The sequence below is a fragment of the Pleurodeles waltl genome, chromosome 12 (genome assembly GCF_031143425.1).
Source record: "Pleurodeles waltl isolate 20211129_DDA chromosome 12, aPleWal1.hap1.20221129, whole genome shotgun sequence".
In the NCBI taxonomy this organism is placed as follows: Eukaryota; Metazoa; Chordata; class Amphibia; order Caudata; family Salamandridae; genus Pleurodeles; species Pleurodeles waltl.
This window is the reverse complement of record NC_090451.1, coordinates 212,737,790-213,026,147: the sequence shown is the minus strand read 5'-3', so window position 1 is coordinate 213,026,147 and position 288,358 is coordinate 212,737,790. Positions and strand designations below refer to the sequence as shown.

Here is a 288,358-nt window from a genome sequence, read left to right as displayed (position 1 = left end):
ATCATTAGTTCACAATGACACGGGGTACAGTCTTTAGTGTAGCAATCTGGCCCTCTTTGAGAACCTCCTGATCAGGCGAGTCTGAGATTCATCCTTCATAGGAGATGGAGAAGCACTCAGTCAAATCTCTTGGCACAGCCTGACTGTTTCACGTACTGCAACTTTGCCCAATTTTAAAATGATACTGGCCAGGCTGGTGCTTGTAAGTTTGTCTTTAGGTAACAGGAGATGTGGGGAGCATTCTCTGATACCAGTGCAGAGAGACGTTGATGGTGAGTACACACATAGTAAGTAGTGAACATGGAGCATTGCAAATGCTTCTAAAACATCTCTTTGCATGCATTCCATATTCATTTGAAGGAGGAAATTTAATTGAGGCAGCTCCTACGTTAATTTGCTACTATGTACAGATATTCTCCACACCTTTATCAATCAGGATGTTGTTTCAGTCCTAAAAGAGCATCAAAGTCACCCGTGAAAATAGTCCAGATAGGAGGACACTTTACAACCAAATACAGGGGCATCAGAGGAAGAATTAGAAAAGGGGGAGCACAAGGTACAGAGCGATGATTTGTCTGAACCCTTCCTGGGCCTGTATTTACTGAGTGCTGGATTACAGCACCAGAAGACACATCGACTTATAACGAGTCCCTAAGTATGATCACCCCCAATGAACTGGCCTTCAGAATGCAAACAAACCTGAACCCTTTGGAGTCTTGTTTTTGTTACCATGTGCACGGAGTAACAAGCATCCGGAAAAATGTTCTACATTACATACACAAACACACACTCTCTCTATCTCTGTCTCTCTTTCTCCCTCGCGTCCCCATTCTTTACCCTTTACCATTCAATTTGATCAAATGAGAGAAGGTTAAACACTTCCAAAATAGTTCAAAATCTTCAAAATAACTTGAGATGTTTCCCATCTTATCATTCTGATCTCCAAGACCGCTGTCTTATCCTTTCTTATGATTTAATTTTTCCAACCAGATTCCGCATACTCCCATCATGGCATGACCTTAATCACTTTGTGTACTACTCTTAACAGTGTGCAGTGTCTTCAAACACTCAAATTCAGGAAGACCAGTTCACTCTTGGTTTTCCGCAAGCTAACTTTTATTTTGCTTTCTTCCAGTGTATAATACATTCACATGCACATTATTTTTTGATGCATTTCCACTCTTCTTGCTTTCTTTATCCATGCCTGGGAACATAGACAAACGAGGTTACTTCACCTTTAGAACCACCGAGGTATCATACCATGTCAGCCTCCATGCCATTTCCAGTGGCTGACTTATTGCATCCTCCATACACTACTGCCATAAATAAATCCATGTTACCATTGGTTTTGCGGTAGTGCATGACTAATCTTGTATTATTGATCCTTCTTCCCTAAAACCTAGTTCTATCCCCTCTTGCCATCACATACACCATTATGTGTGACAGGTGCACTGAGAAACCACTCCATGATTGAACACAAATGTGCGAAGTTTCAAACAGTAGACATGGAAATGTTGCAAGCCACCTGCAGTTCCAATCTTCCATTCCTAGGTGACCGCTTTTCCACCAGTGAAACCACCACTACGGTATCCCCATAAAGATTATTTTCCAATAGCATTTAAGCAGAAAGTTGGAAAAGATTTTCATGGTAGTTTTTGTTTGAGTTCCAGGGGTTTAGAGTTACGAGAAGGACTCAGCATTTGTGGTTGTCACAATCTCAGAAAGTGAATGTCAAGAAAAAGTTGATTAAGGAAGTCAAAGATCAGGCAATTGTGCCAAATGTCTACCGGCACGAGGACGACCCAATTATGTGAACCTTGGGTATTGTGCCAAAGCAAGTATAGGGGAATTTTGGCTTGATGGGTGAATCCAAGAAAGATTTTACACTGGTGCTTGTTCTGGGGTCCTGCAAACTAGTAGCAGGGAACAGGTGTAAAGGCAGAACAGCATCAGCTGCGGAGGAACAAGACACATGTTTGGAAGCTCTGCCATTCGCCTATAAGCACATGGGATTTGGTGAATAGATATGCTTCATCCTCCTTATAATGCTTCAACCTGAAAGGTGATGTTTGGCTGTTTTTGTGAGCTATACAGCAATCTGTTTTTTGCATACTACAAGTGTCAGTGATCTTAAGAATTTTCCATTTACACAATACATCCAGCCAACATAAACCGCCTGGCTTGTGAGACAAGATACCCTATAGAACACGCCAGCACCCTTTCAGTGCATGCCCCTCCACCCTTACCCCTCTCTAGTGCTTGGGTCATGATGGTATCCTAGGTTGCTCCCTGCCAAAGTCAGGCTATACACTCATAGTAGAACCCTAGATGAATAAAATCACTTAGCCATTACCCATTGGGTTTAAGTCCGGTTTGGCAGATGCATTAATTGGCTAGGCATTTAGGTAAGTTATGTTAGCATTATGCAAGCAGTATCCAGATATCTGGTATAAGTGGGTTCCTTGATGTCAGATGCCAAAAATAAGTGGGATGAGTTCCAGCCTGTGTTAAAATACCCCACTCTGTCTTCAAGGGCTAGATTTGGTTCTACGTGACTGGCAGTCCCCAGATTTGCATTATCTTTTACCACATAACACAGGGGTCTGTATTCCCCCAGCTTGCCACCTTACACTTTCAGGTTTAGTATGGCCGAATCTATCTGTTTTCTCCCTCTCAGAGTGTAAAAGAAAATCACCCCTGGAATGGTAATCCCAGAAGTATAGTTTCACAGATTTGAGAGACAGCAATGCCAAAGATCTTGTCCACTGCCTCCAGAACCTCAATCCTGAATCTCTGCAAATTTAGGCAAAGACAGAGCAAGGGCAACCCCTATGCCCACCCAACCCTACACTGTGGCCAGGCCCTATGACCAACTCCCATGACTACCCAACACCGTGCAGCACACGGCCTTTGGCAAAACCCTATAGCCACCCAATGCCGTGCGCAGCAGGGTTTTGCTGCAGGGCCTGGTCTGCGGCTAGTTCCTGTGGTTGTGATGCTATTAATTGTGTTTGACCAATGACTTTGTGTTTCCCCACTGCGCATATTAGTTGTTCAATGCTCACCAGTAGCACATTATATGTTTTGTTCAGTTAAGCAGCCTATTGACTTTGACATGGCGTTAGCCATTACATTTTGTATTCAGTTTAGCTGCCTATTGGCTTTGACATGGCATTAGCCATTACATTTGATATTCAGCTTAGCTGCCTATTGGCTTTGACATGACATTAGACATTACATTTGATATTTAGGTTAGCTGCCTATTGGCTTTAACGTGGGGTTAGACATTGCAGGTGAGCTGTGTTTTTCCAAGCTGGGTTTTTCCACAAGATGGACCAAGCTGTTTTCTTCACACCAGACCTTAGCTGACAAAAGCACATAGATTTTGTGTTTACCTCACAATCCAGTCTGAGAGCGAGTGAGCTCAGGAGAATTGGCCCCTCTCCAAGGTTATTCGGCTCTCACACTGAGTTTGCTTTTAAGGATGACTCTGGGCTACAGTGAGTTAGATTTGAATCTGCTTGACTTCAGATGGGAACTAGACATCAGTTGCCCATCTCCCGTTTGGGTGGAGAATCTCCTTCTCGCAGTTGACCGGAGGCATCAACTTGCAGACCCCAGAAAGATGAAGCTGAGTATAGGCCCTACCGCCTTGCCCATACGGTGATGAATTTGACTTTTATGCTTTACCTTGAAGTTATGCTATAAATGTCTTCACCTATATTTGCTGTGTACATTGCAACTGAGAAGTACTTTGATATATTTTGCTTTCATTGCTGCGACTACTTTTGAACGTGTGCTTCCAATCTACTAATTTCGTCTCTCAGGAACTTGTGGGTGGGGGAGAATTAACAACAATAAATATCTTCTTTAAACTCAGAAGTGCATTCCAGAGAGGTTCTGTAAGCTCGGATATGAGATAAGAGGGAAAGCAGAACAGTGGTCACCCCTATAGTCAACACCTATAGCGGCCAGGCCCTACGGCCAACCACTGTAGCCACCAAACCCTGTGCTGCGTGTGACCTTTGTGTGCAGCTGGGATTGGTTGCAGAGTCCGGCCACAGTCCAGGCCCTGCGTCCAGCCCTTATAGCCACCCAACCCTGTGATGCACAGGGCCACTGGCCATGCACAAGAAGGGCTGGCTGCAGGCCAGGCCCTGAGGCTAATCCCTATAGAGACCCAACCCCATTATTTAAAAACGATGTCAGCCCTGGGGACCCTATTCCTCAGGGCCCAGGGTCAACTTTTTTTTATATTTGGGAGAGGTGGGCCACGCGCCCCCTTCCCTAGGCCGATTCAGCCCCAGGGACTCCATCCCCCGGTGCCCAGCCTCACATTTTTTATTAGTTTTTAACTTTGGGGGAGGGGCCCACCTCCTACTGTCGATTTTGGCCAAGGGGACACCCATCCTCCAATGCCTGTCACTCTTTTTTTATTATTTTAATTATGGGGGAAGGATGCGGCGCAGACCTCCCTCCTCTGGCTGATTTTGGCCCCGGGTCCCCATACCCCAGCCATCACCCGTAGGGTACCCAGTGTGCACTGGGGACTGCTGGGGGAGCCTCAAGGCCCGAAGTCCCAGCCTGCTCCCCGCCTCCTGCAGGAGCTGGCACTGCTTTTGCAAACAGGTAGCTGTTAAAGATGCAGCTGCTTGTCTGCAAAAGCAGTGTTTCCTCTGTTGCAGGGAAACAGAGGAAGCCTCCGCTCTGAGCAAGCAAGAGCTGTTTCCCAGCTGTTTCACAGCTCTTGCTTGCTCAGAGCGGAGCGTCTGTCAAAGCTGCTGCCAAGTTAGAGCAAACTGCTATGTCCCAGGGGTGAGCACCCCAGGACATAGCAGGAGTAGGCACGAGCATGTGACATGAGCTTGTGCACCAATTTGAAACTTTGTAATTTTTGTGACTAGCATTGCTTGGTCAGCACATGATTGCGGTTCTGGGAGTAATATTTCATGCTGAGAATATGCTGGAGGACTAGCCTACCCTAGGTAGGATGCAGCCTCATCATCTTTGGGACTAGTCAAGAATTTTTGATATTTTTTTTTATAGGTTTTGTAATCCCTTGGTGATTGTGTAGCAGTCCCGTCCATGGTTAATCTGAAATAAAAATAAGAACTTGGACAATGTTGACATCTTAACTGCTAGCATCCTCCTAAACCACTTTAATGTGCCCATATGCTACATCTGCAGCTCTTTCTGTGTGTCTTTAAGAAACAATGATGAATTAAGCTGGATAATTTGATCAATTGATGGTGCTAGTTCCATAAGTAAGTACATAGTTGATTTGGGGGACGATTTTAAGGAATATTGCGCTCGTAACGTTGGTTCTTGCCTTGAGGGGTTGCTAGGTTTAAAGCTTGAGATTTTTTTAAGATTCGTAAATATTGAGATATTTGTCCAAATCAGTCATCAGTAGAGGTAGAGAGTGCAGTGGGTCACCAATAGAAACCAAAATATTATCAGCAAATATTGAGGGCTTAAAGGTGTCTTGTCCTACCTTTATCTTTTAATGTGTTCACTGAACCAAATATAACATGCTGGGGGCTCTGTTATGGTGAACAGGAGAGGCGATAGAGGGAGGCCTTATTGGGTGCCTCAAGAGCAGCACACTGGGGTGTTCTACCATTAACCTCAAAGTCAACTTTCAAACCATGTACCTAGACATTACCCAGGTTCAGAAGTAGTGTGGCCATAAGCCTGCCACTTTTAAAGCATGTTCCAAGAATTACCAGCTCACTAAATTGAATGCCTTCTCAGCATCCAACGATATGGGAATGGCATGACTTATTACATGTGTAAGCAACTGTAAGAAATTGGGTCACTGAACGACTGGGGTGTGAGCACTGGTCAAGCAACAACCACAGTCCTTTGACTTTGTAGGTCAGAGCTGACGTAGCTAGTATATTATAGGATAATCCTGCTAGTCACAAAAATTGCAAATTTCCAAATTGGTGCACCAGCTCATGTCGCATTTATTATTTATTTCAGTTCTAAGATGTTTTCAAAGGTTCACAAATAGTGACCACAATGATCAAAACAGACAGCTAATAAGTCTTTCGCCTCGTTCTTGGCACAGACGTCTGGGGCTTTTTCAAAGCATAAATGATGTAGCCATGAGGGACGGCAGACTGCCGTAAAATAACCTGGTCTGTGGAGCGATACAGCCGAGCTAGCTTAAATATACTTGCTGTTCGTAATCGTAGCAATATAGGGCAGCATGTTACCAAGTGTCTCTAAAATCCCAAAGTCATTGCAGTCAAGGAGGGAATGCAGTGTAACCTTAGAACTGAAAAAATGTGACATGAGCTTGTGCACTAATTTGGAGCTTTGCAATATTTGTGACTAGCAGGTCTACGGTATAATATATTATCTATGTCAGCTCTGTCCTACAAACTCAAAATGAACTATGCATGAATGGGTAAGGGGACCCCCATTCTAAAGGACATCTAAACTTCTGATTTCGCCCATTATACAAGGTGGCCACAGCTGGGATCTGAACCCTTGCCCTCTTAGTGATATCGACCTCCTCTCTTGTCAGGGTGAGGCACAAGCCAACCCTAAATTAACCTGTACCCAACCCTCTGGTAGCCTGGCACAGATCAGTCAGACTTAATTTAGAAGCACTGTGTAAAGTATTTGTGCAAAACTTCAAACAGTAATATTGTGAAAAAAGACACAAAAAAGGACTCCACACCAAGTTAGAAAAAGTTATTTTTAATAAATAAAAGACAAAGAAAAGAGCAAAAATGAAATCAGTTGGACCCAAGATATTCAATTTTACAGATTTTAGTGAAAATTGTGCCAAAAAGCACCAAGTGCCAACTGTGGATATCTTGTCATGCCGGGCCAGGACAAAGTCACAAGTTCAGGCCGACCTCTATGAGCGCAGGCCAGCTACAGGAACCCAGTTATGCCTGCTCAACAAAGTACCTTAATGTCTGGTTTGCGGAGAGTTGTAAGGATCAACGTCGAGCATGCGTCCTGCAGTTGGGGCAATGTGTCGGTTCTGAGGAAGTGCAAGGCTGAGATGCAGAGACTGGTGTCATTGTCAAGCCTGCTGTCGACGAGGGATGCAAGGACCTGCGTTGAGGATGCATTGCGCAGAGGCGGTTCCGAATTAGGTTGTGGGCTGCGGTTGTGATGCCGGTGTGACCAACGGGTTCAATTCATGAAGCAAAGGCAATGGGTCGGTTCTGCTGAGGTTTGTGCTGCACAGCAGAGGAGATGCACCAGTTCTTATTGGTAAATGATAAGTTCCCACTTATTTGTTATTGATTTATGGGCATCCATACAATATTTCTTGAGCATATGATGTTCCTTAGAAGATTGGAAGAGTTATCCGAGACATTTAGTCAAACTTGTGGTTTATTGAGCAGTTATAATTTACTTCATAACGTGCAACAGGTAGGTGAAGCGTAGAACATAGAGAGTACTCAGCCAACACGTGTTTCGCCCTATGAGGTGCGTTCATCAGGGCTTTCTCAAGGCTGTAGAAGATGAAATGAAGTAAAATTAAAAATAAAGGATAGAAATAAAAACTAATAAGTCATTTGAATCAAGGGATCACTTGCAGCAAATGTTCCATCTGTAAATTGGGGCTATCGAAAATCAAAACGATCACAATTAATGACTGACTTCATAAAATCAAATACTTTATCAACTGTGAAAGCTCCTATTTTGTTTACCTAATCAAGTGTCCATGCAACCAAGTCTACATAGGCAGCACCACTCGAGTATTAAAAACAAGGATCCAAGAACATTTCCGAAATATTCACAAACATGACCTTAGGGCCCGCTTGTGGAACACTTCAATTAATTTCCTCCTGAAGAACGCACCTTTACCTTCTGTAGCCTTCTACGACTCAAAGGACATCCTAGAGGTGGGAACGTAAAATTATGACTACGCCAAGAAGAAAGCCGTCTGATCATTCTCTATGACAGTTCATCAAGCCCTTAACAAAGACTCAGAATGGCACTATTGGTTGCTTTAATTCTTTAAGAAAATGATCACATAATGTTTATTTGACCTATTTACCTTTATTTACTAATTATTAACTAAGTTAGCTCTATCGAGTTTTTCTTTGAGTGTTTCCCTATTCGTTTCAGTTTTCCTTTTTGATTCAGCTTCATAACCAATGACTACCATATACATAGAGATAGGGTATTTTTGATCAAGTTTATGCCACAAAACTAGACACTTTCGAAATCATGGTCTAATACCACTCATCCTATATAAGACCTCCATTTAACATTCACCCTTTTGTCTATTTTTATCTTTTTATCCTATTTTTTCTTTACATTGGCCCCAGATGACACACAATCCTTTTTCCAAAAGTTGATTTTGTGGTAAGTTTACCATTAATCGCAACATTAGACTAAATTATATTAAAAATAGGACGTTCTCTCAACATGGCGCTTTCATACAGTTTACTAACATATAGTATGGCATCACAACATTCTAGTTGTTCTTGTTGTTTTCCACAATTTCAAAAATGGCGGCGCCCAAAGACGCGATTCTCCTTTCTTCGTAATAAACATAAATAAAGGACTTGCGTCGCGAGACCACAAAATAAAAGAAAGTTGTGTTATTATCAGCGTGTTCCCTAAGATGGCGGCGGCCGAGGACACGACTGATTGAACTTTTCCGATCTGCTATTATAGCAGTTATTAAATGGGTAAGCCATATCTCACAATGCAAGACTCATTACTCCTAAGTGGCCCTTCTTTGCTTAACGTAAAATTTTTCATTATTACCGTGAGGGTACATCCGAACAAGTTTCCAATGTAGTTAGTTCTCTGACAAAATTCTGACCTCGGTTTTTGAGTATATTCATGTGGTATACTTAGACCACTTGTAGATCTCATTAATGAACATTACCTCTTTTTTTCTTGTAGTCCCTGAGCTACATGCATTATTGTCATATGTTCCTTTTCCCGTTTCTATTTACAGATTGACTGTTATTTCACTAACACTTTGAACATTGTTATACGCAGAAATTGAACTACAATTATGGTATGTTTTCATCTCATTGGTCGATTCTGCAAATGGATTAATGTACTACATTAAGCCAGAAGACACCGACTTGCAACTTTAAAAGACAATCATATAAAACCACTAGGTACGTCAACGGAAGTACCAAACACAACTGGTATACAAACAAGAGCACGCAGCAAAACATTGAGACCTTGAAATCAGAAGAGCATCTCATAGTCAATCTCTCTGATCAGGCTCTCTTCCCAATTCATAAACAAATCTTGAATAAAGGTCTTTCTTTTTGTCCCGCTAACTTCTGGGATATCGGACAAACTAAAATTGATCTTTTCAAATTCACACGCCATTTGAAACTTAAATCCTTCTTCTTTACCTTTACCCTCTCATCTCCCTTATCTTCTCCTGTACAACCCACCTGTGACCTTACTATCCAAGACTTGGAAGAAATATGTTTTCTACGCAACCTATCTAATGCAAATGAACCTGATCTTTCTGCCATTACTGTAGCACAGGAACTAGACATTGAGACAAATCTGTATCACCCATTTGATTTACGAACCAAATCCACCTTCCCTCCAACTCTACCGGCCGGTAATTCAATCGATCTTTTTCTAACAGCAGTATCTAGTGATTTTGATAAGGAATATAAAAACTATTGCAAACAACACAAATACCTATCTACTAACTTCAATATGCAACAAGTGAAAGCTCTTTTCCTATTAAGAGAAAATAACCAAATTGTCATCAAAGAAGCGGATAAGGGTGGCAATATTGTTATACTCAACAGAAATGGCCACCTACAGGAAGAATACAGACTACTCAACGACACAAGATGCTACAAAAAACTCACTTCCAACCCTACAGCTGAAATTCAAAAGAAATTACTTGATATGTTAGAATACTGCCACTGTCACCAAATTATTTCATCTAAAGAGAAAACTGCTCTATATTTACCCTATCCTACTATCCCTACTCTATATTTACTCCCAAAAATACACAAAGGAGGTCATCCACCTAAGGGTAGACCTATCATTTCTGGAATCAACTCAGTCTGTTCCAAATTAGGAACCTTAATAGATCAGGAATTACAACCTTTCATGAGTAACTTACCCTGCTTTATCAGAGACACTAAAGATATTTTACAGAAACTCCAGACTATAGACTGGCAGCCAGATTATCTCTTAGTCACCATAGATGTGGTCAGTCTTTACACATCCATCAAACATAGTGATGGTATTGAAGCAGTTAGGAAATGTCTATCCACTAAATCAGTTAAGTAGACAGAAAGACATTTGATGGTTCTGGAAATGTTGAGGTTTTGTCTTGAAACCAATTATTTTCTGTTTCTTGGTCAATTCTACCTTCAACTCCAAGGGACGGCGATGGGTGCTAAATTCGCAGCACCATATGCCTGCATCTTGATGGGTGCGATTGAAAGTTACTGGATCTGGAATGAGAAAACCGAACATCTTTCCCAACACATAATTCTCTGGGGCCTCTACATTGATGATATTTTGTTAATCTGGCAAGGTCAGAAAAGTCTTTTGAATACATTCCTAAAATCACTTATGCCTAACCGTTGGAACATTGATATTACCTATCAGATCTCTAAGTCTGCAGTGGAACACCTTGACCTTATCATCTTCATTGAAAATGACAAATTACAAACTTGTTTCTTTAGGAAAGCTACAGCTGCAGATTCAATCCTTCATGCTTCCAGTTGTCACCCACCGAGTACCATTCGTAACATTCCAAAAGGAGAATTCAGGAGAGCCAAATTCAACTGCACTAGCACATCTGACTATGAAACAACCTCTACACAAATGATTGAGAGACTATCAGCCAGAGGCTACAATCAGAAGATCCTGAGAACAACTAAGGATAAGTTAAGTGGGGTGGACCGGAACAAGATGCTAAACAAACCGAAACATCCTAAGAAGAATACAGCCATTCATTTTATAACCGAGTTTCACAATGGTCATCACTTGATTCGGAAACTCTTAGGAAAACACTGGTATCTTTTACAAAACAATCCATCCACCAATGAATACATCACACAATATCCCCAAATAGGATTCAGAAGAGCCCCTAATCTTAAGGACAAACTATGCCCATCATTTTTTCGGGAAAAGCCTCCCCAAAACAAACTACTGTCAAGACCCAATGGCTTTTTCACTTGCAGCAAATGTTCCATCTGTAAATTGGGGCTATCGAAAACCAAAACGATCACAATTAATGGCCAACTTCATAAAATCAAAGACTTTATCAACTGTGAAAGCTCCTATGTTGTTTACCTAATCAAGTGTCCATGAAACCAAGTCTACATAGGCAGCACCACTCGAGTATTGAAAACAAGGATCCAAGAACATTTCCGAAATATTCACAAACATGACCTTAGGGCCCCACTTGTGGAACACTTCAATGAATTTCATCCTGAAGAACGCACCTTTACCTTCTGTGGCCTTCTACGACTCAAAGTACATCCTAGAGGTGGAAACGTAAAATTACGACTACGCCAAGAAGAAAGTCGTCTGATCATTCTCTATGACACAGTTCATCAAGACCTTAACAAAGACTCAGAATGGCACTATTGGTTGCTTTAATTCTTTAAGAAAGTGATCACATAATGTTTATTTGACCTATTTACTTTTATTTACTAATTATCAACTAAGTTACCTTTATCAAGTTTTTCTCTGAGTTTTTTCCTATTCGTTTCAGTTTTACTTTTTGATTCAGCTTCATAACCTAGGACTACCATATACATAGAGATCGGGTATTTTTTTATCAAGTTTATGCCACAAAACTAGACACTTTCGAAATCATGGTCTAATACCACTCATCCTATATAAGACCTCCATTTAACATTCACCCTTTTGCCTATTTTTATCTTTTTATCCTATTATTTCTTTACATTGGCCCCAGATGACACATAATCCTTTTTCCAAAAGTTGATTTTGTGGTAAGTTTACCATGAATCGCAACAAGAGACTCAATTATATTAAAAATAGGATGTTCTCTCAACATGGCGCTTTCATACAGTTTACTAACATATAGTATGGCATCCCAACATTCTAGTTGTTCTTGTTTTTTTCCACGATTTCAAAAATGGCGGCGCCCGAAGATGCGATTCTCCTTTCTTCGTAATAAACATAAATAAAGGACTCGAGTCGCGAGACTGCAAAATAAAAGAAAGTTGTGTTATTATCAGCGTGTTCCCTAAGATGGCGGCGGCCGAGGATGCGACTGATTGAACTTTTCCGATCTGCTGTTATAGTAGTTATTAAACAGGTAAGCCATATCTCACAATGCCAGACTCACTACTCTTAAGTGGCCCTTCTTTGCTTAACGGTATATTTTTCATTATTACCGTGAGGGTACATCTGAATACGTTTCCAATGTAGTTAGTTCTCTGTCAAAATTCTGACCTTGGTTTTTTAATATATTCATGTGGTATACTTAGACCACTTGTGGATCTCATTAATGAACATTACCTCATTTTTCTTGTACCCCTGAGCTACATGCATTATTGTCATATGTTCCTTTTCTCATTTCTATTTACAGATTGACTGTTATTTCACTAACACTTTGAACATTGTTATAAGCAGAAATTGAACTACAATCATTGGTTGATTCTGCAAATGGATTAATGTACTACATATAAGATGTATAATATTTGTATATAAAAATGCTCTTTGGTTTACCTACATTTTCCCACAATTACATTGCTTACTAACAGGTGTCGGCACCATTACTTGATCTGCTTTGTGCATTCACTTTAAAATGCTATATCTATCACACTTTTCACTATTAATCTTCACTTTAGACGTCACAGATCGTTCATATGCTTTTTTCAATTTCTCTTATTTCTCTTACCAGGAATTGATCTGTGCAATTGCACTTCTATTTCATGGGCATCTATCCTTGTTTTTCCACTGACAGAACTTTCGGGATATGGTAGCACAACTAAGCTCTCTTCCTTTCAAAACCTTGGGCTTTCACTCCTTGGTGTTTTTTGATCCCTTGATTCAAATGACTTATTAGTTTTTATTTCTATCCTTTATTTTTAATTTTACTTCATTTCATCTTCTACAGCCTTGAGAAAGCCCTGGTTAACGTAGCTCATAGGGCGAGACACGTGTTGGCTGAGTACTCTTTATGTTCTACGCTTCACCTACCTGTTGCACGTTATGAAGTAAATTATAACTGCACAATAAACCACAAGTTTGACTAAATGTCTCGGATAACTCTTCCAGTCTTCTAAGGAACATCATATGCTCACGAAATATTGTATAATTGGCAATTGGATGCCCCTAAATCAATAACAAATAAGTGGGAACTTACCATTTACCAATAAGTTCACTTCATAAATGGGGAATTAGGGTCCATTTCCCCCGGTTTCATGCTCCCACGTTTATCTAACCTTACTAGTGATTTGGAAGTTTATACAGGAAGAAAAAACTGGACCCGTACCTATTTTGGAGATGCACCAGTTCAGTGGGCTCCACAGAAGCTTGCAGAGCACCTTCAGACAATTTTCAAGTCTCCATGACTGGAGTGGCACCATTCGACAGGATAGACTCACAGGTGGAAGAGTCCAGGGTTGGTGGAATTTTGTTATGTTCCTTAGGCTTCAGATCAGGAGGCCAGCCATCTAGCCCCTGGCATCACTCTGGGGTTCTAGTTTCAAGATCTGTAGGTCCAGTCCTTCTCACCCAGGCCAGAGGTCAGCAGGCAGCAGTCCAGCGAGTGGTAGTCCATTCAACAGCAGAGCAATCCTTCTTCCTGGCAGAGTATCCACAGGTCCCGAAGTGTATAGAAGAGTTGGGTCTGAGGTCAAGTATTTATACCCCCTTGTGCTTTTGAAGTGGGGCAAAGCTTGTCATGACTTTGAAGTGCACAGGTGCCCTGCCTTCCTGGCCATGGCTCCAGCCTATCTACAGGGGGTGTGCAACCCTTTGTGTGGAGGCAGGACACAACCTATTCAAGTGTAAATGTGGCTGTGCCCAGCTCCTCCTTCCCACCTTGCCAGTGATGGCCCATCCAGACACACCTACGCTCTTTATGGTGTGCGGCTGTCTAGGAGGAATACACAAAGCCCAACTGTCAACTGCACCCAATCATGTGACCCAGAGACAGGCTACCGGCACCAAATAACTCAGGCAGTAAAATGCCAACTTCCTAAAAGTGATCTTTTCAAAACTGTAATCTTGAATTCGACTTACCCACATTAGGATTTTTCATTACAATTCTAAAGAAACTAAACAATCTGGTTACCTGCTCCCATTTGGAAATTACAGGTTATTAAATGTAATAAGGTAACTCCAATGTTATCCCATGGGAATGTATGCGTTTTTCACTACTAGGACACTTAAACTAAAAAATTATGTCTCACTTTTTAAATACATTGCACCCTGCTCCCTGGGTTGTCCAGGGCCTATCCTAGGAGTGACTTATATGTATTAAAAAGGTAGGTTTGGGCTTAGTAAAAGGTTTATTTTTCAAGCTCAAATTGACAGTTTAAAACTATATATACATATATTACATATATTTTGGTGGTGTCTTTTTACACTTCTTTTTGGATAGAAGTAATAAAACTCTCCTGGAGTGCAAACAAACCAATTGTTGGTGTTGGAGATTGTGGAGGAATGGTCCTTTCCTCACGTTTGAACCCGTGATATTTGCACGCCACAAGTTGGACCTTTGGATGGTGTAATATAGATATAGATATATATATTTATATATATACACACACACACACTCCCTCCAAGTGGTGCCACCCCCTCTACCTGAAAAACAAGCTTCACCACAGGCTACCACCAGAGCAGCCCACAGCCCTCCCCCAGCCTGTCCCAAATGTAATCTGTAGCATTCCTGGGCACTCTCCTACAGAAATCACAAGACCCACTAAGTCGCAGGATCTGTTGGGGAAACCAAGCAAGCTAGTGCTGCTACTTCCAGCCTACTCGTCGCTGCAACCGAAGGATTGTTAACTCAAATCTCAGTTGTGCAGTCCCCCCTCAACCTTACTGGAAAATGCACATCCACAACACCTAAAAAGAAAAATCATCTACATCCCACATCAAAATTTGCTAAGATTCATAATCTCAACAGCAGAAAATACTTGACCAAAACGACCCCACTAAAACTACCACTGCTAAACTGCTGCATTCCCCACTACATGGCCTACACCGCTACCAGGTGCACGGCGAAGCTAAGAAAGAGAGAACCTTGTCCCACTCAATGGACTAAAAATACATATCATCATAAAGTAACTGCAATCTTCAGCTGCATCACCATTCCAACAGCAGGGGGATGGATCTGGGGGTGTCCATACTGCCCTCCTTCCCTTCACCGACCTGAACACGCATGGGTCCATGCGGAGTATGAGGAGCTTCAATTAAATGAACAGTGTAAGAGGTGTTAGCCCACATGGATTGAAAGTGAGGAAAGCCTGAGACATAGAGGGAAGGTTACAGGGTACGGCATTACTATTTAGCAGCCTGGTGCTCTAACAGCTGGAGTTCTACAACAAGAATATGTGACCTAATTGTAATGTGAGGTGCTGTAAAACTTATTTCTTATAGGAACACTGGAAATATGGACACTGTATAAACTTAGGGTAGGCAGTGCAAGGAAGCTAACAGGGCTCATACATTGTAATGAGATTTTGGCACCTGGGAAGGCAGTGTGAGTAGTTTTTGCCACAAGACACTGAGAGGAACTTGTGTTCCATGGGCAAATAATGTGATAAGTTTGGGTTATAAAGACAGTAGGAGCAACCTGTCACAAACATGAACAGCGTAAGAAGCCCAGGGCACACAAGCTGACTGTGCAAGCAGGGTGTGAGAGGGGTCTTGGTCAAAAGACAGCGTGAGGAACTTGCGGTTCATGAGCAGATAGTGTGATGACTCTGGGTCATAAAGTCAAATAATTTAAACAATTTGTAGCATAAGGATCTACAGGGTGAGGAGCTTGGAGTGCGCAAGCTCACTCTGGGAGGAGGGTGTGGTAGATGGATAAACAAAGCGAGGTCATGGTGGGTGGGAGAAGTTTGGATTACAGGAACAGAGTGATGAGCTTGGGTACCGTGGCTAGAATATAAGAGGAACTTAGGACACATGGAAAGAGCAATGAATTGGGTCACACAAACAGTGAGGGTATGAAGGACAAAGGATAGAAGTCACTTTTGGTACCTGTGCTGGTAGTGTGAGGAAGATTGAAGCACATGTCAAGACTGGGTGGCCTATTTGCAAAGGTACATTTACACATAAATAAATCTACATGTGTAAATTTACTTGGAGTAAATGTACTATTTTTTTCAAATCACAGTTTCCGAGTGTAAAGTTTCACCTATGTGTAGACATATGTCCCCACTCCATGATACCAGAGTGTGAAGCCACATTTTCAGTTGTAAAGGTGCTGCTTGTAACTTGTCACATGTAAGTAGACATCTCCTCCAGTTTGTGGAGATTTCTGCCGCAGTAGAGATCTAACTATGGGAAAAAGGGAAGATTAAAGTTTTTATTTTAACATTTTATTTTTATTGTAAAATATGTGGTAAGTAAATTAAAATAGTTATTTTACCATAGAACTAATTAAATAAAATATTAGAGCACATTACCTCTTCAAAATAGTTATCAGATCATTTAAATATATTTACTTTATAGATATTAATTTGAAAAAACTACCTAGGCCTTTTATTTTCAATTAATATGTAATAGGTTTGACTGAAAGGTGCATACAATTAATGTAAATGACATTTTAATTTTTAATAAAGCTTAAAAATGAATTACTTATTTAATAAGTTCTCTGTTAATTTTCAAATTAATAAATATTTATTAATTGTGAATATTTCTAAGACAAAAATGTATATGAATATAACACAAAAGTCAAAATAATGTAATTATTTTAACATTATTTCCTCAGGGATGTTGTATGAAGTCCTCCTCCATTATTTTTAATTGGAGTATGTTGCAGTACCTGTGAGTGGCCTTCTGTGGTGCTAGACTTACTTCGAGGCAGGGCAGGAGTACATTTCCTACTGTTTTGTCAACATTAGCGTATTAGTAACTTTAGAAGTGCAGTTTGTGAATATTAATGGTCTTGCAGGTGGGTGTTTGAATTACCATGCCCCTTCCTAAACTTCTATTTACTCCCCCATCCCCTAATTATCTCTCTCCCTGCCTAGAAAACAGAAGAGTTGTGGAGTTTGAGATTTCCACCCACATGTTTGTGAATTTCATGTTGTGTGGTAAGTAGATAGTACTACCTTAGTCGTACTTAACATGCTACAAAATGCAGTTTGTGAGGCCCAGTGTGAGGATATTTGGGCACTGAGCCAACAGCGCAAGAAAGCTTGAGGACATGGAGAGTGCATGTGGATCTTGGGTCACAAGAACAGGCAGCGTGAGGGGATTAGGATTGATATAGAGATAAATGTGAGGAGCATGTGGCACACTGGATGGAGCTTCAGTCACAAGAATAGTTTACTGGACACATGGACAGTGTGAGGAATGTTGGGCACGTGGCAGGCAATGTCAGGCACATGAAGCACATACACACCATGAGCAGATTCGAACACCTGGAGCAAATCATAGACAGATAGAGCGAAGAGCGTGGGGCACACAGATACAGTGAAAGAAAACCTGCACTGCTTTTCACAACACTTCAAAGCCAGAGTCCAAGGAGCATCTAATCTTTCCCTGTCTGTACCATGTGGTAATAAAACACTGACGTCATAGTCAACCTGTTGCAGGAACACCACATTATTCTCCCAGACTTTGGCACAAACCCATCCCTCTGAAGGTGACAGGATGTTCTTTGTAAAAAACGAAGATAATTAAACATTGAAAACAAAGTTGTGTGGTTGGTGGACCTACCTGCGGGGAAATCAGATTGCCAGCATGTATGGTGCAGAGTCAGTCGCATTATTTGCACACAGATGAAAGCATCAGGGGTGTGGTTTTCTGCCATGGAATAGGTAGGTGTGCCCCTGTACAAGGCCAACAGAGCTGTGGGGTGTTCTAAGGTTACTCGCGAGTGAAATGACTAACTTACTCTGCCCCAACTCTGCTAGCTTTTCAGAGGCAACGTGCTGTCACAGATTTCCAGAGTTCCCTGACATTACATACAGATCACTTAGCCCCAATTCTTTCATTTGGCTGTCAGTATATTAGTTTCGCACATTGTCTTGCGTAAATGTTATGAAGAGTCTGAGACTGGTGTGAAGACGGAGACTGGCAGTAATGGATAAATCACTTTTATTTCAGTTCATGCGGGAACATTACAGGAGCAATGTCGGAACCGCTCCATTTGCCAACTGCCACCTCCCAAACCGCCCGTCTCGTAGATCGAATGTGGATCACCCTCCACATTCAATCTACGCACCACACATCTTCCCCTCTTATCAAACAACAACAAAACAAATAACATACTTAAGATCGGAAAAATATATATATAAGAAAATACATAATACAGTACATGTACCTATAAAAAATTATTTTACATTGCATTGGAAGCATCTCCACTTTTAATTAACTTTCCATCACAAATTCATTGAAATGCCTTGGTAATTTCCTTTCTCTCTGACTTTTACGAATGGGTATCATGTCATCCTCCCGGTTCCGGGATTCACCACCTCGGGATTCACCACCTCCTTCACCTCTGTCTGACCGCGCATCCTCATATCCCCACAAATATCCACTCTCTTCATCAAGATCGTCACACACCGATTCCTGGGAAAGGCTACTTGCTTTAAACAAACTCACATGCCGCAAATTACGTACTCTTCCATCCTCAAGCTGAACTGCACCATTCAATACCTTCACCACTTTCATAGGGCGTAACCATCTCACATTCCCTTTATTTATTAACCCAATATTTTTCACACGTACATACTGTCCAACCACTAAGTTTGGCATAGTTTTTCCACTGTTGATTTTATTTAACACTTTGTTTTGATACTCTTGCACCTGTTTTCTCACAGAGCTAAAGTCTAACCCACCAGAACTTCCTCGTCTTCTGTTCATCTACCACCAAGGAATTAATTTAGAAGATGGTTTCCGACCCCTCAATAGCTCAAAAGGTGTTTTGCCAGTGACTGAATGTGGAGTAATTCTGTAAGATAACAACATATTTTGGATGGCCTCCTTCCAGGACAAATTAGATTCCAAAGCTAATTGTATAGTGTCCTTGATAACCTTGTTGAATCTTTCAACCTGACCATTACCTTCAGGATGGTATAATGCTACCCTCACATGATTTAGCCCACAGTTCTTCAAAACGGAACTCATCTTATCAGAGGTAAGTTGTACTCTATTATCCGAAACAATAGTTTCAGGAATACCTTCCCTTGCAAAATACATCTTTTAAGAATTCGATCACAGTATCAGTAGTTATATTGCCAACCATACGAACCTCTGGCCATTTGGAAAAATAATCAACTAGGACGATCGCATACCCTTCCTTAGCAGGTAAGTTAACAAACGGACCCATAAAATCGATTGCAACTTTGCGCCACGGGCCATCTGGCAAATCAACCAACTGTAGAGGTACCACTAATGGTTTCACAGACTTGTCACTCAATATACACCTACCACACTCTCTTACCCAACTATCTACCATACCATCTAACCCCGGCCACCAAAAAACTTATTTGATCTTCCTCCTGATTCTTTCCATGCCACCATGACCTTCATGTCCCGACTTAACAATGGTATCACGCATACCATAGGGAGGCACAATTTTATCACCTCTTAATATAACGCCATTCAACATAGACAATTCCTTTTTAATCTTCCAGAATGTACTACACTCGCCCCGTAAACTCCGTTCCGATGGCCATCCTGTCAAAATAAACTCCTTCACCTTCAACAAAACCTCATCCTTCTGCATTTCTCTCATCCACACACATTAAGATAAATTGTCATGCACATTCCCATTTTGCAGGAACATAACATCATTATAAGTGAACGCAACATTGCACTCTCCATCATTAATTTCTTCAGCACTACTATGCGATAGTGGTAACCGAGACAACCCATCTGCCACACAATTACTTTTCCCTGGAAGATGCAAAATTTCAAAGTGATACATTTGTAATTTCGAAGCCAACCTTGCCAACCTAGGAGTAAGGTTCCTTCCCCCTCTCATGCTCAAACTATTAATCAGAGGTTTGTGATCCGTACAAATTTTAAATTTGCGCCCCCATATGTACATCCTAAATCGTTGCACAGCCCAAGTAGCGGCCAATAACTCCTTCTCAATTACAGAATAGTTCCTCTCTGCTTGAGACAGAGTACGAGAGGCATATGCGACCACCCATGTGTCTCCTTTGTTCTTCTGAGACAAAACTGCGCCAATACCATATGCGGACGCATCTACTGCTATAGTACTTTCAGCAGTTTCATCAAACGATTTGAGAGAAGATGCATTAACAATTTCTTCCTTTATGGTCGAAAAACTCCTTGGAATGCATCTCTGTCCAGCAGAACGTCGCATTTTTCCTCAGCAAGGCACAGAGGTTCTCCACTTTGGATGCAAAGTTTTCCACAAAACGAGAATAAAACTCTGCTAGGCCTAAAAATTATAACAATTGTTCCTTGCACCTTGGTTCTGGAGCCTCACTAATAGCTTTGATGTGACTAACCTTAGGTCGAATACCATCCTTAGAAATGATATGACCTAAATATTCTACATGGCTCTCTCCAAATTTGCACTTTTGATCCTTAGCAGTTAATCCATAGTCACTCAATGCTTGCAATACTGCCTTTAAGTTTCGGTCATGCTCAAATCTGTCACGACCATTACTAAAATATCATCCTGGAATATCTTTGCCCCCTTAACATTCAAAGGTATTTTGGATAATTCCCTCTGGAAAACTGCAGACGCACTAGCCAATCCAAATGGCATCCTTTTATACTGGAACATCCCTTCTGGTGTAATAAATGCTGTACAATGTTTAGACTCAGGACTTATATGTATCTGGTGATACGCACTTGCCAAGTCGATGGTTGAAAATACTGTAGCATCTCCAATAGACAACATCAATTCCTGCAAATTTGGTAAAGGAAATGCATCTGTCCAAATTGCATCATTGAGTGCCCGCAGGTCAACACACAACCTGAGGTCCCCACTGGATTTTACCAAAATTACAATCGGAGAAACCCAATTGGAGCACTCAATTGGTTCAATATTATCTTTATGACACAAATCCTTTAACATTTCCTTCAATTTTTCTCTATAATTCAAGGGAACATTCCTCAACTTCTGCCTTACGGGAACAGCATTCTCCTTCAATACAATTGTATGTTGGAAGTTTTTCATACTCCCCAAATGACCACTAAACACGGTAGGAAATATTCCCTTTGTATCACGATACAAGTCATTCTGCAACGTATCCATGCTCACAGTGTACACTGGTGGAGTAGCACTAGGGTCCACCCTCAACCCCAATTGATATATATGTGGCCAACCCAGAATAGTTGCCCCACTCTCTGCCACAAGAATTTCACCTGAACACTTCTTTTCGGCATATTCGATTTCTGCCTGCATTTTTCCTAAAATTGCAATTTTATGACCAGAATAGCTACAAGGACTGGTTTTTGTCTTTTGTAAACTTGTTCCAGGCCACAACCGATTAAATAGAGATCTTCCTATTATAGTGTACCACGCACACAAGTCCACCATAACTTCCACTCGTGCACCATCAATATTTACATAACACTTAGGAAATTGAAGCTCTCTCCCCTTAATGTTACACCCTTGAATGCTTAATACCAAATTCTGAATTCCTTCCTCAACCTCATCATCATCCACATTCTCCACAACTCAACTCACTTTTTTTCCGAAACTTCTGCAGACGCGTGCAAAATGTCCCTTTTTTTTACATGCACTGCAATTTTTCCCAATTGCTGGAAAACCATTAAAATTTGCAAAATGCGAACTGGCACCACATCTAAAGCACACTTTAGTATTGTTGTTCATGCTAGACTTGTTATCCCCAGATTTGTTATCCCCACTACCAGACCGGAAAACTATTTTTTTCTTTTTGTCCAGGCATTCCCTGTTGTTGCTTATGGTACAAACGGTGTCATAATCTTTGACTTCCCTCCTCATAGTTTGTATGCAATCTTCAGTAATCTCAATGCTCCTCGCTACTTCAACAGCTGTTTTTAAAGATATTTCCCCAGAAGACCAAAGTTTCTCCTGTATTTTTTTAGATTTAGTCTTCATTAATAATTGGTCCCTTAAAACTTGGTCATATGTCATATTGTCAAAAGCACACGTAACCGCTAAGCCTCTTAACACTGCCATATACTGGTCAATGGATTCATCAGGCTTCTGTTCCCTGAAATAAAATTTGTATCTTTCCATGACTACATTTATTTTTCGGCCATACCTATCCTGTAACTGTTGTAAAGCACATTTATACACATCTACCCCATGCACATTATCTACAGGTGGTACATTTTTCAATTTCCTTAACCCTACAGCACCCAAACAATGTTTAAGCAATGACAGGTGCCTATCAGGTGAACATTCACCCTCTTCCAATACATCTACATATGCCTCAAATAAATCCAACCGCAATTCCCACTGAATGCGTGGATCTCCTGGTTCATTAAAAAAAAATGTTGGAGGCTGAATACTAGACATTCTGTAATTAACAATGTCCTATTTCAATAAATACTGAATGCAGTTGAACAATATTGGTGTAAAATGCATTAAAAATTATTATTATTTTTTTTTTTTTGAGAACGGAGTCCAGTCACAATAAATTCCGGCACTTCCAACAAGTCAAATGTGTAGATAAAGGTTCTTTTTGTAATTGTAAGCACAAGGTGTGCCTATCACCGTATTCCAAATTAAACGTGCCAAGTTCCTTTGTAATTGTATTTATTGCACAATAAACGTGCCTAGTACCTTGTAATTGTAGGCAATATTTGTAGGCACAAGGTGTGCCTATCACCGTGTTTCACAATAAGGATTAAAAGGTCTTCAAACCTCCTTCAAGATGGCTGCTATTTTGCTATTTGTAGGCACCAGGTGTGCCTATCACCGTGTTCCTCAATAAGCATTAAAAAGATCTTCAAACCACTTCAAAATGGCTGCCACAAACTACGTTGTTCGCTCTCTAGAGGAATTTGGACACACTCCAACCCATAATTCCTGGTGTAGTTGCAGATTTCTTTTTTAATAATAACGAAGCAGGAATCTTGCCAATTCTACTCCCTCAGGACCAGCAAAAGCGTACTTAATGCGCTGCAAGTACCGCCCCTCAAGTTATGGAAGCACCGGCATTCATGGTCCCAGCCACACGATCGCCGAAAGTGAAAGCGCAATCAAATCCTCACCTCCAAAATCGCCCCTGCCTGCCTCGTCACCAATGTGAGACGGAGACCGGCAGTAATGGGTAAATCACTTTTATTTCAGTTCTTGCGGGAACATTACAGGAGCAATGTCGGAACCGCTCCGTTTGCCAACTGCCACCTCCCGAACCGCCTGTCTCGTAGATCGAATGTCGATCACTCTCCACATTCGATCTACGCACCACAACTGGCTTAGATTCATGCATGGTTGTGGACTGTTTATTTCTTTGGTTGCTAAGAGTTTAGTGGGCATTTAGAGTTGCTGACCGCAGTAGTTTCCTTGATTCATGATATCATGATCACTCTGTAATTCAGGTCTAGCGCTAGGGGCGTGGGTCTGTCCCCAGACATTTCTACGACATTCTGGGTGTTTCCTGTTTTCTGCTGTGGGTGCAATGAGGCAGCAGCTGAGACATGCACCTGACCTCTACTTGCCCTTTCAGCAACCTTTGCCTGCTGGTGAAACAAAAATCAGTACTTTTTCCATGAAGAATAGTGTGTTCAACTAAAGGAGCCCATAATAAAGATGCTGCTCCAAAGATAGTGGCCATTGCCACCCTCAGCACCACATCCAAGAAAGCCACCCATGCGGCACAGGTTCTTCTTGGGAGGCACTGAGACTGGAGTAACTGCTGCATACAGTACTGGCGGCGAAGAAGTACAAAGCGCTTAACCCACTGTAGCATCATTATGGGTTTATGGGATGAAAAGACTCCTGTCACTGGTAGTGTTGCGTCGGACGCCACCATGTGTGATACTCAAGAATAGTAGGAAAGAATACCACAAGCAGCAGAAAGAAGATTTACCTGGAGGTAAAACAAGTGGAGCTTCTTTCTGAAAATAACCTATTTCTATTTCCTATTTTGACTTTAAATTTCGAAACATAAATATCACTGCCTTTAACTGATGATTTTTATAGTCTATTTACCAGACTCAATATAAAGAATAGCATGCACATTGTAAAATACAGGACAGATGACAATACTAAGTCCTAGGAAGACGTTTGCCAAGCATTTCAAAACAAATAGGTGTACTTTAGGACATTTTTCACAGTTCACTAAAGTATTGTTTAATCTACCTGACATCATGTTTCATGCTTGAAAATAACTTTCATAGAAAAACATTTATATGCTCAGAAATCAAGGTTAATAATTTGTGGAATACGTTTTTGGAATTCAATCAAAGCTGGTTTAGGTACTGTGACTGTTACATCCGCCTATTTGTAAAATGATCATGTTCCGAACAAGGGTCATATATTAACCCACTGCAATTTTGGATCTTATCATTTCAGCTAACAAACACATATAATGTTAAAAAAAATAACATTAATTGAAAAAGGTAAGCATTTTGAGTTAAAATATTTTAAACAGAAACTGTTAGGGTGGGAATCTCCTCTGCATGGAAAAAGGGTGTGTGTCCTTGCCCCAAGTGAAGTGACTGCATGTGAAACTGTTATCCTGACTTTTTGTTGCCTCAGCTGTCAAGCTAGAGTGTGCACTGTGACCTCAGTCAGTCCATGGGAAATCCTAGGTCCAGATCAAGCATGCACTCTTTGCTGACATGGGAGTAGTGTTCATGTTCTGGGTTATTGACATAAAGCAATGATGGCAACATATCATTATTTGTCGATTAATAGCCCAGAGCAGACCTATTTTTCTGTTCCAAGGGGAGTGGGATCCATTTAGATAAAGAATGGGCTTCATCACCCCAGATAGTGGACGTGTATTGCCCACATTCCTCGGGCTAGAGGATGGAAACCCAGACACTAGGGGTGTGTGGAGACTGGGTTACTCTTATTTCTTAGTAGGGGATTACTGTTTAAATCCTTTCTTAGCACTGTCATTTAGTAGATAATTGGGAGAGAAGAGGGCTGAGCCAGCAGATTTTGTTGTGGAGGGTAGGGAAGTTTCTAGCACAACCTGCCCATTTGCCTTTCCTTGATTGCTAGTTCAGGAAGGCTTATCATAACCATGTGTAAAGTGCCCACACTTCCCTGTGCCCATACCATGAGATACTCCTGATTGAATACAACATCATCAATACCTGCTGTGAGAGCCATCAGCGTGTATAAACTGTGTCTGCACTGCAGCCAGACAATGAGATTTGAAAAGCAACCACCTCAAACCATTTCCAGGTCCTTAGAAAGATGATCAACATCCCGTATCTGGAAAATGAGTGCAAAAGTGGGACCCAAACTATCCCAGTTTGTTCCAGGTCAAAGTTCTTCTTGATCAAGGAAGGGAGAACTCTGCAGAGTGCTGTGATACTGGGGTTGAGATGTGACATAATAGAGGTGAGGGAACGTCAGCTGAAGTCTGTGCATCTTGCTGGAGAAGCTGTGGCTCTGTCTAGAGCCAAGAAGCTTACCTCCCTTCTTACTCACAGAGAGAAGTGGAGTGCCTGTTAAAGGCAGGAGGAGAGACTGTCCTGGGGGAGAAGACCAGTTGTGTTTCTGATATGAGGGACACCCAGAAGAGATGACTGACATCAGGAGGACAACAGGTGCCAAGCCAATGTTGTGGAGTTACCACAAGTTTGCTCAGAAGCATGCTGTCCTGTACCCCTGCCCCGCGGTATGGAAAGACTTGTTCTGCCACTTACTTAATATGTATCACACCACTGCCAGGATCAACATCATAGTGGATAACCTGCCACTGGAGGCTGTAATTGCCAAATAAGGGCACACGCCAACCAGGCCTGCTGTGCTGTTCATTTCCAGGAGCGAGGAGCAAAGCCACCATCCATGTTCCAGTGTCTTAGACGACAGTGCAACTTAGGCAAGTGCACCATCCCTTGTCACATCAACCTATGTTGCAGCTGAAATGGGTGTTAAAGATTTCGAAACTGTGCTTTGATTTTGCACAAAGATACGTTAATGATTGCAGGCATGAACTCTTTTGCTCAAGGTCTAAATTAACCTACGCATGTGTTACCAGACATGGTTATTGCTTAGTGAACGTACACTTGTGCCTAATAATTGAATGTGACCTAGTATCTCTGCTGAGTCACCAAAGATACTGAGTGTTATGCTAAGAGTTTTGTCAGGCCACAGTAAGTGGTGTGGAACTTCACCTACAATCGTAGGTGCGATTGTAGAGCCCTGTAGCAGAAGAAGCAGAACAACCATTAATATGTGAAGTACTTCATTTTGCTGTGATATTAAAATACTTTCTTTTTTGTAAGGCAAGCACTGGGCTGGGCAGTGAATTATTGTGTCTTATCTGTCTGAGTTCTGAGTCTGCGCCATGCACTACCTGCCTGAGAAGCCTTGGACTGTAAGCGCTCAGAATCCTGAGAGTCAAGGGTGGAAAGTGTGTTTTGGAGGCGCAAATGACCACAACCTCATAATTAGTTGTGGCACTGTAGATGGCCTACCCTGTGTATAACATGAAACAAATACATTTAAAGATATATCTTTTTTAAAACACATGCACAAACAAACACATATGCCAACTTATTACCTAACCATCATACTTTTTACCCACAAAGGACATTTTTGCGTCAATCATCAGTCATAAAAAGATGCCCAAAATGCACATACACACTTATTTGTTTAAAATGGTGCAATATTCACCCAAGTACACTGTTTTTGCTATTATAACAATGCTTCAAATGAAGGAGAAAGGACACATTTTCAAGTGAACATAATTACATACTGGTAGAAAAAGACACCCCAAAAATATGTTCATGCATTACGCTGTTTAAAGTAGAATAACTGGAAACTACGTACGCTTTAGTGTTGCTGAAGCCCATTTCTACAGCCACCGTTCAGATCAAGCTGAAAACACCTTTAGATGGCTACAAGAGCTCATGCAATCAAAAAAAGACAAAGCAGTCTGAAGAGAGACGCTTTGGCTACAACCCTTTGTTGATCTTTGGCCTTTGGCTCCACTCTTTGTTGATCTTCTTTATGGACATTTGATTGGGCAACCATTGTGTTGAACTGTCTAAGAGGAGGTCCATTGCTCATCACTGATTGAGACATTGCTAATACAGATCCTGTGTTGAATACAATTAGGAGGATCTTTGCATGGTGCACCCTGTGACTAATACGGTAGGAAAGGGTTCTACATATTATAAACTCTCTGGTATTTGTAATTTTATGTGTAGTATTTGGATGTGTGAGAATGAAATTGCATTTTCTTTACAAACACAATACCCACTCACTGCCTAATAACACAAACCCCAAAAATTACCAAAATCCTAACATGATCACAATATACAACCAAACTACGTTAACCCAAATACCAATATTTACCTGAACCCCATAATTAACCATAATACAGAACCAATACCCCATTATAACAAAAAATTACCCATACCTCAAAACAAAACTATACCCAATATATAATGCAAAACCCAACAGTATACCTGAACCTCAGAACAAACACAGTCACCTATTGCCTTTTGACAATGCACTCAAAATTACATGAACCACAAAACTAGCCCCAACACACAGCAAAAACCTTAAAACTCAAATCCCCAAATTTACCTGATCCCCAATATTAACCCATTACCCATTCGCGCCCGTATGTTGCCCAGAAGTCAAAATTTAGCTGAACCCCTAGACTAACATGTGGTGGCGCACACATGTCTGTTGTTAGTGCACTATTGGTCCTCCCCTAACATTCCAGGATGCTGATGGGAAATGCTTAAGAAGAGACCGTTATGGTGAGAGTAGTGGTGTTGGAGTTTGTGCTGTTATGGCTTGGCAAAAGAATAAAGACTTATTCTTTCACTGCACCAGGTGCTGGAGTATCATTGTATTGGCGACGAGCGACTAAGACGTGAATCCACGCACATACAAGCACCTGGACAAAGTCAACTTTTCAATGTTACAAGCGCATACTGATACTGGGGCTGCGAAGAATACCACAGGTTACTTTGTGGGACATTACTTACCTTCCAAAGAGAACAGAAGGAAGGAATTAATTACCATGCAAAACATGAGATTCCGATCAACTCATTGATATATGCGGTAAGTGCCTTAAATTCCAACTCTTTGGGTGTTACTGGCGGGTGGAACTGTTTCACAGATGTGAAGAGTACCGAGAAGCTTCTCAGGCACTAAGGAGAAGACGTGTCGCAGCAGTAGCAGATGCACAATGTCACACGTGGGTTCGTGCTGTGTGATCTTGCGTGCTCCTTTTTTTTTATACACTACCACATTAAGTAACTTTAACACTACGTGGGCACACACGAAGGAAACAAGCCTGAATATAGCACTGTCAATGTTCAGTGTGAGGTAATCACATATCCTGCAATTCCATGCCAAAGCTTTCTCACTACTTTTGCGACCATTAGGGATATATAGCAGACTGCTTGGCTCTACCAGATTATTTAACTTAAGGGCAAGAAGGATTGAGGAAAATAGACATGGCAATGCAGAAATACTGATACAGCACCAGTTGGAATGAAGTATGCGTGCATGAAGTGATCTAATTTTGACTCCTCCACAAGCCTTTATGCCTACTAATAAGGATCCTGCCATAGAAAACAGGGAGTTTTTCATAAACTATATATCTGCATTTGATGAAGATGCTATATCAGCAGAGAGGAAAACAAAAATATTACTTTGCTGCTTAGGTCCACGAGGGTTAAAAATATACAACAGAAGGGAAAAAGGGAAAACACGAGATAAGAAGATCAAGTAGAGTTATTCTCCCACGCCATATAGGAGTTAAATAGTTATTTTGCACGTAGCAATTGACAACTACAATGTCTACCATTTCTACCAGGGATCCAGTGAGAAGGCTGAAGATTATATTGCTGCTTTGAAAAAAACTAATGAAGGTAGATTTGGTAATTTTCATGATGAAGTCTTGAGGGACCAGACCATTATGCATTATAGTAATTCTAGCACACAGGATAGGTTGTGGGATCGCAGACTGTAGTTCCGCCAGCTGAAGTGGTTGTTCCTGGAACAGCAGGGGGCCGAGGTGGGGACAGCCCTAGTAACATACTCCCAGAGGCGATCTTGGGGAGGGATTAGGGGGGAGGGGGCTTGTACAGCGTCTCATAATATTACACAAAAACCTTGCATATTTCAAGTTGAGTGTGTGAAAATTCACAGCTGGGAGTGCAAATCGCCCCAGTGACAGTCCTAGGCACCGCAGTGTGCAATAGTCATGCCATAGTGGGGCCAGGTTTATCCCCCTCCACATGTTGACGAGCTTTTGAGGCCTTTTAGTCAATATTATTAAGGCAGTGCGCTGCTTCCCTGTGCTGTCCTATTAGGTCTCGGAATCTCACCTGCGCCTCGGCTACCGTCACCACCTCCAGTGGCGCAAGAACGCCTCCAGTGTCAGTACTGTCCAAAGAAGTGATGCATCTTTCCCCCAAGAAGGTCTTGATGGTGTACCCTCATAACCATCTTCACGGCGTCCCATTCCACACCCTTGGTCGCCACTAAACCCTCATTTTCCTCAAAATAGCACTGCAAATGAGCGCTAACAGTGTCCCTAAACACCGTACCGATGAGGACTTCCATCCGCAGTGATGGGGTTGGAATCGCAGCCCTACTGTTTCTCCAGCAAAAGGTTACCTTCAAGGGGGCACTCAATGGCAGAACTCTGTATCGCAAAACATATAATCCAGTCTATAGATCTGGTGGCCCTGCGTGTAATAAGAGTATTCCACATCCCTAGGGTGGCCCAACTGCCATATATCATGAAGTTGTGCTGTCGGTGTCCAGTGTTAGAAATGTTTGGTCACCTGTAAACCCTGCGTCCCAGGAAGGGGGGAGCACAGATCAGTCATGTGCACGCAGTTGAAGTCTCCCCCCCCCCTTATACTAGGAGCTTGTGGGTTCGTAAGTAATGCTGGGAACAGTGTGTGCAGAAAGTCACCTTGGAACATGACAGAGGCATAAAGGGGAGATAATTGACAAAATGCACCCATCTAATGTCCCCCCTACTAAGACATAGCAACCTTTTGGGACTATCACTGTTCTGTGTTGTGCATACAGTACTCTTGCGGCATCCCATATCATCACCCCTCTGTCATACGCCGAGTACCCCTGTGCCGAACACCGGTCTGCTCCACCAGTGGGCCACTTTTTCTAATTTGGTGGCAGTGAGATGTGTCTCCTGCAGACAAGCTACCACAAGAACATTCATAACACATGGTTTCCCAAGTGTCTAGGGCTAAGAATATATCAATAACTACAAAAAGGTTGAAATAAACCATAATCAAACTTAAACCATTAGATTACATAGGCGAATCATTTTTTATTTGGAGTTTATGTATTTGTAGTTGTACAAGTTCTACTGTGGACTCGTTCCTATTTCTTCCCTATGCCATACCGCTCCTTTTTCTATGTTCCGTCATTCTCTTTGTTCCATCCCCTCTATTCCTGATGTGTTTACTTAACATTATTTATTCATGGTAGTTATTGCATGAATTGATTTCATTACCTTAAAACTATATGGCGTATGGAAGAGAGAAGTGTAGTGTTGCGCTAATGTCAGTTGTCAGGGCACTACTAGACCCAACTTTACATTCCAGCATGCTGTGGGGGATTGCATAAGTGGAGACCATTATCATGAGAGTGGCAGGGTTGGAGCTAGTGCTGTTACGCCTTAGCAAAAGAATGAAGACTTATTCTTCTAGTGCATCGGGTGCTGCAGCATCATTATATTTCGGAAACTACAAATGAGTTGGAAGACAGTGATGATACTTTGGAGGTTCCAGGGGCTGGATATGCATGAGTATACAAAGTGTGAGAGAAACCAAATTCAGAGGGGCACCTAGACGTCTCTTTAATTTGGTGTTACTGATTCGCCACCTAGACATCTCTTGAAATGAATGTGTTTCTATGTTGAATATTAGTTTGTACTGCTGTTCTTTTGGAACATTACTGAGAGAAGGCTCTTGAGTGTTAATGTTCCATGATTATGTTGGATCTTCGTGTTTGAGTACTGAAAGTGTAAGAGAAACCAGACTTAAAGGGGCATCTAGATGCCTGTAGTTTTTCTGGGTTATTGATTCAAGCCTAGATGTCTCTTGGATTTAATCTATTTTACTCTAGAATCTTAGTTTGTATTGTTAAGGGAGGAGTGATGTAGTATTGATGAGTTTATAATTGGTCATGTAGTGTTATTCATAGTTATATGTATGTTGTTCTTCTCAAACATTAGAGTGAGAAGGCTCTCAAGCGCTAATATTCCAAGATGATATTTAAACTGGATACACATTAAATAGCACAAAACACAACAATTTACCTGAACCCCAGAATAAAAAAACTAGTTACCTCTAGCTTTACAGTAATAAACTCAAAGATTACCTGAACCCCAAAGGTATCTCCAATATACAAAAATCTTAAAACCCAACCTCCAAAATGTACATGATTCCCAATAGAGGAAGCAATGTGCATCTACAGCTCTATGTTACCCAAAATGCAAAATGTAACTGAACCCCCAAACTAACTATACAACCACCCATACATTGTTATATGGTGGGATACCATATAAGAACCCAACACCCCAAAAATTACCTGAACTAAAAACAAACGGCAATACCCACCCATAATAACTCAATACCCCAAAGAATAATTGAACCCCATCACAAAACACTAAATCCAGCCACAGTCCTATAACAATCCAAACCTCAAAGGTTATGAGAATCCCTAAACAAAACCAATAACTAATTATAACCCTAGAGTAAAACAGGCCTCCCATAACTACCTGGACTCTATAAAACAAACCAAAACACAATCAAAGCCCTAAAAATAATCCATAACCCCCGAAATTATCTGAAACTCAAAACTAACCACGATATCCACAAACCACCCTATAAATAAAACCTCCCAAAAATACCTGAACCACAAAAAGACAAACCCTAGTACCCATCGATGCTGCCATAATACACAAAAAATGCAAATTTACATGAACCACAAAACCAATCAAAATACAATCAAAATACAGAACAAAAGCCTTATAACACAAAACAAAACTTCATCTGAACATCAAAACACACCCCAATACACACCATCACACCTATAACTGAAAACACCCAAACATTACCTCTACCACAAAACTAATCTCAATATCAACTGACAGACCTATAGTATTAAAAATTCCCTGAAGCTCAAAACTATACACAATATACATCCAAAAGCCTAACGCAACCTAAGTAACCCAAAATTACTTGGAATTCAAGATCGTTAAAATGCACAAACATCTCTAGCTTAAAACAAACTCCTAAAAATGACCTAAACCTCAAAATAAAAATATCCTCCAAAAGCCATATCAGCTCAAAACCACAAAATGTACCTAAACCCAAAAACCCAGCATCCTCTTTTAACTATTTAATAAAGCAAAACCTTAAAATTTGTCTGGACCCATAAAGATACCCCAAAACCCATCTATACCAATAGATTAACCCAATAAGGTTACCTGAACCCCAATATTAGCCTTATACCTGCCTATATCCTACATTAACCTAACACCCCAAACATTAATTGTACCCCAAAACAGACCTTAAACCCACAGAATACATAACACAAACCTCACAAAAGTACACAAACCTCAAACTAGCCCTAATGCCTGATAAAAAAATCTATTATATTGCAGAACTCCAAAAACTAAATGAGCCCTAAAGTAAGCCCCAGTGCCAGCACATCACCATATATGAACTCTATCCTCCAAAAACTATGTAAACCCCACAACTAACACCAAGACCCACCCACAGTCCATAACACAATGACCAAGAAATTACCTGAACTGAAATACAAAACACAGTATCCTGCCATTGCCTTGTAACTCAAAACCCCCAAACTTACCTGAACCCCAAAACATACAAAACCAGTCCCTAGCCCAATAGTAATACAAGCCCCGAATAATTTGAACTCTAAAAAAAATATAAAGCAAAACCCCATGATAACCCAAAACTAACCACAACACAGAAAGAAAACTCTATAGTAACACGAAAACGCTGCAAAACAAGGTTTAGTGCACAGCCATACCCCTATAAGAACTCAAAACCAAACAATGACCAGAACCCCAAAATTAATCTAAATGCCACACATGGGCTTACAATCACAAAAATTACCTGAAACCCAAAACTCTAGTGCACAACCCCACCTGTATGATAAGAAACCCAAACATGACATGAACCCTAAAAAATCTCAAATACTAATAGATATCCTTGCAATAAAAAACAAAATCTACCTGAACCCCAAAACTAACCGCAACACCAAACCAGTACCTTAAAATAACAAACATCCTGAAAAAGTACCTAAACCCCAACACAAACCCCAGTTTCCACCCTTGATAATCCAACCTTAAAGCAAACCCCAGTACATAATCAAAACCATATAACTCAAACACCCAACATTATTTGAACGCCAATTAACTCCCCATTACACACCAATAGCCCTATAATAACATCAACCCCGAAAATTGCCTGAAAACTAAGACCAATAACCTTCAAAGGCCTAACATAACCAAAGCCCCCATATTACCTTAACCACAAAGCAAACCACAGTACCTACCCAAAGCCCTAACATAGCCAAAAATCACAAAAATTACATAAATCCCAAACCTAATGCCACTTTCCACAAACCTCCATATAGTAACCCACCCACTAAAATACCTAAAATAAGCCCAATATGAGTGCAAACTACTAATAAAAGTAATTCCCTTATAAATGGCTTTAAACCCATATTCACTCTAATTGTTTCTGAAGCCCCTATAAGCAGCACACAAAGGAGAAGTAACATGCAGAGTGGGGAGAGGTGGGAAGAAGCACACAAAAGAAAGCAACAGGGAGCCTAGGGGAGTCCGGTGAGGGGAAGAAGCACATAAAACAGAACTTGCAGCATGAGGGCGGGTGTTAGGATTCAGCAGAAGCATAAGAGGCAGAGAACTGGACAACACTTACACTCTCATGCAGTGCTAAGCCAAAAAGAAAAAACAGAAGTTCCGTTAAAAAATGAATGTACCTGTAGAAGAATGTAGTCACTTATTGATATTGGACAATTTCTATCATGGTTACACCATGACTCCAAATACAACGGATTACCCAATGCAAAATTAGCCTTGAAAAAGTCTGCAGATGAAACATGTGTTGGCTGCTTATTTTGTATGAAGATACAAATGTGTACTTGGAACATTTCTACTGACTTTTAAGAAAATAAATAGCATCATTTGGAAGAGTGAACACTTCCTGATTACTGGACATAATGCTGCTTCAGTGTGCTTTGGTACTTCCTAGTTCACATTTTAAATGCCTTTAGTCAGGATAACTTTAACTAAGCATTTAATGTGCATTTCGAATATATAATTATACATGTATAATTTTCAAAATGAATGCAGAACATGAACCAATGAAACACAGGTTACTTTTGCAAATACAATTTAAAGAAGTGTAAATATGAACATGAAAAATGAATAGATGAAATCAATTTAAATTAACATTAGCGCGCACATTTATAAAGCTTTACTTTCTCAGTAGTTAGATTTTATTAATGAGTTTAAATGTTCACGCACATTAATATTATTAACAGTAGTAATATAAAACTAATGTATAGTAAGGAAAGATACCCATGAATTATGCATCACAGTGAAGACCCTAATTACTGGAAACATATTTTAATTTAAAAACATATTCTTTATACAAATTAATATTTGTCTCCTTCTGTCTCGCCCTTCTTCATAATTCACAGGTTTGGGCTGCCAAGTGACTTTTTCCAAAGCAGTTCTCCGGTTGAGGTAGTGGTGAGTAATACAGTCTGTAATGGATAGTTATTCAAATTTACTTAAATGCAGTATAATCATACATCACAGTCTCTAAATTCATGAGTTCATGACACTCCTCCGGTTGTTAGTCGACTCGTTTCGGCCCTTTAATGCCAGGCCTCATCAGGACTTAGGAAGCAGTACCATTATTTTAAAGCACTATGAGCATGAGCTGTCTACTGTGCAGTTGGAGTTCATGGACCCTTGGTAGATGGTTGCAATATGTGACTTATGTAACGTAAGGGGAAGTCTGCTGTATCAGGACTTGATTTGTAAAATTTCCGTAATGAAAGCTTCTCCTGCCTTGTGGGGTGATAGCTAGAGACGCAGCAGCTCGGAACTGCATTCTTGGACGTGCAGGAGCTACCACATACTCGTGGAGGACGGATGCGGGATCTGCAGCCCGTGAGGTAGAAACCACAGCCCGGGCTGTACGTTACATAAGTCACATGATGCAACCATAGAACCATCTACCAGGGATCCCTGCACTTTGGGCAGCCCAATCCCAGGAAGGCAGAACAAAGCATTTCCTTTGGGACAGGGGTGTTACACCTCTCTGTTTGGAAATAGGTGTTACAAGCATGGGAGGGGTTTCCTCCCAGAGCCTCTGGAAGTGCTTTGAAGGGCACAGATGGTGTCCTCCTTGCATAATCCAGTCTATACCAGTTCAGGGAAGTCCAGTCCCTGCTCTGCCACGAAACTGACAAAGGAGAGGGGAGTGACCACTACCCTGTCCATCACCACCCCAGGGGTGGTGCCCAGAGCTCCTCCAGAGTGTCCCTGGGTTTTGCCATCTTGGATTCCAAGGTGGTGGGATACTCTTGGAGCATCTGAGTGGCCAGTGCCTGCAGGTGACGTCAGAGACCCCTCCTGATAGATCCATACCTGGTTAGGTGACCAATCACCCTCTGAGGATTATTTAGGGTCTCTCCTGTGGGTGTTTCCTCAGATTCGGATTGCAAGACTCCAGCAGGAATCCTGTGCATCCTTTACTTCATCTTCTACTGACGGATTGACCGCTGACTGCTCCATGAACTTTACAAAACTGCAACAAAGAAGCAAAGCCGACTTCTGCGACTTTGTAACTTCAGCTCCTGCCAGCAACTGCAACAGTTTCCAAGTTGTGCCTGCTCCGAGGACTGCCTGTCTTCATCCTGCACCAGAAGAACCGAAGGAATCTCCCATGGAGTGACGGAGTCACTTCCCTGCTTCAGCAGGCACCTCTCTGCAACGATGACCAGTACTCTGGGCCCCCTCTCCTGACGGCGAGCGTGGGTCCTGGAACACAGGTGGGTGGACTAAAGTGACCCGGACTGTTCAAAGGTCTAGCTGTCCAAATTTGGTGGAGGTAAGAGCTTGCCTACCTGTGTCAGACAGTACCCCTATGCACCGCGTGGTTTGCAGTTCCTAGGGCTTCTGTGTGCTTTTTCAAGAATTCCTTTGTTTATAGCCTAGCCCAGGTCCCAAGCACTCTATCCTGTGACGCTCAGCTCCCTGAGTTGTTCTCCAGCGGTGTGGGATGCCTTTGTGTAGTGCTGTGACGACTGACATTTGCAACTCCTTTGTCCCCATGCTGTGGGACTCCTATGCATGCTGCCTGATCTTCTGAGGGCTTTCTGAGTTGCTGAGAGCCCCCTCTATGTCCCCCTCCTGGGTAGAGTCTACCTGGCCATTCCTGGGCCCAGGCAGCGCCATTTTCTGTGAACTGCGAGTTTTGCGTTTACCAACGCTTGTTTGCGGAACCCAACGATGCAAACCAGACTGCATTCACCCATCCAGCATGGGACATCTTCTGCACCAACCAGGAACCCTCATCTATCTTCTTTGGTGCAATACTGACTTTGTCTTCTCACCAGTGGTTCTTCTTTTGCACCTTCATCCATGTTAGCAGGGGCTCCTGTTCTCCCTGGACTCTACAGCGCTTCTTGGACTTGGTCCCCTTCTTCCACAGGTCTTTAGGTCCAGGAATCCATCATTGGTGTCTTGCAGTCTCTTCTGGTTCTTGCACTACCTTCTACTACGACTTCTAGTGTGTGTTAGGAAACTTGCTGTGTTTTACTCCTGCTTTCCTGGGCTCTGGGGTGGGGTATTTTACTTAGCTTTGGTGTTTTCTTACACTCCCAGTGTCCCTCTACACACTACACTTGTCTAGATGGGGAAACTGACATTCGCCTTCCACTATTATAGTATATGGTTTGTGTTCCTCCTAGGCCCATTGCAACCTATTGTAATGTTTGTGCTATTTTATGACTGTTTACGTACCTGTTTTTGGGTACTAGTGTATATAATTTGTAATTTACTTACCTCTTAAGGCAGTATAGTCTCCAAAGTATGTTTGGCCTTGTGTCACTAAAATAAAATACCTTTATGTTTGGTAACACTGAGTATTGTCTTTCATGTGTGTGAATACTGTGTAACTACAGTGGTATTGCAAGAGCTTTGCATGCCTCCTAGTTCAGCCTTGGCTGCCCTGCCTACAGCTACCTCAAGACAGCCTGGCTTCTAGACACTGACTACATTTCACTAATAAGGTATAACTGGACCTGGCATAAGGTGTAAGTACCTTAGGTACCCACTACAAACAAGGCCAGCCTCTCACAGCTAGCCTTTGTATTACTTGATACACTCCATTCTCAACATTGCAGTGTTCTAATTTTCTTACAAGAATGGCGACTCCATTATGCATTGTTTGCTTTCTGTTTATTTTCATTTAGCAGTTACGCTGAAAGGAAAGCCTCCAAGACCCAAAATGGTCCTTATCTGAGCAGGACTAGGCAGTATAAATAAAGACTCCCGTAAAGCATAAATAGAGCACAACAAAACAGCACTAGATATTTTCTTGATGTTAAATCATAGACAATGAACAAAGAGTAATATATAGAAATAACAGAAAAAATCCAATAGGAAGAGGAGCAGTTAGTCTCTATACAAGCCTCCTTCTCAGAGAGCATCTCTGCCGAGGGTAGGTCCAACAAAACCTTAGCACATCACTGGTGCAGTTAACACTGCAACAAATGAGATATAAAAATAAAGAATGGGAGGCGGTAACTTTAACAGAACATGATATGCTGAAGGCCCCCTCACATCAGTAGGGGCTGAGGGGGCCCCCTCTAGTATGGGTAAGAGTGGACAGCCCCCTCCCAACCACAAGGCTGCAGGGATCTCTGTTACGCCCCTGATGGGAGAAGCGTTAGTCAATACATGAATTTTTTTTTGACTCCTTGTCTCTAATCAAATCAGGACTGTCCTTTACTACTCAGGTAGGACAATCTGACTTCTATTACACAATTGGAGGCTCCATTGTGCGTGTCCAAAGCTTCTCCACCACAGACAAAGAAACATGCTCAATAGTCTTACAATAAAAAGTCCTAAACATAGACACTTTGGCCCAATCAGCAGACCTGAGAATGTTCTCTGGCATGATGGCTGCCCAAAAAGATTTAGACGCCACTGCACCCATCACTAAATGGATCTGAAAAGCAGATGTATCCACCCTGCCAGGAGCCATAACCTACTTTACTCATCTACTAAGGGTCACAGATGAAGCCTGGGAAGAGGGTATAGGAGAAGAAACTAATTGTTGCATTGATGGCATTCTCAGCTCCTTAGTATCACAAACATCCTGCTTAATACAACGAACCACACAACTTATGATGTGAAGTATTGGAAGGGTATACGACTGAGGTACATGCATGATTCATGCATCTCATAATAGTGCAATAGAGCCAAGTCAGGGAAAAATGTATTGAAGTGACATCTAAAGATTTAACATCAGATACTCAACTCAAATATAAAACACTGACAACATATTTAAGTACACAACTGTAGGAAATTTGTCTTACTGCACAGTCACTCCAGACTTTTTGCCCTTGCTGGACCATATTACTTTTTTCTGGATAAAAAACTCTTTGCACTTTACCCCTGATAACCATTAGTAAAGTGCCTGTGTTCCCCTTTTAAACATAGTTACAAAGGCTTATTCCTGATTGGCATACTTAACTAGCCTGTAAGTACCTAGTCAATGTTGTAAACAGTGCACCTAAGGCCTGGAAGTTAAATGCCACTTGTGGACTGTAGCACGTATTGCACCATCCACAACAGAGGCAGTGCAAACATGGTTATATGCCTACCCTGTGTAGTCTGATTGCTGCAGTGTAAAACCTTCAGAGAGACTTTTTAGAGCAACCCTTTTGACAGGTTTTTAAATATTAAGAAGTCATCTCTATGTAATCTTTATAGCCCAAAATGTAGGGTGCATCGTATTTAAAAGTGGGTCACATAGAAAATTAATATTACCATGTCCCTTCAGTGACAAGACCCGAAAAAGCTATTTTCACTGTAGAAGGCCTTGCTGTCCTGATTTTTAATCATGAATAAAAGTCCAGTTCAATGGTGAAGTTGGATTTTAATAAATATTAAGGAAAAGTAATATTTAGAAAATTACCAGTCTCTGCCTGATGCTCCTGGTGGCTTACTTACATCAGCTCTCCAGTTTCTTGCAGCCTGTCCTCAACCTTGAATAGTATGAATAAGGTCCGAAATACCTCCCAGAAGCAAACAATAGGCTGGCCTGAATAGGCAAAGATGATGCCTTTGAGTTCAACGGACTGTTAGGGGTGGCTGTGGGCCTCCTTTTGACAGCACAGTATCAAATCCTGCTTGACAGGTCTATTGAGCCACATGTAACACTTGAGATGCACTTGAAAAGGACATAACAGGATGCCATAACAATTGTTGTGAGTACCCTGTCTGGTTGCTGAAGGACCCTGCTTTTGTTTTACCAGACTTCTGTCTTTGGGTTTGTTGTGGGTACAGTGCCTGCTTCAAACTGGATTTTAGTTTTTAGATATGGAAGGACACTAGGACTACCATAGTACACTCCCCACTCATATCCCCAGCTTTAGAGCCTCATCTTGATTTCATTGGTTAGAGAGTCACACTTGCACACTAACTAGTGTCAGGCATAAATATGACACCACCAGGCAACCACTTCAGAACACTTTCTGGACCTCAGGAGATGACTGAATCTGCTGCATGTGACCCGAGAGGAGCCCTAAGGACTGAAACTGCTCCATTTTGTACCCTAAACAAAGAATTGAACTCCAAAGGTCAGTTGGCTGATCTCTTTTGTAGCCAGAGTAAAAAAACAAGCAGCCTTTTCCTGGAAGTACCCAGCTGCCCAGTGGCACCTGGACTGGAACCTGCTGTTGGCCACCTTCTGACACCCTGTGAGTCTATAAATGCCTCTCTTAAGGTCCTTGGGCCTTCAAAGTGTACTTCTTTGATTAGCTGGGACTCAAAAGACTAAGGGCCCAATTTAAATATAGGAGGTTGGGCCATCCTCTTCCAGGGTGACTATAGTATTTTACTCTGTCACCCTGGTGGAGAACCTGACAGCCAAAGTTGAGCCGACAGACATTTCTAGTATTCACTGGAACCACCATCAAGGTTGTTCCTCTGAATGCATTGTAACTTTGATAAATGGCTCTGTCAAACATGACTGAGCCAGATAGCAAAGTTAAAAAGTTATTTTTATTTTCTAAAAAAAAATAAAAATTATTTTGTTTTTGAAAATAAAAAACAATTCCTGCCATGGCAGTCATGTCCCATGGCAAGGGAGGCATTTTAATGTTTTTACTGCCCCTTTCTGCCACGGTTTTCTTGGTGGTGACAGGCAGTAAAAAACAGCTATATCTTCACCCATCTAAGCAGGGTAGGCAGACATGTAACCTATTGAACAGCCCCACAGAGTAAGGGCTGTCAGAAAAGTTTGGACACCGCAGAGACGAGGTAGTCGCTAAACAGTGGTCCGCCTGCTTTTACATTTGGCAGGCGGACCTTTATGTTGACGGAAAGGGTACTCTGTCACGGTTGCACTGGAGTACCCTTTCTGCACACATATAAGTCAGAAGGTAAAATCTTTTATCAGCACAAGTCAGGTTGGTGTATCTGACCAGGGTAGCGTGAATCCAATGACATTCACCCCCAGTCACAGATCTGGGTTTAATTAATTATTTTGTTTTTTTTAACCGCGATCTCTGACTGGGTCCTGTGCTCACTGTGCCACTAGATTCAAGAAAGCCTGGCTGATAAGGGGTGATACCCCAAAACCGGTCCCAGAATGCCTGTTTTCAGTCCAGGGAGGACCTTGCCTGGCAGTTTGGGCTGGACTGTTTCCATGGGAAACAGGGTCAAGACTGATTTGCATATAGCTGGGTCGAAACTTGGGTGGTATGGTGAGCAAAAAACAAAGGATCAAGCCCAGATCTGTGACTGGGAGTGAATGTTTGATTTGTTCTGCATTTCATCCATCATCTGTTCTTTTTGTTTTTGTTCGCCTAAGTGGGAACGGTATGCCCAGACATGGGTCCTGTGCTCACAGTGTCACTAGATTCAAACTACCTATCTGAGGAGGGGTAATACCCTAAAACCTGTCCCAGAATGCTTGTTTCCGGTCCAGGGAAGACCTGGCCTGGCAATTCAGGCTGGACTGTTCCCATGGGGAACAGGGTCAAGGCCAATTTACATATGGCTGGGATCAACATAGGGAGGCATGGTGAGCAAAGAAACAATGAATTAAACCCAGGCATGTGACTGAGGGTAAATGTTTGATTTGTTCAGCATTCTGCCCATCAACTGTTCTTTTTGCTTTTGTGGATCTGTGCTATGCACCTGGAAATCATCACCGAAAAAAGGAAAAGCGTAAAGGAGCCTCCATGACTAATGTTGCAGAAAGCATCCATCACCAATCCACCAGGCCCTAGCTTCCAGCTGAAATAATGTTTTAGCTGTGCTGTTAAACAGGATGCAAAGAGATCTAGCCCGAAGGGACCCCAAAACTTGTTGAGACTGAAAAACCTGTGGCTGTAGCTGCCATTTTGAGTGGTTCATCTGTATCCTTGAATATCAGTCCGCTACCTAATTGTCTGGACCCAGAAGATAGTCTGCTTTCAGGGAGATACCTTGGTAAATTGCCTTAGGGACTCCACCAAGTCTGTTAGAGTCTTTGAGTTTCATCCCCCCAAATGATATATATACTGCACTTCTATCAGGTTGCCCATGCGTAAAAATATTGGCCCCTCCACTTTGCCCTTATGAAACTTAGACTGCAAGGGAGCCTGCAAGAAGCTCTAAACAATTTATGTGCAGTAACATCAAGCCCTCTATCCCCAAAGACATGCATCTGATTTTAATACCATATCCGGGGAAGAAGGTAATATGGACTGCCCATTCCAGGAGCGTAACACACCCTTGCAGCCTCAGCAATGCAACCGGGGCCACCATCCCTCCAAGAAGACCCCCAACCTTTCAAGGCTGCTCCTAGTCGGACTAAGGCTAATGAATATTTGGGGCATATGAGAGACTCTGGGGCACCTCATCACATTCTGCATGGGCGCCCCATTATTTTGGGTTATACCCCTGGCCAATTCCAGGCATGTACGTGGCTTAACCACTAAGAAATATTTTCTCAAGCCTAGATAAGTCAGACTCCTTTGCAAGTGCCTAATTTTCAGATGTTGCAGTGCACAGTAGTAGAGGGGACCTGGAAAAGGTGCTTGAACTGAAGATGGCAAAAGTTCCACCAACCTCACCAAATAGTGTGGGAACACAGCCCCTCATTATGACCCTGGCAGTCCATGGACCGCCAGGGCCGCTGTGGTGGTCTCACCGCTGCGGGACCGGAAGTGCAGACTGCCATATTACGACCGCAGCGGGTTGGCCACTGCCAAACTGCTGTTCCCCGCCCATCCCGCCAGGCTGGAGATTTCCACCTGCAGCCCAGCGGGAGTCAGATAACCGCCAAGGTTATTCCAACCCAGGACACCGCCAGCATTTTCCTGGTGTCTCATCCCCACAAAATGCTGGAGGAAAGGTATCCCGACGTCAGGCACTTTGTTCCGGTCACTGGGATACCCCCCTCCAAACACCTCCGCACACATACACCCACACAAACAATCAATCACACACAGACACCTCCCACTCACACAGGCACTCACAACATTCACCCCCATAGACACACTTACATACACATCACACATGCATGCACTCACTCATCTTCACACAACCACACCCCCTACCTCTCAATCGTCCCTCACCGCACGCACACACACACACACACACCATTTACACATACATACACGTACTTGCACGCATTCACACCCACCCCCTTACCCCTTTACACATTCACCCATGCACACAACCCTACTCCAAATCCACTTGCATACTCACACGCATCACCATTGCCACTTTTACACACAGGCAGACACACACAGACCCCCACCTCTCTCCCTCCCCACATTCATGACACACATACACACACACCCTCCCCTTGCGGATGACACTTACCAGTCTGACGAGGGGCTCCTCCTCCATGAGGGGTCAGGACCCGGCACTCCCACTGCTGACACAACCACGCCACCAGAAGACCGCCACACAGAATTACTGGTTGTAATTCTGTGGGTGGTCTTTTTCTGGCATGGCGGTGCCGGCAGTGGAACCGCCTAAGTGCCGTCGACTGCGGTGATAAATGCTGCTGGATATCCAACCACCGGCGGTGCAGATATCCGTTGGCAGTCATACGGCAGTTGAAAGACTGCCAGCACTGCCGGTCTTCCGGCGGCTGCAGCTGTGGTGGTCTTGGCAAAAGACCGGGCAGTCATAATGAGAGCCACTGTCTAAAGACCGAAAACTACATTAGTTACAATTTAATTTTTGCTAGCTTCAATTCTGGAAGCCTCAATAACTCCCTCTGCGAAAATTATATAAATCATGTGCATAATGTTCACCTCCTTGACTTTAATAAACTTTCCTACACTGCCCAGCTAGGCAAATCTTACTTTTTTGTGGTTTTGAAATAGCCTTTCTGTGGCTGTGCATTTAGGCACCGACCAGATCGGACAGTAAGTGAACTTCCCATTATGGAAGCTATTGCTTGCTATGCCTCCCACAGCAAAAAATAAAGATCAAAGATGTGGAATTAGGGATTATTTATTTCACAAAATAAAATAAGTATGACCTTGCGCTTTAAAAAAGCCATTAAGCAAGGGTGCATGAGTAGCGCTAGAACAATTTTCAGAGTGGGGGATGCTGACATCGATGTTACGTCACTTGATTCACAGGGGTTGTGAAAAATCCAAGTGCTACACAAACTATAGCAAATTAGCCATGCTTGTTCGGTAGCAGAATGGTAGGCAAGTGATGTGCCCCGTTATGCATTTTGGAGCACATTGTGCCAAACTGCTCTTACATAGAGTAGATTTTCCACTCAAATGGCCACTAAATTTGCATTAGACATGCAGGCTTACTGTATGTACTGTGCAAACAAAGTGTGGAAATCAGAATTATGTGTATATTTATCGTTTGTGCATCACACAAGTAAATCGCATTAGTTTGTTTAGGCTTATTAAAATATTTCCAAACAATTCAGAATTACAAAATGAATATACCTCATTTGAAGTTTTTATTCTGCAGATTTATTTTGTAATATTTACAAGTATATAAAATTGGGTTTTGTTACAAAACATTTGACATCCTGCAGCCTGTTCTTTCATGTTTCCTGTTCAGAAAGATTGTCACTTGCTTCACAATATAAAATGACCTCAATTTGCAACCAAGGAAGGAAAACTAAACTCCTACCCTCCAACCGCAGTGTGTCAGAAGACATGGCATGAAACCTGATCTGCCTTCGAACTCACAGCAAATGTGACAAGATAAAAACAAAATGTGGAGGTCTCCTTTTTCCCCTTCTGAGCGTCTGCAATGTTATTTTAGGGTTGCAAAAGCACCTCCTGGCCCACTACTTCCTGCACGGAACATTTGGCTCCCAAGTCTCCACTGAGTACATTCTTTGTCACTCACCCAGCTCCCTGACTTGCAGTCCATGCTCTCAAATTCTAGGCCAGGTGTGCAACGCCTATTGGGCTACAGGGGCTTTAGCCCAACCCCCGTTGTGGTGACAGCCCAGGTTGCAGCTTTGTCGGTGCATGTCTCTGCCTGGCTAGAGCACTGCTTGGGAAGCGGGCGTCCGACTCCGAGAAAAATATTTCTGTGTTTTGCACGAGCCACGCTTACCTTTCCTGTGGCTGGAAAGTGCCTTCAGAGGAGGGGTGGAAGTCCTCAGTAATAATAAAATAACTAGTTTACAAACCCCCATGGTGGGGGCTTTCACTGTGAATGGCACGTGCTTTATCATTCCTTGTTGAGACAATGATTGGCCATTATCACTGTGACTAAGGAGGCAGCATTTGCACTTGAAGAGTGATCCCTGCCAAACTGGGGGATGGAATGGTGGGGGACGCTTCTGTTACTGTGGGGGATGGGGAGGGCCGTTTTGGGGCAGTGCAGCAGTTTTAAAAGCACTGCAGAGCTCCTTGTATACCCAACAGCTTTCAGGCAACAATAAAAGTGCCAAGATAACTCTGGTGATTAATGTAATTGCTCTAGAGAGATCAGAGTTTTGTCTAGTAGCAGTTTTGACTCATTTAATGTAGAGCAGACAGTTAATGTGCCTGCTGCAAAAACATGTAAAATGCAGATTACAGAACAGTATTTTATGTGCATAAATTAGTGGAATGCTACTTTTGTCATAGAGATTCCTTTGTTACTGTGCAGTTCATAATTTACCATCACAATCTAGCACAGTAAGCTATGAAGTGCCATCAAAGAGCTGCATGTACACTGTATGTTACAGGTTAGAAAGTTATGTTTTTTTCCAGTGTTTGGATATACTAATTTTGCTGAAAACGGTTTGTTTGGGTCGAAATAAATTGTCAACCCTACCCACTGTGTTACATTCTGAATCCTGAGTTGATGCTTCCTCAGACCAAGCACTCTCAAAAAATGCCTACCAGTATGGATGACATATGAATCCTACATCTTGTAGTGACCTTTGTCTCATATAACATTTTCTATACACTGATTTACACATGTATGATTCATTGTCTTTGTATGTGCGTTTGATGTAAAGTGCTCCAACACCCTACGCTGGTAAAAGAGGCACTATAAAACAAATAAATACATGTGAGAGAGGGGCTATATGGAGAGTTGAGAGGCACTGTTAGAGGGGGATGGTGAGGGAATCACTGAAGAGCCCCAATAAAGACTGACGTGCACTGGTGCTCTGTAAGGTCATCATTTACTATGCTTTAAACACTAAGACAATTGAATATATAATGAGAAATGTGTTTTAGGATGCACAATGTTTGCTATTTTTTCCCAAATTTTCTCGGGGGGGGGGGTAAGCCTCATTTTAGTGGTCAGGCTCGCTCACTATATACCCTGTGGAGTCTAGTCTCACAAATATTGCTATGGGTTCCCAGTCGGGCCCTGACCCTGTTCCCAACCGGACTGTTAACCTGAGTCCTTCTTCCAGGCAAAGGTTACAATGACAACTGCTATTGTATGCATGGCTATTAGAATTAGGCGATTGTGCAGCTGCAACATTTTTCGCATAACCATAGATTTCCTGCATTCACAACATAATCCATCATCTGCTGCATAATCTGTAGATTTTAACAAACATTAAAACATTTTCTAGCTCAAATGGTTCAAAAGTTACTAAACATGCAGCAACAAGTGCTATTGGGCAGTGGAAGACCCTTTGCAAACCTTGACTGGTCACCTTTCTGATGCTTATTGATTTATTTGGGTTTTATACTGGTACTAATGAGGTGCATTTTATGCCCAGACAGTGCTAATAAGTGTAAAAATGACAAAATAATGAAGTAAGTGTTTCACATTAGGCTACGTAATTTGCCTTTTCTTGCTGCATAATTTACTCAACCCTGCCGCGTAAATTGGTCCTCCCCTGTTGCATAATTCTAGTGGCCTTAATTGTATGTAATTTAAATCGCACTTACTACTCTTGACAAGGAGGAACAAGCGCTATATAAATGCAATGAAAGGGAATAACATGTTTTTCTTTCTTAAAATGGTATTGTAATGATTCAATGTCCATCGGGCAGTCCAGAATTTTTTACCAACTGCATCTTGCATTCTGAGGTGCTTGTGTTTTTGCTTCTAAAAATTCCAAGTACCTGCTAAAAAGTCAAAACATGCTAAATGATATTGGGATATATGGGTCTGGTCAGCAGTTACTTTGTTTTGGTGGTTTATGGTAGGTGGCACCAGCACTTATTCGTGGGGTGAGACACTTTTAAAATATGGTCCTGAGGGCAGTCTCTGAGCAAAATGCTCCTGGCTGCCTGTTCTATCCCAGAATGAAGGCCAGCCATGGCCCAAGCATTGATGCTGCCTGTGAGTCTGTCAGGTAGTATTGGCATCAGGGTGATGGTTTAGTAATAATGTCATGTCACACTGTTACTTTAACAGTCATGGAGTTATTCTAACACTCTGTACAATGGCAGCAGAGGAGAGCAGCCAGTCAGTACTTCTCTATCTCATGCAGTCTAGCTCAGTTTGGGTACGGCAGAATGTGTGCACCACAGTAAGGACAAACATGGCTTGCCATATTCCACAGCAACTTATCAAGGGCTGCTGGGTGCTGACCTCACACACTCCACCTCAAGGAACACTGTGCGTGCCTCTTGCCCTGGCAATTTCTTCGCTGAACATGTAATGGACTGACAAGTAGATCTACATGGAACTGTGCATGGATAGCGCCTGGCTTTGCACCCACCAAAGCTTTCTGCCACAGCAGCTGGTGCCCACCCTGGCTTCTTCTACCCTAAGCCAACTTCAATCTGGAAAATTAGTCCTGTCTGTTGATGCGTCTTCTGCTGAGACAGTACAGATACTCCCATTGTTTAAATGTCTGCCTGAGAAGGTTTTTTTAAAGCTCAAATGTGGTTCCAAATACAACAGTTGGTACACGTGAAGGACTCCCCGAGGTTGAGTGAGAATGACATCTAGGTGAATACACTAAACCAGCCCCATTTCCCATTCCCCATTAAAGCAATGAAGTAGCAAAATACAATTTCTTGATATTGACACCCTTCAAAATATGTATATCTTGTATATTGAACATCCATTTCAATACAAGGCTAGATATACATTTTTCTGTCTGAAATTCTTAAAATCATGGCTACCCATTAGGCAGGCAATTCAAGCTCGATCCCAAAAATGTTTGATTTGGTACCCCCAAATTTCCTCGATGATCCCTACTTAGTACACAAGGTGAACTCATTCACTTTCTAATCTGAGGGAAGCCCCCTTAGGTCAGTCAGTAAGTTGGACCTTAAACCATTCCAGAGTTGCCGAAAAGTGGATACCCCTGGCACCCTTGAAAGATGTACTTCAGTAATTAGCCATATCTTGTTGTCCTTGTGCTAGACCATCTCTTAAATCACCTCTCCGTATTTCTAAAAAGCACCCAAAATACAGTTATTGTAGCGCCCAAATTGCAGCTGACTGCAGACCGCCGAAACACTACTCCTCTATGGAGTATTGATTGGAGTCAAATACAGAATTCATCTGTCCCCAGAGGGCTCCCATTTTCACAGGCTTTGTTCTCTGATCTCTCGCTCCTGCTGAAAGTTTTAATTTTCACATGCAATGGCAATAACTAACAGTGGCCCCCACCTCTCCCTTCCCACTTGCCCCTGCCTAAAACCCGGTGGCACCTGAAGCCTCCTTTGTTCATATTAGTTCTTTGTCTTTTGCTTTTCTGCCCATGTACCTTTTGTCCTATGCATTTACTGAAGTGTATTTTTACTTTTACCACATCATCCATAGGAAGTCACTTGGGCTTTAGCGCTGTTTATAGTTTCATACTACTCTCTGTCCCTGTTGTCACGCTCCCCATTTACCATTTCCTTTTTTCCTTCTTCCAGTTATGCAAAACTGCCATTGGTTGCACTTCTAGAGATTTGAGAGAACACCTAGAAGACATAGGCGTGTTCTTGCACAAATAAAATTAGTTCCTGCAAATTGAGAGAGTAGGTCTCTGTCATAATCAGACCCCGTCCTATTGAAGAGTGGAGCAAATTCACAGATAGAGGTGACCTTTTTTTCCACAGGTTTATATAACACAAACTCGACTGGAAGATAATGGGGTGCTTTATTGGAGCACGAGTGACATTACACAAGATCACATTCATTTTTTAGGCATTGGCAGATTAAGGGACTTTCCCAGAATCAGGAGATGTTGAGCCAGCGCCAAGACTTGATCCTGGTTTCTCAGTTCCAAAGGTGGCAGCTCTGGCCGTAACAATACAGCTGAGTCTCTGCATACATAGCCCGGAACCCCTGAACAGATACAGCAGAGTTTGTGCAAGGACGGAGCTGAGCTCTTCCAGATATAACACTGAGTTTCTTTGCAGACAGTTTATTTCTAGCACTGAACCAGAGCAGAGTCCCTGTACACAGAGAACTCAGCACCTACACACAGTCGTGGTGATTCATACACTGTGCTTGAGCCAGTTCACAGGCAGAGTTCAACTCTTTCAGCATTCATTTCTACATCATAAAGGATGAAATTTTGTGGGGATTTAGATGCCATTCACCAGCTCATAATCTGAGGGAGTGGTTAGTGTCTGGCATAGCCTGACTCTACAAGTGAGTCAGGAGGAGAAGATAGGAGGGAGGATGAGAGTGAAAAGGAAGGGACTGAGGAAAGAAATTGTGAAAAAAAGAGCTACAAATACTAGAGAATAGTAACAGAAAATAGAGAAAACATATAAGACAATAAGGAAGGATGAAAGAGAGGAAAGGGAAATGAGAGAAGAATGTGACTAAGATGGTAATAGGAGAGAAAACACACGTTTTTTCTCAAAATAAGCAGTGTGTGGGGTTGAAGCAGCTGCACATATAACATACTGTCAGTTCCTGCTCACTCTGCAGACTTCTATCAATGGATATAACTTGTCCCATTGTCCTGCTTCTTCAGGACATTATGCAATATGCTGTCATTCACTGTCAGTCCTGCTGCTATCATCTCTCTGGACTTGATTGCAGTAGGCAAACCCCAAATGGGACAGATGTGTGAAGCATAAAGCCTGTAAGTGTAGGTCATCTTCTTCACGGATACAGGAAAAGGGATTTCCTTCAGAAGCCTCAGGCTCTAATCATGGTTCCCTCAGCAGATAAAACTAGATCCCCTAGACTGTTAGCTATTCCTTTCATCTTCCTATGAGAGATCATCAGCATCTGTTCAGGTGGGCGAACATGAGCTTCTTACTGGCTAGTGGTGCAGGAGATGCCAACTTGCTCGAACTAAGGCACTCCAGTTTGAAGAGGCAGCTGATTCACTGGCATGCTCACACCTCCCCACATATGAGTCTGTGTCCAGGTCTCTGTCTGGTTATCCACATATCACTTATTCTAATCATGCAGCAGTGTGTCTCATGCTGCTGAACATAGTTTTGGATCCTTCATAAACATGGCTGACAACATTATTTACCAAAATGAATTTCTGGTGCAGCATTTTAATTTTGGTATCTTTAGCCAACCCTCTTTCATTCGGAGAAAAAGAAAATATGACTGAGTGCAAATTTGGATGTGGCAGGTACCACAATTTTTGTGAAAGATAATTTAGAGAGGTAGCTTAGCATTAGAATCATGCAAATGTGATACCAACATTAATAATAAGGTAAAACATGAGTGATGATATAGACCCCTAAAATCGTATGGCTACTTTGCCTGTATAACATCGTAAAAGAAAATGGCCACCGATATTATTTGTATAGCGATTATGAATCTAATGTTAGGCATGCATCACATCATTTCACACATTTTTCTGGTCGGGAATGCCAAAAGTGGTACAAATTCTGCATTTGAGTGGATCCCTGACAAAGTATGAACTTTTTAATTTAATGGATCCAGTAAGTAAATACCTTAAGATGTCAATAAAAATGTATGTTGTACTGCTGTTGTAAACTAACACATTATTTTTTGGTGTTGCAGGTTTCTGAAATTGTGAAAAGATTATCCGCTGTCAGTGTGTAAAAATGTCTACCAAAAGAAGATGTGAGTTTGTAAATATTAATGCATAGTTTCTTTCTAGCGCACAAAATGTTGGATCTGAGATTGATTGGGATCTGTGTGTATTGTGTCAATAAGATTTACAAGATGTTTTAGTGTGACTAGCTTATAGTAAACGTTCTGATAAAGGAATTAGGTACAAAAGTTTGCTTGAAGATCTGCTAGCTTTTGCCGAAATAAAAGGACTTCCATCAATCATCAAGACAAAATTGTTAAAAACAAATCATGATGTAGTTGAACAACTTTTAAATGAAAGCTGTGAAAAATTCCAGAAAACGTGTAAAAACAAACACAAACTTTCAAGGTTATCAAAAAACCTAACCTAGTTCAAGGCAGTTTTCAAAAGAGTACTTCAAGGTGTACGAGTGCTTCATTTATAGTTGGTGAATTGAAAGATACGTGTTTCTTCTGTGATGAAGAGTCAGGTGCAGAGCTTATAACTGTGTGTTCACTTGAACTGAGTAATCAATTTGCATTAAGTGACTCGCCAAGTTAAGTGGTGGTGATATGGTTATGACCAAAGTGAAGTACCACAAAAAGGGTCTTGTTAGTTTTTATAACCGACTTCAGCAAATACAGAACAAATTAAAAAGTGAAGGCAACAAATTGACATTAATCTATGGCATGATATCAGGTGAAATTGTAAACTATCTTGAAAAAACACTTTAAAAAACACTTTAAAATTCTAAAGTATAGCCAGTATTTACTTTAACATCAAATCACTCGTAGTTTGTCATATGACAGAAATAGCTGTAGAAAATGGAGACAAATATGTACACAGCACACGATATCAAGAAAAGATTCTTGTGTTCATACTAGAACTTAGAGCTTCACCAAATGGTAAAGATATTCTTCTAATACTCAAAAACAATATAGGAGAAAATAAATTTAGTATCTGTAAACAAACTGCTCTTCATGATGGTGTCTGCCTGGCCAATGCAGCTGCTATTATTTGAAGAGAAATGTTTTAACTTGAAGTAGATGAATTTAGTGGTCAGTTTGAGCAAAATTTCCAAGAAAAGTCAGTAGGGACTGCTATGCTAAATCTAATATGAATGATTATGGAAGGTTGTAACATTTCAAATGACAGCATAGTAAATGATAGGAGGAAAGCAGCTTTCCCAGTATCACAGTTTTTTCGGTATCATACTAGTAAGTGTAAGAAGGCAATTCCTAAAGGAAACATCTGCCACAAAAAAGATAATGAAACTTCACCAACTCCTTATATTGGATTAATGATGCATGCTAAAACTCAAAAACGGGAATTAGTTGACAAACTGCACAAATTGGGTGTATGCGTATCATATGTGTGTGTTCGTGAAGTGTCAACAACAATAACTAACAAAAAATGTAAGCAATTCTGCAATGACAGGGTTGTGTGTCCAACAGGCCTTCAGCTCTCCACTTTCACTTGTGCTGCAATAGACAATATTGATCACAATCCCCGGTCATCTTCATCCACTCAGTCATTCCACGGAACAGTCATATCTCTGAGACCGAGAAAATCCGATGCACAGGGTATATCATCCTTCTTAAAAATTGAAGAAAATTGGTATTTGCAGTTACCACGTAGCACAACAGAAAAACAGCCAAATGTACCTGTAAGTAATATCAATGCCTCTCAGCCTCCTCCTATTCATAATGAACCTATGGCAGACGAATGGCTGCAGATGATTCAAACTCTTGATGTCCATAATGTAAGCAATATAAGCCACACCAGTTAATCTGCTTTACACTCCAACAGAAGTGGTACTGTAACAAAAAGACATACTGTATTGCTACCTTTATTAAATGAATGAATAAGATCTCCTTTTGTGGTACACCACAGCTTTGATATACTAAAGCGTACACTGGCCACAATTACTCCTAATCAGATTCCTGTGGTGACATGTGATCAACCAGTCTATGCAACAGCTAAACAATTACAGTGGTTACTTCCAGAATTGTATGGGGAAGACAAAATGGTAATCATAATGAGATGGGAATGTTATTCCTTGCAGCTTTAGAAAATTGGCTTGATGGTAGTGGCTGGGCCAATATTTTAGTTGAAACCAATGTTACCAGTAAGGGTAAAGTTGGACACACTGTCTAAAGGGGTCTTATGTAAAATGATCCCGCTACATAGAGAAAGTTAGTGTTGCATCACTGCATATACTTTTGATGAAGGCTTATGATGTATCTACTGATGGGCAAATATCCATGAAAGAATGGATTACACGAAGAGTTGCAGAGTCTGTTCATTTCAAATATTGGTGTATTGCACTTCAACTCGAATTACTGCTATTCTAATTTCTTGATACCATTCGACCAGCAAATTTGGAGAAGTTTATTGTAACCCTGCAAAAAACCTGGGCGACTTTTTCTACAAAATGAAGATAACAAAAATGATTTGTTTTAATTCTTGGCTTCTAACTTTTTGAGTCTTGAGATACCAGAGGGTAAAGTTGTAGTACTAACAAAGGACGATAATCTGGTGGATATTTCCAAAAATCTGAATGTATCTGAACTCAGACCATGTTATCAAGAAGAAGCTGATACCAGAATCCTCATATGCAAAACATGCTAATGAAAGTGGCCAGAAGTCTATAACCATATGTATTGTTGATCCCGATGTAGCAGTTATTGCACTTTATGCATTTAGCACCTTAAATCTTTCAAATTTGTGGATTGATTTTGGTATTGAGAAAAATCAACGGCTACAGCCTTTCAAGAGTATGCTAATAAACTCGGCAAAAGTGTTTGTGATGGTATTTTATTTTTTCATCGATTTACAGGTTATGACACTGTGGGGGTCATTCTGACCCTGGCGGTCAAAGACCGCCAGGGCGGAGGACTGCGGGAGCACCGCCGACAGGCCGGCGGTGCTCCAATGGGGATTCCGACCGCGGCGGTAAAGCCGCGGTCGGACCGGCACCACTGGCGGGCTCCCGCCAGTGTACCGCCGCCCCATTGAATCCTCCACGGCGGCGCAGCTTGCTGCACCGCCGCGGGGATTCCGACCCCCCCTACCGCCATCCAGATCCCGGCGGTCCGACCGCCGGGATCCGGATGGCGGTAGGGGGGGTCGCGGGGCCCCTGGGGGCCCCTGCAGTGCCCATGCCACTGGCATGGGCATTGCAGGGGCCCCCGTAAGAGGGCCCCTAGATGTATTTCACTGTCTGCTGCGCAGACAGTGAAATACGCGACGGGTGCAACTGCACCCGTCGCACAGCTTCCACTCCGCCGGCTCGATTCCGAGCCGGCTTCATCGTGGAAGCCTCTTTCCCGCTGGGCTGGCGGGCGGTCTGAAGGCGACCGCCCGCCAGCCCAGCGGGAAAGTCAGAATTACCGCCGCGGTCTTTCGACCGCGGAACGGTAACCTGACGGCGGGACTTTGGCGGGCGGCCTCCGCCGCCCGCCAAGGTAAGAATGACCGCCTGTATCTGCATTTGCAGGTTTTGGCAAGGAAACAGGCTGCTGTCACGGAAATATTTATTGAGCTCTCTCATTGCCCACCAGATATTTAAAATAACAGTTTCAGTCAGCTTCAGCAATTTGTAATTAGATTATACAATAAGAACATTAAAACAGACTCTGTGAACGAGTGTCAAAGAATAATGGTGACCAAACTTAATTGTTCTCTAGAAAATGTGCCACCAAGAGAGGCTGCTCTTTTACAGCACCACAAGAGAGCTATTTTCCAAGCTGTTTATGTGTGGTCTCAGTGGTGGAATGTGTATCCTGATATAACTGTTCCAGCTCAGTAGGGATGGCAGAGTGAAGATTATGGTTATGAACCTCTGTGGTCACTTTTGCCTGATGTCTCAAAATACTGCAAGGAACTTGTTCAGTGTAGATGTAAAACATTGTGTACCCATGCTCGTAAATGTAAACAATTGTCTCTTCCATTTACTATTCTTTGTGTCTGTGATGGACAATGCAATCAGGGGGATATGTTTTAGATGACTGACCAAATTTTAACCTTTAAAAAAGCTGCTGACTAAAATAACAAACATTAAGAACAATATCATTTGTATCTTCATTCTTTTTCAATAAAGAAATGTTTGAATGTTTAAATGTTACAAAATCCATTTTACTAGTATAACAAAATATATAGCAAAAATATGCAGGGTTTCATTTAAAATTTTGAAATACACTTTTGGTACACTCTGTATATGGGGCCCAAGTGCCCCTAAAACAGTAACAACATAAACTAGACATTTTTTGATGAACCAGGATTTTTGTTTGAAATTTCTATCTTTAGCCGTTCAAACGTTAATGGGGTGAGCAAGCTATGTGTAGCTATGTGTACCCTGTATATCTACCATATATCTACATACTTATCACAGTGTACTGTGAGTCAATTAAATTGCAACATTTTTTAAATCATTGGTTAAAAACCATTACAATTATTTGCTGGAAGCCTAATATTACATTTATGAATATTTTCTGGCCTTTGCAGTGGCCATTTTGTATTATGACATCACACGCCTAAAATGGGGGGGGGCAGATTTTTGGGGGTCTATATTAAAAATCAGTGTTCATATGACTACCTAACACTGTACTAAGTGCCATATTAACATCACATTTTGCACAAATCTGGTGCTTGTTTACTCTAACTATTTAACCTCCAACTCTCAAACAGAAACTGGCTTTATAGTTGTAATTTGCAATATTGGTGCTTTGCTGTCAGAGCAGCGCATAGCTATTTCACAAAGGATCGTGGCGCCAAAGACTGAAAAAAGGTTCATCACCCCTCTGTATACTATTTTAAATGACAGAAAATACCCCAGTGAAAAAGGTACTCAACATATGATCTCCAATCCACCCTGATGGGTACAAAGGGGATGCATTACTATTAATAAATCATTAAATTTTTTAAAACTATGTAAATATTTATGTTATATATCATGTTATACTTTACCTTGTTGTACATATGCACATTTATAAACCTGAACATTAAGGGGGTAATCATGAGTTTGGGGGTTCCATGACCGCCATGTTGGCAGTGGCGGTCATACCACCAACTGGCTGGCGGAGAAGACGGCCAAATTATGACCATGGTGGTGTCCACAACAGAATACAGCCAAACCACCGCCTGCACCTTCAGTGTAGTCAGACCATCACAGATGGAAGGAGGCACCTTCAGGCCAGCAGAGACCATGTTTCTGCCGCGGTCGCACCACCATGAAAACTGTGGTGGAAGCCAACAATACAAATGAAGACACTCGCATTCAGGAAGCCATACCCATCTGTAGGCGCCATGGAACCTGAACTACACGTCTTACCGCTGCTCCTGCTCGCCCAATGACGTCGGAACCAGTGACAACGACGGCAGCAACCGTGAGTAAACACACCTACCTGTCACTGTTGCATTACGATGCAGCCCTCAGCCTCACAAACTGGATCTCCAACTGCGCAGACAACCTTGCTCTCCTCAAACGCATGCATCGACAGACCAACACCAAAAAACCTCTCTGGTTCTCTGACACCCTCAAAGAATCAAAGAAAACTTGTCGCGCCCTCGAGAAGGCCTGTCGCAAGGACCACACCGCTGACAACATGACCGCCCTCAAGAACGCTACCCGCGAACACCACCACCTGATCCGCGCTGCTAAAAAGAACTTTTTCACCGACAGACTGGACAAAAACAGCCACAACAGCAGAGAACTCTTCAGCATCGTCAAGGAGTTCTCCAACCCCAACGCCAACGCCGTCACGCCCTCACAGGATTTGTGCGAATCCCTCGCCACCTTCTTCCATCGCAAGATCAGCGACCTCCACGACAGCTTCGGACACCAGACCCAACCAAACACCACCGAACCCGCAGCCCCGGCCGTCACCCTCAACAACTGGACCCACATCAACACTGAAGAAACCAAATCCACCATGAACTCTATCCACTCCGGCGCCCCTTCGGACCCCTGCCCTCACTTCATCTTTAACAAAGCTGACGACATCATCGCCCGCACCTCCAGGCCGTCATCAACTCTTCTTTTTCTTCTACTACCTTCCCCGAATGCTAAAAACACGCCGAACTCAACGCCCTACTAAAGAAACCTACGGCTGACCCGAGCGACCTGAAAAACTTCCGCCCCATCTCTCTCCTGCCTTTCCCAGCCAAGGTAATAGAGAAGACCGTCAACAAACAGCTGACCACCTTCCTGGAAAACAACAACCTGCTCGACCCTTCACAAACCGGATTCCGAACCAACCACAGCACGGAAACCGCCCTCATCTCAGTCACAGACGACATCAGAACCCTGATGGACAACGGTGAAACAGTCGCCCTCATTCTCCTCGACCTCTCGGCTGCCTTCGACACCGTCTGTCACCGCACCCTAATCACCTGCCTCCGCTCCACCGGGATCCAAGGCCAGGCCCTGGACTGGACCGCCTCCTTCCTCTCAAACCGTTCCCAAAGAGTTTACCTCCCTCCGTTTCGCTCAGTACCCACCGAGATCATCTGCGGCGTACCTCAAGGCTCATCACTCAGCCCGACACTCTTCAATGTCTACATGAGCCCCCTCGCCAACATCGTACGCAAGCACGACATCATCATCACCTCCTACGCCGACGACACCTAACTTATACTCTCCCTCACCAAGGACCCCGCCAGCGCCAAGACCAACCTACAAGAGGGTATGAAGGACGTCGCAGATTGGATGAGGCTCAGCCGCCTAAAGCTGAACTCTGAAAAAACGGAAGTCCTCATCCTCGGCAACACCCCGTCCGCCTGGGACGACTCCTGGTGGCCCACGGACCTCGGCACCGCACCGTCCCCCACAGACCACGCCCGCAACCTCGGCTTCATCTTGGACCCTCTTCTCACCATGACCAAGCAAGTCAACGCCGTGTCCTCCGCCTGCTTCCTCACCCTCCGCATGCTCCGCAAGATCTTCCGCTGGATCCCCGCCGACACTAGAAAAACCGTGACCCACGCCCTCGTCACGAGCCGCCTGGACTACGGCAACACCCTCCACGCTGGGACCACAGCCAAACTCCAAAATCGCCTGCAACGCATTCAAAACGCCTCGGCCCGCCTCATCCTCGACGTACCCCGCAACAGCCACATCTCTGCACACCTGAGACACCTGCATTGGCTCCCAGTCAGCAAAAGGATCACCTTTCGACTTCTCACCCACGCACACAAAGCCCTCCACAACAAGGGACCGGAATACCTCAACCGACGCCTCAGCTTCTACGTCCCCACCCGCCTCCTCCGTTCCTCTGGCCTCGCACTCGCTTCCGTCCCTCGCATCCGCCGCTCCACGGCGGGTGGGAGATCTTTCTCCTTCCTGGCGGCCAAGACCTGGAACTCCCTCCCCACCAGCCTCAGGACCACCCAGGACCACTCCGCTTTCCGGAGAATCCTAAAAACCTGGCTTTTCGAGCAGCAATAACCCCCGCTTCCCCCTAGCGCCTTGAGACCCGCACGGGTGAGAAGCGCGCTTTATAAATGTTAATGATTTGATTTGATTTAAGTCAAGGTCTCAACACACACACACACACACACAACATATACATCCGGTATGGGTGACGATGGTGACACGTGCACATACATCTACACTGACACACACACACACGCACACACACACACACACAGCCACATACACACACGCACACACTCAGTACACTCAGGAGATGATAGAGCTGGACTTGGGGATGGAAACAGATCTCTTGGGGGTCACAAGGGGTTGGAGGGGAGTAGGGAAAAGGGAAACTTCAAGAGGAAAAATGTTTTCGACACACGGGGACGGCCATGGCAAAAGGGTTTGGAAACGGAGGGAGAGGGAGTGCTTGTAGGAGGTGTCTTGGTGGATGTTTTGCGTGCATGTGTGTGTGAGGAATACTTGTTTGTGCTGGGTATCTGTTGGGTGGGTGGGTGAGTGTGGGCGTTGCGTCAGGCACAATTGACATCATACGCCACCTACCATATGGGAGGTGGGTGGAAGAGCTGTGAGTTGCCGTGCTGGATGGGTGACTGTCTGTTGGGGTGGTGACTGCAGGTATAGTGGATGTGCTGCATATGGATGTGGCTGTGGTGTCTGCAGATGTGGTGACTGAGGTGGATGTCAGCGTGTCTGCTATTGTGCTGACTGTGGGTAGGATAGTAGTTGCGGCTGTATCAGTGAATGTGGGTGTGGTGTCTGCAGGTGTGTCTGATGTAGCATCTGTGAAGGTGGGGTGGTGGGGGAGTCTGTTCAGGTAGTGGATGTTGGTAGGTCTGCAGGTGGGTGTTGTTTGTGTGCATGCTGTGGTGGGTCTTGCTGTGCTTGTGTTTGTCTGAGGAACCCTTGGCTGTTAAGGTGGATGCATTCTTGTCTGTTTGTATGCTCTAGCTGACTGGCTGCCGTCAGTGCGGAGGCCAGAGCCTGAAAGGATCTCTGTAGGCCAGCCAGTACACCGTGAATGCCCTCCAGGAACGCATTGCACTGTTGGACTTGAGTTGCAATTCCCTGGATGGCATTCATGATAGTCGACTGACCCACGGAGATGGACTTCAGGCGGTCAATAGCCTCCTCACTGAGGGCAGCAAGGCTGACTGGAGCAGAGGCAGAGGTGCCTGCGGCGAAGGAGACACCCACCCTCCTGGGTGAGCGGGCATGGACAACTGGGTGGGGAGCTACAGGGAGGGTGGTGGTAGTAAGGGGGGTGGTGAACAAAGATGGTGCTAGGGTGGTCCCAGATGGGTCCGCTGGAGGAGGATTCCAAAGATGATGATGCAGAAGATCCTGTCTCCCCGTGGCAGTGCCCTTGCCCTCTGGACCACTGCGCCCATTGCTGTTGGGGGTCGCAGCAGTCCGGGTCCCGTGGCCAGCAGTATCTCTACTCACCTGTGCCCCGTCTCCTACCGATGCTGATGCACACAAATAGAGAGAGAGGGAGGGAGAGAGGGAGAGAAAGGGTTATCATATTCCTTACTTACACACATGTAAACATGCACAACTGTAGGTAAACATCGCCAGGCTAGGCTATCTCTGTTGGCATTACTCATATCCTACATCATGTCACAACAAGCTACAACTATCCACCACTTTATGTCATCCCTCAGACCCACATCAGATCCCAAGTAAGTCAGCACGACTGGAGTAATCCAATTGAACACCTGTAAAGCCATGTCAGCATGCTGCTCATGCCCTGGCAGAAGAAGGCATGTCAAGCATTTTCCTGATCATGTCTCTCCATACTCCTATCACATATTGGAAGAGCAGGTGACTGATCACAACACATCATGCATTCCCTGAATCGACACCTGACCAGTCCATCTCAATTAGTAATGTCCCTTGATAGTGTAGACTACCCTATACACAGACCACACAGCACCTGCCATACATATCACATGGCTGGCTGACCCCCGATACATATATGGTAACATGGGTATCTAGAGTGATGAAGTCAGAACAAGTAGAACTCCCATACAAGTAACAACTAATGTGTAGAATACATGTCTGGAGTACAGGCATGGCATGACATTCACACACTCACAGAGGAATATTTGCAGACACAAAACACAGATACACCACATCACTGCATAAATGCCTGTACAGCTACAATGGCCTACATAGCACACATAATACATCCATTGGTAATCACTGAGTGCAGTGTCACAACAACTGCTATTTAGGCAGGCACAATTTACATCATACGCCACCTACCATTCCACCTGACATACAGTTACAGTGAGAACATGAGTAAATCAACATTACCCACACCATACCTGACATGTGATTATCTGACTCCAGACTACACAAATTGAACACAGAAAAGACATATACACATGGACCTACACAACTGCCAGTGCATATACAACAATTGTCATTGCAACAAGAACCTGTTTCAGAAATAGTGGCACAAAAAAACCATTACTTCATTATCACATAAGTCATGCAATACCTGTTAGTCACCAGACTGAACACATCAGCTAGGTCAAGGGTAGCAAAGATTTCCCACTTCATATGTTGTGCCCCCAAGTAACCATTGAGACAAGATGTAGGCAGCAAATTACCAAGGTTTCTAAGGAATTGGTAGGGCATTGCCACACATAGCATACGTTAGAAATGGGGTCTTTGCTTGGCAGTCAGGCTACCCCTTGTCCAAGCAAGGACCCTCTCTCTAGTTAGGGTAAGTCATGCACAATCCAAATTATCCTGTGCCCACCCTCTGGTAGCTTGGCACTGGGCAGTCAGGCTTAACTTAGAAGGCAATGTGTAAAGTATTTGTGCAATAAATTATGCAATAACATAGTATAACACCACAAACGTACACCACACAGGTTTAGAAAAATATATCATATTTATCTGAGTAAATGTAAGTCAAAACGATCAAGATCTGATAAGTACACGTAGAAATATCACTTTAGGAAATGATAAAAATAGTCTTAAGTTCTTAAATTCAACAAGTGTCTCTTGCAAGCACAAAGTACCTGGTTTGCGTCTAAATTATCTGCAGGGGGCCGCAGAGGAGGAGATGTGTGGAAAACGGGGAGGTGTGCGTCAGCTTCTCCGGGCACACACAGATGATGCGTCAATATTTTTCATGGGGCCAGGGCCTCGCGTTGATTTCTGGCACGCGGACTTGGATCCTCTTTGGGTTGCGGGGTATTTGGACACTCGGGAATGATGCAGAAAAATCCTAGGCATCCAGTATGAAGTCACAGGAGCTGCGTCGATCCGGTGGGCGATGCGGGTAAATTTCTGTCTCACGGCAGGCACAGCATCGATACTTCTTGTAGGAAGTCGGGCTGCATCATTCCGGCTCGCCTATGCATCGATCCAGTGGGCCGCCCGTTGAAGTTCTGGTCACAACGCTGGTGCTGCATCGATTTCCACTCTGGGAGACTGGCTGCGTCGTTCTGGTTTGGTGTGCGGTGATTTTCTCACCGCGATGCAGGCTGTGTCGAATTTTCACTGCACAAGGAGTTCTTTGCAGAGATGAAGTCTTTTTGGACCTGAGACTTCAAGGAACAGGAGGCAAGCTCAATCCAAGCCATTGGAGACCACTTCTCAGCAGAGCCAGAGGGCAGCAAGGCAGCAGGGCAGCAGTGCTTTGCAGAAAAGCAGTCAGGTGAGTCCTTTGGGCAGCCAGGCAGCTTCTCTTGGCAAGTTGCAGTTTCTGGTGCAGAGTTTCTTTCCCAGGAAGTGTCTGAGTTGGTAGGGTCAGAGGCCCTGTTTAAATACCCAAATGTTCCTTTGAAGTGAGGGAGACTTCAATGAGTGGTTTAGAAGTGCACAAGGTCCCCTTTCAGTTCCATCCTGTCTGCCAGGGTCCCAGTAGGGAGTTTGGCAGTCCATTGTGTGAGGGCAGGCCACTGTCCTCTGACATGTAAGTGTCAGGCCCTCCATCCTTCCAGCCCAGGAAGACCCATTCGGTATGCAGATGTGTGCAGGTGTGACTGAGCATCCTGTGTTTGGGGTTGTCTGAGTGAAATGCACAACGGAGCTGTCAAGTAACCCAGCCAGACGTGGATTGTAAAGCACAGAAGGATTTAAGTGCAAAGAAATGCCCACTTTCTAAAAGTGGCATTTTAAAAATAGTAATATTAAATCCAACTTCACCACTCAGCAGGATTTTTTTATTACCATTCTGGCCATACTAAATATGACCTTGTTACTCCTTTCAGATCAGAATCTACCACTCAAACAGTCCAGGAGGGTAGCCCTAATGTTAGCCTATGAAAAGAGCAGGCTTCACAGCAGTGTAAAACAAATGTAGGAGTTTTATACTACCAGGACATATAAACTACACAGGTACATGTCCTGTCCAGCACCCTGCCCTATGGGTTACCTAGGGCCTACCTTAGGGGTAACTTATATGTTGAAAAAGAGGGGTTTTAGGCTTGGCAAGTGCTATTAAATGCCAAGTCGAATTGGCAGTGAAACTGCACACACAGGCCTTGCAATGGCAGGCCTGAGACATGGTTAAGGGGCTACTTATGTGGGTGGCACAATCAGTGCTGCAGGCCCACTAGTAGCATTTAATCTACAGGCCCTGGGCACATATAGTGCACTTTACCAGGGACTTATAAGTAAATCAAATAAGCCAACTGGGTATGATCCAATGTCACTATGTTTTAAGGGAGAGAGCATATGTACTTTAGCACTGGTTAGCAGTGGTAAAAGTGCGCATAGTCCTGAAACCAGCAAAGACAGTGTCAAAAAGTGGAGGGAGTCAGGCAAAAAGTTGAGGGTGACCACCCTAAGGCTGTCAGGTTCTAACAGCATAGACATAGCATTTTGTAATAGGCTAGCTCTGCCAAGGAACTTACCTCCTCTAGACTCAACCCATTGGAACAGAGATGAAATGCCTACATGGAAAAGCATGATGAGTCTAAATACACAAACTGGACACCCAAAGTAGAATATCCATTTGTTGCAACCTTCACATACCCCATAGAATGCTTTTGCGAGGACATGGTGGTGATTGTGTTGACGGTGAGGTGGGGGTGTCGTGTATGAAAGGGTGCAGTGTTGGGTGATTGATGGTGTGTGGGTGGTGCGTTGTGAGGAATGAACAGTAGTTGTGGAATCTGTGTGCTTGTTATGTGTGTATTGTGTTTGTTTAGTTGGCGTGTGTGTCCCTATAGTGTTCGGGTGCTCTGTGTGTATGTGCCTGCTCTCTGTTTCTCAGTATTGCGTTTGTTTTTGCAAAGGATTGTGGGTTGTGTAGGGGTGTGTTATATAGTGGTATGTGTAGGTGTGTCGGGTGTGTGGATGTGTGTCAGGTATGGGGTATTCAAACTATCCAATGTGGTGTTGTGTTCTGTCAGTGATGGTTTCTGACCTTGGTGGTGCACACTGCTAATGTTTTTTCACCATGGAAGAACCGCTGTGGTGATTTGTGGGTCGTAATCTGGTGGGCTGATTTGTGTTAGGCTGGCAGTGGAATTGCCTCTTTTCTGCCCCCCCTGTGTCCTGGCGGTTTTGGAATTTTGGTGGTTTTTTGGTGGTCTTCACAGTCTGGGTCATAATATGGCAGTCGGATGACCCCCCAACTTGGCGGTCTTTTGGTGGCCGTCACCGCAGCAGTCTTGCCAAAAGACCACCAAACTCATAATGAGGCCCTAAATGAGAGACAAGTAATCAAGGTGTAATCCCTCTATAATACCCACATACCACAATAATGTTTGGTGATGGTAAAGTCTTTGGGAGTATTTTCAACTCTTAACCTTTTTTTAATGTTTTATTACATCATCCAGGAAGAAGATGTGGAGTAGTGACTAAGTCAACAAGGGGACCTGGGTTTGAATCCAGCTTCGCAGTTGACCTAAAATTGTACATTTCTGGCTAAAACATATAGGGCCAGATGTATCATCACGGCCCTTTGCGATTCGGTAATAGCGATTTTTAAGAAATCGCTATTACCGACTCGCAAAGTGCCATGTATCACATTTGCGACTCGGTAATAGCAATTTCTTAAAAATCGCAAATGTTATTACCGAATCGCAAATTGCAATACCGGCCCCATTCGCAGGTATGGGCCTGTTGGCCCATAGCTGCGAATTTTTTGCATTTCCAAAATTGCGATTTCTGAACCAGAAATCGCAATTTTGGAAATGCAAATCCCCAGGGTGCTGGGGGCCTATGGCCCCCTCTGCTGCACCCCAAAAATGTTTTTGGGGGACATGTAAAGTACACACATGCCATAAAAGCATGTGTGTTTTACATGTTCAATTTAAAAATGCATTTTAAATGCATTTTTAAATTTTGCACCAGGTTACCACCTGGTTGCAGTCCATGGTATTTTGCATGTGTAAAATGCCATTCTGCGAAAAATCGCAATTTGCGATTTTTTTGCAGCATTGCCTTGCGACCTGGAATTTGCGAATCGCAAATTGCGACTCGCAATTTCCAGGTCGCAACGCAAGAAATTGTAATTTTAGCGATTTCTTATTTGTGGTCTGCAATGCCTTTCATGCATTGCAGACCACTGTTTTGCACTCTCAAACGGCCGAATTTACTGATTCGCACCGTTTGCGAGTGCAAAACTTTTTCAGACATCTGGCCCTTACTCTCTGATGATGTTTTAGTTGAATGTAACTGTGCGTATTTCAAAGATCTAAGCCTTCACTTGATGTATGTGAGAGAGCGTAGCTTATATAATCTATATTAACATGAAATGTTTATGAACTAATGTACAATAATGCCGCATAGAAACTGTATTGATATGTTTTGCTGAAAACGTGCGTTGAAATGTGCCCACGGGGAGTGGCCGTCAATATATACGGGGACCACTAAAACTGAGTAATAATGTTGAAATGATAGGTTATGATATGATTTTACACTAATAATAATACGCATATGTAAAAGTTTTGCTAATAAATCTTTTAGGCTTTAGTTAGCATGAGTCGAGGCCTAGCTGCCTGACTCTCATATTAAATGTGTTTTTCTAAACGTGCAGTGTTCTGACTTGCTAAAGGACATGAACTGTTGTTTTTTTTCCTTCAAACTAGAAGCTGAATGTAACTATAGTAGATCCGTTCTCATGAAGTTCATCACGCTTGTAGAAATGTATTAACTAAATGCAACAGTGTAGATTAATGTTAAGCACAAGGTCGCCCACACCGGTACAGACAATGGAGCTACTGACCGAAGATGCGCAAAGAATTACAAAAGGATGAAATTATACCGGACATTCTACCTCTAAAGATGTCAATCATATGGACCAATAAAATGCCTGAGAACTGTGTAGGGTGACAAATTCAATGACATAATGTAAAAGTTAATTGGCTAAAGATAGTGGGGTGCAACCCCTTGTCCAACCAGATTTAGGGGAATGTACAACGAAAAGGGGATAAAAACCCCTGTCACCAGGAAGTAAATTAGAACTAGGGAGTAGGAGACTAGGAGAGGGGGAGATGCTGATGCAAGATATTATGATCCAGAGACTTTGTCACTTTGATTGGTGACTTGCTGATATATTTAGAACCATCCTTGTCCTTAGATTGCCCATTTACACTTTAACTCCTTATGAGGGAAGTGCCCCTTTTTCCTGAGAGCTGAGTTCCTGACTGATGGCGAATCAACTGATGCCTTGAAGACGAAGACTGAACCTGAGTGCTGACCCAAACTTGGAGGGTAACTATATGCCAATGAAATTGTGATTGTCTGTTTACTTTTCCTTTCTAGGTACCAACTGCTTTTCTTTTGACTGAGACCATAGCTAGATGTTTTCCAAATTTGTGTTACTAAATTGTTTTGCATGAAGCCCAACATGCCAATGCTAATTAGAGGTTAGTTAAGAGGGGTTCACAAACTGACGCAAATAGACAAATGACTGAATCAATGCTTTGTTGAATAATGTGCTAATGATACTTTGCTAAGGATAGCCTATGTTCGCGCCTTGTTATGTTCTGATGTTTGTGATTCTTGCTTTGATTAAATCTTAGCAGAGTTGCCATATTGTGACCATGCAAATGTGTTTTCTGGTTTTGAGATTAATAAACTTATTAGTAGAATTGTAACCAATAGGGAATAAATATCATAAAATTCATACTAAACTGGTGTGGTTATTCATGACTGAAAGGTCATGGTGGTGTCTTGAGTTTAATTAAATGTCATTGACTAAGGTGAAATGCATTGTGGTAATAAATATTGATGATATTATTGATGTATTGATTGACATGTTGATTAGCTATCTCACGTTGTTGCTCCCCAGCTAAGTCTGTGCTATAGCAATATAAACACACATGTTTTTACTTCATTAAGTTATCCCTCTTACTCCGCTCTGTGCATGTGCCTTATTTTTTAACTCTTTGTGAGCCCCCCTCCTTTTGTGACATTCAGAGAGCAGTCCCATATAATGTTATTTATCCATGTGCACGTGCCACACTTTAATTAGGGTTCATGTAAGTCTACTTCTTGATGCCTGTGGGAGCAATTTCTTGTGTCTATTGGGAGATACATATCATCTTGTTCCATGGACGTTTTTGTTTATTATGTGTCTTTAAATGCTTTTTGTAATACAAGACATCTTTCCAATAAGGCTTCAGTGCTTTCTTTTTTGAGTGTCAGACATGCACACGACTCTCTTTACCAACCATCTTGCAGCTATCCGATGCTCACAGGTGTGGTGAATACTCTTAAACCTCCAACATTGCTTAATGCCTGAGTGGAAATTATTGGCAAAGCCACTAGGTCTGGCTGTAATGTGCTGATGCATTAAAATAGAGACAAGTAAAAATGCTGTTTGTATGTGTTAGCACATTAACCCCAGATATATTGGCAATGTGTGCTCTTGTACTGGCTTTGAGGATGTTTCTACCCATGTTGCCTGAAGTGGTAGAACCACTGTGGCTTCAAGTACTAGCTGAAGTTTGGGTCTAGTTGCACCCCTGATCTAGGCCATGGCAATATTCCACACTTGTGTCTTATGTTCGCGCCTGTCATGGAAAGCGAATGCATGCATTACTTTGAAGTAGGTCCACCGCAGCTTCTCAAAATATCAATCAGTCTTCTCTTCAGGGGTGTAGCTTGGTCAGTAAGATTATGGGGGGAGGGGAGGAGCGGGCACTTAATGTTAAAGCATATTGTAGGACAAAATAGGTCGCTGGAGAGGAGCTTCAAAGGCAGTGGAAAGGAAGAGGAATGAGGATTGGTAGGGGTACTAAGTGAGAGAAAGATCATTATATTGTCAGATAACCAACATTTTGAAATCTTTCCAAACCGAGATAGGGAGTGACTGTGTGCGTTTTTGTCTGCAGGTTTAAAAATTCCTGGTGAAATCCGGCAAACACCTCACTATACCTGACCGAAAGCACCTGTATTCAATTATTTATCGCAAAATACATTTACCAGGTGGGTGTAACACCCCAAACACCCCCTTACCTCGACGCTACACCCCAGCTTCTCTTCTCCCTGGCCATGAAAAGTTTATCCAATCTACATCCACTCCCCACCGGTATGTTCTTCTTTGCTAGTGCCACCATTTTCTAATGTGAAAATCACCTTACTCACAAACATGTAAAACACAAACGTTAAGCCTTTTAACTGACTGGTCAAAAAAGAATACTTTGTTGGCTTGCAGTCAGATCCAAATTATTGCTTTCAGACTTAGTATGGAACATACTGAAAATAAGTTGCCAGTGATGCCCATGCTCTCTAAGCAGGAGGTATCGTGCCAGGCTGTGAGTGGATAAGACAACAGAATCAGACGGCAACCAGCTTAAAGTGAACAAAAGGGTTTTTTTTTTAGGGAAAGGGTTAAGAAGTATACAATCTGTATTATTTATTTGTTGGTGGTTTAGCGGTTACAGTCAAATATTTTTCGGAGGATCCTATTTGAAAAGAAAAATGTTAATGCAACACATCTTCTTTCAGAATCATAGCACTTGCAAACTTCAGCAAATAGACCAAACAAAAACACTGTTGTGTGCTCTTTAACATGACCATAAAAATAAAAACAGACTTGTGTTTGTAATCTCAGTGTTATAAGCTTGAATCTACCTAGGCCCAGCACAGACATTCACCCCCACTCCCAACTGCTGGTAAAACGAGTACTTTTGAGTCAATAAAATAACTAAAACCTTCAACCAGAGCATAGAGTGTACTACACAAGAGTAGCCATGTCATTTATGGAAAAGAGTTTTATAATTCTGTAAAGATATTACAACCCTGGCGGTTGGTGATAAAGCGGCGGTAATACTGCCAACAGGCTGGCGGTAAAAATATTTTTAATTATGTCCACGGCGGAAACCACTCAGACAGACAGCCACTTTAACACACCAACCACTACGGCGGTAGCAACAAGCACAATGGCGGTAGCTGCCAACAGCCAGGCGGAAGACAGTGTACCGCCCACGCTATTACAACAGGCCTATCCGCCACCTTTTCCGGGGCTGTACCAATGACATCAAAAGCACGGGGGAAACAGTCTGCAGAAGGCAAAGGATTCACATTTGGAGACTCAAGGAAGAACCACGATGCCATGAAGCCGGAGTTGTACATCTTCTCCATGCTTGTATACCTCCTTATGCATTACGAACAGCAACGCCGGCGAAGACGACCATGGTGAGAACTGCCGCCTAGCACACAAGAGAGGGAGGAGGAAAAAGAGAGTGACACACACATGCGACACCCCCACCCCCAACACCATACACACCACCAGATGCAATAACATCTTATATTCACCCCATACCCCTCAGGAATAATGCAAGGACAAAAGGAATTGATTAAAGTGAGTGTAATAAGATTAAATAGTAAAAAGTCGTGCTTCAAAATAAAAACAGTATATACATATCTACAAATGGAGGGACACTGCCCAGTCCTCAATGTCCGTGGGCCACAGGGCCACACTACATAGGCCAAGGCCCCACTTGACTCCTGCAACAACATGGAGAGAACACTGCAGGGGCATCAGGTCGAAAATACACAGGCACCACAGGGGGACGGAGAACGGGGGGCACCTCAGCCGGAAGATAGTAAAACACCACTGGTCCTGGAGGGGGCTACATGCCCTGTGCAATGTCCTGAGAAGTGCAAGGTCACAGTCTCTCAAGTGGGTGGTTTGCCCACTGCTTGGTCCTGGGGAGTGCAAAGCCACAGTCTCTCAAGTGGGTGGTTTGCCCACTGCTTGGTCCTGGGGAGTGCAAGGCCACAGTCTCTCTAGTGAATGGCTTCTCCACTGGTTCTGGAAGGGGCCTTGTGCCCTGTGTGCTTCATCCTGGCAAGGAGGGGGTGAGTGGATTGCTTCTTCCACTGGTTCTGGAGGTGGCCTTGTGCCCAGTGTGCTTCATCCTGGCAATGAGGGGGTGAGTGGATGGCTTCTTCCACTGGTTCTGGAGGGGGCCTAGTGCCCTGTGATGCAGCACTTGGGGAGTGCAAGGTCACAGTCTCTCACCTGGGTGTCACACCTACAGGATTTGCAGGGGCCAGGACGCACTACAGTCCATGGAGGCAGGACTACACACTGCCCGCCGGTGGTGACGGCTGCTCAGCAGTGGCAGTGGCTGTGCTGGTGTTGGGGATGCCAGTGGTGGGGGGAGGCTCCAGCCCTTTCCCTGCAGCCTTGGACGGCTGCCCAGCCAGTCCTCTGTACAGCTATCTGGTGTCTTGCTACCACAGAACGCACCTTCCCCCGTAGGTCGTTCCACCTCTTCCTGATGTCATCCCTTGTTCTTGGATGCTGTCCCACGGCGTTGACCCTGTCCACGATTCTCCGCCATAGCTCTATCTTCCTTGCAATGGATGTCTGCTGCACCTGTGATCCGAATAGCTGTGGCTCTACCCGGATGATTTCCTCCAACATGACCCTTAGCTCCTTCTTAGAAAACCTGGGGTGTCTTTGGGGTGCCATGGATGTGGTGTGAGTGATATGTGTGAGGATGTGTGGGGGGATGTGGTGTTAGGTGGGTGGATGGTGTATGGGTGATGGTGTTCTATGGCTCAGATTGAGTGGGTGCTCCTGGCTTGTCTCTCTCTTCGCAATCTTTTTTTTTCTTGTAAAGGGTTGTGGGTAATGTGGGTGTGTGTTTTATATTGGTGTGGGTGTGTGTATGTGGTGTGTGTATGTTTGTCAGGTGTGTGTAGTTTGAATTATCCAATGTGGTGGTGTCTTGTAAGTGTGTGTATTTTGAGCGCGGTGGTGTGTACCGCCAATGGTTTACCGCGGTTGAAAGACTGCTGCGTTGATTTGTGGATCGTGATAGTGTGGGCGTATTCCTGTTGGCGTAACGGTGTGGGTTTTGCGATCGCCAGTTTATCACTGACCTTTGGTCTGATGGACTTGTGTGGATGTCTGTGTTTTGGCGGTATTCTATGTGTGGGTCATGATACACGTGGTGGATTACCGCTGCGGTCACGGAGTGTTGGCGGCCGTCGGCACGGCAGTAGGCGCCGTTTACCGCCAGGGTTGTAATGAGGGCCTAAATTCTATATTCAATTCATCAGTACCTTTCTCATTATTAATATTTTTAGGTAGTTTATCTAGTAATTGGAAAGATGTTTTGCCACGTACAAAAATGATAGATCTGATGTTAGCAGTGGTATTACAACAAATAATAAAGAACTGGAAGGATTTTACCCAGTTGTCTTTTCAGTCCTGGTGGTATGCTGTTTATTACAATCATAGACTTGATATGGCAAGCGCTCATCCTCCCTCACTTGTTCTTAAACGTTCTGCCTCCTGTTACTACTGTTTTAGATCAACATCCCAGGTCCTCTTTTCAACGCTAACCTCTCACAGAGGAAGTGTCAACACCCTTGATTTTTCTATCTCTCCTACACATAACATATGTACTTCTTCTTTTTCAATACCTTACATGCTTAAGATTTGTCTCATATTATTATCCGATTGGATTTATTTTGGACCATGTATATTATTCTTCCCATATTCTTCCCATTTTATGTCTCCCCATCCTCTTCCTTCCCCTCAACTGTATTTTTTATCATTGGTTTGATTGTATTATCTTGTTGTACCTTGTTTATTTCTAATAAACTTCTTTAAACTAAAAAAAATACATAAAAAGGATTTAAAGGCCACACGTGACAGCTGGGATATAATGGACAGATTCTGAACTGAAGTAGCCACTCAGGCAGGTATATACGGATTTAAAGAAAGCCAGGGTCATAAATAGAGCACACAAGGTGGTAAAGAGGGGTGCATGAGGTTTTACTGAAGCTAGTCATATCAGGACAGTGAAGGATGTGAACGCGTGGCCAATGCGGATCAGTGAAAAGGGAGTGCATCTGCTCTTATACAATAGCAGAATATATTTCATGAACCATATGAAGCGTTAGATCACTAGTTGGGGCAGAGAGATTGTGGGTGGCAGAAAGGTAGTGGTGGCTGCCAACTATGGAGAGTGGTAGGGCGGGCAAATGGGTGATGCATGGGCAAAATTATATTAACTAAATTAATGCTGGCATGCATTACATTATCATTTTAAAGTTAAAATGTTTAACGTTCAAACGGTAATGTAATGCACGTTGGTGATTTAGGGTAGACATACACACCTAAAATATACATATAAATACATAAAATACACATAAAAGCACATAAAGTTCATAAAAAAGGAAATGAGTCACTTACCTTGCTGCACGTCCTCACTCTGTCTTGGTGTTATTCTCTCCTCCAGCATGGGCCTAGCCAATCCCCTAACCAGCCCTGGTGCTGTTCTCATGTTGTTAACCAACATTGGTGAAGTGTCTGGATTGGATGGAGTGGGCTCTCTCAGTGCTTCAAAAGGCACTTGAGACTTGTGCGTGCTCTCAACCCAAATGTCCAAGACACCTGGGTTGAGAGGCTCAAAGTATGCATGTCTGGCTGGGCGTCACAAGACAGCCGGCCAAAGAGACGTGCACTTTAAACATAAAGTGCCCAGCTGACCAGTCCTCTCTGCTGCTGCCACTCATCAGTGGTCTCATCCCGTCCTGACACGCGACTCAGGATGTGGTTTTGCCGAGTTGATGAAAACAAATTGTAATGTTTATTACTATTTTATGTTTCATCTGAGAACATTTTAATTAGTGGGGTGACGCTCCTCTGCAACCCCGACCTCAGGGAGGTTTTTCTGTTGGTAGGAAGAGAGACTCGAGGTAAGGTAGGGGAGACTAGGCAAAGTTAAGAGAAAAGAAGTACCAGAAAAGATATGATATAGGAGGTAGCCTGGTCCTAGTGCAGGCATGCTGGGAAGGAACTCGTGGGGATTCAGGATGAAGGAATAGGAATAGTAATTAAGAAGTTAACAAAAACATGTTGTACGGGTTGGGAATTGAAGGGGAATGGAGGCTTTAGTGACTTAAGGGATAGGGAATGTGTGGCTAAGCCAAAGGGTTGCCATTTATCAAGAGCACACATTGCTTCTAATAAAGGGCCTCTTGCACAAAAGTAGAAGCGTCAGAGTAGTTCCTTCCCAACATAGGTGGAGGAAGACTGGGGTAACTGATTGCATGGTGACTGTGACCTACCTGCCATTTGTAACATATATCACCTATATGCTTGTTTTCATAAATTGCTCTGCCTTCGCAACCAGTTCTTTCTAGTTCAAAATGTGTCAGACGCAACCTCTATTGTTATGTTATGCATATTTGTAATGTGCACTATCACCTGGGAGGCATTATGCCAAGGCGTCAAAGCGTTAGAGAGCAACAGAAATTAACATCCTCTAAATCCAAGAGAAAAAAAGAGCCTGCCACTACAGAAGAGAAAAGAGCCATGTTTTCAATTGCGTCCAGATTAGCAATATGTGTGGGCAGAGTGTTCCACAATTTGCCAGCCGCTTTAGAAAAGGAGTGGCCGCCCCATCTAGCTTTCCGAAATCTTGGAATAGTCAACTTCCTACGGGAAGATGAGCTAAAATGCATTTTTGGGGTGTACCAATGAAAAGCTGTTCTCACCTTGCTGGTGTAGAGCCTGAAATACCATGCATAGCGCCTTGAATGTCACGCCCTTCTAACAGAAAGCCAGTGAAAGTGGCACATACCCTCTTTCACTGAAAGATGTTTGGGGACATTCAGAACCAGGCGGGTGGCCGCATTCTGAATGACGTAGTCTGTTGAGCGAGGACGCATTGATGTTTAAATATGAGGCTTTGCAATAATCAAGGCGAGATGTTTTTAGAGCAAAAGCTACTGCCACCCTAAGCTGTGCAGGAATGAATGGAAAGATCTTTTTAAGGATTTTGAATAGAAGCTCACAGTTCTATTGACCTGTGTAACAAAAGTGAGGAAGTTGGCAAAAATAACACCTACATTTTTGGCTGAGGCCCCCGGGTGGGTAATGGGCCACATGTCTCAGGCCACCATTATGCCAACCATACCAATTTCTGTGCTCCAAAAACCAGGATCTCTGTCTTATCGGCATTTCATTTCAGAAGATTGTTCTTCATCCAGGTACTGACATTCACCATGCAGAGCTTAAACTTGTATGCTGTCCCAGGCAAACTATCCGTTAACAAAACAATGATATGTGTGTCGTCTGCATAAGACAAAACCTGAAAGCCAGAAGACCTCACCAGTCTAGCCAGGGGTGCAACATATATGTTAAAAAGGGTCGGACTGAGGGAAGAGCCCTGTGGAACCCTGCAGGGAAGCTGGAAAGTTTCAGCCCTGAACTTGCCACAGCTGACTAAATGAGTTATATTAGTCAGAAAGGACTCTAAAAGAGCCAAAGCTGTATCCCTCACCCATCCTGATGCAGTCTTTGCACCAGATGGGATTGGATATCATATTGAATGCTGCAGACAGATCCAGCATTACCAGAACAGCAGCACCTCCCTGATCCACCTGGCAGCATATTAAATCAGCAACGGCAACCAATGCAGACTCAGTGTTATGACGACTGCGAAATCTATTTTGTGAGGGGTCCAAAAGATCATGTACAGTTATGAACTCAACCAGTTCCTGGTTTAAGTATTTTTCTAAAACTTTTGCTAGTGCAGACAACAGCAAAAGAGGACGCGTATGTATAAGATCCTCTGCATCCTCATTAGGCTTTTTTGAAGGGGGATAACTACTGCCTCCTTCCACAGTTAAGGAAATACTCCCATAGACAATACCCAATTAAAAACGTTTGCAAGAAAGGGCAAAATCAGGCCTGGAGCAATTTGAAGAATTCTAGGGGGACAGGGATCATCAGGTGATCCTGATTTCAAGCTCATAAGTACCAGGTGGCAGGTTCGTACGAAATACACTTTTATTTTCAACATCTATTTTTATGGGATCACTTGTCATGCCAACAGGAAACAGAGCCATGCAGGTATTTAAACTGTTCATGGTGATAACCACTGAAATGGCCAAGCAGCCTTCAGCAGAAGCAAGAATCTAGGAATTTGGACCATGACTTGAGCCCCAGATGGAGTGACAACTCAGTTTAAATATTTCCCAGCCCTATTACTTCTTCCTGTAACTTTAAAAATTGGTATATTCGACTTGTGTACTGTAGGTGTGTATGTGGTTGGCTTGTTGATATTTGAAATACAATGGATTAATGATAAGCTCCAATCAAGTAGACAAAACCACATTCTGAATAGCAGATTGCCATACTAAGATTACAGTAAAGTTTGCAGTTAAGGCATTTTGCTGTCAAATGGTATTCCATAAATATGATTACTTTGGGTAATGCTGTGTGAATTGAAAGAACATCTGCAGATCAATGGGTTAAATCAACTTTTTAAGTTCTGTATTCCCCTTCCAATTCACTAAGTCAGTACAATGTCTCTACAAAAGAAAGTGGAACAAGGCATTGCTGACATCTGCATATGAGACTTCTGAAAGTGCCATGATTGATACCAACAACTGGAGGATGAAAGTGCTAAGGTTTTTAGTTTTCAGGCAGGGATAACTGTCTCAGAAGGAACACAACATTATTCTTTCTTTCATTCATTCTTTCTGTAACTCTCTCTCGCTCTCTCTCACACTCTCACTCTCTCTCTCTCCACAACCACATAGGTTAGGTGAAGATTGCAATAGAATTTGCCAATTACACATAAGTATATCGTCCATTCAGTAGAGGGAGTAGGTATATTTAAGTGAAGGTTTCTACCTTTTGTTTACTTGTTGAAATATCTTACATTGTCATAAATCTGAAACATTTAGATTTTGGGTACCACGTCAGTCTTTGTTGGGATATCACCCCTCACCCAAGGATTTAGAGAGATGTATTGAGTCACTTAACTAATAGGGTGCAGTGCCCAAGGTTCTGTTTTTCTTTAGGTTGACTTCTAAGTAATCCTTTTGTAACTAGAGGCAATTCTGAATTTGTTCACTCAAGACCACTTTCTCATTATGCCATCTTTAATATATTTTAATAACCATAAGTTAAATTTGAGTTCTCCAACTCAGAACTGTAAGAAGTGAGTGAGATACCGTGCCTCACTCACCTATTTCATGCTACTTATAGGACCATCAAATGCCCAGTCTTACAACTCTCTCTAAATTTGGCTATTTTTCGAAACTGGTGTGCAATCTATATGTAGTGTTTCCAGTGTGTTACTTTGTGTGTACAAATATTTTACACATTGTCTTTGAGATGAACCTGACTGCTTGAGCCAAGCTACCAAGGGAGTGAGCAGGGTTTCTCTTATGTGTGCGACTCCCTTACCCGGACTAAAGCGAGGGTACCCCTTTGTCAAGGGTGCAAACAAATGCCAACTAGAGACCCAACTTCTAACACTACCAAATACAGAGCTTGCACTGGTTGCCCTAAAATGTTCAAATGTAACAGAAGCTTGGTCAAAGAAAATCTGAGTAGTTTTGGATATACTTATGCATTGCTGTAAATAAAACAAATGTCCTTGTTACAAAGGCTTCTGGTTCCCTTTGCCTCCAACATTAGCACCCTGTCACTGCTTTGCTTTTGAGAGGGTTGGACTTTCCTGCTAGGAAGTTGTGGGACATAATGGGAAAATAATGAATAAGATGGGATCGAAAACCTATGGCCATGTTGTCTGGGTGCACTTGAGAGTGCGCATTTTAATTTACGATTTTGTGTGCGCTATGCATCGTTATCACTGAAGGATCAGTGCTCCCTATTCTGTGACAATTCATGAAAATATAAATACTCTCTGGCAGGCCACATATAGACTTCAATACTAGTGCTGCACTGCCTGGACCACTGCACTTTGCATCTACCGGGGGTACAAGGCTGTTTAGATTGGGCTTCAGGCTACTGCTGATTGTCTGGGAGGCCCGTATTGGTGGACAGTGATTAGCGACTTTCTTACTTTTTATGTGTGCCAGTCACGCTAGAGGACAGGCCCACACTGCTCAAATGAGCACCTTCCCTCTTTAGTGGGACACACACAGATTTGTCTAATGCATTGAATCACCTTCACATCCCAGTGGGGCATACACTGATTTGTCTTACACCTTGAGGCACATGCCCCCACTGGTTGATTACACACAGATTTGCCATACCAATTGAGGCAGCTTCCCTCTCCAGTGGTGCACACACAGATTTGTTTGATGCCTTGAGGCGCGCACACACATATGTGATTAAACACGTTGTGACACCTGCCCTCTCCAGTGGGGGGTACACACATTTATCAGACGCCGTGAAGCACCTGCCCTCTGCAGTGGTACGCACACAGATTTGTTATACACCTTGAGGCACCTGCCCTTACCAGTGGGATTCAGACAGATTTGTGTTACGTCTTGAGCCACCTTTTCTCTGCAGTTGGGCACATACAGATTTGCCTAAGCCCTTGAGGAACCTGCCCTCTGCAGTGGGGCGCACACAGATTTGTTTAGTGCATTCAACAAAGAAACCTCCGCTCAAGATTGGCACCCCGCCTTAGAACACCACCATACAAGAAAAAGACTATAGGTGGTACATCCTTCTCCGTTCAAGTATCCAAATTATGGAATTCATTACCCCTAACTATAAGATCCACAGATAACTATATTGTCTTCAGAAGACTACTCAAGAGTTGGCTCTTTCCTACATAACCACCATATTCAAACAGCTATGGACTGCATATACCTGTGTTGATAAATATTTTTTATCTGATTATGTGTATATTCTAGATATATATAGTTCTTTAGAAAATATGTATCGCTACTATGTCATAACAATAAGCTACACACATACTCTTTAAACCTGTTTAACTAATGTATATTTACTCACGGTTTAAATATGTATATGAATGTACATATGTGTGTGTTTGTGTGTGTATATATATATATATATATATTTATATATGTTATTCTATGTTTAACATCTTCATAGGTCGTTGTGTAGCTCCTAGATAAGTTGTTATATTAGATACTTATGAATCCCTGCTCTTATTTTATATCACACTGATCAAATGTTTATTATCATAGGTATTTGCCTATTGAAAAATTGAGTAAAGGTAAATGTTAGAAAAGTACACTTATTAATTAACTTCAAATATTACAAATCTTGAAAGTCTGTGTTTATACAATACTACATTTCTTCTCATATTATACCCATTATTATATTCCTTGGACGTATATTCCCTTACTTTTTACTTACATATCTATTTATTTATTAGTGTAGTACTACTGCTCTAGAGAAAAGAAAAAATACAAATAGAATAAAATCTATAAATAAAATTAAAATTATAAAAAAATCTAAATAACTATATTAATAATAATAAAGAATACATAAATTAAATAAAAATAATTATCAAAAATGTGGGTGGGTGTGTGTATATATATATATATATATAGATATATGAAGAATTATAAATAAAAAATATTATATTTTTACTCTCTTGTGAGCTTTACTTTGTCTACCCATCACCATATGTCATGTCTCTATCAATCTATCCTCCATTCCCACTCTGACTCATCCTAAATCCATTCTACTACATTCATCTCCTAAATAACCCTGCCTAAGCTCTTCCCTCCTCCTCCATATCTAACTCACCCAAACCTCAGTTTACTGGCATGATCTCCCAAACATCCCTACTAAATTCTCCCTCCTTTATCTCACTTTTAACTCATCCAAAACCCCTCCTGCTACTATAACCACAGATTCTTCCCTCCTCCATCCTCCCTTTACTCATCCCAAGCCTAAATCCTCTTACTATAAACACCCAATTAACACTTCTGGATTCTTCCCTCCTTCACCCCAGTATTACTCCAGTCAATCCAACTAACAAACTCACATATCTGTGGCTCAAATTAACTCATAATAATACTAAAACTGTACTCATGTTTCTCTATACTAATCCACCACTAATTCCTTTTGGGTTCCGGAGTAGCGTGCTGTTCGCCGAAAAGCACTTCGACGCATCATCAGGTGTAGTAAGCGCTATATAAATACTATTACAATACAATAAGAAGATTTTCTAAGCACATAACAAGATTTTCTACTTTAGACAAGGAGACTGGAGTGAAAGCAGAGATAACAGAGAGCACGCAATGGTCTATAGGATCTTTTGTTGCCAAAGCAAGGTGGGGGGGGGGGGGAAGGGTCTTTCTCCAATATGCTGAACTCGAAATTGATCTTTAAGATCTTGTCATTGAAATATGCTGAAACATTATTACAAAAATGTTAAGAGCTTTCCAAGGATTGCTGAGTCTGTGGTATGGAAAGCTCTTTAACCACCTTGACTAATTTATTGGGAGTGTTGGTGGCCGTCCTAATTTTGCTACTGTAATAAGTAGGTTTGAAATGATGGAATGATGAAAATAGGGGGGTAACACAGAGACAGCAAGAAATAGAAAATGTGGCCTGAGAGAAAAAATTAAGAAAGACAAAGAAGGATGAGAGAAGAAAGATGGGTAGAAAGAACGAGGGAAGAAAGAATGTAAGGTAAAAGGAAGAAAGGAAATGTGAAAGGAAATAAGAAAGAGAAGGTGAAAGGGTGAACAAAAAGGTTAATGAATAAATTGAGGGATAGTGCAGGACATGAGCCGTGGTTACATGCGGGTAGACTGCGTCTACCCACTATCTTCACAGGGTGGACACCTACACTGCCAACAGTTTGGGACCCACAGAAATTTGCTAAACTTGTCCCGGTGTAATTTTTAGACACTGGGACACATTCAGCAGCACCTGCACGTTGTCTGCTTTTGTCTGAGGTAGCAACATGCAGGTGGCACGTGGGCTTGTTAGATTTCAGCTGGGCCCATAGCAAAGGTCGCATTTAGGGGGCAATTGGGCCTCCTTTTGTTGGAGTATCCTGGTTTGGAGCTATCAGGGGCCTCACACCTAAAAGCAATGGAGTGAATACAAAGGCATGTAGCTTATCTCGTCACAGGTACTTAAGAAGGTCATGTGTTTGACTTTGTTCAGTCCCTGTATATAAAAGATATGCATGCATTATAAGAATCTCAGGTGTGTTGGTCTGTACCAGTATTTACACAAATAAATTAAATACCACTATTTTCTTTATTTTATTTATAGTGCTATAGCACTTCTCATCCCAGTGCAGGGTATCAGAGCAGTTTACATCACACATACATATTATACATTGACCATAAATCAGATATGCGTCAATCAATGTACAGGATGTGTTACATAAGACAATGAGGGTTACAAGGTGTAGGAGTAACGTGTCCTACACAGATCACTGTGACTTACAATTTATGAACGCCAATTAACAAAAGGATCTTTGTGTTGAAAGCAGTAACCCACTTAACCATTTACATAAAACATTATCTGTGTAATACAAAATGTGCTTTGCAGGAGACATATTAACCTTCTATGCTACTTTGATTCAAAACTGGGACTATACAAACCACACATCTCTCCAGCAAATACGTTAGCCTCCAGATTAATATTACCATTGTTATTCCCTGAGATTTAGTTAGCACGCAAAGATCTGTGAAGCAGGTACCTTAACCCCATAAGACATTCTAAATGCAGAATTTGAACCAATTAAGCAGAACAGATTTACTGCCACGTTTCTTCTTGTTGACATTTTTTTTTTTACAGAGTTTTAAAAAAGAAACATAAAAGTTGAGGCCCAGATTTTGCATGGGGCTTGCGTCACATTTTTGGTCACAATCCTGACGTAAAATCTCATTTGTTAAATATTGTAATGTGCTCAGATGTATTCATGACAGACCTGCAAAACACGTCACTTCTTGTGATGTTAGTTCCTAAGAGGTCATGGATTGTGATGCCACCCTCTGTGATTCCACATGCGATGTCACGTGCAACGATGTCACGGGCCATGATGTCATTTGGAAACCTATTGACTTGATTAGTCCATCCACTTATTTTTTAGGACTTGTGTCCTGGGATGGAGTGAAACAGGGAAAATATAGATAGACTGAATACTAGAAGGATGGATGGAAGATTAGGCAGTGGCGTAATGAAACTATAGGGGGCCCACTGCAAAGTACATGGAGGTGACCCCCCTCTCTGGCCAGCCACCTACTGCTTTTCTTGAGGGGGCCCCATGGGGATCACCACTTCCTGCACCGCGGGGCCCTATGTTGCGCCTCTCAAGATAGGTGAAAGGATGAATGAATAGAAGGAAAAACAATGGACAGCTCGGGAAAAGTGAAAGGGTATACGAAAGGGTGAAACAATGGATAGTTAGATGGTTGAGTAGATGGAAATGTGAATTGATGGAAGAATAGATATACAGGTGAAGGGATGGATGAAATTGGGAAGGAATTGATAGATGAGTAGCTAAGAGGGTGCAAGGGCTCATGGACGGATGTAAGGAGGATGAAAGGGTGACGGGTAGTCTCCTAGGTATGGTCAGGTTTTCTCGCTTTGCCTTTTCGGTGTGGTTTCGTTGTATGGCTCAAGTGGCGAGTATTTTCATTTTCTGGCTACTCCCTTTCTTAAGGGTATCCTGGCTCTTGCAAGTATAACTTTTCTTAGGGTAGATGCAACCCAGGCAACCCTTACCTATACTTGGTTTCTGTATAATGCGGTGCCGGAGTGTGTAAAAAACATTTTTAATAACGAGGGTATATGTGTGATAAAAAGAAATACAGGTATTAAACTTAATATCTTTTAGAAAACTGAGCAACATCAGTAAAGAAATATGAAGGTTTTGTGGTGCTACTCTGCACATCATACATACACTGTTTCGCAAACATTTTTGGGAGAAACAAACCCCTTATATTTGTAAACATGCTCGCCCAAAGACGGATCCCGCCAAAAAGGCCGAGGTTTTTAAGTGCACATGCGAAAGCGGGTAACCTGAGGAAGCGCCGTGGAGCGTAGTATTGAGCACACGAGGCAAGGGTAGGGGCGGAGGTTTCCGTTGCGGTCAGCGCTTCAGCTCTCGAAAGTTTCAGACAGCATCTCAGAGCCGCGTGTGAGCAGAGAGGAAGATGGCTCGACTGGACGTCACAGAAACTTACGCTGGCGTCAGCTTCCCCGGGCATCTCCACACGCTCGAGTCACTGGAGTATGCCCGGAGCTTCGACTTCCAGGTCGACGACATCGTCATCGTAACCTACCCCAAGTCAGGTAAGTGTCCGCGCGCGCCGAGGAGAGGTGAGGATGCTGTGTCTGTGACAGAGCAAAGACGCCGCTTTGTACTGGTGTGCATTACTACACACACTTCACCTTTAGTCAGACATATCTTTTTTTTGTTGTTGTTGATAGCTCACGTATGATCGCCAGTGGGGTTCGAAGCTCTTTAGAGTGCAGCTCTTAACATTATTTAGCCCATTAAATGTGTTGTAAGAATACGAGTAACAATTTAAGTCATACATTCTAATGGTGGTAACAGTTGTAAAATTGTAGTAGTCTTACGGGTTACACTGTAGATTGTAGTTAAGAGTATTTAGAGAAGAAAGGATGCAGTGAAAGTCTAAAGCACCACCCTCATTGGTGAGGTAATTCCAGATCCCGGTAAAACAACAGTTTGCAGCCAACAACTGCCTGGGGGTTACTAAACTGACAGTGCAAAGCAGCACACCACATAACGTTGCAGCACACTGTTATGTCGTGGGCCCTGGGCCTACATGCTATAACAAGCATTGGCATAGCCAACAGGTCTTGCCTTTGGGACCTGATGGTTTTGCCAGTGCCTTTGGCGATGATGCCCTTCAGCACTGGCAATATCATATGTAGCATGAGCAAAAGAAAAAAAAAAAACATGACGTGTACGTGTATCTCATGACATAACGTAAGCCCACTGCTTTCACTGAAAGGAACAGGGTAGGGTGAGGCTGGCTTTGGAGCAATGGGACATCATGACACTAACACTGGGAATGATTCACAGTAGAAAGGCAGGCTCCGGTGTCCATTCCTAGAAAGAAACTTTTCAATCTAGAGCTCTGAAAATAATATGCTAAGCTTATTGTGATATGAGTGAAACAATGTTTCTTCTCATCTGGAGAGGGGAGCAGAATGAAAATGTTGGCGAAGGCACGTATGCTTAATTCAAAACAAAACCAGATCTGAAGGCATCTGCTGTCTTGAAACACAAATAAATACCGCATGTGTTTTACCTCACTGTGTAAGTATTGTGTTCTGCAAAGGTAACTGTACTGCACCTTTAATTTTGGGGAGTGGGTAACTAAAGATAGGATCAAACGCAATTAAGAGAGATAAAGGAAGACAAGACATCATAGTAAAAGAGCATTGTGCAAGAGCCTTGAATTGCAGCCATACAATCACCCCCTGGAGGGGGTAACCACGTGAACAGTGCACTATACATTTTTCAGCCTGCAAAACCTTCTACAATGTTACCATGCACTGGATTCAAGCTAGCCTGGCTGATGAGGGGTGATACCCCGAAACCGGTCCCAGGATGCTTTTTTCCGGTCCAGTGAGGACCTGGCTTGGCAGTTCGGGCTGGACTGTTCCCATGAGGAACAGGGTCAAGACTGATTTGCATATGGCTGGGTCCAAACTGGGGTGGCATGGTGAGCAAAAAAACGATGGATTAAACCCAGATCTGTGTCTGGGGGTGAGTGTCTGACAATGTTCAGTATTCCGTCCATCACTTGTTGTTTTTGCTTTGTCGCCCTAAGTGGGAAGGGTATACCCAGACGTGGGTCCCGTGCTTCCCATGCCACTGGATTCAAGCTAGCCTGGCTGATGAGGGGTGATACCCCGAAACCGGTTCCAGGATGCTTTTTTCCGGTCCAGTGAGGACCTGGCTTGGCAGTTCGGGCTGGACTGTTCCCATGAGGAACAGGGTCAAGACTGATTTGCATATGGCTGGGTCCAAACTGGGGTGGCATGGTGAGCAAAAAAACGATGGATTAAACCCAGATCTGTGACTGGGGGTGAGTGTCTGACAATGTTCAGTATTCCGTCCATCACTTGTTGTTTTTACCATGCAGAAGACCCCTAGAAGACAAACCAGTCCCGGCTGTAGAGCATAAGCTCCAGCCAGCCATTGGAGAGCTTGAAAATACATTGAAAGGCAGGGAAAGTGATTATTTTGCGCACTCTCTCCCCCCCCCCCCCCTCCAACTTAGGGTGAGGACCTGGAAGTTGGCAAGAAAAGCAAGGCCAAGTTGTGTAACAATTTGGTGTTGGTCCTGTTGTCCTGGGACCACAACAGACTGAGATACGGACAAATATAGTAGCAGCTCTCCCACTCCGCTAGGGAGAGCCACAATGATATTTATTTTTTGTTTTATTTAGAATGCGGCCTCGCTAGGCAAGATGGTGACCTCATGAGCGGCTCTTTGTGAGTCCCCGCTCCCCTAGCATGAATTGATGACCAGATGTGATAACGCTGATTACTTTTAGGAATGGAAATTCGTGTTAGTGCTGATGCGATTCTCTATTTTGTCGAAGCTTATAGATGAGGCTACCTCAATTTACAGGCTGCACGTAGCCTTGTTGGAGTACTGATTTAAAGGGTTGCAGCTGCGGGCAATCACTGGGGGCCGCAGCGGCGCGAATGGCGTTTGGGTGCAGACCGACTAGAGAGTAATCGGCCACAAGATCGTCAGTTTGAAATGGCGCCAAAGGCTCCATAAGTCTTGCGAGAGAAAGTAGGGTGAGGAGAGTCTAGGCAACCGCACCTACAGCGAGAGCCTGCTGCTGTGAACTGAGCGGGTGGCCCCATGGGCTGCGTTATGAGAAGGGGCTTTTTCAGACAGCGAACGCTCATGGAGCGGCCAGATCCAGGGAAGCAACCTCAACAAAGGATGGAAAGCGATCTGCAAAACCAGCGATCTTTAAGGCTCCTAGTGCAACAAAACAAATAACGGGCCTGCTAGAGAAAGAGCCACTTGGACCGTGCTTTCCCCTTCAGAGGACCAGCAGAAGGGAGCGATAAAGGAAGGAGAACTTAACCCCACTGGTGGAGGCAGCGTGAATCCAGTTACACAGAACCTACATTTACAGACAGTGGCTACTGGCATCTCCCCTCAGGTCAGTGTGCATGATACCTCGATCTCAGCTTCAAATGTGTATATGCCTGCATGTGATCGTAGTTTGGGCACAGAGATCAATCCAGAGACTGAAGCTATCTTAAATCAAGCAACCTGTGCTCGATGGGAAACTGAGTCCTTAATTCTGAGAACTAAAGGTATAATTTATAGTGATAAGAGCAATGTGCAGCCTGACCAAAGCCACGTTATTGATATACCTAGCACTACTGGAGCCAAAGTGGCTAAAGCAGCTGACATTGGACAGATAGAATATGGGGAGATTGTTTTTTCTTTTTCCAACCACTCCAGGGACTCAGATGACTAGTCTTTTGGTTGAGGAGGATTCAGATGGAAGCTACAGCACTTCGATCGGGGGTCAGAGTGATAGTGTGCGTCAGGAAATCAGGGAAATCAAGCTCTGGGAAGTCATTGAAGGGGAAAACGGAAAGGAGAAACACTATAAAGTTTGCTGTTCACAGGATAAAATGGGATTACTCCTCAACCCAACAAACCTATACAGATTGTGCTGATGCCTCACAAGGTTCTCTTATCTGTCCAACAGGGTCCTTAGAGACTCTGGGCCTAATTCTAACTTTGGAGGACGGTGTTAAACCGTCCCAAAAGTGGCGGATATACCACCTACCGTATTACGAGTTCCATAGGATATAATGGACTCGTAATACGGTAGGTGGTATATCCGCCACTTTTGGGACGGTTTAACACCGTCCTCCAAAGTTAGAATCAGGCCCTCTGTCTCTTGATTTGATTTATTGTAATGTGATGCAACACCATGGAGAACCTCAATGTGACAGCAAAAAAGCTAGGGTTGCCAATAAAAAACGTCAGGCATCCGTGAGAATTGCCAAGGCCTGTACAGAGATTGCTCAACGTATAACAGCAATTGAACCTCAAACCATGGCATTAGAGACTGATGTAAGTGCAGTGGTGATACAGTCCTCCATGCAAGAACCACAGAACACAGATATCCAGTGTAAACTGGAAGATTTTGAAAACTGTCAATGGCACAATAATCTCCAAGTATTAAGGATTGATGAAGGTGTGTAGGACAATGATATGAGGGCTTTTCTAATTTAACTATTTAAAGTTGCCTTTCCTGAACTTGAGAATTATCACTGGGAGCTCGAGGTACAAACAGCTCATCGGTTTCCGCTCCTTGCAAGAAAGTCAACAGATGAGGGTGCAGATAGTTGGATGCATCCCAGGGCAATTATTGTATAGTTTGACAATTTTTTATTAGGGCAAGCTGTGTTTAAGAAGGCCCATCCTGACACAGAGAAACATTTTGACAGGAATTCCTTTTTTACTCGCCCACATTACAGTGGAGAAATGATGGCGACTGAGACAGCTTATTAGCCCCTTTCATGGGAAAAGGGGGCATATTTCCTGACTCCTGCTTGACTAAAAACTGTGTACAAAAGCGCCGTGCATGTGTTTACTTCAGAAATTAAGGCCAAGGAGTACCTAGAAGAACTACCTGTAGGAGGCTGGCCTGGCTTGTAGTGGGTACCATAGTTACTTACACCTTGTGCCAGGTCCAGTTATCCCTTATTAGTGTAGAAGAGGTGTTTCTAGCAGCTTAGGCTGATAGAAGGTAGCTATGGCAAAGCAGCTTAGGCTGAACTAGGAGACATGTAAAGCTCCTACTATACCACTGGTGTCATATGCACAATATCATAAGAAAACACAATACACAGAGTTACTAAAAATAAAGGTACTTTATTTTTATGACAATATGCCAAAAGTATATCAGTGAGTACCCTCAGTATGAGGATAAGTTATATACACAAGATATATCTACACAAACCAAAATTATGCAGGTAATAGCAAGAAAAGTAATGCAAGCAATGTAAAATTACAGTAGATTGAAATAGGAGCACATAGGTATTGGGACAACACCAACCATATACTCCAAAAGTGGAATGCGAACCACAAATGGACCCCAAACCTACGTGAGCTTGTAGAGGGTCGCTGGGACTGTAAGAAAACAGTGAGGGTTTGAACAATAGCCCACCCCAAGACCCTGAAAGGTAGGTGTAAAGTGCACCTACTACCCCCAGAGAGCACAGAAGTTGTGATAGGGGGATTCTGCAGGAAGAACAAACACCAGCAATGCAACAACAGTGGATTTCCGGACCTGAGTACCTGTAAGACAAGGGGACCAAGTCCAATAGTCGCCACAGTGTCGAGAGTGGGCAGGAGCCCAGGAAAGGCCAGCCGTGAGGGTGCACGGAAGCTGCCACTGGTTGGAAGAAGCTTGGAGTTCTGCAAGAAAGAAGAGAGCTAGGAACTTCCCCTTTGGAGGATGGATGTCCCACGTCGCGATGAAGCTTGTAGAGGTGTTCCCATGCAGAAAGACCGCAAACAAGTCTTGCTAGCTGCAAGGGTCGCAGTAGAGGTTTTTGGGTGCTGCTGTGGCCCAGGAGGGACCAGGATGTCACCACTTGGAGGAGGAGACAGAGGGGACACCCAGCAAGTCAGGGAGCCCTCACAGAAGCAGGCAGCACCCTCAGAAGTACCTGAACAGGCACTTGGAAGAAGAGTGAACCGGAGTCCACGCGAAGTCACAAAAGGGAGTCCCATGACGCCGGAGGACAACTCAGAAGGTTGTGCACTGCAGGTTAGAGTGTCGGGGACCCAGGCTTGGCTGTGCACAAAGGAAATCCTGAAAGAGTGCACAGGAGCTGGTGCTGCTGCAAATCACGCGGTACCCAGCAATGCAGTCTAGGGTGGGGAGGCAAGGACTTACCTCCACCAAACTTGGACTGAAGAATCACTGGACTGTGGGAGTCACTTGGACAGAGTTGCTGAGTTCCAGGGACCAAGCTCGTCGTGCTGAGAGGGGACCCAGAGGACCAGTGATGCAGTCTTTTGGTGCCTGCGGTTGCAGGGGGAAGATTCCGTCGACCCACAGGAGATTTCTTCAGAGCTCCTGGTGCAGAGAGGAGGCAGGCTACCCCCAGAGCATGCACCACCTGGAAACAATCGAGAAAGCCTGCAGGATGAAGCGATACAAGGTTGCTAGTAGTCGTCTTGCTACTTTGTTGCGGTTTTGCAGGCGTCCTGAGCAGTCAGCAGTCGATCCTTTGGCAGAAGGTGAAGAGGGAGATGCAGAGGAACTCTGATGATCTCTTGCATTCGTTATCTAAAGAATTCCCCAAAGCAGGGACCCTAAATAGCCACAATAGGAGGTTTGGCTAACTAGGAAGGAGGATTGGCTACCAAGAGAGGTAAGAGCCTATCAGAAGGAGCCTCTGACGTCACCTGCTGGCATTGGCCACTCAGAGCAGTCCAGTGTGCCACAAACACCTCTGTTTCCAAGATGGCAGAGGTCTGGGACACACTGGAGGAGTTCTGGGCACCTCCCCTGGGAGGTGCAGGTCAGGGGAGTAGTCACTCCCCTTTCCTTTGTCCAGTTTTGTGCCAGAGCAGGGCTGGGGGATCCCTGAACCGGTGTAGACTGGCTTATGCAGAGATGGGCACCGTCTGTGCCCATCAAAGCATTTCCAGAGGCTGTGGGAGGCTACTCCTCCCCAGCCCTCACACCTATTTCCAAAGAGAGAGGGTGTTACACCCTCTCTCAGAGGAAGTCCTTTGTTCTGCCTTCCTGGGCCAGGGTTGCCTGGACCCCAGGAGGGCAGAAACCTGTCTGAGGGGTTGACAGCAGCAGCTGCAGTGGAAACCCCGGAAAGGCAGTTTGACAGTACCCTGGTTCTGTGCTAGAGACCCGGGGGATCATGGAATTGTCCCCCAATGCCAGAATGGCATTGGGGTGACAATTCCATGATCTTAGACATGTTACATGGCCATGTTCGGAGTTACCATTGTGACGCTGTACATAGGTAGTGACCTATGTGCAGTGCACGCGTGTAATGGTGTCCCCGCACTCACATAGTCTGGGGAATTTGCCCTGAACGATGTGGGGGCACCTTGGCTAGTGCCAGAGTGCCCACACACTAAGTAACTTTGCACCCAACCTTCACCAGGTGAAGGTTAGACATATAGGTGACTTATATGTTACTTAAGTGCCGTGGTAAATGGCTGTGAAATAACGTGGATGTTCTTTCACGCAGGCTGCAGTGGCAGGCCTGTGTAAGAATTGTCAGAGCTCCCTATGGGTGGCAAAATAAATGCTGCAGCCCATACGGATCTCCTGGAACCCCAATACCCTGGGTACCTCAGTACCATATACTAGGGAATTATATGGGTGTACCAGTATGCCAATGTGAATTGGTAAATTTAGTCACAAGCCTGTTAGTGACAAATTTGGAAAGCAGAGAGAGCATAACCATTGAGGTTCTGGTTAGCAAAGCCTCAGTGAGACAGTTAGGCATCACACAGGGAACACATACATATGAGCACTGGGGCCATGCCTGGCAGGGTCCCAGTGACACATAGACTAAAACAACATATATACAGTGAAATATGGGGATAACATGCCAGGCAACATAGTACTTTCCTACATAAACCCCCCCCCCCCCCCCCCAAATGAAGGACAATAAGACTAGCCATGACGTGATGAGTCTTCATTGTCTAAGTGGAAATATCTGGAGAGTCCATCTGCATTACAGTGGGTACTCCCAGGTCTATGTTCCACTGTATAGTCCATTCCCTGTAGAGATATGGACCACCTCAACAATTTAGGGTTTTCACCTTTCATTTGTTTTAGCCAAAGTAGAGGTTTGTGGTCTGTCTGAACAATAAAGTGAGTGCCAAACAGGTATGGCCTCAACTTTTTCAGTTCCCAGACCGCAGCAAAGGCCTCCGTCTCTATGGCAGACCAACACTTTTCTCTAGGGGTCAACCTTCTGCTGATAAAAGCAACTGGTTGATCCTGGCCCTCAGAATTCAGTTGTGACAAGACTGCCCCTACCCCTAATTCAGATGCATCAGTTTGAACAATGAATTTCTTGGAGTAACATGGGCTTTTTAGGACAGGTGCAGAGCACATGGCCTGTTTGAGCTCCTCAAAAGCTTTCTGACAGCTAGCTGTCCATAATACCTTTTTAGGCATCTTCTTACTTGTGAGATCATTAAGAGGGGCTGCTATGGAGCCATCGTTTTTAATGAATCTCCTGTAATACCCAGTGAGGCCTAAGAAGGCTCTCACCTGGGTCTGAGTTGTAGGGGGAACCCAATCCATGATTGTTTGGATTTTCCCCTGAAGTGGTGCAATCTGTTCTCCACCTACCAGGTGTCCCAGATAAACCACCTTTCCCTGCCCTTTGTGGCACTTTGAGGCCTTGATAGTGAGGCCTGCCTTTTGCAGGGCCTCCAAAACTTTCCAAAGGTGGACCAGGTGCTCATCCCAGGTGGAGCTAAAGACCGCTATATCATCTAGATATGCTGCACTAAAAGCCTCCAAACCTTGCAGGACTGTGTTCACCAACCTATGAAAAGTGGCAGGTGCATTTTTCAAACCAAAGGGCATCACTGTAAATTGGTAGTGCCCTCCTATAGATGAAAATGCAGTTTTAGGTTTAGCATCCTCAGCCAATTTGATCTGCCAATACCCTGCAGTCAAATCAAAGGTGCTTAGATACTTGGCAGATGCCAGTGAGCTCATCTGCCCTGGGTATAGGGTGAGCATCAGTTTTTGTTACCTGATTGAGACCTCTGTAGTCTACACAAAACCTCATCTCCCTTTTTCCATCTTTTGAGTGAGGCTTTGGTACAAGCACCACAGGACTCGCCCATGGGCTTTCAGAAGGTTCAACCACTCCTAGATCAAGCATTTTCTGAACCTCTTGTTTTATGCAGTCCCTGACATGGTCAGGCTGCCTATAGATTTTACTTTTGACAGGCAAGCTGTCTCCAGTATCAATTGTGTCTTCACACCAAGATCTGGTACCTGGCACAGTTGAAAAGAGTTCAGAAAATTGTCCAAGGAGATTTATGCAGTTGTCTTTCTGTTCTGCAGTCAGACAATCTGCCAAAACTACTCCCTCCACTAAAGCATAGTTTTCAGTGGTGGAAAAGAGATCAGGGAGAGGGTCACTCTCTTCTTCCTGTCCCTCATCTTGCCATGAGCAGGGTGAGATCAGCCCTGTCATAGTAGGGTTTTAGGCGGTTGACATGAATCACCCTAAGGGTACTCCTGGCAGTGCCCAGGTCTACCAAATAGGTGACTTCACCCTTTTTCTCGGGGTCCACTCCATTTGTCCTGGAGTGCTCTTGGGGCCACAGGCTCCAATACCCACACCTTCTGTCCTGGTTGGTACTGGATCAGAACAGCCTTCTGATCATGCCATTGCTTCTGGAGCTCTTGGCTGGCCTGAAGGTTTTTACTGGCCTTTTTCATGTACTCAGCCATTCTGGATCTTAGGCCAAGTACATAGTCCACTATGGCCTGTTTGGGAGCTTTTAAAGGTTGTTCTAAACCCTCCTTTACAAGTGTTAGTGGACCTCTTACAGGTTGTCCAAAGAGGAGTTCAAAGGGGCTGAAGCCCACTCCTTTCTGGGGTAACTCCTTGTAAGCAAAAAGGAGGCAAGGTAACAGGACATCCCATCTCCTCCTGAGTTTTTCAGGGAGTTCCATTATCATACCTTTGAGAGTTTTATTAAACCTCTCTACCAGTCCATTAGTCTGTGGATGATAAGGAGTGGTGAATTAGTAGGTTACACCGAATAGCTTTGAAGTATGCAGACAAAGTTGCTACCCCTGTCTGATACACCCTCTTTAGGGAAACCCACCCTGGAAAAGATTCCCAGGAGGGCCTTTGCCACTGCAGGAGCTGTAGTGGTCCTTAGAGGAATTGCTTCAGGATATCTTGTGGCATGGTCCACAACCACCAAGATAAACCTATTGCCTGAAGCAGTAGGAGGGTCAAGGGGGCCAACTATGTCAACCCCTACCCTTTCAAAGGGGACCCCAACCACAGGTAGTGGAATAAGGGTAGCCTTTGGTGTGCCACCAGTCTTGCCACTGGCTTGGCAGGTCACACAAGACTTGCAAAAATCTTTAGTGTCCTCTGACATCCTAAACCAGAGAAACAGGGGGACAAGCCTTTCCCATGTTTTGATCTGGCCCAAATGCCCAGCCAAGGGAATGTCATGTGCAAGAGTTAGGAGGAACTCTCTGTACTGCAGGGGAATGACCAATCTCCTGGCTGCTCCAGGTTTTGGGTCCCTTGTCTCGGTGTACAAGAGGTTGTCCTCCCAGTAAACTCTATGTGAGTCACTGACATCCCCATTTTGCTGTTTGACAGCTTGCTGTCTGAGACCCTCTAATGTGGGACAGGTTTGCTGTGCCACACTCAGCTCCTCCCTGGCAGCCCCCCCTCCACCCAAAAGCTCAGCAGTGTCTGCTGCCAGCTCATCTGGTGAAGGTTCTGCACAGGGAGGAAATTCTTCCTCAGAAGGAGAATCATCTGTAGAGGGAGGGATAGTGGGTAGGGATCTACCCTTGCTACCCCTAGCTTTATGGAGCACTTGGTCCATTGTTCCAGGATCCAAGTTACACTGTCCTTTTTGCTTTTTGCCTGAGCCCTTGTCAAAGCAAAAATATGCCCAGGAATACCCAGCATTGATGCATGAGCCTCCAACTCCACTTCTGCCCAAGCTGATGTCTCTAAACCATTCCCTAGTAGACAGTCTACAGGTAAATCTGAGGCAACCACAACTTTCTTTGGACCAGTAAACATCCCCCCCCCACCAGTTGAGATTCACAACAGCCATGGGGTGGCTAAGAGTGTTGTTATGGGTGTCTGTCACTTGGTACTGCTGACCAAGTAGGTGTTGTTCAGGGTGCACCAGTTTCTCTATCACCATGGTAACACTGGCACCTGTGTCCCTGTAGGCCTGAACCTCAACACCATTTATTAGGGGAAGTTGCTTGTACTTATCCATATTAAGGGGACAAGCAACCAAAGTGGCCAAATCAATGGCACCTTCAGAGACTAACACAGTGGTCTCCCTAACAAGACCAACCCCAACTAAATTACCAAAAGTGAGCCCAGCTACTCCCTTGTATTGGCTATTAGTAGGTTTGCTCCCACCACCACTGCTATTACTAGGGGCACTATAATTTGCAGTAGGGGTTGTGGTAGTGGGAGGTTTGGTGTTTTTCTTTGGACAACTGCCATCAGTTGTCCAATGGCCTTTGACTTTATACAAATAACACCAAGGCCTTTTAGGTTGATTATTGGAAGAGGATCTGGACCCACCACCCCCACCAGAGGATTTTTGTGGGCCTGATGAAGACTCAGTTTTATTTTTGTCCCTACCCTTGTCAGAAGACTTACCATCCTTCGTCTTGCCATCCTTGTCACCCCCATTATGAACTTTTCTGTTCACTCTTGTTCTGACCCATTTGTCTGCCTTCTTTTCCAATTCTTGGGGAGAGGTCAGATCTGAGTCCACTAGAAATTGGTGTAACAAGTCAGACACACAGTTATTCAGAATATGCTCTCTCAGAATAAGATTATACAGGCTTTCATAGTCAGAAACTCTAATGCCATGTAACCACCCCTCCAAGGCCTTCACTGAACAGTCAACAAAGTCTATCCAGTCTTGTGAGGACTCTTTTCTGGTGTCTCTGAACTTAATCCTGTATTGTTCAGTGGTTAGGCCAAATCCATCCAAGAGTGCATCCTTCAAAACTGCAAAATTGTTAGGCTCCTTACTGTTAGAGAAAGTGATGCTATCCCTACCCTTCCCATTGAAAGATAGCCACAATATAGTAGCCCACTGCCTTTGAGGGACCCCCTGTACCATACAGGCCCTCTCAAGTGCAGCAAACCACTTGTTGATGTCGTCCCCCTCCTTGTAAGGGGGACTATCTTGTGCAGATTCCTGGAATCATGCTCTTTAACAGGATTACTATCAGGAATACTGCTGCTGCCCCCATGGGGTCCTACCCCCAATCTCTGTCTCTCCTTCTCCAGGTCTAGGGATTCCCTATTTAAGACCAGCTGTTGCTGTTTAAGCTTCAGTCTGGTCTCTTCAACCCTCAACTTTTTGAGTTCCCTTTCTAACATATTGTCTTCAGGGTGGGTGGGTTGGGAATGCTTGGACACAGAAGATACATTAGAAACAACAGAGGGGGATCTGTCCCTAACTGACTGAAACCTAGCAACTTGGCCTCCAGGAATAAAGACTCCCCTACTGTGATGGGCACCTCCATTACTACCAACATTACTGGTTGTCCTGTTAAGGGGCAGGTCTGGTACAGAACATTCCCCACCTCCCTCAAGGAGATCCCCTGAGTCAGAATGGGAACCTTCTATTAACCTCTCATTGAATGTGCCTGCTTGGGACTCATCATTCACAATAAGCATGTTAAATAGAAACTCTTTTGTAGGGTTCTTTCCTATCACTAAACCTCTATCTAAGCAGAGACTCCTTAGGCTCTTGTAATTCAAATTGTCATAAGTAGTATTGACCATTTTAAGAGCTGACTCTACAACAGACTTGATAGTAAAAGGTGTAGAGACCGTGAGAAGGAAGAAAAAGTTTCAGAACTTTTTAAAGAACAGAGGAAAAAAAACGTTTTCTAACTTTGGAAAACTTTTAGAAGTTTTAGAGAAACTTTTCAGAACTTTCTAAAAAGTTTAAGAGGAGAAAAGCAAAACTGTTTGGTTAGGTGTACATACACTGAACTGTTTTGTATATTATTCTCTTATGAAAAGTACACAATGACAAAGTGGTAAGTAGTTACAAGTACTTATCCCACCGCTGCACAACAAATGTAGGAGGCTGGCCTGGCTTGTAGTGGGTACCATAGGTACTTACACCTTGTGCCAGGTCCAGTTATCCCTTATTAGTGTAGAAGAGGTGTTTCTAGCAGCTTAGGTTGATAGAAGGTAGCTATGGCAAAGCAGCTTAGGCTGAACTACAAGACTTGTAAAGCTCCTACTATACCACTGGTGTCATATGCACAATATCATAAGAAAACACAATACACAGAGTTACTAAAAATAAAGGTACTTTATTTTTATGACAATATGCCAAAAGTATATCAGTGAGTACCCTCAGTATGAGGATAAGTTATATACACAAGATATATGTACACAAACCAAAATTATGCAGGTAATAGCAAAAAAAGTAATGCAAGCAATGTAAAATTACAGTAGATTGCAATAGGAGCACATAGGTATAGGGGCACCACCAACCATATACTCCAAAAGTGGAATGCGAACCACGAATGGACCCCAAACCTATGTGAGCTTGTAGAGGGTCACTGGGACTGTAAGAAAACAGTGAGGGTTCGAAAAATAGCCCACCCCAAGACCCTGAAAGGTAGGTGTAAAGTGCACCTACTACCCCCAGAGAGCACAGAAGTCGTGATAGGGGGATTCTGCAGGAAGAACAAACACCAGCAATGCAACAACAGTGGATTTCTGGACCTGAGTACCTGTAAGACAAGGGGACCAAGCCCAATAGTCGCGACAGTGTCGAGCGTGGGCAAGAGCACAGGAAAGGCCAGCTGAGGGTGGACGGAAGCTGCCACTGGTTGGAAGAAGCTTAGAGTTCTGCAAGAAAGAAGAGAGCTAGGAACTTCTCCTTTGGAGGATGGATGTCCCACGTCGCGATGAAGCTTGCAGAGGTGTTCCCACGCAGAAAGACTGCAAACAAGCCTTGCTAGCTGCAAGGGTCGCGGTAGAGGTTTTTGGGTGCTGCTGTGGCCCAGGAGGGACCTGGATGTCGCCACTTGGAGGAGGAGACAGAGGGGGCGCCCAGCAAGTCAGGGAGCCCTCACAGAAGCAGGCAGCACCCGCAGAAACCTGAACAGGCACTTGGAAGAAGAGTGAACCGGAGTCCACGCGAAGACACAAAAGGGAGTCCCACGACGCCGGAGGACAACTCAGAAGGTTGTGCATTGCAGGTTAGAGTGTCAGGGACCCAGGCTTGGCTGTGCATGAAGGAAGTCCTGGAAGAGTGCACAGGAGCCGGAGCAGCTGCAAATCACGCGGTACCCAGCAATGCAGTCTAGCATGTTGAGGCAAGGACTTACCTCCACCAAACTTGGACTGAGGAGTCACTGGACTGTGGGAGTAACTTGGACAGAGTTGCTGAGTTCCAGGGACCACGCTCGTCATGCTGAGAGGGGACCCAGAGGACCAGTGATGCAGTCTTTTGGTGCCTGCGGTTGCAGGGGGAAGAGTCCGTCGACCCACTGGATATTTCTTCAGAGCTTCTGGTGCATAGAGGTGGCAGGCTACCCTCAGAGCATGCACCACCTGGAAACAGTCGAGAAAGCCGGCAGGATGAAGCGATACAAGGTTGCTAGTAGTCGTCTTGCTACTTTGTTGCGGTTTTGCAGGCGTCCTGAGCAGTCAGCGGTCGATCCTTTGGCAGAAGGTGAAGAGGGAGATGCAGAGGAACTCTGATGAGCTATTGCATTAGTTATCTAAAGAATTCCCCAAAGCAGAGACCCTGAATAGCCAGAAAAGGAGGTTTGGATACCTAGGAAGGAGGATTGGCTACCAAGAGAGGTAAGAGCCTATCAGAAGGAGCCTCTGACGTCACCTGCTGGCAATGGCCTCAGAGCAGTCCAGTGTGCCACAAACACCTCTGTTTCCAAGATGGCAGAGGTCTGGGACACACTGGAGGAGTTCTGGGCACCTCCCCTGTGAGGTGCAGGTCAGGGGAGTGGTCACTCCCCTTTCCTTTGTCCAGTTTTGCGCCAGAGCAGGGCTGGGGGATCCCTGAACCGGTGTAGACTGGCTTATGCAGAGATGGGCACCGTCTGTGCCCATCAAAGCATTTCCAGAGGCTGGGGGAGGCTACTCCTCCCCAGCCCTGACACCTATTTCCAAAGGGAGAGGGTGTTACACCCTCTCTCAGAGGAAGTCCTTTGTTCTGCCTTCCTGGGCCAGGGTTGCCTGGACCCCAGGAGGGCAGAAACCTGTCTGAGGGGTTGGCAGCAGCAGCTGCAGTGGAGACCCCGGAAAGGCAGTTTGGCAGTACCCGGGTTCTGTGCTAGAGACCCGGGGGATCATGGAATTGTCCCCCAATGCCAGAATGGCATTGGGGTGACAATTCCATGATCTTAGACATGTTACATGGCCATGTTCGGAGTTACCATTGTGACGCTGTACATAGGTAGTGACCTATGTGCAGTGCACGCGTGTAATGGTGTCTCCGCATTCACATAGTCCGGGGAATTTGCCCTGAACGATGTGGGGGCACCTTGGCTAGTGCCAGAGTGCCCACACACTAAGTAACTTTTCACCCAACCTTCACCAGGTGAAGGTTAGACATATAGGTGACTTATATGTTACTTAAGTGCCGTGGTAAATGGCTGTGAAATAACGTGGATGTTCTTTCACGCAGGCTGCAGTGGCAGGCCTGTGTAAGAATTGTCAGAGCTCCCTATGGGTGGCAAAATAAATGCTGCAGCCCATAGGGATCTCCTGGAACCCCAATACCCTGGGTACCTCAGTACCATATACTAGGGAATTATATGGGTGTACCAGTATGCCAATGTGAATTGGTAAATTTAGTCACTAGCCTGTTAGTGACAAATTTGGAAAGCAGAGAGAGCATAACAATTGAGGTTCTGGTTAGCAAAGCCTCAGTGAGACAGTTAGGCATCACACAGGGAACACATACATATGAGCACTGGGGCCATGCCTGGCAGGGTCCCAGTGACACATAGACTAAAACAACATAGATACAGTGAAATATGGGGATAACATGCCAGGCAACATGGTACTTTCCTACACAACCCCCCCCCCCCCCCCCCAAATGAAGGACAATAAGACTAGCCATGACCTTCATTGTCTCAGTGGAAATATCTGGAGAGTCCATCTGCATTAGAGTGGGTACTCCCAGGTCTATGTTCCACTGTATAGTCCATTCCCTGTAGAGATATGGACCACCTCAACAATTTAGGGTTTTCACCTTTCATTTGTTTAGCCAAAGTAGAGGTTTGTGGTCTCTCTGAACAATAAAGTGAGTGCCAAACAGGTATGGCCTCAACTTTTTCAGTTCCCAGACCGCAGCAAAGGCCTCCGTCTCTATGGCAGACCAACACTTTTCTCTAGGGGTCAACCTTCTGCTGATAAAAGCAACTGGTTGATCCTGGCCCTCAGAATTCAGTTGTGACAAGACTGCCGCTACCCCTAATTCAGATGCATCAGTTTAAACAATGGATTTCTTGGAGTAACATGGGCTTTTTAGGACAGGTGCAGAGCACATGGCCTGTTTGAGCTCCTCAAAAGCTTTCTGACAGCTAGCTGTCCATAATACCTTTTTAGGCATCTTCGTACTTGTGAGATCATTAAGAGGGGCTGCTATGGAGCCATTGTTTTTAATGAATCTCCTGTAATACCCAGTGAGGCCTAGGAAGGCTCTCACCTGGGTCTGAGTTGTAGGGGGAACCCAATCCATGATTGTTTGGATTTTCCCCTGAAGTGGTGCAATCTGTTCTCCACCTACCAGGTGTCCCAGATAAACCACCTTTCCCTGCCCTTTGTGGCACTTTGAGGCCTTGATAGTGAGGCCTGCCTTTTGCAGGGCCTCCAAAACTTTCCAAAGGTGGACCAGGTGCTCATCCCAGGTGGAGCTAAAGACCGCTATATCATCTAGATATGCTGCACTAAAAGCCTCCAACCCTTGCAGGACTGTGTTCACCAACCTCTGAAAAGTGGCAGGTGCATTTTTCAAACCAAAGGGCATCACTGTAAATTGGTAGTGCCCTCCTATAGTTGAAAATGCAGTTTTAGGTTCAGCATCCTCAGCCAATTTGATCTGCCAATACCCTCCAGTCAAATCAAAGGTGCTTAGATACTTGGCAGATGCCAGTGTATCTATGAGCTCATCTGCCCTGGGTATAGGGTGAGCATCAGTTTTTGTTACCTGATTGAGACCTCTGTAGTCTACACAAAACCTCCTCTCCCTTTTTCCATCTTTTGAGTGAGGCTTTGGTACAAGCACCACAGGACTTGCCCATGGGCTTTCAGAAGGTTCAACCACTCCTAGATCAAGCATTTTCTGAACCTATTGTTTTATGCAGTCCCTGACATGGTCAGGCTGCCTATAGATTTTACTTTTGACAGGCAAGCTGTCTCCAGTATCAATTGTGTCTTCACACCAAGATCTGGTGCCTGGCACAGTTGAAAAGAGTTCAGAAAATTGTCCAAGGAGATTTATGCAGTTGTCTTTCTGTTCTGCAGTCAGACAATCTGCCAAAACTACTCCCTCCACTAAAGCATTGTTTTCAGTGGTGGAAAAGAGATCAGGGAGAGGGTCACTCTCTTCTTCCTGTCCCTCATCTGTTGCCATGAGCAGGGTGAGATCAGCCCTGTCATAGTAGGGTTTTAGGCGGTTGACATGAATCACCCTAAGGGTACTCCTGGCAGTGCCCAGGTCTACCAAATAGGTGACCTCACCCTTTTTCTCAACAATTAGATGGGGTCCACTCCATTTGTCCTGGAGTGCTCTTGGGGCCACAGGCTCCAATACCCACACCTTCTGTCCTGGTTGGTACTGGATCAGAGCAGCCTTCTGATCATGCCATTGCTTCTGGAGCTCTTGGCTGGCCTGAAGGTTTTTACTGGCCTTTTTCATGTACTCAGCCATCCTGGATCTTAGGCCAAGTACATAGTCCACTATGGCCTGTTTGGGAGCTTTTAAAGGTTGTTCCCAACCCTCCTTTACAAGTGTTAGTGGACCTCTTACAGGTTGTCCAAAGAGGAATTCAAAGGGGCTGAAGCCCACTCCTTTCTGGGGTACCTCATTGTAAGCAAAAAGGAGGCAAGGTAACAGGACATCCCATCTCCTCCAGAGTTTTTCAGGGAGTCCCATTATCATACCTTTGAGAGTTTTATTAAACCTCTCCACCAGTCCATTAGTCTGTGGATGATAAGGAGTGGTGAATTTGTAGGTTACACCGAATAGCTTTGAAGTATGCAGACATAAAGTTGCTACCCCTGTCTGATACAACCTCTTTACGGAAACCCACCCTGGAAAAGATTCCCAGGAGGGCCTTTGCCACTGCAGGAGCTGTAGTGGTCCTTAGAGGAATTGCTTCAGGATATCTTGTGGCATGGTCTACAACCACCAAGATAAACCTATTGCCTGAAGCAGTAGGAGGGTCAAGGGGGCCAACTATGTCAACCCCTACCCTTTCAAAGGGGACCCCAACCACAGGTAGTGGAATAAGGGTAGCCTTTGGTGTGCCACCAGTTTTGCCACTGGCTTGGCAGGTCACACAAGACTTGCAAAAATCTTTAGTGTCCTCTGACATCCTAAACCAGAGAAACAGGGGGACAAGCCTTTCCCATGTTTTGATCTGGCCCAAATGCCCAGCCAAGGGAATGTCATGTGCAAGAGTTAGGAGGAACTCTCTGTACTGCAGGGGAATGACCAATCTCCTGGCTGCTCCAGGTTTTGGGTCCCTTGTCTCGGGGTTCAAGAGGTTGTCCTCCCAGTAAACTCTATGTGAGTCACTGACATCCCCATTTTGCTGTTTGACAGCTTGCTGTCTGAGACCCTCTAATGTGGGACAGGTTTGCTGTGCCACACTCAGCTCCTCCCTGGCAGGCCCCCCTCCACCCAAAAGCTCAGCAGTGTCTGCTGCCGGCTCATCTGGTGAAGGTTCTGCACAGGGAGGAAATTTTTCTTCCTCAGAAGGAGAATCATCTGTAGAGGGAGGGATAGTGGGTAGGGATTTACCCTTGCTACCCCTAGCTTTAGGGAGCACTTGGTCCATTGTTCCAGGATCCAAGTTACACTGTCCTTTTTGCTTTTTGGCCTGAGCCCTTGTCAAAGCAAAAATATGCTTAGCATTGCTGCATAAGCCTCCAACTCCACTTCTGCCGAAGCTGATGTCTCTAAACCATTCCCTAGTAGACAGTCTACAGGTAAATCTGAGGCAACCACAACTTTCTTTGGACCAGTAAACCCCCCCCCCCCAGTTGAGATTCACAACAGCCATGGGGTGGCTAAGAGTGTTGTTATGGGCGTCTGTCACTTGGTACTGCTGACCAAGTAGGTGTTGTTCAGGGTGCACCAGTTTCTGTATCACCATGGTAACACTGGCACCTGTGTCCCTGTAGGCATGAACCTCAACACCATTTATTAGGGGAAGTTGCTTGTACTTATCCATATTAAGGGGACAAGCAACCAAGGTGGCCAAATCAATGGCACCTTCGGAGACTAACACAGCCTCTGTGGTCTCCCTAACAAGACCAACCCCAACTAAATTACCAAAAGTGAGCCCAGCTACTTCCTTGGATTGGCTATTAGTAGGTTTGCTCCCACCACCACTGCTATTACTAGGGGCACTAGAATTTGCAGTAGGGGTTGTGGTAGTGGGAGGTTTGGTGTTTTACTTTGGCCAACTGGCATCAGTTGTCCAATGGCCTTTGACTTTATACAAATAACACCAAGGCCTTTTAGGTTGATTATTGGAAGAGGATTTGGACCCACCACCCCCACCAGAGGATTTTTGTGGGCCTGATGAAGACTCAGTTTTATTTTTGTCCCTACCCTTGTCAGAAGACTTACCATCCTTCTTCTTGAAATCCTTGTCACCCCCTGTATGAACTTTTCTGTTCACTCTTGTTCTGACCCATTTGTCTGCCTTCTTTTCCAATTCTTGGGGAGAGGTCAGATCTGAGTCCACTAGATATTGGTGTAACAAGTCAGACACACAGTTATTCAGAATATGCTCTCTCAGAATAAGATTATACAGACTTTCATAGTCAGAAACTCTACTGCCATGTAACCACCCCTCCAAGGCCTTCACTGAACAGTCAACAAAGTCTATCCAGTTTTGTGAGGACTCTTTTATGGTGTCTCTGAACTTAATCCTGTATTGTTCAATGGTTAGGCCAAATCCATCCAAGAGTGCGTCCTTCAAAACTGCAAAATTGTTAGCATCACTTTCTCTAACAGTAAGGAGCCTATCCCTACCCTTTCCATTGCAAGATAGCCACAATATAGCAGCCCACTGCCTTTGAGGGACCCCCTGTACCATACAGGCCCTCTCAAGTGCAGCAAACCACTTGTTGATGTCGTCCCCCTCCTTGTAAGGGGGGACTATCTTGTGCAGATTCCTGGAATCATGCTCTCTAACAGGATTACTATCAGGAATACTGCTGCTGCCACCATGGGGGTCCTACCCCCAATCTCTGTCTCTTCTTCTCCAGGTCTAGGGATTCCCTATCTAAGACCAGCTGTTGCTGTTTAAGCTTCAGTCTGGTCTCTTCAACCCTCAACTTTTTGAGTTCCCTTTCTAACGTGTTGTCTTCAGGGTGGGTGGGTTGGGAATGCTTGGACACAGAAGATACATTGGAAACAACAGAGGGGGATCTGTCCCTAACTGACTGAACCCTAGCAACTTGGCCTCCAGGAATAAAGACTCCTCTACTGTGATGGGAACCTCCATTACTACCAACATTACTGGTTGTCCTGCTAAGGGGCAGGTCTGGTACAGAACCCTCCCCACCTCCCTCAAGGAGATCCCCTGATTCAGAATGGGAACCTTCTAATAACCTCTCATTTGATGTGCCTGCTTGGGACTCATCATTCACAATAAGCATGTTAAATAGAAACTCTTTTGTAGGGTTCTTTCCTATCACTAAACCTCTATCTAAGCAGAGACTCCTTAGGCTCTTGTAATTCAAATTGTCATAAGTAGTATTGACCATTTTAGGAGCTGACTCTACAACAGACATGATAGTAAAAGGTGTAGAGACAGTGAGCAGGAAGAAAAAGTTTCAGAACTTTTTAAAGAACAGAGGAAAAAAACGTTTTCTAACTTTGGAAAACTTTTAGAAGTTTTAGAGAAACTTTTCAGAACTTTGTAAAAAGTTTAAGAGGAGAAAAGCAAAACTGTTTGGTTAGGTGTACATACACTGAACTGTTTTGTATATTATTCTCTTATGAAAAGTACACAATGACAAAGTGGTAAGGAGTTACAAGTAATTATCCCACCGCTGCACAACCAATGTAGGAGGCTGGCCTGGCTTGTAGTGGGTACCATAGGTACTTACACCTTGTGCCAGGTCCAGTTATCCCTTATTAGTGTAGAAGAGGTGTTTCTAGCAGCTTAGGCTGATAGAAGGTAGCTATGGCAAAGCAGCTTAGGCTGAACTAGGAGACTTATAAAGCTCCTACTATACCACTGGTGTCATATGCACAATATCATAAGAAAACACAATACACAGAGTTACTAAAAATAAAGGTACTTTATTTTTATGACAATATGCCAAAAGTATATCAGTGAGTACCCTCAGTATGAGGATAAGTTATATACACAAGATATATGTAGACAAACCAAAATTATGCAGGTAATAGCAAGAAACGTAATGCAAGCAATGTAAAATTACAGTAGATTGCAATAGGAGCACATAGGTATAGGGGCAACACCAACCATATACTCCAAAAGTGGAATGCGAACCACGAATGGACCCCAAACCTATGTGAGCTTGTAGAGGGTCACTGGGACTGTAAGAAAACAGTGAGGGTTTGAAAAATAGCCCACCCCAAGACCCTGAAAGGTAGGTGTAAAGTGCACCTACTACCCCCAGAGACCACAGAAGTTGTGATAGGGGGATTCTGCAGGAAGAACAAACACCAGCAATGCAACAGTGGATTTCTGGACCTGAGTACCTGTAAGACAAGGGGACCAAGCCCAATAGTCGCGACAGTGTCGAGAGTGGGCAGGAGCCCAGGAAAGGCCAGCTGAGGGTGGACGGAAGCTGCCACTGGTTGGAAGAAGTTTAGAGTTCTGCAAGAAAGAAGAGAGCTAGGAACTTCTCCTTTGGAGGATGGATGTCCCACGTCACGATGAAGCTTGCAGAGGTGTTCCCAAGCAGAAAGACTGCAAACAAGCCTTGCTAGCTGCAAGGGTCGCGGTAGAGGTTTTTGGGTGCTGCTGTGGCCCAGGAGGGACCAGGATGTCGCCACTTGGAGGAGGAGTCAGAAGGGGAGCCCAGCAAGTGAGGGAGCCCTCACAGAAGCAGGCAGCACCCGCAGAAACCTGAACAGGCACTTGGAAGAAGAGTGAACCGGAGTCCACGCGAAGTCACAAAAGGGAGTCCCACGACGCCGGAGGACAACTCAGAAGGTTGTGCATTGCAGGTTAGAGTGTCAGGGACCCAGGCTTGGCTGTGCATGAAGGAAGTCCTGGAAGAGTGCACAGGAGCTGGAGCAGCTGCAAATCACGCGGTACCCAGAAATGCAGTCTAGCATGGGGAGGCAAGGACTTACCTCCACCAAACTTGGACTGAAGAGTCACTGGACTGTGGGAGTCACTTGGACAGAGTTGCTGAGTTCCAGGGACCACGCTCATCATGCTGAGAGGGGACCCAGAGGACCAGTGATGCAGTCTTTTGGTGCCTGCGGTTGCAGGGGGAAGAGTCCGTCGACCCACGGGATATTTCTTCAGAGTTCCTGGTGCAGAGAGGTGGCAGGCTACCCCCAGAGCATGCACCACCTATAAACAGTCGAGAAAGCTGGCAGGATGAAGCGATACAAGGTTGCTAGTAGTCGTCTTGCTACTTTGTTGCGGTTTTGCAGGCGTCCTGAGCAGTCAGCGGTCGATCCTTTGGCAGAAGGTGAAGAGGGAGATGCAGAGGAACTCTGATGAGCTATTGCATTCGTTATCTAAAGAATTCCCCAAAGCAGAGACCCTGAATAGCCAGAAAAGGAGGTTTGGATACCTAGGAAGGAGGATTGGCTACCAAGAGAGGTAAGAGCCTATCAGAAGGAGCCTCTGACGTCACCTGCTGGCACTGGCCACTCAGGGCAGTCCAGTGTGCCACAAACACCTCTGTTTCCAAGATGGCAGAGGTCTGGGACACACTGGAGGAGCTCTGGGCACCTCCCCTGGGAGGTACTGGTCAGGGGAGTGGGCACTCCCCTTTCCCCAGTTTTGTGCGAGAACAGGGCTGGGGGATCCCTGAACCGGTGTAGACTGGCTTATGCAGAGATGGGCACCATCTGTGCCCATCAAAGCATTTCCAGAGGCTGGGGGAGGCTACTCCTCCCCAGCCCTCACACCTTTTTCCAGAGGGAGAGGGTTTTACACCCTCTCTCAGAGGAAGTCCTTTGTTCTGCCTTCCTGGGCCAGGGTTGCCTGGACCCCAGGAGGGCAGAAACCTGTCTGAGGGGTTGGCAGTTGCAGTGGAGACCCCGGAAAGGCAGTTTGGCAGTACCCGGGTTCTGTGCTAGAGACCCGGGGGATCATGGAATTGTCCCCCCAATGCCAGAATGGCATTGGGGGGACAATTCCATGATCTTAGACATGTTACATGGCCATGTTCGGAGTTACCATTGTGACGCTGTACATAGGTAGTGACCGATGTGCAGTGCACATGTGTAATGGTGTCCCCACACTCACAAAGTCTGGGGAATTTGCCCTGAACGATGTGGGGGCACCTTGGCTAGTGCCAGGGTGCCCACACACTAAGTAACTTTGCACCCAACCTTCACCGGGTGAAGGTTAGACATATAGGTGACTTATAAGTTACTTAAGTGCAGTGGTAAATGGCTGTAAAATAACGTGGATGTTATTTCACGCAGGCTGCAGTGGCGGGCCTGTGTAAGAATTGTCAGAGCTCCCTATGGGTGGCAAAAGAAATGCTGCAGCCCACAGGGATCTCCTGGAACCCCAATACCCTGGGTACCTCAGTACCATATACTAGGGAATTAGGGAAGTATATGGGTATGCCAATGTGAATTGGTAAATTTAGTCACTAGCCTGTTAGTGACAAATTTTCGAAAACAGAGAGAGCATAACCACTGAGGTTCTGGTTAGCAGAGCCTCAGTGAGACAGTGAGGCATCACACAGGGAACACCAACAGGGTAACATGCCAGGCAAGATGGTACTTTCCTACACTACCTTAAGGAGGGAGGTGTTACAGCAGGGTGGTGGGTGACACCATGATGGGGTTAAAAAATTGTTTTTTTACCCATGACTATGTAGGTTAATGGGGATTTCATGTTTGGTTTTGAGTTTCTGGTATAAGTAATCCTTTTGTCCTTTTTTTTTTTTTTGCTAACAGTCCAAGAAGAGGTTTGTAATTGTATGCTATGAGGGGTGAGGGGACGGGGACTGGCAATCCATCATACAGTCTTAGTGGTCTGGCTGTCACGTGTGGCTGGTTGGGGGGAGATTGGCTGTCTAGGGGAGGGTTTTTTTTGGGCTTGGGGATGGAAGGAGGGTAGGGGGGCATGAAATGCACGAAGGGGAGAGAGAGAGTGTTGTGTGGGTGAAGGAGGGACCACAATAGAAGTAACGGCAAAGCATGGAAAACATTATCGGATGGAAATGTAAAGCACATGCACGTTATTTTTTGGTCAGTGATGTTTACTAAATCTGAATGGCACGAATAATTAGTTTATGAATTGCTATGTTAAATATTTGTGGATTGAACTACAGTGACAAGAGGAGATATGGCACAGAAGGTTTAAAATCGCTCAGGGCAGATGTCAGATGTATGCAGAAGACTGATGTTATAAGTTCTAAGAAATATTTGCTGGAGTCCCCTTGTTACCAACTACTGGCATATACTATGCAGGGGACAACTACTAAGGGGGTAGCTGTGCTGGCTCGTAATAAAATGGTGAATCTGATACGGAAATTCACTGATAAATTTGGCTGGTGGATGCTGGTAAAGTGTCTAGTTGGCGGGTCTAAGGTTACATTATGCTCAGTTTATGGATCTAATCTAGATGACCCTGCAACAACCGATTTCATAAATATTGAACTTGCATCTTTGGCAATGCCAATCATTGTATGCAGAGACTTGAATATTCATATTAATTGCAATTTGACAATTCAGCGCTTAGGTTGGTATGAGGGGAGAAAGCCCAAAGTTTTTTGGGCAGTACAGACTTTCATACTTAATCATGGTCTGGTAGATGTCTAGCAACAACTGAAGGCCTCTGATCCAGGTTATACTTTTTTTTCAACCCCCCCATAAGAAGCATGTCAGATTGGACTATTTTGTTGTTTCATCTGAGCGATGCGAGGGGTCAAAAATTGAGAAACACCCTAGAAGCATGTCAAATCATTACCCATTGGTGACAGAAATTAGAGCTAAGTATAAAATGCAACAACCTATTACGTGGTCATTTGACAGAGGGTTTCTGGCTGACCAGGATTATGATCAACACATGAAGAAATGGATACAGCGTGGTATGGGATTCCTTAAACGTGGGAATAATAGGGGAGACATTAAGCTTTAATTTAAATAAAGAGAGAGCACAATCTCAGCCAACGAGAGCCGTTGGGGAGGAGCTGATTCTATTGGAATCTCAGCTAATGCAGACAGCTAAAGATAAAAAAAAATAAGTGAGGCACTAAATAGGATCTCAATATCAAAAGGGACAGGGAGATTGTGAGGTCCAGTGTACGTCCTCCCTAAATACTAAGTCATACAAAAAGAGTACACTGTTCCTATAGAAAGGTGCACAGGTTCAAGAAGAGGCACTTCTTTAATTAGAAGCAGAGCCCTCACACATCTAATGGATGTCATGCTTCATCATAGGGCCAGCTTCTAGTCAGGCCGGCGCTGCAATGCCTGACGGGCCCCACAAAGGGGCACTTTGCCAGAGATCTTTTAGAATCAAAAGTGTATGCTGTGATAGTAGTAAGAATACATTCAAGCCTACCCTCAAGAGAAAGCTGGAGTAAAAGAGAATTAACATTGGCTCTAAAAGTCTCCAAACAACTAATTTAATTGGTATGGAAGCTCTAGGTCAACATTAAAGACAGATGGGAGTGGAAAAGGAATAAGGTTCCACCACTCTATAACCAACACCAGACTAGACAGGGAAATTATCCCTATAGCTGGTAACAATGGAAAAGTAGCGACTTGTGACCCTAATGACTTTAGAGGAAATTGAGGTAGCTTTAGGCTTGTTGGCCTCTGGTAAGGCTGATGGACTGGATACAGTTTTATAAGGTGTTTGATCAGGAATTAAGGGATGATCTTTTTTATTTGTTTAAGTGAATTCGGGCTGGACTCCAGGCCCTGGCATCCCGGTTAACTGTGAATATTATTGTTTTTAATAAAAAAGAGAAAGATCCAGCTGAATCAGGGTCATACTGGCCCATCTCCCTAATCAATGGGGATGCTAAGCTTTACGCGAAGGTTCTTGCTTCTGGACTAAGCATGTTGATAGGAAAAATGGTTTCCCTCTGGCAGCATAGATTCATCCTGGGAAGGGGGACTACTGACCATGTTGGATGGGTAATGGTATTCTCTGATAAGATGGAGGTTTCTAGGGGTCCCATATCCCTGATTTTTCTTGACACTGAAAAAGCCTTCGATCAGGTGACATGGGACTACGTTTGGGTAGTGTTGAGGTGGAACAATATAGATCCTGGCTTTATTGGAGCTATTTGTGCTTTATATAAGAATCCTACTGCAAGACTTCATATTGTGTGGCTAGAATCTGAAGCTTTTTCAATTTTAAAGAGCACACGGCAGGGGTGCCTTTGTTCACCCCTGCTCATTGCCCTATATATAGATCCACTAATAAGAATGTTATTAAATAATAAACTGCTTGTGCCAATAGAAACATATGGGTTTAGCACTAAAATACTCGACTATGTGGCCGATATTGCCTTAGTAACACCAGACCCTGAGACTGCCCTAACAGAAGTTGAAATGGAAGCTAAAAGATTTGGTAAGGTGTTGGGTTAAATTTTAAATCAGAATAAATGTCAGATATTGGCCAATGAAATGATATTGATTGAGGATGAATGGAGTACTGACCAAGTGAAATATTTGGGAGTTAAGATAGCAAGTAAAGTGAACTATATAGTTGAAGGAAATTTGGATCTAGTGCTAGCTAACACTAAGAGAGAACTGCAGGGCATGAACGATCTACATCTTTCAATAGTATGGAGTTGCAATGTTATTAAAATGCTCTTCCTCCCCAGAGTACTGTACCTCTTTAGGACTATTCCATTGGAATTTGAGCATATTTGGTTTAGACGTTTGTAAGAGATAGCCAATAGCTTTATATGGTCATTTGCTAAGGTTCAAAAGGCTTTAAAGTATTTAGTGCTGCCTAGGGAGAGGGGTGGATGGGCTGTGCCTTAAATGTAAACATTATTTTTGGCTGCCGCCTTACAATTCATGCGAAAGCTAATAATAACAGATCATTATGGGAAAGTACTAGGGGAAGTACTCCCGCCAATTTATAGCTTGATCTGGGGAAATGCAGCAGATGCTGCCAATGGGAAGATGGCTCTGTATATACTATATCGAAATGAGATATAGTGTGCAGAGAGACCAGGAGTTCCCCAGAGGCTTACCAGAGGCTAAAGTAGATAATACTAATGCTCTCTTTTTTGGTAGTGTGGTTGAGCAGTAAGGCTGATCGGAGGGTAGTGTAAAGCATTTGTGGTACACACACAGACAATAGAAGATGCACACAATCAATTACTTAACTCTAGGCCAATTGATTTTATATAGAAAAATATATTTTGTTAATTTATTTCTAGAACCACAAGATTCAAGTTGCAGGTAAGTACGTCAATAAGTAAGTACATCAATATTACTTTGATTGGAATCAGTAAGTTATCCAGTTTTTGAATACATGGCAATAATCTGTTTCAAAAGTTGACAGTGCAATTTTCAGAAACAGTTCCTGTGGGAAGAAAAGTTAGTATGTTTTACCGGTAAGTACAAGACTTACAGTTCCAGTCTCCTGGGGTTAGGAAGTCCACAGGCTGAGGTTCAAGTAAACCCCACCCACAACCAGCAACACGGGGCCGGCTGGGTGCAGAGGTCAAAGTTGAGGCAAATTTAACATGGGCTCCTATGGAGACTGGTGGCACTCTGTTTTAGATTTGCTGGCAGGTAAGTACCCGTGTCTTCGGAGGACAGATCTGGGGGGATTAGAGGAGTACCGGGGAGGGCACACATAAGCACCAAACACACACCCTCAGCGGCACTGGGGTGGCTGGGTGCAGAGAGCAAGCAAAGTGTTGGGCTCCCCATGATTTCCTATGAGGGGACCCCCCGGGGGTCACTTAGATGCTGCAGGCTGGGTCCTGGGGGTCAGTTCTGAAAAACCACAGGCCCGTCAAGTAAGAGGGCTGCCTGCTGAACATTGCTGCACCAGAGGTCGAGTTGCCCGGGGACTGCAGGTGCAGTGAACCTTTTGACGATGGGTATCTTTGTCCGGAGCTTTTGCGGTCAGTGAGGTCCCCTGGATTTACACTGCAGGCGTCGTCGTGGAGGACAGGAGAGGTCATCTCAGGATGGGTACTTGCTCGGAATCGCCTGGGGATCCTCTCTACTCTGTTGGGCCACATGGACCGTGGGCGTCGGGTGCAGAGTGGTCAGGACTCGTGGATCCGGGGAGGCTCTGGAGTCCTTGGATGTCATTTCTTCTTGGACAAGGTTGCTGTACACAGGAGTTTTTGGTCCTCGGTGATGAGGGCAGTAGCCAATGACTGCTGTCCCTGAGGGTGGCTACACCCTTCTTGTATGCACTCCCTTTGGGGAGGGGGGGTCACAAACCTAAAGTTATTGGTTCCTAGCCTCCAAACTAAGATGGAGGATTCTGCAGGGAGGGGTCACCTCAGCTCTGGACACCTTAGGGGTGGTCCCAGCTGGGATGGTCACTCCTCCCTGCTTTCCCTAATTTTCCCGACAGAATTGCTGCCAAAAGTGTGGCTTTGTCCACTATGTGGAGTGTCTTGAGGCTCATCGCCAGATGTTACAGTTCCCATAGGGGGGAGGTGTGAAGCACCTCCATCCAGAGTAGGCTTTGTTTCTGGCCTCAGAGAGCACAAAGGCCCTCACCCCATGGGGTCAGAAACTTGTCTGCTAGTGGCAGGCTGGCACAGACCAGTCAGCCATACACTAGAGGATTGGGTAAGATACAGGGGGCATCTCTAAGATGCCCTCTGTTTGCTTTCTGAAATAAATCCAACACTGGCATCAGTGTGGTTTTATTGTGCTGAGAAGTTTAATACCAACTTCCTAGCCTTCAGTGAAGCCATCACGGAACTATGGAGTTCGTATTGGCCAACTCTCAGCCGATGTACCTAATATGGCCACGCTGCACTTTCAATGTCTAAGAATGGACTTAGACATTGTAGGGGCTTATTGCTCATGCAGCTATGCCCTCACCTGTGGTATAGTGCACCCTGCCTTAGGGCTGTAAGGCCAGCTAGAGGGGTGACTTACCTTTGCCAAAGCCAGTGTTTTGTAGGCATGGCACCCTGAGAGGGATGCCATGTCAACTTTGCCTTTTTCTCCCCCACTGTCACACACAATCTGCAATGGCAGTGTGCATGTCTTAGGGTGGCACAACACATGCTGCAGCCCTTAGGGACCCTTCCTGGCCACAGGGCTTTTGGTGCCACTGGTACCTTTTACAATGGACTTATCTGTTTGCCAGAGGTGTGCACATTGTGGGAACAATGGTACAGTTTTTAGGGAAAGAACACTGGTGCTGGGGCCTGTTAGCAGGATTCCAGCACACTCTCAATCAAGTCAGCATCAAAATCAGGCAAAAAGTGTTTGGGGGGGGGGGTAACTGCAACAAGGGCCAGTTTCCTACACTGCCTTTTTAAAAATAGTCGAGCCAAGTTACTTTTAAAAATGTTAAAACAATCAGTGCTGCACTTAAGCCATGGATGCAAGTGAAGCGTAAAATAGTGATTGGTCGCTATAATTACTACACACCGCTAAGGACTGTTACAATCCTTCCAGATATTTTTTTTAGATAATTCTTGTAGTAAAAAGGCACAAAGGGGAGTGGAGAAAATTGGGGATTTTTTTATATTTTTTTTATAGAGAAGCAAATTAAATCTTTTGGAAAACTGAAAGATTAATTTCCTTTTAATAACAGGGATTTTTTGTTTCTTCAAATTAGAGATTTTTTTGATGAAAGCCTCCAGGGAGTGTTCTTGTGGGGAGAGTCCCAGTGATGGAGCTGCTTAGGGACTCGGAGGACTGCAGAATCAGCAACCTTTATCAGTTGCTTATGGAATATATGCAAGACAATGTGGGGAAACAAGCAGAGAATTGGAGCCAACGGTTGGGCTTGAATGAAGCTATGTTTTTAGAATCTTTAGAATTGCGCCAGCTGGTGTTCCTGCCTGCTGGGCCCCAGGCACAGCACTATAAGATGCTATTTAATTTATACTATACCCCTGCCAAAATTGGCAAATGGGGATGTAATGTTGTTATCACTTCTCCTCAATGTAATAGATCAAATGCAGACTTGGGGCCTATGTTTTCTGGCTGCGTTAAAATTGATGTGCTTTCTGGAAGCCATTTTGTTAGTGCTTTGGGGATGGGGGCGTGGTAGCAACTGAATGCTTTTAAGCTGCCACGACAAAGATGAGCAGGAAAGAAAGAAACAAAACATAGTCACAGACACAAACTGATAACCACTAAAATGGAACATTACCAGTAGTTGGGAATAAACAAAACACAAAAAGGCGGGACAAAGGGGAAGGATTAACCAATAGGAAGCAAGTATTTTGGAAGGACAATCGAAGGGATGAAGAAAAATGCAATGGGTGGGCCCTAAGCCCACCGAGTGGGTACAGCTGGGCTCGATTTAAGAGCTAAACAGGTCAAGAATATGGAGAATAGTTCCATTCTGTTCTATAATCTTCTAATGAAACTCTCAATCACCAGTGCTCTGTCTGTTAGGATAATGTAAAAATAGGCACTTATAAGTATTTCAAAGAGAGAAGAGACAGATATTTTTCCTCTTTCCTCAAGCCCATTTGCATGGAGGACAGGCAAGATGACTATAAAAAAAAACAAAAAGCAATTTTGCAGCAACAGCTGTTTACACTCTGAAGGGAATCAGTTTGTTTGTTACACTGGCAAAGTTGTGCTTTATATTTTTAACGATCGGGTGAAAAACAACAGGTCCCTTCATTTAATTATCTTAAAGCTGCACTGATTTCAAATAGTCTAGGAAATCCACGATTTGTCTAACACATGCTACAGCCAGATCATATTAATTTTAGTGTTAAACAGGTAACTAAGTTTTTTGAGGTACAAGTCAGCAATGGAGTATGTAAACATATAGCCTGAGCTGGGTGGTTGACAAACCAAAATAAAAACAAGCATTTTCAAAGTGAATTGGTCTGCTGTTGTCTGCCAAGCTACTAGATTAGCTAATGATCGTAAAACCCATTCAAAGATGGCCTCCCATAGGTGCAAATGCATGTGGGCACCTATTTTTTGAAACGTTTTACAAAAATGCCTTTCAAAGATGACAGCTTAAGGTGCTTATAAGTAAATGGATAGGTGTGTGCCCAAGCACTTTTAGATGGTTTTATATGTGCCCCTTGATGTCTGAGTATGTATGCCAGTGTTTTAGGGTATATGGTCACAAGTGATGGAATGTCTGTGTGAGAGTACTAGTACTTGTATGTCTGTTGGTCTGGATGCATGTTCACTTGTGCTTATGGACGCCTGTAGATGTTTTTTGTGCATGTCAACATGCGTATTTTGTGTGTGTGCAGATGGGAGCTTGTTAAAATAAAGTTTTTAACAAACTGCTATAAAACACTTCATGTAACCTACAGGTCACAGGTTTGCATGCTAATAAAACAACGTAATGTGTTAATCTGCTCTTTTGGTAGAGACTCATGAGTGGTATGACAGTGGCAAATATATACAGTTCTGGGCTGATTCACAAACACATTTAAGAATGTGAACCAGCACTACAGGAGTACTCTTACTGACTTTCACATGCCTTTGTGAATCAACCTGGAAACATCCAACTCATTAGTAGAAGTGCCAAGAGACACTGTTCATAGTTATCATTTTGATCCCATTTTAGAAGTTCTGGAGTGAATCACAAAGATATCTTTCACGCACTCTTACATGAGTTTGTTAATCGTCCCCGTAGAAAGACAAATGGAATCAGGAAAAAAGCAGACAAAGTGAGAGAAAGTGAGACAGCGAAAGGGAGGAACAGGAAGTGGAGTAAGACCAAAAGTAAAAGCGACAAAATGAAAACATGAGAGCTAGAAAGAGGAAACAGTGAGGAAGGAGAAAGAAGAGAGACAATCAAGAGTTATGCAGCAAGCCAAGGTGTGTGTGTGATAGTAGAAGATTGAGTAAGGTTGAGAACAAGAGAAACAGTATGAGGAGGCATAAAAGAGACTCCGAAATTTGAGAGATGAAAGAGTAAGACGAGTGGGATCAAGAGCATGAGTGTGTGTAAACAAGACAGTGCCGTAAATGCCTCCCTGAGCTGAGTGCAGGAGGAGCCCATCCCTCTGCCATGAAAGACCAGGGTGACTTCAGGTGGAACATCACCTCCCTGAAACTTCCATGTGAACAGCGTTTGACAACCTTACGTCACAGTGACACCATCCGGGATATGTTTATGCTTGACTACGATTGTGTTTATTGTAAATGATTTGCATTGGTCATTGGTCTTTACTTTGATAAATTCGGACCCCAACAGTCTTTGCACACAGTGCTGGCTGAGGCCTCATTCTGCTGTTGAGTCTTTATATTCATATGATTACATTTGTTTATACAATGCCTTCGTCAAAAGTTCTAAAAATGGAGCCCAGTAACAATGCTTATTTAAGCGCAACACAGAAGAAGGAAAAAGTGATATGCAGAAGTGTATGAAAGTGTAGAAAGAGGAAGCTAAGAGGGATCAAAAAGAAAGAGTTGAGAGTCATAGGTTGGGCTGAAAGCACATAAGGTAAACAGTACTGAGAATGCAAACAACTCGCTGGGCAAGCATTTAAGTGACTGTGATTGTGTGTGAGACTAAGTGAGTATGTAAGTGCCTGTGTGTGATAAGTGAGTGACGACAAGTGAGTATGCAAGCAAGAAAGTGTGTGTGTGTGTGTGTGTGTGTGACTGAGCACAGAAGTGCACGAGTGATGGTGTTCGGGCATGCTGCAAGGGGCTGGAGAACTCTTACTAAAATCTTCAGAAACCTTATTTTGAGTGTGCGTGATTCTCTCCACAAGGAGATCTTTGGATATATACATACATATTTTTTTAATTTCCTTGTGTTAAGATCTCTGCCCTGAGCAGCATAATTGGTTTGGCTGCTGGCATGTTCCTTCCTTGTGTAATCCGAGGGCTTTAAAACAGATTCCTTCTAGGAAGATGGGGGAGTTGGTTTAATCAAGCGCTGTCTCTCAATTGATGAAATCCAAGAGCGACAAGTTACCACCACAACAGGTACAATGAATGTTAAATATTCAACTGTTGGAAATGCTCATGCATCAGGATGGATGAATGGATCACACAGGCATATATTCAGTGAACTTCTTTGTCTGCTGTCCAGGGAACGTTTCTTGTAAATAGACAAAATTGTTTAACTAACAGTCAGGAGCAAATGGCTGAAGTATGCTGACCAAATGCCCTTCCTGTATGCTGTCGTGGGTGCAATCAAAACATGCATGACATTATGACAGACCAATTGATAAAAGGGACAGGCTGCGATGAAGATGTGTTTAAAGGTTTTTTTTCTTGAAAAACAGAAAAGCCTTGGATAACAGACATAAAAACGAGCAAAGATGCAGTTTAAAGGCTACATAAAGTCAGATACATTTACAGCACTAGTGAAGAATGGAGGACCTTCACAGTTAAGCCACTCCCTGGGCGTGGTGCATGTGAGTTACAGCAAAATATTGTTTTGCAGCACAGTTAAGTCAGGTGTATCATAAAAATAGCTCAGTTGTATCATAAAGATAACTCAGACGCATGGTCATTCATAAGACTATAAACCTAATCTAGGTTTTCCTAATCAATGGGTCCAGCAAGGAATCCAAACTGAGCAATTAAAAATATGTAAGACCGAGAAAATAATTGTGGGAAGAAAGTGGCAGTAGCAATGTACTCAAGAGTAGCCAGAATCAAAGGTTTTTGAGGAGTTTGTCAGAACAGGTCGAGATCAATGGGTACCAGACGGCACAACACCTGTGGGATAGAAAGCTGTATAAGACTATAATTAAATACATACATAAATAAATAAAAAGAAAAGGAGGCGCTGTGTTTGTCAGGAGAGAGAGCGAGTGAAAACACAAAGCCAAAGAATAAGAAAGGCTTGGCAGGGCTCAGATCAGTATTCATGACAGCAACCACGGCCCTGCACTCAAGTGAAATGCGCCCTGTGTGAACTCCTGCTCCAACTCTTGGGCTAGTACGCAGCTCATAAGCTTCCTGCTAGGAACATGCAACACAGAGCACTCTGCCCTCTTCATGAAGATGGCTCCAAAAAGGGCCACCTAAGAGTTCTGTTATCTCAGTTAAACATATCTGAAATACCTCATTAAGCCACACATGAAACTGGTTGGCACCCACGGGCAGAATGTAACAATCGATGGGTTCACACTGCACACAGCTTTTCTGAACTACACAATGTTTTAACTATTTGTCAGCGACTGCCCAATCGCCAGGAGATCAAGATCTCAATATGTACCAGGTTTACATTCCAAAGAGGAGGAGCGATTAGAGGATAACTTCCCGGTACTGTCCCTGGCGTCAGGAAGAAAAGAGGGGCCAGACTTGGAGACAGCGTCTTTGCAGTGGCAACTGGAGGCAGAGCCAGGAAAGCACAGTGCCGAGCGACCGTAAGAACAGATGCTCAGACATCTTCAGGGGTTGACTGGAGTTAAAGAAGATGTTGGTAACTGCCCCCTTCGCTGTGACCCAGAGCAGAAGACGATGAAAAGGAAGCACCCCGAAGCAGACCAGGAGATGACTCAGAAGGCCTTTTGCCGTGGAGCTGCATCTTCCCTCCACACTTCCGGAGGAGTGTGGCTCCATCAGGTGTGTGTGCGGGGGGACTGGGAAAGACACTTGCAGCTATCCGACCACACCAGTAGTTCTAACAAAGAGAAATCATGAGGTGGAGGGGGGGAGTGGCTCTGTCTTGCATGTCAGGGAAGGGGCTGAGTATAAGCCTTGTTACCCTATTGGGACAACATATACGTTTCTTTATTTTCTTCTTTTTCCTCCCACATTTTAAAGAGAAAGAAACCTTTCTTTTTCCCCCCATTCCACCCCTTTGAGTTTCAGTGCACATTCATGGTGTTTATGGTGATGGTATCAAACTAAGAAGGAGAATCAAATACTTATTAATACTTACTATTCTTCTCTCAAGGGAACGGCGGACGGACCTCGTCCTTGGAACCTAGAAGAGAGAAAAAAAGAACAAGCATTAATCTTCATCTGACGTTTATGTTGAAATATCTTGAGAAGAATAAATATGAAAAGTGCAATCCCTCGTTAGAATGCAACTAATTCCTAAGAAGCGCTGCCAAAGCATCAGACTATTTTAACGATCTACAACAACTAGTATGCTACAGAGCACAGGCATGGCAGTGATTATGGACATAAGTGAAAAGGAACCAAAGAACAGAAGTGTTTAAATCGCTGTTTAATATTCAAAAGCAGGAAATGCTCCCTGGTACTTTAGGAAACAGCTTTCAAAGTAAAGACAGAGTGGCCTTGTTTACAGCCACAGAAAGAAAATCTAAAGCTGCTATTTTACAAGACCGGTAGAGCTGATCTCAGGATTACCCAAGCGAGGTCCTGGGTGTCAGGGGAACCAAGAATCCTGAACAGAAAGACTAGTGGTGAGCTCACAAAAACTTGTGACTGCAGCCCAGAGAAGTTACTGTGATGTGCAAATCATGCTCCAGAAAACATCGTGGCTCGTCTTTGGAAAACGAGCATTGATAAAGAAAATAGGTCTTTGCTATGCAAGCACTATTGGCTTTGCCAATGCCTTTTAGACATTTTGTACAGCAGGGTGGCTCTGCAGCATGGCTAAAATTAAGTGTATGAAAAAAGCTCTGACGTGGGCAGTGCTGGTGCCGCGTCATATCACTTTTTATGTTCGGCAAGCAAGGACGAGGTGGGGGGTATGGGCAAGCAAGAACAGAGGGGTAGGTGTGTAGGGGAACAACAACATGGAGAAGGGATGGGTGGGCGGGGAAAGCAGCAACACTGTAAAAATAAAATATAGTACTTCAATCAAATAGCACTCCAATCAAGGCGTAATCAGCAAATGTACACCAATTAAAATGTAATCAATCTGTGCTTAGTACCTGCACCAGAGAAAGGAACAGAAGTGACACATGGCCTCTGCAGGCCATTTAGGATACAGCAAAGCAGAGTGAAACAGACTCCAACAAATGGGTAAGCAATAGGTTGGTTGCAAGCCCTATATTGTATACAACAGAGTCTAGCTAGCTAGAGCACATATTCAAGCGCTGTTGCAGGCTCAACCCTAAAAATGAGTGACACGGACACATGGTTGTAATACTGGCCTCCAGGCATGTGCGCCTGGCCCATTTTATTGGCAAGGGCACCTGACCGAAGACTTCTCTGATAGATGAGTGTGGATGCCAGCCCTAACAGAGTGGCTGGTGGAAACACTAGAATGTGTCCGGCAGGACACTACCTTCCTCCCAAACGTTATTAAAAAATAAAAACAAGTCAACCTGTGGGAATAACACAAAAACACACTAGACACCACTTAGAGTTTCAGCCTTGAGAGGAAGTCCACAGGACGGTAGTGGAAAGGTGTAGGTGGGAGCAACGGGGCACCTCTGTATGTGTCCATAGTTTAACCACCTGCTACTCTGCACAAACACTGTGTAGATAGAGTCTGGATTATTTGTCAGGACTGGAGGCTCAGATTATACTTCTCTCTCTTTACTGTGTAAAAGAATAACAGCCAATTAAAAACATTACATTAAAAAAACTGCATGACCCATGAACCTCTAGTCCATCATAACCACATTCCCCAATCAGCATTAACATCATCCTTTAAGATCTGGTAGATCTATTTTGCAATATGCGTTCTTTGCTTCTTCACAGCCAGTTAAGTGACATTAAGTTTATCCCTTTCTACTTATTATATAATAGCTTTTATTCAGTACATACTCTTTCTACTTATTTTTATAATAGCATTTGAGTGCCTGTCTGTGTGCTGTTTTAAATAATCCAGAGCAAATTGTATTATTATTGTGATATGCTCACTGGGTAGAGTGTTAAACCTCTATGGAGCAAATGACGTACTTAGTTCTTGCATGCAGGTGGGCGTGCACCTCCCTTTTCGAGACGCTTTACCCGCATTTCTGAGTTTAAATATTAATGGTGATATGTTTCCTATTGTAGGGGGAGGGGTGTTTGCTTCACAGCACAATGGTCTTCTCTGTGGGCTTTTGTTCAATGGAGCGGGTTCCTCTGACGGGCTGAGTCCCCTTTCTAGTCCTTGTGGCCAGGCACTCATGTGCGTGAGTGAAGCCGCCTTGTGGCGTTTGAATGCAGCACCTCTACTTACAGTAGATAGTGGCCTTTTTTCCCTGATTTGCTTCCATTATGCCCTGTTGCATCAAAGTGTGCCCAGGATTGCATAAATTTGCACAGGCTCTGCCTAGAGTGTCTATGCAGGTGGCTCCCCTCACATACTAATATTTCTCTTTCGCCTGCTGCAGTTAACACTCCCCCTTACTCTGACCTGCCAACGTGAATATAAATCTCACAGTGTGAGGAGAGGGCAGGGCCTTGGAGAGGGCGGTGCTTTGTGCCCAGAAATACCTAAGTGCCACTTTTGCCCCTAGATCACCCCCTAACCCCCTCCTCCCAAAAAAAACCAGAAAAGCATGCTGAGGCTGCTGCCGATGTCCTGGGGGGTTTTCACACCCATTAATAGACATTGGCAGTTCAAAGCCTTGGAAAAACGAGTTGAAAACCACTGTTGCAGTGGTTTTCAGCTTGTTTTCCCTGCCACCTGTGCCATCTGCTCTTCACTGGGTCACTGTGTGATGGGAGCCGATATAGTGTCACACACTGGCACCGTGAGAGTTGGCAGGTCTGCTTACTGTCGCTTCCAGCCACACCAATATTTTGCAAGTTCCTTGCCATATTTTTATTATGGCCCAGTACGCCCAATATAATGAGGACTTGGAATACTTTCAGGACACCCTAGATAACAGTCTTCAACTTTCTGTAAATAAAGCCCTGGCCAAGGCGTTGGGCCCCTTCACTCACCAGTTTAAGGATTATGCCAGCCAGCAAGGTTGGCTTTTCCTCCAACCCTTCTGAAGATCCCATGGCTCCTGTTCATAAACCAAATACAGGTAAAAAGTAAAAATACAAAATGGGCCCACCCTGAGGCATGAGAGAAACTGTTGGCAACAGTCAAAGAGGAGCATGGCTACAGCACTTTTCACCATTCTCCTCCTAAGCCTGATGGTTCTGCCCAGCCTTCAGAACTCACTGATACTGGGTCTACTTCTAATGGGTATAGTGATAGTGATATAGAGAGTGCACCAAGGCCCACTGAGAAAATGCACCTTGGGCGCCAGGTAGATTCACATTCCAAGACTCCTAAGGTGTTGACCTTTTAAACTGAACAACACTGTCCGCCCTCGGTCATCCAGTTGGCCCTGCGAACAGGAAGGTTGCGAACTATGTGCAAATAATATCAGACAGGGCTTTGATAAGGACGTTTGTGCCAGACTGCGCGCAGAATGCCCAAAGCCACACTTGGCTGGTAAAGTGACAGAGACCCCTGAAGTCAACCCTATCATGGTCAAGTTCATGAAAAAGTGGACCAAGGACCTTAAGAAAGGCCTAGACTGGGCCTGTTGTAACTGCCAGGATAAACTCCTGGACATATCAGGGCCCCTCACAAAAATCCTGAAACCAGGCTTTCAGACCAAAAGAGTCCAGTGTGCCGTAGATCCAGATGTTCTGGTTGGGTGGACACAACGCGCAATCTGCCAATTGGGAAAAAGCAACGTGGCCATTTCCACAGAAAGACCACAATCCATCCTTTTGAGCGTCGATCCTAAGCTAGATGAACTAGTCCCTTCTGATGCAGGTGCTGTGCTCTTTGGTGGCCCGTTTGTTAACATACAACACTCTGGGTAAGGCTCAGCGCTAATTGAAAAAGGTATTTTGCAATACCCTTTTTGGCAGGGCTGGGAGATTTAGGGGCCAATCTTCAGGCTGTGGTAACTACCCAAGGCGCCCAGAGACTTCTCCTACCACGGCTGGGGTAACTGGCATGACTGGTTGTCAGGCAACACCTTCTACCCCACCCACTCACACCGAGGACACCAACGGTTCCATAGAGGATACCATAGAGGTCCACGAGGACCCCAGGACTCTGGCTACACAGGTGAGAATTATTTCTCTTTCCGAGGTAAGTTTGGCAGGCCAAACTCGACTATTTTTAAACAATTGGAGGGCTCTGACAAAGTGTACTCAAATCCACCCAGGGGGACAAACTAGAGTTCTACAGCACTCCTTTCCAATCACGTCCCCCTTGAGAGCTATATTTTCCCTACAAGAGCAAGATGTCATATCAGAAGTAACTCAAGCGATGTTGCAGAATGATGCCTTTTGCCCCTTCCTCTCTGCATCCTGGAGGTTTCATCAGCAACGTGTTCTTGATCGACAAGAGGGGAGGCGGCTGTCACCTGGTCTTAAATCTAAGGTTTTCAACACCCGGGTAGTGTACAGGCATTTCAAGATGGAAGGTATTCACCTTTTCAAAGAGATCCTTCAAGAGAGCGACTGGATGATCTGACTGGACCTAAAAGACACATGCTTGACCATTCCCATATTTTCTCCCCATCGTCAATTCTTCCAGCTCTTTGGCTGGGCCACTGCTTGATGTGCAAGGTTGTCCCATTTGGACTCTCATCAGCTCCTTGGTGCTTCACCAGGCTGATGAGACCCATAGTGGAGAACTTTGGAGCCAGAGGGGTGAGGCTGATCATCTACCTAGATGACCTGGTCCTCTTGGTCCAGGACCATCACACTGCGACTCTCCATCTTTCCTAGACAATGCAACTCCTTCAAGACGTGGGGTTTGTCATAAATCAACCAAAATATTGTATAATTCCCTTTCAACAGATGGAATTTCTGGGAGTCCAAATAGATTCAGTTTTGACCCATCTGATTCTTCCTGCCCAGATGATTTGGAATATCAAGAAAGAGTTGAGGTCAGCATTGTGCAACCCGACAATTTCCTTGAGATTGATGGCTAGAATTGTGGGTCTCCTGGCCTTGTCCATCCAGGCCATAGTCATGGGACCCCTCCATCACAGGGCTCTGCAGAGGCTCAACATTCAACATCTGCGGAAGGGCCTTTCTTACTCAGGCCAGGTTTGACTCTCGGAGGAGGCCATGATGGAAATGAAGTGGTATCTCAAGCACATAGATGCCTGGAATGGCAAAGCAATATTCAGCAGCTCCCCAGATATCATTCTGAAATCAGATGCCAGCAGATTCGGTTGGGGAGCCAGATGTGAATCCCTCTCCACGGGTGATCGTTTATCGCAGACCGAAGTTCAACTCCACATCAATTGTCCAGAACTTTTAAAAGGCTCTTTTGCGATCAAGAGTCTATACCCTGCTTGAACAGACTGTTGCATATTGCTGAGGACTGACCACATCTCAGCGGTTCAGTATGTCAACAACTTGAAAGGCATGAAATCTCGGATGTTGGCCTAGATCCCCAAAGATTTTTGTCAATTCTGTCTCCAGAATTGAATTTTGGTCATAGCAGAGTATCTTCCCGGGGAGAGCAACTCAGTGGTGGACTGGAACTCCTGTTTTCTCTGCAACTTCAGTGATTGAAGACTTCACCCAAAGATTTTCTTCAGCCTTAATCGCAAGTGGGGACCTTTGCTCAGTAGATTTGTTCGCCTCTCATCTCAGTTGACAGATCTGATTGCATTATGTTTTTATTTACATACGTAAGGTATAATTACTTTCTATGATTTCTTCTGGTTGATATATATTAAAGTCCCATCCTGTCTATGATATTTACTTGCTAATATCTAACGTTACTAAGGATATTATGGTCTGTAATTTCTGATTTTACAGGAAACTATCAGAAGGGCACATGAAAAGAATTGTTATCTTGCTATATTTCGAGTGGGCGTGTTAGCCTGTGTGCAGTTTGTTCACCTTCAGTGGCAGGGCATCACCTTCCTTGGAAGTTCTGTGGTTTTTGTTCTCTCCAGTTGAGAGCGTGGAGGAACTTGCCTCCTGTTGGACATGTTTCAAGTTCGATTTGATGTTGATCTTCCTAACTATTTCAGCTCCATTGCAAAGGAAGAGGATTACAAAAGGGAGCTACCAGATCTCATAGGCCAATGTTAATGGTGATTGGAGCATGTGATTATGATGGACTAGCGATTCATGGGTCATGTAGTTTTTTAATGTAATGTTTTAATTGGCTGCTGTTTGTTTAGACAGTAAGGAGAAGTATAATGCTTGCCTCCGTGTCCTTAATAGAATTGAAAATCCTTGTTATGTACAGTAGAAATGTTTTTATTCTGTGACAGCCATTCAATTGGGTCAGTGTCCACAAACGCACTGTTGGTCAGTCCTGCATGCTCTCGTGACGATGTGGTTGGTGTCAAACAGTTCAAACTAGGTGCATCAGGAGCATTGGTGGAGTCCACTGCAGACGTTTCCAGTAAGACATCCTGACTCCATGAAGGCCAAACCTACAAAGACTGGGGAGACATTGGTGATGTGTGGCTGCCTTCCTCTGAAGACCCAGTGCTTCCTGGCACCCTGTCAGAGGAGTAGCTTCTGGACCATCTCTCGTGCAGGGATTCTCTTGAGGTCCTTTCAATGGGTCGCCACAGGACCTCGTGGACTGTGCTGGGCTCTGTGTGGACCACTGGAAGATTGCCGACCAGAGCCACAGCCAGGTCATTCATTCAACCACAAGGGTGGATGATACATGGTCGATGTGCTTGCCAACAGGACCTAGGTGCTATCAGAAAGTCTCTGGACAGTTGGTTTTATACGTTGACAGGACTGCGTCAATAGATTCTTGATGTTTTGTGGGGTAAGGCTCCACCCTTGTGATGAGATGCTCCTTTGGTGGTTCTAGTAATTCATGTGGCAATGATAGTGTGTTTGCCATTAGACAAAATGGACGACGGGTGGTGATGACTTGCTGGAATGAGGGTGACTGGAGGGACTTTGCAGCCATGTGCCTCATTGCGTAGTTAGTGCAGTTCTTCTTCTTCCACATGTGCGGTTGCTAGCATGGATGTCATCTGTTTCAAGCATCCAGTAACAGGTGGCTGGAGGGTAGCACTGTGAAGCGTGGGGGAAGATACGCGGTTCACAAATGCAGGTGGCTTTCTTTCGGTTCTCCAGCTGGGCTGTTCCCATTGATGTCATTGCATCCTGGTGGTTGGCTTGTGTTGGTAGGTGTACTCTCGGATAGTGGCAGAAGCCCTCCTTCTCTTTGCAGTGTGATCTCTTGCACATTTGTGGTCACCAGGTCTTTCAGTATGACAGGTTTGTCACACGATCTTCTCTTCTCTCCCTTTCCTTCCTCGTGGTGTGGTATTGTCCCACGCTTTCTTTTTGCTTGCGTTGATGTGGCGTCCAGCAACATGTCATCTCTTTGCGCGGATTTCTTGCCGGTGCTGTCCTGTTTGTAGAACTGTGTAGCTTCTCTCATCTTGAACCACTCGCAGGTCCTGTCCTGTCTGGAGGACTAGGCATCTTCTCACAGAGCCATTTCGTGCATCAGCCATTTCGTGGACGACAGTCGAGGTAGGTTTGCTTTCATGGTTCCGGTCTGTAGCCTCTTCCATACATTTATTCAATTGGGAAAGGTATTTAGAGTTCAACTCTGGATTGCTGTGGGACGCAAAGGTCTCCTTACATTTTCACTGGTGGACGCTTGCCACAAGGGAACGTGCACCTCACCCCCGCCTATATTGGGCCAATGGGCTACTCCGTATCAAGGCAGGGTAGGGGAAGACATTTCCTGAACAGTCTCTAGTCCGCTGCGGGCAGGGCTACTTGCAGTTGGGGTGTAAATTTCCTTCCTGCATTCTGGCCATACTATGCCTTTCCTCTCCTCTTGTCTCTGGGGAGCACTGGTGATGCGCATGCATAGTCTCTTCCAGGGTGCCCTCTGCTGGCTCCCTGCAGGCCTTCATTTTGTCTCTGTCAGTGGTGGCAGACTGTGAGTTGCTTCTGGTATTGTGGGTGGCTTCAGTGATGCCTCCCTTCCTTCATCAGGCGGAGGCAGAGTTGGGGCGCTATTATCCCTTGTGCATCCAGGTGGTATATAAACAGTGTTTGTGCACTCTGGCACTGTGTGCACTGCACCACAATGCTATAGCTGTCTTTCTTCCTTGACATGCATGGGCCAAGTTGCAGCTGTTAAAAACTGTGTAGCATGGTCATTTTTTTTTGTCTGGGTTTTTTCAGCATTGGGTAGGGCAGCCTAAACTAACAGCCTCACTGGCTGAGCTACAGTATGGTGGGGGGGTGGGGGGCACGAGGTCAAAGCTAAATGCCATTTCATGGGGGCTTTTGGAGCTGCGTCATGGTGGCAGCTTCTGCTCGCACTGCCCTCCACTGAGCGTAGTCAGTTCTGAGTTGTCCCTTTAGGTACTGTGGGCCTGGGCCTGGTTAGGGGGAACGGTGCAGCTCTCTCTCTCTCTCTCTCTCTCTCTCTCTCTCTCTCTCTCTCTTGGCTAGTCTCATCTTACTTTGACAGCCGCTGTCCTCGCTGCCTGAGGCGAGGTTGCAGGGGTACTGCAGTCTGTTTGTTAAAACAGGGTGCGGTGCCTTCAGTGACTGCTGGGTGAAGGTACGGTTGCTTCACAAGGCTGCTGCGGCCTTCTTAAGGCTTTGGACCGTGCCGTGCTGAAGATGCCGCTGCGGGAGGGGGCCAGGCAGCCTGTTCCTGAAGCTGTGGGCTGTGCCACACTGCTCATGCAGGTGTTATGGAGGCAGGGATATCATGCTCGCTGCAAGGGGCAACTTTTGGACTACCGTGCAGCATTTCTTTTGACAGTGGCGAGAGGAGGGTTGAGGATGGGCATCGAGGCGTCGGAGGTCACCTTCCTCAAGCTGCTGATCAGTGCAGATGCAGTCTCTTTCTGTGCCCCACCGCCTGCTCCAGGGTCTTAACATAGAGGCACTACAGTAGGGAGGAAGGTGTTACACATTCCATGCAGGGGGTAGCCTACCGCTCTCTCAGCTGAAGTGCAGCCTCGATCTTCTCCCCAGATGCCAGGCAGCTGCTTAATGGAGCGCTTCTCGCCAAGCTGCTGTATCTCTCCCATGATCCGCAAAGGAGTTAGCAGGTGCAGGAGCTTCGAGATATATTGGTGGCAGCTGCTCTGCGAGAAGGTGTGCATATGGGCCTCCCTGTGGGTTTCTGTGCATGGCTCTTGCCTCATTAGGAGTTTGCTGCTCCTGTCTTCTCTTGCTGGGACAGGTGGTGGCAGCCCCAAGCAACTACGGGCGAGTCACCCAGCATGGGCCATAGCATGGTATGGGCCCTGGCATAACTTGATGAGCTCGTCCTCCTTTGGCGTCCTGCCAATAGTGTTGCTGTCTGCTTCTCTGTGCCACCCGCCTCGCACAGTCTTGAAGCAGGTAGTCAGCAGCAGTTGTGGCAAGGTGTTGGAGATAAAGTCACCTTTCTCTTCTTCTGGCGAGGAAAGGGTTCACCCTCTTCATGGAGGGACGTGTTCACTTCCCCTGGCAGGCTAAAAGGGCAGCGCCGATGGAGCTAGATATTCTCCTCCTACATTATATGGCAGTTGAGCCACGAGGCGCATGGCATGTGGGGTCAGACCCCACGTCACCAACGTTAAGTTGTGGGCCCTGCGTCCACATACTATAACAAGCATTTGCAATGCAACGGGTCTCGCGTTTGCTCATGGTAGAGCTGATAGCGTTGTAAACTCCTAACCCGACTTGTCACCTATCGGCAAAAGTGCATTTATGTACTTAACCCGAAAAAGTGCAATTAACTATGTAAAGTGCTCGACTTCTGCCAAGCAAAATCGCGCTAGTAAATTAAAGAAAAAGGAGTCCACAAGCCGGACAGAAAACAGCGAGCCTCGCTTGTTTTCTGTACTTGGTCGATGCGCTCGAGGAGGGCTAGCCACCGGAAAAGGCATGACGTATGCATGCCTTCGACTAATGAAAGCAAGCAGATTTTATTAGGCAAGCCCACGAACCAATGAAAAACACTGACGTGACGTCGACAGGGCTCCGAGCCCTTTTCTAAACCCTAAAGCGTCTCACTGCGATACGCATGCGCGAGCGCATGCAACGCAGGCTCGACCCTAAAAATGAGTGACACAGAGACATGGTCGTAATTGTGGTAACTGGCCTCCGGGGATGTGTGCCTGGCCCCTTTTATTGGCAGGGTCACCTGACCAGTGACACCTGTGATGGATGGGTGTGGGGTGAGTGTGGAAGCCAGCCCTCACAGAGTGGCTGGTGGAAACACTAGAATGTGTCCAGCAGGACACTACACACACCACTCTTGGTGTCCTCCCCATTTCAAGCTACCTAGCACAATGTCCACTTTTACACCATAGTGCAAAGATGTGTGCATAAGGACTAGCATAGATTTTGTACTGGAACGATAAGTTTTAAATACAAAATACTTTAAAACGTTTCCCACATTGTGTGTGCTGTATAGTGCAACACACTTTCAACGTGCAAAAAGTTAGGAGAATTAAAAAATGTCTCCTTGATAGCACCTGCCTTGAGGAAATGTTATTGTTGGCAGAAAGGCCTGTTTACCATTTCTAGTAGATAGGGTTTTGCGTTCAAAGCCATTGGCAGTAGCATGGGAACACTCATCTACCTCCGATGGAATGACTCTTGTCACAAAGTAGCGTAGTTCTTTCCAGGGCGAAAAACGTTTGTGGTGGAAAGTAAATATTTAATCAACACTTTGCAACAGTTCATACCACTTTTGTGACTTTGGACGGTACAAAGTGTTGATAAATCTGCCCCTTGGTATTAACACCGTGCACAAACTGCACACCCCACAAGTCTTTGTCTGATTTTTGCCAGATCAAACGTAACACAAATAGGACCAGAAAAAGGGTGCATCACAGTTTGCATGTTTTAGTATTGAGAATAATATTATTTTTTTATCGTGGTTAGTTTACATAAGACGTGTGTAACGTCTAGTGAGAGAGTTTGGTGTCATAATCATCTTGAGGAAGAGAGGAATTACATTTTCTTGAGGTGTGTGCAGTTTCAGTTTGGTCTGTGAATGGTTGCCCACGTTTCATCGTTTAGTAAAATGCTAGCTGTTTTTTAGGGGCTGAGCGCGAGTTGAATGGTAATAGTGGGTTGCTGGCAACTATACACCCAGAATTAGCATGGCCTGGTGCTTAATTTGAGCCGGTGGTTACAGGTGGGACTCGCCTGCACTTATTTGTGAGGTTTTATATACCACAAATTCCACCACACAGGGTTTCTGAACACGGTACAATACATAATTAAAAGTAGGAAGTTAGCCATAAATTAACTGTGTCACCATATAAACTAAATATTTTAGCATAAATGGCATATACACAACATTTTTCACAATTTTACAGAAGTAATTTGCTTTTAATACAGACATGTAGTGAATGTCACCAACACAAAACTTAAGCTCAGCTATGTAAATGTGACATTGGCAATATTTGTCTTCTACAACATGACAAAGATGCACCAGACCTCAAATAAGAGAGAGGGAGTGGAGTAAAGGGAGCTAGACTAGAGCAATGAACAATACTGCAGGAGTACAAATACTGTAAAAGAAAGAATGTAATTTGTGGTTACAGAACTGGGCGTGTGAAATAGACTTCCTATAGGTATTATTAGAAAAGCATCGTAAGTTATTGAGGCTGTATGTCAAAATATTGTTGACAAATCTCGTGCTCAGTATCGTGTACAAAAATATTTTTCCACCTGGTGTAGATTTTATATTTTTAACTTTGATCTTTTTTAAATGACATCTAAGACACAATATTTTTGTTAGACGATATCTACTCCATCATAGTCTGGTATCATACCACTACATGGGTGACAACCACAAATGCACATGTCTATAGGTATTTATAAGTTGTTTTCTGACCCTTTAAGACCTTGGAAAAGGCCATTGCTTTACCCATGCCAAAGGTATGAGTAAATTATTTTCCACAGTGGAAGGGAACATCCCCAAAATTTGTGGGCGTATAGCACTCAGAAAAAGGGAGAAAAAAACCCATTGCTTTTGCCCTTGCACTGTCGATTTTTTCATGAAAATATTCGCATTTGTATATTTCCATATAAAAAATGGATTTTGCTAAAGATTTCCGGCGGCACACGTGGAAGCCACTGTCACACGTTTCCACGTGTAACCTTAATTCCCAAAAGTCAAAAACCTTCACCCATGCAAGGATGGAAACCTGCAGGTTCATATTTAAGAGCAGTCTGCTAATAAGTAGCCTAGATGTGAAGGTTTCCTTTAACTGTATATACTTCTAGTGTTATGTTTACATGTATCATAGCACTGTAATAGCTCTAAATTGAGTATATTCTCCTTTTCTACATTTTCCTTATTCTACTTTAAGAAGATCCATACCTCTCCCTCTAAGTGCTTCTTCTCATCACAGTAGATCTTATAAATTCAATAACAGGTCATTACAGTTGTCACTGTGACTGAAGCCCTCGCTATAAAGGGCCATCTGATGAAATGAAGCATCCAGTGAACAGAGGTCCTCACACAATTCTTCCGTAGATTAAAACGAGGTTCACCATCCAGAGCTGAATCCAGACGTGTCTGGGAGAACCAGTAGTGGTATAAGTGGCCGCAGCCTGTTGGTCAGTATCTGCGTCAGAATTTACAATTAAAACTGACCAGTGAAAAGCAGAGCCGCCACAAGGGAAGGGCAGAAGAGGAATTATACCATAGTCCTCATGGTGTTTTAGGGTGTCTTCTTCCTTTTGCTAAATTAATTAATTGATTTTAAAGCAAGCTTACTTGTTGTTTTTTAATAATAAGGCAGCAAACCACAACTGCACCACTAGATGGCAACGTATGTTGGAGCTGTCATGCTTTCTCATAAATATGGGTTGAGGAGCACATGTCAGAGTCCTACTAGTTGTTTTACCCAGGCTTGCAAAAACGTCTGACAGACCTGATCAAAATAGTTGTTCAGAAAGGTTTCAGGCTAATCAATTTACCTGCAATTTAATAGGACCTCTCTGGTTGTAAAAAGCGATTTGATGCCTGCTTCCTTCACTAGCACCGCATAATCGAGATTTCTCCTGAAAGATATTTGTTTTTCGGTCGCCATGCAAGTCTCTGACCTGGTCCCTCACAATCACCTGAATACCTAGCTGTGCACCTGCACCCCATAACATGATTCCCCCCATCTAGCACTCTAACCAAACACTGCCAGACCCTTTTAAAGATCTTTCAAGTACATATTTATGTCCAGTAGACTCACATTTTGTTTCAAACTTAAGATCGGCCTGTAAATTCTAGAGTGTCCCGGGTAAGGACTTCATTGCACTCTTCCCTTTGGTGATGCAGATCCTTTTCTCATAGGTCTGAAAGGGCTCCCACATATTGAGTAGAATGTATACTATCAACACACTGGGAATACGGTTGTATGTCGGAACCCCGCAGGCATTTACCAGGCCTGTCTACACAATGTGGTCCGAACTACGAATGCATCTTTCCAGCGCATTCCTTTACCAAGCAAATCGTTACAATGACTTGCCAAAGCGCTGGTCTTTGGAATACTATAACATACTATTCCAAGTCTAGTTTGGAAACAGTAAGGAACGTGTTGTATTTAAAGTCAACACATCAGTCCAACAACGCTTTCCTGAAGGCTAGTCATTGGAACGATGTTTGTGGTAAAGGAATGCGTCATAAATACACTTTCGTGGTACGGACTGGGTTGTTAAGGCACAGCGTGGTTCGAGCCACGTTGTAAAGGCTATTTCCCGGACGTACTTGTTGTCAAATATTGGTGATGTGAAATAGGTCATGAAGTTTCAGCAATCTCTTGTCTGCCAAATGCCACAATTGCAGCCTTCAACTATGCAACATCGTCACGTCCCCTAAATACTTGATGCCCCCACACGCTGCAGTCTCCCAAATTGCCATTGTGTATTCCCATCTTTAATCCTTAAGAATCCCACTTTAATGCTCTAACACACACCCTGGGAACCAAGGGTTACAACAGATTATTTTCAAAGTGGTAGGATGTGATTACACAAAGTGTATAAAGCACAATGTCCCACTGCAGCCTGACGTGACATATCCAAAATAGGTGGGGTGTCATACCTGCATTTGATTCTTCTCAGTGGGTAGGTGCTCTACCCAGATCATGATCAGCAGCCACACTAATAGAGCAGGCACTAAAATATCACTGCAAGCAAATATCCTATCATGTTGTAACATTTCAAACTAAATACCAACCACAGGTTACTGCCTTAGTTGCACAAACATTCCTTACTAGGTTGGTGCTTCAGTTTAGAGCATGTCAAGCCATGCTGAAGGATGATAATTTCTTTGCTAAGGTTCACTGAGGAGATATCTTTGTGTTCACTATTTCAAGTAGACTCTCCAGCCTGTTAAAGACCCGTTTTCAATTTTAGCTCCCATAAAACCTCTGCTCCCCACTACAGCAAAACTTGAAAGATTTATACTATACGTGGAATGAAAGTAGAACTTTAGTCAGAAAGTGTGATTGTTGTTGTCTTGGGTAAATCCATTTAATGTTTTTTGAGATATTTGCTTATGAAAAAGATGTCAGTGTGCTTTGATGGATTAATCTTTATGGATATCTTGATAGTTGAAAGTTTATTACTAGCCCTCTAACTTGAGCGCAGGTTGACAAATTTGCATGTTTAAGATACTTTGCATATTTTCATATGTGTTCTGTCGATCGGGAAGAGGGGGCAGTTTCATAGTGGAAGTACAAAAAAAAAAAACTTAGATTGTTTCATGAATCTGCATGAAACCTGGAGGGCAACTAGCATGTTTACTCGTCTGTTGATATGTCAAGTATTGAGCAGATCAAGGAGAACTTAAAGGTGCAGTTTTGATTTGCTAAGAACGTTGGCATAATTTAATGAATCTGCACGAAAAGTGGAAGGTAAGCCCAGTACAGGAATGACTGCCCTTTTGTATACCTACCAAGGGCATCATAGTTCATATGGGGTGGCGGTGTTTGACTTCATTGATTTGTTAATAACATTGTGCAACTTCAGAGAGTAGGGGTGGCAGAGCTAAAGGGGGATTAAAAAGTGTTCATCACTTCGGATCTGTTAAATAAATCTACATGAAATGTGTTAACCTGATAGCAAATTAAGCCCAGTGAGGGAATCTCGTGTTTCAGTGAGACCTAACAAGGTGAGGGCAAAGTTGAAGAGGAGATAAAAAATAAATATTTGATTTGCTCATAACTTTGGCGCCAAAAGAGGAAAGTGGAGCTCAGGAAGGGTTTAATTTGCTAATAATATTTGGCCTATTTGACAGACATGCATGAGCGCTAAGATTATTTAATTAAACTTAACCTGCTAACTGCATGTTCAGAGAGCGGTGGCCACAAGGGAGTTTGGTTGCTTGCTGAAAACCTCTGCGGCAGATGCACGTTAAGGGGTGTTAGCCACAAAGGGGAATTGGTGAAGTGCCACCCCACCAAAACCTGATGCACGCAGGTATGAACAATTAATGTGAGGAATACTTGTCGTTTTATCTTCAAAGCCCCCTACGAGATGATGTTTTTCCAGTAATATCAAGAATTAGGCATATGCAACTCGAGCCCTGTTTTACATGCAGGATGCGAGTCATACAGCTGATCGCACATCCTGCCTTACCGCTTCTTTCATTGCATTGCAGGGCTGGCCAGGGCAGCCTAATGCCAGACTGTGGTATTCCAGAGGTGCTAGAGGGAATTGCTGGGAAAAGCATCAAAAAGGGTGGATGACAGATTTAGTTGGCTCAGCTAACGATCAGAAATTTTCAGTACCTCAACGGAGTAACTCTTACTTTTCTTCTGATACTGTTCAATGCTAATAGCTTGCTCCTATGAGTCCCAGCTGTTGTGTACTGCAGCGCTGCGAGAGTCTTCACATCAGTGAGGGTTATAGTGGAATCAGTCCCCTCTGGATTGGACCATGCTCCTCCAATCGAAGAACACTGCATCACTCAACCAAATGTCCCAGCTGGTCAGTTCGCAATGTCAGGCTAGCTCTCTATATCGATAGTAAAGTGACCTTTAGTGTTCTAAAACACCTAAATTAAACAGATACATAAAGACAGACTGAGGTGCAAGCTTTTTCTGCAGGGGCCAGCACATCATCTACGCTGGTTTGATGACATTGTTGGGTTTCAGCCTCTGCAGGAGTTCTGGAATTCCATGCTCTGAAGCATGTGAAGCACAGGCCCCTAAACTAAAAGACCAGTTGCTACATCCACGTTTTCTGCATCAGTGAAGCACTCTGGAACATCAGTTGTTCACCGCAGCACCTGCTCCACCAGGACTGATCCTAGGGTGCCAAGAATGCGTGCCCTAGGATGTGCCTGGAGGCTCTGAAAAAAGTGTTAAAGACCCACGTGTCACCAGAGGATCTGGATTTGCCCTCAATGTCTGGCTCCAATGTTTCTTTTTTTTTTTTTTCTTCCTTTTTATATAGCGCATTTTTATGGAGCACGTTACATGAGCCCCAGTTACATTACATAAGGTCACATTTATTTTTCGGCAAGGGGAGGTTAATTGATTTGCATAGAACCACGGGATGCTGAGACTCGGACCTAGTTCCTCACTTGTGAAGTCGCGCGTGACGGAGTGATCACAATGATCTAAGGAGGCTCTTGTAATATCAAATAAACAGTAATGGCATATGGGCATCTTTAGGAATTGTAGGTTTTGGACTGCTTTCGTGATACTTTCAGTTTTGAGGGTCTGTTCGGGTTTGAACTGTATTTAATCTAGCAAATGACCATTATATGGTATTGAAACTCGTGGAGTGTCATTGACATGATAGGCAGGAATCTCGGTGGCTTTGTGAGCATGGAGAACTCACAGTATCCTCATGGGGGCATCTTCCTGGATTATAGAAAGAAGCAACGCTAATGCAGCTGGAGCTAATGATGCATTTGTGTTTTTTAATCATAGTGTCCCTCTGAATATCATCCATAAAGTTGTGATTGGGCTACTCAAAGCAGTTTTCATTGTCTATTGAACTGAATTTCTAGAACGGATAATGAATGTGGCCAAACCTTGCTCAAGAATCTTTTTTGTTGGGCTGTTGCTTGCAGCCAAACATGGTGGCTGCTCTTTAGGGAAGCTCCGGCGCCCTAAACACCTTCATCCAACAGGGAGCGTGTGTTGCCCCTGCTCGCAAATGCTGGCAACGGGAAGAGGACAAGATGGGCTTCGCAGCGATGCTCTTTCCAGCTGTCAACGCTACTGGTATTGGCAGCGCTGGCCCGTGCCAAGGGCTCAGGAAGCTGTGATGGCCATCAACCCCGAGATGGTGCACAGCCCTCTGGGGGAGCAGGGAAATCAGCTAGGTGGGGGGCCGTTACCTGATGATCGTGAACGTCGGCAGCTAGCTGCTCAAGAACTGACGGGGGCAGCGACTGGACTCAGGTGGCAGAAACAATGACAGCGGCCCTACCTGCAGCAACTTCATCAGGCCCAGTGAGTGGAGAAGGCTGCAGCCACCATTTTGCATTTTCATTTGGCCTAGTAAGTGGAAGGGGCTGCGGCCACCTTTTGGGCGAATGGAGACAGTTGCGGACCATTATTTGTCATTGATAAGGTATGATACGGGGATGCCAATGTGGTAATCAATGGGGTCATGTAGATAGTTTTATTAATTTCAGCATGGGGAGAGGCCAAAGGACTAGCAGAGCCACGCTGCAAATTCAGTCTGGTGGGAACAAAACGACGCTCGAAGTAGAGAGTATATTCAGGGGAGAGCGTTTGGGAGTGATGTCCTGGAGGGAATTGCGGTCTTTGGCGTATTGCTTGCAAAAAGTTAAGAATTTATCAGGGGTATGAAAGAAGCGGCTTTGCCATTAATTCCCCCCCACTGAGGCAGCCCCAGTTTCCGAAGTGCTGAATTAGTGTCCGTGAATTTGTGGCGTGCGTCTTGCACTGCAATTGTGAAGTCTGGGAAGAGGGAAAGTGGGGATCCTTGCCGCTGCAGAGGGCCATGCTCCCCGGCGAGTCTTGAAGCAATGTCCCATTATCAGTTGAGGTGCCTGGCAAGTTTTAGGCATGGCAGGGTTCCGGGGGATGTGCACAGACTGAGCAAATGATGGGCCCTCTCCACAACGGGAGGCTAGGTTTTTCAAACAGCAATTTTTGCTGTTTAGGGTCACCTCGCACCATGATCAGCAGTGGGAGGAAGGGGCCCCTACTGAAATCCTTTAGTGTTGAATTGGGCTGAGTAACCCCAGTGAAACTTGATAATGCCACCGAGGGATAGATGGCTGAAACTTTTATACTGCAGCTGCGTCCCGATGCGGGGCCACCCAGAAGCGATTTAGCAGGGGTGAGAAGCAAGGCCCAGCAGTGGGGTCCCGCTTTATCTGTCCATGGTTGATCGCCACTTCAGATGGCTGAGGAGTTGACAGATGTGAATTGGTCCCCTGGGAGTATGTGATACGGGGGTGGTAACAAAGTGCCCATGTAGGTGATGGTTGACAGCAGGGGTAGTGGTTTAGCAAAGTGGCTGGCATGGAATAAAGCACCTGCAGAATGAAGCTCCAACTAGGTGGTGGCAGCGCAGACTGCTGGGCTGTGATGATTATGGGTACTGCAGAGATGAAGGTCCCCCTGTGGCTCCAACGTGGTGATTTCTTCTGTTTGCGACAATGGGAGGCCTCCTGAGCTGGGGAGGGTTGGGGGGATGAGGAGGCCTGAGCAGGTGGGGCACAGCATGAGCACACCTGTGGCCCCTTTTAGCGCAGGGCAGGGCCGCCCGCCACTTAGCTCAGTAGGGTGTCACTGGAGAAAATGAGAGCCCAAAAGCTCTAGTTATCTGGCCATCGATGGCTGGAAGCAGGTATGAGGAGCCCCAGATCAGCCAGGATGTTGCTGCGGCCCATTGCGCCGGAGCTTCAATGCCCTGCAGCTGTCTTGGTCGCTGCCTAGGCCATGCCCCCTGCAAATGGAGACTGTTGGTGCCGCAGAAAGGTGCGTGAAGCCACAGAAGGTGACGACCCGTGCATAAAAAGTCCGCCTATAGGGAGAAGACCCTGAAAGGCTACCTGCTCCAGGCAGCTTGGTGAGTGTGTTTTGGTCCATACAAACCCGAGATCCCCCCCTCCTCCCGTCCCTGCGGAAAGCCTGAAGAATGGGGACTGCCTTGACAGCAAGAGGGGTCCTTGGGTGAGTGGGGCAATTGGAGGGCAGCAAAGACATTGCTGACCCCTTCTGTACGCTGCAGCACTGTACATATTTGTGATCATCCGCTGCCTCCTACGGGTCTCAAAGAGGAGAGAAGGAGCAAGAGGGCCACACTGCGGAGCAGGGCAATGATTCCACAGGCCTGCCTATTGATCTTTTAAACTCACCCAAACTGTAGGAGAGGGGCACCTTGGACAGCCCACACTAGTGGGGGAGGCAGAGGTGCGAACACACAAAAGGCCGCAGGGCCAGAGGGTCACCTCAGTGTAATCCCCCCTCAAACCCGGCAGGCAGCAGTGCCTAGCACTCCATCACAAAACCACTGTGGATCCTATGGAGGAGCAGAACCACCTCAGACTCAACTGTCATCACGGTAGATGCAAAGGGGACAAGCTGACTCAACACAACAAAATGGATAAATATGTGGTCCCTGTGGCATCCAGGTGAGAGACCAAGAATCCACCCCCAGATCTAGCTGCGGCAATGCTCAAGGAAATCATGGCAGCCACCCACAGGGTAAAAGGGACTCTGGAATCTAAGACTGACTGCTTTGTGGTGGAGATGTCCCTGCCTAAAAGCCAATATCAACAGAACAAATGAACATCTGAGAGGTACCAAAATGAAGCTGACTGAACTCAGGGGTTCCGCAGATTCTCTGGAAGACATGGAGGTAGGGTCCAAGCGCAACAATATATGCTTGGTGGCGGTGCCTGAACAGGCCGAGGGTACTAGTGTGTACCTCTTTGTGGAACATTTATCCTCAACACACTAAAACCCCGGGGACTCTCCCAATTTTTTTCTGTTGAGCTGGCCCATAGGCCTGTGCCTCCACCCAAACTGGGGGCACCACCAAGAACAATAATTTGTCCACATTGCAATACTCTAGGTGGCCTGATAAAAACTAGACTTGAAAAATCAAAAATACCAGTCAGTCTCTATCTGGACTCAACGTCCAACAGTTGAGAAGAAGCTTCACTAAGGTCAAAAAGATTCTCCAAGCCAGAGAATTGAAGTACATGATTTTTCCAGCTAAACTGCATGCTGTCACGGAGCGCAAGAACTGCCACTTCTCCACCCCTGAGGAGGCCTGGAGTGGCTGGAGGCCTGGCACGTCACAATAGAAAACACAGCGGCTCTCACAGCGCCACAGTGAGCAACAAACACAACAGAATGTGCAGTCTAAATGATCCATGGCATGGCGGTGACATGGGAAATCACCAGGTACACACTAGACCGAACTCTGAAAAAAGTGGTGACTGAATGCTTGTGGAGTTTTAATGTTGGATTGTAAAGTGATTTATCACAGTGGGGGGGATATGGTTGGCTGTTTATGCGAAACCAATGAGAGGGAGCAGCCATGAATGCCCACTCGTTTTGGGCGAGTTATACTGATGAGTTTGCCTGGTTGGCAAGACTGTTTCCCAGTTAAGAGTTTTACAACCAATTTCAGATGTGGACAGAAGCTCTGCATGTTGGAAGGAGGTGGGCAGTTCAGGCTCACAGCACAGGGCAGCAGGGTGGGGGGTGTTTCTTATGGGAAAAGTTTTATGTTCATGTTGAAGGGCAGGTATGGTTCGTCTCACAGAAATTAGATTGAAAAGTACAAGGTAATTAACAAATTGTTCGGAAGCAGAGTGAGGTTAAACTTTGAATTAAAGTTTATTCTTACTAAAAATAGGAGCCCACAGCGTAACGACCTCTTCCTGTGCCCTCCGAGTGAAAACTGTCATTTTCACATTCGGAACGCACAGGGAGTTAAACACCGCGAGCCAGAACACATATTCAAACAATTACAAACATGAAAGATAACACCAGGAAATTCTTAACATGCACGTGCATGTGTACATGACCTCATACGAACCCTGACTATGTATTACATTACATCTTCTTTCCCTTTTGCAAACAAAACATTCTGTTTTATAGCACATTAGTACAGAAAGAAATCTTTGTATCTTGACGGTACAGAAACATTACGTGATGTCCTGCAAGCTTCATCATGAGGGTGAATACTTTCTTTGGCAACCTGTGAAGACTCGGCAACAGAGCGATTAAATTCTGAATCACAAGAACTTGAGTCTAAAATTTCTACACCATGCTCTAATGAATGAAAAGCTTCCGAACCATTCAGTACATCAACACCTTGCTTATGATTAAAAAACAGATGAGCTGTATCTTGTAAACCATCTTCCTGGATGTTTTTGTTATCCAAAATCTTTCTTGCTTGTTCATAAGACAGTTTAACTACAAATCTTTTACTCCACCACCCCTTTTTATCCAATAATAAGGCCCCTTTAGATACCTCAACAGGGACCGGAACGCAATGTAATGGTGTCTGTGAAGTTTTCCAGTGTTTATCAGATAACAAGCAAGTTTCACATTTGTCAATCCATTGAGACACCATCTTATCCATTGAAGGCCACCCAAAATATTCTTTTAAGATTCTACAAGTTCCTCCAATACCTAGGTGCCCTTGATGAGCAGACTCAATTAAACTACTGCGTAAAGATGCTGGTGGAATACAAAGGTCTGCACGCATCAAAACTCCTTCTACTAACGAAAGTTCAGCTGAAATTTGGGCAAAGGGTTTTAAAGAGTCAGGCAAAGAGTGTTCTTTTGGCCACCCTTCTCTTACATAACTTATTGCTTTCTGCAAAACTGCATCCTTTTGAGATGCATCCATCGAATCTTTATATTGAATACTACCCACAGTGTCCAAAACATTAAAAATGATTGCCACAACTGCTTCTGTTTCTTCATCATCATCATCATCTAAACCAACACTTTGTAGTGGCATTTGGGACAGGCAGTCCGCCCTGACATTTCGACCTCCAGAAATATACTTAATTTCAAAATTGAACTCTTGTAGCCGAGAAAGTAACCTAACCAATCTGGAAGACGCTTTACCAGTTCCATTTCCATTTAACAAATGTAATAACGGTTTATGGTCTGTAAAGATTTCAAATCGAGTACCCCATATAAAAGTTTTGAACTTTTCAACAGCCCAAGAACACGCAAGAGCTTCTCTTTCATTTGTACTATAGTGAGATTCTGCCAGCTTTAAACTCCTGGAAGCAAATCCAATGGTACGTTCCTGCCCTGACACCCACTGACAAAGAACAGCACCCAACCCTTTTTGACTAGCATCAACCGTGATGGTACATTTATGACCCAAAATATATGATGATAAAACTGGTGCCTTTATAATCAATTGTTTGATATCATTGAAAGCTTGATCGCAAGAACTGTCCCAAACAAAAGATATGCCCTTTTTAAGCAAAGACCGTAGAGGTTGTACTACTTGAGCATACCCTGGAACAAATCGTGAATAATATTCTGTCATGCCCAGAAACGACCTAAGTGTATCTTTATCTTTTGGAGGGTCAACATCAGTGATAGCTTGAGTAAGTGATACCTTAGGTTTAATGCCTTCTGAAGAAATGGAATGACCTAGATAATCCAACTCATTAGTTAGAAATTTACACTTTTTAAGTCCTAAAGTGATACCAACTTTTTTGAACAAGTTCAAAACTTTTCTTAGAATGACAAGATGTTCAGCAACAGAGTTTGAAAAAATGAGTACATCATCCTGGTAAGCCTGCACTCCCTCAATTCCTTTCAATATGTAATCCATAAATTTTTTAAAGACACTGGCAGCAGAAGCCAACCCAAAAGGCAATCTCAAAAATTTATATGCTCCAAATGGAGTCACAAACGTAGTAAGATCAGTTGACTCTGGTGCTAAAGGTATTTGGTGATATGCCGATTTAAGATCCAATAAACTAAAATACTTTGCAGTACCAATATTTGTAAGAAGATCTTGAATCTTTGGTAAAGGGTGACAATCAACTAAGATATTCTTGTTAAGAGATCTCAGGTCAGCGCACAAACGAATCTCGCCACCCTTTTTGCGCACAAGAACAATAGGACTGACCCACTCAGAAGCATCAATGGTAGTAATTATACCTTCACGGATCAAATCATCCAAATTTTTTTTTAGATCCTCTCTCACACTTAACTGAACAGCTCTGACCTTAAGAGCTACAGGAATAACATTCTGCTTCAATTTTATCACATGCTCAAACTTGTCTATTTTTCCAATTTTAGAGTTAAAAACATCTTGAAAATCATCTAGCAGTGATTTTAAAGCACAATCATCAATAGTATCACCAATGTAAGAAATCTGAGTGTCATTGACTTGTACAGGTTTCTCAGAACCGGGAACAAGTTTCAAACCCATCTTAGCTAAGTCTTGCCAGCCCAAAATATTTTTGCCTTTGACTGCTACATAAATTTTAGACGTAATTTGTCTACCCAAACATGACAAGGTTTCAATGAAAAATCCTAACATATCGATATCATGTCTCCATATGCCTTTGGAGAAATATCAGTTTTATGTAAGTGAAACTTCTCAGACCATTGAGCGTAATAAAGCTGATCCAAGATTAGCAATGATAACTTCACAAAAAGGACCTTTATACTTGAAACCTGGTTGAATAGAAACAGCAGACTCAACGGTTAAAACCATCTTATCAAACTCATTTTGCAGAGTGACGATGTCATCATGCATTTGAACACTACTAACTTGAAGTACACTCTTACCTCTACACACAGATTGAAAATGACCTATTTTGTGACACTCAATACATTTTTTTCCTAAAGCCGGACATTTAGGACTGTTGCCTACATGCGAAGTAGAACCACATCTGAAACATATTAAATTCGTTTTTTTATATACCGGTTTGACAAAGTTATTTTTGAGCGCAAGCGCATTAATTGAATCAGAACCTTGGATGGAATTAATCACACAGTTACTAGAAGACACAGAAGAAATACATTTTGATGAAACCATTGCTCTTTCAATGCTTTTCGCCATATCAATTACTTCAGAAAGAAGAGGATCCCTGCAACTTAAAATCCTCTCTTGTATTTTCTTAGAGAAACAACTGTACACAAATTGATCTCTGATGTAGGTATCAAGCGCTGAAGCAAAATTACAATTTGCAGCCAAATTTCTCAGAGCTGAAATGTACTCCTCCACAGTCTCGTCCACTTCTTGTTTCCTTTTCATGAAATTGAAACGCTCCAGCATCACGTTTGGCTCTTCCAGAATTTTTTTATTTAACCTTTCTACTGCTTCCGTATACACAGACCAATTTATCTCCATCTCCAGATGTAGGTGTCACAACAGGTAAGTTATCAAAAATTTGTTGACATTCTGTGCCAAGATAACCAAACAATACTGCCAGTTTTCTTTTAGGAGTATAATTTTCAGCATCAATAGCAATTAAATAATTTTCAAATGAGCGATACCAAATTCTCCGTGGTATTTTAGGTTTCCCAGGTAGAGGTAAAAATGAAGGAAGTTGAATAACTTGTTGAGGAGAAGCCATAACTACAAATATATAAATATTTATAAAATCTGGTTAAAAAAATGTAATAACTTCTTTAAAAATAAATGAAAATTGAGACTTCTTCTTAATACTGGATCCAACGCAAAATGGCAATAAACATAAGTGTCACAAAAAAAACCGCTTAAAAATAGAACAGACTCGCATTTGCCGATTTCTTGACATTTAAAATCAGTCTAAACCATTTCACCAAATGAATACTCCCTCATCCAATATGGCCGCTAAAGTTGCCTCACGATGTAGAGAGGAGTAAATCCCCTAATCCAGACAAATATATTGAAGATCACCTCACTCGAGTCCGCAATAGATCAACCGAATCACAGGCTCCAACAAAGGTGGACAAAATCCTTGAAGCAAATGAAGTGAATCAACACCGTAGAGGAAAGAAGGGCTGGTGGGCTCCTGAACATTACCAAGTACCTCGCTCGTCGCCAGCTGAAAAGTACAAGGTAATTAACAAATTGTTCGGAAGCAGAGTGAGGTTAAACTTTGAATTAAAGTTTATTCTTACTAAAAAAAGGAGCCCACAGCGTAACGACCTCTTCCTGTGGCCTCCGAGTGAAAATTGTCATTTTCACATTCGGAACGCACAGGGAGTTAAACACCGCGAGTCAGAACACATATTCAAACAATTACAAACATGAAAGATAACACCAGGAAATTCTTAACATGCACGTGCATGTGTACATGACCTCATACGAACCCTGACTGTGTATTACATTACACAGATCCAGGGCACTGGAGTTTGCGCGAGGCGAGAAAAGGCAATTACCTGATGCAGGAGACTTTAATGGCACACCATTCTAGCAGCCATTTAAAAATTCTGTCCCGGAATGTGAATGGGCCGGGTGACAGACTGAAGAGGGGGATAGTGATGCAATACCTTATGCGGCAGAAGCCTGAAAACATACAGTTTCAGGAGACCCCTCTCCTGGGTAACTCCTGTAAAGCCATGTCCAGGTGTGGGTTTTAGATGTCAGCCCATGCAGGCTTTACAACTGACTCCCGAGCAGTAGCAATATTACTTAAAAACAGTGCCCCATTCACACCCTACAAGACCTCGACTTATGCTCATGGTAAATATGTAGCTCAATCTGGTACCTGGGACGGCCTAAATATAAACATTTGCTCAGTATATATTCTGCCGAGGTTCCAGAAGATAACATTCCTAACGCTGAGTGCCCTTTTATTACAACTGCTGGAAGACGTCTGGATCATGGGAGGAAATTACAATGCAGTTATGTCTGATGACATGGACTGACAATTGAGCTCAGAAATTATACACTCTTACCTTGTTTCCCACAGCTCTTTGTCTTGCTGACAAGTGGCAACTCCGACATCCAGAGGAACACTAATACACCTTCCTGTCTGGGGTACATGATCGTTTCTTGTGGCTTGACTACATATTCACACAACATTCCAGCATAGCCCAGAATCGCCAAGCTTGAACACTTGGCCAGGGGTATCTCAGACCAATCACTGCTGTGGTTGGCGCTCCGAGAGAATTCAGGACTCGGGCCCATCAGCACAAGGCACCTGAATGATCAAAAACTTAGGGAGACATTGGGGCAAATGATCGACAAATATTTTGAAGCAAATGAGGGGCCGGTCAGCTTGGGGCAGACACTATGGGAAGTCTATAAAACTATAATCAGAGGCCAAGCGTATTCCCTAATTGTGGGGGGAAAAAGGTAGAAGGGAAGAAGCTAGACCAACTGGAGGAGGAAATTAGAGACCTTGAAAAAAGACCCCTGACACCAAACTGAGGATTCCACACATACCCTTGGACTGAAACAAAGGGAGTATCGGGACCTAGCCAAGAAGAGCTCAGGGACGTCCTACATAATGTCCCAGAGGAGACCATATGATGTAGGCAATAAAGCTGGGAAGTTATTGGCGTGGCTGGAAAAGCGCGACCAAGTCTGCAGCTGGGTTCTACAGCTCACTAATGACAGGGGAGAGACGAAAACCATCTCAGATGATATAGCGGAGTAATTTCCTGGTTATTACGAGGAGCTCTATTCAGCTAAGGGGCAATGTGAGGTACACAACATTAAAACCTTCCTTGGCAATGTAAAAGTCCCTAAGCTATCCGACGAGCATAGGCAAATGTTAGGCAGTGAATTTCAGCCCAGTAAGATAGACCAAGCCTTACGTTGACTCAGCTCGGGGAAGGAGAAGGGGCCTAATTGTCTCCCCATCTAGCTTTCCAAGGAAATGACAAACAAATTAGAGCCCCCACCTGTGATGGATGTGGCTGGAAGTGAAGTCTTCTGGACAACTCCTGGGGATCTGCGACAAGCCACGATTGTAGTAATCCACAAGGAAGGAAAACCCCCTGACAGATGTAGCTCCTATAGACCAATATCACTCATCAACGCTAAGATCAAGATCCTCGTGAAACTGTTAGCTAACAGACTCCGACAGGTAATCACATCCCTTATACACCCAGACCAATATGGATTTGTGCCGAATAGGGGGACAAAGCTTAACCTGCAATTACTTTTTGGGGTAATGGCAGGAGCGACAGATGACAAGTTGTCTACATTGGTTCTGGCAGTGGATGCCACCACAGCGTCGACAGGCTTAAATAGGATTACATGTTTGAGGTACTAGAGTCTAGGGTTCGGCCCCAACTTCAAAGGATGGATACGCTTCCTCTATCAGGGCCCTATAGCCCGAGTTAGAGTGAATGGGGTCATATCCCGCACATTTGCCCTGCACCAAGGGACCAGACAGGGCTGCCCAATATCCCCACTGATCTTCGTCCCAGCTCTTGAGCCGCTCACTGCTTGGGTCAGGGGTGATCCACTAGTATGGGGAATTGGCTGGGGGAGACCTCAGAGGAGTGTATTTCTTCATACAAAGATGATATTCTGTTTTATTCTACTGACCCCCCTGACCATACCCAGACTGATGCAGATCATTCAAATACTTGGGAAACGTTCAGGATATACAATAATCTAGAGCAAATCCCTCATGCATTTGATCACGAGACCCAGGCCTCAACTGTGAGAGAATATACCCATGCCAGTGATCAAGGAAGAGTTTAAGTACTTGGGGATGTATATCACAAAAGACCCTCAGCACTGGTTATGTTCTGTTTGTATCCTTTCTTTGAAAAAACAATATAAATATTTCTTAACAAAAATAATCTTTTGGGGTATTCCCCAGATCATTTCTAGATCATTGGCTCATGCTATGTCCTTTCCAGCAAATTAGAGCTTGTTTTTAATCTTTGTTACCATGGAGACAGCTGGATGGATTGGAGGAGCAAAACTGGTTTACTAAGAACAATAGTAAACTCTTATAGCCTTATTACAAGTGCTTGTGCCCAATTCAGGATTCAGAGCAGGGATCAATTAGGAAAATCGGGCACAATTGCCTAAAGACCAAGCATTGGCAAAGCTAATCGGTTTTGCCTATCAAGATCTTTTGGCTTTTTCAATGTTATTTTACATGTTGCAACAGCAGGGAGAGCTGTAAAAAAAAAAAAAAAAATAAAAAAAAAAAAAACACTATTAGGCAGCCAGCGTTGATCACGTCTCAGCTCTTTTTTTCTTTAAGTCATGTTGCAAAGCAGCCCGTGCTGCTGTGCTATATGTCTTAAAACAGCAGGGGTTCAAACACGAGAGAGGAGGGTCGGAAACAGGGGAGTGCAGGAAGAGGGTGTGTGTGTGAAACAACGGAAAGCAGCACAAGGACATGATTGGAGGCATTTCTCATAGTGCATTTCTTTTTTTGCAGTTTTATATAGCACAGACTCGTCCCAAATATATTGGAGCGCTTAATATGAGCACCAGTTACATTATAAAAAAACATTTTTTTTTCCCCTTAGAGGGAGATTGGGTGATTTATCCAGAATCACAGGATGTGGAGCCGACGCCACACTCAAACTTGGATCCTCCGCTCCAAAGTCGTCATCTCTAGCTGATATGCCACATCGCGCTCCTTGCGCTATTACCCATTCAAGAGCAACCTACACAGCATTTGCAGATAGTGATTTCACACAGTACAAAACATAATGGACCACGCAAAAATAAAAACACTTAGCAAAATGTTGATTTGCCCGTTTTAGCAAAATGGCACCAGCTGAATTTGGTGTCTAGACCTGCGAAGGGTGGAGATGCGCCTGAAGTGGAGAGATTAGTTGTCTCTTGCTTTGCTTTCAATAATGCATTTTCCATTTTGCACTGAAAAACGCATTCACTTGCTGCCTGAAGCATGGAAATAGACATACAGTATTGTAGGGATTGTCTCTGATGCAATATCTTGTAATGATGCTTCTTGTCACAGCAGAGTGGTTATACAAGCTCTCTGGCACTCTAGAGTGCATTAACACATGCATTCCATTAAAGTGGATGATTAAACAAACAACTTTCTAAAGGAAACACAAAGGCGCTACTGAATGTGATTTTTGGAAGACATTTATTGAGTCTGCGAAACGTTGGGGATCACAATTAAGTATTTGCTAAATGGATGGAAATGCTCAGAATTGACAACACAACCCAGAGCGGGAGGAAGGAGGAAGGAGTGAGTGAAGGAGAGGGACCACCGAGACATGCACTGTAGGAATGCATGTTGAAAAGTAAAAAAAAGTACATTGAGGAGCCTGCAGGCAGTGGAAGGATAGTGGGCACAGGAAGCAGTACGGCAGGGCAGGGCCCCACAGCAAAGCCCCAGGAGGAAGCAGGGAGAAGAGGAAATTCTAACCAATAGGAAGCAAGGAAACAAGAGGGACGTCAGAACCAACCAATGTTAAGTAAAGATAGGTAATGGGTAGGCTCTAAGCCGGTTTGAACCTTTTTTGATTATTTACAAGAGACTTTGTAAGCACAGCGCAAGAAAACCCTAAAAATGGCCACCGTAAGGTAAAACATGTTTATCTGGTGTGCATGGTATGCCTCACTCTGGCCTCTCTATCTCAAAATGATGTGTAAATCGCACTTCTGCAAAATACTGCGCCATGCAGGATCATTATTTAATGGGTTTGCTATTCGAGTTCATAATAAAGTGGTAGTCATAATAAAGCCCTTAGTTTTTTTTCATTCAGACAACCATTTCAAAGTCCACTCCTTCTATGTATATAGGTTTTTGGACTTTGGGGCAGATATACCTATATGTCTCATGTTAGGAATGAATGTAACCTGAGAGAAATGGGATCACCACTGCAGCATGGCTGCATGAATTTGACGAAAAGGGAACGTATGATGTGCAGGGTTGCTCCTATCCCCTTCTATACTTGGAAGATGATACTGGTATGAAGGAAAGCGTACAAAGATTAGATGTATAGCGAGTAAATTGTACCAATTCACCAGTTCATGTATCAAAAACAAGCAGAAATCAGGACGGATTCAGTAGATGCACCGAGCCCAGTTGCACTTTTTTCATTGACTGACATCCACACTAGGAACTTTGCAAAAAACACATTAGATTTCAATGTAAAAATGTGATGTGTCCATATTGTATTTCTTGTCGCAGGCACTAGGCCGACCCACGCATGTGAGGTACCATTTTTATCAGGAGACTTGGGGGAACACAGAATAGAAGTGTTATTGCCCCTTGTCTTTCTCTACATTTTTTCCTTCCAAATGTAAGACACTGTGTAAAAAAGACATCTATTTGAGAAATGCACTGTAATTCACATGCTAATATGGGGACCCCGGGAATTTAGAGATGTGCAAATAACCACTGCTTCTCAACACCTTATCTTGTGCCCATTTTGGAAATACAAAGGCTTCCTTGATACCTATTTTTCACTCTTTATATTTCAGTAAATAAATTGCTGTGTACCCGGTATACAATGAAAACCCATTGCAAGGTGCAGCTTATTTATTGGCTCTGGGTACCTAGGGTTCTTGATGAACCTACAAGCCCTATATATCTCCGCAACCAGAGTAGTCCAGCAGAGGTAACGGAATATTGCTTATAAAATAGTGGTCCGACTAGGCTAAAGGCAACATTTCTTCCATTGCAAGTGAAGGCAGGTTGGAGAAGATGACATCAAGGGTATGGCCACCAACGTGGGTGAGGCCAAAATATTTTTGGACTGGTTTGAAGTTAGACATTGAGTCGATCTGTTGTTCCCCTGCTTTGCACGATGGATTATCAACATGTAAATTACGGTCATCTAGGACCATGAAATTAGAATATTGTAAAAAATAATGACATAATAGCATTGGCTAATGTGTAGCAGGACTGTGGTCTGAGATTTTTATAGTAAAGGCAACGGCGTAAGCTTTTTCCTGTAGATCTATCTGTTGAGTCGAACAAATAAAAGTTGCAACAATAGATATTGGCGACCTCGCCATCCACTGTTTCAGTTCGTTCTAGTGTGAGATTGAATAATCATTAGCAATGGCTGATTCCAGGTCTGGACCAGAACTTTTATTCAGCCATGTTTCAGTGAGAAAGATAAGGTCCCAGTAGTTGTCATGTAAGATGTTCCAAACCTGAGTTTTGTGTTTGGGGAGGGGATCAAACATTGACATGCTTTTATAGACCTATCGCTGTATGATGTTATTTTATAAGTTAAAGAGGTGTCAGGAGTTAGACTGTCATCTCTCAGTTGAGATTACCTACTATTTGTTGTGTACAAAAAGTTTTTTGGACCTCATGGAATTTATGAGAATGTTTGATGCTAGTGAAATTCGTAAGTAGTTGGAAGCCACAGTTGGAGCATGGGGACAAGCTGTTGAAGATTAAGAAGGGAAGACTTACTATAGGTCAAACGTCTGGTCGGTTCAGGGGAAAACAGGCAGTGTTGCTGATGCTGTCCCCGATCAGGACACGGACAGGCACAGACATGCTTGCCTTTAGCATGCCTTCAGCACACCCTCTGCGCGCCTGCATTTAAATAAGCAGCAGAGTTAACGCAATGCAGCCCTGCTTATACTTGGCAACTGGAGTGAAAAACAGTGGCATTGGGGTAGAAGTAAACAGCAGCCATAACAATTTCAGATTCAAGTTGTAAGCACAGTGAGTAAAACATGAGAAAAGGTGCAGTAAAAAAACAGCCCCATTCCTGAGCCCCTCGAAACAGACTAAAACAGCGCACAAAGTAAAAAAGGTTAAAAGGTTAAAGTTTTTTTTTTAACTATTTTTTTTTACCGAACATCCACACTTGTTTCGTCTTTAAATAAGGAGCAGAGGATTTTTAGAGGAATGCCACCCTGCCCACATTTGACAACTACAGCAGAAAACAGTGGTGTTGTGGTAGAAATAAATTGCTGCCAGAACAACTTCGAATTAAAGTTGTAAGGACAGAAATTAAAACATGTGAAAAGGTGCAGTAAAATAAACAGCACCCCTCCTGAGCCGCCACAAAACAGACTAAACCAGCGCACAAAGTAAAAAAAAAGTTTAATAGAGTTAAAAAAAAACAATTTTGTTTTTCTTATGATTAGCTGCACTTCCACGTTTGCATTGTGTTTAAATAAAGAGCAGAGGTTTGTTAGAAGAATGTCGTCCCATTCACTATCCGCAAATTGAGCAGAAAACAGTGGTGTTGTGGTAGAGTTAAACCGCCACCATAACAATGTCAGTCACGTTGTAAGCATAGTGAGAAAACATGTGAAAAGGTGCAGTAAAATAAAAACAGCCCCCCTCGTAACCGCCCCAAAAACAGACTTACAAAGCGCACAAAGTAAAAAAGATTAACAAAGTTTAAAAAACAATTTTGTTTTTATTACGATCCTGAGCCCAAGGATGACTTGGGTTCCGTCATAAGTTATCTTCTTTAGAATTCTGGGCAGGAGAGGAGTCCTGAGATCCATTGGAGCCAAAACCATCTCCGAGGGAGTTCTGTCTTGGGAACTACAGTGAGCAGAAGTTTGTACACTGCTAGTTCTCAGTGGTGGTGAAAAGATCCAGCCAGGGTTCTTGCCATTCATGATTATCTAGGCAGTGTCTACTGATTTCATCCACCTGGCATTTAAGGATCCTGCCAGGTGTAGTATGACTACAGTCAAAACCTCCTGGAACAGGACCCATGATCCCACCCGCCATGCTTGTTGCAGTACCACATGGCAGTGGTGGTAATTGTGAAGTCCTCCACCCATTCCCCTTGATGGCTGGGAGGAAATCTTATAGTCTGAACAAAATTGCCTGCTACTCCAACCGGTTAATGTGGATATGGTTTCTGCTGGTCTCCACTGCTCCCAAATGACTTCCCCAACCCAGCAATGACGCATCCATAACAAATGTTAGTTCTGGGTGAGGTAGGGAGGAGGGTCTGCTTGGATGTCAGGATGAATGAAGCCAAGATGTCTTAGAGGAGCTCTTACAAAACCCAGACCAAACTTTGAAATACTGAGATTATAGCTCAAATGTCCTGGACTCTGAGGCGTGGGAAGGCTCAGAACAAAGTAATAAGCAAATAAATCTGCAAAATAATAATGAGAGGTGTCGTAGGCAGATTAATGGAGAATCCCAAGGCTGTTAATAGATTGGCCATCATCTGGAAGTGGTCTACAACTGACTGGGGTGAGCCTGCCTTCAGCAAACAGTCACTGAGGTATGGAAAGACTGGTTTTCTCAACCTCCAGCGACCACGGCCATCACTTTGTTTTTTTTTTAACAAATCTTTTCATTGACATTTCAATAAAAAAGTACTAAACACAACTGTGCACTGTCGTTTTCTTTAAAGTTGTTATCAGCTCAGCACTTAACATCCCTTTCACTCCCTTCTCTGTCCAACACAGTTGACATTAATTATTGACACTGCCTTACCAGGTGGTGTCACATTGAGGCTGGTGGGGGTGAGTTCAGTATAAATATTGCCCCTATGGTCATCCAATGTGTCCTAATGTTTGCCCACTTTTGGCGGCATTCCCGGCCTTCATATACCTCCCCCTCAGCCAACATGCACCAGTCCATATCACTTTTCCAGTTCCCAAGATGCAGAACTTGTTCTACCCTCCATAGTCTTGCAACATTCAGTTTGGCTACAGCCAATCGCAGGGTTATCCATGTAGGCTCCATTTGGTTCAGATCTGCTTTGCCCTAGATATTCACTAGCCACTAGTCACCATTTTGCAGAGTCAGTCATAGAGCCTTCACTCACTCTACCCATACACGCTACCCATGCCGTCCAAAATCTTTGTAGCACTGAACATTCCCATAAAATGTGGCAATGTGGCCACATTCTTGCTAACAACATTCATCCGTCTCCCTACTATCATGACCATTGTAGTCTAAGTATAGTAAGAGCAGTGAAGGACCTTTAGCTGAACTATGTGGAAAAATGCCCTGGTAGCCACCTCTCCAGGGGACGTCAGGGCCTTGTTGTAGGGAAACTGAAATAAATAAAACAGGACTCCTCTTGGCAAGGCAAAAGCAGGTTTACTTTTGTGGCAGGGAGAGTAGCGATCCCCACACAGGTGAACAGCTGGTCTCAAATTCTCAAAGGGCCTCGGAGCACCCCTTCCGCCAGCCTTTCCCTGGTGGGTGAAACCGCCAGGTAAAGGCTGGAGGAACAAGGGTTCTCTATCGGTAGGCTGCTTGCATCACTGCCCTGTCAGAAAGAGAAATCCACCATTGTCAGACTGCCTGTCGGCAGAAGCCTGGCAGTGGTGGAGGCCTGCCTGTGGCGGACTTCCCTTGTTTATAATATGGTGGTCCAGACCACCATGTCGGTGGCGGTAATTGCTGCCGCCTTTGCGGCCTGGACCGCCATGTTCATAATGAGTGCCATAGTATCATTCATGCAGTGTTGTTCTGTAGGACTGCAAATTAATATGTCATCGACATACTGCAACAATGTACTGTCACACAAAGTTTGACAGACATTTTTCATCACCCTTTTGAAAATGCCAGGAGATTCACAATACCCTTGAGGCAAACAAGAATACAAATACTGAGTACAGAGATAGGAAAACACTATCAAATAATGACTGTCTGGATGGAGAGGGATTGAGATCTAGGACAGGGAAAAAATTTGCATCTTGAGGAATATTTGTCAAATATTGGAAGGGTCAGAAACAATTGGAAAAATCTGGTACCACTGCAACTTTCAGGGGACGCAGTCCTTGAATCATACACCAAGTATTACCCCTAGATTTCTTGACCGGATACATTGGAGATAGACCAGGATAAATTACTCCTTGCTCTAACACCACCAGATTAGTAGGGATAATGCCCTCATCTTCCTTTTAGAAAGGGGATACTGGCTCACCTTAGGTAGGCTAGCACCCTGCTTTAATGTACTTCTGATTGAGTAGCAGTATGATCAAGGCCTACATCATGGGAACCCTTAGTCCATAAGGTGTCTGGTACTTGGGAAAGATCTGCAACTCTAACAGAATCAAATGCTCAACCTGGTGTAGGCGCACTTACCTTCAATATTGTCCTTAACGGTATGTCATCCTGAAAGCCTATAACTGTTTTCTTAGAATCATCATCAAACAGTTGATCATCCAGTATTTCCTTAACCATTTTACCTGGCTCAATGAATATAACACATGCCCATAAGACATGGTTATGATCACAGGCTCCATAGGTTGGTGTTATCTTTAACGTATCTATTTGCAGTATCAACTCATTGTCAAATATTCAAGAATCTTCCCGTAGTCATCGGAAAAATAACTCTTTGGTTAACAATCTCCCTTCCAAGTACCTCTGGCATTTCTGCTATTATTGTGTATACTGCTGTGTTAAATGCTTCTACATCAATGGGTCGAGCTCTAATTTGATCTTCAGTAGAAGAATCTACTGTTACATCCATGATCCTGAAAGGAGGAACTCCAGGAGTAGAACACGTCATTCTACCATCAGGCTCAAAATGAATTGTCATGTTTAATTTACCCAAAAAATCTCTCCCCAATAGATTAGCTGGGGCTGGCGTAGAGAATAGCAAACAGCTGTCAATGTACCTTGCTCCTATTTCCATTTCCACTTGTTTAGTAAACAGAACCTTCATTACCACACCAGAGGATCCTTGTGTGTCCATCGATCTATTAGAAATCATAATGTCTCCCGCTCAAATACAAGATAGGGTTGCTCCTGTGCCTATGAGGAATTCTTACCTCTTATTTGTGATAGCTACCATCACAGTGGGTCCCTCATCTGGCCTGTGCATCAGTGACAATACTAGACCCATGGGACTACTCTTTGGGCACCTATATTGCATATATCCTCCTGCACAATTTGTTTAGAAAGGGTTTCCTCTCCTTACAATCACACCTCCCTGTCTTCTTTGAGGTGGGGAGCTATTGGTGGTACTGGCACATTTGCTGTGGTGGCATTTGTTGTACTTGAGGCAATAATGGTTGCTGTACATTTTGTAGTGACGTTTGAGGTACATATATGCAAAATTGACTGTAACTGCACTCCTGTATTCCCTGGCTGACTGTAAACCCCTGAGCTTCCATTTTGTTCATCCCAAATCTTAGTCCTGCAATTGTTAATGAAATGTCCACATCTACAACAATAATGGCATGTTTGATCCATCCTCTGGAGATCTGTCCTGGCCCTTCCTTTACCTCCTTGTCCTCCTCTGCTAATTCTTTGTTCCCTTACACTATTCTGCTGTTGAGAGTACTGTTGTTGGGAGGTCCCTGGGGCCAATCATATAGACACTGCAGTCATCTTAGTGGTGACTGCTAATACAGCCCCTTCCATTGCTCTCTTTTTTGGCAACTTTTGCTGCACCAAGTTTGCTGCTGCCTTCTCTGTCACCTCTTGCTTGTTTCTCCCTTTTTTCTGTTTCTTCTTAGAAAAGTGTATTATATGAGCCTGTAGTTCTATCCAGGGTTTGGCTTCCCATGTAAATCTTTCCTCACCACATTATAAAACAATACAGCATTTCCCCTTCTTACTTCCCAACCTTAATCTACTTCTTGAAACCATTTTTTTTTTCATCCTACTGAGAAACTGAGCAGGGTCCTCATTCGGCTGCATTGATTGAGTCATTAGGGGCCCAATGTTTGGCCTATCATGATACATCATCTTTATCTCGTCCCACACTACTGTCCAAAGTAAATTGAACAGGTAACCATCATACCTAATCTCGGTGAAGGTAACATTTCTCACTGCAGCCTTAAGGAAAACAGTATCTGACTCATCCCCTATAAGAAAGCTAAGCAAACGCCTCATGTCTCCTCTACTGCCAGGGTGATGCCTGCAGTTTGTTTCTCAAAAGACCAAATCCATTGCTCTACTCCCACTAAGCGGTGGTAACAATTTTTTAAGATTCTCCTTCTCCATTTGTGGCCAAGGAAAATAATTAAGTGCCCCATGTCCCTTACCTATCAGGGGTATCTGATGTACAGGAATAACAGGATGTTTGGGGTTGAGCTGTCTGGGATATTTGTCCCACATGCGCAAATATTTCTGCATATAGGGATAGCCCCAGCCTGGATCTCCCTCACCATAAAGAATGCAATCCTCAGCATTTGCCATGTCACATGGATCAAAAAAGGCTTCCTCTGGCTAATGACTCATCTGCGGAGCTAAACCTTCAGTCCATCCTGCTAAATTATCCACACAGGGTGCAACACTATCAACTATTTTGCTCTTTGGCGACTGTCTCACTAGGGGGAGATCAGTGTGGCTTAGAACTGATTGAACACTCATCTGCTGCATTGGTCTGTCATGTAGTGTCAATCCTCCTATAGTTTCATAAGATCCCATCTTGGGATCAGGTTGACCATTTGTTCCCTGAAATTGCAACAGCTCAAGCTCTGTGGCTCAGGGTTTCATCGTTTTAGAGAACACATCTTGCTCTCCTTCTCTAGTGTTGCAGCAATTAGGCAATGCCACCACTCCCTTGGTATGGTCAAAATTAATAAGGGACCTTTCTCAAGTGCTAATGTCATAAATACGGTGCCTAGCCTCTAGGAATGGGAGTATTTCCCCCATATTGTTTACACACCTATGTATTAATTCTACTCTATTTACCATCCTCCCAAAACTTCCCTGAATCTGTCCTGACAACTTATCATAGATCCCTTCCCTCCTTGCTTCCCTTGCATTTCTTCTATCCTCACTTTGTGATAACTATTCCTTAACTATCTCTGGTGAAACTATTAAACTCCACTTCTTCATCTGCCAAGGTGGTAGATTACCCTCTGTCCTTCTAAAATCCTCATCTCTTTCTTGAGATACTGGCTATCGCACCATTCTGCCAGTCCTGTCTACATAGACATGCCATCTAGCATCATCTACATCTCTCCTTTGCAGAGGAGACATCCGCTCCTTAACTACCCTTCCTGTTATATCTCTCTTCTGTAGCAAATGTGATGTTGCTGATGAAACAAGCAGCTGATCGTCACAGTCTCCTGGACCCTGCTCTTCACCTCTATCCTCTTCGGGAGAGGCTGCGTCTAAATGTAGAGTGAACTGTGCTTCTAATTGCCCTGAAATTGAGAGTCACTCTCCCTTGTTGTCTGGGAGTACTCATGCATTTCACTTTTGACATCTGTGGGGCAACACTAGGGTATCCCTTGAGGGATTGTGAAGTGGTTTCATATTCAGCATTCTCAAATCCCACTGTGGCTTCCTGTAGCTGCACCAATGGATAAATACCAGATACCGTGGGAGAAATATTCGTAGAATCATATGGAGGTAGGGGAGCAGACCGGTTGTCCGCATTTGAGGAGTCCTTAGACTTTTCACAAAAGACTTGCCACAAGGCTAAGGTGGGTTCTCGCTTCTGTAATTTAACTCCTGCGTATTTACTCTTCATATGTGTAACCATGTGTTCTAATATCTTATTGCCAATTGTCCCTTCCTTTGGCCAGGGATCTGAGTGCCCTTAAACCATTCCGTGCAATACTTTTGTAACCTTTTCTGATCACCTGGGAAGGTCTTTTGCATGGGTTTTAAGGTAGTCTCAATAATCCCCTTTATTCCAAAGAGCTATATAATCTAATCTTTTATCTGTCTACTCAATGTTTTTATACTAGTTTTCACAAATAAAAAATGTGTCAATCTGTCTTTTCAGTCATATATTAAACTCTATATCTCACAACAACATTACAAAATAACATCACTCTGTGGTCACATTTCTATTTACATGCACACATGCTCATTCATCATCAACATATTTTAAACATATAAACACAAACTACTTCTAAATGTTAATCACAATTGTTTGAACTGTAAGTAAATCGGTACCAACTGGTCACTTCCCTCCACGCTAAGGAGAGGATAACCATGCGTCTCATAGACCGTAGGATAACTTCTGGACATTAGGACATGGAACGAAGTCTGCATTATCCCCAACTTAAAGATGGCAGCTCCGGGTCTTATCTAGGTCCTACCTGCCCCAGTGAATAGGCAGAACTTTAGGGAAGACGGTGTCTGCTTGCCTTATCAAAGATGCTCAATAATCTTTGCAGTAAGGTAGGAGGTATTCTGGCAGCAGCAGTTGGTTGAAGATAAATGAAACTCCTAGCTGGCTCGCCAATGGTTGTAGGAATCTGTAATAAATAAAAACAGGACTCCTCTTGGCAAAGCAAAAATCAGGTTTACTGTCATGGCAGGGAGATCAGCTATTCCCACACAGGTAAACAGCTGGTCTCAAATGGGTGTTCACAGACAGCACCTTATATACTTAAATGAACAATGTTTTTTTACAAAAGGTCAAAAAATAGGTTACACAACAAGTACGTTTGTTACAAGAAGATCACATCACCTGTGTCCTCAAACTTCTAACCTTTTCTCTACACTTTCTTCATTGTAATTCTAACAATGCTTAGCAAACCATTTATTCGCTTCTTTTGTATGCACGTGTGCATGTGTGTTTTATTGCTCTGCTCCTAAGACTTCTTATCAGATTCTGTGTGCACCTGGCTAACCCTATCTCCTGCTCACATTCTTTCAGTCACGTTTTAAATTTACCAAGAAGAAAGAATACATGCTTGTGTGCTGTGACCGTAAATTCCTTCAAGCTTACAAACAGATTTTCCTTCAACTAAGACCATGCTGATCATGCACTCTATTTTCCAGTGAACTCCTCACCTGGCTTGCATTATTGCAACTGACTTCGGCCCACACTGTTCTTTCACCACATATAACTCTAACACTCTATTCACATCTGTATGCAACTTCTTCACATTTTGTTTCCTCTCTGACAGCTTCCATCCTCTGGTCCCACTGCTCTTTCAGTTGCAGCAGGGCATCAGTTGTATTATTGAGCAATTTTTTGTACGTCAGGGATGTGGCTTTCCACAGCATATACACCGGCAGCAGTATGTCCTGCAGGGGCGAAGACTCAGGGAGCTCTGCACCTTCTGGCAGTACTGCCCTAAGTGTGTGGCGTATCTGTATGTATTGATATGTCTCAGCGGGTGCCATGTGTTAGTTGTGCTGCAAGTCTGTTAAGGGGAAGACGTCTCCCTGGGTCCATAAATCCCCCACCTGAGAGAGGCCATAAAGATCCCATTTGCCAAATGCTGGTTTATGTCCCAGTGTACCCAACTCTGCCATGTCCCAGAGAAGCGTAGCTAGAGTAATTTTGCCCTTCCAGCCTAGGGCCTAGTGTTGTGTCCCAGAGGTCTACTACTGTTAACATTGGACCAGGAATTTCTAGTGTTCCTACGTCCACCTTGAAGGTCCCTAAGGTATCCTGTGGCTGCATCAACAGTCTGTCCATCCAGGAAGCAGGCACCTCATGGGGGAGGAAGGCCCAACTATTTATGTTGGTCAACTAAGCCGCCCAGTAGTATTTTTGGATATTAGGTAATACTATTTCCCCTTTGTATCACCCCCTCGTGAGTTTATGTAGCACTGTTCGTGCCGGAACCCCATCCCAGAGCAGTTTCCTAATTTTGCCCTCAATTGTCTTAAAGTATGTGGTGTGTACCTGATAGTGGGTGTTCTGAAGGACATACAGGAAACAGAGTAGGGACATTATTTTTAAAATAGCGTTCTGCCTAGGAGCGATAATAGCAGGGACCTCTAGTTCCGGACAGCCCACTTTAGTCTCCCTAGCAGCGGTGTAAGATTGCTGCTGAAGAACAAGTCAGAGTCTGTAGTTATACAGATTTCTAGGTAGCAGAACTCCTTGGTTGCTATCCCCGCCTCACAGTCACAGGGCAGACGTGGTATCTGCCCCCGCAGGTTAGGTATTTTAGCAAATTAATAGTATACCCTGAGTAGCGGCCAAATGTACCAATTACCTGCATTAATCAGTTCAGCGTATTTTCAGCATCTATCACATATAACAGAACATCATCCACATACAGTGATATTTTATCTTCCCAGTGGTCATTCCAGTACAGACCGAAGACCAATGGGTCCTGCCTAATCCAGTCCTCAAAGGGCTCCAGCGACAGGGCAAAATTAGTGGTGACAAAGGGCAGCCCGGTCTAGTGCTTAGTTGAAGCCCAAATTCCTGTGATCTCCCTCCATTCACTTTCACCTGTGTCAACGGGTCAGTGTATGAGAGCCCCAACCATGTTACAAAGCGTGGGCCAAAACCCATTGTGGCCAACACCTCAAACATATAGGCCCATTCCACTGTATCAAACATCATTCTGGCAACTAGCAAGAGCACCAGGGTAAACTCCTGCAGATTGGATGCCTGGCTCAGTATGCCATTAAGGCGCCTTAGGTTGAGAGTGTGACTTCCAGACGGACCAATGTTGTAATCTCCTTAATCAGTCGGGAGGCCAGCACCTTGGCCAGAATCTTTGCACCTCATACAGGAAGCTCCTAAATGCTGATGCTGTCATCAGGTGGTTTGTCCCTCTTTATGGATGACCACAATAGTGGTCGGCCTCTGGTCTCTTTAAACATGCTCAGCAGATTGGGGGCCAACAGCTTTGCCAGGGTTCAAGCTGTGAATTGCCGGTACTACTTCATCTTCCGTAGTCTCCCCCTCAAGGTGATCTTGGTCTGAGTTTGCAATACTCAGTAGGCGGATTTCAGACAGCAACAGGCAGACACACCTGGGGAGTACAGATGGGTATAGTAGGCATCAAAAGCATCTGCCACACTTTGTTTATCCCTCACCAGTATTCCTCCCAACTTCACCTCTAGCACCCATCAGCTGGCCAGCTCCCTCTTGTCTGATCATGCTAAAAGCTTGCCCTCCTTGTTACCTGCTGCATATAAGTGGTGTTGTGTGGTTTTATGACTCGTCTTGGTGGCATCTGTTGCCAAGTCCATATAGTCTTTCTGTTTTAGCAGTAGGGCATGCTTGGCTTCTGCACTACCCCACACATGGCAAGTCCCTGCTCTAGTGTTTGGATCTCAAGCTTGGCCCTTTTATCCCTCTTGTGCCCCACAATCTGGGGGAAGGCCTGCCCTTTAATTACTGTCTTATATGCCACCCATAGGGTCTGAGAGGACTCTAATGAGGTCACATTCTCAGAAAAGTTAGGTTCTGTTGCTTCCTGCAGGCCCTCCCTGATGCGGGGTATCTTAAGATACCAGGGACGAAGTGGTATATCTCAATTTTTGGCACCCATGTGAGGACCAAACACCACCCATATTGGGGAGTGATCCGTGTGTAGCCAGGTGACGGCCCCTGAGTGACATGTCTGTTGTTGCGGTCTGGGATTGTCGGCCGGCCATTTGTCCTTCAAACCAAGGGCTGTAAGGAAGTCAGCAACTGGGTGGCGGAAGAACCGTGCCAGTTTGTGAGGCCAACTGTCCTGCTCTTCCCATAGTGTCAGATTGAAGTCCCCTCCCATAAGTAATTTTCAATCTGGCAGTCGATGTAGCAGTGCTTAGGTCAAAAAACGTGATGTTGTGGAGACGAACGGACATATGCCATGTTTACTTTAATCGTTGATCCCTCCCAGCTCCCGTTGAGGGCCACATACCGCCCGTGGGTGTTCGGCAAGAGTTGGTGAATGGTAATTGGGAGTGACTTCCTCATTACAATTCCCACCCCCCTTTAGCCTGTAGTGTAGCCCGCATAGGCAACCATGTTGTAAACACATCTTTTTAGCGCTAGATATGTGTTATCCATCATGTCAGTCTCTTGTAGGAGGACGATATCTGGTGCATGACTGATGTACTGCCATATAACACCCCCCTCTTTCAATTTTGTCCCCCAGTCTGTTTACAATCCAGGACAACAGTTTCATAGCCAACATGTCAGACTTTTCTCCCATTAGTTTGTTCGGGTTGGAGGCTCCTCTGGCATGCCAATCTTACTGTCCAGCACAGGGAATCGGGTAGTGGTACAGGATTGGATATATGCATCACAGTTCAGTGCCTCATAAAGTATACATTTCCATAACATTTGTGAACACTTTAGGGCACTGGTGAGGCCAAAGGGGAGTTCGAAAACTGGAAGTGCTCATGGCCCACAGGAAACATTTGTGGGATTGCAGGACGAGGATAGGAAAATCAGTGTTTTGCAAGTAGAACACCATCATCCAGTCGCCTCGATCCAGGGCAGACTGAAGTTTGGCCAGGGTGAGCATCTTGAACGTTTTTTTTTTTTTTGAGTGCATGGATTTAAAATAGTATTAAGTCTTCTGTATTTTTTGGCACAAGAAAGTAACAGGAGTAGAAACCAGTTTCTATTTCTGATGGCGGCATTCTCTCTATTGCTGCCTTGTCCAAGGGAACCTGAACTTCCTTCCGTAAGATGGACAAGTTGCCCTCAAGAAGCTGCTGTTGTGCAAGTGCCATGCTTTTTCATAGGAGGGGGAGTAGATAGGAAATATAGGACAAATTCATCCTGGACTATTTGAAGCACCCATCTATCTGATGTGATGCTTTGCCACACGGGGAAGTGATAACTTATCCTGCCTCTAACTGGGTGTCAGTGTTCTGCTGAGTGCAAACTAATAGGGCTTTGGAGCGGCAGCGCCATGAGGGACGGGGGATTAGATTGCCCTAGAGGGTCTGGATGCTGTTGGCTGGATCCCCTGATCGTTACCCTTTCCCCCCCCTGCATCAAAATGCATGAAACTAGGCATGCCGAAACTTAGCAACTTTCACTAGAGGTACATATATATTGTGTATAACTATGTTTATTAAGCAGAAAAAGGGGAAAATCAAAAGTTAAAAGGTACTGTCTGAGCCATAGCCCTCACTAATACTGCACTGCCTCTAATCCTTAACTCCCACGCCCACCATCACTTGTTAAAGGTTGAAAATAGATGTCAATGCCACTAAGCCTGACTATGTTGATGACTATGCAAAACGTTTTATGACTTCATGGCGAAGTAGCAGAAGTGAGACTTAACTGAAATGTTGATTGCATAAGTGTTTGGGAAGATAATATTGTTTTAGTAAAAGCATCTGATATTGAGGACCTGAATGCTGAATGGTCAGTTTGTTGTTGCGGTCACAAAGTCTTTGGGTACATCATAACATACTTCTTCTGTGCTAGAGTATGAGTAGAGTATGATAGTACTTTTGGTATCGTAGGGTGATGTTAGAATTTTTGTTCCGGTAAATTTGGATTCCATCCACGGATCATAATTTTAGATGTAATTCAAAACACGGAAAATTATATAATGTAATATTTTATTGATAAAAGTGTTTGACTTTGGTGAGAGATTGTGGATGGCGTGGGAGTTAAGGTTACGTTAGTACAACGGTGAAGGGTGATAAGATGGTTCTTTAGATGAATTTAATAACCTTTTAGGTTTTGTACTGTAGATGTATTTAAAACTTCATCAACCTTAAATTCCCTTTAATTTTCGTTTTTGCATAGAATTTCTTGTCCAATATATCTTAACAGTGCAGAATATATATATATATATATATATATATATATATATATATATATATATATATATACACACACACATATATATATATATATTACCCCACTGTATCACTATAAAACCTTGCATGTATTTACAGCTCAACCCAACAGGTGCAACATAGCAGGACCAAACTGCGGTAAAGCATCCAGCCTTTTAACGTGCTATATTTTACAGTTGTCACAAAATAGCAATCCCACAACATTGGAAAACACAATGCCATGTTGCAGTTATTTCATAAATCAATAAAGTCGCTCTGTGTCCCTTTTCCTATTATGTTATATTAACCGATTACAACTTCTTCCTTGTCACATAGGCACAACATGGATGCAGGAAGTCCTAACACTCATATATAGTAAGGGAGATGCAATTTTGGCCAAGACCATTCCAAACTGGGTGCGGGCTCCCTGGCTAGAACACACTTACTTTCGAGACGTGCTGACAGATGATGAAGGTCCTCGTTTCATCACAAGCCACCTCCAGTACGATATTTTGGGGCCAGCACTGAAGCGGTCGAAGGCGAAGGTAGGTACAATGTTAACCATGACCTCTTGAAGGCTACATTTCTAGAGTGTAAATGATGCAAAATCTTTGTTGCCCTTGATCTTGATCGGTATGAGGTATGTCTCACTCACATCTACTGCCATTGATCACACTCATTTCTAGACAGCAGACAAATGAAGTGCAAGATGTTACTTCTCATAGAACAGTTACGCCCCTAGAATGCCTCATTGACCCAGACTACCTTCAAAACAACGTTCCATTCATTTGAATAAGTTTTAGGTGGGATTAAGTTCACATGTCAGATGGAATTCTTGGAGTGTATGGCTAATCAAGTTCCATAGATACTCTGAGTGGATTTCTACTTCAGTAACTCCCTAGAATCTTCCTAGCAAATAATATTAAGATTAGCTATAAAAATGAATGATAAACTCCCACAGTAAGTATCTGTCAGCTGTTGTGCAAACTCCAGCCAAAATCCATATAAAGGTCTAAATGCTTATTTTAATGTATATTGTCATCTTTCTTATGTCTGCTGGTTCATGCTGATTTTTTTTCTACAATATTTCAAATGCCAGGAATGAAAGGCTTGAGCTTTAAACATATGTGGAATAAAGCACCCCACAAAAGTTAATCAGCTGCAGGCCGAGTTACTATAACCCTTCCATAGGTCTTTACTTCTATTTTGTTTTGCACATTTTTACTCCAGGGTTTTTATTGCGCTATGTGTTGTCAAAGCTGCTTTACAGGATTCATCTCTTGGAGGAGGTTGCTTTTCTAAGTGTAAAAAGTAAATATTATAAAAGTACTTATTATACGTTATCCATTATTATACGTTAGTCAAGACTGGCCTGTACGAATCATTAACTTGCTGAGCTTAAACCTTTTGTAAGACAAGGTTTTTCAGATGTTTTTCTGAGAATAAGATTGTATTTAAAATCCCTGTTGGCTTATGGCATGTGTTCGTAGAATAGAACCTTGAATAGCATGTCTCCAGGCATCATACATTTTTCGCTTTTCATCAGAAGAGCGTAATCTTGGTGATGATGTAATTCACGGTTCTGTCAGAGATATATCTATACTTCATAGTTTTAGGGTTCAGGAGAACTTTTTCGAAGCAGATTTGTATTGCCTGCAAAGCATTATTTTCAAAAGCCTTCACCTGGCACCACCTTAATTTGAAGCAGGTCTGGAGATTCTTTTCAAATTCCAACACCACAGTAATATCAGAGGCTGCTAAGTGATAGCACCAAAGCCAGCCAACAGGGCCAGGTGGTTCCCTGCAGACTAGGCAGATATTAAAAGGTTGTAATGGAACCTGGAACAACAATACAGAAAGACTTAGACAGTGTTGACCAAGCTGTTTATCAGGCCTGGATGAGTGGCTGTCACAAGGGAGCCGGGAGGGAAAATAAGGCTCTTTCTGCCTACCCACATAGGACAGACTGCTCACCAATCAGGCTTTTCAAAATCATCTTGATAGGTGTCGGCACTAGAAGCAGTCAAGTTTGCCCAGTTACCATCCTTCAATATGCCTGCAACTTACTTAAGGTCTTCAAAGACAAAATCAGAAAGGTCCGAGAAAATGTTTGATGAAAACCTCCAGATTTCGCCACATATAACCTACCTCGAAAGGTTCAGGAATCTATTTATCTATGTCTTCCCACCTAATTCTGAGCACCTTTTGAGTCTTCAAGCCCACTAAAAGAATCAAAGCCTTAAATCTCCAATGCGATTGCAACTGCCATCAGCATACCCCTTGACAAGAGATATTTCCAATGGCACTAAAACATACCATCATAATTCTAGTCCTAAAGAAAGTGACTTCAGTCCCTATGTATCTGGGGCCCCTGTCAAAATCAATTTCTTAAGTGAGATCACAGAAGGTGAGCTAGCATGCTCATCAAAGAGCACACACAATTGAATATCCTATTCATTAAAAAATCTGGCTTCTAATGCTCTGCACAAGTCAACTGGAACTTGTAGCCCTCCTAGTGAAAGATGCAAAAATGCAATAGCAATGTAAACATAATATAGATACGTCTGATACATCTCATGTCCTATGCAGTAAGCAGTTTGAAAACTGATTTTAATATTTGCTCATTTTTCTTCCATCAGCAATCAATAAGGCAGTAATTGACAACCACTGAAGCCATAAGTATGGTACCAACCTGTAGGTGACTGTGGCACCAAATCAGACATTGGTAATCAAGACCTGTCACAGAATTTGTAATGTTTTTAATAAAAACAAAATGAAGCATTGTTGACTGAGCTTTTTTTGCAATGTATCCATTTTTTCATTGCTCTCAGGCAGTAAGGACTCTCACCTCTGTCAAACATGCGGCCAAAGGGTACCAAACCCTTATGACCGCCATTGACTGGCAGAAACACCTTGACACCAAATAACGTGGGTGAATGACTCAAAAATGTAGTTTTAATAGGGCATTTAACTACAAACATCACAATACATTTCAGTACTAGGTTCATTTTTAAAGGCATGTTTTGCCTTATCCATACAGTCTCACATTATCATTATTCTTCCATGTAAATTGTTTTTTGTGCAAATTGAATAATACAGATTAGTTGATGAATGACTGCATTTTTCACTTGTCAAGATAATTATAACCTGTAATTGACACACATCCTAGAAACATCTGATTTCACATTAAGAAATTGAGTCCTTTTAGTGAGTGGATACAAGGCTGGACATAAAGTGACTCCGGGGGTTAAAAAATTGTAATTTGAAGAAGATGCTTAAATTTAAAGGGTAGAAGCCACTCGCTGCTCTGTAGCTTCTCATTTATAATTAATCATGAGTGACTGCCAGTTGAATGGAACTGCTAACTCGACCTACTAGTACTTTTAAATATTTTCCCTTTTGAAGGTTTTGTAGGAAGTAGGGATCAACAATACTACAGTGCTGGTCCTGTACCTTCAAAATAATATATTATTAAAAACAATCATATCTACTGTGCAAGTGCAGAAGAGATACATTATTTTGGAAAGTGAAGAATTATTTTTGATAAAATGAAATCAGCTAACACATGGAGTAATTATGGCTGACTATTAGTACTAATAACATATGGAATAGCAATATTACATTGCAATAACCTTATACTTGCTCAAATGGGTTATGATCAAATCTTCAGATGTCAGCCTCCAAAGTTCCTCTGGGATTGTTTGCCTGCTAGAATTATGACTGTAGTGATGCAGACTAAATGTTGGTTATACATGTATGGTTAAGGGCAAAATTAGTCATTTACACAACCTAAAATAGGCACTCGCTCTCAGGAAGTTGCCTGAAAAGAGGCACCTCTGAAAAGATAGGTATTGAGGTTCCTCTTAAATGTGTCAATATTTATTTCCTATTCACCAGAAGCAGACTCTCTGACCATCAAAATATATTTCCAGGATGTCTAAAGGAGAAGATAACAGTTGATATTAATGGTTTAGGCAGCAGATGAAGCAGCATTTATATTTGCAAATAAACATGAGCCATTACCTATCAGCTCTTCAAGATAATACAGATGAATTTACACTGTATACTGAGCTGAACAGGCATACAATAATGAGGTACAGTATTATTTGTAATATGAAATTCACTAAAGAGTCCAAAAACCACGTCATTAATAAGGCAAGCAACTGCTTGACTGATGCATTTGAAGGCTTTTAATGTTCCATTTAATGCATCAGATTGTGGTCAACCAAGGCTTATCTGGGTGCCACCTTAAATTGCAAAGATGATTCTTAAAGACAGTCAGTTACTCTTAGAGCCATTGCGGAAACCTACAAAGAAAGTCACCCTGCTTTCAGAGCTATTTATGCCATGTTGGAAAATGGAGAAACCTATAGATATCTAATGAAAGGAAGCAGGGCTGCTTTTATGACTTACCAAGCTCACATTAAAAAGACTGAGCATGAGTCAAACAGCACTCTTAGACTGTGTGCCAGTTCCAATGAAGCTGACTGAAACAGAAGTAAATTACTGACATCAGATTCACATTAGGAGTATGTTTCTTGGAAGCAGATTTTTAATGCAGTTTCTATTTCTACTAGGTGAAGTCTTCCACAGCCAGTGCTGCACCCCCTTTAAACTTTTAATATATGAGGCGCTGGCCCCAGATCACATGACCCAGATCAAAATTTTGTTTGATGAACAAAAAATAAAGAGCGCTGGCCTTTTTGAGATCCCTTGTAACCAAATTTTCTATGACTAATATATGGCCTATTCACTCTTGCGAGATAGGAGTAGGCAGTTTCAGGCTAAATCTGTTCCCAAAATCCCCTTGTGACCCGGTAAAGACAGTGTTTTTTAACCTATAGTTCAGGGATAACTAGAGATCCATAACACCTATTCAAGGGGGTCTGTGACTGCTAAGAGAATGATATAATTTTAACAGATTAATAAAGTGTATGTAAATAATGAAGAAAAATGTAAACGTGAACATTTTAATTTTAAAATGTTAAGTAAATGTGAAGGATTTGCAACTGAAGGCAAAATAATTTGGTGTCCTCAGAGTGGTTTGTGGGAGCAGTACAAATACATCAAACTGAATATAGTTTGGATGATGGGTGGCCTCAGTTGAATTTAATAAATCCATATCTTAAAATGAAAATAGGGGATCCCTGGATTCCAGTAATTAATAAGCGGTAGGACACACAAGTCAAAATATTCAAAACCAGTGGTTTAAGAGACTGATTACCACTAAGAATGCAAAACTATTACATTTCACAGCAAACTGTACAAGATAATACATTTAGGTACTCCCTTTTCTTTCCGCATGAATGATTTGTTTTTCTATGCAAATACTCAAGTGGCTTTGGTACCACATTTATGTTTGAAATTCCACTGGCAATGTGCCACAGAACTGTCAAACTCTAAAAAGCGTTGCACGTTTACACTAGTAGTGTTGGTGTTAGCTTCTCCTCTAGCATAAACCCTTAGCCATGCAAAGGTATGAAATGTTTAAAAAAAAAAAAAAAATACAAGACATAGGGCCTGATTACTAGGTTGACGGTCTTGAGACCACTGGCCTCACGATGGCGGTCGGACCGTGGCACCCTTGGTGGCCTGACCACTACATTACGATTCTGGTGGTTGGACCACCGCCCCGTCAGGAACATGGTTCCTGACTGGCTGACGGTGTTCGGACTCTTGCTCAGCCACAGCGGTGCTGAGTTCAGCACTGCCGAGCTGAGCACGAGTCCCCTTTCCACCAGCCTTTACATGGCAGTTTAACCTCCATTGAAAGGCTGGTGTAAAGGCTGGACTGTGGGCCACGGGGGGCCTGCACTGCCCATGACCATGCCGTGGACAGTAAAAGGACCCCCCTGCCTAACACCTTCAGAATGCGCACTGTCTGCACTACAGATAGAGCACATTCGAGGGAGCTGGTATACTATGGTACTGACCTCGGGAGCCAAGACCAATACCATAGCACTGTTCCCACTAGACTGACCAGCGGGATTGGCTTAATACACTGTTCCCACCAGTCAGCCCGGTGGGAACATCGTACTATGACAGGGGGTGAGGCTGCCGGGTTCACAGCAGTCTCATCCCAGCAAGTTTGGCAGTCTGCTTGTCCGACTGTCAAACTCGTAATGAGGCCCATAATCTTTCTTAATTTTCCCTATTTTTCTATTGGATGATCTCCACCATGACACTACCTATAGTAAAAAGTTAAAAAAAAAAAAAATAACTCAAAAAGAATTATTAAAAATGTTTTTATGTTAAATAATAATGTAAATCAATTGTATACATTTATTGTAAATGTAGATCAGAATAAAATACAAAAATGCTGCAGCACTATTAAATAGATTTTTAATTTAAGGTTTAATTTAAGTATATCAAATTTAATTTTTTGAATTTTAAATTAAAAAATAAATTCCCATCTAAAGTAAACATTGATGAAAGAAATGTATTAACATTTCAATAAAAATGAACGTTACATTAGTTTAAAAATTCAAAAAATGCTGTTAAAATATTTTCGTAATTCAATAGTTAATATGTTTTATTTTTAGATTTAACATTAAGTTACATTTACTTATATTTTTAGCTATCTTAAATCATCTAATTTAACATGTTCTTATGGGATTTTATTTTAAGTCCCCATCTCATATTATTTTCTATGGAGAGTGTTGCAGTACAAGAAGTTGGCCATGTGTGGTGCTAGACTTTCTCTAACTGTGAGCTGGAGTAATTTACTATTGTTCGTGTCCCTTTTTGACTGTAGTATCTTTAGAAGTGCAGTTTGTGAATTACAATGAGCTTACTTGTTTGTGGGTGGGTGCATGTCGCTCCCTAAATCCCCCCCCATTAGTAGCGTGCATGCCTCTTTTTACAGTCACTTCCCATGGTCCCATCTACATTTACTGTTACGTAGCAAAATAACATGTGTGAGGATCTCCCCATAGAAACAATAGGAGAGGTGGAGATTTACACTCAGGTTTGTTAAAAGCATTTGGTAGCACTGTAGTACTACCAAACATACTACAAAATACAGTTATTGAATAGGCCCCTAAATATTGGTTATACATGTACGGTTGAGGACAAAGTTAAAGACATTTACAAAGCCCGGAATAGGCGCTCACCATCAGGAAGTTACCTTCAAAGAGGTGCCCCTGATAAGATAGGTCCTGAGGTACCTCTTAAATGTGTCAACATTCATTTCCTATTCCCCAGCAGACTCTGACCACAAAACACAACATTTTAAACAGTGTCTAAAGCAGAATACCAGCAGATAATAATGTTTTAGTCTGTACATAAGGCTGAATATTTGTTTGGAATGCACAAGCCATTGTCTGCCTGCTTTTCAAGAAAATACATAAACATTTAAATTGTATCCTGAGCTGAACTGGCAAACGAGGCATAGTAGTCTTTGTAATATGAAAGAGTTAAAAAACCAAGTGAGGCAGGCGAGTCATCGATAAGGCACATATTTTCATGACAGATACAGTTTAAGGGTTTTAATGCTAAATGGAGTGCATCAGATTGTGGTTAACCAAGGCTTCTCTGGGTGTCAGAAACATGATCATCATCTTAAAGAGCAAAGATGATCCTCAAAGACAAAGCTACATTGTTAGCCATTGCTGCAACCTTACTGCAAATGAATTCTTCTTCCAGAGCTATTTATGACATGTTGGAAAATAGGGTATCCTATAGACATCTAATGAAGGGGAGCGGGGCTGCTTTTATGACTTCGTCAAACTCAGGTTTGAAAGACTAGATTTGAGTTAAACAGTGCTCTCAGACTAGCGGTTCCAATATAGTTGAGTGATAGATATGTAAATTACTGTTACCGGATTCACACAGAAGTAATTTTCTTGCAAGCAGTTTTTTTGTTATTACTTTTTAACCAGGGTTATGTCTTCCACATCATATGCAGCACCACCTCTAAGCTTTTGATATCTGAGACACTAGCTCCCTTCTTCTCATGCAATGCATGGAAGGTCTGGGTATTGCCTGTGTGCATCTGAAAATGAACACTGGAGAACTGGACCATATGAGCTAGATCACAATTTTGTTTAGTGAAACAAAAGGGGCAGAGAACTAATACCACACACTGGACACTCAATCATCTGCACTTGATGACCACCTATGACGTGATGATGGGTAATAGTCTGTAATGATTGTGTTGTTTATTTCAGGATGTTAGATACTGCCTCTAGGTGCCATGGGATCCAGTACTTCCTCCTCCCCCCTCTAAATACTGTACTTTTCCATCCTTTTTGCTGATATTGCAATGTAACTCAAAGTCATGTGTCGGTTTAATATGTTGTAACATTCAAATAACAACAGATTTAAAAAAAAAAGGGGGGGCAGAGAACTAGCCTTCAAGGAACCCGTTGTAGATCAATCCTCTGTGATGTACATGTGTGACCTGTTAACTTCTTCCAAATAGGAGAGAGCAGATTCAGGTTAAATCTGTTCCCCAAAGTCCCTTGTGATCCTGTAAACGATCGATAAGCACCGAGTATGTTAATCTATGACATGCCTAGTGAAATTGTGCAAATTAATGCATGTTCTCACTTTCCTTTCCACTTGAATGATAGCCCCACATACTTACATATGCGAGTGGCTTTGAAGCCTCGTGTATGCCTGAAATCCCACTGACAATGTACAAAAGAACGGCCAAGCTCTAAAATGTATTGTACGTTTGCATTAGTAGTGTTGTGGTTAGCCTCTTCTTTAGCATACATCTTTCGAAAATTGTTAGTGACAATTACAATACAAATATACTTTTACAACAAATCACTTAAGATCCCAGTAATAACTGCTATATCTAATGAATGTGTTTTACAAAGTCATAGTAGTGTGTGCTTCCTCTGAAATAGTCAGATGACACAGACAAAACAAAAAAATGGAGTATGTAACTGCGGAACAAGGGTATCTATTCTTTGATCAGAGTGCAGCAGAACTAGTTGCACAATCTGTTAAACGCTCTGGGTCTTCGCTACATCTTGGTCCAGATGTACGAAAATGCAATTTTGCATTTCTTAAATAGCGACTTCATAGAAATTGCTATTTAAGAAATGCAAAATGCGATGTGCTAAGCTACCGATTTCCTAACAGCAATTCCTACAAAGTAGAAATCGCTATTAGGAAATCGCTATTAAGAAATCCCATTGCATTGAAGTCAAAGGGCTGGTTTTGCATTTCCTAAATAGCGATTTCTTATTAGGAAATTGCTATTTAGGAAATGCAAAACCAAGGATGGCAATGGGCAAAAGGCCCCCCTTGGTGCACCCCAAAAATAGGGGTGCAGCTGTAGAGCACACATGCCTCAGGGGCATGTGTGTGCTCTACTGCACTTCAGGGTGCTTTTTTGAAATTGCACCTGGTTACCATTGACTTCAAGTCGATGGTAATTGCATCTCCTAAATGCCCAAGTTGCAGTTAGGAACTCCATGGTACATCATAATAGGAATCACAAATAGGGAATCCCTATTTGTGATTTCCTATTCTGGGAATCACAAATTGCGATTTCTACAGGGTAGAAATCGCAATTTGCGATTCCTTAACAGGCTTTGTACATAAGAAAAGCCCGGTTTGGATTTCTTAACGGCCTGAAATAGCGATTTGGACCATTAAGAAATGCAAACACGCTTCGTACATCTGGCCCTTACTGTGCAGACCCTGTAGCGACCAAACCAGCTGTGCACTGTCTTTGTCCACATGCAGAAACCGATCTACAGATGCAGTTGTATTTCCCTTAAGGGTGTGCACAATAGCACTGTTGGCTTACTGCTTTTTTTTAATCCACTGAATTTATATTGGATCCACTCATCCAAAATGGCACCCAGGATCTGCTAGGTTTCACAGTCCTTTAGTAGCTGCAATGCTCCGTTTGGAACCATGGATCCCATGGTAGACTTTGTTCATTCTTTAAGGAGACCCATTTCATTAATTCATCCCACATCCTCCCTTGCAGTGGGGAATCTTTATTAAGGCCCTTTACACCCCCCCCTCCCCCCACCCCCCCAATCGACAATTGGTTTTCTGCCTTATTGGATCCACAGATATATCTGTGAATGCAGCGCTTTTAGAAAATGACACCTGCAAAATACACCAGTTTTTCAGGCTGATACATGGATGAATGTGTGACAACTTTTTATTATCATTGGTGAGGGTAGTATTTGTCCCTCTAGCACCTCCGCATGTTCACTGTGGCCAGAAGATGCCTTCCTCTGACAGATCTCTGTGTGAAACCTTTCATAACAGTACCAAGCTGAACAGGTCATTGTCTGACAAATTCTGCTAGTCAAACTGCGTCAACATTATCAAACTAAATTGTTTCAATAAAACCTACAGCTTAAGTCTATCATTTGCATTCTTAAAAACCAACAATTTTGAAGTCTGATAATTACTACTATCATGCTACGAAACAAAATTCTCCATTCTTTTGTGAACTGTCTCCCACAAAGTTAAATAAAAGCACACGTAATGGCGGCAGCCGCTCCGTCAACTCTCAATTGCCCAACACTTTCCTACTACTGAAAACCTAATACTGCTGAACTCACAAAACTCCGCTACTCTCTGAACTCCATGACTTGGAGTATATGCATATGTGGCAGATTGCTACATTGAACAGTTGAACATGAGCCATAAATGTTTGTGCACATCCTTCATACGCCCACCATTAAAAAGCAGCCTCCAAGATCTCTATGACCATCTATTTAAGCAACACATTGATGCAATGAACAACAAAGTACACAGCGAAGTACACAGCCTTCCAAAGTATTAATCCACATTGCCTACCATAGTTGGCTCACTAAAGAGGTCTCCCTCGATGCTATGACAGTATACCAACAAACCCAGGCTTCCACCTTAATGTTGCACAAGTGCACTTAGATTTGATAACAGTTAAGTTCCGAATTCAATGGTTGAGGGGGACCGGTACACACTAAGCTCATCAGACTACAAAACGACTAAACCCTCTCTGCAAATGTCACAAAGAACGTCATTACAGATACATCAGCTTTATCTAAAACAATTAGCAGATGCTCAAATGATACACTGACCTCACTATAAGCCTTCTCTTAAATGTCTTTCTACACCGTGCTGTACTATTGCCTCCCTTAGGTATAAAATTCTTGGTTTGTCAAAGGCTTGCCAAATGTCATATCGTTACATAGGCTGTCTCTGTGACCTCACTTACTGATGCACCCAAGACCCTAATGCAATATTTTTAACACATTGCAGTTTCTTGAATGTTTCATTAACCCCCTCGCCATATGCCCGCGCCCTCTAGATATACACCTCAAAAGCTATTTAGTCTGCGAAAGGTTATACTGCTCTGTAACCAAACTCTGCTGTCCTACTCAATATTGGAACCAATGGTCATACTGTAATTTTTTTTTAACTATTAGCAGTCTCCAAAATGTCTTGCTGCTTTCCTCACACTGTAACTTACTACTGCTTCTCTTAGGATAAATACCCCTCTGGGTTTAAATATCTCATTACATGTTGTTGTGCTCTATGTGCAGATTCTGACTCATCACTTTTTTATCTCATGGTTGTCAGTGATCAGTTATATCATAATTATTTGAGATGTTTAATGTTTCAATTATTTAACTCTTGTTCTTCAAATAGCCTTCATTGGTCCGACCTATCTTACCCAAGCCAAATTACACCAGAGGATAGGAAGCCCATTAAGCAAAAAGTTATTTGACACCATGTTTTACCACTCTATGTTGGCTATCAGAAAAGTTACTGCTTTGGCCTGGTTCTCTTTTTTTTTTTTTTTTTACCTTGGGGACACTTTTCTCCATAGTGAGGCGTTCATGGCCCCCTGTTTGACTCTTGGGGTGGGGGATAGGAGAATGTAGTTTGTTTTGGGATGTATTGTTTTTTTTTTGGTTTGTTCTTATTATAGGTTGGTACAATGCATTTGTTGTTATCAAAGAGTACGCCCTTTCTCTCCATATGTAATATCAGTACAGTATTACCCTTCTGGCCTTTTGGAAGCTCCTTTCTCTTCACCCTTCCTTTTACAACTCAACTGCTCTTCTTGCTTCCCTTCCCCAACTCTAGTGACCACACCATGCTCCCATTGCAATACCCAGCTAAACAATAGACCACAATGGCCCGATCACCACTTAAAATTGCCTCTTTAAACACCAAAGGTCTCAACCATCCTATTAAATGCAAAAAGCAATAGACTATTGTTAGAAGCTGAAGGCTGATATTATTCTACTTCAACAGACCAGAGCAGACGAGACAGAAGCCCTCAGTATGCAACACACATGGATTGTGGACCACACATGTTCCCCAGCTACTAAGGAAAAGAACGGAATATTCACTCTTATTGTTTAAAAAGCAAACTGCTCCATTGAACAAAATTTACATGACAAGGATGGCAGATAGCGACTCACAAAACTCACAAAAAACAACTACTCTTTCTTCATTCTCAGCATCTATGCACCAGCTGCTATGGCCCCTCCTTCTGGTCGGCTCTTAATCAGAAATTAAAAGACCTACCTCAAGATAGTAAAATCATCTTAGCAGGGGATTTCAACCTCCCTTCTGACACCACCTTAGACAGACTCTCGCAATTCAGATACAAACCAAATAGATTTTATATGCAACTCCACAAATTATCAGATGGTAATGATTTAGTCAATATCTGGAGACTATACAGCCCAGCGGGTAGTGACTTTACTTTTTTACTCACACACAGCTCTTTATCCAAAATCAACTACTTTTTTGTGACCGAAAACGTAGTCTGCTTGTCCACACAACCAATTATTGAACCCATTCCTATATCAGACCATGCTTGTATTACATTAACACTAGATATTGACTCACCCCAAAACAAGTTGAGCTCTTGGAGAATGAACAATGTAATATTACAAACATAGAATCAAAACAACATCTTACAGTAGCCCTAAACAATTTTTTCACTGACAACATCACCTCAGAGATGGGCATGGAAAATATATGGGATGCCATAAAAGTCACTATTTGTGGCGTCATCATTTCAATAATGACAAAAATAAATCCCACAATACAAAACTAAACCTTTTGAAGAAAGAAATTACTTCCCTAGAAAAGGCCAGGATCATCAAACTTGAAACCTCATTACAATTAAGTTAAACAACTTAAATATGAATATAATAAAATCTTAAGTGAACAAGCCTATATCTGGGCAAAATAAATCAAGGCTAACAACCTCCTAGAACAAACCTAAGTGGGGAGATTGCTTGCCTTAACACTTAAAGACACCAAGAAACAGATTAATGTGGCTGCTATTAAAGATCTCCAAAACACTACAAACAGATCCAGAAAATATTCTAGGTGCATTCCAACAATTTTATTCAAACCTATTTAAAACGTCCCCACAAAATGATACAGCTAATAATGAAGTTTGCAAAAAATTATTGGAACCTCTTGTTCTTTCACATCTCACAAAGAACGAGATGGAGAACCTTAATTTCATTACACAAGAAGAAACTCTTGCCGCCATCAGCTCTCTCAAACTAAAAAAGGTACTGGTCCAGATGGCTTTCCAGCCTCCTTCTACCAAAACTTTAAACATATCTTAACTCCCCGTCTTCTATCCCTTTTTAACAAGTTTGACAGTAAAGGGGAACTCAGGCTCCTCTACTGAAGCCCACATAGTTGTAATACCAAAGGAAGACAAGGACCATCTAGAAATGAAACATTTTCACCCAATGCCACTCCTAAATACAGATTATAAAATGTATACCAAGATCTTAGCTTTATGACTAGAGAAGGTCCTCCCATTAGTGATACATCCTTCACAAACAAGTTTTGTTAAGGGGTGGTTGGCAGTGGGCAACAATAGAACCTTTAATCGTATAATATAAAAGGCAAAGCATATCCCTTCTCCAACCATGGCCATGGCCATGGATGTGAAGAAAGCCTTTGACATGGGCCCTCATTATGACTTAGGCAGTAAATGCCGCCTACTGCCACAGCGACGGCCGCCAAAAGACCATTGATGTGGCTACCTACCGTCTGCCATATTATGACCGTAGCCTGAATTCCGCCAGAAGGCTAGCGGAATTCAGGCTATGGTCATGGCGGCGGATGGCGGTAAGGTGGCGCTGCTGCCAGCAACAGCACCACGCCAGTAGACCGCCGCCGACCGTATCATGACACATGATATGGCCTGGCAGTGTTCCGCTGGCAGACGCTGCTGCTTGCAGCAGCGCCACGTCCCGTCTCATGCCAGAGGACCCCCTGCAAGCAGGTAAGTCGGGTGCTCCGACAGGGGAGGGGGTTGGGGGTGTTGTGTGTGTGCATTTTTTTGTGTGTGTGCATGCGGGTGTGGAGCGTTTGGAATGCGTGTGTGCATGAATGGGTGTGTGTGTGTGTGTGTGTGTGTGTATGTTGTGTAGTGTGAATGCGTGTGTGCTAGGATGTATGTCTGTGTGTTGATGTGTGTGTGAATGAATGTATGTACGCGTGGGTGAATGTGGTTATGGGTGTGTGTATGTCTGTGCGTGAAGGTGTCTGTATGTCGGGGTTGGGAGGGCGAGGGTGGGGGTGAACTCTGGGGAGGGGCAGCGGGGCGGGGGAGACCCCTATCAGTGTCAGGGAAGAAATTCCCTGGCACTGTTAGTGCCTACTGCCATGGTTTTCATGGCGGTAAGATTGCCACGAAAACCATGGTGGGAGGCGGGGTCATTATCCTGAGGGTGGGACTGTGATGGCCGCCTGGCTGGAGACCGAAGTCTCCAGCCTGGTGGCTGTTACCACCCTGGCGGATGGAGTGGTACATTGGCGGTTTGGCCTCAGCCAAACCACCAATGTCATATTTTGGGGACAGGTACCGCCAGCCTGTTGGTAGTACCTTTCTCCAAAATACCGCTGTCTGCCAGGGATGTAATGAGGGCCAAAGTCTCATTATCTTTCCTTAAAGCAACCCTTGAGAAATTTCAATTAGGCCCTCAATTTATACAGATGACCATGGCCCTCTATCAAAAACCGACAGCTCACATCAAAATTAATAGTCAGCTATGTGATAACATTTCACTGTTTCAAGGCACCAGACAAGGCTGCCTTTTATCCCCCCTCCTGTTTTAATTTTCAACTGAACCGTTCCTCCAATCAATCCATTAGGACTCAAAAATATTCTGGGCGTCCCCTTCTGAAAAAGGATCCACAGAAACTGGTGGCATACGCATACGATGTTTTGATCTTCTCCTGGCATACGCATATGATGTTTTAATCTTCTCCGCAGATACAGAACAACAATCCCTGAAATATTCAACACCATAGCCTCCTTCGCAGCAGTCTCAGGTTACACTCTAAAGAAAAAACTGAAATTTTCCCTTTAAACATTCTTTGCTTCCCACATATAACTGCTCTCTATAACCTAAAATGGCAACCAAACAAAATAAAATATGTGGGGATCAAATTTGCGACCTCTTTTAAAGAGACAAGAAGACACATCAAGACTACTCTTCTTAACAAAGCAAGGGAACTGACTGACTCAAGGTCCCCAAAAAGTGCTACTTGGTGGAAGAGGATTGAAGCAGTTAAAATGCTTCTTGCTTCCCAAATCAACTTTTTCCTCAATAAGTTCCCCTCTAACACTATCATATCAAATTTCATATGGAAAGGCAAAAAAGTGAGAATTTCCCTCCATAAACTTCAAAGTGACAAATTATCAGGGGATGTAAATCTGCCTAACTTTCTACAATTCCAGACTGCTTTCCGTGCTAGACAGACAATCTGGTGCGTCCAACCTCCAACTACTAATTCCCCTCCATGGATGGACATTGAAACAGAACTAGTTTTTCCTTTCTCACTCATCAACGTCCTAACTACCAAAACAAATTAACATTTCCCACTCCTATCACATTATTTGAGGCTCTAATGTAGCTGCTAATCACCTTGACATATGTTTTACAAATAAATTAAAAAGATCAGAATATGCAAGCTTATGGTTTAAGAAGTCAATCAAACTACACCCAACCCTCGATTTTCTGAAAACGATGGGCCTTAGTAGGAATACTCTTTGTTAAAGATATCCTCCTCTAGTCACGCTATACCCTTTTCATCACTTGCCAAAAAATTAAAACTCAAGGAATGACCCTTGCTTTAATCACAACATGCCACATATACCCCAAAATAAATGGAAAAATATTAGGGGTGCGTTGCGAAAATATAAAATCTCCCCTCTAATTCAATGCAAACTCAGGATAGAATATATATATATATAGAATATATAGAACATATGGGGCTCTGGTACGCTTACATAAACAAGGCCTTTTAGACACAGACTCCAGCTGGCACCGCAATGCACAAAAAGGGGACCTAGATCACCTAATTCTTTATTACAAACACTTTCGTTCCTTTTTGTATAACTGAAATTACACTAAGTGATATCTTTAAAATCAAGATTCCTTTGACACACACTATTGTCTCATGAGGTATCTATGCAGAAACTAACTATCTCCTCCTCAGCACCCTTTCTTACTGGGACACAATGCTATTTGACTTACTACTGACTGTGGGCATTAAAACCATCCTTTCTAACCGAAGGAACTACAATAATATCTCATATCATACACAGTGGGCATGCTTTATCAGAAGTTCTGACAATATTATACATAACACTAATTTTAACAGCAACTCCTCCCACCAATTATAGTGTAAACTAGATACATATCTACAAAAAGTTAACCCTCCCTGAACACTTATCATACTAATCAAAACCTCAGTCAAGTTAAAATTCCTATACCCCCCTGTTTTGCTTTACTGCTGACTGAGCCAAAATAAACACGAGAGGAGTCGAAAAGATACTCTGGAATGCACCTCTTAATATGAAGAAGATATTTATTATATCTTTTTGCAAGGCTGGTGAAGGAAGGCCTGTATAGCCGAAAGTGTACTTTTAAAGTGTGCAGCAATGAAGTATGACCATGTACAAAGAATATTCAATTTATAAACAGCAAATATATACATGCAAGGATACAAGCACCTATACGGATATATGTATATATTCATACACAATGCAAAGCAAATAATTAATAAAAATGCAACACCATAGGGCCTGTCTGGTGCTTCATCTTTCTCCTGCCAGCAATCGTTGACCCCGGTTCGACCGCAACGAGAAAGAGAGATCTCTACCCTCACGGGAAATATATCAGGCATTCAACGTCTAAATCCTGATTGAGGTCTCTGAATCTCCCACTTTCGACCTGGGTCTCTTATTTACCTTAAACAAACAAGGAAAGAGCTTTCTATAAATACCCCTCCAGTTCTGTAAGAAGTATTCAAAGATGCTGGCTATTTTAGGTAAGCTTTGAAAGAAACACGTCGGAACTCAGCCAAAATCCCAAGGTATCTTTCCTAAAACTAAACCGTTCCCTGCTGTATCATAAACGTCATTCTAGTACATCCTTCTCTTGCTGACTGACTCCCCAACATTATGTCCTAGCCCTTCAGTGAGAAAAGAACACGCAGAATAGAAAACACGTGCATAACATGTTTTGTACGGAAAACTACTTGCACCTTTAACGTGACAGTAAAGCTAAGGCTAAGCTGAATACAAAATGGAGTCTGCAATTGGTGACCACTAATATGGCGGTGGACAGCTATGCCAAGTGCAAAGTGGTGCGACACGTAGACAGTGGGCAAAACACAAATATCACTACACACCCCCACTTTCTATTCTATCTATTTTTCTCTCTTTTCTCTACCCCCCTCACTATCATCCCTCCTCCTTTTTGGTACCCTCATTTATTTCAAACTTTTATGGGTCATAGACCTTCTTAATCTACTGGATCTTCCACGGATCAGTGTGCATTTTACCTTGTCTTAATGCTTCATGTGCCGTTCATTTATACTCCAAAACACTGTACTACTCTTCCCTTGTACTGCTTTAATCTTCAAGTAAAAACTCTTTGAAATAAAAAATTCGAATCAGTTTTCACTGTTCGAAATAGCTACACTTTTCTGACCTTATTTAATCCATAGTTTTCTATTTTGTTTTCACAAACACTGCTGGATTGCTAATTGGACCGCTTCATCTTAGCCAGATTTGGTGCAAACCAGTTAAACATTCTTGCTTGACTGAGATGCTGCCTTCTGCAAATGAGGCCATACAACTTTTTACCACTCGTGGTCAACCAGTCACAGCTTTGGGTTCTTGGATCCATAATGAATGACAGAAAAATAAGCGCCCTAATCCAATCGGACTTGATTTTTTTTTTTTAAGTTTGGACTTAGGAAGCACCCACAGGCGAGCAGTCCAGCTCTATCTGTTTTCCAATGTTTGTAAGTTTGATTAACAAGTAAGCTCAATTTGAGGCCCACTAAAATTATTATCCTAACACGAAAATCCTGAATAATACTGAACAGATTTACTCCAAAACAAGCATAGGCACTTCCTTGAGTCATGTTGAACTTTCATTTCAAGTTTGGTGTAATTTCCTTCAGCCATTTTTTCTGTAGCTCCATTCAAAAATTCCTACGGGAGTTAAACTCGAAGCTATCACTTTTTTGTGTCTCATTCCCACCATCATTTGATGAGTCTGCAGGAAAGGCGCCATGGTGAACGCAACTCGCATTTTGGGGAAGTTATGTGAAGATTTATTGAATGATGCCAAAGTTATTAAAAAGACAAAAAAAAAATTTCATTTGAAATTCAGACCTAACCACCATATATATATATATATCACATGTTTGGGTGTTTTTTCTTCACATAAAAACACTGGTTAAAAACCTATACTTCAAAGGACAAGAGTTTTATTTCACTCATATAACGTCATTTTTTTAAATTAACAAATTCCGTCTTTATCCAATCTGATATTTTTGCCTTCACCTAATTATTCTCTTAGGATGCAAGGGCATGACTTACAGTGAAATGTTTTGTGCTTCTAACCCAGCGGTAGACTTTGTGAATAGGAAAGCAATTTTTGTTTACATTTGCAGTGAAATTTGTTTAGCTCGAAACGGTGGTGGATGTTTTAGGCTGTAGACGTTTAATATCCAAATACATAGTTCTCAACACAGTATGCCATGGCAGAGCTTCATTCTTACATGGATGTTATCACAACATTTGATAGTTATCAGTGACGAGAGATTAAACGTGGGATCAGCAAATGAGAATAGAGCTGGAGGAGCTACAGAAGACTCAAGCCAAGCTCTAGTTAGATGCCTGGCTCAACTCGAGTTTCTCCTGGAACCTGAAGCTTAAAATAAGCCGCGCTTTCATGTGGCATCTCACACACCTTCACTCACTGTGGCTCGGTTATATCTTCACTCCCACCTTTGTGGGGATAGTGCATCTGGTTATTTCCATTTCTTTAAGCACTACAAACGAGTAGTTTTCCTTTTTGAGATGCTCTGTCTAATGTTAGGTTGTGCTCCCTTTCTCTTTGCTAAGAGCAACATTTTTGTGCAGTTTAGGTCAAGCGCACAGGCCCACTGCAGCAAATACAGGGTGCAAACTTTATACATGTTCTCACACTTCAGTCTTTGGGTGTCATTCGCATCACCTCTGGCCCTAATAGCGCCATGAGCATTTTTCAAACACTGGATGTGTGCAGACCAGGGATTTGTGAGGGGAGAAGAAACAGGAGATATTCTTGCTCCCGCTTCAAGCCATTCATTATAGTATAAGTAAATGAATACCTTTCCATAATAAGATGGCCTGTACTTCACCTGTGTTTGATGTAGATTTGTGTCCTGCGATCTATATCTTTTTAAGCTGCTTTGTTTTGCTAATCTTTTTAATTGCCATCACTTAAGTGCTGATCAGCTCCTAATGGTCTATTTTTATTGAGGTGTTGACCTTAACTAACGAGCATTGCCTTCCCTTATGCTTAACACTGTGCTTGTTTTTGAGAAATAATATTTGGATATCTAGTGTTAAATTAATTTACCACGTGTTTTGCTTTACTTTTGACTGAGCTAAAATATACACACTGAAAGGAGTTGAAAAGATTCTCTGGAATGCACTTCTTAATCTGAAGAAGACATTATAGATTTTCGCAAGCCTTGTGAAGGAAGCCTTGAATAGCAAAAAGTGTACTTTTAAAATGTGCAGCAATGAAGTAAGACCATATATAAATAATCTTCAATCTACAAACAGCAAATATATACATGCTAGAATCCAAACACTGACATGGATATATGCATATACATTCATAAACAATGCAAAGCAAATAATTAATAAAAATGCATCACCGTAGGGCCTATCGGGTGCTTCATCTTTCTCCTGCTAGCAAGCTGATGACCCCGTTCAACTGCGAGAAAGAGAGATCTCCGCCCTCACAGGAAATCTATATCAGGCATCCGACGTCTGAATCCTGATTGAGGGCTCTGAATCCGCTAGTGTCGATCAGGTTCCCTTTTATATCTTAAAAAAAACAGAAGAAGGAGCTTTCTGGAAAACCCCTCCCATTACGAAGTATTAAAAAATGCTGGCTAGTTTAGGTAAGCATTGAAAGAAACACGTTGGGAATTGGCCAAAATCCCAAGGCATCCATCACAAAGCCAAACCGTTCCCTGCTGTACCATAAACATCAGTTTAGTATATCCTTATTGTACTAACTCCTCCATATTATGTCCTAGCTCTTTGGTGAGAAAGAGAACTCGCAGAAATAGAAAACACTTTGCATAACATGTTTGTACAGAAAATTACTCGCACCTCTAACGTGGCAGTGAAGCAGTGAAGCCAAGGCTAAGCTGAATACAAAATGGAGTCTGTAACTGGTGGCCACTAATGTGACGGGCGGGCAGCTAAGCCAAGTGCGGAGTGGTGCGACACGAAGTCAGTAGTCAAAATACAAATATCACTACACCATAATATATGTATTTATTGTATATAGTGTACTAATTTTGCTCATGACAGAACTCAACATAAAACAATGTCAATTGTTGTTAAATAGCTGAAGACAACATCCACTTACAGGCTAGCTTGCTCAATGTTAACTCTGGGCTCAATTCTGAGCTTCCTCACTTTTGGGAACATAGACAAATCTTTTTGTTTCACAGAGCCTCATTTTTCTGTGAGCGACCTATATGAAAGCACTATGAAATAACTGGTTTAGTATGTGTGCTATACAAACACTACATTTATATATGGTTTTACAGGCAAAAATTAAGCTTCACGTATAACCACATTAGGCTTACAGAGTCCACAACTGAAGTCATAATCGAAGCAAGAGCCTATCTCAGTGGACTCTGTCTGGTGGCCAACAGAGCTAGGACCAACACCCACACAAAGAACGTCGAGATCGCTCTGGACTGCAACCTCAAAATAACAGCTCAAGTCAATACCATCACTACCTCATGCTTCCACACTCTACAGATACTGAAAAAGATTTTCAAATGGCTCCCAATCAAAACCCCGTAAGTGCACGCCCCGGTCACAAGGAAACTGGACTATGGGAACACGCTCTAAGCTGGGATCAACCAGCAACTTATCAGGAGGCTGTAGACCGTTCAGAATTCGAGGACCATAATCTTTCTCAACCTCCCACAGCCCAAAAACACCTCTCTTTTCCACGGACCTACACTGCCTGCCCATTCACAAATGAATACTTTTCAAATTTCTCACCCACTCTTTCAAGACACTACAGACATCTGCCTCACATACCTCAAAAGTTGCATCTGCTTTCACAGACCTTCTAGATACCTTTACTACCTGGACTCCTACTTGCCTATTTCCCAAAAATTCAAAAACCAGATACCAGCAGTCGAGCCTTCTCCTACATCACTCCTAAAGCGTGAAATGACCTGCCGCTACACATCCAAGCCTCCTCCTCAGTTCTTGATTTCCACAAGAAGCGGAAGACTTGGCTTTTCGCATAGTCACTCTTAGACCCAGGATTGCTAGACTCCCACTTGCTCAGTGCAAGAATGCCCTCAGGTTTGACAATGCACTTTACAAATTACCCAATGTAACATGACACATCCATTTCGTAGTTCACTTATGGCAATGTCGTCAGGGCATTGAGATTTTCTTGATTGGTTTCAAAATAATTGCTTTCAATAAATCTTCCTAAAAACTAAACACTAATGTTAAAGGAATTATTTTTTTTAACCATTTTTGTGAGTTATGTCTTTTCATTTTAGTTGCATGATTCATAAGTAAAATCTTTTTATGGCTTGGCTCTTGCAGCCAGGCCAGACTCATGGTTCGGCCTACAAATTTACTGTCTCACCCACATCTAAATGAGAGTATCCATTATCATACATGTCAATGCAAGCTCTTTAAAGGGACTGGAGGAAAATGAAAATAAGTAAGCAAATGTAAATCAAGCTTCTTCTCAATTGACTTTGTTCAATTGTTTTCTACTTTATTTCTCAGGTGATTTATGTGACCAGGAACCCGAAAGACGTGGCAGTTTCTTTTTACCATTTCCACAAAATGGCAAACTTCCTTCCAGACCCTGGGTCATTTGAGGAGTTTCTGAATAAATTTCTTGAGGGTACAGGTTAGTATCTATGGTTCCTCTGGGCACTCTCAGAGAGTTACAATTGTGGCTCATTGTGTCCAGTGGGTTAGTGTGTGTGTTGTGGGCCATAGAGCAAGGAAGGAGGTGGGCTGGCCGATGTTTGGATTGCAAAATACATCAATAATCAGGGTTGAATGGGACTCTGCCTCTGGGCCCCAGGGCCACTGCACCCGCTGTGCCAATGTAAGCTACACCCCTGACTGTGTCCCACTTACACCTTTCGTAACAACTTACAAACACATTCATCGATGCCAAGAGGGCTTAAGATCTGAATTTCCATTACTCATTGCATGTAAAATACACACAAAGTTTCAATTAGATGGATGTGTGTCTAAATAAATGGATCATACGTTTGAGGCCCTTGTTAAAAACACTTCAAGCTACATTCACCATGTTTTTTTCTGTGTAGTCACTTCTTCTGACATGGACAATTTTGTTGAGATATCCTGCATGCCTCATGACTGTTTGCTGTTCCGCTTGGTGATTTTAGTGATCCCACAATTTCAAAATGCCCTACTGAAATCCCTTAAGGACACATTTTGCATCCTGGGACCCGTACCATGATTTACTAGAATGCTAAAAGGTCGAACACTACACCTGGGATGATGAACCATCCAAAATCACACATCTAATGGATAGCTTATTGTTCTTTTGTTAGCCATTAACTTGTGGTCCTTGCCTACTGCCTAAACCATGAATAGATTACTGCACAGTAATGATAGTAAATTGGCTGATCACACCATGAACGTTCATGTCCACATATGGCCAAGTGAGATAAGCATTAGGCAAAGTTGAATTTATGACAACTGGGAATCCTAGCTCAAAGAGATCTCAGAGAGAAAAATGTTTTGGCCAGGGCAAATAGAAATATGGCCATTTCTAAAGGATGGCGGGCCACTCTCCCTATGGCTAGAGTGATAAAGGCTTTGCCGACATAGCTGCATTTGACCAGTCATATCGAATGTTGGTTGCATTTTCTCCCTGAAGTCCACTATGCCAGAGTTGCAAACTGATCAGTACTACAAACAAAGCTGGGTCTAACTTAGATAAAAACGAAACCAAGGTCCCACATATGCTCTAATACCCTATGTAACAGCACTTAATTCTGTAGGAGTAATAGGACATTATAAAGTAGTGGTAGCTGGAAGGAACATCACTCCCTTGGGGTGAAAGATAGGTTTTAGACGAGGTCAAGTGAATGATATCATTTATATTTTCCAACCTTTCAATAGAGCAGTTTCGTTTTTTGTGCCACTGGGGTATAAACATATCCCGTCATCCTGTGACAGATGTGAATTAAAATTCTGTAGTATTCATTTGGCCCCACGCAGAGGTGTATTGGAGTGTTGTCCACTTACAGATGGGGTTAAATATGGTGGTGTTTACTGACTTTATCGGGGTGGGGGGGACGTATGTTTTTTTTTTTTTTAAGAGTAATGGAGACAAGAACATGATGCAGTGCATGAGACTTACCTAAAGGTGAACGTGAGAGACCCGGTGCAAGATGTACGTACACTGGATTTCCTAAAAGTGGTTGCAATTTGTGCAATGACTTATCAAATCCAGTACTATTTTGCACACTGAACTCTGTACTAATAGGTCGATGCACAAAATACCGGATTGCAGTGGGTTGCATTTAGAACTACCTCATGAATATTAAAGTGATAGGTTGCAAATTGCAACCCATTACGATTCACTGCCATCAGAGGGATGGTTGACTACTGGGTTCAGTAGACCATCGTGTCTCTGCCTTTTTTTTTTTTTTTAATACATGTAGCCCATTTGGCTTAAAGAAAAATAGGATGTGTTAAAAAAAAAAAATAGAGAAAAGTTTGTAGAGCTATTATTGAAGAATAGACAGTGGTCCGATGGACAACAAACAGCCCACTCCTAGAAAGTTTTTTTGGGCCATTTACAAATGGAAAGGTATCCCCTGGGAACCCCTTCCCATTTGCGAATGGGTTACCACCTCCTTTGAGGTGTCTATCAAACATTATTATTTTGGGACTGCACATTAAAGAATTGCTAAATGGGTTTAGTACATTTGAAACTAATTTTCGTGTCCCAGACCCTACGAATTATCAAAAAGCAGGGTGGTCGACAAGAAAATGTTTTAGCACATCTTCCCTTGACTCTGATAAGCGGACTTTGTGGAGGAATATTTTGATCCAGTCAAAGGCTGAGCTTGAAATTCTAGGGCATATGTACAGTCTTAAGTAAGATGCCATTGTCAACTGTGTATTTTCTGTAGATATATGGAAGACTATCAGTGCTGCTAGGTGATCTGTGTCGCAAATGCACATTTAACATAGATCTCCTATCCAATTCCTGTTTGTCCCACTTGGGATGTACAGTATTTGCCAGGAGATAGTGTGAAACAGCCACCTAGCTTCATTTTCGACTCACTCTGTGAGAGTTTTGAATTCAGTACATAACACCTTCTGATATAAAGAAGCAGTAATTTGAACAACGAATATATAAATGATGGGTTATCTGCAGTCAGGATTATGGCGATTAATGTTCATGCACATTACATTGATGACCCAAAATCCACACAGAAGCAAAAATTGCATTTGAGTTCATAGGTATAAAAACAGTGTGAGAGGGAGTGATGTTAGCACCACTACCAGAATTATATAGAGTAAGATGTTAGGCCTCAATGAGTGGTTATGATATCAATTTAGGTGTGCTGAACTTAGCTGTCACTGTAACTAGGATGCTAGGCAATACAACTAACTACTCGTCGGATCATTAGATCTCACATTGGACTGAATATAGATATGTGGTAGGACACTGCAGTTTTTAGCTGATTGTAAAACTTGATCATTCCCTTGATTTTTGTTAATTTGTGACTAAAACTGCACGTGGTAGGACACGCACACGCAAGGTACTGTGGTGGCTATTTCACACTGTCCAGAGCAACTGTGTAAAAGAGAGCTCAGAAATGTGTGAAACAAATGTGGGCATGGTGAGTCAGCTTGGTTATTTAGGAAGCCTTTAACATGTAGGTAAGTAGGGTATGTTTATTGCAGAATTTTGGTATCTTCTAATACGCAACAGATATTTGGGAAAAAGAATTAGCTAAGCTAATAGGTCACGCCTTTGTGACCCACTAACTTTGCCAGTGGTTTATAGCCACACCGCACAGCATCCACGATGGCTAAAGTTGAAAAAAGGAAGAAAAAAAAAAGCACTTCGACGTAGATGGTCATGCCGTTTTCTAGGAGCGCGCACATGCCAACAAAATGAAGCAGGCAAGTTTTAGTTGCTACTCTGAGTTAGCTCAGTAAAAAAAAAAAGGTGCAATACCATGTTTTTAAAGTGGGAAGGTGCAGAGAGCGGAAGCAATATGGGAATGGTGAAGCAACACAGACGAGTGCGGCAAGGCGAATGGTGAAGCAAGAAAGAGGAAGGAGGTGTGTGCGAAAGCAATACATGAGGGGACGCGAAAGGGAGACCACATCTTGGAATTACAAAACTGCTGCTAGACAACGTGTGGCAATGAGAGGAATACTGGCCTGTTTGACAAGTATTTAGGGGGCAAGTGATATTCAAGCACTGTTTTTCATATTGACCGAAATATACTGGAACAGCTAAATGTGTATATAGACCAAACAGATCCGTTCTAGATAGAAGGGGCACACAAACCTATTTCAGATAGAAACATTAAAATGTCAAAAGCCGGATTTGCTTTTAGCAACATCACATAACAGATGGCCTCTCTATTGGATTCTACAAGGCAGTGTGCTAAATGCTATCTGCTACTATAGGTGAAGAGGCCTCTGGGGACGGGTGCTGTACAGTCATTTTGAAAAGTTTTAAGTACAGATTGATTAAATGTAAGCAACCTAGTGATGTGTGCTTTGTATAATCTGTTGTCACTAATTAGACTCAAATATACGATTTTGGCCAGAACATTTTGGATTTATCCCGGGTAGATCCCTGTGCCATTATCTTCATCCACTGCATCTGCTGAAGCTTGACTAATAGTTGTGTATTTCATGTGAGATGCAGAGAAAGCATTCCATTTTTTGCCAAACAACCTGTGACGGGGTAAACCCGATCACCGCGAGACAGGAGGCCGGAGATGACGTGTCGGACTCCTCTAACACGTCATCTCCGCGTCTCCCTGTTACCGGGGAGACGCGTCCCGAGGGAGGCCGGCGTCAGGACGTTACCAGGGAAACCTGGATAGGTTTCCCGACCCCGGATTGGCCAGAGAGGGACGTCGTCGCCGATGAAAAGCCGGTGGAGCCGGAAAGAGAGAGAAGGAAGGAGAAGGAGGAAGGAAACGGAGACGACGGAGAAGAAGACGGAGACGACGGAGAACGGAGGGAGACCGAGGCAAGGGACCCGACGGCAAGCGCAACGAGAGACCAAGAGAAGGAACACCACCTGGAGGACGGAGAACTGGAACCAGGAAGCCGTGTTGAACCCTACCGCAGGGAGGACCACTTCAACGCCCGCCACGGCCCCGGAGGGTCGTGGCTCACGAAGGTACGGTCCTACTGGACCAATAAAGGGTGCACGGCAGGGAAGGGGACTGGGGAAGGAAACTAGGGAAGGGGTAGAGGGTAAATGGGGAAAAGAGGTGGGAGGGCACAAAAGAAGCACTAAGGGCACAATAACACGATAGTAAATTAGGAATAAGCACTTCCCTCTGTTCCACACAGACACCCACCCCTCCCCTTTGTTATCCACCCCAGTCTAAGAAACTTATTAAGAAAGACGTATCTCTTAACGTCCCACTTACCCTCGTTTTCCTCATTTCCTTTTCCGATATCCTCATGGGACGTCCGAGAGACTGACAGTACCTCCACCTAAAAGAGAAGAAAGGGGAAAGACACAGCATTTCCAAGAAGAACTTCGCAAGAGACTAAGAGCAACAACAGAACGAACTCCCACTTGATTTATTTATTTATTTTTTGTTTAGAGAACAATAAAACACTTACCTGAGCACCATAACTTCTTGTTTCAGTTGTCCTCATCTCGTTCGGTCTGTCACAGTGGTGTCAGAAGTGGGATACCTTAGGGGCCCTACGACAACCGAACAGAGTACACAATGAGTGACAACCCTTCCCTCGAGGATATGATCAAACAACTAGCAGAAGGACAAAGACATTTGCAGTTGGTATGGGAGGCTCATCAAAGGGAAGCAAAAGAGGACAGAGAGGCTTTACAATCGGCCTTGAAAAGCCAGGCCACCATTCTTGCCAATAACCAGCTGGTACACAAAACGGCCATGAAAAAATTAACCGAGACCATTGCCACTAGTAAAGTCCACCCGAACATTCCCAGCTCAGTATTGCAGAAATATCAAGAGGGAGAAGACCCAGAGTCTTTCTTTACTAACTTTGAAAGGGTGGCGTCGTCAGCTCAATGGCCTGAAGAACGCTGGGGACAATATGTTGCTCCACTACTAACTGGCCTCTTACAAGCAGCCTATCAGGCCGCTAATCCCGGGGGTCTCACGCCCTACAAGGATATAAAATCCAGTATTTTGGAACGTGTTGGGCATGATACTGAATACTACCGGATGAAATTCCGCAAGGTCAAGTGGGGACCAAATGAGGACCCCCGGACCTTTTATTTCCGGGTAAAAGATTTGGCCTTAAAATGGTTGGGGCCTATTGGCGATAGCCGTGAAGAAGTGATACAAATCATTATACTGGAACAATACTTGGATGCTCTACCCTTAGCCACAAAACACTGGATACGACAGCATCCAAAAGTAGACACTAACACAGCAATTGATTTGGCCTGCGCGTATCATCGCTCCTCCGACATACGAGGTATACCACCACGGTCCAACATAAAATCAGCCTTGCCACCTGTAAAAACCCTCCCAAAGAATCCACTGGACAATACCGTTTCCCGTAGAATCCCGGAAGGCCCCCCTGTACAGGGACCCCAATGTTACCACTGCGGGGAATGGGGGCATATCGCCCGTATGTGTCCTCAGAAACACGAAGGAGGTGAGCCGATGGAAATAGGGGTTACAAGGCGTAGGGTCCTATGTACAGGGAAAGGTAACCACAAGTTCAAGCAGACTGTAAAAATCAATGGACGGTATGTGTGTGCCCTCGTTGACTCCGGGTGCAGTCAGTCCGTAATAAGGGAAGACCTGATAACCACTCTGGGTTCAGAGACAAGACAGTGGGTACATATTTGTTGTGTTCACGGGGACAAGAAGCAATACCCGTTAAAATTACTACAGATAGAATGGGGGCCCTACCGGGATAGTCTCCCGATGGGGATAATGCCAAAATTGATCGAGGATTGTATCGTGGGAACAGATTACCTTCATTTTCAAGAACTATTGGATCAGGTTAGAGCCTCTAAAAACTCACAGGACTGGTGGGGTGAAGCCCCGTTTGCAGGAAGTCCAATTGAATGTCCAATAACACGTAGAAAACTGACCCGAAGGGACAAAAGAAGAGAAAGAGAACAGTTCCGAAATAGTACTAGTCAGAACACCATAAGAGGATTGGTAGCAGAAATCCACGAGGCACCAGTCAGTTTTGCTCAACAACAGAGAGAAGATCCCTCCCTATCTCACGCCTGGAGAACTGCAGTGTCAGAGGAAATGGATGAGGTGGGTCCCTACTTCCTAATCAAAAATAATCTCCTATACCGAGTAAGCACCACACGTACCGGGGAAAAAAGAAAACAACTCATAGTACCCGAATACTATAGGGACCACATCCTTACGCTCGCTCATAACCATCCGGGAGGGGGACACTTTGGGAGGGACAAAACTGAAGAATATCTCCTCAGGCGATTTTATTGGCCCGGTGTTTTTGCCAACATAAGAATATATTGTGCTCAATGTCCCAGGTGTCAACTGACTGAGCCAGGTAAACCAAAAAAAGCACCACTCATACCCCTCCCCATCATAGATATTCCGTTTAGGCGGATAGGGATGGATTTGGTTGGACCCTTGGTTCCTTCTTCAAAAGGACACACTTACATACTGGTCATAGTTGATTATGCTACCCGATACCCAGAGGCTATTCCCCTGACCAGTATGACAACAAAGACCGTAGCCCAGGCGATGATAACGGTGTTTTCGCGTCTGGGATTCCCTCAGGAAATACTCACTGATCAGGGCACTCCCTTTACGTCCACCTTGATGAAACAGGTGTGTAAAACTTTAGGCATATCTCAGATCAAAACATCCGTTTATCATCCTCAAACGGATGGTTTGGTCGAACGATATAATCGTACTATCAAAACGTTACTTCGAAAGATTGTGCACGACACAGGGAGAGACTGGGATCAGAAATTACCGTTGGTGTTTTACGCGATCCGAACGCACGAACAGGCTTCCACGGGGCATAGCCCATTCGAGCTAGTGTTCGGGCGACAACCGCGTTCCCTTCTAGACATGGCGGTAGAGGCCTGGGAGGAAGAAGCCATGGAGGGAGGGACTCCATTGTTGGAATATGCTCATAACTTGAGAACGCATTTACAGGGATTATGGGACGAGGTAAAAGACAATATGGAACAGGCTCAAAGAACCCAAAAGCATTATTATGATAAGGGGAGTAAGTTAAGAGTTTTCCAACCCGATGAACAGGTCTTAATCATGCGACCCACATCCGAACATAAATTGCTTGCGAAATGGCAAGGCCCCCATAGAATCATACGAGCCGTCTCCCCTGTAACTTACCTAGTGGAAATAACAACCAACCCCAGGAAAACCCAAATATATCATGTAAATCTTCTAAAGAAGTGGGAGACACCCAACACTACCCCAAGAATAGTTAGCCTTCTGTACCCGAGTAAGGAATCGGAAATTGAATTTTGCCCTACCACACTAGCCAAAGGGACAACCCTACCCACTATAGACGAAGCATTAACAGAAGCAGAAAAGAGGCAGGTATACCGCTTGTTGCAGCAATACCACCAATTGTTTTCAGAAGACCCCGGTAGAACCACACTAATCCGTCATAAGATACGAACAAAACCCGACACAGTAGTCCGGGTCAGACCCTATCGCATCCCCGCAGCAAGGAAGCAGGTTATAGAAAATGAAATACAGAAAATGTTGACCCTAGGAGTAATAGAGCCCTCTACCAGTCCCTGGTGTTCGCCCGTAGTTCTCGTACCAAAACCTGACGGCACGGTCAGGTTCTGCATAGACTTCCGGAAACTTAATGAGAATTCGTTATTTGACACGTATCCAATCCCTAGGGTTGACGATGTCCTAGAGAAACTAGGAAAGGCGAAATATATGTCCACAATAGATTTAACCAAAGGATATTGGCAGATACCCTTAGCCCCCGAAGATAAAGAAAAAACGGCATTTTCTACCCAGTCCGGGCTGTATCATTTTACTGTATTACCTTTTGGGCTACATGGGGCCCCAGCCACTTTCCAAAGGTTAATGGATAGTATATTAAAACCTTACCCTGCTTTTTCAGCAGCATACTTAGATGATGTAGTTGTTTTTAGCGATACCTGGGTAAACCATTTAGACCATCTAAGCCAAGTTTTTAATGCACTCACCGAGGCTGGGTTGACAGCCAATCCCAAGAAATGTGTTATCGGGAAAACCGACATTTCATATCTGGGATACAGAATCAGTCAGGGAACACTTCAACCCCAAGCCCAGAAGGTGGACGCGATCTTACATGCCCCTCTCCCGAAAACTAAAAAAGACTTGCGCTCTTTCTTGGGCCTAGTAGGATATTATCGGCGTTTCATACCTCACTATTCCACTCTAGCCGCTCCCCTTACGGACCTCCTCTCCAAGTCTCATCCAAATCAGCTATTACCTTTCTCTGCTATTCAAACTTCCAGTTTTGAACGTTTGAGGAACTCTTTAACCAAAGAACCCATATTGTTATGCCCGGATTTTTCGAAACCCTTTCACCTTTACACTGATGCCTCCGATGTGGGGCTCGGGGGGGTTCTGACGCAGCCGGGAGCGGAGGGACTCGATCATCCCGTTGTGTATATCAGCCGCAAACTGGGCCTTCGGGAACGTCGTTTCCCCATAATAGAAAGGGAGTGTTTGGCCATTAAATGGGCCGTGGATTGTCTACAGTATTACCTGTTGGGCCGGCCTTTTGTACTTTTTACGGATCACGCCCCCCTCACTTGGCTTGCCGCTCATAAAGATACGAATGCCCAGATTCTCAGGTGGTTCCTTGAACTTCAACCATTCTCCTTTCAGGTCCGACATGTTCCTGGGAGTTTGCAAGTCCCGGCTGATTATCTGTCTCGCTTCCCGGTTTCCGATTCGGTCCTAGAACAGGACCTGTCTTGGGAAGGGGTATGTGACGGGGTAAACCCGATCACCGCGAGACAGGAGGCCGGAGATGACGTGTCGGACTCCTCTAACACGTCATCTCCGCGTCTCCCTGTTACCGGGGAGACGCGTCCCGAGGGAGGCCGGCGTCAGGACGTTACCAGGGAAACCTGGATAGGTTTCCCGACCCCGGATTGGCCAGAGAGGGACGTCGTCGCCGATGAAAAGCCGGTGGAGCCGGAAAGAGAGAGAAGGAAGGAGAAGGAGGAAGGAAACGGAGACGACGGAGAAGAAGACGGAGACGACGGAGAACGGAGGGAGACCGAGGCAAGGGACCCGACGGCAAGCGCAACGAGAGACCAAGAGAAGGAACACCACCTGGAGGACGGAGAACTGGAACCAGGAAGCCGTGTTGAACCCTACCGCAGGGAGGACCACTTCAACGCCCGCCACGGCCCCGGAGGGTCGTGGCTCACGAAGGTACGGTCCTTCTGGACCAATAAAGGGTGCACGGCAGGGAAGGGGACTGGGGAAGGAAACTAGGGAAGGGGTAGAGGGTAAATGGGGAAAAGAGGTGGGAGGGCACAAAAGAAGCACTAAGGGCACAATAACACGATAGTAAATTAGGAATAAGCACTTCCCTCTGTTCCACACAGACACCCACCCCTCCCCTTTGTTATCCACCCCAGTCTAAGAAACTTATTAAGAAAGACGTATCTCTTAACGTCCCACTTACCCTCGTTTTCCTCATTTCCTTTTCCGATATCCTCATGGGACGTCCGAGAGACTGACAGTACCTCCACCTAAAAGAGAAGAAAGGGGAAAGACACAGCATTTCCAAGAAGAACTTCGCAAGAGACTAAGAGCAACAACAGAACGAACTCCCACTTGATTTTTTTTGTTTTTTTTTGTTTAGAGAACAATAAAACACTTACCTGAGCACCATAACTTCTTGTTTCAGTTGTCCTCATCTCGTTCGGTCTGTCACACAACCCTTTCTGTTTAAGGTCTTTAGTAATGGACCGAGCAAGTACTTTTTGTCTTTTTTTTTTCTTTTTATTTTACAATACCAGGTACACCACCATTGTCCTGCCTGTTTAAAATATTTATAGGCCTGGGCTTCACACGTTTTCTTCATCCTCTGGCCCTCAAGAATACTGGCTTCTGACTCAGCTTTAGAGAATCTACTAGTCACTGCTTCAAAGAGAGTTAAATCCAAATAGCCTGAAGTTGGGTCATGGGCAAGCCTACACCCTGGGCCTACCAGAGTCTCCCACAGCATTGAACTGCTAACCATGCTGACACTGGCAGGGAAGAGTGCCTCCATGGCTGCCCTTTCGGCATGGCCAACAAGCCTCAAATATTAGCTCTCAAATGATGCTGGAACTTTCAGGCATATAGTCAGACCACAGTAGACTGTATGCTGAAAGCCGTTACATTAACATTGTTTCGTTATTTTTTAATCCAAAATTAAATATAGTGTCAGTGTTCTCCAGAGCCTCTATGCATGTGGCCTACCTTTTGATCTTTCGGGGCAGTGCAAATGAGCAAAGCCAGGCTAGGTGCCAAAGTAGTGAAGCAAAGACATGCCGTATTCAGTGTCAGTACTAGCAAATCTGATGTATGAAGTGCCAGCCACTATGACCAGGGGCGTACCACAGGCCCCTGCAGTGCATGGGGGGCCCAAAAATTCAGAGGGCCTCTAATCACCCTAAGCCAATGAATATCTGTGAGATATCTGAGACTCTGGGGTCCATCATTTTGTGTTGCACCACTGACTATGACAGGATAATAATATTAATTTATAAATGGCTACATCTGCAGGAGCAGCTATGCAATAAAAATTTACATGATGGTTATATAACCCACAAAAGGTAATTTGGGGCAAATAGAAGGTCAAGATAAAGTCCACAGGGGCACATGCAGTGGCTGCATAACAGAGTGCCATGGAAGTAGGCAAAATGGCCGACATACTCTTAGGTTGAGTAGTAAAAGACAGTCTGAATTGGGGTGGAGCGGGTCTCCAACAGACACCTTTGTCCTTAGAGCCATTCTTTCTCTTGCACTGATGATCACTATGCCCCTAACATGGAGTTGGGGTATCAAAGAAAGGAGACCATGAGCACTGAATGACTGCTGTGGTTTCTTCAGAGATAAATTAGATCCATGAAGTCTGGCACGGGTGTTTTGTGTAGGGCACACTATCATGGAAGGTGAGGTAATGAAATGGCTAGGCTTATTGCAGAATGTTCACACCTCCAGACTAAAGAGGTAGGTAATGAAGAGCAGGACAATGGGAGAAAGGACATGAAGGTGGGAAGTGTGCAATCCCTGACTAGAAGTGCAGAAGGTGGAACAGGAAGCGATCGATTGAGCACCCACTTTCCAGAGGAGGAATCATGAAGTTGCTAAACAGACAGTGCAGTATGTAGAAGGAAGATTTGGGATGCCCCCCTTGCCCAAGGTATAAAAGACAGGCTATGGTAGCTCCACACAGGGCATATAAATGGATTAAAAATATCTGTGAGGCCAAGGAAATAGCAATGGCCAGGTAAAAATATTCTTTCACAGGTTTTTGCAAGAGTATGAGTATGATCGGAGTGAGGAGCACCAGAAACATGTGAGCATGATAGACATTGTAACACAAGTTTGCATAAGGATAACAGCTGGAGCAAAGAGACAAGAAAAAGAGGATATCCTTCACAAAGTATTGAGGAATGAGTCTCATGGGGGGTAAAGACCCAAGAGAACCTAGGGTATTGTAAAGACACTGCAGCTCAGGTCTGCTTAAAGGTTAGACTAGACTAGGATCAATATGTGGGCTCATAGTGGGTGCCCTTGAATAAGTCCTTAGTGAAGCAGCTAAGGTTGCAGTAGAATGGTGGTTTAGGAGCTCCAAAACTGAGAAAAGACTGGGAAAAAGAGCAGTTCACTATAAAGCAGTATGCTCTTGGCCACACAAAAGCTGAGATCAATAATGATGTCCAAGAGGGTGTTAAAATGAGGTATGAGCAGAGGTGATTGGCCCCTGCAGATGAAAAAAAAATGTTGGTGAAGTGGGATGAAGAATGTAGGTGACCAGAGATTGATTGCTTGGAGAGAAAGAAACATAATGCTTGTGAGATTTCAGGGAATCGGGGAAACCATAACAGGGATAAGCTTAAAAAGCTGGGGCAGAAGAATGGATACACATCAGATAGAGAAGTGCCAGATAAGTGGTGGGTCTAGGGGACAAGCAAAGGAGAAAGACTGAGTAAAATTGGCAAACGTAAGAGGGAAAAGGGTAACTGGAAGCTCTTAAATTTCTTTAAGGTATGGACTCAAATGAGAGGAGCAGGTTGGACCAATATGAACAGCATGGATCTTTTTATTGGGTAATAAAAGGCAAGCAATGTGAGCATTCAATATGCCTACGTTTCCCCCACCATGATACAAATTGCACAGTGACAAACGTGAATGTGAAATGATAGCTATGAACCAGTAAGTCTCTGTTAATACAGGAAGGTGAGAGAGAGCTTACATGTGATTAAAGCAGCAGATTATGAAGAGGGAGAACTAGGGTGTCTTTGAGATAGGGACAAAAACATAAGGCCTTAAATGCTCACATCTTGCTTGGGGTGGATTAGAGAGAAAAAGGTGATCATGACCACTTGCCCTGAACTTGGTTGCTCATCATGGTGCTGCAATGCCCAAGCGAGATTGTATGATGGAACCACACATACAGGAACAACGCATGCCTTAACAACGCGATCAGAACCACAACCGCTTTGTTCCCACGCATGCCTTTAACACGCATGCTTTTACAACTAATTTTGTTATAAAATCTTGCCTACTAAAGGCATGTGTGGAAACGGCATGTGAAACTGCACGCGTTGCTGTATCATACAACTCCCCCACACGTCCTAAAGCGTAAAACAACCCTGCCCTTAATACCTAAATTACCCTGACCCCCCCACACCTGCCCTGAGCCCTTTAAAAAAAAAAAAAAAAACTATCCAACCCCCACCTGCCCTGAACCCTATTAAAAAATCCTACCCGGACCCCCACCCCTTCCCCATAAAACAAAACTACCCTACACCCCACCCATCCTGAGCCCTAAAACCTTTCCCCCTAAGTAAACTACCATGACCCACCACCCACCCATCCTGACCCCCCCAATAACTAAATTACCCCGACCCCCTACCCTTAGCCCTAAAACCTTCCCCCCTAAGTTAACTACTCTGAGCCCGACCCCCCACCCACCCCAAGCCCTTAATCCACCCCTACGACTAAAAACTACCCCCAACCCTGCCCCAGCCCCACTTACCTCACCGCGTCCTCTCCTGATCCACTCTGCCTTTTTGTGTGCCTTAACCACCAATATGCTTAGTTTGGCACATGCGTGGTTAAGGCACATAAAAAGGTAGACGTTGTTCCGGCAAGCGTGGTTACGCTTGCGTGGGAAACGTCCGTGCTGTTTATGATGCGTTGTTCAGGACTTTCCCCCCCAAGCAACAATATGCCGGTGAAGAAGAGAACACAAGCCAGGCAGGTTAGCACTACACATTTTTTCAGGTGTGGGAATAGCACAGCACCTGCATTATATAGTGTAGTTTACGGATTATAGGCCTTACTTTGCAGAGAGTGGGATAGGCTACAGGAGGGGGAAGAAAATGTGGATGGTTATTCCGATTCTGGTGCCAGGAGATATGAGGGAAGGCTGCATGTTACACAAACAAACGTGTAAGCAGGATTTGGGAGTGATTCATGGTCAGTGAATGGATGCAGTATTATGGAATGCAAGTGGTTTGTTGAAAGAATGGGATGAAGGAAAGAGACGGGGCTGTTGGGCGTTCTGTTGCAGTGTTTGGTGTTGGAGGTCTTGAAAAGTCCTCCTTTGTGCTTTGATTCCCTTTATGCACAAAGATGTGTGCATGGTGTAATTTTCCACCTCTATAGTGTTGAGGGGTAGGCAAGGAAAATAATATTTTAGTCACCGCAACGGCTTGGCTGTTTTGCAACATAGACAGGGGTCAAGGTGATAGAAGTTACTGAGATGACCTACTGCAGTGGTTCCCAACCTTTTAACTTATGTGGACCCCCACTTTATCATTACTGGAACCTGAGGATCCCCACTGAATCATTATTGGAATCCAGGGACCCCCCACTGAGTCATTACTGAAAGCCAGGGAAAAGCCAAAACAATGTTGATGATTTGAAATGCAAAACAATACCCCAAAAATGCAGAAACATTCATCAAACACATTCCCAAATAACACATTATATTTGATTTGCAAACAAATATAAAAAAAAAATATAGAAATGTAATTTTAATAGGAAGGTTGGAGCTTTTCTAAATTCAATTGAAGCCACCCATCTATACTATATTCTGTTTGATGCACCTGCACTGCTCCTACGGATCAGTCTTAGGATACTAATTTAATTTTTAGCCTCCAACTTCAAATTCCTTGACCTATAGAGTACTTTTTAAAATTTTCTGTTGTACATTTAGCCAATTTATGTATATACACTTTATTAAACTGGTAATATTATTTAATTTCAAAGCACTCGCGGACCCCGAGGAGGCTTTGCGGACCCCCAGGGGTCCCCGAACCACAGGTTGGGAATCACTGGCCTACTGGATATTACGTTACTTTCTGTCCTATTTGTTTCCTCCCCTTCACCCGGAGGACTCTTACGTCTAATTGAACATTAGGGCGATATTTTGTGGTTATCAAAAGAATCTTCCGTGAAAGATTAGGGAGGGGTGGCAATGTTTTATTTTTTTGTCCTGGGAGCAATGGAGGGTATTAAAGGTGGGGATTCAGAAAAAAAACAACTGGAATGGCACTCTGGAATATAGATTCAGGGAGTTATTATGGGTGTGAGGGCACAAATAACATCCGGTCAGAGCTTTTATGAGTCACAGTTTAAATCGCCAAGTGAAGGAAAGTTAATAATATTTTTAAAGTGTTTTGAGTTTTTTTTATGGGTTTATGGGTTGCATGAATACAAAGCTATCTAATAAGGCAGCCCTGATATCATGAACGATAAGCGTTGCTGCTGGAGGAAGTACAGATCCTCTTGAGGAAAAGGATCGTAGGTCACAGGCAAACACTGATCTAGTGGCTGGGCAGCAGACCTGCCAACTTCAAGAAAAATCTCACAGTGTGAGGATGGGACGGGTCTTTGGAGGGGCGTGACCTTGTGCCAAGAAGCACCTAAGAGGCACTTTTGCCCCCATCCCCAGCCAGGCCCCAAACCCCTTCCTCTAAAATAATAAATACAAAATAAAAAAAAGCTTGCTGAGGCTGTTGCCAATGTTCTGGGGTGTTTTAACACCCATTAATGGATTTCAGCAGTTAAAAGCCTTCAAATACTAGCTGAAAAACACTGTTTCCAGTGGTTTTCACCTCGTTTTCGCTGCCACCGTGTGGTATTGGCTGCTCACCAGATGTCCGTGTGATGGGAGCCATATCATATGTCACACGGTGGGACCGTGTAAGTTGGCAGGTCTGGGGTAGGCATGCAGAGGAGCAGGAAGTCCAGCTAAGGATGGAATGATAGGATCATAAATAACAATGGTCCGATTGCTGAACAGGCTTGCTGGAGTACTGAGGTCAGAAAACAACCAGTGGTGTGTTAGACACCCTTGGTGCAAGTAAGTTAACCGGCATTATGGAGCGCCTATTCCTTCAGTCAGAAACATCAGTAGTGGTCCAGTGTTCAGGTAGGCTTGGAAGCAGAGCAGTTGAGCTAACAGTGAGAAAGACTGGTATAGTTTAGTATAAAGTGATAGGCCAGCAATTTTGGTAGTGGACCTGTAGGTCCAGACAAGGAAGAAAGTATGGCAGAACGTAGATGCTCATCAGAAGGGGAGTTAGAACCAAAAAGTGGGTTGATATGCTTTTTGGTATGCACTTTAATAGAGACAAAGATGCATCAGGTGGATACTTATAATTTGAAGTGCGTAAGACGATGGGGCAGAGGAAGTGATGTTGTGACTTCTGTCCTTTTGTATTAATAAAGGGACATTTTATCAATGGTAAGGCAAGTCCACAGCTCATTCGCAGCATCCTCCAAGGAAGAAATTACAACAGACACTTGTTCTAAACTTCTCACTTTAGGAGGACATAGTCTGTGAAATGGAAGAATTCCTGAATAAAACAGGAAGAAAACATCTGCCTCGTTCTTGGATAACCACCAGAAAATACAGAGGGCTAATAATGTCAGTGCCTGTCGCAAATACTGCAGCACAAAGACGAAACTACCCACTTACAAAAACTTAGAAAGACCAATACCAAAGTAAGTCGTCTAGGTAGTTTTATGTTTTTGATTTCTTTCGTTTGGCAGAGCTTCCCAGATTTGCCATGACGGTACAGTATTTTGTGATGTAGTGACATGCTCGGCACTTGCTGGGTCTGTTGAAAGTATAATTTACATATTTTCCGTCCTTTCATGTTTCAGTGCATTTTGGCTCCTGGTTCGAACACGTGAAGGGATGGTGGAGTCACAGGGAGGAAATGGAGCTGTTGCACATGAGTTACGAGGATATGAAGAAGGTAGGGGAAACACATGCTTGTGCAGAAAACAAAATTAAAAATAATGAAACAACACAGGGATTTCTGGGATGGTCTTTGACTTCCCACACAAAAAGCAAAAATCATCATTCAAGTTCCTCCACCTGGAGTTTTGCAATGAAGTAAACAAAAACGTGATGGGTGGGATGTTTGAATTAATATCAGCCACTGTTAATTACTGGGGCTGCATCCCAGTCCATCATTTTTTGACCATTATGCCACCTCAGATTAGAATCAGCCATATGTAAATCAGCCTTGACCCTGTTCCAGTAGGAGCAGTCCAACAAGAGCTACCAAGTCAGGTCCTCTATGAACCAGAACACTAGCAACCCAAGATCACTGCAACCGAGCTGGGGCTTTTCAGTCGGGTGCAGTTTGGCTCCAGTTCAGGGAGGACCTGGCCTGGCAATTAGGGCTAGTTTATTTCTACTGAAGCAGCGTCCAGACTGATTTGCATATGGCTGGGTCCAAACCAAGGCAGTGTGGTGTGCAAAATAACGATGGATAGGATGTGACCAGGCTTGCGTGCCGTGCTCACTGTGTCACTAGAACCAAGTGACACCTGACTGAAGAGCCCAAATTTAGGGTGGATCTGGCCTGGCCCTTGTAATTACCATAAGCCAGGATTAATTCAAGCATTAGACACATCACTTTTTTGTATACTTCAGTACAGCTGGAGGTAAGCAGTGAAGGAGGAACTGCACACCCATTTCTTCTAGTGAGGAGAGACCTAGCCAGTGACTGCCAAACACCTTGATTACAAGCTTCCATAAGAGGGTAAAGCTCGCACCACCGTGAGGAACAAGTGCAAGCATATGAAAGCAAAATAAGATGAAGATAAAAGAAAATGTGCATCTTCAACATGTGGAAACCATACACTTGTAATAAAAAGTAAAAAAAAAATAATCACACATAATTTCAATAGAACCGATATAATGCGTAGAAAAGGTACAGAAACCCTTTAATACACATGAAAGGATATTCCTATTGGTACAAAGGAAAGGTACATGAGAACAGGTGAAAAAATAATTAAAAAAAGAATAATGAAAGAAAAGAAGTATTGACAAAATACAGCACACCAGCGCTGGCACCGAAGTGCTCTTTTGCACATGTGATCAGGCAAAATATTGCCACTCAAGACAAAATAGCCAAAGGCTGACGTGTGTTGATATATTTCACCATTTTGTATGTAATAGTATTTTTTTTTAATTTATTTATGATTTTTGATTACATGAGGCTGGTAAAACAGCTACGGCGGCCTGTGCGATACCAGACCTATAAATGGCACAGGGTGCTAAATATCCTGACCAGTGCAGAGGATAGAGGGACCAGGGACTACCCATTAGCTCCTTTGGTTTGTTCTCATGCTGGGTCACCCAGGTTATCCTAATTCATATTCTCTCTTCATTTTAATAATTTCAATCAGATACGTGTTGTACAAAATATATGAACTATTTACAAATCACGGCAATACAGTTAATACAGATTACCTTTAAGTGCTTTAAAATACCTAAATCAATCAGTAAAACAATACCAGAATATATTATTCCCTCAAAATATACCTTTTGCACTTGGTCTCCCAACCACATAACCCACCACAAGTCATGGTCTTTGTGCCTTCCCTACCAGACCATTCACAGTGCGCAGGGGAGCTGCCAAGCTTCTTATGCCTAAATCTGTCTAGGCCTACGGCTGGCTTATCAGCTCCAGGGGTCAAGCATTCACCAGGGACCCAGTATCCAGGACCACCCTCCAGGTTGGTGCCTCTGTAGAGGTGACCCACCAGGTTTGATCTACCTCTAAAGTCCAAAGTGCCAAGTGACTAATGTGTCAGACCATTCCTTCTTTCAGAGTGGTGGGCAACAAAGTAGTCACACAACAGTATTTGCGAGCGATTGAGGATGGACCTATTGCTCTTGCCCACCAGGGATACTCTTGGGCTTCCTGCTGGGTCTAGAACCAGTCATTGAGGGACCCCATCTAATCAACCCCCACCTTGGTCTCCTCCCCCACAAGTGTGCACACCCCTGCAGGCGCTAAGAACCACTTACCCTGTAAGATTCCTCTTCTGAAGACACTCCACCTCGACTGTCTCATTGTGCTGGAACATTCTAGACTTGTGGTTCTTAACCCATGGACCGAGGACCCCAGGCAGTCTGTGAGGCCTTCCTAGAGGGTCAGTAATTGTGTTACAAAATTCAACATTAAAATTCATACATTAAAATTAATAAAGTGTATACAAATACAGAAGCAAACTTAAAAATGTGAGTCTTGTCTATATTTTGTGTGAATTAAACACAACATTCCCACATTTGAGCTTTTCCCGGTGTATACTTGTTTTAGTATTTGTGAGTATTGTTTTGGGGTTCAAATCATAGAAATTGCTGGGGACCCCAGCATGCAATAATGACTCGGTGGAAGTCCTCAGAATCCAATCATGATTCCGTGGGGGTCCACAGAAGTCAAAAGGTTTAGAATCACTGTTCTAGACCAAGCAGGGTTCAAGAACACCATTCCATCCACCTAGCTTCTCTTAATAAGAGAACGCTTTCCCACCGCACTGGTGCATGTGCAGCACTCCTGTCTGTGGAAGGCATCAGGAGCACCCACACTGCTCTCTCTTCGTATAAATAATGCCATTCACTGCAGTGACTCAGTCAACTACACTCACTCTGTATGGAGGGGTGATAGAGCGGTCCGTAGTAATAATTTACCTGTATTCGGACGCTCTTTAGGCCGATGAATCTTTTGACTAAGTGGAACTCTCCGTACTCTTAATCAATCAATTTTCCTTAAATCAATAATCAATAACGAACATAAGCAATACCCTGATCAACATAACACTTAACAATTAATCCAGAATACATTTCGGCGAACCCTGACCTTTCAGTCAGGAATAAACAACCCATGTTAATTCAAAGTTAGTGAATTTATTTCCCTATATTAACAAAGCTAGCACAATATAGATATGTCTCAACACCAAATGATAAACATAAATGAACATTAATAGCTGTCCATAGCGGCGAAACAGGTGCAATCTATGTAGCATTTGAATCACAAGACATTCGATAATAGCAATGCAAATCACTAATACTATGATCTGTAACGAGCTAATTGCATACATTTAGTCAGCATAACAAGGTCTCAAATTGCATCGTGCAACAGAAGGAATCCTCATCTAACCTCAAATTAGCATCGGCATGTGGGACTTCATGCAAAAACAATTTAGCAACATTAATTTAGAAAAACTCCTAACTAGGGATCTTGTCAAAAATCAGCAGTTGGTTACCTAAAAGAAACACAATGCAATTGTACAATTTCCTTTCATATTTACCAATTTCAATCAGCATTCAAGGAAGTCTTCGTCTCACAGGTACCGTTTCTCGATCAGCATGGGTACCGTTTCGATCAGCATGGGACGGGGCAAAGGGGCAGGGGTGGACGGGGCAATTGCCTCACGGCGGCAAGGTAAAACTACTACTTCATGCAAGGGGATCAAAGTTAAAGTCTCTAGGGCAAGAATCATTTAAAGTCTCTTTCTCTCGATTAGAGAAAGCATCAGAGTCTCCTTCAAAATGGCGTCGCAGCAAGGTGGGCCATAACAGCTACGAAATGACGCAATGTCGGGCAATAGCTGGTAATGGCTAATTTCTTCTCGTGCACCTGGTTTTTATAGACAACAGTTCAAGTCCAGTAGGGTCTTCCATTGGAGGGTTCATAGGTTAGCTTCAAATTGTCCAATCAAAAACAACAGTTCTCAAGCTTTTACTTAAGCATACATTATCCTTGGAGATGGGTACGCAAGTTGCAACATTTTATACCAATTAGCTCACTTTCAGAGCCTCCATTGTCCGCACCTGCAGATTGACCTTGGAGTAAAGAGAAAAATGCCAAGCTGGCACGAAACTTTAAGATAAGCATGTGAACGATCTCAGTGGAAAAGTACAGCTTCAAGCAAAAATACACGTTTAATAGCACATTGGAAAAATACGAGCATCTAAACCGTGAGACCAGGCAACTAGGCCGAAGCCTGCACTAAAGTAATGCTAAGCTAAAACATTTCAAACAAGCAAATCATACCACACGTTTACGATTATGTCGGATTAGTGCAATTCTAATACATTACGTTATATAAAGCACGCTTATAAATGTTGGCAAACTACTCTAAGGGCACATTTTGTCCCCGTACAATCTTTATTAGTTCGGTTAAAGTCACACATGATTATTTCAACACTACGTTTAAGCGCTAATAAATGTAAAACCTTCATTTCTGCTTCATCAGGGGCAACTATCGCCCTATTTGTTATAATAACAAATAATGTCCACAATTTACGTTTTTGTGGATAGGCTGGTTAATGAGTAGTTTGCAGTAGATTTGACCCCTTATCCGCCACAGTACGCCATCAGTCTTCCAAAAAGAAATACACTTTGGTGCTCAGTTAGAGTAGGGTGCTAAATCCAGGTCTCATACCCAAGTCTGACGGTATAATTTCTGCATTTTTGATGTGCAGCGTTCAGCACCCAGCCACTGCAAAATACTTGACAATACATGCAGGTAAATGTGTGATATTACCACAGCTTCTGTAGCTCAAGGTTTACCATACACATTAGTACGGGGCAATTAGATTGTCATTAATGGCAGTTACTAATGTGCATATTCCTATAACATCTGAAATCATATATAGCAGCAGTCACAGGGACCTGGCAGCATGCACTGCATATTTTGAGAATTGTTGCGATTATGGGTCTTTCAAAGAATCACATCTCGACCATATTACTTTTCTAATTCCAAGAACATCTAAATCAGTGTCTCGGGTACAAATACCTACTACATCGATTCATGTTCATACCTGCTCTAACTGCCTTACTCTAACGGCCTTACTCTAAAAGAGGGCCTTAACCTGATCATGTCCTCCCCCATAAAACCTTTATCAGGTACAGGTATGGACGTCATGACTTACCCAAGCTCATAGATGTTTTGTAACAGATTGGATGGGATTATGATGTCCTTTGGTAAGGGAAAAACACCTCTTGTTGCGTAGAAATGCCATACTGCTTATGCTCAGCATGTGCATTATTGCCACCACTGGTAGTTTTCACTTAGGTCAATACGAAATGTTGATGAATAGATTGTCGCTTCCCTCCAGCACCCTGTCTTCTGAGCATTGTCTAAAACCAAGAGAGTAAAATATACATGTGACCTCTATCTGTTTCCAGGATCTCCGCAATTCCATCGATAGGGTATGTGAGTTTCTTGGCTGCCCAATGTATCCAGAGGAGTTGGAGGGCGTTGAGCAGCACTGCACCTTTACCACCATGAGCAAGAACAGTATGGTGAATTACACTCTGATAGCACCTGAGATCTTGGACCACAACCAGGGACAATTCATGAGAAAAGGTAAGCAACAGACAGCAGAAAGCATCTATGGTGATTAGGGACTACCTGGTAGCCTCAAGCCGGTCTGGGGGATGCTTTGAGCAACCAGCAGGATAAAGTACACAAAACTTCCTGCACTAAGATGCAGTTGTAGAAATAGATTCTTACCTTCGGTGAAGCTAATAAGGAATGTGAACACAAAGTAAAGCAACCATAAATGAGCAGGGCATTAACACAAAGGCCTTTTATACAGCTTCTTGGTCCGGCAGTAGCCACACATAGGGAATGGTCTAGTCACCCTTGCCATTTATTGGTATTGAAAGGGAATCCTAGCATAATCAGTGAAAAGGTTCAGTAACCTATTGCTCAACTTTTGGCATCAAAATGCTTTCAGAATGGAAACTGTTCTGGGGGTAGTTAGACGTTTTTAGCAGGCTTGCATACAGTGAAGTAGCTGAGAGGTTCCAAGTGAAAAGTGCTGCTGTACAGGTACCATTCTTTCTGTGCCCCTTGCTATTCACCCTAATGATGTGCAGGTGTTAAATGAATGCAATTATACGGTCTTGATTCAGAAATCGACATTCATAACTTTGGGTCAATATCATTGACATTAGATAGGATGGGTATGGGTAGCAGCGGATGCTGGCACCTGCTTGCTATTTAGAACCCATGACACTGCTCTCAAGAACCGTAGTTTTGGTGACATGAAGTCAGTGACTAGGTCAGAAAGTATAACAGGCAATAAAAACCCCGATTACTTTCTGTAGTTACACTTCTTGCATAAGCAAATAGAAGACATTTAAAGACAAGGGATCAACCATGTGATGCAATTATGGACCATACAGGGTGTGCCGCCACCTCCCCTTTTCAGTGAATAGACATTCATGGACAATATCCCAATCCCTTGTTTCAGTTATTTGTTGAGCACAGGATTAACTTTGGAAAAGAGGGTATTGTTGCCAAATCCTGGGCAATATGAGGGACAAACAAGAGGAAATTTGAGAAGGGAATGACGACAAGCTGAGGTTGAGGGACATAAAGGAAGCATGCGCTCTTTGTTTAGCTCTTTAAACGTAAGGGAGCAGAGGCAAAGGGCCCTAGTGAGCAGTGGCAGAGGTGCTCCTTGAAGAAGTGTCCTACGAGTTCTTTCCTGAAACGCAGAAGGGTAGGAGGGGAGGGATTCCAGTACTGACTACTTCCCAAATCTGAGGGCGCAGATGGACAATATTTGCCTTCACAAAAGAAAATGTACAGCTAAGGTCCATTAGCGCTCCTGTGCTTTTCTAAAGCACAGCACAGGCATTCTATAGATAGTACTAGTGAATCTTCGCAAACATATTTGCATAACGCTGTGTGTATCAGAAGGGTCATTACTGTATTCTAGAAGTAATGTAAATTAACATAAAAGATGTTTTATGTCATTCAACTAAATTGTACTCATTTTATCCACCCTGTGAATGGACTCCATTGGGCTGAATGGACTACACTGGCATTTGAATCTGCGACCATTTGGAAAAACAGAGATTCCTACAGTGAATATATTACACCACCAAGGTACCAAACCCAGTCCGAATTCTGTCTATGCAAACCTGGCAGGCAAATAATGTCTCAATTAATATTACACTCATTGTCCACGTGTAACATCTAACCAGGCTAAAGAGGGTGACTTCAGGAGATGTATGTATGTATGAATATGTGCTAGTTGTAAAGTATTAGTACTCCTAGAAAGGTGGTGTGGTGCTGGCTGAGTGGGATAGGTAACAGTGAGGTACAAAATAGCAACAAAGATAGAAGTGTTAGACCTGGCATCCTTGGCGTGGATTTCCTACTAACTTTTTGTCTTCAGAACTTTGCCGACTCCATTTTTGCTGGCCTCGGTACTCTGCACACTTTACAATCTCTAGCCAGTGCTAAAGTGCTCTCTTTAAAACATGTTAGTTTAGCTTGGCATATTGAATTTACTTGTAAATCCCTAGTAAAGTGACATTGCCTGTGCCCAGGACCTGTAAATTAAATGCAACTAGTGGGCCTGCAGCACTGATTATGCTACCCATTTAAGTAGCACTTTAAACATGTCTCAGGCCTGTCATTGCTGCCTATGTGTGTGCAGTTTTAACCTGACATGTCAACCTGGCAAAGTAAACCCTTTGCCAGGCCCAAACTTGCCTTTTTAGTACATGTACGTACCTCTGGACAGCCCAGAGGGCAGGGTGCAATGTATTTTAAAGTTAGGGCATGTACTGAGGTTTTGCATGTCCTGGTAGTGAAAAACATTTAAATTAGTTTTCACTCCTGCAAGGCCTACCTGTCCCATAGGTTAACATTGGAGTTGTCTTATTACATTTTATAAGTGTAATTTCCAAATGGGGATAGGTACGCAATTCATGTTTGGTGTCTCTGGAATCGTAATTTACAATCCTAACCTATGGTGAAGTGGTATTTTAAATTACAGTTCTGAAAATGCCACTCTTAGAAAGTTGGCATTTTCTTGCCTTTGCCATTTGGTGCCTGCAGCCTGTCTCTGGGTCACGACTGGGTGTTGGTGACAGTTGGGCTTTGTGTATTCCTCCTAGACAGCCACACACAATGGAGAGGCTTAGGTGTGATTGAATGGGCCATCACTGGCAGGATGAGAGGGAGGAGCTAGCCTCACTTACACATTAATAGGCTGTGTCCTGTCTCTACACAAAAGGCTGCATACCCCCTGTAGTTAATCTGTAGCCAGGGCCAGGAAGGCATGGCATCCATTCACATCCACGGCATGCCTCTAGAAGCTTCTCCCCACTTCAAAGGCACAACTAGTTATAAATAATGGACCTCAGGCACCAACTCTTCAGTACACTTTTGGACCTGTGGATACTCTGTCAGGAAGAAGGACAGATGTGCTGCTGAAAGGACTGCCACTCTGCTGGACTGCTGTTCTGAAGGACTTCTGCCCTGCTTTTCTGATCTGCTGCCCTCTTGCTTGGGTGAGAAGGACTGGATCTGCATCTCTTGAACCCAGAGTGACTCCAAGGGCTAGTTAGCTTGCCTCCTGATCTAAAGCCTTAGGGACAGAACAGGCTTCTAACAACCTTGCGCCTGCACCTCGAGTCTGCCATTTGAGGGCTACCCTGCCAAGTGGTGCCACCCCAGTCCTGGACCCTTGAAAATGGGCTTATGGTGCTCTGCCAACCTCTGTCGATGTAGCAGAACTGATGCATCTCCTCTGCTGGATGGTGGAAGCCTAATCAGAACTGACATCTCCTCTGCTGCGTGGATTGGACCTGTCACAAAGACCCACATCATGTCTGCAGCCCGCAAAGTCTTTGGAAACACCACTGCATGATGCATCTTCAGCGCAGGCTCTCGCATCACTCGTCAACCACTGCCTTGACGAGAATGACAGACACTGCACTGCAGCTTCACAGCTTTTCGAAACCGATACATTGCCCTGCCTGTGCACCGTAAGCCCCATCGACTGAATCCTCAATCACACAGGCCATTGCATCGCAGCCTCGCCACATCTTGGAACCGACACATCACTTTGGCTGCACAACGCATCTTTATTGCAGATTCTTACAACACTCTGCAAACCAGAATGTAAGGTACTGTGTTCAGTGGGCATAGGTAGGTCCCTGCAGCTGGCCCATGGTCCATCGTGGTTGGCCTGACCTTGTGACTCTTTTCCGGTCCTGCGCCACCAGATGTCCACCATTTGCACTTTGTGCTTTTTGGAGCTATTTTCGCTGAAATCTTTAAAAAATGCATATTTCCGTTTCTACTGATTTAATTTTGGTTGTTGTGATCTTGTTTTATTTATTTAAGGAAGTTCTATTTTTTAACTTGGTGTTGGATCATATTTGTTTTTGTATTTTCGCTTTATTATTGCTTGAAGCATTGCACAAATACTTTACACCTTGCCTGTAAGTAACACCTCACTGCTCTGTGCAAAGCTACCAGACAGCGGAGCACATGTTAATTTAGGACTGGCTTGTGCCTCACCATGACAAGGATTGTGGTTTCTGCTTGACCGGGGCCCACCTCCCCAGTTAACCAACAACACAATTTCTCACAAAAGGCAACACGAAAAGAGTGTCCTCCCTTCTGCGCATTTGCAGCACTGTCAAAATTGGAACAAGAAAAAGAGGCAGAAATCTGGCCCTTTAAACTTACACCACAATCATTTTTAAAGACCAGAATTTTACCATTTTTGGCAGAAGAGACACACATACTCCTCTCTTGAGGCCAGTGCATAGCGTACTAGAGGTTGTTGCTACGGCCCACTATCATGACATCATCCTTCAGATTTGCATTTCATGCAATAAGGATTGTCCATTCCTATTCCTCTCTCATGCACCCCTGCAAAAGAGAACCCTCCGGGATGGATGAGGCAACCCCAGAGGTTCAAGGTAGATGCTGACGAGGCACGAATAAAGATAGGCGCCCTCAGAAATCCCACAAGTCAAGATGTGCATGTCAGATGAAAAAAGAAGTAGTGCCGCCACCACCAGGGATTGGTCTGCTAATATGAATCAAAAACACTGCTGGTCCGATCCTCCTCACTGACGAACTACAGATGGTTATGCAAGATGACATGGTCAGAGGTGTCAAATTTCACTATGGATCATAGAGTTAAAGCAGTGACCCGGCATCCATCAGCTGGAGGTCACCAAGCGCAACTAGCAGGTATGAATAAGTACATCAAAATAGTATAAAATCCTCCTAACCATCCACATGACTGTCACCCAAAAGGTTTGCCTCATTGAACCATCTACAAGAGCTTGGGTGAAATCTTTATGGATCCGCTGAATCAGTGATGACTTCTACAACATGATGAAATTCATCACCTGCTTCAGGGGAAGTCCGAACCTCACAAGAAACGAACTGTCCAGATTGTGATCTGCCTAATGTTTGTAACACAACCAGACAAGGGCCTAAGAAGAAACTCAGTGTCAATTGCATGATTAGATTACTAAATGGAGTCTAGGGTAAAAGCAAATCCACAAAAGTTGGACTTGGCAGATCACATACCAAGATCCTGAGGGTTTGTCTTCTGGCGAAACAGCTTTGCAAAACTTCAAGACTTATGACTCAAAGAAATTGGAGAGCAGACCAACAGAGTTTGGGTACAAGTATGACTAGGCGTCTTTGCTATAGATTTACCAAGTTCTTTTCTAAAAATGTATTTCTCCTTAGTGCTGGACAGGCTAATACAATCATAATAATTAATTCGAGGCAGGCACAATTGAGACTTACACATTCTGCGTTGAGTACAATATTGTCCTCCAAATTCAAATCCCACATTTTTTGTCAGTGGCATTTACCCAATTTCATCAAAGCTCTTTCTGCAGCAGACTCTGGAGGCAACTAGGTAGCAGGCAGAGAGTGAAGCTGCCATATTTGATGTTTTTTGTGTTTCTGCAAGGATTGCAGACATTTGGCAATTTTACAACCATAGTCAAGTTGGTAATGTGAGATTTTAATTTACAAAACAGATGAAATAATACTTTCACGTTCTAGACACACGTGGGGAAAGTGCAGACAGACAAGGGAACTTGAAAGATTAAAAACAACATTTACCATCCAAGTTTGGTTAAAGTTTAAATCAAAAAGATTGTGTGTGTACTTGGCACACTCCATGATGGATAATATAAACACTATCATTTTCTCTGATTATTGAATAATTTCAAGGTATAAGCAATGCATTGTCCTTGTTTTATTTTAACTGAGCAGACATTTCTTTGTAGCACTCAACTCCTGAAACATGATCATATGTGCTCAATTTAATATCTATCTTTTTCACGTAGACATACCGGACTATGATATGAACTGTTTATTGAAATAATCTAATAAAGCAATTAAAATACTGTGTATAACAGCCTTAAGAGTTCCATAAGGTAATGGTTTTGCTTTGCAATTTATAAACCTCTTTGCAGAAACAAGACATCTTTTCTTCATAAACTTTCTAATGTCCCATGGCGGTGGACAAGGATGGTGATGTTGCCCAGATTGCTGTACTTTTTGTGAACCTTACCATCACTATACCAGAGATGGTCTTTAGAACATTGAACACTCTGACAGAACTAATCTAGGCCACAGGACGTCACCCCATCAGCCTCCACAAACTACAATTGCCCACGGATGAGGGGGGAATGGAAGTTCCTCACTTTCACTCATACTGCATAGTGGCACAACTGCAATGGCTTTCTTATTGGCTAGCGGGAATCCAACTTCAAGAGATAAGCTATACGCAGACACAATTGAATTGCGGGAAACTGTGTGCATTGCTACTACCAGGGGCGCCCACCTACCCTCAGAAATTACCATTTTTATTACATAATTCACTATGTTACTGGCGCCCCGTCTGACTTGGCCCATAGCCCCGTATGCCCCTAGCATACCCCTATTCGGTGTTCCCACCTCTTCTGGTATATTATCCACATCTTGGCTGACTCATTGGGAGGAGCGTGGAATATCTACTCTGGGGGATCATGGAGGGCATGCTGATCCCTCACCACAAGTTCATGACCCAGTACCCACTACCAGGAACCCTGTTCATCACACATGCCAATATATTACAATATGTACATCAACAGTAGACACAAACAGGGGAAGAACCCAAGACACACACTTTGGTGCAAGCACTTTATGAAATTGGATCAGGAAGACACCTGGTGAGGTGGTGGTATAAGGCACAGTGCTCGCATTCATCCTTATCTCTGGCCGCGCTCTGAGCAAAATGGGAAACTGGTTTAGAGCACTCATTACATGAAAGGGATGGAAATTTCTAACTGAATACGCAACTCATATCAACACAACTCACGTTTCAAGTTTATACAATTTTCAATATTCCACAGGACATACCTGACCCCTAAAAAGGTGGACACACTCTTTCTAGCTGCTGAGATGTCCCCAATGCCACGTGGGTGACTCTGACCTTCTCCATATGTTGTGGGCATGCCCATCTCTGAGACCCTATTGGGGAAGCATCCGTGACTCACTACAGGCAACAGCGGAGTCAACACACTGGAACTCAGCTGACCACTGCATACTGGGACTTTACCCGTGACCCAAGGGGTCCAATGTGGTGGCCAGATTTATAGACTTGGCCCGAATACTAGCCAAAAGACTAATTACAATTCGATGGAAATCACCAATCCACCCCCCCAATCGGAATTGGCTTGGAGGGCGAAATGTTCTGCTGGGGAGGGGCAGAGGGCTCAGTCTTAGGCAGGGAGGAATACAGAGGACTGCGGAGGCAACCCATCTCGGCAACATGGGATGTGCTGTTAAAACAGATTTGACAGCATAGATCAGACTGGGACTAGCGCACCACTGGGAAAATGGTGACAGCCTCGGTGGTTTGAGCCAGAACACCACACTCACACAAAACGATCACTTCTCTCGGCCCCTTCTCACAACAGCTCTTAACCTAGGTGGTGTAAAGCCAGTTCCACAAACATCCCCATCCTTCCTTGCTAAACGCACCCGCAGCCAATAGAACACAAAGCGTAAGAAGCGGGCTTGGTGCGAGTTGGAGGGTAGTTCATTTTAGGTAAAGAACAGAATCTCAATACAAAGGAGACCTGTACATCAGCAAAAGACACTTGTTAGCTCTTCTTTGCACCAACAAATATCCTACGCAATGTCATATGATGCAATTATGCTGGTATCTAACTGAAATGGCATTTATATTCGCTTATTGCATCTCCTGGCTTATGGTTGTAAGTTATGTTAAAAAAACTTAATAAAAATCTGTTTAAAAAGAAACAAAAAAACTTTCTAATGGCCCATATAAATTTGTTCAGCATATAGTAGTATCCCTAGATCCTAACAGAGGCTAAAATAGAAATACGTACCTACCTTTTTTTAATGAAAGGGGGTTTTCCTTTCAATAGCCTGAAAAATTCCACAGCAGGCAATGGAGAGGTACTTTGCACTTTGTAAATGCCATGACACTATTCTGAGCGGCCGATATCTTTAAATTATTATTGCTCCAAATCAAAAGAGATATTTCAGCCACAAAGAACAGCATGGGCGTATTGACAAAGTCCTGTGGCAATTTCAGACGAGGGTTCTGGAGAAGGGGTAGAGGGCATTACAGGCGTGTGAGGAAGAACTCTACAGTAAGTAGGTTGCCCATTTATTTCTGGATATACTTTAACGGGTACAATGTAAGCCTTAAATAGCAAAAGAAAGCAAGGGGGATCATGAATAAAAATAAGATTCAAAAAGCCTCTAAAGTAGATTGCCTTGTTGTATTGTGATGCAAGTCAATAACCAAAATAGTGGGTTGGGCAGATTAGTGTAAGGGTTTTAGATTATATTTCAAAAGGTGTTCTAACTCTACCATAGGGCCAAAGAACGCACTCCTGCGCAAGGAGGTCCTGCATTCCTAGGCAAGAGTACTTGGCTGGACAGCTGCACATCCCCTCACCTGTCTTGGCAAGCAGTACAAACAGTGAGATTTCTATACCCAGGAGATACTACAATCGTAGGCATAAATAAAATGGTGTGGTGCAAAAATAAACATTTAATGAAATTATCTCTTACAAGAAATGTTTTGTGTGTTCATTTTTAGGTGATGTCGGAGACTGGAAGGAACACTTCACCTTAGAGCAGAATGCACATTTCGATAAGGTATATAAAGAAAAGCTGCAGGACCTGGACCTCAGCTTTCAGTGGGAGTTGGACTAACGTTTTGACTGGGCCATGATAGTCACCGCCGACCACAGCGAGTCAAGAGGAAAGACACATACAGCTGAATAAACAAGAGACTTACTTTAATATTGCCTTTTGTCCCAGACATCAATCATCACAGAAAGATGGTGCTATAATTAAAAACCAGTAACAGGAGTTCTCTTTGGTGAAACATTGCTACTCGTTAATTGTGAAGAAAACATGGACTGCACGAAGACTGTCAATATTACTAATATGTCCCAATATTCCACTATGTAAGGGGACATGGTGTACTGGAAAAGATCACACATCTGAATTTACATTTTCCTAGCAATTTTGTAAACATTTGTCGTCATAAATATGTGGCCAGAAACGGCACAAAGACCATGGAGCGAGCTTCATCCTGGGCTAACTAGACTAAGTTAAATAGTATAAAACCTATAACTTCACATAACCATATATATATAGGGAAATGCAGTGGCATGGTTAGATTTGTATGGCATATGCCACCATGAAATTTTCTACAAGTTACACAACACCCGTCAACAGCACTAGCTCAAAGGCAGGCTTCTTGGTATATTTCATTATTGGGTCACATTAATTACTAGCGTATTTGTAATGTATATAACATTTAGTTAACTTCTATTATTTCCAGTACTGTTACTGTACTGAGGGAGGGGAGAGAGGGATGAAGTACCATTGTGATATTTTTTAATCATATATTGATCATGAATGTGATTCAGTACGGCCTGTTGTCCTTTTTTGCAAAATATAACCGGGGCATGTCTCATTCTGTAACCTGTGTTTGTCCACATCCCACTCTTTGTTGATGACCGAATGCTGTTCCTTCAAATTCCACCCATTCGGAAAGTTGCCTTTTTCACTGCGATACCTGGTGTGCAAATTTTCCTGACACAGCAAAATGTTTCTTTTTAGCCAGGATCAGGGCAAGAGCTACACATGTAGGTTATTCTGAGGTTGTGGGGTACTTTCGTATCTGCCAGCTGTTCCTTGAGCCTAAGGGAGTGAGATCCTGAATGTCTCTGTGGGGGAGTGAGAAGGGGTAGGCGGGACCACCGTATCTAGAAGGTCAGCATTGGCAGCTTTGTAACCTGGACATGTGTCGGGTTTCCAAGGAGTACATTTATGGAAATGACTGTGCATGAGATACGAAAGATGTGTTATATGTTATATTGGATCTTTAGTGGATGAGTTAAACTTAGCATTTCTGGAGACAGGCCTTAGATTAGCCAACAACCTACCATTCGCCCTTAGTCAGCTCCCCAACTTAGATCCTCTCCCCATACAAATAAGCCTTGGTTCTGCTGCAATACGAAAGGGCCACCTAGACAGGTACAAACAGGAAATTCTTGTTTGAATGGGCAAAGAAATGACATACCTGTAATTACAAATGACCCCTACTCTGTGGAAGACCATGCAGAAAGGTTTGGCCCTCTACTGCAAGTAACGCAACAAGGATTTCGAGAGTAGCAAGTAGGATGATTTTTCTGGTGTAGGAGATTAACCAGTAACAACCTCAACAGTACTGGGATTGTAGGTACAATTGATCATTTTGTGTGAGTGGGGAAGAAGGCATGACTATTGAAGACCCTCATGCAGGATCAACCAAAGGAGGTCTGGGCCTACTGGAAGTTAGGCAATGCTGGGTATCATCAGGTATCAACATCAGGTGGTAGTTCTCCACTACATAGTGGAACAGGGATAGGCCTATAGCAGGAACACAGATAAAATTCCCCATCTACCAAGGAAACACAGGGTGTGGGGGCTGTACTCCTCCCTGGTCACCAGAGCAACTCTGGCAGATGGGGAAATTATAGTAGGAGACACAGTCTGACTACTTTTCACTCTCCATTAAAGTCTATTGAGAAATCAAGACCCTATCCATGGGTGTAGGGACGTTTGAATAATAGAGAAAACAGGGTTGCAGAGTGGTAAATCTAGGCGTCTCTAAGGCTCTTCTTAAGCAGCTGCAAGTAATACAAAATACAGCAGCTTGGTTACTGATGTATATTTGTAAGCCCCATTCTATTGCAGCCCATTTATCTGATCTGCATTGATTCCCAACTGCTAGGCGGGCCAAATTCAAAGTCGTTTGCTTTTTTTTTTTCTTCTTTTTTTTTGTCCTCCTACACCTCACAGGTTTGTCACACCTTAATTCGGCCCGAAGCAAAAGTGGACACACCGCCCAAAGAGGCTCCCGTGTCATCAGTTCAGCCTTCCTAGGGGGTTACCCCGGGTAGCTGACATGGATGAAAAAAGGGATTTTAAATCATAGGACTATACACCTCTAGAGAAGGAAACCATTGCAAGAGGGGAGCCCATAGCTTCTTTTTCTTCAGCCTCTGCTCAGGACCTCCCACCTTCAGATCCAATATGGCAGTATTCACAAGCATCTCAAGCCAACTCCTATATTCAGGGGGGTTGCCATCACACATTTCAAGCAAATCTCCCTTCTAGCCAGTAGAATAGCAAAGAACAGCAGACCCCTGTTTCTCGACCACCCAACCAAATCATTGGGTTTACCGAAAATGATGAGGGAGATTTGCAATAACTTCCTTCCCTATAATCTGCGACAGTGCTCCCACCACCTCAGTCCAAAAAGCAGCGACTCCTGGCCACTCCATAAACATGTGTACGTTTTGAACTCCACATTTAACACAATGCACCACTTCCCCTTTTTTATTTTAGTTAATTTTGCTGGGGTGATATAAGCTCTGTGAATCACATACAGATGGTTCTTCCTCAAGGGGGCAGGCTTGACTGTCTCGGAGCACATTCTCATGGGTTCTTGCCATCCTAACTGCACTGTTTCGTTCATCATAAATCCTTGCCATAATTGCTCTGGCAATTTAAAGTCACCATCAGTCAACTCCAGGATCTCCCAATACCACCTTGCAACCTTACTACCGTTTGGGGAGCCATTAAAAAAATCTTCTGCTAAGGGGTTTTCTCCCTGCCAGCTTTGTTAAATAGACTGTACCCAGGATGCCAGTTGAATATATTTAAACCTAGACAGGGTTCCCCCAGTACTATCTCTCAGTTCGTCCCAGGGAAGTAATCCCATCTCTTGTAAACGATCTCCCCAGTATTCCAAGCCGGCTTCCCTTATTGGTTTAGACAAGGCATCTTTCAAACACTCTGGAGTACCCAGAGAATCCCAGATCGGAGCTCGCTGATTATAATAATCTATCTTAATGATGTATTTCACCTGGTGCCAACACCTTGCTGCATCTCTCAATAATTTTAATCTTATTTTCTTAAAGAATTTTGGATCACCAAATTTAAAAAGAAAGTGGTTTGCTGCCCCCTGAATGGGTCGTGTCATAGCCTTGAACATAGCACCTATTGCTGAATCATCCAACTGGGTAAATAACAACCTCGAATTTCTCAACAAGAAGGCCCATGCATACAACTGCAAGTCCGGCAATGATAAACCTCCCTTCTCCCTCTTCCTCCGCATCTTTTTCCACGCGATTCTGGCACCCTTGCATGCCCAAATAAATGAGGTAATAGCCTGTTGAAGCTTATTAAGATATCTGACATCCATTTGTAGCGGAATAGCATTCTGAATAAAGTTAATGTTTGGGAGAAGAATCATTTTAACCAGGTTCACCTTGCCCACTATCATCAATGGAAGATGAACCCAACCCCTCATTAAATTAATACACTCCTCTAACACCATTTCCTGATTTTTCACCGGCAATTTCTCAATGTCATGTGTAATTAATACACCTAAATACCGCATTTCAGCCTTCCCATGCCAGCTCTCCCCAACCTGGTTCCATGCCATTATTTCAGTCTTCTGAATGGACCTGATAGCCTGAAACAGAACCAAAGTCCTGGGCTAACTGTAGCAGGGCTGGGAGAGCGGTCGACACATCTGTGGTGAACACCATCAAGTCATCTGCATAAAGTGCTACTTTCCTCTCTCACTGTTCCCACTTAAAAGGCACTATTTCAGGATGCTCTCTTATTCTTCTATTGAAAGGCTTGATGTATAAACCAAACAAAAGTGGAGATAATGGACATCCCCGCCTAGTACCTCTTGATATCCTAAAGGGGTTTGTCAGTTTCCCAGTAATTAAAATTCTAGCAGAAGGGTCATGATAGATCCGTTTAATAGCTCAACAAAAATTATTGCCCAAATTGTGACTCCTCAAAATCAAGGCTAAGTAACCCCAATTAACCCTGTCAAAGGCTTTGAGGCATCCAAAGCTATAACCCCCAGGGGGATCTTATAGACAGTTGCCACATCAATCGCCCCGATTAGAGTATGCGTAAGCTCATGTAAATACTTGCCTTTACCAAAGCCCTTCTGATCTACATTAATCAAATCCTTAACCACAACATTTAATCTATCTGCTACATTCTTTGCAAATAATTTATAATCCGAGTTTAACAGTGAAATGGGTCTGTATGACTCACACCTAACCGGATCTTTACCCGGTTTCAAAATCAGTGAAATGACTGCCTCATTCCAGGAAACCGGAATGGGGGAGTCCATTGCCAAGGCCTCGGATAAACAATCTGTTGTAATCAATGATGGATGCTCGTAGGTTATAAAAGAAGTAGGTTTATTAACTTAGTTGAAGGTTACAGATAAAGCCCCACCAGGAGCAGCATCCTGCAGCTCAGCCCTTCTCACTCCAACTGTCCACTCATCCAAGCACAAACACTGTCAACATTCCAACCATACTATGACCTCACTCACTGGCTGAGTAGCAGGGAACATTAAGGTAGTAGGGAGAATGCATACGATAGAAAGAGGCCACAACACATCTCCCCCCTTAACAAAACAATGAAATATTCAACAGAACGGAAAAACACCCTTCATCAACCTTCCTCCAAAACTGAGTACCACCCCATCGAAATAAACAGTACAGGTTAACAAACGCTCACTCTGCATAACTTCAATACTCCAATGGGATGTAAGAAGGTAAAAAACAGTTAATCAATACTTTCCACAAATTTACAATACAAGTGTACAAATAACACAAAACTTCCCTGCTCACCCAACAGAGAACACTAACTACCTGTTCCCCTCCACATCATGCACACTATAACAGGACCAACCTGTTGCCTTCCACAACTCAACACTCAACAGGACTAGAGTTTATTTCACCTCTACTGCATTGGGGTGTAACCACCTACCCCATCACCATTCACTTAAAGAGAACCAGGGTCTCACCTACCCTCCACTGCATTGGGGTGTAAACATGTACCCCTATCACCATTCACTTAAACAGAACCAGGGTTTCACCTACCCTCTACTGCACTGGGGTGTAACCTACCCTCTACTGCATTGGGGTGTAAACTTGTACCACTATCACCATTCACTTAAACAGAACCAGGGTTTCACCTACCCTCTACTGCACTGGGGTGTAATCACATACTCCCATCACCCTATACTCGAACAGGGCCAGGGTTTCACCTACCCTCTACTGCATTGGGATGTAACTACCTACCCCTTAACATTGGGCCTAAAACACTGCCCTGCATCCTTAACCCCATAGGAAGGATTGACAAATATCACTGGGGTGTACCCCCCCCCCCCTTTGACATTGGGCTTAACACACTGCCCCCACATCCTTAACCCCATAGGAAGGATTGACACGCATCACTGGGTGTATCCCCCTTAACATTGGGCTTAACACACTGCCCCCACATCCTTAACCCCTTAGGAAGGATGGTCAAAAACACAATCCCAAATATGGATCAAAATACTAATATCACAACATAAGAATGTCACTCTGCATGTGACTCTAGCATCCAACCTCAAATTATACATCTCTAAAATCAAGCATGGCTTTAAAACTTCAGGCCAATATGCACACGCAAAATATGGTAAGCAAAATTTCATGCTAAAATAGCATTAGGGTGCACCTCTCATGCGTAACATACATGCCACAACTCATTAACTTTAAAACATGTCAGTAACGGCATAACATTTCTCAATTCAATACAGCAATAAAAATTAATTTCAGCAGCAGCAAACAATGTCAGCATGAACATAACATTACTCTATTCAAACCAATGCATCTTTAAAATAGAGGGTAGCAGTATTGAAAAATACACTCAAGCAATGTATGGTATTGAGTAAAATGCACATGACAGTAAATCTAAAGTTAAATTATTCCCTGGAAAATATTAAAATACTCCATGCTGGTGAGCGACTTCCCACCCGAATACATTGCCACTGTACAGTTTATCCCAATTAAATGAATGCATAGTTCTTTATCCTCATACGAAAAATTAGCACACATGTTCTTCACCGCACATGAGCTGTTCCCATGTGCCAGGTCGGCGCTGTAGTCTTCCTCTCAGAAAGCTTCCTGGAAACAGATCAGGTACCCAATGATCTCTCTTGCAGAATAGGAGATGGGGAAACTCAGCAACCCAGTCAACAGGTAGACTGTAAATGTTACTCACAATGTGTGCCCTAAGGACAGTGCTTCAAGCGGCTGCTGCGCAGGTTCACTGATCACTCTTCAGATAGTGTTTAAATGCTGACACCAGTTGTTCCTCCATCTGACTTTCTACTAGGTTACCAAATGTTTAGTGCCATACATTTTTAACTCTGTACACAGGCAGTTCAGCAGACCATTTCCTCAATATGCCCAGTTCATACAAGCAGGTACAACAGGTCTGGCTCTGTGCACAGCTGAGCAGCCCACCTTCTCAATCTTCAGGCCACTGCACTCCTTGTTTGCTGCATACCTAGTAGACTAAACAGCTTGCCTTCAAGTTAAACAGGTCACTCGCCCTCTAACGTCTGTTGAGTACAGGCTGTCTAGTAGAAAAAACACTAGTGGGGCTTCCAGGGCATTCTTCTTCACTTCAGTCTCTTTTGTTTTCCATTTTTCTCTTAGGTTTTCAATCTCTCTTCTCTTGGTTTTCCTCTGTAATCTAGTTCCTCCTTAGATTTTCTGTAGGTTCAGTTTCTTTCTTTTTTTCACGCGTTGGTTCTTCCTTAAATCGTCGCCAGTGTTGTAATCAAAGATGGATGCTTGTAGGTTATAAAAGAAGTAGGTTTATTAACTTAGTTGAAGGTTACAGATAAAGCCCCACCAGGAGCAGCATCCTGCAGCTCAGCCCTTCTCACTCCATCTGTCCACTCATCCAAGCACAAACACTGTCAACATTCCAACCATTCTATGACCTCACTCACTGGCTGAGTAGCAGGGAACATTAAGGTAGTAGGGAGAATGCATAAGATAGAAAGAGGCCACAACACAATCTTAACAAAAAAGGCACTAATGCCTGATCCAAAACTTTATACACTTCATTCGGGAGACCATCTGGGCCTGGCGCCTTCCCCCTCTTACTACCCCTCAAGACAGCTATAATTTCACCTGAAGTGATAGGTCTGTTCAACCAGCGCTGCTGCTCTAGGGATAAAGAAGGGAGAGTATCTTTCTCCAACCAAATTTGAGCGGCTGATTCCGAAACCGTTATTTCCTCAGTATAGAGTTGGGAAAAGAATTGCAAAAAGGCCCTATTGATATTTCCACACTCACTAGTCCTCTGTTCTTGCGCTACCTCGACTTCCTTAATGCAGTTCTTCACTTGATCCCTTTTAACTTTCCACGCCAGAGGTTTCCCTGGACTCTCCCCATATCAAAGTGCGCCAGTTTACTTGCCTCCCACCGCTTTGCAACCCTTGCTTGCAAAATGGCTTCCAGTTGGTGATTGAGAGCATCCAACCTCTGCTGCCCGACCTGCTTCTCTTCTTCCTCCGCACTCTCCCATAGCTGCTCTCTACAGCACCTCATCTCTGTTTCCAACTGCTCTAACTCATCTCTATATTGCTTGTTTTTATAGCTGGCAATATTTATAAGTATCCCACGAAGCACTGCCTTATAGGCATCCCAAACAACATGAAATGCGGCAGTACCTAAATTGACTTTTAAAAAACTCCTCAGTCTCTACACGTAACAATAAGCAATAAAATATGAGCTAACGTCCACCTACTCCCCTCCCTATCTTTTAATAGGTTCATTTTAAGTACTACCGCTCCATGATCTGATAAATGAGGGGGAAGATAAACTATAGTTTCTACCGCATCACGCCATGCTTGATCGACCAAAAAGTAATCAATACGTGAAGAATGGCTATATTTCTTGTTATTATATGATCTATCTGCTCTATCCCTCCACCAATCATCAAGTGCCCTTTCCTTCATCATCCTTCTTAGACACTGCTGGGACTTCGAGTTAACAGTCGATCTACTTTTGGTTGATCTGTCCAGCCTATTGTCTAGAATTACATTGAAATCTCCTGCCATTAACACTGGCTCAGAGAAATCCAAAAGCTGACAAAACAACTTCTTGAGAGGCTCGATATCATCATTATTGGGGCCATAATATCCTACCAGAGTGATGTGCCCACCCAGTAGACTTACTTTAATTATTATCCACCTACCTGTATTATCTGTATTGACCTTTAATACTACTGCATCACACTGATGCTTAAACAATATTGCAACCCCTCTAGTGTTAAAATCCTGTTCAGTACATACACATGAGCGGACCCAATTCTGACTTCTAAACAGAGCTTTACATTCGTTCCCGGTTAAGTGCGTTTCTTGCAATATCAGAACCTGGGTGGAAGAATCCCTCAGATACTGTAAAATCCAATCTCATCTATCTCTCACCCTCAATCCATTTACATTCCAAGACAACATTTGAAGACTTTGATTACAGCCAACCCCTTGAGCTGCCTCCTTCTTATGCATCCCTTACGGTTTGTCTAAAATACTGAGGTGTAGAGGACTTTCAATCTGCTTTTATTTTTTTCTTCCCACTATTTTCTCCTGTCTGCTCCCCACCCTGTGCTCCGCCAAACACCCCCCCACCACCATGCCCCTCTTTCCTTCCCTTGGAGAACCCTCCCTTCATACGGATCACTGACCCAATTTAGAGGCCCCAATTGGTCATCCCTCGGCGGGCACAAATTATGTTTCAAAGCCTCCATCTTTAATGGTCTCCAGCAACTCATCCGCTGTTTTCACGTTTCTTATATTATACATTTTATTATTATGCATGATCCTAAGAGTCACCGGAAATCTCATCTGAACTACGGCACCCTGTTTCCTGAAATCCTCCATCCGCTTCCCCAGCTCCCACTGCCTGTTTATGGTAATGCTGAACAGATCAGACCTAACCTCAAAAGTGAAATTATCCCCTTTTAATGTTTTCTGTCTAAGTGCCAAAGTCAGGATTTTCTCCTTCAATGAATATGTATGACAATTTATCAGAATCCTCCGAGGCTTAAGTCTATTTGCCCTTCTCTTAAAGGGGTCCCTATGGATCCGCTGGATGTCCCTTGCTATTTCTTCCAGAGACTTTTCCAATGAGAGCGAGCCTTAAAGAAAGAACTCAAAAACATTTTTAAATTCTCGCCTTCCACACCTTCCGGAACATTCAACACCCTCAAATTGTTCCTCCTAGAGTTATTTTCCAACTGTTCCAGCTTGTTCTGCAAGGACTGCCCATTTTCCTTTAATATGCTAATTTCTCTTTTATGGTCTCTGATTTCATCTTTCATTCCTTCCATCGCCTCCTTTAGTGCCTGTGCCCTCAACACCAAAAGGTCAAGTTTTTTTTTCCAAGGCTCCGCAAAAATTCCCTTATTTCCCCTTCATTGTTCTCCGAAATGGCAAAGTCACTTTTAATATCTTTAGACAGCGCTGAAAGTGCGTCCTCAATAAGGGAAACTAGGCTACCACTGGCTAAATCTGTGGCAGAATTGGAAGTTTGGGGGGGGAATTAATGCCCCGCTTCCTAATAGCATCGTAGCCGAAGAAGTTTCAGGTTCAGGGGCTCTCACGTCACTCCCTGTACTCTCTCCACCTTTTTCCTGACGGACTAAGGACCCATAAGGTGCCATAAAAGGCTGTTGTCACTGATCATAAGGATGGCTTTCTCCTTGACCACCTCCTTCTCTTTTCATCTCCATGCCCAGCGTCTCAGAAACGCTACCATTCATCCCTGTTTCCATAGTAGGCAAATTATCTGGAGACTTAACTTTAAGGAAAGCTTTCACCGAGGGGGTCAACTTGGAGCTCACAGTTTGTTTCCTAGTTTTAATGTTTTTTGGGGGCTTTAATCCCTCCTTTTCTCCTATTTCCCCACTTCCCAGTTTAGCCCAAGGCAGACTTTGCCTATCCGGAGGGTTATGGCGCCTCAAAGAACCCAGATTGGGGTATATAAAAACCAGCTGAGAGTCTCCACACCCAATACCTCCCACCTTGCCTTGGAGCACTCCTTTACCAGGCAGAGACAAAATCACGGTATTTCCAGCACACCACCTTCCTCCCAGGTTCGAGGACGAAGCTCTTCCACCTTCGACCGGCAGCTTGACAGCAACTGTGCTGTCTCTGCCGGTCTTACCCCGGAAGGAAAGCTGGGACGCGACCAAGCTCCGACCTCGCCCTAAACCATGACAGCCAGGGGTAGCCGTCAGGAACACCACCGACGGCCTCACAGAACTCCAGAAACGCTCCCATTCAGGGGAGCCGAAGATTCTCTGTGGACGCCGAAATGCTGCGTCCGAGTGCCGGCGCCCGCCGGGTAAGACCGGTGAGTGCCTCAGCGCGCTGCCGGGCGCGCAGCTGCCATGTTCTACTCTCTACCCAAAGTTGTTTGCTTTGCCTACTGGGCTTTTGCTCTACCTGCAACATCTTATTAAACTCTATCTTCCTTCCAGTGCACTCAGGTCTTCTGACCTTAGGCTGGCCCGGGTCCCTAGAATAAGAAGAGCCAGACAGGGCAGATTTTCTCCCAGACAGCTAGCCTCAAAACTCCCGTACAGCTTCCCGCTCCGTCCAAGCACATTTAGGAAACAACTTAAAGATAATGGCTGTTTTAGTAAGACCTTTACAATTATGTCTGCTGGCTGATGCTGCTTTGGTTCTCAAGCTCTAGGATTCTCTATGTTGGGCAGCAATACACCTTATAAACACAAAATTGTAGAAGAACAGGAGAACTATTCTATGTAAAGGACATTTCAACTTTTGACAACTTGAAAGACTATGAACTCCCTTAAACTGAACAATTTCACTACAAGCAAGCTCATTACTGGGCAATGCACCTCACAATCAAGCTGATGGTTTCCAGAAAGCACACAGTTTTCGAGGGATGGCTCATCACAAAGGAGCCAGAAAAAATGTTGGTCCCAGATCAATACAGACTCATGTCGTACCTTGAGCTGACACGCAGAACAGCAGTGCATGGGAAGTGATCAGTAGACAGCGAATGGAAAGAAGTTCTCAGCGGACACAGCTGTAAAGGTAAAAGAAATACCTAAACAGGTGAGATAGAAGTATATGCAAATGAGAATTAAAAAGAGACAAACTAGAAGTGTTTAACTTGCAATAGCCACTCCGAACTACTGAAGGGACGATGGGAGGGGAATTGAGTTTTTACAGGTTAAAGGGTCGATATTCCCTTCGGCCAAGCGGGTGTAGTGTATGTGTAAAGTTGGGATAGAACATACGTGAACCATAAAGGTAAGAACTTAAAGCCAGGTGTTCAGTATAGTCAGGCCTGCTGTAACCCCTCTTTTTATTTGCTAGAAATCTCTTTGTCACGTCTTCTCTACTACTCACAACATCGTTCTCTTTACAGAACATTTTGAATGTTAGACAAGTATTGTTTGTGACAGCTAAACAGCTGTCCTTGCATTTTATAGTATGGCCACTTCTGCAAGTGGTTGTCATTCCTGTCCTCCCTGAGCTATGCAGTGTATTCTTTAAGATGAATACATGGCGATTAATATACAGCATGCATCTTTTTTAGATCATATTTGGAGCCTGAATTTGTTTATAATGAGAATGTATTGCTCGTTGAGGGGAGGCTTCTCTTTAGGGTGGCTTCTGCATACAGAAACGGTCCCTGGCACATGCTGAAAATAATACACCAAACAACCGGAATCGTGACTTGAGACCTATTTACTATCTTGAAGCCCTTCGTATGTATTTTTGTTTAGTAGCAAAATAACAAAAACTCTGGAAGTGGTACTGTTTTTTCAGATGAAAACATTTTATTTAACAATATTTTGAGAACTATGGACCACGTTTACAAGGGTCAAGTCCTGGTAGTCTGTGTGGACTTCTTCCAGTTGCAGGAAACTGATTCCGTCTAAATACTAAAGCCCCCGAGTTTACCACTGTGCTAAATTAGCTGACAAACAATAGTCACCCAAACTGCACACCACCAGCACAAATCCAATTTACTGTAATTAATACTTCTGCAAAATATATTATGCAGAATACAAGAAATGTCAAAACATTCCCCAGATGACTGACCGATCAAAAGATAAAATATTGCCCCTAAAATCTGAATTTTTATATGATATATAGGATTGACAAACTCAAATAGTTGGTGTTGGAAAATGGTTTACTAGTAGGGGTTCATAGGTACCCACCCCTAGTAATAAGGCCACAATCACAATATAAGGTCCAGTCAAGGTCTCGATAAATGAATCCCTTGCTCAGCCCTTGGTAGCTGGCAAAGAGCAGCCAGGCTTAACTTAGGAGACAGGTGTGTAAAGCATTTAAAAACACAAATACATTAAATAAGACAACACACAATACAAATCCAACACCAATTTATAAAAATAGGAAATATTTTTATAATTAAAATGACACCAAAACAACAAAAATCCAATGTAGGGAACTGGAGCTATTTTAAGAATAAATCAAAACATTTGCTTTTTAGTGCTTAAAAACCAATAGTGCCTACCGGGGACGCGCTTGACTAGGGGCAAGTCAAAGTTTGAGACAGACAGTGATGAAGCCCAACTCATATACACTGAGCAGGAGGCCTTGGTAAAAAGCCTCACCTTTGGACTTAGTCGCTATTCTGGAGGTTTTTCTCTCGTTGTCAGGCGAGACTCCTCATCAGGCTAGGTTGTGTCTCGACTATGATAGCTTGAACCAGTGAGATGCCCTGGTCAACTCATGGAGTCTTCTTGTCGGGGAAGAGCTCCGGAGCTTCAGCAGGGCAAACCTGGATTTCTGGCCTGGTCATGGTTCGACAAAGCTGGCTTGACTCTAGTTGACAGGTCGGTCACCTTATGGAGCTTTTTACCAAAAGTTCACCAATCTTCTTTAAAAACTTCTTGATCCTGTCCCAGAAGTTTTCCTTTGGGTCTCCAAGGGTCCACAATAGAAATCCAAGGGTCTAGAAACTCTGAGATGGTCATTGGGATGTTTGGACCACGTTTCCCAAAATGCACCTGGCCAAATTCCTTCAAAGGCCACTGGAGGGTGTCCAGCTGGAGTCTTCTTGATGGGAATGGTGCAGGTGGAGCTCTGTTAACCTGTTGCTGTTAGGGAGTCCCATCCTTCACTTCTTGAAGCCAGGCAAAGTCCTTAGAGCTGTAGTTCCTCAGCGTGCAGCAGGTGAAGTCTTCCAGAGTACAGTCCTTTGTAGTGCAGACCTGGGTTCCAGCAGGGCAGTCCTTCTTCCCTTTGTAGTTTCAGGCAGGGATATGAGTTGCTGGGCAACTATCCCATATTTATCCATTGTTCCTGGGCGACAGACAGGGGGAGCACACCTGACCAATGGGGTGCAGGGTGACATCCAAAAGTATGACAACTTCCTCCAAAGTGTGGTATCTTCTTATCCCAGAAAGCAGTATTCTTCCAAAATGGACAAAAATCTCTTCTGTAGGTTAAGATCTGTCTAAGCCGGCCCACTGGTATGAATACATTTCCTTTGGACTCCACCCTCCAGCCCCTCTGCTAATTTAATTACTGGGGGTCCCATCTGGTTGGGGTGGCAGGAAGTGGCAGTGAGCCATTCTCTCTATAAAGACCAGTTTGGCTACACCTTTTTAAGGCAGCTTGGCTCAGCCTGACCAATCCGAGAAGAGCTGCTTGAAGGCTGGAATTTGGCTCATCAGAAAAGCAAGTTCTGTAACTTCATTTCTGTGATAGAATAAATCCAACAACTTGCCACTGTTAGATTTATTATAACTATCATTTTAAGTCCTGGAATGACATTTTTAGCTTTTTCCTAACAATAGTTATACTTTAGCCTTTAAAGTTACTACACTACAATGGGTAAAAACGAAATTGCCAGTTTTTCCCTCACCAGGGCATATAAAACATTATTTTAATGTTCCTGCTTATAGTTATAAGGAACCCTACCCTTGGGGAACCTAGGGGAGACCTATGAGGTAGTTTAAGACATTGGAAGTACCTTTAATTCAAAAGTTGAATTTGCATATAAACATAATTTGAAAGCAAGGCTGGCTTTTAAAGTGACGGAAGGCTACACAGAAGTGCACAGTTAAGTGCATTGAATCTACTGGTCGTCTAAACCCACATGCTCTACCATATACTAGGGACTTACAGGTAGGTTGTCATGTTAATTGTAATTATGTCTAAATACATTATACCTTTAAACACAGCACTGGCCCTGGGTCTGGTCAGCAGAGCCCAGGGCACTGTCAGTCAGAAACCACCAGTATCAGTCAAAAAGTAAGGGCGATCAGGGCACAAAGGATGACAGTCTCACAGCTGGAAACAGTAAACCTTTGATGGAACTTTCAAAAGGGAGGTAAACAATGCATTTTCTAATTAGACTGCAACAGAGATGCCTTTAAAAAGGTCCCCAAATAATTACAGCAACATTTTCCATTGTTTTTGGCATTAAAGGAATCATCAGGAATGAATGGAAAAAATGAAATGAGTACAGTGTTTTACAAACTATGGGCATCATTTATGGATTTTCTGGTGGCCCTTCAGCCACAGTGCGTAGGAGGTCTTTGTCCCTGCTCATCTGGTGATGCACTAACCACACCAATCTAGAGATCCAGGGGTCATTTTGGCAAAAAGGAGACCTTTTGTCAAACTTTTATGGCTGATGTTCAGCATTTGTCTTGTATTTCAGACACAACCACCCAATGTGGAAGATTTTTTCTAAGTACAAATAAAATGTGTTGGTACTAAGTTGCTATTACAGCTAATTTAAACAGGTAAATCACAGTATAATGTGTAAACTGTCTTCTGCTACTGAACTCTAATACATATAGGCATTGTAGAAAGGTAGCCTCTTTCTAGCCTGGTTACCCCCACTTTTGGCCTGTTTGTGAGTATATGTCAGGGCATTTTTACTGTCTCACTGGGATCCTGCTAGCTAGGGCCCAGTGCTCACAGTGAAAACCCTATGTTGTCAGTGTGTTTGATATGTGTCACTGGGATCCTGCTAGCCAGAACCCCAGTGCTCATAAGTTTGTGGCCTGCATGTGTTCCCTGTGTGGTGCCTAACTGTATCACTGAGGCTCTGCTAACCAGAACCTCAGTGTTTATGCTCTCTCTGCTTTCTAAGATTGTCACTGCAGGCTAGTGACTAATTTTACCAATTCTCATTGGCACACTGGTACACCCATATAATTCCCTTGTATATGATACCTAGGTACCCAGGGTATTGGGGTTCCAGGAGATCCCTATGGGCTGCAGCATTTCTTTTGCCACCCATAGGGAGCTCGGACGATTCTTACACATGCCTGCCACTGCAGCCTGAGTGAAATAACGTCCACATTATTTCACAGCCATTTTTCACTACACATAAGTAACTTATAAGTCACCTATATGTCTAACCCTCACTTGGTGAAGGTTGGGTGCCAAGTTACTTAGTGTGTGAGCACCCTGGCACTAGCCAAGGTGCCCCCACATCGTTCAGGGCAAATTCCCTGAACCTTGTGAGTGCGGGACACCATTGCAAATGTGCACTGCATATAGGTCACTACCTATGTGTAGCGTCACCATGGTAACTCCGAACATGGCCATGTATCATGTCTAAGATCATGGAATTGTCACCCCAATAACATTCTGGTATTGGGGGGGGACAATTCCATGATCCATCCGGTCTCTAGCACAGAACCCGGGTACTGCCAAACTGCCTTTCCGGGGTTTCCACTGCAGCTGCTGCTGCTGCCAACCCGTCAGACAGGATTCTGCCCTCCTGGGGTCTGGGCAGCCCCAGCCCTGGAAGGCAGAGCAAAGGATTTCCTCTGAGAGAGGGTGTTACACCTTCTCCCTTTGGAAATAGGTGTGAAGGGCTGGTAAGGAGTAGGAGTAGCCTCCCCCAGCCTCTGGAAATGCTTTGATGGGCACAGATGGTGCCCATCTCTGCATAAGCCAGTCTACACCGGTTCAGGGATCCCCCAGCCCTGCTTTGGTGTGAAACTGGACAAAGGAAAGGGGAGTGACCACTCCCCTGACCAGTACATCCCAGGGGAGGTGCCCAGAGCTCCTCCAGTGTGTCCCAGACCTCTGCCATCTTGGATTCAGAGGTGTTGGGGGCACACTGGACTGCTCTGAGTGGCCAGTGCCAGCAGGTGACGTCAGAGACCCCCTCTGATAGGCTCTTACCTCTCTTGGTAGCCAATCCTCCTTTCTTGGTAGCCAAACCTCCTTTCCTGGCTATTTAGGGTCCCTCCTCTGGGGTATTCTTCAGATAACGAATGCAAGAGCTCACCAGAGTTCCCCTGCACATCCCTCTTCGACTTCTGCCAAGGATCGACCACTGACTGCTCCAGGACGCCTGCAAAACCGCAACAAAGTAGCAAGACGACTACCAGCAACATTGTAGCGCCTCATCCTGCCGGCTTTCTCGACTGTTTCCTGGTGGTGCATGCTCTGAGGGCTGTCTGCCTTCACCCTGCACTAGAAGCCAAGAAGAAATCTCCAGTGGGTCGACGGAATCTTCCCCCTGCCAACACAGGCACCAAAAGACTGCATCACCGGTCCTCTGGGTCCCCTCTCATACTGAGGAGCATGTTCCCTGGAACACAGGAGCTATATCCAAGTGACCTGTCCAGTGATTCTTCAGTCAAAGTTTGGTGGAGGTAAGTCCTTGCCTCCCCACGCTAGACTGCAAACCTGTGTACTGCGTGATTTGCAGCTGCTCCGGCTTCTGTGTACTTCTCCAAGGATTCCTTTGTGCACAGCCTTGCCTGGGCCCCCAGCACTCCGTCCTGAGTGCTCAACCCTTTGAGTTGGACTCTGATGTCGTGGGACCCTCCTTTGTGACTCTGAGTGGACTCCAGTTCACAAATCTTCTAAGTGCCTGCTCTGGTACGTCTGTGGGTGCTGCCTGCTTCTGTGGGGGCTCTCTGAGTTGCTGAGTGCCCCCTCTGTCTCCTCCTCCAAGGGGCGACATCCTAGTCCTTCCTGGTCCCCAGCAGCACCCAAAAACCTCTACCACGACCCTTGCAGCTAGCAAGGATTGTTTGCAGTATTTCTGCGTGGAAACACTTCTGCAACCTCCAGCACACCGTGGGACATCTTCCATCCAAAGGAGAAGTTCCTAGCCCTTTTCGTTGTTGCAGAATCCTAGGCTTCTTCCACCCAGAGGCAGCCTTCTTGCACCTTCATCCGGGGTTTCCTGGGCTCCTGCCCCCCCCTGGACACTATCGCGACTCTTGGACTTGGTCCCCTTGCCATGCTGGTCCTCAGGTCCAGGAATCCGTCTTCAGTGCTTTGCTGGTGTTTGTGGTTCTTGCAGAATCCCCCTATCACAACTATTGTGTCCTATTGGGGTAGTAGGGATAATTTACTCCTACTTTTCAGGGTCTTGGGGTGGGGTATCTTGGACACTCTGACTGTCTTCTTACAGTCCCAGCAACCCCCTACAAGCTCCCATAGGTCTGGGGTCCATTTGTGATTCGCATTCCACTTTTGGATATATGGTTTGTATTGCCCCTAGACCTATGTTCACCTATTGCATCCTATTGTAATTCTACACTGTTTGTATTACCTTTCTTACTATTACTTACCTGTTTTGGGTTTGTGTACATATGACTTGTGTATATTACTCACCTTCTAACTGAGGGTACTCACTGAGAAACGTTTGGCATATTGTCATAAAAATAAAGTACCTTTATTTTTAATAACTCTGTATTGTGTTTTCTTATGATATTGTGCTATATGACATAAGTGGTATAGTAGGAGCTTTGCATGTCTCCTAGTTCAGCCTAAGCTGCTAGAAACACCTCTATTCTACTAATAAGGGATACCTGGACCTGGCACAGGGTGTAAGTACCACAAGGTACCCACTATAAGCCAGGCCAGCCTCCTACAGGCATTACAATAGTTAAGGTTTTTTTAATCAGAGTTTTCATGGTGGTGATGTTTATTCTCATGGAAGCAATCATGCTTTGGCTAACAATTCACATTACCACTACGGCATCAATGAGCAGGTAGTTTATCTTCAGACAAAGCATTCTTCTTGGTAAGGTAACTTTAGTCCATACAGCCAATGCTTTCTTAATGGGAGGTGTTATCAATTATATCTAGTAAATTTTAGAACAAGAAAGGAGCCCATCATAATGCAAAACGTTTGTTATTTACCACACTGCAGGACTTAAAGAACACTCTAATGACAACACAATGAGAAACATAATACTGCAGTCCTATATTAGGGTCCTCCTTTTGTTTGTTGCTCTGCAGAAGATATGTTTTTTTCTGGTGTTTAATGGTCAATAATTGTATTTAAGATAAGAAATATGTTAGAAATATTACTATTTTGAGGTCAATTTATAGGTTGGGTGTTTCCAATTTATGGACATGTTTAATAGGTAGTTAATGTGGGTGATTTTGGCCTGACTATTGTGAATATTATTTCTTTATTTTTTGATCTGTAATAGTAAGTTTCAGATGAGGAAGGATGACATTTTAAATAAAGGCGTATATTCAGAAAGATCAATTTAGTTTCAGGATTTACGTATACTCTGTACTCGCGCATCCAATGGTTGGTTTGGCGCGTGCTGTATTCAAACCATGCTGGAGGTGGCACGTGTAGGGAGAGGTCTTGATGCCAGTGGTGGCTGGTGATGTTTGAAAGAGGTGGGGCCGCTAAACACACATTTGTAAACTGTGCACGCTGGTGGGTGAAGACAAGATATTGAATCTAAGACAGCTTTAAAGCTGTTGTTCAATGTTATACATGTAGATTTTAAAGACATTTTCTCAAGCTGCCCACTTAAAGCTGTACATTTTGACTGTTAGTAATCAATGACAGTCCGGAACGGTGTCAGTAATATCTGTACTCTAATAGTAAGTACAGACGCTTTACTTCACTGCAGTGCTGGGGACGAACTGCACACGGCTTAGCTATCAGCACAGACGTCCCATATGTTTGCCCTCAGTGCCAGAAGAAAGGCAGCTCAGCAGAGGATAATTAAAGAAAAGAAGGCCAATTATTGTGTGCTGTCAGATAAAGCTAAACCATGATAAGCCATGTTCTCTGCTCTTCCCGCCCTCGCGTTGCCATGGCTCTCTTGTGCTGGAGCCTGAAGGTTTCTACAAGTATGCTGAGGTAGCTCTTATGACATATTATATTAAATAGCATGAGAGCTGCACCAGGATGGACGAGGCAAAACAGCGCCTCGGTGAAAACACAGAGGGATACATTAGCTGACCAACACCCTCCACACTAGGCAGAGTGGATTTGGACTGAGAAGCCTGAAGTATGCATGACAGGCTCGCCGAGTCCAGAGATCAGCCAGTCCGCCATGCACACCTGAAATTAATTGAATTACACAGCCCCGAAGCTCTCCAAGGCACACCCGCGCCCCCTCCCTCCCTATTGGCATGTGACATCAGTAAAAGCAAAGGCAGCCTAACACAGGTAAGGAACGAAGCTGCCCCCAAATACGAATTTAAACAAGTAACATGAAAAAAAAAGAATTCAAACAGCCTTTTCTTCAAGGGGGTGCTGGTGGCTCAAAGTAGTGGAGCGACAATCTTCATTTCGGCTGCTTCTTTTCTGTTGATAGGCTGTGGGGCATGTTGTTCTGGTTTAATCCCTACAAATGCAGCGGGTGGAGGCTTATTTCAGTTGAGGTAGGTAAGGGTTATTTTTTAATAAATGTGTTGAAGACAATAATAGTTGAACTTAAAGTATGTTTCTAATTAGAAAGACCGCAATAATTCTTTGTCATAAAGAAAAAAAACATTTCCATAGGGAAGGGGAAATAAACCCCCCCAAAAATATTTCTCTGCGAGAGGAGGGGTTATTTTAGAATGAGTCTAAGTTTAGTTGGTTCGGGTACTGATATATATATATATATATATATATAATAATAACAAAGATTGTTCATTAAAGTGTGCAGATGCAATTAAAAGGATCGGTGTTAGGCAGGTTAAAGATTGTTTAGTTAGCACACAAGGAGGTGCTGTCAAAAAAACAAAGTGGGTAGTCAGGAAAATAAAGAGAATTGGTCACTTTCAGAGGATGAGGCGAGAGTTCAAAAAAGATTCTGGGAGTAAGTGTCTAAAGAAAAAGAAACACTTAGAGAACTGATAAGGAACAAACAGAGGTCCTGTGCAACATAAGTGGAGAAGGTATCCTTTCTAGCACACAAAGGGGGAGGTACACTCTGCACAGGATGAGTAATTTCAACAGGTTTATTATAATGGCGAAGTAGGGACGTTTAAAAATATTAAAGTCACAATCTAAAAAGAAACGTCGTCGTTTTTCTGACAGAAAACTTTTCTCCATGCGGGGCAAACCTAAAATCCAGTCAGACTCCGGGGAACAACTGGTCGGATAATGTTTGCAATCGGTCCCCTTGTAGGTCTGGAGCAAACCTTTTGAAAAAGTTTGCAGACTTCTTTTGGTTGCACCCCACAAACACAGCTGTACAACTCCAAGGCCACCAGGACCAGGGAGGGAGCACTTAACCACTCCCAAGGTGTCAGGCAGAGGGCAACAGAAAAGTCCAGCATAGGTTCAGTTGCCACTGGTCAGCTGGTATTTTTTTTTACAGGAATGTCCTCTTCAGCTACATTACGTTCCTGCAGCAACATTAACCTTGGAGATCTTTCTGTTCTTGGATTTCAGGTGAAAAAGGGTCTGACCTCCTAAGGTTCTTCTTGCAGGTTATAGATACCAAGTGCCGCAAGTTCAGTCTCCTTGGTATTCTTTTGCATGCCCATCAGTGTTCTGATGAATGTGCTGTGGAGTGCCATGTTCATGCTTGGTATCTGCTAGTGGGTGGGGATGACTCCTGGACACTCCCTAATGAATGGGGTCAACATTCCGGGGGGGAAATCTTACCCACTTTCACAGTGTATCTGCTTGCCTTACTCTAAACAGGACGAAAAATCCCATGTGCCAGGAAATATTCAAGATGGCAAAGTCTTTGTCCACAATAAACTTGAAGTCACACATTACAAGAGTGACCTATATGTTCATGTGAACCTGGGTATAAATGCTAAACCCACATACATACATCCACGTGAAACTCACTCAGTTATAATATGAAATCAAGCATTAGAATTAATCTAGACTTATATCAATGGTTTGAATTCTCATATACAAATAGTTTATACTCTGTGTGGTTAGTGCCCAACGAGATATACATATATATATATATATATATATATATATATATATATATATATATATAAATATATATATATATATATATATAAATAAACTGTATACAATATACAGACTATTTCAAAGGCAAACAATACCTGGATTTGTCACATGGGTCCAAATGGTTTCTTTATTTTGGGATTATATTAAGGTTTGTACCTACCTTTTGGTCTGACTTCTACTCGTTGGTCTTTTACAAAGGTATTAAGACCTGTGGTAGGTTATCTGAGACAGAAGGGATGTGACTCATCATTTATTTGGACAATGTTCTCATTCTAAATCACAACATGTTAGAACCGGAAACACTGCAATTGACACAGGGTATTTTGGAAAACCTGGGTTTTATAGTAAATTTAGAAAAGCCTGTTTTGGTCCCGTTTCTCAGTTTAGAATTTCTGGGATTCAAGGTAAATACAGTGCAAGCACATTTGCTATTACCCGGAAGGAAGGTGATAAAACAGACGTTATGACATTTATTTAAATTATGGAAAGTAAATCTAAGGGACATGGCAACGTAATAAGATTACAATCATCTTTGGTTGAGGTTGATTACCCGGGTCCTCTTCATCACAGCATTATGCAGCATTTGACAACAAAATGTTTGGCAAATGGTTTATAGTGAAGAGATCAGCTGCTTTTATTGGAGAAAGCAAAAGTGAATATGCAGAAAGTCTTATTCTGGTGTTAGACAATTTGGAGGCTTAGAATGAAAGAGCCATTCTCAACTCTGCCCCACGTTTAGTAGTTTATTTTGATGCGAGTAAGGCAGGATGGGGAGCACGTTTCACTCAATAGGAAACAGGAGGGATGTGGTCTAATAAGAAAAGAACAGGGCACAAATGTATTTGAGATAAAAGCAGTGTTTTGTTTTGTTTTTAGCAATTCAGAGTTTCAGGAACCAGATTCAGAATTATTCAGTTTTTATTGAGAATGGATAGTGTCCAGCAGTAACATACTCATGGTAGGGAGCAGCAGATGAAATAAACTTTTGAAAGCGACAAAGGCATTTTTGTCTGGAAAACAAAGTCGAATTAAGGGCTCAGTATGCTCCAGCTATAGAAAATGGGATAGGAGGCTGGAATTCTTGACACTTAGACTAAATTGACTGGAAGTGAAGAAGATAGTTTTTCTTTTGTAGCGCTCAAGAGAGCATGGGGTCCTTTAGAGAGGTACCCTTTTTGCTTCTTAATTAACTTTCCAATTGGAAAGAGATTTCAGGTGGTGTCTGAATCCAGGAGTTAGGGCAGTGGGCACATTCACTAATGGTTGAAATGATATATATAAGAGGACATGCTTTTCCACCTTTTTCAAGGATTCAAAGAATGTTTCTTCTGGTGAGGCGACAGTCTTGTCAAGTGCTCTTGGTAACTCCCTTTCGGAGAAGTCAGACTTGGTAGCCATTACTTTGAATTAACATTAGAAGAACCTTTCCAGATTCAGGGATCGAAAGGTTGAATAATAGTCCTGTAAGGAGAGGAACACTCTACGGTGGATTCGGGTATGCTCAACTTCCTTTTTTTGGAAGAATTGAGGGGATCTGAGAGATTCTAAAGGCTTTCAGGCAAAGCTGCACAACCCCTCAATGAGTCATGGGCACCAGGGACAAAGAAAAGACACAGAAGAGCTTGGAAAACCTGGGCTTGTTGGTGATTGGAAAGGGATTTGGATAACTTGGAAGTGGAATGATTATGGTAGCCAGTTTTTTATCTGAGTTGTTTATGAAAGGCGTGCATTATAGGACTTTTAATTGCTACAGGTCAGCGACTGCTGTGGGGGCATTCTCTAGTGGAAGGTAGATCTATTGGAAATAATTGGGTGGTCTGCAGGATTATGAAAGGGATTCATGTAAAGAGACTGCCATGTTATATGTATGAATTTTATGGGATGTGAACACAGTACAGAGCTATTTAAAACTTGGAACATATTCAAACCTCATTCACTTAGAGGTGCGATGGGAAAGTACTGTGTTTTTTGCAGGATGAAGTTTAGAAGACATTCTTAAGGTGATAGAAGGGTCAAATGCAGGAGTGTTTAGCAAGTTCCATTTTAAACCATTGGATTATGTGGCAGGTCTTATTCTGAAGTTCTTTCAACATGCAGAATGCTATCCTGCTGTCTTGACATAAAATCGCAATTCTTAATGCTATTGTAGTAGGAGAGCTATTTGTTTTAAGGTTTGAAGATGTCTATAATATTATACATATTAAGTAAAAGGAGGCAATATTTTTCTAATAAGACTTAAGTTTGCTTGAAAACGTTCAAATATGTTTTTATCTTTATTACAGAATGTTAGAAATGGGAACTAGAAGTAGATGGAGAATGTTTTTTAATAAAAGGTTTATTGTGGAAAGTTGAAGAAGATGCACATCTCAGCAACCAAAAGAGGAAGAGAGAAGACAGAAGGAGCCTACATTAAGATTTCAGAAGTATTTTCATTGTGTTTTCATTACAATGTTCTAAAGTGGAGTGTTTTTAAAGTGCTACAGAGTGATAAATAAAGTAAGTTATGCATAATGCTTGTTCACCTTAGCTTTAATAAGATCCAGATTCTCCTTTTACAATAGCCTGGAGAATCACCATTTTCCATACCATCAGAATCTGGGCCATTTTTCATCTTTTTTCATCAGCTGGTCTGTGGTACAGCTATCAGTATCCAACAAAAATTCTATAATCAGGCAAACAATATTTCAGCTGCTGCCCAAACTTGATTTGATTCTTCCTTTTATGGATATTGAAACCCAGGTGAAACTCAAAATTGTGTGAAACATTCAAACAACTAAATTGAATAAATTGCAGTTTATGACACTGAAGCATTCCATGCTAAAAATAAACATTTGTGCATGAAGCAATGGACTTGAGCCCATTACTTGTGACTGTGAGACTTTAAGCTCATGCATTCTCTTGCCTTCCTGTTTGCTTGCCCATACCAGTCCAGTACGACCCTTTTCCAACCCACCTGTGTTGTTTGCCTGCCCCTGTGCTTTTATTTGTTGGCTTTGCTTGTGAAATCTATTGTATTTAATATGCATCTTGAAAGGGGCTTTCACTCTGCCTTTGCTTTTCATAGGTTCCCATGCTTGCCCTTTACATTTACTCTGTTTCTTTTGGCTGTAGCATACTATTTTCTGTTGTTCCTTGTGTGCTTCTCTTATCATTCTTCTGAGACCCAAGTACTCCTTCATATCCGCGTTGGTGGGTGGAACTTCTTTTATTCCATTTTGTCTGCTCCGCGTGTTTTGTTTAGGCTTACCTAATCTCACCCTTCTTGCACCCATTTGAAGCGTGCTTGTTGTCTGCTGTGTTTGCTGTGCTGAGGGTCTTGAAAGGCTGCCCCCTCACTGTCAAGTCTGCTTGAGGATGACCAGTGCTTCAGAGTCGCGTTGCAGGCGATGCTTCAAAGTCTAGGTTCGAAGGGCATGGGAGCCGAGCTGCTGATGGGGTTTGAGAGGGCTGACGATTTGCTCCCCCTAGGAGAGAGTTTTTCTGTTTCTGTGAGGAGCACACTCAGTGCTGCTGGCATCATGACACAGCAGTTCCTTAGCGGTGACGCCGTCACCACTCCACCCTCTGTGCCATGACACACTAGGGCTGCAGGTGCCGATTACTGTGGAAGGGAAGAGACATCAAAACACTATTACTTGAGGCAGACTTCTGCTAGGCCAGTCCACTCCTTGCTGAAGTGAAGGAGGCTGGTGTGCAAGTCACCACCTGCACTTTTGGTTTGCTTGACATTGATACTGTTGGGACACATCCCTTTACTTTTATACAACGTTGAAGTTAGCCAGGAGCTTTGTTTGTTCTGACATCTTTATTGCATTATATGATTTACAGCGATAAAAACTCCGAGCGCGTCGGGACATAAACTGCCATACACTGCAGCAACCATCCGATCTCTTTTCCACCGTCGCCAACACCTAGCAACCCTTCACGCAGCAACATTCCAGCCGCTCGCTCACGCTCAACTACATAAAAGTACAACTACATAAAGCTGCTTAATTGAGTTTTGTTTTTTTTTAAAACCTCCAATACCAAAATATTTTAAAAACACCCTTGTCTAAACCCCTGAGATAAACAAACTCAACATAACATTTTTCATTATTGACGCAGTTTCCAAGGTAGTTTTCGTACTCTATTGCTCCTATGTAATTCAAGACCATCTCTGCCACTTTGATCCAGGTCTGATTGTTTCACCAAAGTCCGCTTACCCATAAGTTGAGGATCAAACTCCCGCCTCAGTTCCACCACTTTGGACTTGTTCCACCACTTATTGCCCTCAACCCTAACTGCATTGCCCGAAACCAGTTCCACCTTAACCGGTTCAGAAAAGTTTGAGTTTCCTTTCTTAACAAAAGTTGGCAGTTTTATAACTACCCAGTCACCTTCTGCGATAAAAGACTCTTTAGCCCCTTTCTTGTTGTCAAAGTATTTTTTGGGTGTTTTCTGTTTACTTTCCACATTAGCCTTGATAAGATCAGAACGATCTCTCACCTGCATTTGTTTGAAAAATGTAGACATCCACCCAGGTTTATCTTGAGTATTTGGTTTTCTCCCTTTCAAAGCTTCAAAAGGAGATACAGCTGTGGAAGAATGAGGAGTCGTTCTGTAAAACCACAGCATTGCCTGAACTGACGCCTGCACCTCACACCCACTCTTCAAGGCCCACCTGACACAGTCTCCCAACACACAATTGAATCTTTCCTCTAAACCATTTGTTTGTGGTTGATAAAGTGAGCACCTCAAATGTTTAACAGAACCTTGCTTCAGAAACGCTTTAAAGTCCTCAGACACGAACTGAACAACATTATCGGAAATGACTTCTTCTGGAAACCCCTCATTCATAAACAATTCTCTTAAAAATGTCACCAGTGATTAGCATTGGGTTCCTGTACAAATTTGACATATGGCCACTTTGAAAAGTAAGCAACAACTACATATGCATACCGTAGAATGCAATTTAGAAAATGAAATGGTCCCACCATATCGACCCCCTGCTCAATTTCACTGTCCAAGCGTGGCCACCAAAAACTGTCACGTATTCTTCTTCTGGTTAAAGTGGCCCCCAAATGGCATTCATGCGCCATCTTCAATATTGAACACTTCAATTCCTCTGGAGGAATAAGTTTATCATTCCTCAGGAGAATACCATCCTCAATCGTTAACTCATCTGATATTTTCCAGAAGGGTTGAACCACCACAGTCATCTCTCTCTCATACGGCCAGCCATCAATGACAAACCTCATCACCTCACACAAATCTTTGTTGTCAGCCAATTTCTCCTTCCACTCTTTCGCAGAGTAAACACAAACATGTTTAACCTCAATGGTTGCAATCAAGCAACTTTCATCATCCACAATTTCATCAGAAGAAGGACTAATCTGACTTGAAAATCTTGACAGTCTGCTCTGACATTCTTCCCACCAGGAATATGCATGACTTCAAAATCATATTGCATCAACTTTGCCACTAATCTAGCAATCCTAGGTGTACCGGTTTTGTTGTTGGTTCCATTTAGAATTGAAACCAAAGGTTTATGATCTGTTTTTAGTACAAAATGCCTACCCCAAACATAGCTTCTGAACTTTTCAATAGCCCAAACACAGGCCAATAAATCTTCTTCAATGACAGAGTAATGCGTTTCAGGTTCTCTTACTACTCTGGATGCAAAACCAATTGTTTTCCATACCCTCTATTGTTTGAGTCAGCACAGCACCCAATCCTACATTGCTAGCATCAACTGTGACACAGCATTGGAAATACTGATCATAAGGTTTTTACACTTTAGCTTGAGTTAACAATCTTGATATCTTCAAATGCTTTTGCACACTCAGAGCCCCATACAAAACTGGTCTTATCCTTCAACAAATTTGATAAGACTCTGACATGACTAGCATACTCCGGTATAAATCAAGAGTAAAACTCACACATGCTTAAAAACGCTTTCACACTTGCTTTGCCTCAGGGTAGAGGTGCTGCCTTGATGGCATCAATCAAACCAGGTTTCGGACTAACAATTTCCTGACAAATCACATCACCCAAATATTCAACAGACGACGTCATAAACTGGCACTTTTCTCTTCTAAGAACTATGCCATGAGCCATGAATTTCTGTAACACTTGTCTAAGAATCTTGTTATGAACCTGCTGAGCAGGGGCCTGAATCAGTACATTGTCCTGAAAAAACACTACATTGGAAATATCCTTTAGAAGAGTACTCATAATCCTTTCAAACACAGAGGCTGCAGATGCCAACCCAAATGACATACGGCAAAATTGGAAAACTCCAAAAGGCGATACAAATGCTGTCAAGTACCTGGACTCCTGATCCAATTCCACCTGATGGTATGCACTAGCCAAGTATAACTTTGTAAACATCTTTGCACCTTTAATGGTAGGCAACATTTCACTAATATTAGGTAGGGGATGTGAGTCCACCCATATCTTTCTGTTAAGAGCTCTGAAGTCCACACAAATTCTCAATTCCCCATTTTTTTTTCTAGCCACCACCAATGGAGAAAGCCATAGAGAAGATTCAATGGGCTCTATGATCCCTTTGTGCTGTAAACCTTCTAATTCCCTTTCCAAATCTTCCCTCACACTAAAAGGTACACTCCTAACTTTGTGTTTAACTGGCGGGGCATTCATTTTCACTTTAATTTGATGCTTAAAGCCTTTTAGCTTCCCCAATTCTCCTGAAAAGACTTTAGGGAACTCATTGAGAAGATCTTCAATCTCCGCTGACTCTCTAATCACTGCTACTTGATCAGACGTACCAGGTCGTCGTAAAATCATTCCAAACAGGCCCTGATGGAACCAACCTAAAATGTTCAACCCTCTTGCTGCCACGTAAATCTTCCCATGTATAGATCTCCCCCTGAACTCCAGGATGTCCTAAAAAAAACCTTGAAGCTCAAGCTTCCTTCCTCCATAAGCTCTGTCAGGTGGCTCGAGGGTTCGCTCTTTCCAATTCTGCTCAAACAAGTCTTGGGTTATCATGGTGATCCTAGCCCCGGAGTCAACCAGTAGGCGTAAAGATTTATCTCCTACTTTTATACACACATAAGGGTCCACACAATTATCGGGATCACCGGACTTAACTATTCCGCCATCAACTACCAATACCATGTCCTGAACCTCTCCCATGAGGTGCTCAAATACTTCATCATTCTCTTCCATCACCGTCATCACTGACTCTCGTTTCCCACCTTGACACACTTTAGCAAAATGGCCAACTTTGCCACAGTTCCTACATTGAATATTCAAAGCAGGTCAATTCTTAACCCCTTTTTGATGAAGCACATTTCCACATCTAAAACAAGCGTTTCTTTGTTTGAAAAAACATTAGAATTGGAGAACTTATTGTTCTTTGGTCCACTTGACTTGTCCATTCCACTTTTGTCCTCTCTGTTCCTGACAGCACGAACAGTTGCCATTTCAATTTATCTAGAAGATTAGATATAAGATTCTATGCTCTTTGCAATTCTTATCGTTTCCACCAATGTGGGATTGTCTAACAAAAGCAACTTCTGTCTGATGGACCTATCTGTTCCTTGACAGATAAATTGGTCTCTGATCAGTTGATCAGCCAGCTCTCCAAACTGACATTCCGCAGCCAAAAGACGCAATGCAGAAATATAGGTGTGCACATCTTCACCAGAACGTTGTTCTCTTTTAAAAAACTTGTGTCTGGCCACCACCAAACTGGGAGGCGCATTGAACCTGTTGCTTATTTTCTTCTCTGCTATTTCGTACTCATCCATTTCTCCTTCATCCATTTGTAAATCCGGTAAATGCTTGAAAAATGCCCTTCCTTCGAATCCAATGGAATGCAGAAGGCAGCATTTCTTGCGTTCCGGTCTAAACCATGCTGCTCCTAAATAAGTTTCGAAGGCATCATATCATTGCCTCCAAACTATATGTGGTTCACCGGGGCTCTCTAGAAATGGCGGTGGTGGCACAACGGATTGCATGGTTCACTCCAATGAAGTATATTACCTGTCAATAAAATCTGCTACTTCTTTTGTTTTTGTTGCTGTTATTAACTTTTTTCCTTTTTCTTTTTTTTTTTAGAATAAAAATATGTTCACTTATAATAAATAGTCCAGACTGTCCTTTTTTCCCCAGTTCGATAGCTCCTCAGTTCAATTGTACTCCATACTAGCTGCTACCTGAGGAAAACGAAGAATCAGGTTCTTTTCCACAGCTGATGGGAGTAACACCGTGTAATCTAAGTCACTCCTCCAAGATGCCTCCAATTTGTTTTCATATTGAGTGGAGCGTAATGCTTAGCGTGTCATGGCCTGACCTCTAAAGCCTGTTGTTAATTCAGCAGGACGAGGTGTACACCTAGATCCTGGTTTTCGATTACATTGGCCCTGGAAGCGTCTTGTCTGTCACCCGCTTCGCCGCGAAAACGTGGGCTTAGACCGCTCTAGGGAAAAGCCTCCTCGTCGCCAACATGAAGTAAGTGAGGAGCGTTGTTTGTTCCGACATCTTTATTGCATTATATGATTTACAGCAATAAAAAACTCAGAGCGCGTCGGGACATAAACTGCCATACACTGCAGCAACCGTCCGATCTCTTTTCCTCCGTCGCCAACACCTAGCAACCCCTCACGCACCAACATTCCAGCCGCTCGCTCGCGCTCAACTACATAAAAGTACAACTACATAAAAGTACTACAAACGTTTTCAGTGGCAACACGCATCGCCCACAATTGGCTTACTGACAACATTGCTGGGGGCCATTATATGTTTTTTAGAAACAGCATGTGGTCAAAATCTACTTTCTTCACGCTAGTGCTGCTAGCCTGCCAATCAATTTTGGAGTAATTTGGGAGTAATTAGCAGTGCATGGCAGGGGCACGAGTTATAGTTACCCTAGGGCATGAGTTACAGTTACTTTAGAGAACTTATACTATAACTGGGTTGGTACGTCTAAAATGTGAGCCTAACTATAAGGTCCCGTAAACCTTTGTTTTTTTTAAGTGAATTTCTAAGTTGTAAAAAAAAAAATCTATTTCCTAACTATTACGTCACTTTAACCTTTGGTTTTTTTAAGTGAATTTCTATGTTTTAAAAAAAAATCAATTTTCTAACCCCTGTAACCTTTGTTTTTTTCAGTGGATTCCTATTTTTTTTAAATGTAAAGTATTTTTCATTACTATACGTTAATCCAGACCCTGCGGCCAACCCCACCTAACCACTCAACTCTACACTGCACACGGCCTTTTGGATATGCGCAGCAGAAGTTGGCCGCAGCCTGTCCCTCTGGGTGTGAGAATAGATGTGACAGGGTGTATCTTGGTGTGAGAGTGTCTGGGTGTGAGAGTGGGTGCGTCAGTGTCTTAATGGGTCTTTGAGTGGGTGCATCAATGTGTGTAGGTCTGTGAGTGGGTATGTGAGGGTTTCAGTGGGTCTGAGTGGGTGTGTGAGGGTGCTTGAGGGTCTGAGTGGGTGTGTAAGGGTCTGAGTAGGTGTGTGAGTGGGAAAAAGATTGAAGGAGAGGAAGAGGGAGAGATAGAGTTTTTTAGGCTTTGTTCAATGACATACTCAGAATGAGATATTTCCAGACAAACTGAAAAGGAAAAATGTATTTTTCAATTAAAGAGTGAGATCACCTTTTTTTATTAACCTTTTCATGTTGCCAATAAACTAAAGTATGGAAAATGATCAGAGTGTCTGTAACCTTAACCATTATGCCACAGGTGACTCCTTACTTTTTTTAAAAGTCATTGCATTGAGAGACCATTGCAAGAACTATCTCTCTCTCCCATTATGCGATGGGATAAAATGGGATGAGAGAGTGTGAGAGAGAGAGAGAGAGAGAGAGAGAGAGTGAGAGAGAGTGAGAGAGAGTGAGAGAGAGAGAGAGAGAGTGAGAGAGAGAGAGAGAGAGAGAGAGCGAGAGAGAGAGACAGACACTGGATCGTGGGGGGAGCCTCAAGGCCCAAGTGGTCCTAGATGGTCTCCACACCCTGTGGGAGCTGGCATTGCTCCTCCAGGCAGGTAGCTGTTTTAATAGCAGCTCCCTCCTTGTGGGAGCAATGTTTTTATCTGTCTTGCCTGCACGCATATTTGTGTGCAGGGAAGACAGAAGAAAACTCTGCTTTCTGAAAGCGGGAGCTGGGTGGTAGCTCCTGCTATCAGGAACCAGACTTTTTTTGCTTCTGCTTGGTGTGGGCTGTCGGCACCCACCAAGCAAAAGCAAAGAGCTATGTCTTGGGGGTGGGCACCCTGGGACATAGCAGAAGCCGGCCCTGGGGTTGGTGGTCCCCAGGGCCATCAGTGGCTCTTCAAGGGGGGACCATGCGGCCCCCCTCCAATGAAGATAGCCCCGGGAAGGTGGTGGTCCCTGGGGTTTGGGGGTCCAAAACTGACCCCTTTCATTCTTTTATTATAGCCCTGGGGAGGTGGTGGTGTACCTGGGTGTACCGGGGGCAGCGGGAGGGCTGTGTGGCCACCCCACATCAAATTACTTTAATGGCCTGGGAAAGTGGCAGTCCCAGGGGCAGCGGGGGCATGTGGCCCCCGCATCAAATTAATTTAATGCCCTGGAGCAGTGGTGGTCCCTGGGACAGCAGGGTGCATAAAATGACTTTAATGCCCAGGGGAGGACGCCGTGCCCAGGGCAGCAGGGGGCTTCATCACATTGCCCTAATGCCTCAGGAGGTGGTAGTCCTGGGGCCACGCGTCCCACCCACATCAAATTACTTTAGTGCCCCAGGTAGGTGGTGCTCCCCGGGGCTATAGGGGGCTGGGTGTCCCACCAGCATTAAAATTAACAATACCCTAGGACTTGGCCTACCCTGGTGCTTGAGAATAACGAAGCATGGGAGTCCGCACTTAAATTGTTTTTAAAACATTTTGCTGGACGCGCCACAAATCGTGGCAAAAACTTTAAAGAAATGCTTTTTAGCTCTTGGGGGTGGGGGGGCGGGGGTGTCTCTGGGACTCCAGCACCAGAGCTAAAGGGTCAAGGGAACTCTACCCTGGCCCCTTTTGCTTTTTTTTTTTGTTGTTTAAAACACTTTTTTCTAGGTCTCGATTGAAGCTGAGTTCCAACATGGCTGCCAACACGTCCTTGTTCAAGTGTTGGAAGCCAATCAGATCTCAGTACGACATCTGAAGGGGTCGCAAATCCTTTGCATTCCTATACATACAAGTTTGGATTTTCCTTAATTTCTCTAACACTACTGAACAGATTTGAACCAAATAAGAAAAAAAGCATCTTTCTGGACTAAGAGCTACCTTTCTGCCACATTTGATGTAATTCCGTCCAGTGGTTCCCCGCTATCGCTGTTCAAAATCCCTATGGAATAATGAATTGGGAAATCGTGTTTGGTACCCCCCCTTTTTCTTGGTCCCTGCTTGACAGGTCACCCCAAAACTTTGCAGACAGCAGCTGAAGTGAGAAAAAGTTTTTGGGGAAAGTTTTGTGATGATTGGTCAACTGGCTCCAAAAATACTGTATAGGCAAATTAAAAAAGCTTTTTCTATAGAAACTAGGTCCTAACTATACCTATCCAGTGTCGACCACCACTAGGTAATATACACATAGATACATTTGTGTATATATACAGTTATTTTAATTACACACACACACAGTGCCTTTTTCTATGGTGCTAAACCCTATTTAAATTGTAGATAATGTTGTGTATATTATTATATCTATATATATACACACACACATATATATGTAAACAATTCGTAAACTTTTTATAGGTACATAAATTAGCTTATATATATTTGTATAAACCACTCCTTTACTTTCCCCCCCTTTGGCGCAGGAATCAAGGAAACCCCATAACAAACATGCATCAAAGAGAGAGGCGGCACAGCACCTTGGTTTCAGCAAATTCCTTTCATTTACGTTTAAAAAAAAAGTGCAACAATGCGGTAAAGGCCGATGTGTTTCGGCAAGAGCCTTTTTTAATTTGGGGCTTAACCCCCCCTCCCCATTTTGTGTGTATAATCTGAAAAACAAGGAGATTAAAAATACACACATTACAAAGTAAAATATTTAAATACAGTACCAATGTTATATACACAAAAAAAAGCTAATTATCCTACTTTTACACATAACTATAAATACATTTTTTTAAAAAGGTTTCTTTAGGTTTTGTCAATGGGTAGCTGAGAGTATTACTGGTCCAGAATGACTAGGAGGGCAGATGAGGAAGGGTGTCGGGAGTGGGAAGTCATGCCTAGTACTGGGGTTTAAAAATAATGTTTTCAACAGTGACTCAAAGCCCACCTAGGGTGGCAACATGGCAGCCTGTGCTTTCCTTCTTTCAGGACAACCGAAGACGGCCACAGCCTAAGCTATCGCTTAAATTCAAACTTACCAAATTCTCACTCCCTAACCCAGGAGCAAAACTTGCTGTACTGATAATCAATTACTTGGGAGGGAGGGTGTGGTCCGAGTTGCTAACTGGGTAAGGAAAGAGGAGGGCTACAGGAAATATTATTAATATATGCCAATGTCCAAAACTCAAGCGGCCAAATGGACTCAATTATGTTGCAAGAGCAAAGCAGGTGGTCGTAAATTAACTAATGGAAGTACCACCCTAGTAATTATGCGTAAAAGTTCCAGTGAGACAAAATCACATAATTCCAGTGTCCCTAAAAAAAACACACAGCAACATTGTGTGAGTCACAATACAAACATGCGTGCAGTGGGTACCACTAATAATGTATTTTTCTTATTAGACCATCCTGCTGGTCCCACTGAAGGCCTGGAGGCGGCGGACGAGACTTGTAGAAAGGCCAAGTGGAACCTGTCTTCTTGGCTGTGCCTGGAGTAGGCCACTGTGGCAACATTCCGTTACCTGGGGAACTGGATGAGGAGGCAGCAGAAGCGACTGCCTCAACAACTGCAGGCAATTGAGCTAAACTGCCCCTGTCCCCACACAGCAGCCAGCTACACCCCAGCCCTCCCCCCGCCAACACAGAAATTCTTCTCCAGTATGTCCTGGAGGCCATAGACACTGGCTAGGACCAATACGTTAGTCTGTAGGGTCAAGAGGAGTTCTTTCTTTTGGAAGGGGGTTGGGCCTGTTTGATACAAGTGGCATGAGTTGAGAAAGGGGTTGTTTAGTTTGTTTAGTAGGGTGGGGCTGTTGTGGAGTTGGGAAAGTTTAGGAAAATGTATTTAAGGGTTTAAGGAGGTCGTCAGGTTTGTTGCAGGTGGAGTGGGTAGGATGCGCTAGGGAAAGGGTAGTTTAGGTAGGTTGAGGGAGTGGATCTGGAGGTGTTTGTTTTACAATAAATATTTTTGTATTACACATAACAGTCTATTTCTGTTGCGTTACACCTAACAATCTCTCTCTTTAGTTTAGTGATATGTGTTATTGTCATTCCTTGACATTCCAGTGGGAAGTCTGCCTAGATACTGATAAAGGTCCAGCCTCGAACCTGACCCTTAAAAAAAGTTCCATGGTCCTCTCTAACAGTCTATACGAACTGCCTTGCCAGGCTACCCTTAATGCAGCCTTCACGTTCCTGCTATCATTGTCTGCAGTCAGGCTATACCAACCCATGCTCCCCCCTTAATGATGTGTCACTTGAGTCCATTCCATTAGTAATAATTGTACTGCCCTCCGCTCTGCAGTCAAAGTAGCTTTACCCACAGAAAAGATGTCACATTACGCTGCCACCCCCAAACTATAGCCCGTGTCCTCACCTGTGCAGGAATGTCAGTCACCTCCCCAAAGCTTGTAAGTGGCAGTTGCTGCACAGTTTCTGACAAACGGGCTAACTGCTAACAGGCCCAGAAGAGCGAGGCACCACAGGAAACCAGATTTATTTTTTATTCTGAGTGGAGCAGGTGAACCAGCAAAAGGATTCTGCAACATAATACTAAAAGACAGCGTGAGTGGTAAAGCTAAAACACAAGCAAGCATAAATCAACACAGTCTTCAGAGTTATTTACTAAATAATACATTATAGATGTTACACCTGCATACAAGAGAAGAGGAGGTTACTTAAGCAGAAAGATTCTCTGTGGGAATGTAGATTATGAAACAAATACACCCTACCTAGCCTTCGCCTAGAACTGTGTATTGTTTTCTACACCATTATGTCCCATGGCCAAGGTAAGAGGGATGGTGAGAATGACTTGTTTCCCTCCTCCAGTAACAGTTTAGCATTTCTTACACCACGACTGCCATGCTAAATGTGAGTTCAGATGATGATTGAGGAAACAACAACAGACCTCACAATCTGGGGGTGGGAGGGAGAGGGCTAGGCTATCAATAGATGAATGGGTATGGGGAATTAGTGAGAGAAAGACAGCATTCAGCTACTCCGTGTCATGTCAGTACGTGTCATGAAAGGAGGATGACAGGTAAGTAAACCTACTGAAATGGTGTTTAGCAATCCACAGTCCCCCAAGTTGGATATCTGGACTGAAATGCAAATTAGGAAGTATAAACATAATTCAAACATATTTATAATAAGTAAATAAAATTGATGCTGAAAAAATGGTACAACTCCATTCAGACGACGTCCTTCTTAAGAACAGGTTTGAACTGCAGAACAGCAGCACCATAGAGGCTCCTTGTACAAGAGAAGGCCTGTTGAATGAGAAAAGGAAAAGATAATATTTGATTGTTGAGGCAAACATTGTGCACTGGAAGTGAAGAGTAAGAAGCATCAGCTGGCCCACCATTAACTAAAAGGCAATATAGCATCAATCCCAAACAACCAGCTGAATGGACCCTGAATACTTCACAACTCAAACAATAAAAAGTTTAAGTTTAACTATGACCATCGTGTCCACAACATGAGTCATTTAGCATTGGCCACTTCAGGAACAAGTCAACATAATTCTAACTACAGGTCACATTTCCAGTCCATGGAGTAAGCGCTCTTTGAGTCTTTTTCCACAGAAGTAAATAGAGATATGTTTTTCTGCTGGATGTTGTTGACAGGACATGCAGATTTCATATTAATTGAAAAAGAGACAGACCGGTTAAACAAGAAAAGGAAAATACATTGAGACTTTGAGTCGAAGCAAAAAAGGTGTGAGGAGAGCTAAGAGATACTCCAGCAATTTATAAAAAGCAAATCAAGAAACACTCCCACAGATGTGTATGAGATGGAACCCAGAATGCTCACTGAAGCATTAAAAATACAAATGTTTACCTAAGCTCCTTCAATCCATCACATGAATCATCATTTGGCATTCATCAATCAATGCATTATCATCTTCTCCTAGAGTAGTAGCCATATATCTATCTATCCATTGTTCCATAAAAGAAACAAACATAAGCATGCAGTCCTTTGAATCTTCACTGTCAGCCGAGCATGGTAGTGAAAGTTTGGAATGTGAAGCATCTTGTTCTTTAAGGAAAAGGAAGGTGGAGTCTATGTCAGGCTTATAGGCCGCTGCTCATTGTAAAGGCTATGTTTGATATCAAGGTTGATGTAGTTGTCCTTGTCATCAGCACTCAGTCACCAAGTCAAAATGGCAGTGTCCTCCACTGTCTGTGCCTTGACTATTTCAAGTTTATTTACCTTTTTTGACATACCAAATATAAAATATAAAAAACAATTTTTATATTTATTATTTATTTAACCGTAGACATTTCTGTTGTCTAGAATGTACAGCTCATCTTAATATAAGTCTTCTGCTTTCCCTCTTATCTCCTATCGAAGCTTACAGAACCTCTCTGGAATGCACTTCTGAGTTTAAAAAAGACATTTATTGTTGTTAATTCTCCCCCACCCACAAGTTCCTGAGAGACGAAATTAGTAGATTGGAAGCACACGTTTAAAAGTAGTCGCAGCAATGAAAGCAAAATATATCAAAGTACTTCTCAGTTGCAATGTACACAGCAACTATAGGTGATTATAGTATAACATAACTGCAAAGCATAGCATAAAAGTCCAAATTCATCACCGTATGGGCAAGTAGGGCCTATATTCAGCTTAATCTTTCTGGGGTCTGCAAGTTGATGACTCCGGTCAACTGCGAGGAAGAGATTCTCTACCCAAACGGGAGACGGGCAACTGACGTCTAGTTCCAGTCTGAAGTCAAGCAGATTCAAATCTAACTCTCTGTAGCCCAGAGTCATCCTTAAAAGCAAACTCAGTGTGAGAGCCGAATAACCTTGGAGAGGGGCCAGTTCACCTGAGCAAATTCGCTCTCAGACTGGATTGCGAGGTAAACACAAAATCTACGTGCTCTTATCAGCTAAGGTCTGGTGTGAAGAAAACAGCTTGGTCCATCTTGTGGAAAAACACAGCTTGGAAAAAGACAGACATCTGTGATGACTCAACTGCAGTGTCGAACCCTACGTTAAAGCCAATAGGCAGCTAAACTAAATATCAAGTGTAATGTCTAATGTCATGTCAAAGCCAATAGGCAGCTAAACTGAATACAGAATGTAATGGCTAATGCCATGTCAAAGTCAATAGGTAGCTAAACTAAATACAAAATGTAATGGCTAACTCCATGTTAAAGCCAATAGGCAGCTAAACTGAACAAAACATATAATGTGCTACTGGTGAACATTGAGCAACTAATATGCGCAGTGGTGAAACACAAAGTCATTGGTCAAACACAATTAATAGCATCACAATACGGGAACTTCTTTTGGAGGACGATCACAAAAGACACATGAGATATCCAAGAAATCATACTCATCCATTGTTATGTCTTCTGGATTTTCAGAACTTTTAGGAATCAAATGTTAATTTATTTTGATTATTATACATCTCACCACGTTTTGATGAGAGAGCATGATTCTTCTGACTATGAGGACTGCACCAAGTGCACTGAAAATCCACTCAAATGATACAGGGGCTTCATGACATGGTAGATATTTTACTGCCAGCTTTCTGAGTGCTGGCCACTCTTCCTTTTTCCCTTACCAATAGACCATTGTCTCTTAGTCTGTGTAGATTTTCGTTTGCTCATCCAAGAAGTTTTGAAACATCTTCTCTAATGTCGCAGTTGTTGACATTTGCCTTTTCCGAGTTGTAAGTCCTGGAACTGCCAAATCCCAAACCGGTGTAGAGGTTAGCTGTAGTGGTGATGTTGTTGATGTAGCAGCAGGTGTGTCTTGGGATAGTGACAGTTTTGCTGGTTTGAGAGAGCTCATGCAGTTGTCACCAGCTTTTGGGCTTTAAGTCACTACCATGCTCTCCAGAGGTTGGGGAGAGCCTTTAAGGACGTCTTTGTCCTTAAAGGTGCAATCTTTTATCTTCCAGTCAACTGCTCACTTTATGTTTCAATTCTTAAAAATGGAGCTGCCCAGTGCTATAAAGGGAATAGATGTAGATAGATTACGTTTGCACCTTGGATCCAGTATGGTGGCTCAGATGTACTTGTTCTGTTGACTTACCTGAGATTTGTTTTTGCTGGAGCAATTCGATTTTGTACTCGCATTTACTTCAGCACTGAGGCACCTGCTTTTGTTTTGGCAGTGGTTATACCACTGTTGACCTTAGGGTGCTCCTTCCATGACTTCTTGCCCTGAAGAGGGTGCAGCAGACACGCCGAACTGCAAACCTTGGAGGAAATAGGATGAGGGCTTGATCTCAGTGGTGGGAACAGACTGGCTTCTTTCTTGGCAGGAGCCTTTTTTGGGGGAGAAAAGTACTCCCCCATGGCAACAGCAATTACTCCACCTGCTAACTTCTGACTCAGCCTCTTAATCCACACATGGGCCTGCTGCCCTGCAGCTCCCAGTCTCATCTTAATGCCATCAAGCAACAAACGTGAAAATAATCAAAGAAAAGGAAAATACATGGTGGTACCTTCTCTCCTCAAACATCAAACTTTTGCAATGTGCATTAAACTTAACATAATTTTCCTGAAAAGTAAACATTCCAACAGTGGAAGGAGCAGCAGAGATTGAACACAAAGTTGGGTAATGTTTTTCCTTCAGAATCCCAATCCAAAATGACCGATGGCTGAACATAAAAGAGGGAGGAATCTTCAAGACAGAAAAGGAAAGTTGACATGGTATGTCCGGTAGACACCCTCTAATGGCACTTCCCCTGGAAAAAAAACAAATAAATATTAAAATGAAAAGATCCATTTTGCACTAAAAAGTTACTTGAATTGTCTGCTCATGTAAAAAAATCGACTCAGTGAATTTCAAGTTGATTAGCAATGCACCACGTTAAATAAATAAAAAAAACAAGATGCTTGCTTTAAGTTTATGTGATGTGGCACAGTTGTGTATTTTTGGGCATGACGCATCACATATGTAAAACAAGATTACCCTGCCATAAAGGAAATTTCACTCTGACTTAGTTTAATTCGTGCAAATGGGTATCCGTTTTTCCCCAGTGCAGGTAGAAAGCTTTGGAAAATGTCTCTCGGCCGATACTGCCATAATTTATGAGGCTGTTGTCATTTGTGGAGATATCCCAAGTTGGATTATCGTTGTCATCTTTCTCAAGCGTGTAAACTGCTGAGCAATAATATGTGTTTTCTATCTCTGTGGGGATTTCCATGAGCAGGCCTCTGGTCTCATCTGGTTACTGGGTGCGCCTAACTACCCACATGAACACCTAAGGAAAGGATGTCCTTTGAGGTGTTTTATCTGTGAAAGACCAAATTGGCTAAATTTTTCTTCGTCTAGGGATGTTTTGTCTTTACAAATACACAATTGTTAATATGTTTCACTTCTCACATTCTAAGGTCAAATGGAAGACAAATGTTTTGGGACAGTGCACTTCATTTACATTCTTGATTACATACATGCAAGAAGGTTTGATTAGACCATTCCTATTTCAACTTAGAACTGGTATAATCACCATACAGCCTACACATGCACTCAACTGATAGAGGTTCCTAAAGGCAACCTGCACCTCTGAGAAGTCTGCTTGGAACACTCATCTTTACTAAAGACTTTACATTCAGAGGTTGAACAGATGTCAGAAAAACACGCCCCCAGGAATGGTAGGTGCCTCCTCCTATTTAGGCGTTCTTCTGGGAGAAGCCCTATCGTCAGGAGGATTAAATGGGGCAAATACTCATCATTAATAGCAACACGAAACTTGATTATCACACAAACTCACTGTCTGTTGGGAATTTAATGTTCTGTTGAATCCCAGACAGCTTTTTCCACTCTGTGCCTTCAAAAGGAGGAGAAGGTAATTTTGGCACCTTCCTTTTGGATCAGCTAACTACAACAAGAAATAACTTTACCATAGTTTAATGCTTTGCTAGGGCTGCAAATTCTACAGGTTGTTTTTCAACTGTGTTCAGTAAACCACAGATTAAATAAATGAGGCATGGTTGCCAACTGGTAGAGCATGCCACAACCTATTTAACCACTGCTTCATCTTGACCACTGACTCCATTTTGTGCCTAGCTTAGCTTCCCACACCATCACATTGGTGACCACCAGCTCCATTTTGATTACAGACTCCATTTTGTGCTTAGCTTAGCTTTAGCCACTGTCACGTTAGAGGTGCAGGTATTTTTCCACACACAAGTTACGCAATGTGTTTTTCGCTCATGTTTTCCCTCTTCATGCTCTTTCTCACCAAGGGCTAGAACATAACATGGAGCGGTATGAGTTAGATAAGGATTTACCAGAATGATGTTTAAGGTACGGCAAGAGGTACGGCAAGGAATGGTTTGGTCTTGGAAGAGCACCTTCTCAAAACCAATCTATTTTGGCCAGCGTTTGAACAACTCTCTGGATGAGAGGAGGATTTCTAGAATTCTCCTCTCCAGCTTGTTTAAAGTATATAGGAGGAGGAAACTAGACAACTGTGAAAATAATGAACTCAGGAGGTAAAGGGATGCCTTTGCCTCCCGCCACTCCCTTGAGGGTAGTACTCTTCACTGTCGACTGGGTTAACGGCCTGTTGCTGGCAAGGAGGAATTGAAGCAAGTGAGCCCCATGGTGATTCATTCTTTTTTATGATTATTTCTAGCTTTGCATTGTGCATGAATATATAATCACTGTATGTGCAGATATATTATCCATGATTAAAGTAGTGTATTTTCATTGTTTGTTTTTATGAGGATTATTCTTCTACTGTTGTGATTATTTTTGAAAGTGTATTGGGTTGCTGCCTTTCACCTACATGCTTCCTCTATTCGAACCTGAAACAGTGCTTTAATTAATTTATTACTCAGACTAAGAGCTCTGCCGTGGTGGAATTCCTTTTATTTGTGTTTCCTCTCCGTTTAAAGCAAAGCACTACACTTTTATTTCATTGCGCTGACTTTCTTCAAATGCACACTTGTGTTGTACATAATTGACCTTTTTATTCAAACATTGCAAAGTGTCTTGATAAATGTATTTGTCGGACTGAGAGGGATTGCATACCAGAAATTCCTTTCAGTATTTGTGTATTTCTCCTCCGGCTGCAGTAAAGCAAAACACATTGGCGTAGTCGAGCAGAGAGGAGGGGAAAGGTTAAAAGTGTAAGGTTTAAAAGTGATTTACGTTTGGCAAGAAGTCAAAAGCAGCACCACAAGCCATTTCTAAAAATGCATGTGAAATTTCAGGACAGATAAAAGAACCTTATAATGTTTTAGTGAATGAGTTTCCTTGTTTACCAGGACTTTCTGAATTTTGTGATGAATGCCTGGGTGATGCCGAGCCACAAAATGTTCTTATATGCTTAAAAATATTACTTTTTGAACGGAAGGATGACCTTTCTGTTCGTGGCAGGAGGGGTTGGATACTCCTCTCTGCCTACAGGAAAATGCATGAGAAGTGTAAGCAGTTAGAACAAGAAAATCAGCAAGTAGAAACACAACTTGTTGACACAAAAAATACCATAACTATGCTGCCTTGACAGAATAAGATATTACAAGATAAGGCAGATACCTACTAAACCGTGGCTGAGAGGGCCGCTGTTAAGGTCGCCCAGAACAAATTCCATAAACGCAAAGGATAAATAAATCAGCAAAAAAGTTTTTAGCAATTGCTAAAGCCGGTTAGACTGGGTCCCAGATTCATGGAACACAAACATATGGGAATCTACTGATTTTTCAAATTCCAGTAATGAAGAGATTTAAAAAAGATGGGGGCCAGTGTGAGCCAAATGAGCAGAACAAGAACGTGGTTCATGCACAACCAATATTTAGACGGAAAGTACAGAGCAGCCCACAGAATCCGGTAGGGATTGGACTGCATGCTTTGGAAGATTACACCCAGCAAGAAATTAATTATATTATAGATAGATTTAGGCAGCGGGCTGGGGAAACATTACTCACTTGGATGGTGCATTTATTTGACTCTGGAGCCTCTGGAGTAATGTTAGATATAGGAGATGCTCCTAAGTTTTGTACTCTCAGTACTGACCCCATAATACAAGAACAGTTTAGAAGTTATCAGGGTCAATAACAAATCACCCTGCTGCAGTTAGCATCTGAGGGGTGCAACCATAAGTATCCTACAGAATCAGACTGGCCACCAAATGACAAACCCTGGTACACTTTAAGAGATGCAATGCAGAGAAATAAAGGAGGAAATGAAAACGGCTTTTTCCTGAACAATGCTCACCATCTGTTAGATGGACCACTCTCTGTGTCAGTACGAAACAAAATCATACGCCGCGCTCCGCCAGTCTATAAACAAGTAATAATGACTCTCCTAACTAATCAGACATGTCAGTATTTGAAAGATGTGCTAGAGGCAGTGTGGGAGTTAGGTGAATTAGGTGTCTGGGAAAAACCGGAGAGATCTTCGAAGGTCTGGGTGTCGCACAGAGAACAACAGAGTATCTAGGAGGGATATGTTCATGGCATTACTGAAGGATGGTGTCAGCAAGCAGCAGATGGATGGATAGATACCAAAAGCTTGTGGGAGATGTACCATAAAAGAGGCTTGCATCAGAAGGAAAGTAGCAGAAGGGTAAACAAGCAAGATAATAAAGATGCAACTCAGAGCCAGCCACAGGTACAGGAGGATGGAAAGGAGAGGGAGAAAAAAGTTTCTTCATGAGGGAAAGAGGAGGATGAGTTGGACAGCGAGTGGCTAACTTTTGAGAACAGGGATGGAGGGGACGCTACTTGCAGATATGGAAGCATATATCCAGATCTGACTGGGGCAAACGTTGACAGGTTTAAATCAGATTAGGAAAATGTCCAAGTTCCAGTACAAAGTTGGGCTCGTAAAGATAGAAGACCCCTTGTTGATTTAGAAATTTACTGAAAACACAAAAATGTGCAAAAAGTTTGAGCAATTGTTGATACTGGAGCAGAGGCCTCTTTAATTTATGGAAATCCTAAAATGTTTTGAGGTCAGCAGTATACCATCACAGGGCTGGGGGGGCAAACAGACCCCGCTGTGCAAACTACGGTTCAAATGAAAATAGGAAGAACACCAAAAAGAGAATATACTGTTTTGATTGTGCCCCTTCTGGAGTACATACTAGAAATTGACATTTTAAAAGGAATGACTTTGTATTTGGATGACGGTTGTTATCAATTTGGATCAAAGAGATACATTTCAGTGGTTGCTATGAGGGTGGGTTAGTTGCAGATACCCCCAGTGAAGGTGCCCCCAGCAACCAAAGTAACCTGCTTGAAGCAATTCCGCATTCCAGGAGGGTCACGAGGAAATAAGTGAAACTTTAAAAGAAATGATTGAGGCTGGTGTAATAGCTCCAACCACCACTGAATGGAACAAATCTTTATGGCCCGTTCGTCGACCTGACGGGCGCTATAGAATGACGGTCAATTACCACGAGCTGAATAAACATACACCCCCTTTGACAGCCCCGGTCCCAGACACCATCACTTTGATAGAAAGAATACAGAAGCATGCAGGGACCTGGTATGCGCAACCATTGATATTGCCAGTGTATTCTTTTCTATACCATTGGTCCCTTAGTGCCAAGTTCAATTTGCCTTCTCACATTCTGGCAGACAATTATGAATGCTAAGGCTCCCCCAAGGGTATTTACATAGCCCCACCATCTGTCACCAGCTGGTGGTAGAGCACCTGGATGAAGTATCTACATCTGTCATTCCATGAGTGCAACTGACCCGTTACATTGATGATGTGATGATTCAGGGAGAGACCCAAGAACAGGTGCAGACTCAGTTGGAGCAGATTGTGGAACTCTTGCAAAGTAAAGGGTGGATGATTAATCCAGACAAGACACAAGGACCCTCTTAAAATGTGAAGTTTCTAGGGATTCAGTGGAATCAGCGACATAGAGAGGTGTTACCTAAGGCAAAGAAAAAGATTCTAGAGTTTGCCACTCCCTGCACTAAGCAAAAGACACAGTGATTTATTGGATTGTTTGGTTTTTGGAGACACCATATTTCTCATTTGAGTCAGATCTTGGCCCCTTTGTACAAAGTGACAAGATAGAAACATGAGTCTGAATGGGATGAACAGCAGCAGTTTGCGTTTGATTTAGCAAAGGAGGCAATTCAACAAGCTTTAGATTTGTGGCCAGTACAGGACGGAGACATTTAGTGGCATGTAACTGCTCTGGGGCAATATGCAAATTGGACCATGTGGCAAAGCAGGGAAGAACAAGGGTGCCCCGGCGGTTCTGGACTAAAAAGTTACCTAAGGCTGGGGAGCGATACACTCCCTTTGAGAAACAGCTGCTAGCATGTTATTGGGCTCTTGTGGATACTAAACAAATGACCCTATGTCGTAATGTGATTCTAAGACCTGAGATTCTAATAATGCAGTGGGTGATGAGATCACCTAAAACACACCAAATAGGACATGCACAAGAAGCTAGTATCATATGGTGGAAATGGTACACTCAGGACAGAGCTTGAACAGGACCAGCAGGCACTGCCGCTCTACACGAACCGGTGTCACAAGCCCCAGTGCAGGATGAGGAGAGGGTGCAGGAAGTACCATAAATAAGAGTCACCAGTGAGATGGGGTGAGCTATTTGAATCTTTGTCCCTGGAGGATAGGAAGCATGTATGGTTCAGCCAAATACGTGGGAGCTAAAGGACATTGGAAAGCTGTGTCATATAATTCAGTCACCAAAAAGCTATTGACCACTACAGGAGAAGGGAAGAGTAGTCAATATGCAGAATTGTATGCTGTGTATCAGGCACTGGAGCAGGAGCTGCCTGGAACTTGTCATATTTACATTAATTCTTGGTCCACGGCCAATGGGTTAGCCACCTAGCGTCCCACATGGCATGCACGTAACTGGCATATTTATTCCAAGGAAGTATGGGGCAAAGAGTTGTGGCAAGAAATTTGGGAAATGCTGGAGCAAAGTGCCATTACTGTGTATCAAATAGATGCTCACTGTCCCATTGATTCACTAGAACGCTGGTTCAATGCCCTTGCAGATGACAAAGCCACAATTTCAGAGGCAGAAGGGGCAACACAGGATTCTGACTTGGTGGGATGGCTAAATGGACGCACCAAAAATGCGGACACCTGGGAGAGAAAGCCACTTGCAGAGATTAGAGGGATGCACATCCCCCTATATTTGATAAAAACTGTGATTTTGCAATGTCCTGTTTGTCAGCACACACAACAGAGATGTGTCCCGCAAACTGCCAGAGGTCAATTGGGGAGAGGAAAGTTACCAGGACAGGTATGACAAATTGATTATATTGGGCCACTACTGCAGGTGTCAATATGTTAGCACAGTAGTGGACACCTATCCTGGTTACCTGATCGCTGTCCCATGTAAATGTGCTACTCAGTACATTACCATCAAAACTCTGGATCTATTAATGTTATGTTATTTATATTATTAGGTCCAGGGTGACAATGGGTCACACTTTAAAGGAAACTTGCTACAAGACTACTGTGTACAACACAACATTAAGTGGATTTATCACATTCCATATTATCCACAAGCCTCAGGATTGATTGAGAGAATGAACGCCTTGCCGAAAGCCCAATTACGAACATTATCAGATGGAATGCTGAAAAACTGGAGAGAGCATTTAAATTAAGACCTTCAGATTCTGAATAACAGACCACTAACACATGCTGAGACTCCCCAGATGAGAATGTTAACCTCTGCATTGCAGATATAGCCCCATCTGGTCACCAGCACCATAATTTACTGGGAAATAAAACCTGGAGCCTTAGCTCCTTACAAGTCTTGATTTACATGCTTTAAAAGCGTACACATTGAAAGCGTACACATTGAATCCGAGAGATATGGCACTCTGTGAAACAGGATTTGGAATACAGATTCTGCTGGAGCATTTTGGATTGATTGCTCCCAGATCTGGGCTAGCACTCAAAGGTATTCAGGTCTTGGGTGAGTGATCAATGCAGACTACCAAGGAGAAATCAAAACTATTCTTTTGAATAGTGGAGACACTGACTTATTGATACAATCGGGAGATAGGATCGCCCAAATGGTGATTATCCCAGTGTATGGAGGAATAGTGAAAAAGGGGTATGCCCAGCCCTTCTTCCAGTAAGTGGGGAGGTAGGCTTTTGGTCAACTGACAAAAATTCTGGTGCTAAGGTGTGGGTAGAATCCCCAAACCATCCTCATGAACCAGCAGAAATCATAGCTAAGGGACCAGATAATACTCTCCTGATTATGAAACCAGGAAAGGAAAAATGGTAGCACATCCCAGCTGACAAATGTTACTTGCGAGAATGATCATACTTATTTATTTTGCAGATCATACTACGACTTGCTTCCGCTCTGAGTGTACTGTGTGGTCACCTTTCAGGCGTGTGGGGTCAAGAGGCACCAAACACCCCCAACTCCAACCAGATTGATCAACCATGTCAATCAACACCACTATTACACTTGACAGAGAATATGTGGACCACGTAGCACGAATTGTGCTAAACCGAACAAACATCTGCATGGGAACTATGCAGAGTACCATGGATGTTCTATCAACCTGTTTGATTGCAATACCTACACCTGAAAGTGTCCTGTTGAGTATTTTTAATGCTACCCACTAGGATGGGGATGTTGAAGAACATGACGTAAAATCTCATTTAAGTCCCAACGAGTATTGTAGGGACTGTCAAGAAGCAACAAATAAGAAGAAGGATAATCTCACTCAGATAATTGTATACAATATCACCACAGGCGATGTCTGTTACCAGATGTCATGCAATCCTCGTAAAATTGGAAAATGTGTTCAACTACATCTAGAAGGCACAACAGGGTCTTCTCAAAAGATCCAGTAGGAACATCAAACCCTGTGCTTTCGCCGCACAGATCAACACTGTAAAAACAACACCAACTACATGGCTTGTCATCACTTGGTGACTGCAGCCAGTCACATTAAACATGTTAAACTGCCAGTCGGTAGTCACCTTCACCTACATTCCTGCTAATATCACCACTGGACCATGTACCTTTACATGATTAGGACTCATGATGTTTCCATTTAACTTTTTTCATCCTCGTTGTTCTAGGGACGCAGTTCAATTAAGTGAGGACTGTGATTCAGACATTCAATTATTATCCCAATCAGAATATCTAAGCTTGAGTCTTTCAATTGTAGGCATACCAGCCATTTATAATACTTGAATGATCAATAAGTTGGCATGCTTAATTGTTAAAAGTATTAACCACACTTCTATTGCTACTGTAATTGCTATTGTAATTCTATATATGTAGTACTAGAAAGGCTGCATTACAAAATAGGGCTGCTATTCGCTACTTTGACTACTTATTGTTAAAACATGATCACGGGTGTTCCGAGTTTGAAGGGATGTGTTGCTTCAACTTGTCCGAGCACTCCAAATCCATCCAGTCCCATATTGATGCTTTACATGAACTGGTGAAAGGAGTAAAACATGATGTGGATAAAGTGTGGTGGGATTGGTTATTCCAGTGGTTACCTAATTTTGGACAATTATGCAATGTCTTGGGTTGGATACTTGTGGTAATTTCTATAGTTATAACGTTGTGTTGCTGTGTACAGTTCATACCCAATTTGCTTGCAACGTTTAAACCAAAAAAAGTTGATTTTAGACCTGTATGTTATGAGTCATTGGTCAAAGGGTGGAGTGTAATGATATCTGTATTTAACCATTGCTCCATCTTGACCACTAACTCAATTTTTTGCCTAGCTTAGCTTCCCACACTGTCCAATTGGTGACCACCAGATTCATTTTGATTACAGACTCCATTTTGTGCTTACCGTAGCTTTAGGCAAGTCACGTTAGAGGTGTAGGAGGTGCAGGTATTTTTCCGTGCACAAGTTATGCAATGTGTTTTCCGCTCATGTTTTCACTCTTCGTGATCTTTCTCACCAAGGGCTAGAACATAACATGGAGGGGTATGAGTTAGGTAAGGATGTACCCCAATTATGTTTATGGTACGGCAAGGAATGGTTTGGTCTTGGAAGAGCACCTTGGGATGTGGACAATCTTCAACGTTCCCTTCTCAAACCAATCTATTTTGGCCAGCGTTTGAACAACTCACTGGATGGGAGGAAGATTTCTAGAATTCTCCTCTCTGGCTTGTTTAAAGTATATAAGAGGAGGAAACTAGACAACTGTGAAAATATTGAACTCAGGAGGGAAAGGGACGCCTTTGCCCCCCGCCACTCCCTTGAGGGTAGTTCTCTTTTCACTGTCGACTGGGTTTACAGCCTGTTGCTGGCAAGGAGGAGATGAAGCAAGCGAAGCCCATGGTGATTAATTATTTTTGATTATTATTTCTAGCTTTGCATTGTGCATGAATATACGATCACTGTATATGCAGATATATTATCCATGATTAAAGTAGTGTATATTCATTGTTGGTTTTTATGAGCATTATCATTCTACAGCTGTGATTATTTTTGAAAGTGTATTTGTGTTGCTGCATTGGACCTACATGCTTCCTCTATTCAAACCTGAAACAGTGCTTTAATAAATGTATTACTCAGACTAAGATCTCTGCCGTGGTGGAATTCCTTTCATTTGTGTTTCCTCTCAGTTTAAAGTAAAGCAGTACACTTATTTCACTGCGGTGACTTTCTCCAAATGTGCACTCATGTTGTACATAATTACCTTTTTATTCAAACCTTGCAAACTGCCTTAATAAATGTATTTCTTGGACTGAGAGGGGTTGCATACCAGAAATTCCTTTCAGTATTTGGGTATTTCTTCTGCAGTAAAGCAAAACACACCCTTACTACACAAAAGAGAAGGCAACAGCTACCAACAATATTAATCGTCGCCCCAGAGGAATAGATGATTTAAATTGATCCCAAATGTTAACCCATATACCTTTTAAGGGGTAAGAATCTGTGGTCCTTTCTCAATTCATTTGGAGTTTCCTCAAACGTTAGACTGCATTCACAAGGTAAATCATAGAGGCAGAGACCATAATTCTCACACCTTTTTACTGAATTGGAATAATGCTTGGAAACTGTTTTAAGTTATTTAGGAGAGGACCAACTCATGAGGCATTGGCTCTTTTTGATCATGGACTTGTAGGTTTTCAGGGAGAGCAGGCTGAAAAGGACACCACTGCTCCTCAGTATTGACCTGTAATCAGACTTGAAGGTTCTCTAAATTAGTTTTTTGAAAATGGAATTTCAATTTGTAGGTTGAAGTATCATTTTAATCTAATTTGTAATAGCAGCAACCTGGCTGTAATTTGTGTTATTTTATTACAGAAATCTCAGGAATTTGGGTATTTTGGAGAGCTCATGTTGATACTTCAGGTGAACCTCGACTAAGATACACAACAGAGCAGTTGGGAAAGAATCATGAAAAATTCACAAAGAGATGGTGTCTCGGGCCTAAACGGGCCGCAGTAGTCATTATTTACAGCAAACACTGACTTCAGGTCAACACGCTTCTATCATTTTCCATCAAATTCTATGCATAGAGGCAATCCCAGAGTCCTGTCAGGTATCAACTATCCACTCCATATACAAAGGCGATCATAAATCACAGTCAATCAACTACTGCCTCACAGCTTTACTTGATAAGCAGGCAAAATATTTTGCCAACCTCTCATTAAATTACCTTAACAGATGGGTGTGTGGGGGAGGGAAATCCTCTGTGAACAATCAGGCTTCAGGCAAAAGATGGAGCAGTAAAGTAGCCACCCTTGAGACAGCAGTTGCTCTGTTGGTAGAAAAGTCAATCCAAAGTGGTTCCCTTTTAATACCTGTTTTATTGACTTAAAGCTGTCTTTGAACTGATCCCCAGAGCCATCCTCTGGTCTAAGCTGCAACCCTGGGGTCTCCCTCCAACCCACCTGTGATTGAACCATTGTTCAGAAACATATCAGTAAAAATAAGTTGGGTGACGGGACCCACCTCTCCAGAAAGAATTACACTCCACCCAGCCTGAAACAGGGTTGCATGCTAGCTAGCACCCACCTTATTTAACCTGTTTACTCAAAGTAATGAAAGCAAAATTTATACCAACCATCACATATGGAAGTGTAATATTATTGGGTAAAGACTCGCTTTGTAGACAAGCTGCACAGAGAAATTTACAGCAGTATTCAGGCTTCCAAGATCAGCCTCCCCGGCACAGATGCAGCTAGAATGTGGTCTGCAGAAAAAATCCCTAGCTAGGTTTGGGTCCTACCTCAAGCTATGCCATCAGCTGAGATCAACCAGTCTGGATTATTTGGACAACCTTGTGTGGCAAGCGGTAACAAATGAAGGGGAACCATTTATCCCCCGCCACTGTTTAGAGGAGGCACTAGAGGTGCTCTCTGCACAGGAGGCTTGGAATTTGCATTTCTCGCAGCAGGTCTCCAAAAAGTTTATTAACAAATGTCAAAATCTGCCCTGGCTAAATGATAAAGCAGTACTGGAAAAATTCCCATGCCTGGCTGGTCAAACTCTTATGCCAACCAAAAACCCCAAGGTTACTTATCGAGCACCTTCTTGAGCCACGTTAAAAATAAGTACAAGGCTTTGAGGTTTGGGATGTTTCCAATATAGAAAAGTCTGCCCAAGCGTCTAGCAATACACAAAGGAATCACCTACAGACTCTGTAGGAGCCAAAGAGTCAGTAATCCTCATTGAATCTGTCCTGCTGTACTTAGGGGGAAAAAGGTCGAGTTAGGCAACCAATTTTTGAGCCTCAGTATTTGCTCATGCAGGCTTGCTGTCATAGAATCGTTGCACTCCAAGAACATAGCTTTGAACATTCAAGTAGTTGAATTTATGGGTGTAGCGGCCAAAAAAACAACTCAAGATGTCTAGCTCCAGAATTACTTTGGGCCACGAGGAAGGGGGCTCACACTGTTAACCTACTTTTTTTGTTTTAGTCACTTTTCCTGCTATGTAGTAGAGGCTACGCTAGGGAATTTAAACACTGGACTAGCTTGGTCAAAGTGACTCCAACCTGCCCACCCTATTTACATCATCTTTGTCTTTTCTATTATAAGTGCTTTAAATCTTATAATAGCTACAAGAATTGTGGTGGCATGGGTTTAATTAATCATGCCTGTGGAATACATTATAAATTTGTTTTAAAAAAGATAAAAATCAACGCTGTTTCATCCCTGCTCAATAGGCTGACACTGGCCTTTATTCAAATTAGAGCTCTTCGCCTCACCATAATAGATGCTGCTTTGGCACTTGTCCAGAGAATCAGATTAGCACAAACAGAGGAGTTAATAGGCACAGCACATCTTCTCCGAGGAGGAAATCTGTTTTGATTGTAAGATACAATGACAATGTCACTCAGTGCTGAATGCAAACTAATTTGTATACTTACTTTGACGGTTCCCACAAAGTCTACTGGTTTGCCATCAAACTTTTCCCACTAGAGATTAGCACTGAGGTCCTCCCCATATGAACTACAGCATCTACTGAGAACTGTTTAACTTTTTCTATTAGGGTGAAAATAGTTTGGTCTCTCTATTGATGTTTCCACAGATAGTGACAATGACAGCATCCATTTTACAATTAGTAAAACCCACCTAACCAACCAACTCCCAAGCGTGTGATCCTTTTCACCTTTGGAGTTCGCCAGGTGTTCAGTACCATCTCATGTCATCTTCAATCTGTATATGGAGCCGCTTTGTGCTCTACTCACAGATGTCAAGATGATTCACCAATAAGCCAATGAAACTGTACTTGAAACTCAACTCTGCTTCACACATTCAATGTGTTTTATGCTGCTTGCACAGCATCCAGACCTGGATTTACAAGATCTACCTGAAGCTCAACCCAACAAGACAGAATGTCTGTTATTTGCCAAGAACAAGAGGCTAGGCATAGTTCAAAACTGGCTCGATAATGTGAACCTTGACAACTTTGAACACAAACTTTCACCCAGTGCAAAGTCACTTAGCTTCATTCTGGTCAATAACCTCACTCTCAAGGAAGCCATTCCCAAACAAAGATGGACTGATGCCAACTTTCTCTTCTAAAGAAAGTCAAACCATTTCTTCCAGAAAGCAACTTTAGAAGTGCTGTTCAAGCCCTCTTACTCTTGCATCTGGTTTGTAGCAATGCCCTACGCTACGGCCTCCCAGACTCCACATTGGCAAGTTTTAGGGGCATCCTACGTGCTACAGCACACATCTCATCTAGGATTTATGAAATATACCCATATCACCCCCATTCTGATGGAACTTCATCAGCTCCTCTTGACGGTCTGCACCATCTTCAAAACCAGTTGCAACATTTACAAAGTATTGGACCTGGCCCTCTCTGCTGGGTCACTCCAAACCTTTTGCCTTCACTCTCTTACCTTGCTGAACCTGATTTTTTGGCTTTTAGGGCTCTGGATTTTAACACTGCTAAGCAATGCTAACGTACTTGTGTGCTCTCTCTAAAGCATGCCTAAAATTAGCCTACACCTGCTTGGTACATTTAATTTACTTGTACGTCCAGAGTAAATGGTACTACGAGTACCCAGGGCCTGTAAATTAAATGCTACTAGTTGGCAGCAGCGCTCTTTGAGCCACCCACTAAAGTAGCATTTTTAAAATATGGCCCAAGCCTGTCACTACAGCCTGTAGTGCAGTTTTAAACTGCCATTTCGACTTTGCCAGGTTTAAACCTACCTTTTAAAAACTTGTCAGTCACCCTTAACATAGGCCCTAAAAGCTCATAAGACAGGGTGCATAGTATTTAAAAAGTAGGACATGTGGGTTTTAGTTTTACATGTCCTGGTAGTGAAAGACTCCTAACGTAGTTTTTCACTACTGTAAAGTCTGGTTCTCGACCTGGGTTACCTTACTACATTTAATAAATGCTAACTTTGGGTTGGGAGCTGATCAAGAAATGCTATTGGGGCTCGAATTCGAAATTAAAATCCTCTTTAATGATTTTCGGATTTAAGTCACAAATCTGAAAATGCCACTTTAAAAGATTTGGCATTTTCTTGTCCTAAGCGTTTGTGCCTTCTGCCACATGACTGTGAATTGCTCTGTTTTGGGGGTTTGTGTATTCCTCCAAGATAGTGATAGAGGACTAAGTGTGGGAAGGATGAGTCATCCCAGCAGAATGGTTGGGGGTGGAGCTGTACCTTGCCCCACTTAAACTTGAAAGGACAAGACACGTTGGCCGCTGACAAGCCTTGGGGCCTCTAGGAAGGCACCACATAGTCGCATGGAATATGAATGAGCCCAACAACAAGATCAAAAGGTGAGCTGTCCTCACCTACACAAAGAGGCCCCATCCAGGGATGCGTCTGCTCCATGAGACGCACTTAGTGGGGACAGAGGGTTTCTTTCTAGGATGACACGGCTACTCGCGGGTATATCTGTTCAGATAAGCAGGTGTTCCAGAGGAGTGGCAATACTGCTCAAAAGGACCTAACCTTTGATGGTGCACACAGTCCACACATACACACTGGGGTGGTTTGTGATGATATTCGGAACTCTTGAAGAGCAGGTGTGGTTGCTCGGCAACGTATACACCCCCCTCTTCTCAGACTCAACACTGGAGGCAATATCACAACTGCTAACCTTCTTCACACCAGGCTTCACATTAATAGGGGAGACAAATGCAGTGATGGACTCTCTACACAAGACAAACTGCCACATAGGTTCCCAGGTCCAAACGCCTTTGGACATGGACCGATGTTCTGGGGCTAGAGAATGTCTGGTGATTACACCACAAGGCAGAAAGGCAATACATGTATTACTCCCCTCCTCACTGTACTTCTTCCCGATTACATTATTTCCTGGTCCCCTTCTCAGACCTCAGACACATCCTCTCAAGGGGACTCTCAGTCCCCTCCCTGGTACTGGCCATGGGCCAGTAATTGAGCGAAGGTGGAGATGGCTGATGGACTGGTGGGTCTTAGATGCTGAGTAAACAAATCAGCTGTGCACTGCAATCACCAACTACTTTGGAGCTCAATAAGGGAATTGCCTTCTCACCAACCATGCTCTAGGAGACTTTCAAAACAGTGCTTAGAGGGAGGGCTTTCTCGTATGTCCGTGGCTATACTTAGCGCAGGGAAAGTGAGTTGCTCTGTACCGAAAACAAGATCATACAACTCGAACAGGTGATGTAGGCCTCCTCTGCACGAGTACACACCATAGACTCGACCTGACCCAATTTAATCTCTGGCAGAAGCTTTAGATACAGGCCTCACTCTTGACAACACTGTATGCTCAACTGGAACCCCAATCCTGTGAATGAGACAAGCCCATCAACAGTGATCTGCCCCTGAAAGCCCTCTTGGTACAGAGAGCAAGGACCTGGACCTTCCCATTACAGCTACCAATCTCTTCTATGTCCATTGCTCTTTGGTAAGACTCAGGCCCGAATTGGTTACCCCCATGAGCTCTGCAAAAGGTACTCCTCCCTGTTAGTCCCACATCTCCTGGCTTTGTATGAGGATGCTACTGAAAGCATGGCTTTGTCCCAGACGGATGCATGGCTACAACCCCAGTGCTCCTTCAACCTAACAAGCCCCTAGAAGAATGCAACTCCTAGCGTCCAATCTCCCTTATCAATCTCAAAGTCAAAATTCTTGCCAAGGTGCTGGTCACCTACCTCAGCAAGGGGGTGTGCTCAGTGGTCCATGCCAATCAAAATGGCTTCATTCCAAACAAGAGCACAAGACAGTGTGAACGCCGCCAGCATCTAGCCCTGGCTCATGTGGATGAACTGTTGGAGGTAGCCCTGCTTCTTTTAGTTGACATAGAATGGGCATTTGACAGAGTGCTTTGGCCCTATCTGCTGGCAATTCTGCACAAAATGTGCTTGGGACTCCCGTTTAGGCAGTGGGCGTCACTTTTATACACAAAACTCTGGGCCCAGGTTTGTGTCAATGGAATCCTGTCCCTGGTTTCCCCCAAAGAGAGAGGCACTCAGCAGGGCTGCCTGCTCTCATCCTTGCTATTCGCACTACGGATGAAGCCACATGCGGAGCTCATCTAAATAAATGCTCGATTTAGTGGCTTCAGGTAGGAAGTGGGAGCGGAAGATTGCATCTCTTTCTATGAGGATGACATGCGTCTCTTTGTGCAAAGATCCTGACGATCTATAGGGATGCATCTGAACTTAGTTAACTGGGGGGGGGGGGGGGGGGGGAGTCAAGATTAGTACCAATACAAGGGGTCTTAGGCCAGGAGGTGACTAACCTTTGGCTGCTGGTTGCAAGCGAGAGCATCCTATACCTGGGTATGACCGTAGCCCTCACACAACAGAGATACAAGGAGCAAAACAAGACCCCGCTGCAGACTAACTGAAGATGGTGCATGATGAAGAAATGGTCTGCGTCGCCCCTCTCTATGGCATACAGGGGCACACTGTTCAAAATGGTCTACCTTCCCCTTTTCCTTTGCATTTTACAGCATTACCCATGTCCATTCCTGCCTTTTTTTTTTTTACAGAGCTACAGGCCCAAATTACTAACTTTCTCTGGTCTGGGAAAATACCTAGGGTCTCCTTTGAAAAGTGCATTTTCTCTCCTTATGAGGAGGGGTTGGGCGGATAAGAGATTATATTATTGGGCCTCTCAACTAGTCAATGTCAACGACTGATTCTGGGTGGATAGGGGAGATCCTGCTCAAATACTGGAATTAGACTTGCTTCACCCATGTGGGTTACTCACAATGCTGTACAGCAAATCTCCCTCTAGCTATCAACCCCCTGTCACCCGCGTCCCAATTGCTGTTGGTATGAGGCCCTCCGCCATATGAAATGGATCAATAGTATCATCAGGAGCCCCCCCAGTAGCCCATTAGGAGGCAAACTAATAACTAATGGCTTTTGAAAGGGAGGCATCTCATGTCTATACAAATCACTAGTAACCAATACTCCTGCCCCGCCAGAGAAGAGGTGGATGTGGGTGCCATAGAAGATGAGGAGTGGGCTGACGCTAAGATGATGCTCAGACAGCTCACAATCTCCACGGTCTTTCGCCTCATACAATTCACGTATTTAAACCAAATGTATTATTCTCCTCCTCAGCTTTGGTCTATGGGGTGGGTCAGGGTGTCTTTGGTGTGGCCTAGGCCCAGGCTCTTTTTACCATGTGATCTGGTAGAGCCCAGAGGTGCAAACATACTTGTGAGAGATCACTAGAACTGTTAGGTAGGTGGCAGGGAGACGGTTGGCTTTGGATCCCAAACTAACATTGCTAGGTATTATGGATGCTCCGGGGGGGGGGGGGGGGGGGGGGGGGGGGGGTCTAAAGCCACCCGCTCGTTCATTTTGCTGTCCTTTCTGGTGGCCAAAAGAGACCTGGCCAAGCACCGGAGAGGGGAGCGGGCCCCTCCTCTGTATGAGTAGGATCAGGGGCATGGACCAGTGCTCCACAATGGCAAAATTGGTCTACAAGGCCCAAGGAATACCTAAAGAACTTTGAAAAGATATGGGCTCCATGGACCCACATTAAAAGGAACCTTCACGGACTGTGACTATCTGCAAGAAGGATGTTTTTTGTTTTATTCAGGATACCTAATTTTGCAGTTAATAATTATATGCTACTGTACGGAAGGCGTTGATCCCTGGGCACACTAATGTAAGGCTGTTGGGGCTGCCTGTGTTTAAATATGGTTTGCATTTGTACGAAAACATAATAAAATCTGTTATAAAAATATTTGGGGAGGGGGTCACCAGCTAGATGGGTGGTAGCATTAGTCACCCCATTTAGGACTCTTTCATAATCACTTTTCTATTTCCTGTTGTCAGTAATTTCCAGAGTAAAAGGTGGCTAATCTGACATGTAGAGGGTGATTTTACTTGATCTCTGAGCCTCTTTAAAGCATCTTAGATTTTCTCAACACATTTACAATTGTGCAACAAACCGCACAACTGGTCATGTGGAGGGACGACCTTTGGTGTAAAAGGATTTTTACCTAGTTTGTGCATGAGGGCTTTGTCAGTCAATGCCTAAAAAGTAGTGACTGCAGCTTTTCACTGATTAATTTATCTTTTTATATTTTTTTAAACAGCTTATCATCATTGCTTTCTGACTTCTTGCCAAGCAGAGGCCTATGTGATAGATTAAGAGGCTGTATAAGGTTTCAGAAGGGGAGAGAGCAATTTTTCTAGTTTGTTGAATTCTGGCTGAGTAAAAGAACATACTTTTTGTTCTCATTTACTGTTAGATTTGTTTCCCTGATAAACAGCACAAAGCCTGAAAACTTTCAATAGCAGCAGTGTGATTGTTTTCTTGCTGCTAAGTATGTTTCTGTTTATATTCTTTTGACTGCTCCAAGAGCTCTTGAATTTGGAAGCTACAAAGTTTATGTTATGTAAATGCTATAGTTTTATCAGTTCTCACTACCTGGCCAGCTTGATTGACAAGAATTAATTTTTACTATACAGTTTGATATTCATTCAATCACTCAAAATCTGATAATTCACGATTCATTTTATGTTATTTCAATTCTACTTTACATAGTGCAGGTTAGTTGAGCTCCTCCTTGTACTTGAGGATGTATCTCAAAAATGATTTAATTTATTGAACAAATCTGTCTTTCTTTGATTTGTTCTTTGTGGCTCAGCATTTTCTCACTTAGATTCCTGACTCAGTTACTTTTCTGGTGCTCAGCCCATTTTGTGGGCCAAAATCCCAACTCAAACCTTTAGGACAACTATCATTCTGTGCCCAAATTGCAAAGAAGTTGCAATAGATCACATATACATCCGTGGGTAAGCCTCCAAAGTGTGTCATGAAAATCTTGATTAGAAAAGGGAATTAATGTTGTTCTTTGATAAGTACAACTAATGTTTATAAATGCACATGTCTCATCCTGGAAGACACTACAAGATACGTGGCATACAGTAGATCCGTATCGGCAGGGTTATTGATAATCTATTGGGCACAATCACATTATATGTGGAACTAAGATCATATTAAAAACTTAGTAAGATTACATATTCAGATCAGTTCATCGTTTAGAGACAGAAAAATATCATGTTTGGGATTTTCTATATAATGGTTCTCAAATGCTTAAAATAAACTAAGGTGATTTTATCAGACAGAAATTAGTTAATGGTCACACAAAATATTTAGGGCTAGATGTAAGAAGCCTTTTCACAGTCACAAACAATCCAATTTGCAGAATCAGGTTGTTTGTAAACGCAAGAAGTGTTCTTCTAATGTATCAAACCCAACTTGCGGTTCGGTAACATATTACTAAATAGCTATTTAGGTTTGTGACAAAATAGTTGTTAGGTATTTGGAAGGGTCGCCCCTTCCATGTACCAAACTGTAGTGGTATGTACTGTTTTGTGACCAAAATGCAGTTGCTAAACATTTGTACTTTACCATCAACTCAAAGTTGGTGTTAACCCATTCTTAAAAGGAAGGGGTTCTCTCCCCAAAAAAATTTGGAGAGCAGGCTGTAGTCCTTACGACCACTGTCTGCTCTTAAAAAAAGAAAAAGAAAACTGCATTTTAGGAAAACTGGCTGCATTTAAAAAAGTGTATTGCTTTGTTTAAAAGCAATCACAGACATGGTGGTCTGATGACCCCAGCAGGACACAATCCCTGTCATGGCAGTGAATCCTAGTGGGTTACAAACTGCTACCTAGCTCATTAATATTCATGAGGTAGGTCAAATTGCAACTCACTACGAATATGTAATTTGCAAAACGACCTATTAGTACTCGCGATCGTATAGTACGTTTCTTCAACGACGGTTGACACACCGACATATACTCAGATTCATACGATTATTACAATGAAGGCAACGATGGTATGAAACAGGAACTTGGCTCTTAAGCAGACCAATCACCGTTACAGCAACTTAAGCCATAGTGGTACTTGGCAGATTTGTATTTTCAGCCCTGACGAAGTCAGAGGGGTATCTCCCCCAGACGAAACACGTGTTGGCTGTGGGGTCAGGATTGGAAAATTACTCAAGGCATTTGATGATGATTAAACATTCTGGATTAAACTTGGACATTGCTCTTCCTGGATTGATTTTGGACACTGAAAGTGAAGCCTAAGAATTTTTGGAACTGCACTGGAGATTGTCTTGCCCCTTGTTTGAAGTGTCTGTGTTTCACACCATTCCAAAGACATAGTGTATAGTATTTCAATGGACAGTTCCAGTTACTTTGAAGGATATCATTGTACTTACTAGTATACTTATGCTGATCTAACAAGTGCCTCTAGTTGTTCTCCCTAACAACTGATTAGGAGGCAGAATTGTGGCGGCAATTATATAAACAATCCCCAACAAATGTAAATTTTGTTCCTACGACATGTAAGTGGGAAAGGGACAACATACCGATACCTACGTACATCACTGATCATGACGCTGATAATGCAAATCAAAACATCTTTATAAACTATAAACAAATGCAGCCATCTTAAAAGAAATAATAAAATAAATGGAATAAAACAGAGCAGGCTAAGTAGGATAAAAGTCACTAGGGTGATGGGTGTACAGGCCTGCAAGCCAAACGCTAAGCTAACCTCCTGAGTCCCAATAAAAACTAAAAATGGATTCACCACACCCTCCCCATTGCTGAAACAAGGATGCTAATCTTGCTAGCGAGGGTGCAAGAGTCCAAAACTAAAATGCTCTGAGCTAAAATGTGTAAAACCTAATTAAAAACTAAGCTAAAAACATACAAAGAGATAAAATGTCAACCACGACAAACACAGCAGGCCAAATGTGAGCAGAATTAATATGGCAATTTGGTGTTAAATTTAAAAATGTGAATGGTTGAATCATTCAACAATAATCATGGTCTTGAAGAATGTTTCCGAAGTCATCAATTGGGAGTGCCTCCACATCGATCGATCACAGGATTGACAGACGGATCCACAGAGCAGAAATAGGCAGATGTCAAAAATGCAGGATCACCCACATAGACATCACCATCCATAGTGCCAGATGCCGTTGGAGTCAAATAGTTCACAAGCGGTGGCTCATAAGTGGTCTTCGCGAATCAACCTTAGTCTCATGGGGCACAACCATAAATGAACCCTCATCGGGAAAATCAGCAGTTCCTTCTTCAAAGGAGGCACTGGCTGAACAGCAAGACACACCTAAGGTAGACACGTGAAGAGGCACCAGGTGACTGGTCAGAATGACAATGACCAATCATGCTTCAATTCTTCCAGCAACAGAACACCAAAGAACTGTATCATGATATCACTACACAGCTGGGCTGCTGGTAGCTCCATCACTCCGCTTAGCAGAGAAAGCACAACCACTGCATATTAAGAATAGCAGCAGCAGCATCTCGACAATTAGTGTCATAGTCACAGGAAATCCGCCAAACACACCCAAAAAGAGTGAATGGATAGTTGAAGGAATGACTTCGAAGACAGTCTGCAAGATAGAAACAAATCCAGACCCAGCAGCCTTAAAGAAAATGTACAATTCCAGCAGTGTTCCAGGCATTGAAAATTCTGCAGATCAGCTCTCCAAAGTGCTTGAGGAAGTTGGTATTTAATAGGAACTGTATCTCGGCTGATGATTTCGCTATCTGGAGAATATATGTCTCCTTCGCCGATGGCAACACCACTTATTTTTGGAACAGTAGTGCCTTTAATCTGCTCAGCTTGTCAAAATTTACATAGTAGTATCAATTAGAGGCCACATTTCTGCTACTCTTATCTGTTGTATGGGGGGGAAATATATTGTCCACAACAAGGTACGATTTGAGAAACCAAAATTGTGCAGGCCATTTCTGGTCTCATTCCACTGCAGCTCCGATCATTCAGGACCACATAACTTCCATTCAAAAATATATGAAATGCTGGACAAATCAAAGGGTCAGGAGTACCCTTCAGAAATCATGCCAAGTTTGTGACCCCCGCCTTGCAGAAACCGTGAAGTGACACCTGTTTGCAGATCATTGAATGACTAACAGTAGTCTCACATTCGCTTCTGCTCAGAAAGACCTGTTTCGCCGGTCAGACATCTGTACTCGAAAGGCAACTCCCTCTCTTCTTTTATATAGCCATCTCCTAGCCACTTGTATCTGCCCACAGCAAAATGTTTCAAACATTTTGTGAAACGAAAGGTGGAAATTGGCCGATTTAGAACCAGGTGTACGAGCCACACTGTGGATGGTATTTCTGCTACGGTGAAAGGCAGCTTTTCTAACTTTTTGATATCAAGCAGAGTGTAATTTGCTTCCTTTTCAGCCATTATCTGTTGCTCCCTGGGCAAATTAAAAGCAGCAAACAAGTCACTACTGTTTGTATTTTTCCATGGAATATGGCCATTTTGTTAGAATCTGCAATGTCCAAACCAACTGCATGATGGAAAGCAATTGACTTTGCCCATGTTGTAAAAGGGGCATGTCATTCTGAATGATATCAATTGCAGAAGAGACAATATTATTAAGTGTGTATATTCTGTTGGACAGAGTATTCATGCCATTTTCAACAGCAGCTAACGCCTTTTCCATATTTTCTTTGTCTATCTGCCTTATACGTGCAGTCACTTCCATTTGGGAAAGCTTCCAGGTCTCATTGTATATGGCATAGAGGAATCGTTTAGAGCATGATTTTTACGGACCTAGCAAGAAATCTTGCAAGTCTACTTCCTCTGATAGGTGACTAAGATCTTCTTTAACTGCTGCTAAGGTGTTAGTGCATAACCATTTTTGGCTGTTGGTGGTGGTTGGTGGCAAATCCCTTATTCCTAAAGTGGCAGCACTGACAGACAGATTATCACAAAATTGTTGAAGCTCCTGTAAGATAGTGAGACGATCATTTATGTAAAAAAAATTTGTCTGCTGCCACCATACCACTGCCATCTAGATCTGGGACATAACTAGGCATCCCAAAGAGGACCTTGTAAGGAGTGCGTCCTCCCAAGGACCGTCCTGGCAGATTATTCAGTGCTCTCTGGACCCCATATACGTGATAAAGCCAACTGCAGCCTGCACCTAAAACCCTAGCTGTTAAGGACTGCTTTAGGTCATGATTCTCCTCTCCACAATAAAATCAGCCCCAGGATGATATGGGGAAAAGTAATTGAGTTCAACACTCATTGTCTCGATGGTGTCCCTGAATGCCGTAGAGGCAAAAGCAGGGCCCTGGTCAGAGAGGAATGCTGCAACCACATATGTACCGATAAAGACCAGCAAGTCTTTTATAACAGTTCGAGCGTCGGCTGACCACTGTGTCCATACCCACAGGAATCTAGAACAAGAATCTACAGTGACTAAGATGTATTTGTGTGCACGACCAGGTTGTAAGGGACCACAATGGTCCAGGTACACACATTGCAGTGGCCTATTGGACACTAAGAGGGATGTCTGCAGTTGGCGTTTGATGTTTGAGCCCTTATTTTGTTAGCTAATGTCACAGCAAAGGACATATTGCTTGGACTATTTGTGTAGACCCGGCCACCAGAAGCGTTTCTGTAATAGTGATATTGTGGCTGTGACACAAGCATGAAAAGATGTGACACTCATCCACTGCTTTGATGAGATCTACTCTCTGGTCATGGTTGGGGGATCACTTGATCTCCCACCCCAGGAATTGTTGCAAAGGCAGCATTCTGTGCACTGATATGGCAGGAATACTTTGTAGGGTATGCTTTTGGAAAAGGCTTGCCCTCAGCTGAAGCTTTCATGGCAGCCAGAATTTCATTATCCAATCTCGTGTGAGAACGAGTCACTGCAGCAACAGAAGCAGTAGCTACTGTTTTGGCTGCTTTATCAGCCAAAATGTTTCCAATAACGTGTACTCCTACATGTTGGTGGCCCAGTGTATGTACTACATGAGCATCTGGTAGCTTATCCTTAAGATCAGCCACCTTCCCCCACAGATTTCTTTGTTATATGGTGTTCACCTTTGAGTGTCTGAACCCGTTCATCTGCCAATGATTGAGGTCATCATTGCAGGACTGGACACAGTAGTGCGAATCACACACAATCAATGTGAGGTGTCCTGGATACAATGCCAAGATAAGAGCTCAACCAACTGAGCAGTGCAGTCCCTTAGAGTCTACGTGTATGTATGCTGAGGGTGGAATACACCATCCTTCATCACTCCGCTCACAGCTGCGTAAGTGGCTGAGTACTGATGTTGTGTACCTACAGCTGGTTGTGCTGAGCCATCAGTATAAATGACAATCTAGTATCTGTCAAGAGGCAAGATGTTAGTAGGTGCGGAGTACTCTTGTTTGTATTGGAGACATTCTTGTGTTTGAAGTTTTGGGTCAAAGATGTAATCCACATCATTGACAGTCAGGGAGGTTGCCCATTAAATCCAACCTGGATGTAATACTTTAGCATTAGGAATGCTTGCTTTGGTGACAGCCTCCAAGGCTGGCACTGGGGTAACAACAATAATGCGTTTTCCTTGGGCAAGTGACCTCTCCTTAATGACAACCATCTGTACAGCAGTCAGAATATTTTCTGTGGGTGCAAAATGTTGTTCTGCGTTCGAGTATAAATGTGATTTGTATGCTATGGGCACCTTGTCACCTTCATTAAAGGTGACAAAGGTTAACACAATGGCACCAGCAATTATTCCGATGATCAATTTATTTTTGCCATGTGTAAGTGTTTTGCTTCTAGCATGTCTTGCTGCAATCCTCTAAGAATGCACGTGTTCAACTGTCCAATGTCTGCTTGAGAAATCTAGGCGAATTAAATCAGAGTGATTTTATGCATTGTACATAATCTGGAATGTGAGTTTTCCCAAAGTTAAAGAAACCAAGTAAAGTCTGCAGTTTTTTTTATCATGTTTTGTGGTTGAAGTTGAGCACATTTTTCCCAAAAGTGTGGGGCCAGGCTCTTGCCCTCATTTGATGGTTTGTATCCCAGGAGTGACACACTGAGAAAGGCTATTTTAGTTTTCCAAAAATTTGATTTGTAGCTATTTTAGTTTTCCTAAAATTCAATTTGTAGCCTAGGGCTGTGAATACTAAAACGATCCAATCGATCCGGACAAGATGAATGCTGAGGTCGTCATCTGAGAGAAAGATGTCATCCACATAGGACAACGTCTCAGGATCAGTATCATGCAATATTGACGTTACATGGGCTGAAAACAACCTTTGGCTGTTCTTATAGCCCGGGCAAACAGCAAAACAGTTTTTCTGAGCCAAATGAGAATGCACTCAGGTCCAGACTTTCATGCGCTAAGTTTTGGCAGAAGAAACTGTTTGATTAGTGCAGTGCTGTGTGCATTTTGTATTGCGTATGTGTGTGTATAATTGTTTAGCTATCTGTCATCTAAGACTACTCTATATGAATGGTCTTGTTTTCCAAGGGCGAATAACGGGTTATTTATTGCAGAGTACAAGGCTCTATTAGTCCCTGGCACTCGAACTGAGTGAGGATCCCTCTCACTGGAACCTTAACCTCATGTTTAACAGGATACAGTGGTTGAGGCTGGGGTGTAGACCTGATAGGTATTTCATGGTAGCAGGAATCCTTATCCCAACCTATGTGGTGGTTGTATAGTGCAGGTGCCTGCGGCAATGCCCAGTTAAAAGCATAGGCTTCTTTTACTGCCTCCAGAACAAGATCTGCGAAAGAAGGGAAAATGACATCTTGCCCTATGTGGGAGCTTACAGATGTGTTTGTGTTGCCAGTCTCTTTCTGCCAATAGGATATCACAATTAAGTCCTTCCCAAAAAATAACACTAATAGTGCGCCCTATGTCTCCCTCAATTTGGATATTTAAATCATAGGCCCTGTCAGGTGGGAGAACGAACCAGTCCGTAGCCTCGATCGCAAGAAAGTCGTTAACTGCTATCGCATCCAGATGATCTTTTCTGCCGCGCTGTCGAGCAGGTCACTGCCCACGTCTTGTTCCTTAGCAATGTTCTCTAGTTTTCTGGCATGTTTTATTAAAATTGATGCGACCTTTTTCTTTTAAAATTGAGGGTTTTGTTATGGAGATTTGTCTTCTTTCTTGTCTGAAGACCATTGTAAGTCTTCTGTTTCACGCAGTCAGGACATTGCTCTGACTAGCCCACTCTCTCACTCCGTCTATCTGGTGTGTCCTGAAAGGAACAAGAGGGACGTGATCAGCATATCTGTCAGGATTCTTTCAAGTTTCTCTTTTTCTGAAATCTGGATGTGGAGAGTCTGCCCTGACTTCTTCTGTCTTTGTTTAGACCAGCATTCTATTAGAACCTGTTGGAAGGTGGGTCATTAGTTGTGTGGCATGCACAAGTAACGAGTCCGCACACGACCGCCACTGGGAACCAAACACCCCATTATGCGTTGCAGAGCAGTCCAAGGCTTACTCAAGGGAGGTGGTGTGGGCTAGTAATCGCCATTCACAAGCATGCAAGCATGACTCTTAATAAATGACTGTCCAGTCTGTGCTTTTTCTTTTGATAAAGTAAAAGTACATTTATTATTCACACACACTACTCAATACTATGCAACAATCTACAAATTTATACAAAGTGATAGAATCACTCTGGACAAACAGTATGTAATCTATCAAATCTCCCTAAGGGAGAATATAATCCAGCAATCCACATGGCAAAACAATCCCAGTGCCCCCTTGCGACATTTGAACATTTTGACAGTATCTATTTTGACAGTATTCAACACTACAGTACAATGATGACACCTACAGTTGGGATTAAATACTTTCATCTTGCCAAGAAATGACTGTCAGTATCATTATTCAAATTAGCATACTCAGGGAACATAAGAGACTAAATTCTAGCATTATAACCATCAAGATTACATTTGGATTACTTTTGGATTACTCCTACTTAACCATGAAATAACAGTGGAATACATGGGGCCATACCAACCTACACCTATGGTAGGCACCCTTGCACAACCAGGAACAAAAGTTCACTGAAGCTTGTGCTTCAAAAATCCATCCAACCCTTGAGGGGTTATCTCTCAGGTGTCCCACCCTACCTAGGGTGGGGACACCAACAGATGTTGGGGGGAGGCTGCGCTGCTCCTGCAGCTCCCCCCGTCTCACAGTTCTCCGTTGGTGGTGGCCCCCATCTCCCTGGGACCACCACAGGCGTTTTTGGGGCTCAATGAGCAGCCCCTGCCCCGCAAAGCATGCTGGAGCGGCTGCATAAATGATTAGCGGCTCTCCCGCTGCAAGGGGAGAGGCGCGATTCCTTTTCTTTTTTTCCTTTTTTTTGCCCTTTGCTTTTGATTTTGGGGGTGCCGGTCCCACCCGGCCACCCCCGCACCAAAACGAGGATCCCTCGTTGGAGGGCGGCTCAGGGAGCCCACCCCTGGTCGCCCCGGATCGGCTCCCCGCACGGCCAGCACCTCCAGGTGCTGCCGCGGGAAACGGCCAGCTGACTTGGAGTCTGCCCGCTCCAGCGGGCAGACTCAGGGATGCTGGCGGCCGCTCGGGCGAGTGCAGCGGCACTCCCCCTTCCTCCTCACGTCGTCGGGGCCCCGGGATGGGATCCGGGGCCCCTCCTCCCTGTAACGGGGAGCGCGACGGCGCTCCCCGGAGTCCTCCTCTTCTCGGGACCCCGGGATGGGGTCCGGGGCCCCTCTGCTCCGTAGGGGGGAGCGCGACGGCGCTCCCCAGGCCCTCTTCTGCACAGGGCCCCGGGATGGGGTCCGGGGCCCCTCTGGCCATATTCACGGGGAGCACGACAGCGCTCCCAGACTTCACTTTGGCTGGGGGTGTGTGACGGCGCACCCCCACTCCCGCCTCTTCTCGGGGCCCCGGGATGGGGTCCGGGGCCCCATTTGACCATCTTCACGGGGAGCGTGACGGCGCTCCCCGACTTCTCTTCTGCTGGGGGGTGCGCGACGGCGCCCCCCCCCCCCCCCATTACACCTTTCTTCACGGGGAGCGCGACGGCGCTCCCCGGCTGGTCTTCGCCGCTGGGGGCCCCGGGATGGGGTCAGAGGTCCCCTTTCCACAGCAGCAGGGGGTGTGCGACGGCACCCCCCTTTCATCATCCAACCCAGGACCAGGCTTCACGGGGCCCCGGGATGGGGTCCGGGGTCCCTTCTTCTTCAGAGAGGGGGAGTGCGACGACACTCCCCTGTTCTCCTCTTCTTCCTGGGCAGCCCCCAGGCCCTGGCCCACCCTAGGGGCACAGTCTCAAGCAGCTGCGGAGCTCCACGCGCTTCGTAGCTGCTTTCACAAAGGTCGCCATTCTTTGTCCTGTGATATCTCGGGCCCCCAAGGGCCGATTTTCTTCATTCTTGTGTCGTTCCGATCCTGGTGACAAACCCTTGCCACCAGGAGCACTCTCCTTAGGCCTCCTGGCCTGGAAGGGGCCCAGATCATCAGGGAGCCAGTCCCACTGACTCCTGCGCCACTCTTTCCTCTGGGTTCCCTCTTTTCCTTCTGGGCAGCGCGCTCTCCTTGTGCTAGCCCAGTCCTTCCCCCAACTAGTCCTCTGGGGGGGTAAGGGGGCCAGCTTGCCTGGCCCTGGCATTCACCTCACTGGCCTGGGATCCTTCAGGGGCAGAGTCCCTGCCCCAAGGGTAGTCAGGAGGTTCTTCCTTCCAGTTGTCCATGACGCCCGTCTGCAGTCCCAGTGTCCAGCAGTGAAGCACAGCCAAGAGAGAGAGCTCTTCCCTGTGCAGGACCTTTTAAGTGGGGGCGGAAGTGTCCAGCAGGTCTGCACCTCTGGCCTATCCAGATGTGCCACATCACTTCCTTGCCCCCGTCCCCTCCTTCTTGCACAGTCTTCTGGGATAGCTCAAGATGGCATCCTCCAGGAGTTAGTTGCCACATGTGCTCTGAAAGTCTCAGCCCCTCCTACCTGACATTCCTCGCAGGGCTTCTCCAGCCTGCTCCTGGCACGGAATGACAGCCGGCTGATTGATGCTAGGCCCTGCTCCAGCAACTGGACAGAGCAGTAATTGGCCCTAATCCTGAGCTGAGGCAGAGAAAGATGACATCCCTGGATGACCCATAAGTTGTACAACTATGCTCCTGTAACCTACTGCATCATTCTTTTCTTACAGGTTACAGTGTACTTTGGTGTGACTCTGGTCTCGGTGGACCCCAGAGAACTGGAGTTGCACCCTAGGCCCTCCTTTCCCATTGACATTCAATGGAGTATCCCCCAATGCAAATATCTTAAGCACCCTGACATTGGCATTGAACTGGGTGTCCCTACAGTGAAAAGACAGTAAGCACACTGACTCTCCCTCACATGTATACACCCCTCTCATGTTACCTACTCCAGGTCACCACCCACTCTGCATAGTTCCTCCTGCACCAGGATACCTAAGCGCAGTTCTAGGGCTGCGCACACTAGGAATCCTCCTCCTACAGCCCTCACATGGGTGCACATCCATGCGCACACATGATCACATGTAACCTGCCTGGGGCCTCCTGCCTTGCTGCGCCACAGCAGCCTTTCCTTAGTACGGCGACACCAGCGGTAAACATGTGCAGTCCATTTTACCATGTGTTTATTGTGCGGAGTCACCTCATAGGAGGCTTCCTCACAGTAAACAGTCAAAAACCAGGTGGTCAAAAATCGAAAAATCAGGGCAGTCCTGATGGTCAGAACTGTCCTCTAACAGAACCCTCTTGAGCTTGTTTAATATCATCCTTAGGGGTGGTACTCTGAATTTCAGGCTTCTTTGGATTGACTCCCAAACTATCCCGTCCTCTATTAGCATATGTTTCGGAAATAATTTTCGGTAGTTGACACTCCTGTTTCAACTGTGGAATCTCCCGGAGCCGCTGATGTATAGCCAACACTACCGCTTCCCCTTTAATGTTACCGAGTATTATTGAGGAGACCGTGTCAAAGTTACGCATCAGTTTCATCCCCAAACCTAGGACTGGAGCAGCCCTGTGCTCATTTTGAATTTTTTTTTTGCATAACACTTATGGTAAATTGGCAAGTGTCGGGTTACCATGCGTGGTAGTGTAAATTACAGTGAAGATTGTACCACATGTGGTGGAGTCATCCACTGAGGGAACCATTCCGAATGGCAAGCATATTGTGAGAATTCTATGTTTATTTTGCGGTCTCGTATGGGGAAACACTGCTTCCAGCTGGTTAGGTTTTTGTGCTATCCACAACGGAATCTTCTCACATTCCATGGGCGCTTTCCCCATGGTAGAATGTATTGCTTGTGGGTTAATCCTAGTAACGGCCAATTTGTGATCAGCCAGTGCTGGGGCAGTGTTCAAATTCCACATAGCAAATTGTACTAATTGTCTGTAAAGTGTGCGTACATCAGCCCTTTGCATCGTCTGCACACCAGGATGTGGTGTGTATGTGGCAAACATAGGCCACCTTGGTCCATCATTACTTAAGGGACCTAATCTCGACTGGTTGTATTACATGTGGTAGGGTGCCACTGAACCAATTTTGATGTTCCTGATAGGAGAGTGGTAGCTCTAGATACCAGTAAATTTGGTACAGCTGCAGTACATTTGCTATTTCATATGTGGGAAATGTATGTGTTCTGTCATCTTCCTCTGGAAAGGTGATCCAGGAATAGAATGTTTCTTTTTGGTTAAGCATCATGAGCTTCCAGGATACATATGACATCCACTCCCTCATTTGTATAGCCATAGGCTTCTAAGTGTTATTTTAATGTGTGTCTCACATTTTCTGGAATGCTTATGGCATTAGGCATATTAAGTAATGGGTGCAGAGAAGGAATACCAAATGGGGAGACATTCTTTTAAAAATTCAAGCTTGAACAACCTACATCCTAATTAGGTGCTCCCTGTTCAGCTGAGGAGGAATACACCTAAGATCACGGACGTCTCCCTATAATGGTACTTAGGGTACCTGTTGTGTGTGAGATGGAAATACTCAGGATGTCCATAAATTAGTGTCAAAACACCATAATTGGTGGCACCATGCCGTAGTTGGGCTTTCACTCCTAGGCGAGACTGCTGGTTTCGGGATGACAGCACATTTGTATCTAGGCGACCAAGTCACTCCTACAACAATTCACACACAGGCAATAAAGGAGATGCAGAAGAGTTTTCTATAGGTTTATTGAAAAGACTGCAATCTACGATAAAATGCATGTGTTGCAATGATTAGGATAATGAACAATAAAAGAAGCAGAATTGTGAAGATGAGAGTTGTGAATACAAAAAAACCCATCTTACAATAAACATGAGGTGTAATATTCTTAGCAAAGAGAATCTTATCTCTAACTTAATAAGAGCTAGATATGATAAACCTAATTTGCCAGTACCATCCCCATGAGAAGCACCCACCAACCCTTGTTACCTTGGAATGAGGTCTCTAGGTCAGACTTCATGGTGACACAAAGGCTGTGTTCTGCAGCAACGTGAAGTGCAGCATAGATGGCATCTGGAAGGAATCCCTCTAATGACCTTGTCGTGTGAGATGTATTTATACAGATCATGTAGGACCCTGGATGCAGACTTGTGACGGCAATCACAAACAATCCCCAACAAGTGTACATTGTGTTTCTATCACACATAAGTGAGGAAGATCAAGATAACAATACCTACGTACATCACTGATTAGGACGCCTTCTTAGTGTGGCACTGATAATTCAAATCAAAACATCTTAAACTATAAACAAAGGCAGCCATCTTAAAAGAAATAATAAAATAAATGGAACAAAACAGGGCAGGCTAAGTAGGTTAAAAGTCACTAGGTGGTGGGGGTACAGGCCTGCAAGCCAAAGGCTACGCTAAACTCCTGAGTCCAAAAAGAATTAAAATGGATTCACCACACCCTGAGTCCACAGAGATGCACTGTTTTCACGCCTGTGCAGACTTATTCTGTGGTGCAACATTAGCATTCTGCAGCACCTCGTGAAGGACATATGATGAAGCTGAAATGAAAGGCTTGGTTTAAAGATAGGGCCTAGTTCCTGTCACAGATGTTCTGCAAATTTAAAAACTCAGATTCCAACTAGTTCTAGTCCTGTCCCTCTGCTTTCAGCCAACAAAAACATTAAGCACAATTATAGAGTGGGTTAGACCAAAGCAAGATAGCGGTCATTTATTACTTCTTGTTTTCGGTTTCACTCTTCCAAATGATTCCCCTTTGACATCACAAACATATGTGGTTGGCGTGTGGTACTGTGCTCTGCTATTCTTTGGGATGTCACAGTGCTAATATTAAAAATGCTAAATCATCAAAAAGTAAATACAAATCTGGCTAAAGAAGCTAAACTTGCTATCAGTACGCAAACACTCTCAATTTGAGATTTTTACAATAATGCCAAAACCCTCTATAGTAATATTCCTGAATTTGAGGAATCTAGTAAATGCCTAACCCCCATTTAAAGTGCTTCAGTAATCAAAGTATAGAGCGATCTGTGGTCTTGCCAACAGGTGTAATTCCACAAGAGACATGCATTTCGAATATAGGCTCTGAAGGTATGGAGTTACATATTGCTTTTCCTGTTGCAAATCGAGCAGATCATTCCAATCAGGAAGGCACTGAAGACTTTGTTGTTTAGGAAGTCACCAGGAGAGCCCTAATCTTTAGATTCCGGTTTGGACTGGAAGGTGTCAAGGGGGCATACAGGAATCCAATATAAAGTAAAATCAAATACTTCTTGTTTGCCTCTTTATTGCATATCAGTGGAGATGAAGGTTCAAGGCATGAGTGAAGGGATCCATAGCATACATTAGATTACGCAGATATCCAGACTAAACAGCACATGACGACCCCTTAATTTTCTTTGTGCTTCAGTTTTGCAATGAGCCAGACCTCCCTCCTTTGTACCTTGGAATATTCTCACCTTCGGCAACCATACATTTGCCAGTTCACAGCTGGGAGAAAATACTCAAACAAGCAGGACAGCTAATGACTAACTAGGAGGCATGCCACTTCCTGAAGCAAGCTATGTTTCCTACTGGCCTGGCTGATTTCTGTGTGACCAACACTGTAGCTAATCTCAGCTGCATTTTTGCCAGAAATGCACGAGGAATCACTATTCCGTATGAATTATTCCAGTGAAGTTGGATTAAAGAGGATTGGGAGGGACTCTGAGCAGTTATCACTATTTCCAGCTCCTCCCCATAGCAATCCTCAGACTATCATGGGACTCGGATTATCATTTTTTCATAAGGATTAGGTACGTACTAATTGACCGGTTTTACAACAATTTTAAAAAAAAAACTCTGGCAAAGAGCCCCCCTGAGGGGCCCGTCAGGCATTGCAGTGCCGGCCTGACGAGGAGCATGGCCCTATGATGAAGCATGTCACCGGAAGGTGAGTGAGGGCTCTTGCTTTAAGCATATTGCTTGCCCGTCTTTGTGGAAACCTTTGGTCTAGAGAACCCCCCTTTTTTCTTGTCGTTTTGGAACTGTGTGTACATATTTTCTACGCCACCATCAACATCTAACATCGTTACTTTATTAAGAAGCGTGCACAAAACAAAGCATTAACCACTAAGTCTAATGAAAAGGTGCACACGCTATTTAAAATCATTAGCCTTCTGTTGCACTTAACAGGGATTAAGAATTAACTCTATCCCTGCCCAACCATCCAGCATTAGAAGATGAATTTCATGCAGTAACTTGCTTCCTATTATTTTTAAGCACAGCCCTTCCATTTTCCGGCATTTACGATATCATCAGTCCTTGTAAGCAGCGTTTGGTTGTCCGTATTGCTGCTACTGGCTTAAGAGAGTATAGAGCCTCCCTGTTTACTTCTATGCTATTTATTTTCTCCTGACATCTTTGTGCTGGCGCCAAGGGCCACGTAGTGGTTGAAGCAACCTCTGGATGCTGCACTAGGTAGCTACAAAGGTGGAGTGTGAAACAAAAGCGGTAGCGAAGCGGTCTGTGTAGCACAGATGTGGCCTGTTATGCTCTAGTTCTCCTCCAGCATCCCCCTGTACAACCTCTCCTAGTCGATTATGAGGCATATTACTCGTGACATTTCATCTAAACCGTGCACAGCTCGTAAGGCCCTGAAAGCCAGCAGATTGAAGAGATTGATTCCTCTACTGGGAAGACAAAGGTCAGGCCCTAAGAAGCAAGACCATCTGGAGATCTTCTTAAGAGACTCAAAGGGGCTCCAGGAAAGAACAAATGTACCAATGACTCTTACGTCATCTGCCCCAACCAACTCCAGCTCTTCAACACGGCAGGAGCCTAGGTCAACACAGGCATCACCCATCATAGGATTGCCACCACCCTTTGAGTCGGGAAAGAAGTAGCTCCCTGCTGCAAGTATGGATTCTCATCCACCCTCCACCTTACTTTTGTTTGCGGATCAACATAAAGAAAATCCCTCTTATCCCTAGTTTTAATGTGTAATACTAAGGGGAGCAAAAAAGAGGAGCATCTCACTGTCTAATGAGGTACCAAATAATCCATTATCAACTCAGCAATAATAGATTCAGCTGCAAGAGACTTCTTGTATTCTGCTTCAGATTTGCCGCTAAACAGCAAAGTCGTCCACGTCCAGACCTTGCTCATTACCTCATCCAGTTCAAACTCTACAAAGTCTCCTGTTTCAGATCCACCACTAAACAGCAAAGTAGACCATATCCAGAACTCTTCTACTACCACATTCAGCTCAAAC

At 43.4% G+C, this 288,358-nt stretch overlaps 1 protein-coding gene and 1 long non-coding RNA gene across 4 annotated transcripts; both read left to right on the top strand.

Annotated features, from left to right (window-relative positions):
* The first annotated feature begins 81,608 nt into the window (after window positions 1–81,608).
* LOC138267591 (sulfotransferase 2B1-like) lies at window positions 81,609–214,421 on the top strand. Of its 2 annotated transcripts, XM_069216654.1 has the most exons (7): window positions 81,609–81,857; window positions 161,265–161,473; window positions 183,244–183,370; window positions 200,094–200,188; window positions 205,424–205,604; window positions 207,105–207,137; window positions 214,147–214,421. In XM_069216654.1, exons 1-7 carry the CDS (start codon window positions 81,719–81,721, stop codon window positions 214,260–214,262), a joined length of 900 nt encoding a protein of 299 aa, XP_069072755.1. In that variant the 5' UTR covers window positions 81,609–81,718; the 3' UTR covers window positions 214,263–214,421. The 2 variants fall into 2 exon arrangements, with proteins under 2 accessions (XP_069072755.1, XP_069072756.1); XM_069216655.1 differs by lacking the exon at window positions 207,105–207,137 and having other exon boundaries at window positions 81,611–81,857.
* A 10,228-nt stretch (window positions 214,422–224,649) lies between these two features.
* LOC138267592 (uncharacterized) lies at window positions 224,650–238,508 on the top strand. Of its 2 annotated transcripts, none has more exons than XR_011199827.1 (2): window positions 224,650–225,576; window positions 237,949–238,508. It is a non-coding gene; the product is annotated as an uncharacterized lncRNA (long non-coding RNA). The 2 variants fall into 2 exon arrangements; XR_011199828.1 differs by having other exon boundaries at window positions 224,662–224,845.
* The last annotated feature ends 49,850 nt before the right edge of the window (window positions 238,509–288,358 follow it).

Excerpts from the sequence above, each read along its gene's own strand:
- LOC138267591 (XM_069216654.1), top strand. The coding sequence starts at position 81,719 with ATGGCTCGACTGGACGTCACAGAAACTTACGCTGGCGTCAGCTTCCCC. Across the intron at positions 183,371-200,093 it reads TAAATTTCTTGAGGGTACAG|TGCATTTTGGCTCCTGGTTC; the intron begins GTTAGTATCTAT and ends TTCATGTTTCAG. Across the intron at positions 207,138-214,146 it reads GAATATATTACACCACCAAG|GTGATGTCGGAGACTGGAAG; the intron begins GTACCAAACCCA and ends GTTCATTTTTAG.